The sequence below is a fragment of the Diceros bicornis genome, chromosome 23, assembly GCF_020826845.1.
Source record: "Diceros bicornis minor isolate mBicDic1 chromosome 23, mDicBic1.mat.cur, whole genome shotgun sequence".
Lineage (NCBI taxonomy): Eukaryota > Metazoa > Chordata > Mammalia > Perissodactyla > Rhinocerotidae > Diceros > Diceros bicornis.
The window spans coordinates 56673931-56962288 of NC_080762.1; the positions used below are offsets into that span (position 1 = coordinate 56673931).

The following is a 288358-nucleotide window of genomic DNA, read 5'->3' on the forward strand; positions in this document are numbered from 1 at the left end:
AGTGGGTTTGGAAACATTTAACTGCTTTTCCAAGTTGTTTTTTCCCTCTTGTTATGTTAAGGAGATGCAACCACCAAGCCTCACCACAGGAGCTCCACCCATGACCTTTGCCTCCTTTTTAATGCCAGGATCTCTCCTGGAGGAGCTCAGGCCTCATCACCGTAACCTGCTGTGTATATGGAAGCATGTTCTCCAACTGAGCCTGTGTAAGCACATACCCACCTCCCCCTTGTGAACATTCACTCCCCATCTGAAATAAGAGTTCCTGCTTCCCTTTGTTTGGGGACACCATGACTTTGGAAATGATTCCTCATGGCCTCCTATTTGCTGCAAATACACTTTACTGCATGAGACAACTTCCACTGGTGTAGTCTTATTTAACTTGCCAGGAGGCAAGCCCACTTGGTTGGGTGACAATATGATATAATTATTTTATAATTACATTAATACTCCAAAAGTATATTAAGTAACTCCTAACTATAATATTTATTACTAAAATTAGTTAAAGCTAAGAATTGAAAACTTTTTACTCCTGCAGACTTGGGCAAGGGCAGCAAGAAATTAGATAATGCAATAACACACAGAGCTGCATTTGCTCGTGACTTTATAAATTAAGATTAACTTTTTATTTAGTACTTTAAAAGATATTTTATGACTTAAATATCTACAGTGTTTGGAAATCAGCTGAAATTTTCCAAATCCCCATGACTGAATTCAATAAGTCACATAAAGGTTACGGTTAGGACTATTCCATATTTCTCCATCTCCTGTATTTCCTTCTTTCTACGCTTTTCCCCCTTTACTTCCTCTATCTCTAGTCCTGTATCTTTTATTTATTCACATGGAGAAGTTCTTATTTGCAGGTACTTCAAATTCTATTATTCAGTTGAAAATTTCTGAATAGCTACAGTGTTAAAGGTAGTGTTATGTGTTGTGAGAGATAAAGCATGAGTGTGATATTATATTGCTCCTTGTAATTAGTATCTGTGATATTGTGATTTATAACAAAAATATATATTTGGTCATTCAGATGACCAAAATATATGTCTCATGTAATATTTGGTCTTCCTCTTCCCTGGTTCCTTGCTTATAGCTCCCAAAACCCTTGGAATTTCCTAAGTGTTGAGAGTGACAAAAGTGGTCTTTGTTGTATTAATGAGGTGACTTTTGGAAAGCACTTAAGGACGGGGGCTGGTTGCCAGTGGAGCCAACCATGTAATGAGAGGGCTGGAACTTTCAGGCCCACCCCTCAACCTCCCAGGAGGGGAAAGGGGCTGGAGACTGAGTTCAATCACCAATGGTCAATGATTGAATCAATCATGCCCGTGTAATGAAGCCTCCATAAAAACCCAAAAGGACAGTGTTCAGAGAGCTTCCAGGTTGGTGAACACATGGAGGTGCTGGGAGAATGGTGTGCCCAGAGAGGGCATGGAATCTCCACGCCCTTTCCCCATACCTTGCCCTATGCATCTCTTCCATATACCTGTTCCTGAGTTATATCCTTTGATAATAAACCAGTAATCTAGTGAGTAAATGGGTTTTCTGAGTTTTGTGAGCCACTCTAGCAAATTAAGCAAACCCAAGGAGGGGTCACGGGAACCTCTGACTTATAACCAGTTGGTCAGCATTACAGGTAACAACCTGGACTTCCTCTGGCATCTGAAGTCCCAGGAGAGCGTCATTGGAACCTCCAATTTGTAACTAGTAGGTCAGAAGCACAAGGAACAGCCTGAACGTTTGACTGGTGTCTGAAGTTCAGTCTCGTAGGACTGAACCCTTAACCTGGGGATCTGATGCTATCTCTGGGTAGATAGTGTCAGAATTGAGTTGAATTGTAGGACACACAGCTGGTGCCCGAGAATTGCTTGGTGGTAGGGAAATGCTCCCACACACACATTAGAATTGGTGATCAGAGAACAGTTAGTAGCTAACCAAATTAACTGAGGTCCTGGAGGGAATTGGGCAATGGGCCTAAAAGAAAAGTAATATTCTCTTCATTCTAAAAAAAAATTAATTTTTTGGTATCTACCATATTGAGTATCTACTACATGCCAAACTCTGTATAGATGCTGAAAATTAAAAACTAAGTGAGGCACAGTCCCTGCCCTTCAAGCAACCTGCTTCTCATTGCTTCTGATGGGTGGAGTAGGGACAAGATTAATTAAGATAAAGGGAGCAATATTAGAAGTGAGCATAGACTGTTGGTGACAATGTAAATTGGAACAGCCACTATGGAAAACAGTATGTTTGTTATTGTTTTTTTTTTTTAATTGATGTCTTAATAGTTTATAACATTGTGAAATTTTGGTTGTACATTGTTGTTTGCCAATCACCATATGTCTCCCTTCACCCCTTGGGCCCACTCCCCAACCCCTTTGCCCCTGGTAACCACTATACAGTTTTCTCTGTCTTTGTGTTGGTTTATATTCCACATATGAGTGAGATCATGCGGTGTTTGCCTTTCTATCTCTGGCTTATTTCACTTAACATGATACCCTCCAGGTCCATCCATGTTGTTGCAAATGGGATGATTTTGTCCTTTTTTATGGCTCAGTAGTATTCCATTGTGTATATATACCACATCTTCTTTATCCAGTTATCAGTCGAGGGACATTTGGGTTGCTTCCACTTCTTGGCTACAGTGAATAATGCCGCAATGAACATAGGGGTGCATAAGCCTCTTTGGATTGTTGATTTCAGGTTCATTGGATAGATTCCTAGTAGTGGGATAGCTGATCATAGGGTATTTCTATTTTTAATTTTTTGAGGAATCTCCATACTGTTTTCCATAGTGGCTGCACCAGTTTGCATTCCCACCAGCTGTGTATGAGGGTTCCTGTTTCTCCACATCCTCTCCAACATTTGCTGTTTTTTGTCTTGGTGATTATAGCCATTCTAACGGGGGTGAGGTGATATCTTAGTGTTGTTCTGATTTGCATTTCCCTGATTATTACTGATGTTGAACATCTTTTCATATGCCTATTGGCCATCTGTATATCTTCTTTGGAGAAATGTCTGTTCATTTCCTCTGTCCATTTTTTGATGGAGTTGTTTTTTTGTTGTTCAGTTGTGAGTTCTTTATATAATATGGAGATTAACCCTCTGTCGGATATATGCTTTGCAGATATGTTCTCCCAGCTGGTAGGTTGTCTATTCATTTTGATCCTGGTTTTATTTGTCTCGTAGAAGCTTTTTAATCTGGTGAAGTCCCACTTGCTTATTTTTTCTTTAGTTTCCCTTGTCCGAGTAGACATGGCATCTGAACAGATTCCTTTATGACCAATGTCAAATAGTTTATTGCCTATATTTTCTTCTAGGAGTATTATAGTTTCAGGTCTCACCTTCAGGTCTTTGATCCATTTTGAGTTAATTTTTGTGAATGGCAATAGCAGATGGTCTACTTTCATTCTTTTGCATGTGGCTGTCCAGTTTTCCCAGCACCATTTATTGAAGAGACTTTCCTTTCTCCATTGTATATTCTTAGCTCCTTTGACAAAGATTAGCTGTCCATAGATGTGTGGTTTTATTTCTGGGCTTTCAATTCTGTTCCATTGATCTGTGTGTCTGTTTTTGTACCAGTACCATGCTGTTTTGATTACTGTAGCTTTGTAGTATGTTTTGAAGTCAGAGATTGTGATGCCTCCAGCTTTGTTCTTTTGTCTCAGGATTGCTTCAGCTATTCGGGGTCTTTTGTTGCCCCACATGAATTTTAGCATTCTTTGTTCTATTTCTGTGAAGAATGTCATTGGGATTCTGATTGGGATTGTGTTGAATCTGTAGATTGCTTTAGGTAATACAGACATTTTAGCTATGTTTATTCTTCTAATCCAAGTGCATGGGATATCTTTCTATTTCTTCATGTCATCATTGATTTCTTTCAATGTCTTATAGTTTTCATTGTATAGGTATTTCACCTCCTTGGTATGACTTATTCCTAGACATTTTATTCTTTTTGTTGCAATTTTAAATGGTATTACCTTTTTGAGCTCTCTTTCTGTTAGTTCATTATTAGCATACAGAAATGCAACTGATTTTTGTAGGTTGATTTTGTACCCTGTGACTTTGCTGTAGTTGTTGACTATTTCTAATAGTTTTCTAATGGATTCTTTAGGCTTTTCTATATATAAAATCATGTCATCTGCAAATAGTGAGAGTTTCACTTCTTCATTGCCTATTTGGATTCCATTTATTCCTTTTTCTTGCTAATTGCTCTTGCCAAAACCTCCAGTACTATGTTGAATAAGAGTGGTGAGAGTGGGCACACTTGTCTTGTTCCTGTTCTCAGAGGAATGGCTTTCAGTCTTTCCCCGTTGAGTATGATGTTGGCTGTGGGTTTGTCATAAATGGCCTTTATTATGTTGAGGTGCTTTCCTTCTATACCCATTTTGTTGAGAATTTTTATCATAAATGGATGTTGTATCTTGTCAAATGCCTTCTCTGCGTCTATTGAGATGATCATGGGATTTTTATTCCTCATCTTGTTAATGAGGTGTATCACATTGATTGATTTGCGGATGTTGAACCATCCCTGAGTCCCTGGTATAAATCCCACTTGATCATGGGGTATGATCTCTTTAATGTATTGCTGTATTCGATTTGCCAATATTTTGTTGAAGATATTTGCATCTATGTTCATCAGTGATATTGGCCTGTAATTTTCCTTCTTTGTATTGTCTTTGTCTGGCTTTAGTATCAGGGTGATGTTGGCCTCATAGAATGTGTTAGGCCTCAAGAATGTTCCATCTTCCTCTACTTTTTGGAATAGTTTGAGAAGGATAGGTATTAAATCTTCTGTGAATGTTTGGTAGAATTCTCCAGAGAAGCCATCTGGTCCTGGGCTTTTATTTTGGGGGAGGTTTTTGATTACTATTTCAATCTCTTTACTTGTGATTGGTCTATTCAGATTCTCCATTTCTTCTTGATTCAGTTTTGGGAGGCTGTACAAGTCTAAGAATTTATCCATTTCTTCTAGATTGTCCAATTTGTTGGCATATAGTTTTTCATACTATTCTCTTATAACCCTTTGTATTTCTGTGATATCCGTTGTAATTTCTCCTTTTTCGTTTCTAATTTTATTTATTTGAGCCGTTTCTCTTTTTTTCTTAGTGAGTCTGGCTAAGTGTTTGTCAATTTTGTTTATCTTCACAAAGAACCAACTCTTTGTTTCATTAATCCTTTCTACTGTATTTTTGGTCTAAATTTCATTTATTTCTGCTCTAATTTTTGCTATTTCTCCTTCTGCTAACCTTGGCCCTTGTTTGTTCTTCTTTTTCTAATTCTGTTACACGTAGTTTAAGGTTACTTATTTGGGATTTTTCTTGTTTGTTAAGGTGGGCCTGTATTGTTATGAGTTTCCCTCTCAGGACTGCTTTTGCTGCATCCCATATGAGTTGGTATGGTGTATTTTCATTTTCATTTGTCTCCAGGTATTTTTTGATTTCTCCTTTAATTTCTTCAGTGATCCATTGGTGGTTCAGTAGCACGATGTGTTCAATCACCACATCGTCGTCACATTCCCAGTTTTTTTCTTGTAGTTGATTTCTAGTTTCATTGCATTATGGTCAGAAAAGATGCTTGTTATGATTTCAATCTTCTTAAATTTATAGAGGCTTGCCTTGTTTCCCAATATATGGTCTATCCTTGAGAATGTTCCATAAGCACTTGAGAAGAATGTGTAGTCAATTGTTTATGGGTGTAGTGCTCGGTATATGTCTATTAAGTCCATCTCGTCTAGTTTTACATTTAAGTCCATTATTTCTTTATTGACTTTTTGTCTGGATGATCTATCCATTGATGTAAGTGGGGTATTAAGATCCCCTACTATTATTGTGTTGTTGTCAATATCTCCTTTTAGGTTTGTTAATATTTGCTTATGTACTTTGGTGCTCCTATGTTGGGTGGATTATATTTATAATTGATGTGTCTTCTTGGTGGAGTGTCCCTTTTATCATTATATATTTCCCCTCTTTGTCTCTCACTACTTGTTTTATCTTGAAGTCTACTTTGTCTGATATGAGTATGGCAACACCTGATTTTTCTTTTTTTTGCCATTAGCTTGGAGTATTGTCTTCCATCCTTTCACTCTGAGCCTGTGTTTATCTTTAGAGCTGAGATGTGTTTCCTGGAGGCAGCATACTCTTGAGTCTTGCTTTTTAATCCATCCTGCCACTCTGTGTCTTTTGATTGGGGAGTTCAATCTATTTATACTTAGAGTGATTATTGATATATGAGGGCTTAATATTGCTATTTTATTGCTTATTTTCTGGTTCTTTTGCATTTCCTTTGTTTCTCGTCCCATGTGTTTTGGACTACCAATTCAGTTTGGTAGTTCTGTATTAAGACTCTTTTAGTTTTCTCTTTATGTATCATATGTGATTCTGTTATGATTATTTGTTTAGTGGTTACCTTGGGGTTTGTATATAAAATCTTGTAGATGAGATAGGCCATTATCTGATGGCCTCTTATTTCCTTAGACTAAGTCGATTCGATCTCTTTCCTCTTCCCCTTCTAAGTTATTATTGTCACAACTTATTCCATCTTGTGTTGTTTTTGTGTGTCTAAACACAAAACAGGTTTTGCGTTTGTGATGAGGTTATATTTATTTTTGGTGTTTTCGTTCCTTTGATCTTTGATTTTGGTATTTAAGTGCTTGCTAACTTATTCTGATACAGATCTACTGTTTCTGATTTTGTCTACCTATTTTTTTCCTTGTTTCAAGCTTTGTATTCCCTTTCTCTTCTTTTTTCAGGCATGAGGGCCTTTTTGAGCATTTCTTGTAGTTGGGGGTCTCATGGCTATGAACTCCCTTAGCTTTTGTTTGTCTGGGAAAGTTATTATTTCTCCATCATATTTGAAGGATATTGTCACTGGATAGAGTACTGTTGGCTGAAAGTTTTTGACTTTCAGGATTTTGAATGTATCATTCCAGTCTCTCCTAGCCTGTAAATTTTCTGTTGAGAAATCTGTTAAGAGCCTGATGGGAGTTCCTTTGTACGTTATTTTGTGTTTTTGTCTAGCTGCCCTTAATATTGTTTCTTTGTCATTGACTTTTGCCATGTTTTACGTAATGTTTACATATGTTTTACATTATGTTTTACATATGTTTACATATGTTTTACATTATGTTTTACATAATGTTATAGCTTTACTACTATAGGCCTCGGGGAGGACCTTTGCCTGTTGACATATTTAGGTGACTGACTGGCTTCACTTACTGGTATTTCCTGTTCCTTCCACATATTTGGGAAGTTCTCAGCTATTATTTCCTTGAATAGGCTCTCTGTTCCTCTTTCCCTCTCCTCTCCCTCAGGAATACCTATAATTCTTATGTTAAATTTCCTAATTGAGTTGGATATTTCTTGGAGACTTTCTTCGTTTCTTTTTAGTCTTAGTTCTCTCTCCTCCTTTATCTGGAGCATATCTGTAGTCCTATCCTCTATAATGCTAATTCTTTCCTCCATATTGTCAGCTCTGTTCTTTAAAGAGTCCAGATTTTCCTTTATTTTCTCCATTGTGTTCTTCATCTCCAACAGTACTGGTTTTTCTTTATGATTTCAATCTCTTCTGTGAAGAAACTCCTTATTTCGTTGAATTGCTTATCTGTTTTCTTGGAATTCGTTGAGCTTTTTTATGATAGTTATTTTGAATTCTCTGTCATTTAGGTTATGAATTTCTGTGCCTTCAGGGTTGATTTCTGGGTGCTTGTCATTTTCCTTCTGGTCTGGCAATTTAATGTACTTTTGCATCATGCTTGCTGTATTCATATTGTTTTTCCTCATCCTGGAAATATTGGGTTGCAGTTTCCACCTGTTGCCACCGAGTGGGGATCAAGGGGTGTGTAATCTGAGCTCCCTGCAATCCTGTGGCTGTTCCACAACTGCTCTGGGGTTGCTCCCTGGCTGCTGTCACTGATGGGCTGAGCTGCAGTGCAGGGGGTGTGGGGGAGGAGGGGCTCTCTCTTTTGCCTGCCTGATCCCAGTGGGCTCCCAGGGGGCTTCTAGTTCTTCCCTCGCTATCTGCTCTCCTGGGGTGCTCAGATGTTGACGGCACTCCTGCAACAGTTCCAACATCTCCATGTGTGAGTTTCCCACAGGCTGTGAGAGAACTTGGAGAGCTATGGTTTTCCCGTGGAGGGCCTCCCCTCCCCCTTCTCTGGGAACCGCATGGACCCAGAGTCACTGATCTGATAGGGAGGGGGAGGATTTCTCCTTACCTCTTCCCTCTTCCTCCCGGGGCTCCAGCACGTCCACTCTCAGATGTGCAGCTACATAGGGTCTCTGATGTCCTTTTGTGCTGTGTGGGTGTCCTTTGTTGGTATGTGAATGTCCTTTTTGTTGTATCTTATCCAGGGAGAGTTTACAGGAAAGCTCACTCCACCATGATGCTGATGTCTGTTTGTTATTGTTTTTACATAATGTTATAAACCAATGTTACCTCAATAAAAAAATAAATTTAAAATAAATAAATAATTCAAAAAAATTTTTGAAACAAAAAAAAAATTATAGAGGATCCTCAAAAAATTAAAACTAGAACTACCATATGATCCAGCAATTCCACTTCTGGGAATAGGTCTAAAGGAAATGAAAACACTAACTCAAAAAGACCATGTTCATACCAGCATTATTTACAATAGCCAAGATATGGAAATAACCGCAGTGTCCATTAATAGACGAATGGATAAAGAAGTCATGGTATATACAATGGAATATTATTCAGCCATAAAAAAGGAGGCAATTCTACTATTTGTGACAATGTGGTTGGAACTTGAGGGCATTATGCTAAGTGAAATAAGTCAGACAGAGAAAAACAAATACTGTATAATCTCACTTATATGTGGAATCAAAAATAAAAAAAAATTTTTTAAACAAACTCATAGACAAAGAGATCAGATGTGTGGTTACCAGAGGCAGTGGGTTGTGGAGGGGGAATTGGAGGAAAGTGGTCAAAATATACAAACTTCCAGTTATAAGATAAGTAAATACTGGGGATGTAATGTACAAAATGATGACTATAGTTAACACTGCTGTATGGTGTACATATAAGAAAGCTGTTAAGAGAGTAAATCGTAAGAGCTCTCATCACAAAAAGAAATTTTTTTCTTTTTCTTATCTTCTTTCTTTTCTTTTTATTGTACCTATATGGGGAGATGGATGCTGGCTGAACCACTGTGGTAATCATTTCACAATATATATAAATCAACCACCATGCTGTACACCTTAAACTTATACAGTGATGTATGTCAATTATTTCTCAATAAATCTGGGGGGGAAATGAGTATAGGACTCTCAGAAGCTACTGAGGAAAGTGATACAAACCTAGTTGGAATTTCTCAAGATCAGAGAAAAAAATCTTTTCCAGTGTGCTTCTTTAAAATGAAAGAGAAAAATAAAAACTGTCAAACCACAAGCTTTTACTTGCCAATTTACCAACTTATCTTATATGCCTAAATAACTTCTGTTCTTTAATATCTGTTAACCAATTCCTAGGAAAACAAAACGTGTGGTAACTTGCAGAGGAAAAGAAAAAAGAAAAAAAAACACACTAAAACTGGAGAATCAAAGACTTTAAGAAAAAAAAAAAGAAGAACCAGCCCTGTGGCCGAGTGGTTCAAGTTTATCACGCTCCACTTCAGCAGCCCAGATTCGCGGGTTCTGATCCCAGGTGCAGACTTAGTCCGCTCATCAGCCGTGCTTTGGAGGCATCCCACATACAAAAGAGAGGAAGATTGGCACAGAAGTTAGCACAGGGACAATCTTCCTCAAGCAAAAAAAGAGGAAGATTGGAAATGGAAGTTAGCTCAAGGCAAATCTTCCTCACCAAAACGAAAAAAAAGAAATTGTCTGTTTTCACTTGTTTGGAATGCCAGGACCTGAAGTGCATAACTTTATTATTATTGTGTTATCATCATTTATAAATCTATAGTTCAGAGCCTACAGAACACACTGGGTCCATCAGTCAGACAGCATTTATCATAAATATGGACATAGATAAATGATAGACAGATGATAGAGATAGATAGATAGATAGATAGATAGATAGATAGATAGATAGATAGATAGATAGATAGATAGATAGAGATGATAGAGAGAGAGATCATATATACATGGAGAGAGAGTCTATGGTATAGTGTAGAAAATTCTAAAAATGTAGGCTTACAGTGTGGTAAGTGTACCAAGAACAACACCAATAAAAACAATTAGTTCACAGTGCAAGGCAATATAATTAAATGCTAAATTGCGTAATGCAGACCCTAAATCAGGAATGGCAAATTCCCAGTTCAAGTGCTACCTCTGACCCTGCCTTACCCACGCAGACATCCACAGCTGGTTCCAGCTCCTGTTCCTCTTGGGTTCAGAAGTGGCCTCAAGAATCCCTCTAGGCTGTCATTTCCATATGATTTCAGCTAGTGTTGAAAGTGAAATGTATTTGCCATTACTCTACGAGTTTTTTAAAAATTAGCCTAAAATGGATGGCGATTCCAGTTCTCCCACATGTGTGTGGAGGCATGAAGGCAGGACTGCCGAGAGCAGAGGGTCAATGTTAGGGGCTTAGCCATCAGCATAGGGTCTGTAGGACAGGAGGCAGGAGCTGGGAAAGCCATCAACACACTAGCATTCAAATCAGTGTGAAGCAGTGGGTTTATTCAGTCCACAAATATTTATTGAGTGCCTGCCACTTGTCAGACAGAAGTCCCAATTTTGTTGTTAAGAGGTTGTGAAAGGAAGAAAAAGAAGCCACAGAACTTGTGCAAGGCTCTTCACTTCTCTGGGTCTTAGTAAAATTGGGGAGCTGTACTAGTTTCTTCAGGCTACCATAACGAAGTACCACAAACTGGGGGCTTAAAACAACAGAAATTTATTGTCTCACAGTTCTAGAGGCCAGAAGTCTAGAATCAAGGTGTCATCAAGGCCATGCTCACCTCTGAAACCTGTAGAAGTATCCTTTCTTGCCTCTTTCTAGCTTCTAATGGTTTGCTGGCAATCTTTGGTGTTCCTTGGCTTGTAGCTGCATAAATCCAATCTCTGCCTTTGTCGTCACGCGGATTCTCCTGGTGTGTCTCTGTCATCACATGGCCATCTTCTTATAATCTTATAAGGACACTAGTCATGTTGAATTAGGAGCCCACCCTACTCCAGTATGACCTCATCTTAACTAATTACATCTGCAACAACCCTATTTCCAAATAAGGTCATCATCTTCTGGGGTACTGAGGGTTAGGACTTCAACATATATTTTGGGGGGAACACAATTTGATCTGTAACAGGAGCTAAACCAGAAAACCTCATAACCCCAACCATTTTTAACACTCAATGCAAAAAAAAGTAATGGATAAGATACCAATTTAAGAAGTTTCTAAACTAATGATCAACAGTCTCTGCTAAACAACTCTAGGAGCCATGTGGTCACTACCTTCTGAAATAGGGATGTTCTCCTAATATTGTACCAAAATCTATCCAATTGTAATGATTTTGCAACGTGAGCATGCAGGTGGCAGGCTTTCAGATCTGCAAAGAAAAGTGTTTGGAGTCCATGTTGTTTCCTTCACCAGCTAAGCATCCCCACATCCTTTCATCTTTCATCCTAACACGATTATGGCCGCTCTGCTCCATATGAACTCCAGGTGGTCCACTTTCTTACATTGTGACATTAGTAACCAGGTGTAACACCCTGAAACACGCAGGCTATATGCAAACTAATACCTCCTTTGTTGAGAAACCTGAGGCATTTGCCCTCTTGTCTCTGATTCATACTTTTTTTAACCATCAAGTCTCTTTTATGTATTCTGCCATTTAATGTTTCCCTCATCCAGAACTCATGCAGTTGTCTAATCTTTGAGATAACTGTGATAATATTAGAGAGTAAAAGCCAACTACCAATCAGAGTGGAGAATTACCCAAAGTCCTCTCGTCATGCCTCCACCTTAGGGACGTGCCCTAGCAGCAGAACAAGCACTCCTGCTTGGAGAAAGCTTGGACTTAGCTCACATGAGTCGAAGAGAAAACTGAAGGCAAAAGGGGAGCCAGTACTTGTTGATTTCTAAGAGGAAGTAACTGACAGGAAAAGTGAAGATGGTGGGAACTTCAGAATGAAGAAGAGAGATAAGACCAGGGAAGAAGAGGGAGATAGCCTAAAGAAAGCCTTGAGACTCCAACCACAAGTTACTCTGCTAGCATAGGAAACATCCTTGTGGGGACACTGTAGAAGTCTGGGAGGTGATGCATCATGTTCCTGTACAGCCTGATGGGACAACATACTAGATCAAGGGGCACAATACCCCTATGAATCTCTGTAATCTGGATTTATCACTGGTGACCTTGAATAAATTGTTACTTGAACTTTCTTTGAGGTCCCATTTGTGAATCACCATAGCAGAAATGACGACCCAAGCAGTAGCAGAGAAGAGAATCCACCCACCTCCAAGCCCAGCACCACCTCTGATCCACTGTGAGCATTAAAGACATCAGAACAGGGTACAGGCATCAAAGGGACCCACCTAGAGGCAACGCCTCTGCTGGAGAATGGGAGGGTTCCCTTCCCTCCTTCCCCAAGTTATGCATTTACAGCTAGAGCCTAAACTATATCCACTGACACATGCAGACATACAGTTACAACCATAGTTTATTAAGCACCTCATATGTACCAGATATTGCAAAGCCTGCCCAAGATCACACTCTTGGTAGAGGTCTCCGAGGGAATGCAATAAACAGCATCCTTCATCCCCATCTGGTTTACAAAAGTCAACAGATAAAGGAATCAGAATATTCACTCTATTCCTGATAAAACCTAAGTTGGAAGACACAGCCTGGGTGTGAGAACCCAGTGGACCTGCCCACTGAAGCCCATTTCTGGCCAGACCTCCTCACCCATCCCAGGCAGCAATGGGCCCAGCAAGACCTGGGTCAGCACAAAGGAAGCCAGGTGGATGTCAGTGTGGGACACAAGGTGGAGAAGCAGGGAGATGCATCCACTGTTTCCAATTCATTCTTCCAAACTTGACAATTCAGAGAAGCACCCTGTCTCCTTTGAGGTGGAGTGACTTAAGGGAAAGAGAGAATTAGGGAACATTCTATGTCACAAACCCCAGAGGAGAAGAGGCTCTCCCCTCTGACAAGAGGCAGAGCCAAGATTTGAACCCAGGCCCGCCTGGCACCAAAGCCTACACTCTTATCCACCAGGGTATCTATATATGAAGGTGTCTAGTGAACTACTGACAGGGAAGGGTACCAGGAGTCAATTTTGTTTGAGAATTTTGGAGAGATGAGATGAGAGAGAGAGAGAAAGAGAGAGAGATCATGATGTCAGAAAGAAGACAACTTGGGAAGACAGTATAGTATCTGTACCCCACAGCATGCAGCCCAACCTTTTGGACTTAGGTCTGAACCACAGACAGAGATAGAAAGAGCAAAAGAGAAAGAGAAAGAGAGACACTATAAGCAGAAATTGAAAGAATGGTTTCCACCGAAAACTCCGTGTGCACTGAGGCACAAGCAGCCCCACTCTATCCAAGGGATGAAGATAGCACAAAGTCAGGGGGAGAAGCTTCTCACTTCAGTATGGCCATCTGTGTTGCTCTGGAGCTGTGAGGACCCCAGAGGACACAGACCCTCTCTGGTGCGGTGACACAGTGGCAGTGGCTGTGGAGGGAGCGCTGGGCACCAGGGATAATGTGGAAGTGTGTACAGGCCCCTTAACTACAGAAAAGATGGCAACACCAGGTGTACAGTTAGGAATAAGCTAGTACATACAACAGAACTAATTTTTTTGTAAACTTGTGTATTAGTTACCTGTTGCTGTATAACAAATTACCACAAACTTAAACAACACATTTATTATCTCAGTTTCTGTGGGTCAAGAATCTGGGCACTTAGTGGGGTTCTCTGCTTAGGGTCTCACATGGCCAAAGCCAAGGCACCAGCAGGGGCTGCAGTCTCCACTGAGGCTCGACTGGAGAAGGATCTACTGCTGTGGACAGAACTCAGTTCCCTACAGCTATCGGGGCTTCATCTTCTTGCTGGCTGTCAGTTGGAGGCTGCCCTCAGTTCCTAAAAGCTGCTCTCAGTCCATAGGGACCTCTCCACACAGCATCCCACAACAGGGCAGTCCACCTCTGCAAAGCCAGAAAAGGCTAGACACACTCCAGCAGGAGGGGCGCCACAATCAGCTACATTGTGCCACCTTGGCCGTATTCGACTGGCTGGAAGCAAGTCACGGGTCACACCCACACTCAAGGGAACAGGATCCACAACGACATGAAAACCATTTCGTATTCCAGTGGTTTCCAGACTGAAATGATCATCAGAATCACCGGGAAGCTTAACAATTCACACTCAGAACCTAATCCTATACTTGCTGAATAAGGATTTCTAGAAGACAGACCAAGGTTCTTTTGTTAAACCAAGTTCTTTAGGGGAGTCTATTGATCAACCAAGTTTGGAAACTACCAGCATAGACATTTTCAAAAAATAATTACCACATCTTTCCCCAGTCTCCACCCTAAGTTTCCTAGAGCTGAGATATAGACTTATTTGTCAATCTAAATACCTGTCCACTGATTCTAATGACTCTACTGTTGTTTAAAGATGGCATTAATGAGTTTATTGTTGTGTAAGAATGGCATTAAACTAATCATATTAAATTAATTGACATTACTAGGTGATCTAGAAGTGGCCAGCATCACTTAGCTAGGACGTTTCTCAACCTCAGCACTGTTGATGTTTTGGACCAGATAATTCCTTGTTGTGGACTGTCCTCTGCATTGCAGGATGCTGAGCAGCACCCTCGGCCTCTACCCACTAGATGCCAGTAGCACCACCTCCAGTTGTGACAATGACAACTATCTCCAGACATTGCCAAATGTCACCTGGGGTCAAAATCATCCCCAATTCAGAGCCACTATACTATCTTTAGCATTTTGCAGAAGCCCAGAAAATGCATAGCAGGAAAATTGTTAAAAAAAACACTGGGTAGAAATCAAGAAAATGTACCTGAAGTGTTCTGCTATGGATGCAACAATCCATCCCTCCACTTTCCCATGTACACAAACCATGCCCTCTATATTTCTATATAATTTCCAGATGTTGAGTTAGCGAGTCCTCACCTCACCTTTTTATCTGTATATCACTTACCTCTCCACAGACCCCACTCCAACACCAAAACCAAAAAACGAGGAGAGAGGTGAAGGGGGTTGGGGGTCAAGTTTCTTTCACCTCACTCATGTCAAACTCTTGTATCACAATAATGCCTACTATCTAAAGTACCCTCAGACACCCCATTTCTCCCAATTAAATAGGTTTAGGTAAAGGAGATGTGCTATAGACATGACTTAAGACAAAATAAAAAGAACACTGATAATAAATAGATGAGAATTTTATTTTTTATTGATAAACCATAATTTCCTATTGAATGCATAATAGAGTACAATTAATGATAACATACAGTCTAACATTTAAAATTTAAACTTTCAGAATCACCTTGATCAATATATAAAGCTTTAGTTTCTGGGAAAATAACGTTTTGTTTCAACAGTATTTTTCTCATATGCAAAACAACTTCTCAAAATAGGGGATTTACAAATAAAATTTTATAAAGCTTCCTGTGTACAAAAAAAATTGACTCTACCACATCAACTGCACCTTACTGAAACCCAAAACATAAAGGTGTGGAGGACCAGAATACAGCCACATTCTACTGAAGCTCTCAAAGATAAATCATAAAGACCTACGAATGGAACGTGGAACTACCCTCCACCGCTGGCTCAACACACTGGGCACGAGAGTGGTAAATCGTGGCCTCATGACAACATGAGATACAATTATTCCTAAACACGTAGCAACACAGGTATCAATACCATCCTGTTACAGAGACACACACATACCAACATACAAGCGTCCTTTGAAGTGAGAAACTCAGAAATCATCTAGGAAATATCTGTTTTCCTGTGTTACAATAATTGAAATGAAAATGACAACATTTTACAGAATGATGCAATGTGGCACTCTTTTGATGAGGTACAGGAAAATGTAAATCATTGGCTAGAATAGTTTTGAAACTAGCCTACACTCACTGACATATGCTTAACTAAAAATTTATATTTACTGCTTAGTTTCCTGAAGAAAGTAGGGTAATGGTCTCTATTCAAAGTCATGATAGGGCCGGCCCCGTGGCTTAGCGGTTAAGGGCGCGTGCTCCGCTGCTGGCGGCCTGGCTTCGGATCCTGGGCACGCACCAACGCACCGCTTCTCTGGCCATGCTGAGGCCACGTCCCACATACAGCAACTAGAAGGATGTGCGGCTATGACATACAACTATCTACTGGGGCTTTAAGGGGAAAAAAATAAATAACTAAAATCTTTAAAAAAAAAAAAAAAGAACATAGTCATGATAAAAGTAACTGCACCTCAAATTACTCCCAATGTAACTTAAGATGTTAACATAAATATAATTCAAATAGACATTAGGAAATTTTTAAGTTCTTAAAAGTGCTATGCTTTGCTGGAATTTGAAAACAAGGAAAAACGAAGAATATACTGTTCTGTCCAACAGAAGCCCTTACTGAGAGTGTAAACGGTTCTAAAGTTTATCCAAGAGCGAGTCCACTTACTGTAGGTGTCTCAGATTTACAATATGCAAGAAAATGAGGCACTCAAGAATACATAATGACACCTGGACCAATGGGAGCCACTTGGCAAACTCAGAATAAGTACTGTCCTTATGTTAAGAAGGCTATCAAGGAGGTATTTACAACATATTTTTATAGAAATCAGTATAAAACTTCAATAAAGCAAATTTGAAAAACTAAGGTGGTTACAAAGAACTCCAGATTATATGCCAGCAGCTTAATCAAATGGCTTCTTTTAAAAATGACAAAGAAAAATCATAGCTCCGATTTTTTTAAAATGTCATAAGACGGCAAGAAATGTTGAATGAAATAATTGAATTATATGAAAATAATTGGTATTATATTGCCAGACTATAAACAGAAATTAGGGCTAAATGTGTTTTTTGTTGTTGTTGTTTACTGCAGTAACATTGGTTTATAACATTGTATAAATTTGAGGTGTACATCATTATACTTCTATTTCTGCATAGATTACATCATGTTCACCACCCAAATACTAATTACAACCCCTCACCACACACATGTGCCGAATTATCCCTTTCACCCTCCTCCCTCCCCCCTTCCCCTCTGGTAACCACCAATCCAATCTCTGTCCCTATGTGTTTGTTTGTTGTTGTTATTATCTACTGCTTAATGAAGGAAATCATACGGTATTTGACCTTCTCTACTGACTTATTTCGCTTTACAAAATACCCTCAATGTCTATCCATGTTGTCACAAATGGCTGGATTTCATCGTTTCTTATGGCTGAGTAGTATTCCATTGTGTATATATACCACATCTTCTTTAGCCATTCGTCCCTTGATAGGCACTTAGGTTGCTTCTAAGTCTTGGCTATTGTGAATAACGCTGCAATGAACACAGGGGTGCATGTATCTTTACGCATTGGTGTTTTCAAGTTCTTTGGATTAATACCCAGCAGTGGGATAGCTGGATCATATGGTAGTTCTATCCTTAATTTTTTGAGCAATCTCCATACTGTTTTCCATAGTGGCTGCACCAGTTTGGACTCCAACCAGCAGTGTATGAGAGTTCTCTTCTCTCCACATCCTCTCCAACACATGATGTTTCCTGTCTTGATAATTATAGCCATTCTGACGGGCATGAGGTGATATCTCATTGTAGTTTTGATTTGCATTTCCCTGATAGTTAGTGATTTTGAACATCTTTTCATGTGTCTGTTGGCCATCTGTATATCTTCTTTGGAGAAATATCTGTTCAGGTCTTTTGCCCATTTTTTAATTGGGTTGGTAGTTTTTTTGTTGTTGAGATGCATGAGTTCTTTATATATTTTGGAGATTAACCCCTTATCAGATGTATGGTTTACAAATATCTTCTCCCAATTGTTAGGATGTCTTTTTGTTTTGTTGATGGTTTCCTTTGCTGTACAGAAGCTTTTTAGTTTGAGGTAGTCCCATTTGTTTTTTTCTATTGTTTCTCTTGCCCGGTCAGACATGGTGCTTAAAAATATGTTGCTAAGACCGATGTGGAAGAGCGTACTGCCTATGTTTTCTTCTAGAAGTTTCATAGTTTCAGGTCTTACATTCAAGTCTTTAATCCATTTGGAGTTAATTTTTGTGTATGGTGTACGGTAAAGGTCTACTTCCATTTTTTTGCCATGTGGCTGTCCAGTTTTCCCAACACGATTTGTTGAAGAGACTTTCTTTTCTCCATTGTATGTTCTTGGCTCCTTTGTCCAAGATTAGCTGTCCATAGATGTGTGGGTTTATTTCTGGGCTTTTGATTCTATTCCATTGATCTGTGTGTCTGTTTTTGTGCCAGTACCATGTTGTTTTGGTTACTATAGCTTTGTAGTATATTTTGAAATCAGGGGGTGTGATACCTCCAGCTTTGTTCTTTTTTCTCAGGATACCTTTAGCTATTCGGGGTCTTTTGTTGTTCCATATAACAACATATAAATTTTAGGATTCTTTGTTCTATTTCTGTGAAAAATATTGTTGGACCTTTGATAGGGATTGCATTGAATCTATAGATGGCTTTAGGAAGTATGGACATCTTAACTATGTTAATTCTTCCAATCCAAGAGCACGGAATATCTTTCCATTTCTTGTGTCTTCTTCCATTTCGTTCAGCAATGTTTTATAGTTTTCTCTGTAGAAATCTTTCATCTCTTTGGTTAAGTTCATTCCTAGGTATTTTATTCTTTTTGCTGCAATTGTAAATGGGATTGTATTCTTAATTTCTCTTTCTGCTACTCCGTTGTTAGTGTATAGAAATGCAACTGATTTTTCTATGTTGATTTTGTATCCTGCAACTTTACCGTATTCGTTTATTACTTCTAAAAGTTTTCTGGTGGATTCTGTAGGGTTTTCTATGTCTTTAAAATCATGTCATCTGCAAATAGTGAGAGTCTCACTTCTTCCTTTCCAATTTGGATCCCTTTTACTTCTTTTTCTTGCCTGATTGCTCTGGCTAGGACTTCCAGTACTATGTTAAATAGGAGTGGTGACAGTGGGCATCCTTGCCTGGTTCTTGTTCTTAGAGGAATAGCATTCAGTCTTTCACCATTGAGGAAGATATTAGCTGTGAGTTTATCATATATGGCCCTTATTATGTTGAGGTATTTTCCTTCTATCCTTTTATTCAGAGTTTTTATCATAAATGGATGCTGTATCTTGTCAAATGCTTTCTCTGCATCTATTGAGATGATCATGTGATTTTTATTCTTCACTTTATTAACGTGGTGTATTGCGTTGATAGATTTGCGAATGTAAACCATCCCTGCATCCCTGGAATAAATCCCACTTGATCATGGTGTATAATCTTTTTAATGTATTGTTGTATGCAATTTACTAGTATTTTGTTGAGGATTTTTGCATTGATGTTCATCAGTGATATTGGCCTGTAATTTTCTTTTTTTGTGTTGTCCTTGTCTGGTTTTGGTATCAGCGTAATGTCGGCTTCGTCGAATGAGTTAGGGAACTTTCCTCCGCCTCAATTTTTTGGAAGAGTTTGAGAAGGATAGGTATTAAATCTGCTTTGAATGTTTGGTAGAATTCACCAGGGAAGCCGTCTGGTCCTGGACTTTTATTTTTGAGGAGGTTTTTGATTACTGTTTCAATCTCCTTACTGGTATTTGATCTATTCAAATTCTCTATTTCTTCTTGATCCAGTTTTGGAAGGTTGTATGATTCTAAGAATTTATCCATTTCTTCCAGATTGTCGAATTGGTTGGCATATAGCTTTTCATAGTATTCTCTTATAATCTTTTGTATTTCTGAGGTGTCTGTTGTAATTTCTCCTCTTTCATTTCTGATTATACTTATTTGTGCTTTCTCTCTTTTTTTCTTGGTGAGTCTAGCTAAAGGTTTGTCAATTTTGCTTATCTTTTCAAAGAACCACCTCTGGGTTTTATTAATTTTTTCTATTGTTTTTTTAGTCTCTATTTATTTCTGCTCTGATTTTTATTATTTCCCTTCTTCTACTGATTTTGGACTTTGTTGTTCTTTTTCCATTTCCTTTAGATGCATTGTTAGATTGTTTATTTGAGATTTTTCTTGTTTGTTGAGATAGGCCTGTATTGCTATAAACTTCCCTCTTAGAACCGCTTTTGCTGTATCCTATAAATACTGGCCTGTGGTATTTTCATTTGTCTCCACGTATTTTTTGATTTCTTCTTTGATTTCTTTGTTGACCCAGTCGTTGTTCAGTAGCATTTTGTTTAATCTCCACGTATTTGTGGCTTTTCTGATTTTCTTCCTATAGTTGATTTCTAGTTTCATACCGTTGTGGTCAGAAAAGATGCTTGGTATTATTTCAATCTTCTTAAATTTATGGAGACTTGTTTTGTGGCCTAATATGTGATCAATCCTGGAGAATGTTCCACGTGCATTTGAAAAGAACGTGTATTCTTCAGTTTTTGGATGGAATGCTCTGTATATATCTACTAGGTCCATCTGTTCTAGTGTGTCATTTAAGACCACTGTTTCCTTATTGATCTTCTGTTTGGATGATCTATCCATTGGTGTAAGTGGAGTGTTAAAATCGCCTACTATTATTGTGTTACTATTTCTCTTTTTATGTCTGTTAATAATTACTTTATGTATTTAGGTGCTCCTACATTGGGTGCTTAGATATTTACAAGTGTTATATCCTCTTGTTGGATTGTTCCCTTGATCATCATGTAATGCCCTTGTCTCTTTTTACAGATTTTGTTTTAAAGTCTATTTTGTCTGATACGAGTATTGGTACCCCAGCTTTCTTTTCATTGCCATTTGCGTGGAGTATCTTTTTCCATCCCTTCACTTTCAGTATGTGAGTGTCTTTAGGTCTGAAGTGTGTCTCTTGCATGCAGCATATATATGGGTCTTGTTTTTTTATTCAATCAGCCACCCTATGCCTTTTAATAGGAGCATTTAGTCCATTGACATTTAAAGTAGCTATTGATAAGTATGTACTTACTGCCATTTTTTAACATTTTTTTTTCTCAGTGTTTCAGTAGTCCTTCTCTGTTCCTTTCTCCTTCTATACAGAATTGATGGTCTCTTTAGTTTGACCTCTGTCTGAAAGCTCTACTCTTTCACTCCCCTCCTCCCTCCTTTTATGTTTTTGATATCATATCTAACCTCTTTTTTGTGCATTTGTATCCATTACCCTCCTAACATGAAAATAGTTAATGTTTCCTATTTGTGGTCTTCTTTTTTCCCCTTAAATCAGTCCCTTTAACATTTCTCGTAGCACTGGTTTCTTGGTTACAAACTCCTTTAATTTTTGCTTGTCTGGGAAATTTTTGCTCTCTCCTTCCATTTTGAATGATAACCTTGCCAGGTAGAGTATTCTTGGCTGTAAGTTTTTTCATTTTTGCACTTTAAATATATTGTGTCACTCTCTTCTAGCCTGTAAAGTTTCTGCTGAGAAGTCATCTGATAGCCTTATGGGGTTTCTTTTGTATGTAACTTGTCTTTCTCTTGCGGCTTTTAGGATTCTCTCTTTATCTTTAATTCTAGACATTTTGATTATGATGTGTCTTGGTGTGGGCCTCTTTGAGTTTATCTTCTTTGGTGCTCTCTGTGCTTCCTGTACCTGGATGTCTGTTTCCTTCCTTAGGTTAGGGAAGTTTTCATCTATTAGTTCTTCAAATAGATTCTCTGCCCCTTTTTCTCGCTCTTCTCCTTCCGGGACACCTATAACACGGATGTTAGTGCGCTTGATGTTGTCCCAGAGGTCCCTTAGACTGTCCTCACTCTTTTGAATTCTTTTCTCTTTTACCGGTTCAGCTCGGGTAATTTCTTCTAGTCTTTCGTCCAGCTCACAGATCTGTTCTTCTGTATCCTCTACTCTGCTTTTGAGTCCTTCTAGTGAATTTTTCATTTCCAGCATTGTATTCTTCATTTCTGATTGGTTCTTTTTTATATCATCCATTTCTTTGTTGACATTCTCACTGAGTTCATCTGTTCTTCTCCCCGGATCCATGGGCTTCCTTAACACTCTTTGTTTGAACTCTCTGTCAGGTAGGTTGCTCATTTCTGTTTCACTTAGTTCCTCTTCTGGGGTTTTGTTCTGTTCTCTTACTTGGAATGTATTCTTTTGCCTCCTCATTTTGCCTCTTTCCCAGTGCTTGTGTCTACGTATTAGGTAGGTCAGCTACGTCTCCTGCTCTTGGATAGGTGACCTTATATAAGTGATGCCTTAGGAGGCTTCCAGTGTGCTTCCCCCAGTTCTCTATGTTCCAGGGGTGACCCCTATCTGGGCTATGTATGTCCTTCTGTTGTGGCCTGTTTGCTCTCCCTGTAGGCACCCAGGGAGGCCCAGTTATGCTCCTGGCCAGGTGTTGTAATGCTCAGCTGCTTGTAGTTGTTGTGGGCTCTTCAGTCTCTTTATCAGGTGTGGGGAGCCCTAGCACAGTTGGCTACAAGTTCTAATACCACATTTGTGTTGCAGTATTTCTTTTAAGTGAGTAGGCCCCCAGCGTGGAAGGTTGTTAGGCTCTGGGGCTTACATTTGCTATAAACCTCCAGCCTTTAGGTCTCTTGTCAGCTCTCTGAATATTGCAGCTGGGTGAGGCTGGCCTCAGGCACGGGAGCACCCAATTGTTTCAGGCTTTGGAAGGTGGGGCAAACCCCCATGTGGGTCTTTGAGAAGCACTAGTCTTCTGCAGCTGACAAGCCCTGCCACCCACAGGTCCCCACACACAGTCAACCCAGTCCTGCCCCGTGTGCGTGCCCCGACCTTGGAAGTGGACCCAGTCTTTCCACGGCAGGATCCCCACACACTCCACCACCGCCCCCACACTCGCCACCCACTCCTTGTGCACGCCCTGCCCCACTGGAGTAGGCTCAGTTGCCAGGCTGCAGAGAATCCAGTCACCAATCTATGCAGGCCCACAAGTTGCCTGAGGGCCTGTTGTTGGGGCGGGGGGGCCAGTCTCTAGGGTGGCCTGCCCTCCCTGGCTGAGCTGGATTAAATCGGTGCTCTAGTGGGTGGGGCAGACCCTGGGCTAGCAGGCGCCAGGGAGAACTCCAATGGCATCTGTGTCAGCAGGCCCACAGCAGGACACAAGAGTGGCCACCGCCAATGTCCCAGTCCCTGGAGAGGTCTCACCTCTCACCGAGACGCACTCAGGGCCTATCAGGTGAGTCTCTTTTCCCCAAAGCACTGTGCACCTTTCTTTCTGGTGATTTTAGGTTGCTTTCTAAAACAGGTGCGTTTGCACGTGGGCCCTTTAAGAGCTGGTTTTAATGTCTTTGTGAACCAGCTTTTCTGGGGGTACTCCCCAACGTTTTAGTAGCAGGCAAGGTCAGATATTATGCCACTCGTCTCGATTGTGCTGGGTCCACAAAATGCCCACAGTCCGGGCGCTCCTGGCTCAGGGCCCCACTCCACCAGGGAGGGCTGCGTACTTGTGGTCTGCTCCCTGCAGCCGTGAGGCGCTGCAGCTTGCGAAGGCGGCATTTTTTCTCTCCAGAAGGAGTTTCTGCCTCTTCCACCTGAATTAGGATTGTCCTTTGTTGCAGGAGTTCCTCTTATCCAGTTTTTAGTTCTGTCTCAGGGGTAATTTTTCCATGAGTATTTGTAAATTGGCTGTGTCCACAGGAGGAGGTGAGTTCAGAGGCTGCTTACGCTGCCATCTTGACCTCTCTCCTAAATATAACTTTTAAAAAAAATAACTATACCCAAGCTCAAAAGAATGGGAGCAGGGAGAATTATGCTATCTACAATTCTGCAAATTCCCAGGTGTATGATATGGTATTGCATATATAAGTGATAAACAGTTAGGTAATAGATGTATATCTGGATTTCACATTAGCGCAATGCTCCTCAGATTATAATACAACCAAAATACTAAACCAAAGACACCACTGTTACAATATTTTGAAAAACATGAAGTATAACAGAACAATACAATGAAAGGAAGCATTTCATTGACTGGGCATATTTTAACCGAACTCACAGATACAGAGAACTGACTGGTGGTTACTTTCACATCTTTTTAAGAATTATAACTGAAGGTAGTAACATCAGGAAAGCAAATGTAAAAGCATTGTTCTTTCCTTGAATTGTCCGGCTACTCATTACTTCCAGCCTCCAGTCTCTGGAAGCAGCCAGCAGTGAAGTACAAAGGCTGCTGTCTCGATCAGGTCCCATCAGTAGGAGAAAGGGGGATTTTAAATTAGTTCATACCAGTCAAGGAAACTGATACCATTCTAAACAGAAGAGTTTCAGCATAAGCAAACAAAGTAAAATGAGTTTTTTAACATTATTATTCACAGCATCTGAAGAAAAGCAAACAGTCTATACTATTAATTACTGCTACTACACGTCCTCCTTTCCTCCCTATGCCTGTGGCTTTTTCACCACTTTTAATTCAAAGCCCCTGGGCAGCAGAGCCAGTTCTCTCAGGAAAAGGAGGAGGAAGGAGGCATCCACAGCCCATGCACCCGAGGCGGCGCTGACTGACCATTACTTCCTCCTCCTCCTCCTCTCACTTCTCACAAATTTATCATACAAAGACATGTGTCACGAGATGAGCTACAGGATGACTTTCTAATCTGAAAATCTGAAGTACTTCACAAAAAAGTATTAGAGTTCTAGTTTTTATATGAAGAAATATGATATAAAAAAGATACAAGCTGTCTTCCAATGGCCTTTCCATTCTAGTGTTTCCTAACACACTACACTAGACGTTCAGTATAAATCATTTCCTGAGAATATAAGGTAGTGATGGTTGGTATACAGTTCCCAGGGCAGGGCAGGGGAGGGGTATCACACCCTCCCCCAGCTTCATTACAGATACTTTCATCTCTAAAGAAGTCCCAGGGCATGAAGCCGAAAACACCACCCAGGCAGCCCCAACATCACAAGGGCCTTTTTTAGAGCAGAGTGTTTCAAAGGTGTAAGAAACCTAAACACTTTTCTTCACTTGAAAGTAAATAAAGTTTATTTATTTGACATTTATTTTCTCTCTCTCCACAGACCACTCTGAGGATATATTTCCTACATATGTCTTGAGCTTTAAACTTAAAGTTTGAACTGAAAGTTGGTAATTCCTACCTTGGTATCCAAAATATCCATAAGCAATACATGAACATCCATTCCACTATAATTTCTTAAAAATTCAGCAAAATAAAAAAATTTCTTTAAATTAACTCTAAAAGATATATTTGCAGACTTTATTTTTGATGTATTGCTTTTTGATCAGTTGAAAATAGTGTGACACAGACTCTGTGGGGCCCATGGCAATCATCTTCCCCACATCCACTTGAGAGAAACGCCGTTAAGGAGTAAAATTAAAACATTTCCCAGATTTAGTAAAAGAGCTTTAGTTAATTTTGGATATATCTAAAATATTTCAATATATTTAGAAGGGAAAGAAGAAAGGAAGAAGGGAAGGAGAGCAAGAAGGAAGAGGGAAAGGAGGAAAACGAGGGGGCAGAGAAAAGGAATTTTTTTTTTTAATTTTCACCCAGATAAATGAATCCTGTCCTTCAGAATATAGGGGAACCACTGATCCAGGTGCTTCCAACTCAGAAATCTTCTCACAGGTTCACAGCAAGCATTAGATGTCCCCAGACAGCCGAGCCTAGAAGAGCCTCTACAGGACCTCAGCCACCGGCTACGACACTCAGGTCAAGGTCACATCAAGACTCCCTGGTCCCCACAAACCCCAGCCTCTTTCCCAGACCACAGGGAGGTCAGTCTGCCGTGTCTTACACTGGAGCTTCTTGTACCCCCGGCTTATCGCCCCCATTACTAACAAAGCCCATGTCTCCTGGTCTAGGCTCTTCTAGTCTAGGCACACAAGGCACGTGTGGCAGCGCTCCCTGACTCAGCCCCGACAGGGAGCCACGCGGGCTGAGGACACCAGAGGGAGAGCCGCGCCCCCCCGCCTATGGGCAGGTTTCTGCACCCTCCACCTAAACAGAGTGCAGAGCACGGGAGGCACGGTCCACTCTCCGCCTTCTCTCCAGAAGAGAGGCAGAGGAAGGGCAACGGTTGGGATATGAGACTACATTTGGGGTGGGCAAACATCATTTCCTTAAAAAGGATAACCTCAACACCTCCATTCTAAAAGGAAAGAAGTAAAATCCAATTAAGAAAGATATACTGAGCCCACTGGGGGTGGGGTGGGGTGGGGTGGAGAGCAGGGCAGGGTGGACGTGGGAGGGAGACAGAATAAGCTCCTCCTTCTGCTTGTTTTCTCCCAGTTCCCAGAAATCTGTCTTTACCGCTAAAGCAAGCACTGGTGTATAACAATGCTTAAGAACCTAAGCTCAGTTCTTCTAGAAAATGAACAGAATAACTAATCTAAAATAATGCATTTATTCTGGAGAAAATAACACCTCCAAAAAAGATCCTACAAGATTTTAAGAGGAGGAAATCAGGACATACAACTGCAATAATTCTGGCTTTGGTTCCACACAGCAGTGAGGGGAAGACCCCTGTGCAGCCACACATCTCAGACTGCTGTACAGCATCCCAGCCCAGAAAAAGAAAACACTCTACTTCACAATAGAGGCAGTATTGGATTACGAAACAAGACAATCACATGCAACTTCTGGAAATGTAAGTATTATATGGAGTCCTTGAAAAATAAATCACAGCCAACACTGCAAAGAGAAGAGAAGCGTGCAACAGAAGACGAGAATGACTGACGAGTGAGGAGAGAAGGCTGCAGCCCCCTTCTCACAAGGAGGGCAGCCGGGGCCATCTCCACAGAGGTCACAGGAGGACAGCTTCACTGCAGAGTTGTAGCTTCTCACTGCTCGTCTCCCTGTGCAGAGAGGCAAACATCAGCTTACACAGCTCCCTTGTTTAGAAACACTTACTTTGCCAAAACTTAAGAGCATTTCAATACACTTTTCTCAGTTTTCCACTCTTCACATAATTTTATTTTTCTTTACAAGAAATAACTGAAATGCTCAAGAGGGGCCCAAGCTGCTAACCAAATCCACGAAAGAAACAATGCTTCCAGTTCAGTCTCTCCACCACCAGCAGTCAGCCAGCCTCACGAGGGAAAACAGGCTGCAGCTGCGGCCACCATCGCAGCACAAAAAGACGGGCTGCCAGGAGCAGGAAGGCCTTCCAACGCAGGCCTGCCTCACCTCCCAAGAGAGTCCACTGCAGGGGGACACCTCCTATGCCTTCAAATCAAGTTCTAACCATCAGAACTTCCGAAAAAAATATTACCATGGACTTTATCTAAAAATACGAAAATACAAAGAGAACTTGGCCTATGCAATGCCTTGTTTCAGTGTTTTAAAATGTTGAGCACACAGTCTCAAAAACTATTTAAGTTGGGTAAATTTCACAGTATAAGCTAACAGAAAACTATAGAAAGCACCTATAACACTACAGTAAGCTTACTATAAAACATAAATGATTTTAATTTTTACAATTTTTAAAAACATTCTATTTTCAAATTTCTTCATGATTTTTCATCAATTTTTTAATATTATAAACATATTTTGTAACCTTAGGATTTTCCAAAATGGGTTGCTAGGTTTTTATTATTCTGATCTTTCCCATGTTTTCATTTTAAAATGTCCTCCTCATAAAGTTGTTTGCCACAAAAAAATTACATAAACAATCTTTTTTGCTTCTTAAATGTATAAAATATTCTCCATACACCTAAGAAATATCACTTTGAGAATTTTTCAACGAGGTTAAATCACAAAGTTGGGTAACTAGGTACTATCATTGAGTCTCCACAGTGTATCCCATCCTTCTACTAGAAAAAAAGTGGTGCATCAGTCTCCAAAATGCCCCACAAGAAGCTGGAGGAACGCTCTCCCTCAACTCCAACAGGAGGCAAAAGAGGAGAGGAACTGGCTTGTGGACTTACAAGGAGAGAGAAGAGTAAGTGGCAGCACGCCTCAGTCTTAAATGAATACTCTATCAAACACTACCAACAACGTGAACAAGTTCATTTTATTTTAAAGTGTAATTATCTACAGCTGCCTAACACATAGCAGGGTTCACAATTCTCATGCATTCTGACAATTCTGAGCCACCAGGAGTACTTATTCAGAATAAGTGGAGTTTTTGTTTGTTTGTTTGCTTCTTTTTTGGTGAGGAAGATTGGCCCTGAGCTAACATCCGTACCAATCTTCCTCTATTTTGTATGTGGGATGCCGCCATAGCATGGCTTGATGAGCGGTGTGTAGGTCCACACTGAGATCTGAGCCTGCAAACCCTAGGTCACCGAAGCAGAGCCTGTGAACATTTCTACTTGTAATAAAACCACTACGCCACCAGGCCACTCCCAGAATAAGTTTTACTACAAGTAGAAACGTTAGCCTGGAGATTGCACACCCACAAAAAGTCACTCTGTGACTGAATGTCGATTCATCCTAATTAGCTTAGGCGATCTCCAAACCAGATCTCTACTCCCATATCCTAAATTTCTAACATTTTATAAAGTAAGAGGTTACCAGTAAAATTAAAGAAGCTCAAGTTATTTTCCAAACAGACTATATTTTTTTGATATGCTAAAAAAAGTCTGTTATAATGCATAAATTTTAGCAAAACAATACACTCCCTCAACGAAGAAACAGCTACAGCCAGCTGAGGCTTTTCCACTGCGGACACTGTTCATGTCGTCTCCTGAAGAACTCCCATCTCAAAGAGGAACCAGAAGGAATGGGTACTTCCAACAGAAGCAAAACCTTGAAATTGAACATAACTGGCCTCTCTTTGTAAATTTTTCTTTGCGAATTTTGTAATTGTGACTTAAAAACCAAAAATATTATGAGCAAAAACATTACTTTTTAATAGCATGTGCTAAATGTATCATGCGACCTTTGTAAATTATCAATTGTCTTCATCTAAATGGGAAGCTCATCTGCTCCCCTACTTCCTACACTCCCCCCACAACACCCACCCCCAAGACACCAATCCAATAGCTGGCCACTTTGAATCAGCGAATGAATGCTTAACTCCTAAAGTATCAGGAACTCCAAAACACACTTACTTGGTTCATAGTAATCCACTATGGACACTACAGCATCTTGTGTATTTGAAACTTTGAAGTTTCTCACAGCAGGAATATCAACACAAAACTGGGTTTCATTCACCTGGAAAAATATAAAAGATGTTTAAGGCAGTGGCAGACTATGTGTTCATGATAAAGATATTTCTTTTTCTTATCAGTTTAGCAAACAGATATAGAAACTAACATTTAGGAAGTACTTCTATGTGCCTGCTGATGTGGTAGGCCCTTGATATAAATGACATCTTTTAGCTCGTAAAACAATCCTTACAAGATGTGTTGTTCTCACTTCCATTTTACTGAAAGGGAGACTGAGAATTAGAGCCGTCAGGTCAGCAGCAAGCCCAAGGTGCACGCTCTGGGCCCCGGGGCCTCACCTGGGCGCTGAGCCCCCAGTGGTTGCTGAGGCTCACAGCAGCCCCTCCTCCAGAGAACTGCCCTCTGCTCAAGGGAGCCACCTCGCCCAGGAAGTGAGGTAACATCGGGGGGTGGGGGGCACCCTATAACCAATAACTGACTGGCACAGGGTACAAAAGGCCAGCCTCCTTGCCTCCAGAGGGGCAGCTTGTGCCAATCTGGCAAACAATACCGGTTAAGGAATCTGAAATTGAAAATGCCTTCAAACATTCCATTACATATCAATTAGCAGTAAATGAAAAATCAAATTAATCAGTCAAAATAAATGAACGCTCAAGATAACCATTAACAGGAATGTCACAGATAAAAGACAAACTCCAAAACCAATTACATTATTAAATAAAAACCTTAAATTTGTTTTCAAGCTCCAAATTAGGCCCATGGCTTTCAAGCAGTATTTGATATATGAAAATTCCTGAACAGCAAAAGAATCTAGAGACTCAATTAGCTTTAACAGGTTGTTTTCTTTTTTTTTTTTCTTTTTTGCTGAGACAGACTGGCCCTGGGCTAACATCTGTGCCCATCCTCCTCTACTTTAGCTGGGACACCACCACAGCGTGGCTTGATGAGCGGTGCGTATATCCGCACCCGGGATCCAAACCCTCGAACCCCAGTCCGAGGAAGTGGAGCCGGCGAACTTGACCACTGCGCCACCAGGCCAGCCCCTTAATAGGTTTTTAACCAGAGTGGCTTTTGAAGTCTTAAAACAATGAGAACATTCAGGAACTAGCTTTTTTAAAGTAGTTATATTGCTAAAGCAATATATTTCTGATTCATACTTGCCAAAACTGGAATAAGAAACATACATATTCCCCCCATGTAACATGAAATCCTAAGAACACTTAGAACTCAATTTCAATTCAACTTACAAATTGCACATACATAGATGTTAGAAGAAAAGAATAAACTTACACGCCAGCAGTTTTGAAACATAACAAGTAGAGTCTTGAATTCTTCAATTACTTTTTTCACATATTTTATGCACTGTATTCTTGGGTCAGTAATTTTCACACCGCAGTAGGAAGAGTATATGAAAACTATACAATAATTTTGTGTAAAGACCAGACCTCTGAGAATATTCTTCTGTGATTTAAGCACCTAACTTTTCAATGTGCGAATATTAACCCCTTTGGGATTTATAAAAAGCTTCATGAAAGCTTTTTAAAACATGTAATTAAAGCTTTCATCATCAGCATGTAAACATATATGTTTAGCAATTCCCTGAGGCAGAGGGGTTCTCAAATTGAGATCTAGACTGAATTTTTGAAATTACAGCAATTTCTATATATTTTACATCTGGCATGAAATAATGATTTAGTTATCAAGACTTTCATCAGGCTCGTCATTAACAGTAATTCTCTCTAACTGTATAACGATGTCTTTTTAGTGGGGACAAACATGTTTGCCACGTGCAAGTCATTCAGGGACACAAAAAGCTGAACTAATAAAGAAAACGTGCAAAGTACGACTTGTGAACATAATAAATGGTAGCTTTGTCGATGGTTACCTATATGAAACTTATGTTCTGCTACTTACAGAATCTAAATATAGGTGGAGTTTTCCATGATCATGTTCCACTTTCTTCACCATCTCGCTCAGAGGAATTGCGTCTGAAAGCACGGTGAACCCACTGAGTGGGTTAACCTCCATGAGAGCCATGCCGCTTCTGGCGGGGCCCAGAAACCTAAATCAAAGAGGAAAGGATGGAAAAAGTCCTTTAGCAAAAACCTAACGCTGTTGGCAAACTATCTTCACATAAAAATTACAACTGCCAAGTGTTATTCTTTCAACCTATGAGAATTAACGACATAAGCGTGTGTGCATCTGACGGGCAGCGTGAGAGCCTGCAAGGGAACAGGCTGTGCCTGTAGTCGTGACAAGCACAACTAGGTGCCTTCCAGCAGGCAACTCTGTTCTCTAGTGGGAGCTCCATACTGAAGTGCTGTTTTCCTCTTCTCAAAAGTTGGCAGCACTGAACTTTCCAGCTGAAAGCCAGGACCCCAAGGCATCACTGGATCACTTAGCAGTGGACGCGCAGCCAAGTCATTAGCAAGCTTTCTTGCCTGGTTGTGGAAGACGAGCAACAGGAGGAGTCCTTCCTCTTGTTCTCCACATACTTGGGGCACGATCTGCATTTCTTTCAGCTGCCCTGAGAGAACCACAACCTGGGAACTCTGGTTACATGGCCTCGCTCTCTCACCCTGCTGCACACAGTGTGAGCATCAAAGGGTCTGGACACCAACAACACTCTGTCTCCTTTAAAATAAATATTTTTCTAAAATCAATAGGCAGCAAGAGCTTTTAGTTTGGAGCAGAGGGAACCCAGCATGGTTATGGAAAAGAGCTTGTCTCCAACACGAAAGGATCACAGCATTGTTAAGTTAGTTCCCGCTGTTCTTTCAGAGGGCAAAAGTAAGAAGGGCTGGTAAAAAATCCTGCTTTTCACAAAACCGATGCCTGCCAAACGTGCCTGATTGAAAAAGCCATCCAGTACAACTGCTGACTGCAGCTGGCTGAGCAATCCCAAGCAACTGAAATCATCTGCTGGGTGACGCACTCAGCCAAAAGAGACGCTAATGAAAACTAGTAAGTGCACTGAAACTAGAGGTGTTTGTATCTGAGCAAAAATTACAGCTGAGAAAAACAGGCAGTCTGCTTAAATATGATCACTTTCAGTACATCAGCGAAAGTGCCTTGCTTGACCTGTCTTTCTACCAGCCAGGGGCAGATTTGTTAAATCACCATGCCACACTGAAAACTCTGTCTAAGGTGACTAAGGACTTGGACCCTATTGATGGGAATAAAGTGCCTGAAATAGCAGTTACTCTTTTCATAAAGTGCCACTGAAAAAATTCACTTAAAATGTTATTTGTATTTCATATCAGATTTTTCTCATAAAACTAGTAGCAGCATCTAAATCCTTTTTATAAAACCCTTACCCTCACATGAAAACATTTCCCTTCTCCAGGTCCTCCCAAAGAAGAAAAAAAGATAGATAGACAGACAGATAGATAGATAGACAGACAGACAGATCAACGGAAGGATGGAAGGAAGGAAGGAAGGAAGGACGGACGGACGGATGGACAGACAGACAGATAGGTAGACACTCTACCTATCAAAGTCTATTGCCCATCTGATTTCTAATGATAGATTAAGATCTGGAATCCTGCATCCTTACATGAGCCCCTATAAATAACGGGGCCCCTTCGTAGTCTGAATTCTGGTTTCACCTCATTTTCCTCATCTGTTTCTTCACCTGACCTCACCTGACCTCCCTAAGAGGTAAAATCCCTCTCATAGCTCCATAAGACTCTTCTTCTTTGCCCTTTTAAAAACTAGAATTTTGGACTTGCTTAGGGGATTCATTTTTATTCATTTCTGTCTCCCACTCCAAACAGTAAGTTCCATGAAGACAGGGCCTGTGTCTTTTTTGGCTCACCATTACATTCCAACATATGACACTGTGCCTGGCACATAATAGAGACTTCACCAATATTTACTCAGTGAATGAAAGATTGAAGGAATGAATGAGAAAAGCAGGGATAATAATAGCACGTACTTTACAAAGTTAGCCTAAGAATTAAATGAGATGCATGTAAAAGTGCTTGGTACAATACCTGGCATGTAAGTTTGTGATAAATGTAGGTTGTTATTGTTTACAATAATAATAATGATGATGTTATTCAAGAATAAAGCCGAATTGCAAGTGTAGTAAAGAATAATGGGAGCCCTACTCTCAGCTGAAAAGGAAGCCGCTGCAAAGATTTTGATATCCCCCTGCTGCTAGTCCAAAATGCCCAATAAGGTGAGGAATGGGGCCAACACATGTGACATTTTACACCAAAATCATGAACAAGAAGGAGACAGCACAGACGGAAGCAGTAATGGAGGAGACTGACTTCAGGGAATGGCTAAGAAGGCTGACTACCTGGAGGGACACCCAGAGATGACCTTGAAGCGCATCTGGCAGCTCAGGAGCACATCAGTGACTTCCTGCCCAACATGCTGTAAGTTCAACCAGAACGCCATGGGATATTTTGAAAAAGCAGACAGCAGCTCCTCATTATCAGTACATCTTTACAGTAACTCCCAGCTTAACAGCAAATCATGCAGAGTTAAGAGAACAGACTGACAAGGAAGAAATTGTAAAGTCTCTTGATTCAAGATCTTTCTAAAGGAGTTGCTCTCACACTTGCATGTGCGTTAGAATGGCCAAGAAAGCTGAAGAAGGTGCATCACAGACTCTGAATCTGTGAGGTCAGTGAGTTTGAGGGGGAACTCCTCCTCCTTATGACTTAACAAGATTCTCAGATGCTTCGGATACAGACCAAACTTAAGACTCCCAGAAGCTACAAGTGCCTAATTATCCAAGGTCAAGACCTTCTAACCGGAATATTTTCACAGTGTCTAAAACAACTATTCTTTTCATTGAACTCATATGCTTTTATGAAGTTTTGAATTAAAAGTACAACACTAAAGGATAAATATGAACTTGGAATAATTATTTAACAGAAAAAATGACTAACAAGAAGAAATAACCAAATTTGGAGTATTAAACATGATTGGTTAATTTAAAGTTTTCATAAATTAGTCCTGAGTTTTATTAAATTTTTCTATTTAAACTTGTTATAAATACAAGGAAAACTTGTAAATAATTGGGACATGTTGAGAAATGCTTAAATATTATTAGCAGTATTTCTAGTTCGTAACCTGAAGTGAAATGCATAACTGAAATCTTTGTTAAATGCAACTCCTTATATTGATATAGTTAGATAACTATATAGTTACATATATATTACATACATAGTTATAAATAATACACAGTTATATATATATAACTAAATCTTCAAATCTATGTTTTTTGAAAGAGAAAAGAGGAATAGGGACTTAGATACCAACCTTGTACACACACTCAAATTCAAGTGATTGATATCATCTTTATTATCTTTTACAGCAATACCTAAATCAAAGGCTTCTTGATTTTGGATAGATCTTCGGCTTCTAGAAGACCCTGAATCTTTCACATTATAAATAACATTAAGCTGCAATAAATAAAATATTAGCACAAATAATAAATGAGCAATAAATTATTAGCAATAAATTGTCATCATTATGTATTCTAAATATTAGGTAATGATTCTCTTTGGACTAAATCCAACTAGATTTGTAATCTTCAACCTAGAAAAAAATTAGTTTTATTCACTAACAAAGTATCATTATTAACAAATATTGTTACAAAAGGTTGTAAACAATGATTTTAAAAATCGAGAAAATTGTTAGGTAATATTCCAAAACAAGTATCTTAGACCATCGTGGATGACATTCATGGGTATTGTTTTTCTCAAATAATGTAAAACATTCTCTTGAGAGAAATAGTGAAACTATTGCCAACTTTCTTGAAAGCATCCACTAATTTCTAAGCTCTGCTGCCCAACTGGAGTCAGTTTTCACAAACCGGAACCTTCGAAACTCTCAGTAAGATAAACCAAAACTAAAGTCTCAGAGCCTTGGTTGGACAGAAACGTGTTCAATTGCTAAGGATTCTTTTTGATCATACAACGCTTTTCAAAGATGATAAAATAAACGATGGACTTCAAGTCAACTGGGTCTTTTTCAGCATAGACTCTGTTCCCACCACCAATGTGAAAGGTGCCGGGGGACGCTTGGGATGTGAGGACCAGTGTTTTCTCAAAGCCATCCTAAGATCAGAAGCCTGGGGAGGTACTCACAATTTCCCAGGCCTGCCTCATGCAACGCGGAACTGGAACCTGTTTAAATGTTTCACCTCTTCTACTGTTTCTGATACCAAGCCTTACTATCGCCATGCAACGTCGTACTTCCTTTACTCAGATTAAATCACTTGCACACACACACACACACCCTTCAGATCGAAACATCGAGGACCCAGTTTGGATTTACATACTTTTAAACATTCCTCTCTAAGCCTTCATCTTTCACACCTAAGAGTTCCGACTTTTACTCTGCCACACCCAGCTCGTGTAACCCTTCCTCCCCTTCATCCCTGGGCTTATCTCACTCTGGACTCTTCCTTACACTACAGTTAAAATTGCAGAGTATTCCTGGAGCAGCCGAAGAACGGTTCCACAAAACTGGAGAAATGGTCTCTGTCCTTTTCATCATCCCCTTTCTGGTGGCAGAACTTTCCTTAGAGATGTCATCAGGAAACAAACAAGAGGGGAGAAGTCAAGATAGCGGTGTAAGCAGACTCTGAACTCACCTCCACCCGCAGACACAGCCAATTTACAACTACTCGTGGAAAAATTACCCCTGAGACAGAACTGAAAACTGGATAAGAGAAACTCCTGCAACAAAGCACAATCCTAATTGAGGTGGAAGAGGCAGAAACTCCCTTCTGGAGAGGAAAAACGCCGCCTTCACAAGCCGCCAGCTTCACGGCCTCCCGGGAGCAGTCCACAGGTTCGAAGCCCTCCCTACAGGAGCGGGACCCTGAGCCGGAGAGCGCCACCGCTGTACACATTTTGTGAGCCCAGCACAATCGAGACGAGTGGCATAATATCTGACATTGCCTGCTACTAAAGCACTGGGGAGTACCCCCAGAAAAGCTGGTTCACAAAGACATTAAAACGGGCTCTTAAAGGGCCCACGCGCAAACTCACCCGTTTCAGAAAGCAACCTAAAATCAGCAGAAAGGTGCACAGTGCTTTGGTGAAAAGAGACTCACCTGATGGGCTCTGAGTGCATTGCAGTGAGAGGTGAGACCTCTCCAGGGACTGGGACATTGGCAGCAGCCATTGGTGTGGCCTGGTGTGGGCATGCTGACACAGACGCCATTGGAGTTCTCCCTGGGGCCTGCTAGCCCAGGGTCTGCCCCACCCACAGGAGCACAGATTTAATACAGCTCAGCCAGGGCCGGCAACCCAACCTAGGGACTGGCCCCACCCAACAACAAGCCCTCAGGCAACTTGTGGGCCTGCACAGATTGGTGACTGGATTCTCTGCAGCCTGGCAACTGAGCCCACTCCAGTGGTGCAGGGCGTTCACAAGGAGTAGGTGGAGAGTATGGGGCGGTGGTGGAGTGTGTGGGGCTCCCGCCGTGGAGAGACAGGGTTCACTTCAGGAGTCAGGGCACGCACATGGGGCAGGACTGTGTTGACTGTGTGTGTGGACCTGTGGGTGGCAGGGCTTGTCAGGTACAGAAGACTTGTGCTTCTCAAAGACCCACATAGGAGGTTTGCCCCATCTTCCAAAGCCTGAAACAACTGGGTGTTCCCGTGCCTGAGGCCAGCCCCACTCAGCTGCGATCCTCAGAGAGCTGACAAGAGACCTAAAGGCTGGAGGCTTATACCATTTGTAAGCCCCTGAGCCTAACAACCTGCCACACTGGGGGCCTACTCACTTAAAAGAAATACTGCAACACAAATGTGGTATTAGAACTTGCAGCCAAGGGTGCTGGGGCTCCCCACACCTGATAAAGAGACTGAAGGGCCCACAACAACTACAAGCAGCTGAGCATTACAACAACTGGCCAGGAGGACAACTCAGCCTCCCTGCGCATTTAGGGGAGAACGAACAGGCCACAACAGAAGGACACACATAGCCCACATACGGGTCACTCCTGGGACATTGAGAACTGAGGGAAGCACACTGCAGGCCTCCTAAGACAAAACTTATATAAGGTCACCTATCCAAGAGAAGGAGACACAGCTGACCTACCTAATATATACAGACAAGCACAGGGCAAAATGAGACACAAAGAGGCAAAATGAGGAGGCAAAGGAATACATTCCAAGTAGGCGAACAGGACAAAACCCCAGAAAAGGAGCTAAGTGAAACAGACACGAGCAACCTACCTGACAGAGAGTTCAAACAAAGAGTATTAAGGATGCTCATTGATCTGGGGAGAAGAATAGATGAACTCAGTGAGAATGTCAACAAAGAAATGGAAGATATAAAAAAGAACCAATCATAAATGAAGAATACAATACGAGAAATGAAAAATTCACTAGAGGGACTCAAAAGCAGAGTAGAGGATACAGAAGAACAGATCTGTGAGCTGGACGAAAGACTAGAAGAAATTACCCGAGCTGAACAGGTAAAAGAGAAAAGAATTAAAAAGAGTGAGGACAGTCTAAGGGACCTCTGGGACAACATCAAGTGCACTAACATCCGAGTTATAGGTGTCCCGGAAGGAGAAGAGCGAGAAAAAGGGGCAGAGAATCTGTTTGAAGAACTAATAGATGAAAACTTCCCTAACCTAAGGAAGGAAACAGACATCCAGGTACAGGAAGCACAGAGAGCCCCAAACAAGATAAACCCAAAGAGGCCCACACCAAGACATATCATAATCAAAATGTCCAGAATTAAAGACAAAGAGAGAATCCTAAAAACCGCAAGAGGAAGACAAGTTACATACAAAGGAAACCCCATAAGGCTATCAGCCGACTTCTCAGCAGAAACCTTACAGGCTAGAAGAGAGTGGCATGATATATTTAAAGCGCTAAAAGGAAAAAACTTACAGCCAAGAATACTCTACCTGGCAAGGTTATCATTCAAAATGGAAGGAGAGATCAAAAATTTCTCAGACAAGCAAAAATTAAAGGAGTTTGTAACCAAGAAACCAGTGCTACAAGAAATGTTAAAGGGACTGATTTAAGGGGAAAAAAGAAGACCACAAATAGGAAAAATTATCTATTTCCATGATAGGAGGGTAATGGATACAAATGCACAAAAAAGAGGTTAGATCAAAAACATAAAAGGAGGGAGGAGGGGAGTGAAAGAGTAGAGCTTTCAGACAGAGGTCAAACTAAAGAGACCATCAATTCTGTATAGAAGGAGAAAGGAACAGAGAAGGACTACTGAAACACTGAGAAAAAAAAAACGTTAAAAAATGGCAGTAAGTACATACTTATCAATAGCTAATTTAAACGTCAATGGACTAAATGTTCCTATTAAAAGGCATAGGGTGGCTGATTGAATAAAAAAACAAGACCCATATATATGCTGCATGCAAGAGACACACTTCAGACCTAAAGACACTCACATACTGAAAGTGAAGGGATGGAAAAAGATACTCCATGCAAATGGCAATGAAAAGAAAGCTGGGGTCGCAATACTCATATCAGACAAAATAGACTTTAAAACAAAAACTGTAAAAAGAGACAAGTGCATTACATAATGGTCAAGGGAACAATCCAACAAGAGGCTATAACACTTGTAAATATCTACGCACTCAATGTAGGAGCACCTAAATATATAAAGTAATTATTAACAGACATAAAAAGAGAAATAGACAGTAACACAATAATAGTAGGCGATTTTAACACTCCACTTACACCAACGGATAGATCATCCAAACAAAAGATCAATAAGGAAACAGTGGTCCTAAATGACACACTAGAACAGATGGATTTAGTAAATATATACAGAGCATTCCATCCAAAAACCGAAGAATACACGTTCTTTTCAAATGCACGTGGAACATTCTCCAGGATTGATCACACATTAGGCCACAAAACAAGTCTACGTAAATTTAAGAAGACTGAAATAATACCAAGCATCTTTTCTGACCACAATGGTATGAAACTAGAAATCAACTACAGAAAGAAAATCAGAAAAGCCACAAATACGTGGAGATTAAACAAAATGCTACTGAACAATGATTGGGTCAATAAAGAAATCAAAGGAGAAATCAAAAAATACGTGGAGACAAATGAAAATGAAAATACCACAGGCCAGAATTTATGGAATACAGCAAAAGCGGTTCTAAGAGGGAAGTTAATAGCAATACAGGCCTATCTCAAAAAACAAGAAAAATCTCAAATAATCAAACTAACAATGCACGTAAAGGAACAGGAAAAAGAAGAACAAACAAAGCCCAAAATGAGTAGAAGAAGGGAAATAATAAAAATCAGAGCAGAAATAAATGAAATAGAGACTAAAAAAAACAGTAGAAAAAATCAATAAAACCCAGAGGTGGTTCTTTGAAAAGATAAACAAAATTGACAAACCTTTAGCTAGACTCACCAAGAAAAAAAGAGAGAAGGCACAAATAAGTAAAATCAGAGATGAAAGAGGAGGAATTACAACAGACACCTCAGAAATACAAAAGATTATAAGAGAACACTATGAAAAGCTATATGCCAACCAATTCGACAATCTGGAAGAAATTCTTAGAATCATACAACCTTCCAAAACTGGATCAAGAAGAAGTAGAGAATTTGAATAGACCAATCACCAGTAAGGAGATTGAAACAGTAATCACGAACCTCCCCAAAAATAAAAGTCCAGGACCACACAGTTTCCCTGGTGAATTCTACCAAACATTCAAAGAAGACTTAATATCTATCCTTCTCAAACTCTTCCAAACAATTGAGGAGGAGGGGAAGCTCCCTAACTCATTCTAGGAAGCCGACATTACCCTGATACCAAAACCAGACAAGGACAACACACAAAAAAAGAAAATTACAGGCCAATATCACTGATGAACATCGATGCAAAAATCCTCAACAAAATACTAGCAAATTGCATGCAACAATACGTTTAAAAGATTATACACCATGATCAAGTGGGATTTATTCCAGGTATGCAGGGATGGTTCAACATTCACAAATCACCACGCTAATAAAATGAAGAATAAAAATCACATGATCATCTCAATAGATGCAGAGAAAGCATTCGACAAGATACAGCATCCATTTATGATAAAACTCTGAATAAAATGGGTATAGAAGGAAAATACCTCAACATAATAAAGGCCATATATGACAAACCCACAGCTAATATCATCCTCAATGGTGAAAAACTGAAAGCTATCCCTCTAAGAACAGGAACCAGGCAAGGATGCCCACTGTCACCACTCCTATTTAACATAGTACTGGAAGTCCTAGCCAGAGCAATCAGGCAAGAAAAAGAAGTAAAAGGGATCCAAATTGGAAAGGAAGAAGTGAAACCGTCACTATTTGCAGATGACATGATTTTAAAGACATAGAAAACCCTACAGAATCCACCAAAAAACTTTTAGAAGTAATAAACGAATACGGTAAAGTTGCAGTTTACAAAATCAACATACAAAAATCAGTTGCATTTCTATACATCAACAACGAAGTAGTAGAAAGAGAAATTAAGAATACCATCCCATTTATAATTGCAACAAAAAGAATAAAATACCTAGGAATAAACTTAACCAAAGAGGTGAAAGATTTCTACACAGAAAACTATAAAACATTGCTGAAAGAAATGGAAGAAGACACAGAGAAATGGAAAGATGTTCCATGCTCTTGGATTGGAAGAATTAACATAGTTAAGATGTCCATACTTCCTAAAGCAATCTATAGACTCAATACAATCCCTATCAAAGATCCAACAACATTTTTCACAGAAATAGAACAAAGAATCCTAAAATTTATATGGAACAACAAAAGACCCAGAATAGCTAAAGGAATCCTGAGAAAAATGAATAAAGCTGGAGGTATCACACTCCCTGATTTCAAAATATACTACAAAGCTATAGTAACCAAAACAGCATGGTACTGGCACAAAAACAGACACACAGATCAATGGAATAGAATCGAAAGCCCAGAAATAAACCCACCTATCTATGGACAGCTAATCTTCGACAAAGGAGCCAAGAACATACAATGAGGAAAAGAAAGTCTCTTCAACAAATGGTGTTGGGAAAACTGGATAGCCACATGCAAAACAAACGAAAGTAGACCCTTACCTTACACCATACACAAAAATTAGCTCCAAATGGATTAAAGACTTGAATGTAAGAGCTGAAACCATGAAACTTCTAGAAGAAAACATAGGCAGTACGCTCTTCGACATTGGTCTCAGCAACATATTTTCAAGCACCATGTCTGACCAGGCAAGAGAAACAATAGAAAAATAAACAAATGGGACTACATCAAACTAAAAAGCTTCTGCACAGCAAAGGAAACCATCAACAAAACGAAAAGACAACCTAACAATTGGGAGAAGATATTTGCAAACCATACTTCTGATAAGGGCTTAACCTCCAAAATATATAAAGAACTCATGCATCTCAACAACAAAAAAACTAACAACCCAATTAAAAAATGGGTAAAAGACCTGAACAGACATTTCTCCAAAGAAGATATACAGATGGCCAAGAGACACATGAAAAGATGTTCAAAATCATTAACTATCAGGGAAATGCAAATCAAAACTACAATGAGATATCACCTCACGCCCATCAGAATGGCTATAATTAACAAGACAGGAAACAACATGTGTTGGAGAAGATGTGGAGAGAAGGGAACTCTCATACACTGCTGGTGGGAGTGCAAACTGGTGCAGCCACTATGGAAAACAGTATGGAGATTCCTCAAAAAATCAAGGATAGAACTACCATATGATCCAGCTATTCCACTGCTGGGTATTAATCCAAAGAACTTGAAAACACCAATGCGGAAAGATACATGCACCCCTGTGTTCATTGCAGCGTTATTCACAATAGCCAAGACTTGGAAGCAACCTAAGTGCCCATCAAGGGACGAATGGCTAAAGAAGATGTGGTATATATACACAATGGTATACTACTCAGCCATAAGAAACGATGAAATCCAGCCATTTGTGACAACATGGACGGACACTGAGGGTATTATGCAAAGTGAAATAAGTCAGAGGCAGAAGGTCAAATACCGTATGATTTCCTTCATTAAGTAGTAGATAATAACAACAATAAACAAACACATAGAGACAGAGACTGGATTGGTGGTTACCAAAAGAGAAGGGGGGAGGGAGGAAGGCAAAAGGGATAATTTGGCACATGTGTGTGGTGAGGGGTTGTAATTAGCATTTGGGTGGTGAACATGATGTAATCTATGCAGAAATAGAAGTATAATGATGTACACCTGAAATTTATACGATGTTATAAACCAATGTTTCTGCAATAAACAATAAATTTTAAAAAAAAAGAAATGAAGGAAACAAACGGACTACTGGATCTGTCTCTGGGTCCTAGTTCACACCTGTCTACTACAAAGGATTAAGGTTTAGATTGCACCCACTGCAAAGCTCAACTCCTCAGAGAACTCAGGAGAGCTTGCAGTTCATTTCCAATAGCTTCGCTTTTTATTACCTGAAAGAGGTTAACATCTACTGCAAACCTGACAATTTTCTTTGCCTTCCTTTTTCTAGAGCCCTGACAAAAACATCAGCTAAAGGAAATCTCAGTATCTCTTCTTGGGTGACCAACCTTTTTGCAATCCTGCTTCCACCATGAGAAGTGCCTGTTGGCCCCTACCTTCTGTTTTCTGCGTGTTGACACAGACATAGGACTGGTGAAGATTCTGACCAGTCAGTACCACGCTTACTTCTGTGTCCTTCAAACTTCAAATAAAAACCACTGGGCTTCAGCCATTTATCTATATTTGCTTTATCAACAATAAATTCCAACTAATTTGGTGATTTAAATATATATAATTTTGCAGTCGTATCTAAAATATCCTGTGTATTTACTTTTGGATTTATTGTTTGCATTCCAAGACAGCTTGGGACTGAGAATTTTCACATGGTCTTAGTAAATACCAATACAAATTATTTACTCTTTTCTGTTGCTGTCTTTTCATTGAATATCATTCCTTTAACCGCGATCATTTTTCCTTGTCTTTTGAGTATCACACAAATAATCTTAGAATATTTGGAAGTTTCCAAATTATACCTGACCATCAAGTGTCCCTGTTCTCTCAACTAGACAAGTTGTACTGGTTTTTGAAAAAGGACCTTTTCTCTATAATAGCCATTTTTTTACTTTCTCAGTAAATCTTTCAGGTTTGTTTGATTTTTTATAACCAAGCATATAATCATTTTTGGTCCTATCACATATTATTTTGGGTTTCCAATAAGATAATTTTAAGTCCCTATGATTTTCATGTATTACTTAGTATAATAACTATTCCATTCAGTATTTTACATACTACTTCCATTTTATTCTAGCCCTATGGCACCATAAAGGGTAGATTTCTTTGGATTTTCTTCCTGTACCAGAACACTGAATATATCATGCTCTAATTGTTTTATTTACTATTATATAAGATTTTACGTTAAAGGAACACATTTCCTATCTTCAAGTCAATTACATGTAATATGATATTGATCTTTATATTGTTGGATAAATACTAAGAAGTTGTAAGTAAAATGCGTATTTGTTTATGAAGTCATAGTAGAAACTCCACCAGTATTACAACTCTTGAGCTGTATTTTCACGAAAAAGGTTGGAATTCCCAACAATTCACATGAATCAAGTTGCAAGATTTTAATCCTCATTTCAAAAAGCATATAATATTCAAGAAATATTTTCCAATAGATTATAAGTCCATATAATCGCTGTCTACTCACTAGTTAGTAACATTGCTGATAGTCTTTATTAAAGGGAGTGATTTATCTTGCCTAAGTCATAGAAATAAATCATTAAAAGTTTTATGTTACCTAAGTTAGAGATTTAGCAGTGCTCCAAACCAAAGAATTGCTGTAACAAGCCACATTTAACTAAACAAAAAGAATCATTATTACGTACCTGACAAATAGCAAATCCAAAACCATCTGCAGAAATATTAACTGTAGTTGGCTGTACCACAGCAAGCTGAAACAAGTTGGACAAAAAGCAAATAAGGCTAATTTTCCATATCTAGCTCCCTTCAACCGGCACAAGAGATCAGTGTTATCCTTCATCAGGAGCAAGTGATCTGTGGAAAGCTCTAAGTACTTTACACGGCCTCACATGTCAAAAGCTATGGGTCAACCAGGCCAGAGAAGTGGATGTGGAGGAAGTGCACACTCTCCACACACCCTCGCCCCTGCCTGCCTGTGGGTGGGCACACAAGTGCTGCCAACAGGTCTGCCGTTTTGTCGAGGCTGAAGGATGAAAGAAAGAAAGGTCACCTCCCTTCTCCAGCCTCCCCTGGTGGCGTCTAATCTTCCGGCCTTCCTGAGAACACAGTGGCGCACCATCACTGACTACGGCTAACACCATGCCTCCTTCTTCCTTTGCCACCAGTCCTCGTCCTCAGTTTCCAGGCTTAAAGCTTTCACTTTCATCCATTACCCTCAACTTCCCACAAGGCTAACCAAGGGAATAAAGTTAGTGTCTAGCGTAGTCCTTTATTCCCTTTTAAAGTAAGAATTCTACTACCAGTTCTATCAATTCTCCTAAGAGGACATGTGGTACAGCTGAAAAGAACATGGTCTTCAAAATCCTGGGTCAAATTTGAGCTCTACTGTTATAGTAACGTGATCTTGAGCAAGTTACTTCATCTCCCTCAGCCTCAGTCTCATCCATGTGTACAACAGGGATAAAAGTACTTCCTTCTCACTGTTGGTTTGAGAAGCAAATGCAACAGCACATGTGAAGAAATCTGGCACAGTGCCTGCAAAGAACAGGAACTCAGCCGGTTGGTGTTCATTCCTTTCCCCATATGACAGTGCCCATGTCTTCTCCTTTTCCAAAGTTTCCGTCCCTTCCTCCCTTCCCCAGCTCAACAAATTCAACCAAAGGAGGGCACTCCCTCCTCCCAGTCTCTCCACAGAGCTTCAGGAACAAGTCCTTGTTAAAGTCAATTGAATGGAAATAAAGCAATATTCCAGCACAAGGAATCACCTACACAGAATTTTAAATAACCACCCCCTCGTCCACACCTCTGCCGTCTGGAGGAGAAAGCGGTTCTGTGTGTCAACAAGAAACTTTACAGGACTCGGTGAACCAGGCCCCATCACGGTCACTTGGATATTTGTCCTTTCTGTGTTCATTAGAGCTGAAAATTCAGACAGGGCCTTCAAGGCCACAATGGTGTCCTGTTGAGGAAAGAAAAACATTTGCGCATATAAGTATATATCAAGGTCTCCAAAGAGCACATTTAGTAATGGTTAGGACACTCGCTACCCGCTCATCTGCCTTCCTCGCAAGTGGACCTCTCCTTTATCTGTCTGTGCATCTCCTTGACCGGGAGTGCAGGAGAGACTCAGAAAACATTTGTTATGGAACTGAGCATCTACTCTATCAGCTACCACTCATGAAAAATGGCTAATATAGACAGGGAACTAATTTATTCCATATAAATATCAGATATGGTGTTTATAATCAATGATGAGAAAAATTAAAATTAGTAACAAATTTTTCACTTATGTTACTAAACTTTTAAACTGCCAAGTAATTTTATGAAGTCATGAAAAAAACAGCCACATACTTTCTAAAATATATATATATATGTATATAGTTAAAAAAATTAAAAACTATCATTGCTCACCTGGGTAGATGCAAAACCACCCAAGCTGTTTCTCTGCCTGCTTAGCCACCTCATCACTGGGACTCCCGCGGAGACCTGACGCTGCCGGAAGTGCGAAAGCAGCACGTAGGCAGCGACTTCCACATCCAGGGAGCGTGGCTGCCAGGACTCAGAGAGCCCGGACACTGAGGACACCCAGAACTGCATGCCTCCTGCAAAAAAAAAAAGTGAGAACACTCTGAGCAATTGCAGAAAAAGCACATTTTATACCAGTAAATAGTCCCACATTGGTCCAAGTTCTACTTGACTAGCATATAAATATATATATTTCTATATGTGTATATATTTATGCCAGGCAAATATATGCATATTCACACACACACAGACATGTACTTATTTGTCACTTTTGAAACTATTAAAACTTATCATTTTTCATCCTTTTCCTCTTGCTTATATTTGAAGACTTTTTGATGAAAATATTTTCCCAAGAAAAATTCCATATGTTTGGATCAAGACTAAACAGCTATAAATAAAAGAAAAAAATGTACTATATTCCAGAAGATAATATACTTAACTTTTCTGACCAGACCATCCCAAAAATATTTTAGGACAAGTTGGAAACAACTCTGGTCTGGGAACCTGCCATTAACCAGCCCTAATGTTCTGGGAAACCTGTCCTTTTCTCATTATCTGAAAGTTGGTGTTATAAGTTCAAAATTCAAGTCCCCCAGAAAAAATGAGGGACCCTGGCCAACTTGATAATCTTCCTAGAGATATTCCTGCTGGGGCCCCTCCACCTCTCCCAAATATTACTACTTAGATGATGACTGCACTTGGGTGGTGTGTGAAATAACTACCACTGAGCCAAACAGAGAAGAAGAAACGTCAAGGACTTCGGCCTCTGTGCACTAGTCTTCAGGTCCCCAGCACTGCATAGGTAATCAGGATGCAATCTAAGTTACTGCTACTAAGAATATTTTTACGGTCTCAGAAGTTCCTACGCACTTCCTACAGTTATCCCTTCTTGAATTAACAGAGCTCAGAATCATTGGATATTACCTAAAGTTATTTCTGCCCACCCATCCCCATCCCTCTCTCGCTCTCACATACACACACACACACACACACACACACACACACACACCCCTGGATCCCTGACTGTAGAGGCCATTTGGGAAGTAACAACACCTGTGATTTTGTCCTGCTGTAGCCCATAAGCCGTCCTCATTCAAAAAAAAAAACCAAAATCATACATACAACTCACTAAGAGCATTTTTTGGCCTTTGCATTTCTACTAATTAGCATTTCAGTCCACATTTTTGAACACTTGCTATATGGCAGGCACTCCACATTGTCTCATTCTAGCCTCACAACAACACTAAAATAAGTATCATTCCCATTTTACAGGAAGGGAAACGGAGGCTCATAAAGGCAAGTAGCAGAATCAGAATTTAAACCCAAGTCTCTCCACAACCCAACGCCGTAACGACCACTCAAGGCCACCAAACCAGAAACGGTGTCAGAGAACTCAAAGGGCAACTGACAGAGGGCAGAGCACATCTGAAAGGAGACACAAGTCCTGGAGTTCTCTAGAAAACTCTGGGAGAGAGTGGAAGCAGCACAGCCATGTCAGACCCGTCTTGATCTCATCTGCGTTTCATGTTGCATCCCACTCACAAGATGTGAATGCAATCAACTTCATATCTGGCTTACAAAATTTCCTCACATAGTTTATATATTTCATAATGCATGACATTAAACAATCCCAAACGGATCCCATGCATCACCTTCTTGTTCTGCTCTCCAAGTCAGCATATCCAAAGCTTCCTTGGCTTTGGGGCTCCCCACGAACGACAGTGCATAAGTCATAAGGGCTAGAGTGTAATTGTCTGAAATTCCTCTGTTGAATTCAGACTCCAGAAAGTTGACAGACTCTTGCACATCAATATTAGGCTTGAAAGAAAAAATATATAGTTTACGATTCACAACAACCCATTACCACATATTTAAATGAAAAGTATTTTCAAACATTTAATCAAAAAATAATTTCAGTGTCTACTAAGCACCTGACTTTGTCCTAGGCAATGGGAATCAATGATGATCATTCACATTTGAACATCTGCTGCGCATTTTAAAAATAACATTGCTTTCCAGTTTTTATAAATAAATAGGCACTATTCCTTAGAAGGAATAAGAAAAAAGAAGTAGAACTTCTGCCAGGATTTCTCACACTGAATATCATGAACTCAGATGAGAGCATAAAATACAGCTGGAGAAAGACATTTCTAATATTTGATCTCAGATACTGAAGCTCTAAATTCAAGTGCAAGTTTATCTTCTACATCCCTAGTATTGCGCTAGGAAACAAGTAAGAGCTTAACACAGATAACAGCTGTTCTTTTGATCATGTGAAATGCAGTCAGCATTAAGCAGTAAAGGCGTCAATGACTGAGATGGCTGTGGAGCAAAATGAAGCTTATTACCAGAACTTTCCATGCACACTCACTTTCATCCAGACATCCATGCCCATTTAACATGCTTTTTAGAGTGTGGTGTACTCTGCACTAAATAAGCAGACATTGTAATTGGTCCATGATATTTTTGAAATAAAAAAATACTTCACAATCTAAATTTGCTAGAACACATTCCCAAATTCTGAAGACTTTTCCATCTCCTAAGAAATTAACCTTCCCAAGGATAAAATATATACACTGACTTATCTTACCAATTGCAAGAACAACATTTATACTAGAAGGCATCTTTGGCATTCTCTCAGTTACTCTGAAAGAGTAGGTTAATATTTTCATTCTCAGATTTTGGAATGTGGCCACAAATGCAAAGCAAAAGAGTGCCTGAATTCAGACTCCAAATGGGGACAGAACTGCAAAACCCTTCACGTGTCCAGACACACCCAACCCATCGAGAGCTGCCTTCCTTGCAGTCTCCCGCCCATCACGTATTAAATTAAAGACTGCATACCTGATACTTTTTATATCCCAGGAGAGAGGTCACAACATAAGCTGTAAGTGTCACTGCACTTCTACTGCCGCCTTGAAGCTCACTATGGATGACTCTTCCTGGCTCCCAAAATTCACCATTGGATTTCTGATGTCCTTTGAGCCAAGTATATGTTCTGTGCAGCACGTTCTGATCAATATCTATGTAAGGGTCAGCTTCAAGAAAACATCTTAAAACAAAAGCTGACAACCTTGGTGAAAAGGGGAAAAAATTATGTAAAATACACTTTATAAAGTTTTCCAAATAACACTGAGCAAGAAAAATACCAACAATAACACTTTTTTCCCCATCAGAAGATTCTCCAAAGGGAGAATCAGTGAAGAAGGAACAAACAAAGTGACACCGTGAACAACTCTGACCGGCAGGTGGACACGGCTTTCCCTCAACTGTGGCCAAAACCCCAGGTCAATCCACAAAACTGCAGACTTGGAAAGGAACCCAGAAATCATCTAATCCAGCCTCATTATTTTATAGATCAAGAATTCGACACTCAGTTAAATAAACTGTCCCAGGTTATTCATCTTTGGACTGTTCTGGGGAGGTCTCATCACACACTTCATTCAGCCCTAAAGCTGCGGATAACATACACGAAGTTCACAATCAAACTGTATACTTTTAAGTAGACGAAATGGGTATGTTCTCTCCTCTAGGACAGGAGTCAGCAAATTACAGCCTGTGGGTCAAATCCAGCCCAGGGTCTGTCTGTCTGTACCTCTCTCCCAGCCCCTACACCTAAGACTGGTTTTTAAAGGGTGAGAAAGAGAAAGCGAAGGGTGAGGGGAGTGGGAAGAACATCAAACAGGGACTCTGCGGCCTGCAATGCCTAACATACATACTGTCTGACTCGCTACAGAAAAAAGTTTGCTGATCCCTGCTACAGAACACTAAATATTGAGGTGAAAAGAACATCAAACAATAAAATATTAAAACCTTTCTATTTATGGATCTATATCCTGACTTACGCCAAAAGAAAATGTGAAGCAGATCTGTTCCACCCTATAAAAGACTGAGTGTGGTAAACATTACTAATATTCAATAATATCCAGTTCTCTTTTACTTTGAGTATGCAGAGGAATTCACTTCCTTGCCTCCCTGAAGTTAGGCATGGCCACGTGACCAGCTCTGATAATAACAAAGTGAAAAGAAATGTTACACCAAGGCTGACGCATCTAATTGCCAGTGCTGGATCCTCCAGGCTTCTCTTCCCAGGCAGTGGCAAGCCTGGAGCCTCCTGGTGAGACAGTGAGGTGGCAGCTGAAGCAAAGACTGCAGATCCCCCTGCTGACCCACAATGGAAATGCAGCATGAGCAAGAAAGAAACCTTTGTTGTTAATAAGCTACAGTCATGCACTGCAGAACAACATTTCCAGCGACGACAGACCACGTGTATGACTGTGGTCCCGTAAGATTAGTACCACGTAGCCTAGCTGTGTAGTAGGCTACACCATCTAGCTTTGTCTAAGTACTGTAGAGGAGGGAGAAATTTTCCTTTACCCTTCAAGGTTCTTCTGGCTGCTCTAAGAATTAAATTAATATGAGACAGATTAACAGGAGAAAAACAAACAAAAGTTTAACAACACGTACATATGGGAGAAACCCAGGAAAACTGAGTAACTTGCCAGAATGGCTGAAGCCCTCACCTTAAATACCATCCTCGGCTAACGACAAAAGATGTTGGGGGTGGGGAGAGTCAGGGACTTCAAGGGGAAGGAAGACAATTCACAGGTAGATGAAAAGGAGCAAACGTTTGGAAAACAAGTGTTTGGCCACACCAAAACAGAAGAACACAGAGGGGAGCCCAACAAACAGGCTTTTCTAGGTTCTTCCCTGTGTACCACCTAGTTCATGTTATGCTAAGGTGATAGCTCACTTCCTGAGACAGGTTTTTTTAATCCATATTTTTTTAGGCAGTTAATGAGGAGGTAACAAAAAAACCTTTCTGAGTCTTTTGTTTCTTAAAAATAATCAGCTTAAAATAATCCTCACATTAAAGAGACACATTTTGGGGTAGCAAACTTTGTTCCCCTTCAATACACTCTATGAGGTTCACACAACAAAATCCCCTAATGACGCATTCCTCAGAACATCTCCCCGTTGTTAAGCAACACCAACACGTCTGTCCTGAGGTTTTTTGTTACCAAGACAGGCACTGTCTAACTCGACTGGTATAGCTCATTAATCTTTTTCTGAGTAAAATATGAAATTGAAGATAGTGCAAGAAAAGAGAGTAATCATCCAAAATCAGCCACAAAGAGATTCCATTCTGGAGGAAACACTGGATATTGATTACTTAATTCCATCACTGTTTTTCACAAAAAATAACATTGAAGAAACTACATTGACTGCATTAACACAAAATTCATGTCGATCATGTTGATCATGTCGGGGTAAAGAAAGAACTATGTCACAATCACCCAGTACTTCTAACTGATTTTTCTTGTCAGCTGCAGCTTCAACTAAAGTATTTTTATTGCTGCTTTTCCCACCAAAAAAAAAAGGATTTATGATCTATCTTTTCTAGATAAAAACATTTGATTTGTTAGTGTTTTAAAATCATATTTAAAAAGGAGATCTCTTTTAAAGCCAGGCCATGGAAAAAGCAGCCTCTGAGCCTACACACAGAGACACGTCCCTCAGTTTCACAGCCATCATGACCCACCGAGAACCCACCCAAGGCACGGATTTGTCCATCACCAAAAACACTCACCAGGTGCTCCCAGAGCAGTCAGCACTCCCAAAAGCGCTGAAGGAGCCATCTTCCCTCTGATAGAAAAGTTCTCTCTGGTAACCTGGAGACAGAAAAACAGACAGACTACGGAATCATCTCGCAGTGAATGGAAGTTTCTAATCATGACTTCACATTGAGGAAACATGGGCAGAGAATGGGAAAAAAGACGACATGAAATCAACAATTAATATTGAATACTTTCTATATTAAGTGCTGTGGGAGATCTAAAATACCAGGAGTTTTCAAGCAGAATGCGTAAAATAAGAACTGTGATATCCCCAAATTATAGCAAATTCAGAAGAATACTATGACATAGACAACAATTCTAGCCATTCAAAAGCAAGCAAATTGAAGGCAGAGTTTTATTTAACTCAGCGGTTTTCACCACAATGGATTCAATGCTTAGTCATCCGAAATTTTTTGCTACCTAAGGACAAAACTATCTAGAGTATCATAAATAAAGTATAAGGCTAAAACAGAAAGAAAAAAAATACTTTCTATGTTCAGGCCAGAAACAGAGGGGGGAAATTGCTAAATAATCTAAGACAATGGTGGCTCGAAAATGTTTTGGCCATGGCCACCTGAGGTAAACAAAAGACCAACAGTCTGCCCATCACACCAATTCCATATTCTCACTAAAAAAAGAACTTGGTAGTGGTAATGAAGCCTTATCATAGAATTAAATTGGGGAGGGGGTCAAGGCTCACGTAGCTGCTTTTTTTTTTTTTTTTTAAATCTGGAAATTTTCCAGATTTTTTTTTTTAATTTTATTTATTTATTTATTTTTCCCCCAAAGCCCCAGTAGATAGTTGTATGTCATAGCTGCACATCCTTCTAGTTGCTGTATGTGGGACGCGGCCTCAGCATGGCCCGAGAAGCGGTGTGTTGGTGCACGCCCGGGATCCGAACCCGGGCCGCCAGCAGCGGAGCGCGCACACTTAACCACTAAGCCACGGGGCCGGCCCAACACGTAGTTGCTTTAATAAAAGCAGGTAGATGTTCCATATTTGCAAAAAATGGTTGCAAATAAGAGGCAGATGTTTCATATTTGCAAAGCAATGCCTGCAAGTTCAAAGTCCATTGACTGAGAAATCATAGGCCAAACACTAAAAGATTTACCAAACAACCCACAACAAATTAACTTGCTAAAAATGAAATTAAAATAGCAACAATTTATCATTAAAAATCAAGCATAAGCAACAGCCAAAAACACTTCCAACTCAAGGCATTATCAATGATTCTCTGATAACTAAGAATTTTTCCTGAAAATTACAGAATTCCACACAGGCAGCTGAGGGCACACAGTATGGGCCTTGCAGCATGGGCCACGTAGAGCCTGGCAACCATAATCATTTGTAAATTGTTGACTTCAACCCCTAGGAAACTCTAGTAACCAAAAAAATTTTACTTTATGAATTTTAGAAGCATTTTAGAAGCATCAATAACTCTAAATAATTATTCATATTTGACTAACAAAACATGAGCATCAATGGTGTACAATCACAGTTAATATGCTCTTGCCATGTCCCAAACTGTTCTCCTTGATCCTTTCCATAAAAAACCCCACAGCAGAGTGTCTTATTTAAGCTACCATAAGACAAAGCGTGTAAAAAGCAAGACACTATTTCATGGTGATCTTTAAGACCTCTGGTAAAAGAAATATAAACAACATTTAAGTGATGACAGAATTTTGTTTAACTTGAAGAATGGACTGTTAGGTTACAATTTTTATTTTTAAAACCAAAATATGGTATGATAATTAAATAGACAACCTTTATCCAACACTGACTAACTGCCAGGAACTGTTCAAAGCCATTTTCAGGTATTAACCCAGGTAATTCTCACAACAGCCCTATGATGTAGATGCCATTATCTCCGTTTCAAAGATGACAAGACTGGAACTCAGAACACATCAAGCACAAGGTCACAGAGCTGGCAGGTACCAAAGCTAGGCACTAGCCAAGGCCTGTCTCCAAAACTGCTGTTTCCTACTAATTCACAGAGGTCCTTGCATGATTAATACATGATAGTACTTAGCACAGTGCCTTTTCCATGGCAAGCTCTCAATAAATAGGTATCATTCCATAATATGAGCGTAGCAAAAGGCTTTCCAGCCATCCAATTTTGAAGAAAAATTTGATAAATTTGACTACAAAAAAATTGTTTTAAACTTTTCCATGGCAAAACACACTATTAGCAAAGTGAAAAGACAGATGATACATTAGAAGAAAATATTTGCAACATATAAAACAGATATTAAACAGCTAATATTAAATATGTAAATTTTATGTATATATTTATATATTATTACTATATATCTATACATATACACATATAAAGAACTTTTTTAAATTTAGAGAAAGATAAAAAATCCTACAGAAAAAAATGTACAAAAGACAAGAACAGACATTTCATTAAAAAACAGACAGACCTTAATATATGAAAAAATGTTCAACTCCATAATAGACAAAATGCAAACTAAAACTGACATACCATTTCTCCACCCAGCACATTAGCAAAGATTCAAAAGCTTGACCATTCATTCTGTTGGGAAGGCTGCAAGGAAACAAGTACCCATCCATTCCTAGAGGGAATTCAGAATGGTACAACTCCTATATAGGAGAATGTCTATAACTTTTGACCCAATAATCCCACTTTTAAGAATCTACCCTGAAGACATACCTCCAACAATACAAAAATATACATGCAGAAGATTATTCATTGTAGCATTATTTGTAATTGAAAAATACTGGAAACTACCTAAATGCCCCCAAATTGGAGATTAGTTGAATCAACTGTGGTACACACACACAATGAGTACTATGCAGCTGTGAAAAAAGAATGAGGACTATCTCTCTGAATTGATGCAGAGTAACTTCATGGATATACTGTTAAGTGGAAAAGGCAAAGTCTAAAATAGCATATAGAGTATACTACCTTTTCTGTAAGAAAAACAGGAAATAAGAAAATATATATATATATGTTAATTTCTGCTGCGAGAGAGAGAAAAATGATAAACTAGAAACTAATGAAGTAAGTTACCTACAAGGGGTACAGAGAAGGGATAAGACAGAGAAAGACACCTCGTTGCATTACCTTTTAGGATCAGTTTGACTTTTGGAAGGATATTAGTGTTCTACATATGCAAAAAATCAAATAAGCAAGTATGAAAAAACTTAAATGACAGGTATTATTAACACTACCATAGTTCACCTTAACATGTTTTAGTTTTCATACAACCTTGAAAGAAATGCAATATATAATCTCTTCCTTTTGCAGAGCCAGTCAAGGATCACAGAGAAGCAGAATAATTTTCTAATATTCACAAGGGAAAGTAGCAAAAGAGTCCAAGACATTCTCCCTCAGTTTCCAGTTCAGGACTAAATCCACCAGACAGCAGAGTTTAACTGTGACCTCAATCTGACAGAGGGGGGGAGGAGAGAGGAAGGGAGGAGAGAGAGTAGGGGAGGAGCGGAGAAAGAAGAGGAGAAGAAGAGAAAAGAAAAAAGAAAAGGAAAGAAAAGGTTCAGGGCCCTCCATCACTACAGGAGGTGTTGCTGTGGGAAGAAGGACCAACCTTGAGGAGAGGACCACGTGCCTCCAAGCCCCCAAATCATATCGACACCTGCAGTTCCAAGTATGAGTTCTTGTGAACCAGTCAGAGAGATGAGATCACGAAGAAGAGATCAGTGCTTATGGAAATTACCCTCCATGTGGACTGTGGCTGACCTCCAACAGTCCCCACTAACGTCAACAACTAGCACCACTCCTCCTCAGGGCGGCCAGCCCAGAAGGCGGCAGGACTCACAGACCACCTCCAGTTGTGGAGTGCATTTCCTGAGCTGGTTTAGGTAAAACTAAGAATCCAAACTCCAGCTCTGCTCCTATGGCCAAACAAAGGAGAGAATCAGCACCTAAAGAGAGGAGCTTCTATGGCTGTCCTGGTGGGAGCCTCCTGTGAGCTTCCTTCCTCATCCTAAACTGGCCATGCATTAAGAGAGCCCTCGCTGCTTGTCCTCCAACTCACTGCACAAGCAGAGAGGGACATGGTGGACTCGACTGTAATGTTCATTGTTAGTACAACAACTCAGCGTTCCAGTGCAGTCATCTAAATTGGAGACTTTTCATCATGATAGGTGAGAAAGGCAAAAACATGGCTGTCTCCAAAAGTTTATGAGAAAATAAGAGTTTTGCCCTTAAGTTCATAGTTTTATGAATAGCTCTTGAGTTAGCAAGTATTAGTATAATCAGAATTAAGAGACAGTTGTGAAAATTAAAATACAGAACAAGTTTAGAGGCTGTTAGGATAATGAATCACGAAATGTTATTTATAAAGGGTCAGATAAGATACATATCTACTGGGTCATGAATTTCCTTTGGAATAGCCATGAATGTAAAATATTTACAATTTATCACAACAAAGATGAAAGTACTCTTCATAGAAACACATAGAAAAGTAAATTCTAAACATAATTTGACTTGGTTTACCTCAAGTGTCAAAATTGCACATAAACAAAGAAGTAAAATCAGCTCCTTGTGCCCACACCAATCCCTTTCTCTGGTAAAAAGCTGATAAAAATACTCTCTGCACAACAAGACAAGCAATCATCATCAACTTCCTTAATCTCCACGACATGAAAGGGAAAGTGAGGACCTGGCCAGGTTTTTAGCGTCTTCACTATTGCCTCTAGCCATTCTCATGATGACCAAATGCAGCAACAGCATTCTGAAACCTATTTTTTTCCTGTTTTTATTTCAACAGAAAAAAATATTATGTGTTTTCAACTAGGCTTGGTCTGAGTCTTACTTGAAAAATTGAGCCAGAGGCACTGTGATTTAAATATTTGAGGAAAACTAGTGGTTTAAATCTCCAATTAACAGGTTCAGAATTTCCAGTCTTTATGAAAAACAGTTTTCATTTTACGGTTCTATTTTTCTTTTTGACAGCAAAGATACTTCATTCAATGATGTAGCTGCTGCTTTGACCAAAAAACAATGGGTTAGGTTACAGGGCTCCCGGTCCAAGCATGAGTTAAGTAAAACAAAGCACCGTTAATAAATGGCATTTAAGTAATATAATCATGACTCATGCCAAAACCACTTTAATTTCTTAAAAAATAAAAACAACTACGATATACTTAAAGGACTTTGGCAAATGTGATGGCAAAAGAAAAACAGAGTCTCTGAAATGAGACACTGATTTCCTAATGAAAATCATCATACCAAGAAGCCTTTGCCCACTACTTTGAAATATAACTTACTTCAGCATGTGAGATGCTGTATTTTGGGGAGCTCCATTCCATCAGCCACTTCACCAGCTCAAAAGGTAACACTGAAACCACTGGTCACATTTCCTAGCTGGTAAGAACATGCCAAGGCCAGGTAGAACCTTGGTGTTGATAAATAATCACTACACTGCGGAAGCACTTGAGAGATGTTCCAGGCCCAATCTCCACATTAGGATGATGAACCTAAGGCCCAAAGAAGCTAGTACGATAACAATGCATTCATCCATTCCAAATTTACTGAGGCGCCTATATAGACAGTGACACAGTGGAGGAAAGATTAAACATGGTCCCCGCTGTCAGGGAGCTTGCCAGCTAGTGCAGGAGACAGTTAGATATTAGGCAAACAAGATAATTTTCAATAATGTTAAGTATGATGAAAAAAATAAAATGGAGCAATATAGACGGGAGTTACTAAATGGTCTGGGAAGGCCACTCTGAGGAAAACACCACCTGAACGACAAGAAGGAGCCAGCCAGGGAAGGATCTGGGGAAGAGCATCCCAGGAGAAGGAAGAGTAAGCGTAAAGGCTTGAAGCACCGTGGAGCTGGGGGTGCTCCCGATGGAGCCGAGGAGGAGCCAAGAGAGGGAGCTCCGGAGAAGGGGAGAGATGAGGCCAGGCCAGTTCCCTCAGGGCCTTGGAGGCCAAGGCCAGGAGCCACTGGAGCATCCTCAACAAGGAAGTGACGGGATTCTGACATTATCAGAAGATCCCTTTTATAACATGTGGAGACAGTACTGCAGGGGCGTGCCCAGAGCAGCACGGAGTCTAGTTAGGAGGCCACTAGAATCGGCCGGGGGCAATGATGCTGTTTGAACGGAACCATGAGCCGTGGACAGAGAGGGTGGAAGAATGTCACGTGTTTTTAGACAAATGTGGAATGGACAAGATTTACTTACTGACCCTAGACCCTAAGTCCCTAGTTAGATGCAACTATCTATACTATAACCATCATTGGGCATTTCCTATGTGCTAAAATATCTCATTTCATCTTCAAAACAGCCCAGTGCAGCGGGTATTTTCATTATTCCTGTCTTACAAGTGGGGAAAACGAGGCTCGAGACTTAGAGAAACCGGTCCAAAGTAGGAGGCAGGCTTCAGAGCCCAGGTCTGAGGCGCCCAGAGCCACCAGTGCTGGGAGGCTGGGCCCCTTTCTCCAGAGACGGCCTCGCCTACTTGACAGCCACACTCTTCATCCTGACGACCACTGGAAGACACCGCGGTGTTCAGGGAACAACGCTTGTTCTGCCTTCTCACTCTACCCCTCCTAACAATCAGCAAACGTGAGGAAGACTCCCCAGCAGTCAGAGGCGACGGAGCCGCCCCTGGAGGCAGCTTTGAAAAACTGCACTTGGGCACCACCCTGGCCGGGACCAGCACTCCCATTGGAAAAAAACAGGCACTGAGGATTTGGGCTCCTTGTTTTTCAGGACATCTGCTGACCCAGAGCAAAATGGCTAAGACACAAACTCGAAGTCTTTTTAAGGGATGAGCTAATCATTCCTTAAACGGTTCAAATGATAAAATTTATTCTGTGTTTTTAAAGCATCAATATTTGATTAGCCAATATTACAGTTCATAAAGCATATAAAATATGAAATAAATGCCATTTTCCAAAATACATTATTTTATTAAAATATCCCAAAGAATGTATATCAAATTATAAAGTACCAGCTAGCTCCTACATACTTTCTACTGGAATCTAGCCAAACCAAATTTTGAATACAAGTCAGAATCTTGTTCTCAAAAGGTGCAGAGTTAAATTAAGATAATCCCAAATATTGTTTACTCCTCTCTATAAACGTCACCATGGCAGCAATGTGCACAGGTCTCCTTTGTTTTGAGCGTGGCACACACTATGCCACAGACAGCAACTGGTACCACTTCTTAAACTTAATTAGAACTTGAAAAAAGCAGCTTTTGTATTTATATACTTAAAATACGCCTGATTCACAAACACATGTAAAAAGGAGGATAATTTTATTTCTTTCTTTCTTTTTCCCCAAAGCCCCAGTAGATAGTTGTATGTCATAGTTGCACATCCTTCTAGTTGCTGTATGTGGGACGCGGCCTCAGCATGGCCGGAGAAGCCGTGCGTCAGTGCGCACCTGGGATCCGAACCCGGGCCGCCAGCAGCAGAGCACGCGCACTCAACCGCTAAGCCACGGGGCCAGCCCAGGAAGATAATTTTAAATGGGCAACTCTGTACAGAAAGTACCAATTGCTAGATTGTTGAAAATTTCCTGGAGGATTTAACCACCTCCCACAGGGCCTGGCTCTAATCCCAGGGAAGATATACCACTATCTCCTTCCCCTCAGCAGAACTCAGGTCACACCCAGCCCTGAGTTCAGCCCCTGGTCTCCGGTAGTTTGTCCTCTCATGCAGCACATGGTTCCTGGCTCACAACTCCCTCCTCCCACTCAGCCTTGGTCTGCACCAGCCTAGCCCAGGAGAGTCAGACACAGACTTCAGCTCATCCCCTTGGATCCAACATCTTACAGCTCACTCTGGTCTAACCTGACACTCCAGATTCTAACCTTTGGTGTCCCCTTCCTATAAGACCCACTCCTCTATTACTGTTGTATCAGAACCCTCACGGAGACCTCTTACATGTTGGCCAGACCCAAGAATCTTGGCCCAATTTCTGGTCCTCTTCCAATCCTATCCTATTGCTTCTAACAACCTAAGTATGTTGCAAAGGAGACTTATCCCACCTGGGGAGTAACCATTTAACCTCCCTGTGCCTCACTTTCCTCATCTGTAAAATGGAAATAATAACAGTACACCTACCTCCTAGGGTTTTTGTGAGAATTAAATGAAAACATTTGTAAAGCATTTAAACAGGGTTAGTTATTACTATTATTACACAGAACTTAGTTTAGGACAAACAAGTCTACATAATGAGGGAAGAAAAACTCACATCAAAATAGTATTTTTACTAAGTCGTCTAATTCTTACCTACGGAAAAGTTAGCAAAACTGATAACAGCTTGCCTCTATTTGCATTTAACCCATTCATTATTAAAAAAACAAAAACAAAAGACTTAGGAGTTAGAAAGTGTTGATTCAATTTTTAGATTACACTGAACAAGCATTTTCCTCTCATTTTGCATGAGCCATTCTAGTTCTCAGGAGTTTTATGGACACGTTTCCCTAATTGTGCAGAGAGAAAGACAAACTCAGCCACAGAGATCTTGCTAGAGGTCCCCTAAAGTGGAAGCTGAGACGGTAACTTTGGGTGGTTGGCTCGTGGAATATTTGAGGAAATCAAATTTACATTATTATTATTAAAAATGTCTCAAAACCTTTCCTTTTCTCCTAAGTGTGGACATTCAGAGCATGGATTCTGGGGGCAGTGAGTTCAAATCCCAGCTCTGTACTCACTGGCTGTGTGACCTGGGCCAGTTAGTTAACTTTGCTGTGCCTCAGGTTCCTCATCTGTAAAAGCAGGAGGACAATATTAATACTAACTGTGAGCATAAATATTAGATGCAAAGTACTTAGAACACCGCCTGCCACATGGTCAGCACTCAAGTAACATTAATCGTTATTAGCGAGTTGCAGACACAAAGCATCTGGTGTCTGTGAACAGTATCAGACTCTCTCAAGGAGTGGGGGTGGAATAATCACCGGTGTGCATTTTCTGAGGGGCCAGCAGGGCCTCCTCACAAACATTTCTCTCCTAATCCCCAACTACCTGACATTTTACAGGCGCTGAGAAGCACTGCACACGCGGCCCCACGTGAGTTTCTGTACAGACCGCCTTCTCCCCTGAGCAGGGGCTCCCCAGGAGGAAAGGCCCCACTGCCTCTGTCTCCTCTGCCTCAGAACGGACCCCAGCACTAAAAGGCACTGCATGAGTGTGTAATAAATAAATGAACACTCGTTCCTTTAGATTTTTAAATAGCTTTAAATTTCAGGTCCCTTATTAAAATACAAAGCCCTCCAGAAACTAACTCTTCACAAACACCCTGGCAGCCATCGGTGACCCAGTAGCTGAAGGAAGACAGGACAGCTCCTGCCACTTGCACTTGTACCCATTCCAACAGCATCTAGTCCCCAGGCACAGAGCAAGGGCAAAATCGTCTACTCTGAAATAGGGGCTAGAGTGAACTCTGCCTAAAAAAAAAACGAAAACAAAATGTTTTTTACAAATAAAGGTATGTTTTTAAAATACTTACCTTGCCTCATAAATGAAAGGGCTTTTTCTTTTAAATTCTCTGTCAGTTGTTTCTTTTTAGTCAGGTAATCCAAAACATAAACGTTTGGAGCAAAATTGATCATGTTCTGTTCACCACAGCCATAAGGCATCCGAATCAATGAGGCTAAGCCATTGATGGAAGAACCAAGAATATCTCCTGAAAGCAACAGACATTCAATACATTCAGCAAATCCTCAACAACTGTCCCTGCTGGAGGCAGAGAGACCCACTGAGCAGAGAAGGCATCTGACATCGACATAGCACGATGCTCGGAACAGAAGAGAAACTTCACATAAAGTTTCTAGAAAGATTGGTCAAATAAATGATAATACAGTGGCACTAAACTTGTAGATTATGTGACATATTAGGAGACTTTTAGCTCAGTTAAAGATATGACATATGCTAGGCAAAATATGAGTTTAAAAAATAATTCTTGAACAAAATGTCAGGAATTAAGCATTAGGAAACCATCACTCTCATATAAGAAAGAAATGTTTTATTGTGAGTATTCGTCACATAAATAGAACTTTATTCTAAGTTCTTACTAATACACTACAAATACCTGAGAAATGATTTTTTTTAAAGGGCAGGGATTGTAGTATTTTTCAATGTTCTCTATTTAGCAACAACAAAGTGGAACGAACAAGTACAAGTATTTCAACGAATCTTAGGATCAAAAAGGATTAGGACTATTCTTCAAAATTAGTAACACAAAATTAAATAAAATACATGCTTAAAAGACTCCTCCACCCACATTCCAACACCATGAGTCAGGAAAAGAAGTAAAAATTCATAAATAGAGAGGCTGAGCTCTAATTCTGACTCCACTATGGTTGAGCTGTATGGAGAAGAATATTCTTCTATATAATTTATTTTAGAAACTTACACCATTCCAAGTAAAAATACCTATGAAAGTTTGATCCTGAGAAATATGAATCCAAAACAGAGAGGAAGACCTCTTTCATAAGAGCAGGCTGCGCCCCTGCTTAGGCCAAGGCTAAGAAGTCTTCAACTGCCCATGTTACCAGAGCTAACAGCGGTTACAGCACTACCACTGCAGGCTGTTTTTAATATTCAAAGTGAACATAAACTGAGACTCTCTAAATTCAAAGAAGCAAGCTAATATTCACATTCTGGGCTTCCAAATCGATTTTTTTTAAATAAATAGACTTTTTTAAATAAATAGATTTTTTTAAAAAATAAATTTTAATACAAATAAAACTTGAAAAATCATTCTTTACATCAAGCCTCAGAGTACTTCAATGACCATAGATAGACTCACTCCAATGTAAGGAGTGGTAGTATACCTTTAAAATCAAGGCTTCTTCCCTGTGTGTGTGCGTGTGTGTGTGTGTCTGTGCGTGGGCGCACATGTACCACATCCCCACTATGTGTGCTGCATGTCCCAGCACCCCCACACTGTAGGAGATGCTTAGGTAGAATTTATTCCCCTAAAGAGAAAGCTCATTTAATTCTTTTTAAGAATTATATTTAAGATTCCAAAAAAAGTCCTCTATGGAGGGATTGGTTGTTTAGGGTTATAATAAAAAGCATTACACCTACAGATAAGATTTAAAAGAACCTCTGAAAAAGTGCCTTAGATCCTGACACTTTGAAGACCTAACAAACTATTCAGATGTCATTAATCTAAACATTTCCTTCAGTTATCTGTAAAGCACAACTATATAAACAAACCATTTGTGTGGAAGCTATGTTCAATAGTTGATTCAAAAGTACTTTCACGGGGCCAGCCTGGTGGCGCAAGCAGTTGGGTGCGCGCGCTCCGCTGCAGCGGCCCGGGGTTCGCTGGTTCGGATTACGGGCGCACACGGACACACTGCTTTTTGAGCCACGCTGTGGCAGCGTCCCACATAAAGTAGAGGAAGATGGGCACGGATGTTAGCCCAGGGCCAGTCTTCCTCAGCAAAAAAAAAAAGAGGAAGATTGACATTGGATGTTAGCACAGGGCTAGTCTTCCTCACAAAAAAAAAGTACTTTCAGGTTGCCAGAAGGTGCCTGGGAGAAGGGATTAAAGTCAGTGGGTAGCTTTCTCTGTAACGGTCACCTGTGTTCTGCACAGAGAGCTGTTCTAAGCAGCAATTCTCAACCTGTGGTTATCAGAATCACTTGTGGAACCTTTTCAAAATATACATACCCTAACCATAGCCCAAGAGACTCTGATAGAGTACATTGAGGGTAGAGCCCAGAGACTTGTGTTTTCACAAAGCTCCACAGAAGATTCTGATGTTCACCAGTGGTCGAGAGCCACAGAAGCCAGAAGCTTTGCTCTCAAAAATAAGCCCTCCCTCCAGCCACATTACAGCATGGCCTTGCTACTCAAAGAGTGGTCTGCAAACCAGGAGCACCAGCGTCATTTAGGAGCTTGTTAGAAATGTAGAATCTCAGGCCCCACCTCAGAATTAGTAAACCAGAATCTGCCTTTAAACAAAATCCCAAGAGATGCATACGCACATTGAAGTTGAGAAGAACTGGTCTACGACACATATCTTGCTAGCCTTTCTACTGTAATCAGCAGATGGTACCAAGTAAAAACCTTCTGCAACCTCTTCTTGTTAGGACTAAATAAGAAAATACACCCATAAACAGATGAAAAACATATATTATCATATACCAGTAAGCCAGCAGTGGTGGTGATACACTCTATTCTTACCAATTGCAGTGACCTGGACTCTTTCAGTGCCACTCACTGTATTAGGAGGAAACGAGAAACTCAAAGTTCTCAGAGTAGTTTGTAGCTTGTTGTCAGTCAAGTCTAATAGGATGGATTGTGAATAGGATTTCTCTATTCCTTCAGCCTGTGGAAAAAAGGAACAAAGTTAACATGGCCTTGACTCACCTATTTACAAAGAAGTGTATGCAGATAATAAGACAAACACCTGACCTGTTGTGTCTGCAGTGTGTGTACCGCCAGGTAAGTATCTACTATTGCTTGACTTTTGCTTAAAATCTGTTGAAAATGTTTACTTTCTAGTTTATTAGACAAAACACTTCATGGAATGGCAATGGAAACGACAAAGGAGAAGATAAAAAGGTGATGAGCAAAACACTCGAAGGAGACCCTATTATTATCCAAAGAGAGAGATTAAATATCTTGTCCCAAGTCACACTTGACAGAGCTGGAATTCGAACCCAGAACCCAGCTGTCTCACTCCCAAACACAAGTGCTCATCCACTAGGCATAGCTGTCTTTTTCTGCATAACATCTTCTCTAAAAAAAAAACTAAAAAATCTCTTCTACCTGTACGGAGGAATTCCAAAATTCAAAATCTACATATCAACTTGGCATGATTTAATAGGATCCCAATGTAACAGTCTGTAAATGTAATTGACTGCAAGAGTCATACTACAAATTTAAAGAGAAAATTGGCAATTACTTTCAAAACATATATGTGATATATTTTTACATACAGATGAGAAAACAGGCATTACCAGAAGGGTGTAGGAGATGACCTTCTAGATATTGCCATTAAATTTAGCCAACAGAAAAACCACCTTCTGTTTCCTTTTCACTTATGTATTTCCATTTCGTTTATTAAGACGTCCTGTATTTACCTTTACTAAAATCCTCTGGGTGACGGCATCAGAAGCAGCAGGTGAAGTAGCTGTGACTGTAACAGGAATTTCCCCCAGATGTGTGGGCTTGACTGGGAAAACAACACTTGCCCCATCCTCACTGGGAACCAGAATGGTCTGCTCGTGTCCTGTGGCATTTATTTCATTTGAAGCCATTAGAATATTAAATTTGTCACTTTTTTCAATGATTACCTTAACCTGGGAGAGAAAATTATCAAAAGTTTTGTATAATAAATGCCTCTCAGTAAAGTGTTGTTTCATCACCACTTTAAGTGCTGTTAAATCTGTGAGGCCCAGGACTAGAGATGAGACAGGAAGATCCAGCCAAGGAAAGGAGGAAAGGGTATCAGAAGCAATTTCATTTCTTTCCTATGCTTTCCCTGAACCTCACGATACATATGGAAACGGCATTCTTCAGTTCCATTTCTAGCATTAAACTCCCACTAACATTAAATTCTCTCATTATCCAAAGCCTCTGACTGGTAAGTTGTGCCCAGAAAGGTTATTTCATGTCATGGTATTGCCACCTGCCTGACTGTACTGTGTCATCAGGACACGGGTCCCATTAGAAAAAGCTGAGACAAACAGGGTGCAGTGTTGTTACACTCCTGAGGTCTCTGCTGGGATTACTCCATGGGCAGTGGGACCCGGACACCAGTCCTGAAGCGAGTGTGAGTTGTGACTTTTGTGAAGTGTGTCAAAGTGGCCAGTCTCATTGAGAACAGCACTTCTCTAGGCCTTACATTTTATGAATTGTTTTCCCATTTATTTTCTCACTTGTGTCTCAAAATATTTTCTATAGGAAGAGTACTTATTATTCCCATTTGACAGATGAGGAAACTACAATTCAGTTATTTGCTGGTAAGTGGTAGAGCTGGACACTGAATGCAGACCTTCTGACTCCAGAGCTTCTGCTGTTTACACTGTACCATGCTGAGTAGATTAAAAAGTAAAATTAAAAAATAAGAAAATTTACTCTATAGGCATAGTGCTTAAAGAGATTATGGCATTGTCATGTAATAATGTTAATTACATATCCCTACTTACTCTGGGGCGGGGGATCACTCATTTCATGAACACTACTACGGGCACAACCCGTAGACAGTGGGCTAATCCCTGCCTTCCAGGGAACCGACCAGCCAAGGAGACACAAGGCACATGACTCTGAAAACAGAAGACACCGCATAAACCTGAGGACGACGACACGACACAGCAGAAGGGTGCGAGTCCTCAGAAAAGGTATCTGAGTTTCAAGCTGAGTCTTGAAAGGGATCAATTCTTGCTAACTGCAGTGGGCACAGAACAGTGGTGACACCCCCTCCTCGATGTGGGGAAGATCAGGAAAAATGCAGGGAGGCAGGAAAGAGAAGGGCATGCCTCAGAGACATAAGGAAGTACATGGCTGGAGTGAAGAATGTGCTGGAAATCAAGGAGAGGGTGCCTGGACACGCTAATCTTGCCCTCAGACATCAATAAGCAGAAGAAATTGAGTGCCCAGATGCCCACACACTCCACAAGCCAATCCCTGCATGTTTTCTCCAGCTTTTCCTGAAGTGTAGATGATTAACAAAATCTTTAATATATTACCTCAGTGGCATCTTTCAAATAATTGAATATGGTTACTTCCAAAGCAAATTCTTCACCTCTGATAACAGAGTAGGGAAGATTCAAAAAAATGAAAAATGGTTGGAAGGCTTGTAGCTGGAAAGAACACAATGAATACATATTTTATTCTAGTCAAAATGTTTCACATATTATGCAATTAAAAACAAATCTCACTAAAAAAAAAAAAGCAAATCTCACAAAACCTGTGAAGCTTATAACTTCACATAGAAATGGTCACTTGCCTATCAACAGAAAGCAAACCGCAACTTATCCCAAATAAATGATAGTATACTGACTTGATTTATGTTATTTAACATAGTAAACACAACATTTTATTAAGCACCAACTAGGAACCAGTTACTTTACACAAATTATTTCATTTAACCATTACAACCCTATGAGGCAAGTGTTATGCACATATTTCACAGAAAAGAAATCTGAAGGTCAGATATCTCTGTAATTAGTACAAGATCACACTGGGTCCCAGCGTGTCTGACGGTTCCTCTTCCACTACACTACTTTGACTCCACCAACCTGCTTAAAAGCCACTGGCGAAATCAAACAGCCCCTGTTTTAGACTCATGTGGAAAATCTAAATGCTGTTCTGCTTACTGCCTGCTAACATATACATACACGTGCACTTCCTCGTAGGTGACTCAACTTTGCTATTGTTGGCCAAGTCCTGCAGGGGAGGCTACACCCCTCCCCTGCCTCTGAGGATAAACCCTGAGTAGTTAGGCCAATGGTTGCCACGGAGAGGTTTCTTTGGACATCTGTGGAAATGTCTTAGATTGTCACAAGGATTGAAAGGTGTGATTGGCACTTGGTGAAGGTCTGCAATGCTCAGAGCAGTCCCAGACGATGAAGAATTGTCCCATGTCCCTCATGATTCTTGACTGTCCCTTCAAACATTCATGTAGATGAAGTGCCTGCTTATCATGACCTGGGCTTATGACCTAATTCCAACTCAATATGTAAACTCAAAGCATTTTTCAATGCACACTGAATTTTTCGTGAATACAACTATTCTGTAAATTAAGAGAAAGATTGTAATTTGTTTTGTTTGTAACTTTACCAAAAATTTTTCACAGTTTCAGAAATTTACGTCACCACAGGTAGCACCACTCCAGGTTTCTGAGTTGCTAAAACAATACACGTCTGTCACACCGCACCTACACCGTCACACACAGTGTGATCCTATGCACAGCCAAATATTTAAATATGTTCCTATGCCTCCTAGTGCAGCTACGCCTGGTCACCTACATACTGAAATATATACTATTTTATTGTACATTACTTTCCTTTTATTTCTCATTAGTATTTCACTTAGGGCATCATATTGATTTTTTTTAATTGAGTATGTAGGTATATTATATTTTCTATGAATTTCATTTCGGATAATAAAGGAGCAAAACAAACTGTTATAAAGAAAGGGCTTCAGGTACGACAGGTGAGAGCTCCTGGTGCAAGACCAATCCTGGTCACTACACTACCCTTGCCAGTGACTGGTCAGGAAGCGACACACGATGCACCTTGACCAAACAGATGTGAAGGAACGCCTGCCACGGGACAACCTGAGAAGTTCCACTCATTCTTGAAAGACGGACACATGGAAACTCTCTCTTCTGGCCTTTGGAAGAGGTTGGATTCAGTCAATAACAAACTTTCCATCCAAACCTTAATATGGACCTAGCACATTTTGAAGTTTAATACAGCTCATATTCTAAAATATAAAACAGATGAAAAACAAAAAGGAAAAGCCAAGGACTCTCTAAACTGTAACCAACATCATAAGCAATCATTTTTTAAAAATTCATTAAGGAGTTGACACTTCCTCACTGCGTGGCACTGTAACATTATAGGCAGTCCTTGAATACGCTACCTCCACTGGAGCAGCTGTTAGTCCAAGACCCAAGTCCTCAGAGATCACAAAAGCTGTAGCTACCCAAGAAGTGATAGAATCAGGCACAGTAACTTCAAATTCTTGGTAAATCCTGGAACTGAAGTCAAAATAAACATAAAAATCACAAAACCAAGAACTGACACATTTCAAAATAAGTCAACAAAACCTAAACCATTTTTTGAAAGAATTTTAATTTTCCAAATAGTTTTCATTTCTAAATTTTTTAAAAGATTTAAGTATAAAACAGTGGATCCCGGGGCCGGCCCGGTGGCGCAAGCGGTTAAGTGCGCGCGCTCCGCTGCGGCGGCCCGGGGTTCGCTGGTTCGGATCCCGGGCGCGCACCAACGCACTGCTTGGCAAGCCATGCTGGGCGGCGTCCCATATAAAGTGGAGGAAGATGGGCACAGATGTTAGCCCAGGGCCGTCTTCCTCAGCAAAAAAAGAGGAGGATTGGCGGATGTTAGCACAGGGCTGATCTCCTCACAAAAAGAAAACAAACAAACAAAAAAAAAAAAACAACAACAACAAAAAAAAAACAGTGGATCCCAAGTTCTCAAGGAATAGGTTACAATAAGGTCATAATACTGCATATTGATCCATAGTCCAATAAAAGTTTTCTACAATGTATATATCTTCAGAATGAACATTATTTTCATAAATTTTATATAGATAATAAATATATATTTTCAAATTTGACTCCAATTTATTTCTCTCAATTTGCATAAAAGTTTCCCTCTGTATCCCAGTCAATACCATTATTTGTTTTTTTGAGGTTTGACTTGTGTCTTATTTCAAGTTTCCATAAATGGCTGACTATAAAATATGTGTAGATTTCATGATGTACCTGCTCAGTCCTCAGGCCAGGCAGCACAGGGTTTGTCAACTAAGATGAATTCCTCCGGCATGCACGCCCCTTCTCCCAGTGCTTGTGGGGATGTTTATGAGGAGCCACAAGGTAGAGGGGGTAATCACGAGTGCTTCCCACCCCAAGGCAACACACGCACTCTCAGCAACTCTTCTCCAACAAGAACCACAAGACTCAAGGAAGTTAAAATCACCCTTCATTCAAAAAAGGCCTCTCTTCTCCTCAATGGTACTCTCACTGCCACAATGGGCATGTGGCTTTATTAAACACTATATCAGATACAATAAGCAACATTCTAAAAGAAAAAATTCTTTGTCTACTTAGTTCTTATCATACCATGCTTGCACTTAAACATTAGGAAGAGGGCAAAATTTGTTTAAAACTGACACTAAACAAAATACATATGGGCAAAGAACTTTATAAATTTTTACCCCATGTTGGTGTCTAGCCAAATCCAAGTCTCTGGAAAATGCCTTCTGACACGTGGACTGCCAACCGAAGAAAACTCATGAAAATCTACCAAGTATGCTTCATTTTCCTCCACAAACCTCTCAGCAACCTCTACATTGTCATCTAAAAATAAACAGTGACAACTGTTAGGGAAAAAGTCACCGTAAAGAATGTTTATAAACTTAGTCCACAGAATCACCTCTCAGCTGAATGGGACTTTAGAGTTCATCTGGTCCAATCCTGTCATTTGACAGATGAGAAACCTGAGACCCAGAGAAGTCAGGTGACTAAGCTAAGGCCATGTGGCCAGCTATGGCAGAGCCAGAACAGCAACAACGAAAGTTCCCTGCACCCACGGCCAAGATCTGAAAAACTACTCACAGTTCAGTTACTAAAAATTAAGTAAAATCATATTTTTAAAGCTACCTACAATTTTGCTATTCTACTCTTTCTAGCTCCCTAGTGTTGATTACCATTGGCTACACCAGCCATAAGATACTACAATCATCTAGTTTACTAGCTGTCCTCTTATTAAAAAAATCCATGTTGCCATACAGGCTCTGGATCAGCTATCTCTACTTTTTTCAAGTTTTCTATAAGTCTAAAATTATTTCAAAATAAAATGTAAAAAAATGTAGTAGGTACCAAGGATACAAAGATGAACACAATGAGCTCCACTCATAGTCTACGGAGGAGACAGACAGATAGAAAACTGTAGTAAACTTAAGAGTAATAATAGGGGCCGGCCCCGTGGTGTAGTGGTTAAGTGTGTGCGCTCTGCTGCTGGCGGCCAGGGTTCGGATCTTGGCGCGCACCGATGCACCACTTGTCAGGCCATGGTGTGGCGGCCTCCCACATAAAATGGAGGAAGATGGGCACAGATGTTAGCCCAGGGCCAGTCTTCCTCAGCAAAAAGAGGAGCATCAGCATGGATGTTAGCTCAGGGCTGATCTTCCTCACAAAAAAAAACAAACAAAAAAAGAGTAATAATAGACATAAGTAAAATGTCTATTACGCAGAGAATGGTTGATTTTACACAGAATCTGAATGATGAAGAGCATGGCTGGGGGGATATCCATTTTGCATTGTTTTTTGCATTTCCATTTTCCCTAAAGTCTCCAGATAAAGAGTATCCCACACAGGGAAACAAAAAAGTAGGCTAAGTACAAAGGCATGTCCATAATATAACAATGAGTATCAGGTAAGAGTGGCATAAAATGAGAAGAGAAGGAATGGTTGGGTCCAGATTTTAAAACGTCAAATATCCCATGCTGAAGGATTTGGACTTAATCCTTTAAGCAATGATGACCTACTGAGGGTTATAAAATAAATTAGAAACATGATATAACCCATGTTTTATAACAATAACTGTGGCCTCAGTGTGAACAATGGTTTAGAGCTGGAGGAAATGGAGGCAGTCAAACAGTTAGTTAGGAGGCTACTGTGATGGTCAAGGAAACGCTGATAAGGGCCTGATGCCAAGCAGACAAGAAGGACACTCTCAAGACAACTCTGCTCTGCCTCTCAGCTGGAAGACCTCTGTGTGCACCCACAGCACGCCTGTCACAGCCCTTGGCATACTCTTCTAATTGTGAGTTGGTTTGCCCCACTAGACCAAGTTGAAATCTCCACTGCCTCATACACACTAAGCATGCAATTAACATCATCACTATCTATTGAATAAGGAATGAACAAAGTGGATCTGAGGGACACGATAAAAGGTAACTGCAGACTTACAAATGACAAACATGTGCTAAGCATTTTATATACTTTTGGATTTAATCTCATAACAGCTCTGTAATACAAGTAATACTATTAGTCCTATACTTCAGGGGGAAACCTGAGGCTTAGAGAGGTTAACTGACTTTCTCAAGGTCATAAAGCCAGAATTCAAAGCCAGAAGTATTTGACGACAAATTCCTTTCTTAACCACTATGCTGTTCCACATCTGAGAGAAAGAAAGGAAGGAGCGAAGGACGAGTTCTGAGTTTCTGATCTAGAAAACTGGGTAGATGATGATTTCACTAACAGAGCTATGAAATCATATCAAGTAAAGGAATCATGTATCAATCAAATCATATTGAGAAAGAGTAAGGTTGTGAGGAGAGAAAAGATCGTAAACTTGGTTTGTGACATTGAATTGAAGATATTTGTGGGGCATTAGGGTGCAGAAACAGAGGGGTAAGATAAACAGTCAAGATGCTGCAGAGTTGGGTTTAATGGGGACAACATCATGAAAGGACAAGGGACGAGGGAAGGATTCGACCAAAGTGGTTAACCATGTGGTCCACCCAGGTACTGGAGGGAAATAAAGACAGGCGAAACCAAAAACTCAGAATAACCAAGAGAAGTCAAAACCAAAGCAGACATCTAACAGATTTAGAGGAGTGAGGGAATATACAAGGTAGAAGGACAGGCAATGGAAACGTCAGTAGACAATGTTCAGGCGACAAGATGACCTTGGGTGACTACTGTTGCCACAGTGGTAATCGCAGGATGTGCACATTGGATGGATCAGCCACATGGACACTCAAACCCCCAGGAGGACAACAGGAGGAAGACTTGGAATCTTTTGTGAGAGTCGTCAATGTATAGAGAGGGAAAGGGAAAGTAGGTGACCTGAATGTTGACTGAAGGGGTTATAAGTGAAATTTTTGAGCTTCAAATAATAAGTGGCTCTTAACTGAGAGCTGTTGAACAGTAGTCTTGAAGTAGCCAAGAAAATACTCAATGCTAAGTACCTACTGACCCTGATCTAGAAGAGAGGCAGAGAAATGAATGTCGATCACTTGAGAAGGTTTCTAGGGACACAAGACGCTGGTAGGAATATCAGGTTTCTTCTGGTTACAGTGAAAAGGTGGAAGAAGGTTCTCAGAAAAGGCAAAGGATACAATAAGTATTATTAACAACAGAATGAGCATTACAGTGAGCATCAGGATTTGATAAGTAAAGATGAACAAAGATGGATAAAAGCTGAGATAGACAAAGGAGAACAGAAAAAGATAGACTGCTTTGAAGGTTGTCTAAGATAAATGATTATACAAAAAAAACTAAATGTACCATGTGTATTTAATACATAAAGGTCATAATGACCTCATCAAATCTTTAAGACTATAAAATTATCTTTTTAGCTTCAGGACAGAGGCTCAGGTGTCCTGTAGAGGCAAGAACCAACCCAAAGCCAGAGAGCCTGGGGCCTGGTGTGGAGTAACTGAGAGCACCCAACAGAAACAGGGAATTCAGGGCTGGAAGCTGACAATTCTGGAGCCTCTCAAGACGGTGTTAACATAACTTTACCTGAAAGGAAAGAGAACAACCTCTAGAGTCAACCATTTTCCTTTACACATTTCTTTCAGCGAAAACATTTTATGACTTCTTCCTAAAAGCACACTTCTTCTTCTTAGGTGAGTGGCCAACTCTATTTAGCAATCCAGGGAGCTAGGCTGTACAGGTGTGAGCCGGCCCAGCAAGAGCTCAGACCGATGAGACATGATTGTGTGCACATGGGTGCACCAGTACCCTTTACGGCATCTGTGCTATATTCTAGGTGAACATCAAACGGCTAGAGAACAAAAATGTTTCAAAAATACGTTGCTCCTTTTATCTAATTCCAAAATAATAGCAGAGTTTGCAATACAAATTAAAAGCACAGGATCTTCCAATATGTCCAAAAATATTACCACCTCAAAAAATTACAGAGAGCAAACGGAAACTATTTCTTTTGAAGATCTAGACAGGAGCCCACGAACGTTCCATGTCATGGCCTGAATATACTTCCAAAAACATTAAATTCCAAACATTTTAGAGTAAGAGAACAGAAATTGAAAATCACAATATCCGTGTTCAACCAGAAAGTATTCACACCTATATAAGTCATTTTAAATACCTGAGATGAAAGACTTAAATACTTTAAAAGCACATTCCCAGGTTTTACTTACAAACACCATCAATGTAATCCTTCACAAGGTTTGCATCTGTCAATACCCAGAGGCCACCTTCCTAGAAAGAAAAATTTTAATTTTCTTCTGAAATAAAAGTTTAAATGCTCTCTAAATTGTTACAACAGTCTCCCATACTCCTAACTCACTCTTGCTTGTGTGTTTTTATCCAGAATGTGAAAGAACCTCTTTATATTTTTTTTCACTCTTGCTCATTTTTGAGAGTTTAGGTACGTACCTGAGCATACATTCTCTCTCTCTCTCTCTCATACACAGACACAGACACACACACACAGACACACACACACACTCACGTGCATGAACAGCCATTTCAAAGTCAAGGAAAGTGATAAAACGGAAAGAAATTTTTTTTTTTTGACAGTGCCATTAATTTCTCTAATGGTGAATTTTCCCATTTGCTTTTAAAACTGGAATGATGATTATCCTTCCATTTCAAATTACACTTATATAACACACTGCACTTCAGCAACACATTTAATAAAAGGCTAACATTTCATAATTCAGATCATTAATTCTGAAAGTGTATGCAATAATAAAAGATATTAATATATTTTCAAATTATATAGCAAACTAAACATACCTGAAAGACTGCAAAAGAATTCATGAACATGCCTAAATAATATCCTGTGTTATAAAGTTCCAACTCATGGACCACCTAAGGAGAAGATAAAATACATGGAATGGATGGATTCATTTCAAACTGCTCTGCCCTCTGCAACATTTCTTGTATCTAACTTAGAAAAGACACAGCCCACATGCATATCAAATTTGAGAAGGACACAAATGGAGGAATAATACATATGCGAATACCTTGTTCATGACTCAATCAGCCAAAATTATATTTCTTATTTAAACTTATTTTTACTCTGTTCGGCAATCCAGAGTTCCTAAGAAGTGTGGGCTTTTGAGTTCTGCCCAGGAGGAACTTAAATGTCACTGGTTGACAAGACCAACACATAGTCATCAGTGTTAAAAATGACCCATACTCTTGGAAGAGTGGGTTAATTATATAAATGGGTTATATTGGATGGTTAATAAAGTTGTGCAAAAATGTGAGTTAACTAAATTTTTTTAAATAATACAAAGAGACAACTCACAAAAGAGGAAATGCAAATTATTAATAACCAGAAAAATTCAACATCACTGATAAAGCAATGCAAATTACAACATCAATGAGATGGGTTTTTCAATAATGAGATATTTGCATATATCACATTAACAATGCTATTTTTCAAAGAACAGTACTCATTGCTAGCAAGAGTGAGTAAAATAGGCTAAAAAAGTGAGTAAAATTGGCAGTTCCTAAGAAAGTTAAACACAGAATTAGAATATGACCCAGCAATTCCACTCCTATGTATATACCCAAAAGAACTGAAAACAGGGACTCAAAGAGATACTTGTATGCCAATGGTTCATTGCAGCATTAGTCACCATAGCCAAAAGGCAGAACCAATCTAAACGTCCAACAACATAAGAACAGATAAACAAAATGTGGTATATATACATAGTGGAATATTATGCAGCAATAAAAAAATAAAGTTCTGACATATGCTACAATATGGATGAACCTTGAAAACATTTACGCTAAGCGAAATAAGGCAGACACAAAAGGACAAATATTATATGATTCCACTTATATGAAATATCTAGAATAGGCAAATTCATCAAGACAGAAGTAGATGAGAGGTTACCAAGGGCTGGGGGAAGGGAGAATGAGGGGTTATGTTTAATAGGTACAGAGTCTGTTCGGAGTGATAAAAAGTTTTGGAGACAGACAGTGATGGTGGTTGTACAACACTATGAATGTAATTAATGCCACTGAATTGTACTTTTAAAAATGGTGAAATGGCAAATTTTATGTTACATATATTTCACAATGATTAAAAAGTTAGGACACTATACCCCTTTTGGTAACTATTTTGATACATCTCCCTTATTTATATTAGCATTAACCAGACAAATTAAGACAAAGGTAGAATAAAAATCATGAAAGATTCTAAGTATGAGTTTAAAAAACACACCAAGTTTAAAATCAAACACCAACAAACACTGCTTCTGCTACGCTAACAACCACTGCTACCTTCACGGTAAGCAAACAGGCTCCCAGAAGAAAACAACAGAACAAGAAATATCTCAACAAGCTGGCAAATATGCTTAGCCCAGCTACAGACAGCAGAGACAGAGCCAGACAAAATGGGGAGAGAGTTTAGTTCATGACTCAAACTCCGCCACAGAGCAAACAGGCGGACGGCCTCCTGCTGACGCTCAGTCGACGATGATGGAACTATCTAGGAAGAAGCGTCTAGCTCGTAGAAAAAATCCTCCTGTTCTACTGCCTCAATAAAAAGGCACCACCAAAGCTGCCGCACAGGCTAGTGAGGGGAAGGGGTGTCTGAAAGTTATTCCTGGAAGATCTAGAACACCTACATTATTCAAGGCATTCAAGAGTCTCTCAGCAGCACACAAAAATTTAACAAGAACAAAAGAAGCCAAAATGGTCTAGTATCACAGGTTTCTGACTCCCTCCTCCAGAGCCAACCGTGGAGAAAAGGGGAAGCCAGCAGGAAACCTGGAGGAGCAGGAAGAAAAACCCCAGGAAGAGCGAAGGGTGTCTTGAATCGGTATGTTGAGAGGATGCAGGAGGCAGCAATCGCATGACAGGTGACAGGCTGGAGGAAAGGTTTTTACATTCTGCTCTTGCTTCTCTCCAGGGGATAGCCACAGGACCATCACTCCTTGCCATTTCACCTCCCACACGCAGTGGGAGCAGCCCAGACGGCCTGTGCAGGGATGGCGAGCACGCCACAGGTCAGCAGTCTGCCCTCTGGGGCGAGAAAGCGGAAAGCCCACAGACCAACCCGTGGCCCTCAAGCACTCACTCTTCTCCCCACCTCCTCCAAACCCTCACAGCTGGTAGATCACAACCTCACAACTTCCGCAGGACACTCCTCTCCCTGGGGCTGCTTTTCCCTAAGCTCTTAAACGGGAAACACCGTCTAGAAGCAGGCAGCACCAGGGAGGATGAAGAGTAGTTCTCCAGTCCCTGAAGCTCAACCCTCCCTCTCTTTATACTCACAAGACTTACATAGATTGCAACAGGGACTTCAGCCTTTCCCAAAAGACGTTATCAAGAGTAGCTGCCAAAACAGTTAGACATCCAAAGAGCAAAACTTCCATAAAAGACATCCACCTAGACAACACATAGCATGTGAAGCAGAATATTGAAAAAGTCAGCTCAAGAATTTAAAATAAACGTAGTAAACATACATAAGGAGATATGGGAAAATATTAGCAACGTGAAACAAGAACAGAAGATAAGAACCAAATGAAAATAATAGATATTAAAAACACAATAGCTGACATAAAGAACTCAAAGTAGGAATAAAAGACAGATAGAGCTGACAACCAATCAGTGAGCAGAAAGACTCAACTGAGGAACTCCCCCAGAGAAACAGAGAAAAGACAAAGAGATGGAAAACATAAAACAAAAAGCTAAGAGATATGGAGAAGGCAAGTAGAAGTGCCAATCTCCGAATAACAGGAGTCCCAGAAGGAGAGAAAAATTAAAATGGATAAGAGGAAATATATGAAGAAATAATGGGTGTAAATTTCCAGAATTGAAAAATGGAGAGCATAGATTAAAAGGGCAATCCATAATGACAAGAACTAAAATTCTGTACAATAGCAACAAGATCTGGCCAGGGCTGGGGAACAAGGTTGGGACAGAGGAGAGACAAAAAGGATATGCAAGAATCTGAGAGCAGACTAAAATGCTTGTCTTGTTTGATAACTGATAACCTTCAGAAATCAATAAGGGTAAATATATATGAGTATGGTTCATGAGTTTAAAGCCATCTATCAGAGAAACAAAAATAGAATGTGTAACTTCCAAACCAGAAGAAAATTTGATCTAGCCCATGGAAAGAAGAATAAAAAGACACAAAAAGAGAACAGTCTAAATTTAAAAATATGAAATAAAAAAGCAAAAATAAGTTTGAATTAGAACAATAATTACCATACTTATAAATGGGTTAAATAAGCTTATTAAAAGATATTGACTGGGGGGCCCGCCCCATGGCTTAGCAGTCAAGTGCACGCGCTCCACTACTGGCGGCCCAGGTTCGGATCCCAGGCGTGCACCGATGCACCACTTGTCCCGCCATGCTGAGGCGGGGTCCCACATACAGCAACTAGAAGGATGTGCAACTATGACATACAACTATCTACTGGAGCTCTGGGGAGAAAAACGGAAAAAAAAAAGGAGGAGGATTGGCAATAGATGTTAGCTCAGGGCCAGTCTTCCTCAGCAAAAAGAGGAGGATTGACATGGATGTTAGCTCAGGACTGATCTTCCTCAAAAAAAAAAAAAAAAAAAGGATATTGACTATCAGATTAGATTTTTTTTAAAAAGCAAAATATAATAATATGCTTTCTACAAGCTATACTTAAAAAACAAAAACTTACAAAAGGTTGAAAATAAAAAGATAGAAAAATACGCCAGGCAAGTATGAACCAAAAGATAGCTGGGATAGCAATCATAATATCTAACAAAATTTAATGTAAACATATAGAGAGAAAGAGAGACAGAGATAGACAAAGAGACACAGAGAGAGCATGAGCAGAATATAGGCGTGTGTAAGAACACACGCATAGAGAAGAAAAAAATAAAATATTTAGAAAGCTGTAAAATGAGAGATGTCACTATATTCAGTTAAATCAAATGCAAGATGCTATAGAATAGAATAATGTGAATTTAAGAAGAGTCAAGGGAAAAAAATGACCAATTTATTTTAAAGGAATTTTTAAAAAAGGAATGAGAAAAATTAGCTATATAGACTGAAAAAATATATAATTTTTCTTGAGTGGATTAATTTTATAAGATGACCAAATTAGCCCAAACATACATATCTTTCTTCCTGACATGTTGTTAATCACTGTACTTAATCAATTAATGGACATAGGTGACACAATCTGGATTTCATGACAAGGGCACAGAAGAATATATCAAGAACTTACAGATAAAAATGAAACTGATACCAGCTCAAGACAAGGTTGACATAAGGGAAGCCATGTTGTAGAAAAGAAACCCTACTGTAACTTTGAATGAACTCTGATTGACTAACCAAGCTGGGTATGCACCCTCCAGGAGATCTAACTCCCATGTTAATTTTACAACCCCTGCCTGTGCATATATCTCCCAGCTGCAATAAGATGATAACTTTGTTCTTTGGAGTTCCTTAGGAATGTGATGACCCCCAACAGAGAATCTATGCTAATAGCCATCATCAATGAAAACCAAAAGATCTGGTGTGGTGACTCTCAGTCTGTAACACCAGAAGGTCAACATTCCTAACCCCCTCCCCTATAACCCACTGGCCCATATAACTGCTGTAAGATTTTGTGCCCTTTTAAGATGGTTTTTTTCAGACATTAGTCAGCCATCTTCCCTCTTGCTAGCAAGCTGTAATAAAAAAAAGTCCTTTTTCTCCTACCTCCTTGCCTCTTGACTATTGGCATGTCTTGCGGCGAGCAGAAGGCCCCACGTTGGGCGGTAACAATTTGGTGACCCAGGTGGAACGATAAGTCCTGCTCGTGGCCAGCTGACCTCAGATGGGCAACCTGTTGGGTAAGTCCCTAGCGGCCGCCGAGGCTCTCTTTGTCTCGGGTAACTGCCCTACCTGCTTTCCCGTGCTGACGCCGGCTGTCTCCTAACGCTGATTGTGGTAGGAAGAGAAACGGCTACATCTGGTGAGTCCACGGGCTCAATCTGCAATAGGGTAAGTCACTTGAGGATGCTCATGAACTCTGTTCCCCTCCATCCGGGGTCCTTCTGTTTATGGCAGGGCTGTCTAGGGTCCTTCCACTTACGGCAGGGCCATCTGGGTTCCAATGGGACCGTCTGGGCGCACGCTCGGACTTTACACCCTAAATCTGGGAACTAGTTCACTGGTTGTCTGTTTTTTCTGTGTCTGTGTCCGTGTCTGTGTCAGTAAATAGCTCAAAATTGGCTGTTTGGGGACTGAGTTTCTCAGAGATCATCACAAACTCTCTTCAGAAATTACCCTGTTTGTTATGGCCACCTTGGGAAAAGCCCTTGAAATGGAGATAACTGTAAACAGCTGGCAAGATAACTGGGGATAATTTAAAGTTACTGTGGCCGTTTTGGGCTCCCTTTTAGCTTTCAAACTGAGAAATGAAGACATCTTTAAAGAGTCAAAGGCTCCACCTCTGGGAGCTCTCCTCTGGTTTTCGGGGCACCTGGAGTGAGTCCAGGTTGGCCCTTAGTCATTTGACTGAAATCTGGAATCCTGTTTTGTCTCCTGTCAAGAACACGTTGAATATTTTAGGCGCCTACTGAGTCAGCTATGAGGACAGGATATCTGTAATTTATCAAGTTATCTTGATAACTCAGGAAGAGGCTGTGAGGGTGAGACCTGACCCCCTCTTTCCCTTCCTTTTCTGTTTTGTTCCTCACCTCCTCTGTTGTTACCAAGTGGAGGTTAAGTTCAGGCTGGACCTGAGCAGAACTTGGACCTTCTGTAAAACTGAAAACTTGAAACCTTTCTGCCAAGTATTTAACTCTCAGACCCGGCGTTGAGAGCCCCAGCCCCCAGCCCACTCCAGGCTTTTGCCTCTTGCCTCCCTCGCTTGCCTTGTGCTGGCTCAGGGACTAAGTGCCCAGGCTGAGTGGGACTTGACTAAATCTTATAGCTATATTGAAGCCTGCAGCTGGGCTCTGCACTCTTCTCCGGGCCACTGTCAGTGGGACACCAGTTTTACGGCCATAGGGAACGCCCCAAGCATCACCAGAGACTCACCACTCAGGTGCCTTTTAACTGATTGGAAACAATTTCTATTGGATGGGTTATGCTCCAAAAACTCCCATCTTGGAGAAAACTTGAGTGGTTTCTCTATGCTTTTGTGATATAGCTGGACAGGTAGATCAAGCTATAATGTCATTTGAGTTACAACCCAATTTCTGAGAAATTAAGAGCAATTGTCCTTAAAAAAAAAAAAAAAAATCCTTGTAAGACTGGAAAAGCAGCTCTAGAGGCAGTTCAAATTCCACTCAGTTCCTTTATCTCAAAAAGGATTATCACCTTGCCTCTCTTGGAAGTGTTATCTAGCTCATCACCAATTTCTAAGACTGAAGAAAGAAATAAAAGTAAAAAGGCCAAAAAAAACACCCATAGGAGCACGCCTGGCCAAAAATCTAGCATCTTGAGTGTCTTCTCCACAAATATTAGTAAAAGGCTTAAAACAAAAATTTGGATTCTTAACTAGGGAGCTTTGTATTACTGTACCTGATTCATGGCAGTAATTTTAAAACCATAGCTGTGGAAACTCTGTGTACCTCTGTCTATATGTATGTTACATATGTGTGATATTTTACCTGCAGATGGTACGGTCAAGAGCTCTGTTTAATTGGCTTAAAGTAAGCACTTACATAAATTCTAAATGTAATAGAAATTAACCCAAATGTCTTTCAAGTTAACATGATATAAATTAATCTTTGGTAAACGAAAGCTGGTTTAAGTTTGTTGGTTTGATTGACAATTGTTGGAAACAAATGATTTAGATAGATGAAAATAAGTACGAGTTTTGGGGTATAATAATTATGTTTTACGATCTGTATACTTGGAAAAAAAACAGCTTCAAAATTCCTTTGGGTAACTTAAAACTTCAGAGTTTTTGAGAAAAGTTCGTTGAGTATCTGGGTCATTTTCAAATAAGGTAAACTCCTGAAACATTATTGCTAAACATATCTAACTTTATCTACTTTTGGCTTATTACAGAAAAACTAAAAGGTGTTTTGGGTCTATTAGTAAACATGTTTTGTGTTTTATTAAAAGATTGTACTATAAAATAACATGCTTCCAGAAATTATGAAAAGTGTTTGCCAATAATTTGCCAAGAAATAAATTTGCCAAGCCACAGAATGCTGATGTAAAAGAAAGTTTATAACTACTTTCTTAGTTTTACTTAGAAGTCAAAGTCTATAAGGGTTAAAAAAAAAAAATCTAATTAATATATGTCATTAAAGTTACTAAAAATTAATAAGGAAAACAGCTCTGTATACAAGGAAAGTAAGATGTATATAGTAAAAAGGTACAAAGAATGGAAATATTTTGTTTGGTTGGTTAAGAAAGATAAATTTGTCACAAAGGCAAGAAAGGAAGGCATGAGACAAATTCTGAATGTAAAAAGAAAGTTATAGACGGTTTGTGGAAGAGGAATTCTGGAAAAAGAGTTTTATGCATGGTCAAATTGGCTGGGATTAAAGTAAATCCAACTGAGTAAATGAGTTTTAATATCAAAAGTAAGCTGGTACAAAATTAAAATTTAGTCTTCTTTCTCTTAAAAGGATAATTTTCTTGAACTTGATAAAGAGGTTATAAAAGATTTTTAAGCCTACCTAAAAGACAGAAAAAAACTGTTAAAATAATTTCCTATGTTCCAAAGACTGAGGTCTCTCTATTAAGGCTTTTTGGACTGTTAATGGTCTGTTTGCTCTTGACTGTTTATATTTTTGACGAGCTCCCCAAAATTCATATCTTAAATAAAGTCTTTCTTTGACTTTTTTTGAGAATTTTCAGAGGTCCCTGGAACTTCTCAAAGAAATTTGCTCTCTTCCTATAAGGAGGAAGATACTAAACTTATTAGGCTTATTTGGTATGTTAAATTACATGGGAAGCATTGTCAAATAAGTGATAATAAACCTTCTTAGGTGATATTGTGTGGGTGAATGTTATTGATATAGGTGCTTTGAAATTGTACAACACTACTGAAAATCTGATCTGTCCTGGTTATCAGTCTGGTTCTGGTTATTATTTTAAAGTATTGTATGTCACAAAATTAACCAAATTTCTTTGTCAATTGCCATTTTGGGGTCTTGTTGTTTACAGACAGTTATTGTTTATGCTTTTGCAAAATATGTTTCATCTTCAGAGAAATTCATGGAAAGGACTTTGACATTTATTCTAGAGTATAGGTTTCTGATAAACTTTCAGATTATAAAACTAAACTGGGTAAGAAATAACAGAACTCTAACAAAGAAACTGCGGACTTCATGAAACTGCTAACAGAAGATTAAGATCAAGAATCAATTACACTGGACTGAATGAACTGATGGGGATGATTAAATTTTTTATGACTCTTGTTTGAAATATTGCTGATTTTTTTAATGTTTTGGTTTTCCAGGGTTAAGGAAAACTTTTTCTCTTTTCTCCTGAGATAGCTATGACTTATGGCAATTTGGTAAATTATACCTTTGTAAGCAGAATTGAAATATTTATCTTTTTCTCCCTGATTCCTCCAGGATTTGGAAACTCTTAGTGAGTATTGTTTTCAAGGCAATATAGTTATTTGCGTAAGTTCAATAAGAATCTGTTCTCCTCATAACAGGACACAATTGGAAACACTTGTTATATTAGCAAAGCTTTGATTGGAATGTGACAAGATAGCTTCTGAGAGACAAAGATGGACTTGATGGAATAAAGCCACATGGAAGTGTTGGCCTGGTACCTTATGTTCACTGTTCCAAGCAGCATTTACTGGATAAGTAAGGAATGTCACTTATCTTGGAGGTGCAAGGAACCTCGAAATATTTTGGGGGACCTCGAGAAGAGAGGAATTCACCCAAATCTGTAGGTATTGCAGGCAAAGGCTCATGACAAAGTCTTTGGCTTGGCTTTCCCAGCCTCGAGAGGCCTTTAAAGTTCAATCTGAGATTCCTTATACAGAGTTCCAGCAAAGCAGATTTAAAAGAGCCTATATGAACAATGGCTATCCTTGCTGTACTTATGTAAATAATTGGGCCAAGTTTATTTTATTTTGCAAACCAGTTAGTTTTAATTTGGTTATCTTTGATAAAATGAGGGTGATTTTAGAGAGAAAAAGATATGTTTTGATAGAAACTATAGTACACATTCATGGATATTAGGTTCTAGTTCTGATAATTGTCTGTGAGGTTTCTGTTTTATATCTGTTAACTGGACTGGATCCTGAATTCTTCTAGTCTCCTGATATATCTGGCTACAAATCTCCAAACTAATGTTTTGATTTTTTTCCATCATTTTCATTTGGAATCACTGAGAACTGAACCTGCCCTTTTTCCTGAAGCCTTGCAAACTGAAGCTGGTGGACTTGATATAAACTTAAGAGAGATTCACGTCTGCTAATGTAAGCCATTCAGAAAGGTACCTGAATACCCGATGACATCATCAGAGACATTTAAGCTGCAAAAGATGCTTTGGCACTGTGGGAGATCAAAATTTGGCCACCCTGAAATATATCTCTTTACCTTGATTGTTTTCTCTGAAGGACATTTGACCTCCCCCACTAACTGCCTAAAGAATTTGACATGGTGGCTCCTTCCTGGAACAGATCTTCCATCTGATGGCTGTAATATAATGTAAAATAGATGTTACAATAGGAAAGGCACCAACAAGCCCATCTTATCGGAAGTTCTGTCTCTCTGGCCACATTCTCTGGATGGCCCTGCAAGGAGTTGCCAGACAGACATTTACATTTATAAGGGAAATCTCCATTTGTAAAGGTATCTCCCTCTCTGTTTGGAGAAGAGAGGGGGATGAGCTCATTTCTAGTGACTTATCAATGTAGAAGGTGATGACTTAAATCTGCATAATAACCTTACTCTTGTTTACAGTGCTTTAGTGGTAATCTCCTGTAACTGACACCCCCCACCCCCAACATCCTCCTTTGTCTTTAGAAAAAGATGGTATTTAAGACGAGAATTTCTGCTATTGTGTTGAGAAACGCAGTGTCCCTGCTTTCTCCCATGTATACATGTTATTAAACTTGGTATTATTTTCTCCTGCTAACCTGTCTTGTTAATTATTTGGCCAGCCAGAAGAACCTTAAGGAAAAGGGCAGAGGGAGATTCTCCCTCTCCCCCGACAGCACTGACGTCTAGAAATCTTCTTGACTGGCTGTCCCCTGGACTCAGAAACTGGTTTATAATTTGCTCCCACCATTAACTTTGTTTTTCTTTTTGTCTTATTAATTACCTGGTTGCTTGCTTCCACAATTTAAGCCTAAATTTGGGAGCCCACCTGCATCACTCTCTTACTAAGAGACTGGTTCAATAAGATGGGACAACAGGACATCCCTCAACATTGAGGGGTTAAACAGCAAAGGGGGGGAATTGATACTGGCTCAAGACAAGCTTGGCCTAAAGGAAGCCATGTTGTAGAAAAGAAACCCTATTGTAACTTTGAATGACCTCTGACAAACTAAGCAAGCTGGATATGCACCCTCCAGGAGATCTAACTGCTACGTTGATTTTACAACCCCTGCTTGTGCCTATACCTCCCAGCTGCGATAAGATGATAACTTTGTTCTTTTGAGTTCCTTAGGAATGTGATGACCCCCAACAGAGAATCTATGCTGATAGCCATCATCAATGAAAACCAAAAGATCTGGTGTGGCTGACTCTCAGTCTGTAACACCAGAAGGTCAACATTCCTAACCCCCTCCCCAATAACCCAATGGCCTATATAACTGCTGTAAGATTTCGTGCCCCTTTAAGATGGTTCTTTCAGACATTAGTCAGCCATTTTCCCTCTTGCTAGCAAGCTGTCGTAAGTTCTTTCTCTCCTATCACCTTGCCTCTTGACTATTGGCATGTCTTGCGGCGCGCAGAAGGCCCCACATTGGCCGGTAACAAAAAAATGAATGAATAGGGGATTAGTTTATGTAACACCAGATGTTCATATATTTCTTGGTTTGTAATTTTTCTGCAGATTAACACGATTTCACTCCCTCGATATATTCAATGAGGACTGTACTTATTGACAATCATTACATATAACCAAAAGAGAAGGTACTTCATAATAATTTAAACCTCTCTTCTCCAATGTCATCCAGAATTGTATGAGTCAATTTCCTAGTACTTTCTCAAGAATCTTAAAATTAAAACATAGTATGAAAATGAGGAAAAACTCTAGGTGGCAGTTCTCACATAACACAGCAAGGACACTTGACCACATAAGCCTCTTTCCAACATAACAACTAGAATATAAATTCTTTTTTATTTGGAAGCTTTACTGATTATTGACTTATATTTGAAGAGGAACTAATAAACTTTCCTTTAGATATTTGAAGTAATGCAATAAAGTTTCTTTTTTCACTTTTCACATGTATTTTTGTAATGAAAAAATAACTAAACTCACATTTTCCATTGTAATATCATTTGAAGCATTCATCAGATTCACACTTTGGTCAACAGCTACAATCCCAACTATCGAGTCTGGCTGTGTCACAGAGACGCTAAGAGAGACTTTCTCAGATGGTTTAGCGTTCGCTTTACTCCAAAATAGATTTATCTAAGAAAGGGAGAAAACAGGATTGATTTATTTCACTTTTCTAAACCATTACTTACATGTCTTACCAACATCAGATCAATGACTCAAAATCTAGCAAAGATTCTACATTTTTTCTGGCTCGGGGATCATTCTGAAATCATACATAAACCGCCTCCAGGGAAAGGAATTAAAAAAACCTTATTCCCATAGTGTTTGCAAGTCATGGAACTTCCCACAGTGGGGTATATCTGAATTGTCCTTCACTGCTCTACCTTTCCTCTTCTTCTCCAGCTCCCACCCCTGAGCCCCAGCTGCTTCTACGAGGAGACAGCAATGTCTGCACACCTGGGGAAGGCCAGCATCCAGGAGGAGGGATGGGAAAGAGGACAGAAAAGGCAGACGCCTACATGTTGGCGACCAGACTCAGAGTTGAGCGCATGTGAGAGCCCACTTGGGGACCCACAGAACCACCTGGGCTGGGGGTCGGGAGTGTCTTTCCAAGGAAAAACAGAGGTGACCAGACCAAACACCAGTCAGGCTCCATGCCCTGTGCCTCCAATGGCTGCCTGAACTTCCTGTCATTACACTCATCAAAGCATGGTCTACTAGTACTTCTTAAAGAGCGTCAGTCATCTCATCACAGCTGAACCAAATGGCTTTGTCCTGAGGCCCCTTCCTCCTAGGAATGTTCTTCTTGTCTAGCTGTCTCTCAACATTCCACTGCCCCAGTGACCATACTACCTGACCAAGATGGTCTTAATGTTCGCCTCAGCTTGGCTAAATTTTAGACAGGCTTCTTCCTGATTATAAACTCCTCATCTCCCTTTTCTAGAGCATTTACTTTAGAAATTTGCAATTGTAAATTCTTTTTCTGCCCTTTTGAGATGTAAATCTTCTCCCAGCCTCTTGCCAGTTTTACAACCTAAGAATGTCTTTCTCTTCTCGAGGACCTGGGAGCCATCCTTTTGAAGTGTAATCCTCAAGAAAGATAGAGCCCTGACTGATCTCCCCGTGTCTGTGGGAGGGTAGGAGCATCACTTACAAACACCAGTTAGCAAACACAGATGGCCTAATCCCATTGACCGACCTCCCCACTGTGTCCTCCGGTACTTTTCCACCAGCTCACCCCAGTCCTTAAAACCCTCCTGCCTTCTGTTTTAGTGGAGCTGAGTTCAGACTCTCGCCCCTATTGCTATAGTCTTGAATAAAATCTTCCTTGCCTGTTTAACTTGTCCAGTGCAATTTTTCTTTGACGTACCTCTTAAGCCAATGTATCTAGTTTACTTTTCTCCACCTATACCCTAAACAAAGGGAAGGGGAGAGCGGCATGTGCTACCCTGGCCCCATAAGACGTTAACCACAGCCCTGCTCAGAACAAGCCTAATATGTTCTCTGTAGCTGACAGGAAACCACAAGAGGAGGAAGGGGGAGATGCTGAGACATACAGCTGAAACCAATTAAAACTGTAGAGGGCAATGTGGCAGTCTGACTTGACCTGATCTAGACCCCGCAGCTCATTATAGGGTCACTGTAATGCATTACCACGCTACACAACACACTCACCAGCTCCATAACAGTTTACAACTGCCACAGCAACAGCAGGATATAACCAAAAAAAGAAAGAAAAGAGCTGGCACCCTTGTTTGCCTGAAAAACCTGCCCAGTTCCCCTAAGACCTATGAATATTCCTCCCCTCATTACCTAGACCCCTTATAATAGCTGCTTAATCACCCCAGGAGCTGAGAAGTTGATTTGTGAACTTTGTTCCCACTTCTCCATTCTTTGGCCATTGAATAAAGCTTGTAATATTGAACGCTCAGCTTTAGTCTCATTTCAAAGTTGTGACACCCAACAGAGGAAGAACCCCAAGAGGAATGGCAAGAGACCCTTCCTCAGGTCTCCCCCCAGTGAGGGAGAGAGTTCAACTGGTTCAAACCTTACACTTCTCACTCTTTACTCTGCACCTCAGAGACCCCATGGCTTCAACCTGCACTTCTGTGTGGATGATTTCTAAACACACGTCCCTTATCCCTTCTGCATCTCATTCATTTATTCCACAATCATTATTGAACATCAAAAAGATTCACTAATTTTCTCTTGCGTAAAGATATTATATTTCCAACTATGTAGTTTCTTTGTGAGTAAATATGATAAACATTATTATATAAAAACGAGAGAAAGATATCTTTCCAAACATAACTGAAACTAATTTGTCTCTCATATACACAACATTTCCTGGAAGTATGTTATTTATACACTCTGCTTTTTCAGAGCTGATGACCTTCACACTGCAACTTTTTTTAAAACCTGGTCTCACTTTCAGAGATTTGTGCCTCCATATTTAAGCTTGACCCCTACCTTAAAATACACCTGTGTCAGGGGATTGATGGAATCACTAGAAGTCAAAAATTGTGCTCTGAAACTAACAGAATATAGCATTGTCTATTTAAAATTTCCTTTCATTAGACGAAAAATAGTTTATATTATATTTTGACAAAGTTAGACTTAAGAGTTCTCAGCAAAAGAAGGCGTGCATAACTACTGCAACTTCTCAAAATTTTAACGAATTAAGGGGAAAGAAATGCTATTAAAGGAACTGTACTCTGCAGATCACTTTTTTTTTTTTAATTTATTGTTTATTGCAGTAACATTGGTTTATAACATTGTATAAATTTCAGGTGTATGTCATTATACTTCTATTTCTGCATAGATTACATCATGATCACCACCCAAATACTAATTATAACCCCTCACCACACACATGTGCCGAATTATCCCTTTCGCCCTCCTCCCACCCCACTTCCCCTCTGGTAACCACCAATCCAATCTCTGTCTCTATGTGTTTGTTTATTGTTATTATTATCTACTACTTAATGAAGGAAATCATACAGTATTTGACCTTCTCCCTCTGACTTATTTCACTTTGCATAATACCCTCAATGTCCATCCATGTTGTCACAAATGGCTGGATTTCATCGTTTCTTATGGCTGAGTAGTATTCCATTGTGTATATATACCACATCTTCTTTATCCATTCGTCCCTTGATGGGCACTTAGGTTGCTTCCAAGTCTTGGCTATTGTGACTAACGCTGCAATGAACACAGGGGTGCGTGTATCTTTACGCATTGGTGTTTTCAAGTTCTTTGGATAAATACCCAGCAGTAGAATAGCTGGATCATATGGTAGTTCTATCCTTGATTTTTTGAGGAATCTCCATACTGTTTTCCATAGTGGCTGCACCAGTTTGTACTTCCACCAGCAGTGTATGAGAGTTCCCTTCTCTCCACATCCTCTCCAACACATGTCGTTTCCTGTCTTGTTAATTATAGCCATTCTGATGGGCGTGAGGTGATATCTCATCATAGTTTTGATTTGCATTTCCCTGATAGTTAATGATTTTGAACATCTTTTCATGTGTCTCTTGGCCATCTGTATATCTTCTTTGGAGAAATGTCTGTTCAGGTCTTTTGCCCATTTTTTAATTGGGTTGTTAGTTTTTTTGTTGTTGAGATGCATGAGTTCTTTATATATTTTGGAGGTTAAGCCCTTATCAGATGTATGATTTGCAAATATCTTCTCCCAATTGTTAGGTTGTCTTTTCATTTTGTTGATAGATTCCTTTGCTGTGCAGAAGCTTTTTAGTTTGATGTAGTCCCATTTGTTTATTTTTTCTATTGTTTCTCTTGCCTGGTCAGACATGGTGCTTGAAAATATGTTGCTGAGACCAATGTCGAAGAGCGTACTGCCTATGTTTTCTTCTAGAAGTTTCACAGTTTCAGGTCTTACATTCAAGTCTTTAATCCATTTGGAGTTAATTTTTGTGTATGGTGTAAGGTAAGGGTCTACTTTCATTTTTTTGCATGTGGCTGTCCAGTTTTCCCAACACCATTTGTTGAAGAGACTTTCTTTTCCCCATGTATGTTCTTGGCTCCTTTGTCAAAGATTAGCTGTCCATAGATGTGTGGGTTTATTTCTGGGCTTTCAATTCTGTTCCATTGATCTGTGTGTCTGTTTTTGTGCCAGTACCATGCTGTTTTGGTTACTACAGCTTTGTAGTATATTTTGAAATCAGGGAGTGTGATACCTCCAGCTTTGTTCTTTTTTCTCAGGATTCCTTTAACTATTCGGGGTCTTTTGTTATTCCATATAAATTTTAGGATTCTTCGTTCTATTTCTGTGAAAAATGTTGTTGGAACTTTGATAGGGATTGCATTGAATCTATAGATGGCTTTAGGAAGTATGGACATCTTAACTATGTTAATTCTTCCAATCCAAGAGCACGGAATATCTTTCCATTTCTTTGTGTCTTCTTCAATTTCTTTCAGCAATGTGTTATAGTTTTCGGTGTACAGATCTTTCACCTCTTTGGTTAAGTTTATTCCTAGGTATTTTATTCTTTTTGTTGCAAATGTAAATGGGATGGTATTCTTAATTTCTCTTTCTGCTACTTCATTGTTAGTGTACAGAAATGCAACTGATTTTTGTATGTTGATTTTGTATCCTGCAACTTTACCATATTCGTTTATTATTTCTAAAAGTTTTCTGGTGGATTCTTTAGTGTTTTCTATGTATAAAATCATGTCATCTGCAAATAGAGTTTCACTTCTTCCTTTCCAATTTGGATCCTTTTTATTTCTTTTTCTTGCCTGATTGCTCTGGCTAGGACTACCAGTACTATGTTAAATAGGAGTGGTGACAGTGGGCATCCTTGTCTGGTTCCTGTTCTTAGAGGGATAGCTTTCAGTTTTTCACCATTGAGGATGATATTAGGGGTGGGTTTGTCATATATGGCCTTTATTATGTTGAGGTATTTTCCTTCTATACCCATTTTATTCAGAGTTTTTATCATAAATGGATGCTGTATCTTGTCAAACGCTTTCTCTGCATCTATTGAGATGATCATGTGATTTTTATTCTTCATTTTATTAACGTGGTGTATTACGCTGATTGATTTGCGAATGTTGAACCATCCCTGCATACCTGGAATAAATCCCACTTGATCATGATGTATAATCTTTTTAACGTATTGTTGTATGCGATTTGCCAGTGTTTTGTTGAGGATTTTTGCATCGATGTTCATCAGTGATATTGGCCTGTAATTTTCTTTTTTTGTGTTGTCCTTGTCTGATTTTGGTATCAGGGTAATGTCGGCTTCCTAGAATGAGTTAGGGAGCTTCCCCTCCTCCTCAATTTTTTGGAAGAGTTTGAGAAGGATAGGTATTAAGTCTTCTTTGAATGTTTGGTAGAATTCACCAGGGAAACTGTCTGGTCCTGGACTTTTATTTTTGGGGAGGTTTTTGATTACTATTTCAATCTCCTTACTGGTGATTGGTCTATTCAAATTCTCTACTTCTTCTTGATCCAGTTTTGGAAGGTTGTATGATTCTAAGAATTTATCCATTTCTTCCAGATTGTCGAATTGGTTGGCAGATAGCTTTTCATAGTATTCTCTTATAATCTTTTGTATTTCTGAGGTGTCTCTTGTAATTTCTTCTCTTTCATTTCTGATTTTACTTATTTGTGCTTTCTCTCTTTTTTTCTTGGTGAGTCTAGCTAAAGGTTTGTCAATTTTCTTTATCTTTTCAAAGAACCATCTCTTGGTTTTATTAATTTTTTCTATTGTTTTTTTAGTCTCTATTTCATTTATTTCTGCTCTGATTTTATTATTTCCCTTCTTGTACTGATTTTGGGCTTTGTTTATTCTTCTTTTTCCAGTTCCTTTAGGTGCATTGTTAGATTGTTTATTTGAGATTTTTCTTGTTTTTTGAGATCGACCTGTATTGCTATAAACTTCCCTCTTAGAACCGCTTTTGCTGTATCCCATAAATTCTGGCATGTCGTATTTTCATTTTCATTTGTCTCCAGGTATTTTTTGATTTCTTCTTTAATTTCTTCGATGACCCAGTCGTTGTTCAGTAGCTTTTTGTTTAATCTCCACGTATTTGTGGCTTTTCTGATTTTCTTCCTATAGTTGACTTCTAGTTTCATACCGTTGTGGTCAGAAAAGATGCTTGGTATTATTTCAATCCTCTTAAATTTATGGAGACTTGTTTTGTGGCCTAATATGTTGCAGATCACTACTTTAAAACAATGATTATTTTGCTTAAGAGGACCTGAGAAGGAGAAGCTTTTAGTGAGAACAATGGCTCATTTTAGTATGCATAAGTCATATGCATGGCTCATTTAATATCGATTCCACCTGGCACTCTTGGAATTAGGTTACTTTTCAGAGTTGGGGTCCAAGGCAGTTTCCTACACAAGCTATATACTTTAGGCTATAAAAATCACTGGTGTGTTTGGAGACCAAACTCCACACAGATCTCCACATGCAAGGTAACCAAGCTTATTGTAAATTTGTCCTGAGTTAGCTTCCAGGCTCATCAAAGAGATAAACCAAAGGCTAACTTTGCTTCCACATATCACTGCAAATGGCCTCACTCCATCCCACAACCTTCATTTCACTCTCACACCATTATCAACACCACACAATTGTATATTGCCACTACAATTCCAGGCCAGAGCCATACTGACTCCACCATTTGGAACTCCTGAAATAGCTTCATGTATTTGAGTTCAAGTCTTAAAGCCAAGAATCTAAAACTTACCAATAAGACCCACAGGGCACAAAAATCCCACATTTGAAAATACATATATAGTAACTAAATATGAAGAGGTTCAATCATAGTATTAGAAAGGAATAGAAATTTCTAACTAATTTGGTTTAATGATACTTTTTTAAAGAAATATTACATTTCTCAGACTTCACTCATATGAAGTTTTCTTTTTAACATCATTACCTTAAATCTTACCTTATTTTCAAAAACAAGCTGAACAGGAATTTTTACAACATCATTTATAATTTCCCCATCATCTTCAATATAATACACAATTATACAGGCTTTTGGAGCCCATGAATTTTCTGGTGTTAAAGAGAAAGCTGTTGAATTTTGCTTGCCTACAGCCACCAACTGTCCCCTGGATACCACCTGAAAAGAGGAGCAGACGAGTTTTATTTTATGCTGAAGCTAGTGAGAATCTCAACAGCAGGAACATGTATCATAATTTGAACCAAACACACAAATTCTTGACTTAAACCAACTTCAAAGCCTTTTTGAATGCAAGAAAACTTCCCTGACCAACAAAGAGAGTATAAGCTGGGAAACCGAAATGGACAAGATAAAGCCACACCGACTGAGGCACCAGCAGCTGCACAGTCAGGCACACATCCTTGAGGAGAGGAACACAGAGCACCACTGGGAGAGCTGCATGAGCAAAATCATAAGGCTGTGGGTGGCAATTATTTTGTTTTTTTTGGTTTTTCTTATATTTTATAATTTTCTACAATGAACGTGTATGGCTTATCTACTAGAAATTTAAATTTTAAACATAATACAAGATTTAATTATCCATCTTAATTGGAAATGCAAATATAGGTGAAAAAAGAAAAAAAGATATTTTGATTGCAAGAGAAAAAGCACAGGCTGAATATAAAAAGGTGTGAGGCTGAATTTTAAAAATTGTAGGTTTAGTCTAGACATAAGGTAGACACCATTTAAGATGATTCTATAATAGATCATAAATTTAGATTCCATAAGTGATTACCATATAGCTTAACTCCTTCAGCTGCTTGTTGCCACTAACCACCAACTCAAAAGGTGACCCCACCTAGAAAAAAAATCTTAATTAATACACACGTATTAACGGCAAAAGAGTACAATTATATTGTAATTACCAAGTGATCCTAAGCATTACCTTTATATTTTCGTCTCTTGTTTTTAGCTGGATATATGTTTTACTAGGAGATTTAAACATACCATGAACTGCCATGGAGCTCACGCTGTTCAGAAAAGAGGCCTAGAACAGAACAGGAGAGAAGGGAGCTATAAACTTTTCATCGTCAGTAATACCCTGAGAAAAGATGCTCTCTGCTGAACAACACTGAAAGGCAAATTCACTTCTACTTTTTTTCCATGCAGGAAAAATACACTCCCCAGATATTGGATCTCCATCATTTTATAGCTTCTTCTATAAAGTGACAGCTTTAAAACACGGAGGAGGGCCTTCATCACTATAATCTAAGAGGAAAAAGTACAGTCCTGACTTAATTCAGATACAAAAGTATATTATCAGGAAATACTGTAAGAGAAAATGAAATGAAACAGGGCTCCTTTCCCTGTCTCCAGAACACAGAGCTCATCTACAAGCAAGACACGGCATCAGCCCACTCAATCCACTGACAGTCAGAGTGAACCTCAGAGGCTACCCCGTGGCAGAGCTGAGGGACCAAAAGAAAGGGAGCAGGAATGGCTGGGGAGTCTGAGGCAAGCCACCTTGAGCTCAGCAAAGGAAGAGAAGTGTAAAAGAACAGATTCCTCTTTCACTTCAGCTCTTGCCAAAATACAATTTCAAATGACTGAAAATCATCCTAGCCTGGGAGTCTGGGGAGCTTCTCCACCATCCTGCAGATTGCTCTGTTTTACCAGCTCTCCAAAATGAACTCACACAGAAGCATTCAGTCTAACCCTCAGCCACTGTCATTAAATTACTTTTAACACTTTTGTCCTTTTTTAAAAGAGAAACATGTGTCCACTTCCTGTGCACTTTGACCTCCAACAAATTGAGTGCCTACCACAAGATTACAATTTTAATGATGTTGTTGCAGTAATATAATGATGGGAAACAGATGGCACCTTCAATTGTAGCTCGCTGGAATCATCCAGGATTGGGAATTCAATCTTAAAGATTCCATTTTGGGGGACAGTATAATTTAGAATCTGGACAGCTTCTGCTCCCTGATTTCCACTGTCCCACCTGCTCCAGTAATCGGTATCATTTCTCTGGGTCACTGTTATGACCACAGTAGTTCTTCTCTCTTCAGGAGTCAGCTGATTGCCATCAGAACGGGTTACCTTCACCTAAGTAACAGGTAACAAGAAAAGCAAAGGATTTAAGTTCAGTTGAATCCAGTCTCCACCTGTGCTATTCCCATGAAACTGAACTCTTAAAAATTATTGGTAGCACCCTAACTTCCAGACTCAGTGGTGTCTCTTGGAGGCATCTGATACCACTGACCACTCCTTTCTTGATATCATGGCTTCTCTTGCCTTCCATGGCTCCACAACAACCTTCTTCACTTCAAACCCCTCTTGCTACATCCCCTTAGTGTCCTTTTTGGTTCCTCTTCCCTCTCCCTAAATGTGGGAATTTGTCAGGGTCAAATCAGCAGCTGTCTGTTCTCTCTTTCTCAAAGGTCCCAGCACTCCTACTGCCATCCTCACCTTGCTCTGGAAACTCTCACTCAACACCTCCCACTCCCTGCAGCAAATGTCTACCTGTACCTCTCTGTCATCTCAAATTCAGTACATCTAAAACTGAGCAACCATCTTGCCTTTCCTATTTTTGCTAAGACTACAATTCTGTCAGACTTAACATCTCTGAATTTCCTCGCCCTCTTCCCACCCCCCAAATCCAATATACACCAAGTCTTGTCCTTTTGTCTCTTATCCTGCCTTATTGCTGTGTGTATATCTTCTTGTCACCATCAGGAAAACTGTGAATCCAGGGTGGGCAGTGGGGCATCCTCAGCCCTGTGAGCCCCATCCAGCACCATGCCTTGTACATTGTCAAAACTTACCCAACTAATAAGAGTTAACTCAGTACTCCCTCAAAAAAAAATGAGATTTGTTGATAATTTTTTAATGCTACATCTTTGCTAGAACTAAAATTAGTGATTATAAAAATCAAATTAAAATTGAAATTTTTTGACTAGCACCTAATTCCTTCAATTAATTTATAAAAGCTTCAATGTAGCAATCCAAATCTAACTTAAATTGCTCATTAAATAAATTTTGAGGGGCCAGCCCTGTGGCATAGTGGTTAAGTTTGGTGCGTTCTGCTTCAGCAGCCCGGGTTCACAGGTTCAGATCCCGGGCGCAGACCTACACCACTCATCAAGCCATGCTGTGGAGGCGACCCACATACAAAATAGAGGAGGATGGGCACAGATGTTAGCTCAGGGCGAATTTTCCTCAAGCACAAAAGAGGAACATTGGCAGTGGATGTTAGCTCAGGGCGAATTTTCTTTATCAAAAAAATTAATAAATAAATAAATTTCGAGGAAAATAATTTTGTTGGAAACTACTTTTTTATAAAAATTAGACAAAGGTCATTTGGAAACAATTCTATACACCTCATATATCTAAAAGGGAAAAGTAATCTATCTACTTTTGGTTTAAATTTTTTAAAATGCACTGAAAATATTATTTCCCATTGTGTTTCATTAAATTGAACATACTGCTTTAGATCATTAATAAATATGTCAACTTACAGTGGCTGTGAAGTTGAGAGATGGCTTCAAGATAGTAGCATAATCAAAAAATTCAATGATGTGATCATGTTGCTTGAAAAATACATTGGAGCTTGCATTTCCTGAGATACCTGTTTTGGAATTGCACCATTTAGAAAGCAAAAGTTATACTTCACCACAGCTTCTATCCACCAAATTTCCCCATCTGAGGTACTTCCCCAAAGGGTTAAGATAGCAGGGCACAGAAGGCTCATTCCCACGTTGGCTTGACCACTAGGAGCACCATAAGATTCTATTATGTCCTCTACAGATCCTTTCTTAAGCACCATTCCTGCCATCCCCACCCATGACATGTGCACCAGCAGATTCAGGCCCTGACAGAACAGTCCTTTGTTCTTTCAGGGATTGGTCTAAGCTGTTGAAATAGCAACACAAAGATCCAAATAATTAACCTTCATTTTATTATTAAAAGAGAAAACTATCTAGGAGCAGATGAGATTTCAGAAGATGTTCATTGATTAAAAAAAAGAAGATGGTTAGTCAGCTGAAAAGGTAGACCTTCCCATGTCGTCTTCAGGCTGAAAAGAAAGAGTAGAAATGGAAAAAATTACAAATACCTATCACGTGTGCTTAAAGTACAGACTTTCATAGAAAATAAGTTTCCCTTTCATTATGAAAGCATTCTGCAAGCTAGACTAATTAATAGTCATGACAATTTCAGCATTAAATCACGGCTTTAGAAAGGCAAGGATGCTCCCAAGTGAATGTGCCAGTTATAATAAGGAAGACGACAGAGCAGCACCATGTAAGTGTTACCTTCATGTCAAAGTCTACAAACCTGTAAGTGATTCTGTCACTGTGGCTAAAATTTCTACCGGCCCAGGAGAAGAGAGATACATGTGTTCAGAAAGCCCATCCGAAAAATCCATTACCTTTTTCATCTCTTCATCATTAAAAGTGAAGTTTGCAGATCCATTTATCTGTTTTGTTAAAAAATTTCAATTTTATTCTTCACTTTAGTAATTCAAAATTGAGGAATAAAACTCAAACTAAGTCACAACAATACAATAGCTCTGGTTCCATTTTAATTACTATAAACGGGTAAATTCTCACTTGTCCAAAGCTAGAAAGCTCTTGATTTCCTTACACCCAATTTTTTGTTAAGTACAAAATCTTATTTCTAGAAAAAGTACACTTACAGTTTTTCACCATTACAAGTTACAAGATATCTGCAAAAGTTACCTTAAATTTTTTTGTAATATTTTTCTTCATGCCCCAAAAGGATAAAGGTAAAAATGTAAGTGTTACATCTCCTTTCACTGGCTTACCATATGTATACCTGAAAAATAATAAATGGATTTTTTTACATTTTCAATTTGAAATTATCAAAATAACACAATGAAAATATTACTGTCAGTAGCATACACTGGCAATTCAATTTAAAAGAATTATATTAAAAATATACTCTTACTACAAATGTTTAAAACTAGACAAAGGTAGGAATGTCCTTAATAAATGGCAAGCCCTGAAATTAAGGCTCCAAAACGGGAAGATTTTTAACTACAATACCTCAAAACAGTTCATAATACACACTTTACCTAGCCTCTAGCCATCTTAGAGACCTCAGAGAAAATCTGATCATAATTGGAAGCGATAGTTTTCTGTCCAAGACTTTTAAAAGATTATGAAGATCTTTTTTTGTGTGTGAGGAAGATTAGCCCTGAGCTAACATCTGTTGCCCATCTTCCTCTTTTTGCTGAGGAAGATTGGCCCTGTGCTAACATCCATTCCCATCTTCCTCTACTTTAAATGGGACACCGCCACAGCATGGCTTGATAAGCGGTGCACAGGTCCGCCCCTGGGATCCGAACCTGCGAACACTGGGCCACCGAAGCAGAGCGTGCGAACTTAACCACTACGCCAGTGGACAGGCCCCCTATGAAAATCTTTTATTCCTAGAAATCTGGACCAGCCCATTAACTGCATGCCCAGGAGGCTTCACAGCTTTTGCACATGTTCAGATGTTAGTTGAAATTGCAACCGCCCTGGCCCACTGCTGCGCATTCCAATGTTAACCAGGAGGGTTTATTAGACCAAACATGCTGAGGCACCAAACATGCTCGTGGCTATCAAAAATTGGTTTCTTGAAGGAAAATTTAAATAAGAGTAGTTTTTCTTTATCCATAGTACAAAAATCATCTTCTTGAGTCAAATCTCATCTCTGCTTCTTTGCATTCTATGTACTATTTTTATCCTCTCTCATGATGGGAATGTCTCTTCATGTGAAGGAGAGCCAATCTTTGGTAAACTATTTTACAGCCAGAAAGCCTTTTTTAAAATATGTTTCCTGGGTTCCTTCCATCTCTGTTGTGAAATGCTCAGCCAAACATGGATGTCAGTTTTGCTCTGCACTCTATAAATCCAACAGTAAACTCTTGTTTCCTGAATCCATTAGTTGAACACAGAAACAGCCTCTCGTCTGATTCAACTCAACTCAAAAGCTAATGGCAAAATATAACATATTGCAAATTAAGAAGAATAAAACAAATCCATCTTCAAACGCACCACCCTTCTGAACAAAAATAGCAAAGTTAGTGAAAACCCTGGTTAGCAACTTCAGCATCAAATTTATTCATTCAAAAGAGCGTCTCAATCTGACATTGCTTGTATCTTGTTAAAGATTAAATAAATGCATAACTGGAATACCAGAACATCGTATTTTAAAAGTTATATCACATGATAGTACAGAGAGTTTGAAAACCCAGACATAATTTAAAGTATTCTCAGACATAAATATTTTTTATTTTGATTTAAACATGAAGCAGATTTAGCTTTCCAAGCACCAAGCTGATTATAATTAAGTGAAGCAAGGATACTAACAGTTATTGTCCTAAGTAGAACCTGGAAGCATTTGGGATAAACTAAGTAGTCGGAAAATAATAGCTTGACAATATTTAAAAAAGCAAATCAAAGATATTCTGGTATAGGGCCGGCACCGTGGCTTGGTGGTTAAGTGTGTGCGCTCCGCTGCTGGCGGCCTGGGATCGGATCCCGGGCGCGCACCGACGTACCGCTGCTCTGGCCATGCTGAGGTCGCGTCCCATGTACAACAACTAGAAGGATGTGCATCTGTGACATACAACTATCTACTGGGGCTTTGGGGGCGGGGGGGGGGGGAGAAAAAAAAAGATATTCTGGTATAGTATCATTAACAAAACAAGGATTTTTCTTTTTCAGAAAACAGCCATAGCACAAAAGGGTTAAAAAATTATACCTAAAAAATTGAACCTATCAGTGTAATTCATGTTTCTCCCCACGTTTTTTTTTCACGTCATTTCCAGGATACAAATGTCTCAAGTCATCGAATAATGAACACATTTTAATAAACCTTAGATTAAATAATAATTTAAAAATTCTACAGAATTTTTGGAGAAGTTATTTGAAGAAATTCTGCAGAAGTTATGGAAGTAACTAGATGTATGCTACGTTATTTTCTTCATCATCCTCTAGAACCCACTGTGGTTAGTGAGAAAGAGTCTATTTATTTTAATGAAGTGTGAATAGTGAGCAGATGTTCACATCAAAGCTATAAAGAAATATAGATTTTTATTCATCTCAGTTAAAGATTTCAAAACTTAAAAAAAAGACATTAACCTTCTTTGGGAAATGTCCAGCAATCCTCTGCATATTAACTATGCCTTGACGGGACAGATGGCTACCGGCAAAAGAGTAACCTAAATTGTCTATCATCACTCATAGAGATGACTATAATAGCTAATACAAATCAAATATTTAAAAATCATCTCTATAACTTAAAAACAACCATCCAAGTCGTAAGATGACAGAACTCATCTTTCAAAATACACCCAAGGAACCACTGGATTTCAAGTCCTACTCTCTAATCCCTAATTCGGTGACAAACACCAAACCTGCTGCCCGTACGACTTAATTTGGTTCACTCCAAATAGCAGGCTGTTGATTGGGTATGAAGACCTTTGCCATGCTACATACAGCTCGGAACTGAAATCTTAGGGATCACATTGTTTATCCATTTGTTCTGTCAGTAAGTATTTACCAGATGCCTACTCCATGGCTGCTGGCACTGTACCAGGCACCAAGGTGCATAGCAAACGAGACACAGAACCCCCCTCAAAGAGGTGGAATGGCGAACAGCACCATTGCGTGACTAGTGCTGTGAGAGGTATAAGAGAGAGGGCTAGGGACAAGCGGCCAAGCCTTGAAATTGCCAGGTGAAGGCCTACTGGTCAGAAAAATCATTTTGCATTCTTGGAAGCACAAGTAAAATTTGGGAGTAGAGTTTGGGAGTGTAGAGAAGGGGCTGGGTGGGATGTTTCAAAAGACATAAAAGTAGAAAAGAATTCTGGAAGATATACTAAAGAATTTGAACTTCACCCTCAAGGCAATGGTCTGAAAATTTTCATGCAAAACAGTCATAAAATTAGATTTGCCTTTTAGCAAGAAGAAGAAGGAGAGGAGGAGAAAGGAGGAGGAGACAAAATTCTGGATACAGTATAGAGAAAAGATTGGAAGAGGTAAAACTGGAGTCAGGAAAAATTTTTAAGGAACTATAACAGTAGTTGAGGAGAGAAAGATGATGTTAGCCCGAATCAAGAAAGTAGCAATGGAGATGGATTTGAGAGACACTAAGGAGACAGAACCAAGAGTAGCGGATGTTGGTTGGATATGGGGGCTGAGGGAGTGGGAAGAGTGCAGCTGACCTGGGCAGCTAAACAGATGGTGGTGCAGTCCACCAAGACAGGGAGGCACGGAAGAATCAGGCTTGGAGGAACACAACAGGTTTAGTTTAAAGTATCTGTAGGATGCCCACTGGGGAATGTCCAGTGGGCAGTGAGCCTGTCAGTCTGATTCTCAAGACAGAAATGTGGGCTGGCGATATGGATTTAGGTGTCATCAAATTATAAATGGTAGCAGAAGCCCTGGCCATAGAGAAGAAAACTCTGAGTAAATGTGTAAAGAAAGAAGAGCAGAGAGCCCAAACGGAGCTCTGATGAACAAAACTTTTTAAAGATGGACAGAAGAGAGCTGCCTACAAAGAGTCTCAAAGGAGTAGCCAAAGGGAAAAGAGAAAAACCAGAAAGGCAATGGAAGAGGACAACAATGTCAAATGCTGCAAAGGGGAAAAAAGTTGTAAAAGCTTAACAAAGTACCCACAAGATTAAGCAAGAAGGAGTCTTTGTGCCCATGGTGAAAGCAGTTTCAACGGCAAGGTGTGGGCAAAAGGCTGAAGAATGGTGTGGAATGTGAAGAAGTTGAAAATGCAACTCTGACTCAGCTGTGAAGAGGTGAGAGATAGGGCAGTGGCTGGAAGGAGGGATGCAGGTCAAGGGAGGGCTTGTTTCTTTTAGATAGAAATGACAGAAATGTTTAAACACAGACTGAAGGTGCCACTAATGAACAAAAGGTTAAAGATATCCAATGGAAGAAGTCGAGACACTTTGGGACAGGTGAGAGGGGAATGGCATTAGGATGCTCCTGACAGGAGACAGAATCCAAGGCCCACGTGGGAGGATGGGCCTCTGAAAGGAGGAGAGATGTTGCCTTCATTATGCCAGACACAGGACGATGATGAGCAGCAGCAGTGGCATTTCCATCTTTTCTGGGATGCAGTATTTATAGAATAGGTCCATGCCAATTTTTACAGACTGATAAAAGACCCTGCTGGTCAAAAGATTTCCTTAATCTGTTGCAAAGTTGTATATTATATCCTCAATCTGAATAAAAGCGACCCTCCCAAAACTGTAGTGGTAGGCCCAGGACTCACGAAGCTGGAGTGGAGGACTGATGTTTGTTCACAGCCTCTGGGGAAAAGGGCCTGGGCCACATCAGTGTTGATTCATCCGAATTCCCACAGGTCTGCACTGCCCTGGGACAGAACTACCTTCCTTTGCCATAACCAGACACATCATCCCTAGGCAACTGAAGCCTGAAGGAAGGAGATTTCATAGGAAGGAAGTATTCAGAACGGACTAGCATCAGAACTAGCCAACTCTGAGAACTTTAAATGGCAACAAGGAGGCTGACTACCCACAACAAACCAAACACACTAAGGTGGTCTTTTAGATGTGTCAGTTTTACTAGGCTAAGGTCCCCAGTCACTTATTCAAATGCTAATCCAAGTGTTGAGGTGAAGGTATTTTATAAATGTGATTAAAGTCCATAATCAGTTGACTTTAAGTAAAGGAGATTATCCTAGAGACTCTGGATGGGCCTGATTCAATCAGCTGAAAGGCCTAGAAGGAAAGCTGAGACTTCCCTAGAGAGGAAGAAATTCTGCCTGTGGACAGCAACTTCAGCCCATGCCTGAGAGTTCTAGCCCGCCCTTCCTGATGGCCTGCCCTATGGACTATGCACTTGCCCAGCTGGCCCCACAATCAAGTAAACCAACTCCCTGCAATAAATCTCTTATTACATATCTCCTACTGGTTCTGCTTCTCTGGTTGAACGTTGACTGATACACATACTAAGGAAAATGATGAGCGTATAATGTGGTGAGCACTAAAGAAATGCCAGGGGGCCATCTCTTAGCCATGAGTATTTCAATAAGGTCCAACAAATGAGAATCAGGATGAAACGACAAGGGTTCTTACTGGGCTGAGGGGAGGAGGGCGTCAACATCATGGCCTCAGGGGATCCACACCCCCTAAAATTGTATATAAAATTTTCTGGAGAGTTACCAGAGTTTAAGAACCACTGTTTTAACTGATTGTGTTAAATCCCTGGCACATCCTTGAAAACTAAAAACAGAAGCAAAGAAGGTATCCACACAAAACCTGACCGCTGCAGACTTGGCTGTTGGGGTGGATTTGCACTCACTGAGCTCTATAAGCGCTAGTCAAACAACTCAAAATAAAACCCAGATGGAATGCTTAACCTTCAGCTAAAATCGGCAAGATAATAATTATGTAAAATGCAGGCATTTATGTGTTTTCTAAACCATAAATTCATCCACAGTACCCAAATCATATTGGAAGCTACCTCTTAGTTGAACACGGGCAGAAAAATGAACTTGGTCCAAAATGGTAGACACGTTTCTGCCTTTGCGTTGCATGGGTTTTGCATGATTTTTTGCAAATAGAATCTGACGCAGGAGTCCTTGGAACAATTTGGTCCACCAGGAGACTCACTGCCCAGGGCTTGCCACTGCCACAAACCCTCCCCAGGAGAGGAATACCGTGATGAGACAGCAGTGAGATGGGGTGCAGTTTTTATCAGCTATTGCAAACAAATTCTGAAACTAATTAAATTTCAGAAACCATTTCAGACACTGACACATGAAAAATGAAAGCTACAAGAGATCAGACCTGGAATTACTTGAGGGCAACCGCAGCCTATACTTTTGAGAACTGGTCTGGAACTAGCTAGTCTGGAACTCTAAGGATGCTTTCTGCCTCAGTAAAACAAAATGCTATGCTGTCCAAGCCAGTGGATCAAAATCATGAGCGCCACCACACATCTGTCACAGAGAGTGGACTGGACATCTCTGTACACATGTGCTGAAATGAACGATGTATGTGGATTGCTTATTTATCTGCTAATTGCAATAAGACAACCAAATCCCTCCCCCAAGATTCAACCTCCATTATTGACAGAGAAAAAAATCAAGAGTTAAGAAGAGGTAAGTCACCTCAATCCATGTCAGCTGAATGAGGAATAAATCAAGATACAACTTTTTTTTTAATCTGGCACAATCTATAAAGTAAATCCCTTGATTAGTCTTAGAAAGACACTAGCCTGCGGGAAATATTTTAGGACTGGACCAGCTTGGAAGCAGAGATGGATGCAAAGAGTTCCATGCTTGATTCTTTATTACAGATACTCGTTTCCTGCCCATTGGGTATTTTAATAATCAAAACATGTGCTAATATTCTGGACTAATATTATATTAGTATATAATGAGCTCTTTGTCATATAGTTTTATAACAGTTTATACTCATAAAAAGAAAAATGATACTTACTTTGCTGTGACAGTACCATTCAAACTCTTAGAATTTAAAGAACAATATAATGGTGTCTGCAAAGCAACTTCAAATTTTGGTAATACTGGAAAAGAAAAGCAAGGGTAAATATTTTAAAGAATCTACTATCATTTTCAGCTTAACAAAATAAAGAATAGAATAGTTCTAAAGGAGTTAATTGGTACTATTTGAACTTAGATTCATTAGAATCCAAATACACATTAACACATAGACGAACAGCACTTCGCTTCACCCAAAATTAGACACCCCGACAAGGCTGGTGACTAGACAGCAATAGTGGGGGCCAGGTGCTGTGGACACTCATGTCAGGGGGAGCTTCCCAGTAGTAGAACCTAAACTGTATCCAGAACCCTAGATGCAAAGGCACCTGAGTGCTGGAGGACCAGGCTTTTACTCGGCTGCCACCCGTCAGCGTGGCCTTACCACTTGTTAAAATACTTCCATACCACTTGTAAATAGCTGGTCCAGAGCAGCCCCTTCCCTGAACCTTTCTTCACTTTGGTTACTAACAGCTCATCTTGGAGCCCAAGACTCTCCTTCTCCTGCATGTGCCTGACATACAGTCACAATAAATCCTTGTCCTTTGAGACAATCAAAGGCAAACCTGGTGACAGCCTAATGTCATGGACTGCTATGAAGAGAAAGTTGTATCGTAGGATTGCTAGAAAATACCTAAGATATGGCTGCAAAGTAATGGTGGTTTTCCTTGTGGGGCAGGTACTGACAGGCAAGTCTAAAAACTCCAATTTTAGTCAGCTTTATATAATTAAGATATGAAATATTTTATAAATATTAATACTATTTGATATAAGGCACTCCACCAGAGTAAAAAATTTTTATTTCCTTCCAGGCTACAGAAATATTTTCTTTCTCTAACTTCACTGACCACAGAAAGAGATCAGTCTCAAAACAAGGCATCTCACCATCCAATTAACACACGAGAAGTATCAAGAAGGCCAATGGGTCAACAATATAGGGCAGACCTCCAGCTCCAGACAAGGCTAAAGACCCTTGGTATGCCAAGATACTCTGGACTCTAGACCATCTAGGACTGGAGGGCCACAAAGGCCATGTGGGTCAACTCTGACCCTTCGCCAAGGTCCTCTACCAGCACAGAAGTTAGGGGCCACTCAGAGGTAGAATGTCCTCAGAATGAGAAAATTTAAACATCCCTCCTCAAACATCATAGGCGGGCAATCAATTCCCCACCTCCACTATACCACCCAACACCACCTCTGTGTGAAATGAAAACAGCCTATAAAAACCTTGGCCAATTCTGATTTATTCTTCTAGATCAGGGCTGTCCAAAAGAAATAAAATGTGAGCCATGTGGTGTAATTTTAAATTTCTAGTAGCCACTTTTAAAAAGTAAAAAGAAGCAGATGAAATTAATTTTTATATTTTCCCTAATCCCATACATACAAAATATTATCCATTCAACATGTAATCAATATAAAAAATTACTATTAATGAGCTATTTTTCTTTTTTTGTGCTAAGTCTTCAAAATCTGGGATTTTACACTTAGAGCACATCTCCATTTGGACTAGCCACACTTCAAGTGTTCAAGAGCCACACATGGTGAGTGACCCAGGAATTAGACAACAAAGTTTAAGATCAGGGGTCAATAAACAATGACCAGCATGAGCTAACAATGGTTTTAGCATTTTAAATTGATTGGAAAAAAATCAAAAGAAGAACATTTCATGACATGTGAAAACTATATGACCTTCACATTTCCGTGTCCATAAATAAAATTTTATTGGATCACAGCCACATTCACTTACATACTGTCTACAGCTGCCTTGTGCTACAACGGCAGCGCCAAGTAGTTACGACAGCGACATACGGCCCACAAAGCCTAACATATTACTATCTGGCCCTTTACAGGAAAAAACTTTGCTGATGCCTGTTGATCATGAGACTTACACATGACAGTGCCGTATAAGATGTGTAGAGCCTGAACCACAGAGGCATAATCAAACTACTTTTCAGAATTTCTATTGCCTGAATGAGACACAATCTCAAAAAAGTGACACAAATCAAATGAAAAAGCTCGTGTATAACTCACAATAGCTATTCAGATTGCGACTAATACGGAGATCCTACGCCTTCACTCTCATCTTTCTTTCCTCTCTATCCACCAACAAAATGATTGGGTCACACTGTCTTTATCTATGTGTTTCTAACTGCAATATTATCAAGGTGGCACCTGCAAAAAGAGGATTGACCCAAGTTAAACAGACTGCCTTAACCAGTGCCACCCAAATGAAAAACATGGGAAATAACTGTTATGTTTAAAAAAAAAAAACCATACAGAATTTTAAATATGTTATGATCACAACAAAGAAGGAGGAAATTCTTCTTTATTCCTTCTTCTAGGAAATTTTTCATTATTCTTTATAGTGACCTTTTAATTATAACTTTCATTTTTACAAAAGAAAAAATGTTTAGACCTATAAGAAACACCAGGATTTTACCTCCATTGGGATTTTTACTCTAAATAACACCTCTCTTGAAAATTTCTCTTATCTCTTACTGTAAAAGGTAATAAATGTTTTTTCTTTCAAAATAATGAAGAACTCTTACCATATTCTGAAACCTGAAATGATTGATAATATGTCTGGTCCTATTGGGAGGAAGAAAGACAAAAAAAATATGTTCTTATTTAATTATTTTGCTCACTTACTTACCTCACAGAAAGATTTACAAAAATTTTGAAATTACATTTACAATGATTTAATAAACAAACGGTTTATTTTAATTCGTAGAAGTTTATTTTTAGTCATTTACAACATGTAACCTGTGAGATTTCACGAGTTTTTCTTGCCAACCCACTAACATACAAGGTTACCTGTCTCAATAATTCACTGCAGGTATTTAAACAAACTGCTTAATCTGACTTCCATCATTTGTGAAATGAGAATTAGATTAAATTAAATAATTTAGGAATTTATAAAACAAGCATAACACATGTCAAACTAACAGGAAATGACTTCAAATTTGTTTTGGATATCACTGTCAAAAAAACAACGGAGAAAATGAAGTTATACATAATTCAAATATTTATAATAATCAAGGATACAAAATCATCATGAACCAACATCCTCTACCTTCCTAATTCCTTGAATTATTTTCTAGTGTAACTCTTAAATCAATACACTGTACCCTATTTTAACAGATACTGTTAATTATTTCCTTTTCCAAGACCAACAAGAAAACATGTGGCCTATTAAATCTTTTTTTTCTAACTCCTCATATTTCTATCTGTCCATTCTAAATCACAGGTAACACACTAAATAGAACCACTTCAAAATAGCTAAGTAATTCCACTAACAAAATTTGTATTCTAATTCTGATTCCATAAGTTTATCAAAGCAAACACACAGATGCAGCTACAAAACACTAGCGTTTTCAAAGATCACCCTCAGTTAATCTAAAGCAACTGTACACCAATGTTATTTTTTAATCCTAAAAGAAATATATAGTTCATTTCAAAGTATAAAACAAATGTAACTACTTACATGCTAACAAAATAATTGTCTAAAACTTGGCTTCAATGTTGTCATTTAAGGTAGATCCCCAAAAAATTGTGTTGATCAAAATCCTTAAGAATCTCCATATTTGTGACTTCTATCTTAAACTGTTTTCACGACATATATAAGAATGTTATAAATTACATGTATTTGATTCATTTATAAGTTTTAATTCGTCATCTTCAAAAATCAAGAAGGTAATCTACCTGTATTACCTGTTTTACTGATAAATATAAGAACTCTAGTCTATAAATTAGTTTTTTCTTTACTTACAAGGCCAGCACAGGTGAGGCTGTGGAACAAGTAATCTGACAGGGATGTTAAATTCAAACAGCAAACACTGAGAGAGCACCACCCGTAAAGCACTCAGTCCAGAGACGGAGACAGACAGGACCAAGGGCAACAACACAAGACGGCCAGCACCCTGAGGTTCACGATGGCTTCTGCTCATCCTCTCCCCTGTGCCAGACTCACACAGTCTCCCATCTCTACCATCTTCCAAGACTGAGCTCAACTATGACTGCTCCCCTGAATCCCCAATGTAAAAGCAGTCTCTCTGCCTCCACCCACTTTAGTCCCTCCTTCTTTGTCTCTCTTTACCCCGAGTCATAAATATTTAGGTATATGGCTTATCTTGCTGCAAGTTCTTTGAAGGCCAGGTCCATGTTGGACCGTTTTTTATCCCTCATAGTTTATCCCTTGAGGTGAGAAAAGAGTGTCTGATACCAAAAAAAGAGCTCAATAAATATGTGTTAGGTTAAATAAAAATTAGTAGCTTTGACAAATGTAGGAAATCAACTAATTTGTGTGGGCCTACTTTAAACAACAGTCTTGAAAACAAGTTTTAGGTAATTATTTGTTTAACACATAAGTGGTTACATTAGATTATATTTTAAATGAATTCTCCCTTCCTGCCTCCTACATTACCAATTGTCCCTGTCTTGACATGAGTACAGCCATGTTTGGCCGCTCCATTGACCTACAGCCACCAGCACAAAAAGAAATACAAAGCTGCTTTCTGTGTGGTGGGAACTGGCCTTTCTCCCACGGAGAGAGTTGCAAGTTGTAACATTTCAAGGCTCTTGGAGCGTCGTAGCACGGGATGGACTGGCCATCTGTGCCGGGCTGAGACGATAACCAAAGAGAACAATGCACGTACACAACTACTGGGCCGGGATGTTAGCCAGGGGGCTCAGTGCACGTACGCCACTGATAACCATTTTGTACATGGGAACACTAAATGCTTGCTCTGCAAACTCTGTAATTGCTTACTCTGAAAATTACTGATGGTATAAAAACTGCTGGAAACTGAGACCTGGTGAGAGTTCCACCTGTGGAAGGGACACCTTGCCCAGGACGTGTGATCCTTGCCCAGCCGCGTCGATTGACAGGGCTCTCCCGGCAGTGGGGCGTGGATGTTGTGAGTAACTGATTTGATGTGAAGTAATTGATTTGATATGAAGTAATTGATTTGATGTGTTCTCTTTTCGGTTAACCTGGTGTTTCTCCTTCTGGTTGATTTGTGTCATTTCTCTTCAGCCGATGTGGGTGTTTTCCCTTTCCAGTCGGGCTGATGTTTTTTTCCCTCTTAATATTTAACCTATTTGGATCTGTTTGCAGACTGTCACCTTTACTATCCTCTATATAATAAAATATACCTTCGGTCCATTTGTTTGGAGTGGAAAGTGTCTTTTACGTCTCCGATCGAATCCCCGAACCTCTCATAACAGTCCCTGACAATTCCTGGATTTTCTCTCTCTCTGTTCACTGTCTCCTTCCCCTTCATTCAGTCTACAAACATTTTCAAGTCTTCTGTTCTCTTAGTACTCGTAAGTATCTTCTAAGATCTTCGTAAGTATCTGACTCCTTCCTTGTTTCCTTAACAGTCCCCTCTTTCTAATCCTGAAATGCTGGCCCTTCCCATCCTGAGCCCAGTGCTCTTCCCTCCAGAACCTTAAGTGAGCTCATCAACTCTCGCTGTTTTAACTAACCTCTATACTAAAGACTCCTAACTCTTTATCTCCATCCCATATCTCAACCAGGAGATTCAGATTCAAACCACCTTCTGAGAGGAGAAGTGGGCCATCTCTACCTCAGTGTCCCACAAAACATCCTGGACTTCTTGTCTGGATTGAGCCTCCACCAGGGACCTTTTCTTGACTTCCCCATGTTGGGTTAGATGCCCCTTCTCTCCCATAATAACCTGTATATAACTCAATCATTGTACTTAATTATATTATATACATAATAACTATATTATTATAATTATCTGCTTTGTGTCCATCTCCTATAACAGACTATGAAATCACTGGGATCACAGCACCTAATTCAGCACGGCTTCAATGTCTGTCAAGCGAACACATGTATAAAGGAACAAATGAATTGATTCTTGTCCCCAGGCTGGTTCCTACAGGGCTCATCAGTTTAGCCTCAGTTATACAGTGTCTCCTGCAAGAAACTGAAATAACCTCTCATGAGCAGAATCATACTACCCTGAAGAGGCACGGCCCCTCTCAAATGACCCATAGAGTAACCTTGACTCTCTGCTCTGCATTTGGAAGGAATATGAATGTCAAGGAGGGAAAGAAGCCAGCCATCACGGAAAACTGAAGAAAAAGTGGAAAAAGTGCTTCTTTTTACTCTCATTGTAAATTGGTCTAACAAATCAAGAAATCATTTTGTAACTCAGTGCTGATAGAGTGCTTCGTACAGACGAGGTTTTCCCAGGGTGTTCATAAGTGGTGAAATTCAAATCAAGAAATAAATTATTTTACTGTCCAAGAGGTTTGAAAAGCAGAAATGACTTCTGTAATTTTCAACAAATTGTCCATGAGGCAATCAGGCCATACCAATTTTCACAATGAATTTAGTTATTTCTAAAAAATATTTTCACAAAATATATAATCAAGAATGGTAGAAGATATTGAAATATTTAAAATTAAGTTTAAATATTTTATATATTTAAATCTTAAAACTTTAAATACTAAAAATTTTAAATATTTAAAATTCAGAGAATTAGTAGCCATTTACGCCATATATAACCACAAAAACACTGATACTGAGTACTTTCGTTAGTCTAGAACAGGGATCCACAAATCTTTTCTATAAAGGGCTGGACAGTAAATATTTTAGGCTTTGCAAGCCAAATGGTCCTTATCACAACCATTCAACTCTGCCGTTGCAGTGCAAAAGCAGCCAGAGACAGCACAGAAACAAATGAGACCGACTGCGTTCCAAAGTTCCAGTTTGTAAACTTTATTTACAAAAACAGGTGTTGGGCTCCATCTGGCCTTTAGGCCAGGGTTTGCTGACCCCTGGTCTAAAAAATAAAATTTATTTCCAAATTGTTCTATGTTAATTTTAGCTAAACTAAATTTGACTAAACTCAACTAAAAACATGGAGCAAAAACAACCCCAGGCCTTTTGTAGGAAATACAAGTTTCATTTATTAAACAAATTTCCTTCAATTTCAAATAAATAATCCGCCTCAAAATAAGTTTTTAAGTTGATTCTAGCTCATCAAGTGCAGCGCATGTTCATTCCTTCCAGCATGGAGAGAGAGGCTGACATGAAGGCTTCAACACTCGGGCAGCGTGTCTTCTAAGCAAACACCCTTCCCAGCAAGAGAAGACACAACTCCTTAGCATCTTCTGAGCCCTGCTTCCCCTACAGGGTCGCTGTTCCACAGGGAGAGCATGCCTGTAGGAACCGGCCTCCTCAGCACACACATTCACCCTCTATTTGCACTAGATGTAAGCCTGTCTCGATTAGATTTTCTAAGCAACTTCTAAACAGAAATGGAAAAGAAGAACCAGGAGGTATTCTCAGTAATCTCTGTAGTTTCTTTACCCCGTTATCCCTAAGGCAACAGTTCACTGTGACGGTGTATGTTATGGAAATTGATCAAATGAAAGGGGAAAGAAGGAAAACACGCTATTTTCACTACCTTCCTAAGCGCTATGATATGACCAGAGTGCAAATTGGAGACACGTCAATTACTAAAACCATCTATCCCAGTTATGGAATTTCCCTTCTCTAACCATGAAGCCATCCAACTCTTGAGTGGGTTTCTATTTTTAAAAAACTTGAAGGAATGTGGCACATTACATGCCCATTTTAAAAATATATATATTTTAAAATGCAGGTCAGCTTCTTTCAACTCTTGCTTGTGGAGCAAGAAGAAAAGCCAGGAACAGAAATGAAGTGCTGGGTGGATCATTTCATTTGCACATTTATGTTCACTACGATCATTTCAATTTCCCAGAAGTCTGCTTTAGCACTGATCTCCAGCGTCTGGATTTCATTTTTATTTAAAGATTAAGAAAGGCAGTGAATTTTTTAAATCTACACATAACAGGATGTTTAAATGGAAGTATTTCAGACTCACTTCTGGCTTTGTTCCCTAAGACAATAGATGCCAACAATATCCAAGTTTCAAATCCAGGCGCAACACTATCAGACAGGACTGGCAAAAGAGGTCTCCAAAAACTGGTTTTGCAACTCTTAACCAAAAGGGTCAAGAAGAAAATAAACTGGAAGGGAGTCTTAGGAGAAAGTGTTGATGTGCTAGGAGTTGCACATACCCCACCCCCAGGGATCAGGTGGGACTTGTTTGCCCATCACTTCAAGCCTAGGAATGGGACTTCAATAGGACAACCCAGAGAGCTGGATATGTGTCCCCAGGAGCGTCCTCAAGTTGGCAGTGGGCAGCCACTTGACACGCCTGAACAACCTGAAGAGCAAAATACTGCTACTGACCAGATGCTCGGATGGCTGAGCTAAGAGAATGTGCTGTGTTGGCGGTGGTCTGCGCCTGCTGAGTTTCAAAGAGCAGAGAAAGCATGAGCACTTTCCTTCAACTAAATATGCAAAAAGAGAGAGCCAGCATGAGGCTGTCTTCCATCCTGATCATCCATCCTGATCAAAACCAGCCACTGGAGGGGGAAGGCAACCTCAGGAGATGGAAGCTGGAGGTGTACTGTAGATGCCCAGAAGCTGGAGTTACGAGCTGCTAGTGGGAGCAGAGAGATGCAAAAGCACTCAAGACACTTTGAAGGAGAGACCTCCCAGCCAACAGTAGGGGTGCCCCAAAGAACCCACAAAAGAGTTCGAAGAAGGAAAGGTATTAGTTTTAAATGTCTGCCAAGCCTAGAGAGCTCTGATGGCAGATGACGCCAGTATTCCACTGCGGTTCAATGTAGTACTAAACTGCCATTTTTGTAGGACAAGTTTCTGTAGGACAAATATTGGCAAACTCACATGACTCATCCTTACACATCAAGTAAGAATTTTTTACCCCTCACCTCTCTTCCCTCCACCCAATTCAATCCTGGAGGAGTCGAACAAGGCTAGTAGGTTGGCAACAGCCAGCCAGACCAAAGAAGACCCAAGCTGAGAGAAGAGGGCACTCAATTTTATTGGACTGGACATATTAGTTACTGAAAGTAGACTGTTTTGTATGTGTGCATGTAACCAAAAATGACAGGATCTTTTATTACCAAGGAATAACCAGAAAAATGGTGGGATTTGCCCTACATTTGATCTAAGGAATAACGAAAAATTGTTGCCAAAGAACAGACTAAATGGCAAAAGAATAATGTTTTTTTACTGCACCTGAAAAGTAACACATGTTCAACCTCACGGTTACACACAAATAACAGCACACCAAACTGGCTAACCGTTCACGTTAAGAAAGGCTAGGGATGCAGAGGGTACCCACATTCCCCACTCATAAGACATTTTCCCACTGAAACAGCTACGGTTCGAGTTCTAGACTGATCCACAAAAGTTTACTTAATCCATACTATGAATGAAATTATATGGTATTTTTGCCGTTGTCCCCACCAAATCCCGTATTAATTCTCTCCTTCTTAGGAAGTGAAGTTTTAAACAATCTGTCTATACTTCTTACTGCTCCTGTAATCAGGATTCCCCCTCCACCATCTCCCTGGCAGGGAGGGTGCTCCGTGAGTGACGGCCCCTAGCCTGTGCTGGTTGCCCATTGCCTCTTTGGGGGCTTGTTCTCCTGGAGGCCTCCAGAGCCCCTGACACTATGGCTGCCCTCGCTCAGTCCTTTCCCCTCTGCTACATGCCTGCACTTGCTCGGTTCTCTCTTTCCAAGCCTGGCTGTTCTTTCCCTACTGCTTTCGGGGGCTCCTCTTCTTAGCTCCTGAATGTAGTGACTTCTGACAGATAGGTCCAAACACCACCTGCTCGTCTGTTTCCCCTAAACCAGGCTTTCAGCCCTGACTTCCCCAGAGCTTGTAATGGGTGATTCTCCCAAATACCACACTTGAAATCCCAGAGTCACCTTTGTTAAAAGATAAACTGAAGCATATTAAAAATTTTTAGAGTTTATTTGAGCAAAAATCAATTAGAATTGGGCAGTGCCAAACCAGAAGCTAGGTTAGGAGTGCTAACCCAACAGGAGCTCTGGGAGAGATGTTTTATACAGTAAAGATGGAAGCAAAGTAAGGAAATGATTGCTTTGCCGTGGCTTAAAGCCTAGTTCACTATTTGCGATCGCTTGTCCTTGGTGTTTGATTCGTAACCTTGAGGCATTTACAGGCTGAGATTTTGGTTTGCTTACACAGACCGCCAGGGCATTAGAGCCCCCTCAGTCTAACAGCCTCCTCATTTAATTAATTTAACACCTTTCCTCCTCTTTCTCCTTTGGCCCAAACACAGTCCAATCAGTCAGTAAACCTAACCATTCTTCGGTAAAGTGTCTCTTGAATCTCTTCACTCCTCTTCAGTTTGTGCTGCTGCCCTAAAGCAAACCTCTCCTACCTTCAGACTGGACTATTACAACCTAACACCAGGTGGTCGCATATTTCTTAAATAATGATACTAACCCCCTGGAAGTCTCCCCAACTGCACTTCCTCTCCCTCTAATCACCCCACATGCTATGATCTTCCTAAAATACTACTTCAATCATGTCATAATATTGCCTAAAAACTTTCTACAAAGATCAACAAGACAACAAATACTGAAGATTTTTTTTGTTTGGGGATTTATCATAAACCCGTCATTCTCTATACTGAATAAAGTTTGGGTGTTTTTCCATTGCACACGCATTACTTTTACAATCAAACGAAAATAATAAAAGTATAATTTTTATATATTTTATAATTTGAGAGACTCATTCACATAATTTTTGCTTTCTTTGTCCTCAGAAGTCTCATATGAAATTTATAATATTAATTGACATGGAAACTAAAATAAAAGTTTTTAGAGCTCCCCATTGTCTTACAAAATGAAATTTAAAAGTTTAGCCAGATATCCAATACCCTCTACAGCTTGACCCACAAACTCTTCTAACTTTCTCTTTGACTCTCAGTCTCCACGAGGCCTCCACTCCAGACAAGTGCCTGCTCCCGACTGCAGCTCTGTCACCAGCTCCGAGCCTCATTCCGCCCGCACCCGCACCAGTCTCCATCCAAGTCCGACAGTGCCCGCCATCCCCATCTGGTGGAAGCATGGAATTTTAAAGATGTGAAGAGGCTTACAAGTTCTCTGATCCAAGCCCCTTGTTTTTACAGCTGAGGAAATGAAGATTCAGAGCTGAAATGACTGGCCCACAGTCCCTCGACTAGAATACTAGGAACCAGGTCTTGTAACTCCCAATCTAATGCTCTTTGCATTTACTGCCTGAAGCTTTCCCTGACTCTAAGCTCCTTGAAGGTAGGGTCTGTGTCTTACCATCTTTAGATGTTTACTGACTGGTGTTTCTTCCCACCTAACACGCAACGGGAAAGTTCCATATTTTTAGCTTTATTCAGATCCCTTCTGATGTTCCTATGCTTAACTATAATACCTACAGAACAGTAATCACCCTATCAGTAATATCCTATCTTTTTCCCTCTTTTATTTTTACCATAAAATTAGCAAAGAACTTAAAATTAATAAGATATCATCATGGAAATATCATCCAGTAGAAGTGTCAGCAGACGTATATGACCTACTTAGAGAAATGACGAACGTGCAGAACGAGTGAGAATGTTTACTGACATTTACACTGTCCTTTCCTTTCCTGTTTAGTCTAAACATCTGTGGCCTGAACTGCAGTTGCAACATATTTCTCTAGAGGTTTTCAACTCAATTTCAACATCAGGATCAACTGTGATAGGTTCAGTAAATAGAGATGCCCAGCTCCCACCTGAAAACTACTGAATCAGAATTTCAAGGCCACAGCCCACACATACCCTATGCATTCATTCATCCATTCCCTCAACAGAGAATCATCGCACCTAAGTGCCAGGCATTGTGCTGGGTGGTGGGGACATACTTTCCCAGCATGGAGCTTTTGATCTAGTGGAAAGAAAAATATTTATCAAATAATCACACACATAAAAGTGACAAACGATGATAAAAGCTGTGAATTATAGGGGCCAGCCCGGTGGCGCAAGCGGTTGAGTGCGCACGCTCCGCTGCAGCGGCCCGGGGTTCGCTGGTTCGGATCCCGGGCGCGCACCGACGCACTGCTTGGCAAGCCATGCTGTGGCGGCGTCCCATATAAAGTGGAGGAAGATGGGCACGGATGTTAGCCCAGGGCCGTCTTCCTCAGCAAAAAAAAAAAAAAAAAAAAAAAAAAAAGAGGAGGATTGGCGGATGTTAGCACAGGGCTGATCTCCTCAAAAAAAAAAAAAAAAAGCTGTGAATTATATTTATAGGGAATTATGAAATCTGAAGATAAGTCTGGAAAAGTAGAGTCAGATCGGGAAGGGCCTTGCATAGGCCTTGGTAAAACATCTGAAAGCCTTTGGAGAGTTTTAAGCTAAGGAATAACTTAATCTAATTTAACGTTTAGATTATTTTTTGCTGCTGTGTAGAGAATTGATTGTAAGGGGAAAAGAGTAAATTGAGGGTGATCCATTAAGAGACACTGCAAATATCTGGGGAAAATATGATGGTGGCTTGGACAAAGGTAGAGGTAGAAATAAGAGAAGTAGATGGATTTGAAATATATTTAAGCATAAAATCTATGGGAATCGGTGAAGGTCTGGACATGGGTGGTGAGAGAGCATAAGATGTCAAGGAAAACTCCAAGGTTACCAGCTTGCACAACTGGATGGATGGTGGAGTAATTCAATAAGATAGAAAATGCTGTTGCCTCAATAAAAATAAATAAAATAAATTTTTTTAAAAAAAGAAAATGCTTTAGAAGAGCCAGGTGTGGGAGCCAGCCCCATGGCGTAGCGGTTAAGTGTGCGTGCTCCGCTGCTGGCGGCCCAGGTTCGGATCCCAGGCACGCACCAAGGCACCACTTGTCAGGCCATGCTGTGGCCGCATCCCACATAAAGTGGAGGAAGATGGGCACAGATGTTAGCCCTGGGCCAGTCTTCCTCAGCAAAAAGAGGAGGATTGGCATGGATGTTAGCTCAGGGCTGATCTTTCTCATAAAAAAAAAAAAAAAGAAGAGCCAGGTGTGGTGGGGGAAGACCATAAGAAGGATATTGGACAGGCGGAGTTTGGGATGCCTTCAGAACATCGAAGCAGAGACGCTACGTAGGCATGAAGCCAGGCACCTGAGAGTTACTATAAACATTCAATAAGATTACGTTTCAACCTTGTTATGAAAAGAAGTTAATTTTGTCAATTTGCTGTTTTCTTGTTTAACCTCAGGGTGACTCAAGGGTCACAAGGATTTATGAGCTTGTTTTACAGAATAAAAAGAATGCCTTCAAGGACCACCAGATAACCAGGCCCCAGCTGCCACTGATGCCCAGAAGTCAGACTGCCCAAGTGCTTTTTGAGAGTGAGTTAAACAGGGATTACTCCTTTGTTTCTCTGAAACTCCTCCTGCCACGCCCCTTAGCTCTATAAAACCCCTGCTTTCTTCTCTTGTTAAGGTGGATTTGAGAGAACCTATGCTTGCACCTTCCTGTCTTGGCCAATTTGAATTGTCTTGGCCAATTTCTCCATCTCCAGGCATCAATGTCTGAGTGTTTGGCTTACTGTACATCAGGCACACGAACTTGAGATTAAGAGGTTCGGTGTCAGGCAGATGGTTATATAGGTCTGGAACTCAGAGGTCTGGGTTCTCTCAGAGAGGCAAACTGGAGAGTCATTAGTGTATAGATGGAAAATGAAACCATGTCTATGGATGAACTTGCCTAGAGTGAGAAATGAAGGAAACTTGAAACCAAACCTTACAACATGACCATATGTAAGAGAGAATAAATGACAAAAGAGGCCAAGGAGAAGAATCCAGGCATGTAGAAAGAAATCTAGGTGCCAGACTGGACCAAGGTAGGGAAGTGGGAGGCAGAGAGATTAGACAACTTTTTTTTTTCAGAGGATTGGCTAGAATGGGAAAGACAAAGAAAGTGAAGTCACCGGAGGGGAAAGTAGGATCAAAGTTCGATGTTTCTCTCTTTTTCTTTTTTTTTTTTAATGTGAGAGATTTGAGCATATTAGATTTTGTGGAAAGACCAGGAGTGAAAGAGAGATCTAGGTTGAAGATTCAGGAGAAAGAAGAGATGATCAATACTGTAAGATTTCTGAGAAAGTAGGAGAAGGCAGAAGGCAGCGAAGAGGTAGAGGTTTGGGTCTTAGATATGAGGAACTATGTCTTTTCTGTAAAAGAAGAGGATAAGCATGAGATGGGTGCAGACGCAAGCAGACATGTAAATTTGGCAGAGGAAGTTAAAGAAATTCCTATCTGATAACTTCCATTTCCTTTATGAAGTAGAAAAGGAGATTATGTACTGAGAGTGAGGAGGGAGGGATCTAAATCTCCACATGAGACAGCACTTTCCTGAATCCCTTCTCTCACTAGAAAGAATTACAAACATTCTGGTACTCATCAAGACTGGAACTAAACACCTGAAGAACTGAAGTTGTTCTATACCCAATAGCTACTTATAGTGACAAGACTTGGGAAGAATGGATCTGATCAATAAGCAAGACACAGACCACACCAGGCTCCAGTTAGAACGCCAGGCATACAAGGCCACAAGTACTTTTATACTTCTGAAACGTTTACCACCTGCAGTACAAGTACATTACGCTATAAAAGGGACAAACTGGTTTCCTTAGTAGAAAGTACTAACGAGAAGACATTCTCTTTAAAAACAAACAAAAATCACTCATTTAACCCTCTCTGTTCCTACTGAAAGTGGAAAGAGTTACGGTTTCTAAGGACATGGCACATGACCATCTTTCTTGGGCACCTATCTCAAACACGAGGAAAAAGCAGAGGTGTAGCTACAGCTTTGTATTCAATGGGAAAGTTGCCCTTCAGACAAAATAATTCCATTTCTTGCTCATTTGTCCTTTTCTCACTCCACCCAGGACTCGGCACTCATTTCAGTGCCCCACCCCGATACCCAGTGCTGCCCCCAGCAGTTGGAGTCCATAAAATGAGTTATAATTTTCCAAAACTCCCTCTATGTCATTGAAAATTAAGTGTCATATAGAACTATACACACACATCACACCAGTGTCAAATTCCTCCTTTTGATAGTGTACTACAATCACACGCTACACAACAACATTTCAGTCAACAATGGACTGCATACACAACGGTGGTCCCGTAAGATTAGTACCATATAGTCTAGGTATGTAGTAGGCTACACCATTTAGCTTTGTGTAAATACTGCAGGGGAGGAAGAAATTTTCCTCTACTCTTCTGGGTTCTTCTGGCTGGTCTAAGAATTAAATTGACATAAGACAGATTAACAGGAGAAAAACAAACAAAAGTTTAATAATATGTGTACATGGGAGAAACCCAGAAAAAACAAGTAATACACCACAATGGCCGAAGCCCTCACCTTAAATACCATCCTCAGCTAAAGACAAAAGATGTTGGGGGTGGGGAAAGTAAGGGACTTCAAAGGGAAGGAAGGCAATTCACAGGTAGGTGAAAAGGAGAAAACGTTTGGAAAACAAGTGTTTGGCCACACAGAAACAGAAGAACACAGAGGGCAGCCCAACAAACAGGCTTTTCTTGGTTCCTCCTGGTCTACCACCTAGTTCGTAGCTCACTTCCCGAGACAGGTTTTTTGGTTTGTTTGTTTGTTTTTGTGGCGGAAGATTCACCCTAAGCTACCATCTGCCAATCTTCCTCCTTTTTTTCTTCCTTTTCCCCCCCAAAACCCAAGTACATAGTTGTGTATAGTTGTAGGTTCTTCTGGTTCTTCTATGTGAGCCGCCACCACAGCATGGCTACTGACAGACAGTTCCATGCCCTGGAACTGAACCCAGGCCACTGAAGCGGAGCACACTGAACTTTAACCACTAGGCCATCAGGGCTGGCTCCTGAGATAGGTTTTTTTATCTGAACTCTTTTAGGCAGTTAAGGGGGAGGTAACAAGAAAAATCTTCTGAGTCTTTTGTTTCTTAAAAATAATCAGCCTGGGGGCTGGCCCCATGGCGTAGTGGTTAGGTTCTGTGCACTCGGCTTCAGCGGCCCAGGTTCGTGGGTTCGGATCCCAGGGACCTACACCACTCATCAGCCATGCTGTGGCAGTGACACACATACAAAGTAGAGGAAGATTGGCACAGATTTTAGCTCAGGGCAAACCTACCTCAGCAAAAAAAATAATAATAATCAGCCTAAAATAATCCTCATGTTAAAGAGACACATTTTGGGGTAGCAAATTTTGTTCCCCTCAAGTACGCTCTATGATGTTCGCACAACGACGATGTCACCTAATGATGCATTTCTCAGAATGTATCCCCGTTGTTAAGCGACGCATGACTGTATAATAACATAAGATATAACCATCGAGTACACTATGTAAAGAGTACACAGGGGACCAGCCCCGTGGCTTAGAGGTTAAGTGTGCGCGCTCCGCTACTGGTGGCCCGGGGGTCAGATCCCGGGCACGCACCAACGCACCGCTTCTCCAGCCATCCTGAGGCGGCGTCCCACATACAGCAACTAGAAGGATGTGCAACTATGACATACAACTATCTGCTGGGGCTTTGGGGAAAAAAAGGAGGAGGATTGGCAATAGATGTTAGCTCAGAGTCAGTCTTCCTCAGCAAAAAGAGGAGGATTAGCATGGACGTTAGCTCAGGGCTGATCTTCCTCACAAAAAAAAAAAGTACACAGGACCTCTCAGTCCTATCCTCACAACTTTCTGTGAATCTACTTTCAAAATAAGAAGTTCTTTTAAAAATTAATCTTCTTATAGTTCATATCACAAGATTAAACAGTCTGCTAGGTGACAGCAAGCTAATCCTTAATAAATATTAGTGGATATTAGCATATTTCCCCTACCAGGTAACCTATATGCTGTAACATGTGTCTCCTGGACTCAAATCCTCAACCCAAGCCACCGCTGTTTAGTCAGAATCTGAGACACTTTGAAAATGACCTCATGTGTGAGGGAGTGGTCCACATGGCACCCTCAAATCATGTAATGGAGGTGGGCATCTTCTCCACCAATGAGTACAGCAAGCCCTGCGGACATCTAAATTCAACCACAAAAGTGACCATGTTGAAACAGCAATTGCTGCACATATTAAATGTCTTAATGTCACAGAGCTGAAAGTATCAGGAAATCTAGCTTCTAGACTGACCCTACCATAAGACTGTGTGAGCCTCACCAGGTCATGTCACTTCTCTCAGATTCTTCTTCCATCAAATGAGGAGACAGATCTGGACAACCTGTAAGACCCTCTCCAGCACCAAAACCCTCTAATACGTGCTGACGGTCTCCTCAGACCCTCCACTTCTCTGACGATTAGGACGTGCTCAAGTCTGATCCCAAAGTTTTCTGACTGATGCCAAAAAGATGTACCTGAAGAGAGGAGTAGGTAAGAGACACTTGAAAGGAAGGGAACTGCTAGGGTAGCTTCTGGAGGGTAGGAACAAGACAAGGAACTCCTCACAAAAATTAGCTCGGGGTCCAGAAACTAAAATGCACACTTCTGAAGGACTGACAATAGCAGATTAAGCGACTCAGTCAAGTCAAAGGAATGATGTGGCACAAAGATTCTGAGTGCACTATGAATTTTAAGAGACTAGGATATTCAGTTCTTAGCTGAAATCTTTTTTAATTTTCAAAATCAGAAACTCTAGAACATTAATCCAAAAGGCCTGTTTTCCACTGGCTCACAGGCGCAACAAATACAGCAACTATATATATTATTGTCAAAGTGAAAATACATGAACATAGTTCTGCTAAGTTGCAGTGCCATACAGAAGAGTGGGCCATCACAAAGGATGATAACCAACAGCGAGAGTCTGGAGGAACCATTCCTTCACCCTGCTCATGCCATCTTCCATCCCACTAGCATGAATGATTCCTACAACAGATCAGATACTATATTAGACAGAACAAATACGAAAATCAATAAAAGAGAACTCCTGTCTTTGAGGAACTCACAGTCTAATTAGTAAGGCAGTCATATTTTTAAAAACTACACTGATCACAGTTTGGAAAGATGAAACAAATTCTGGAAATTGATGGTGGTGATGGTTGCACAACATGAATGTACTTGATACCACTGAACTATACACTCAAAAATGGTTAAAATGGTAAATTTTACGTTATGTATATCTTACCACAACAAAAACAAAAGGGAAGCCACCTGACACTGACCAATAAGTGCTGCAGTGCAGGTGCGCATCAGGCCACAGAGGAGCGGAGGGTGGCGGCCCGACCTCTGCCAGCTGGTGGGCTGAAAGATACAATCCTAAAACCGACTCCTCCCTCCCTTGTTCACCGCACATGGGACTAAGAACTTGAGGTCTTTCCCCAAAAAAGCAGTCTTCTTTTAAGCAGAGGCCAGCAAAAGTATTTTGGAAGCCACATTCACATTCCAGAGAGGATGCCACTGTTTTCTGACCTGTCACAGTTACCTCCACACTTTCTGTTAAGCTGTCATCACAAGCCAGGGGGTTACCAGACGCTGCTTGTAGAGTGCTTCAAGGACAGGGACTGTGCACACAGAGGTGTGCTCTCCTGCAAACAACAAACGCTCCAGACAAAGCCTGACAGCAAAGCAAAGCAACCCAGGCAACAGCTGGGCAGCAACGCCAGAAAGGTAAGGAGCGTTCTGGAAGGCTATAAAAAGCAGTGAGGTGCTGGCAACCCTTCCCTAGCCTTTCCACAACAAGTAACTCAAGAGAAAGTAGATGCAACTGTATGAACAAACGAACAATTCAAAGCAGACTGCTTCTGAATCACAGCGTCAGTGACACCCACAGTATGTTATGTGGGACTCCAAGAGAGACTGCAAGCCTCAGAGCTACTGAGTTCTCTCCTTCTCTTTCTTGTCCCCACCCCAACACTGGCTTCAGGGTGAGACAAGGCTGAGAAACTGCAGCCAGCTGCAGCTAGCAGAGACCACAAGATTATTTAGTTTGGTGGTCCCCATGCTGGCTATGCACCTGAATCACCAGAGAAGCTGCTGTAAAAACAGAGACTGTCCCAAAAAATCTGATCTTGTTAAGTCGAGGGTGCCAGGGAGCTCCACGGAGCTGTCACCTGGAGAGGTAAGTAAGCAGCTGAGTCTCCCCACTAGGGAGTTCAAAGAACAAGTCAGAGTCCGCCCCCGGTTCCACACCTTTTCCAGTACCCAGCACAGCCTCTCAGTGGAACAGACAGAAACTAAAGATGCCTGGCTGTGGGCACATAGCAGCACTTCTCAAAATGCGGTCTGGAAAACAAACAGAATTTCCTAGAGTGCCTTTTAAAATGCAAGTTCTTAGATCCCATACCAGCAATACTGACTTGCAATCTAGGGGTAGGGCCTGGACTGTGCATCTTGAACAAGCTCCCCATCAGTTGATTCTTAGAAATACAGATGTTTGAGAACGACGGGTAGGTTCTAACAACTAGAGCCTCAGGTGGTAAACTCAGCTGCACATGCCACTCTGGAAGGGAAGGCAGGTTTCCATTTGCCACTGAGGAAAGAGGAAACAGGGGTGCAGTTATCACGTAGCAGGACTCTCTCAGTGACTCCACCCTTCCTTCGGATTCTCAGAGGAACACGAGCACACTTGGGTCACCCAGAGGTCTGGAACTCTGGGCCGCGGACTGCCCACAGGGAAAGAGCTGGTGTGGCTAGAACCCTCCTGGCTCTCAGGAGCCGGGTATTCAAACACCAACATTCTTTTAAAGAACCTCTAAAATTGCCTTCTAGTAAACTGGAATACAACATTAAAATCATAAATGCAAGAACATTTGCAACTAAATCTGGTAAACACATACAATGGAACATTATTCAGCCTTAAAAAGGAAAGAAACTCTGACACATGCTACAACATGGATAAATCTTGAGGACATTATGCTCAGTGAAATAAGCCAGTCACAGAAAAACAAATACTGTACGATTCCATTTACATAAGGTACCTGGCATAGTGAAATTCATAGAGAGAGAAAGTCGAATGGTGGCTGCCAGGGGCTGGGGAGAGGAAGGAATGGAGAGTGAGTGTTTAATGGGTATGAGTTGCAGATGAAGAATTCTGGAGATAGACAGTGGTGATGGTTGCACAACAATGTGAGTATATTTAATACCACTGAACTGTACACTTAAAAATACTTAAGACAGTAAATTTCATGTTATGTATATTTTACCACAATAAAAGAATTGAAAAAAAACTTGTAAATTTTTGGGAGAGCCAAGGATGCCAATCAAGACACAGATACATAGAGATAAGGCACCTAGAGAAATACTGCAAAAAAATGAAAATACAAGCAATGTCTAACTTTTAAAACAAATTATCTTGCCAAGGTATATTTGTAAGATGATTATCAAATTGGAGCACATTTCCCCGTCTGACCTATAACGTACCTGATGTCCAACAGCCCTGTAAAACACATGTCTATGGAGAAGTGTCACAACTAAAATAAAGCTCTTCCCTCTGAGGGGAGGGCTTGGTGCTCCAGGGAGGCAAGTGAGAAATGATGGGGAAGGGTTGGGAGAGGTAGAAGGGATGGTGATTCTTCTCAAAGGAAGAAGTACAATCCTGAAAGCAGCAAAGAACTGCTCACATTCAGCACAAGTGTATAGATTATGTGTATGCATAAGTAGCACACAGAAAGTCAGTCTTCTTACTAAATTTCACTAATTTTAAGAGGACTTAAAAATAATAATAATCGAGTTGCTTTGCAATTTAATTAAACTACCATTGTAAAAACTACCTAAATCTATGAAGATTCAGGAACTTACTAGGCTCCACCATCATAAACTGCACAATAAAGCAGGTAAAAAATAAGAATAAAAGCCTAGAAATTTTCCTAAATCAAAATAATTACTTGTCATAAAAAATCCTGAAGGTGAAAAGCAATACTTCAAGCTCAAAAGCAATTTAAGTAATCCAGAAAGGTTAACAGTACAATAAATGACTCTCATTCTATAACTGAAAACGGTTCAGCTGTAGACATGCCAAGCAGCCCACCACATGTGCTTTACCTGCCAGGTCCTTCTCCTGACCCAGGGGAAAGGGTGATGAAAAAATGCCACTCTGCTTGTCTACACAGTCACTACAAATCAAAGCTCTGATAAGGCCTATAGTTTTTAACACATTGTCCTTCAGTAGTAATACAAGGATAATTCCATATTTTTTCTAGAAACAAAATGGGATTTCAAAACACTCTCCTGAAACTAAATATTTTCCCTTCCCTGAGATTTATAGTAAGAATGGTCACTGCATTGGGAAAATAAAAATATGGTCTATAATGGTGAACTATTTAAATAATAAGTATATTTCCTCCATAGTCATTATTCCCTGCTAAAAGAAAAGGAGTTCAATAATAAACAATATACACTCCTTGAATGCTGTGCAGGAGAAAAGGAAAGATAAAACCAGAGACCAAGGCTGGGTCCACGTGTGTTTCTTATATTCCTTTGATTATACTGACCCCTGGTGGCCCTTGAAGGACTCTTTTTTTTTTTTTTTTTTTTTTTTTTTAATTAAAGGGGTCTCTTTTTCCTTAGCTGTGTGCCTTGACATTACATCACCTGGGGGAATCCTCTCGTGGTGTAAACGTACACCAAATCATCACGTTGGACACTTTAAATATCTTACAATTTTATTTGTCAACTATACCTCAATAAAGCTGGGGGGGGGACATACCACCAATAATAAGTACCTGATCAATATACTTGTCTTCAAAAGGATAAAGATGTTTATAGAACATGGAAAAGGGGGAAATTATATTTAGTTCATATAGACAAATGACTCTTATGTAGCTCTCATACATACATTTAATAAATACTGACTTGCACCTCTATGCAAGCACTTGCTGGGTCCCAGGGACACAGGGGTGAGCAAGCCCTTATAAAGACTAGAATCTGCTAGGTTCCACCAATTAAAAATGACGCGGATGGGGGCCGGCCTGGTGGCGCAAGCGGTTAAGTGCACACACTCCGCTGTGGTGGCCCAGGGTTCGCAGGTTCGGATCCCAGGCGCGCACCGATGCGCTGCTTGGCAAGCCACGCTGTGGCGGCGACCCATATAAAGTGGAGGAAGATGGGCACGGATGTGAGCCCAGGGCCAGTCTTCCTCAGCAAAAAAAGAGGAGGATTGGCAGATGTTAGCACAGGGCTGATCTCCCCACAAAAAAAAAAAAAATGACAGGGATGAACCAAGAGCACAGAGTGCTACGCGAATGTCACAGGGGGCTGGGCTATTTTAGACAATGCCGGAAGGATCAAGGCAAGTAGCCAGAATAACAGGAGAAAAACAGCACTCCACGCAGAGGGAACAGCATGAGAAGGCTCCAGGATAAGGCAGACTGGTGAGTTTAAGAAACTTAAAGGATATAATATGTTTAAAGCATAGAGTTCAAGGGTAAGGGTGGCACTTTACAAGGCTAAAGAGGTGGGCAAGGGCCAGATCTTATGAAGACTTTTAATTTTTTAAGCACCTAAATTTCCTTAAGAGCATTATCTTTTTTTTCCTATCAAAGCAATACGACAGATCAAGTTCACAAACCACTACATGAGAAATCCTACAATCTCACATCTACATCTTCCACAGTCTTTCTCCACTATTCTATTCTCCTCTCTCCTCTGGTATTTATTCTCTATACCAATCATAGAACACATTAGTTTCTTGGAGGCTGCCACTAGCTGGGACTGCCCTGCCTGGTCATTGTGCAGAGGTGGCCTCTGAATGGACCAACGATAGACACCTGACCCAATGACCCATCCATAGGCTGCCAGCCACCCACGCAGAGGCTTGCTGGTGGGGCTCTGAGGACGATGGTTATTTAGCTGAGCCAATGTGCCAGTTCAGATTTGGACTAGAGAATACCTTACAGGTTAGAGAAGAGTGAGAGGAGAGTGGAGCAGACTACGAGAGACAGAAGGAGCATCTGGCCCCAAAGCATCGGCACTCATCCTTACAGTAAACCCTCTCTATCCCAAGGTGGTGTGAGTGAGACTCCATCCTTGGAGGCACCTGATGGGCCTCACTGACTCAACGCCATACGATTCCTCTGCTATTGCACTGCCTTGGGTTTTTCAGTCACCCTTGTGTCATATAACTTTTGTCATATTATTCATGTCACCACAACAATGGTCTCTGAAGACAGAGACGACATTGAGCTTCCTTGTATCCATCACAGCACTATAGGCCCTCAACACATACTTGATGGAGGACGGATGGATGGATGAATGGACAGACAGACAGACGGACAAATAAACAACTGATTCCTGGAGAATTTATAATGAAATCAAAAAGTGGGAACTGAGAATAAAATCTTAACTCCTCAAAGCTCACAATATGCTTCCTAATCTTCAGCTCAATCACTCTCCACATGCTCCAGTAACCCTAAACTTCTCCCAAGTCCCCAGACACGCGCAGGTGTCTTCCCTTCTCCCTGCTCTACACAAACCCTTCTTCTCCTAAGTCTCAGGAACATCTACTCTCCCCTCCTTCTCTAGAAGCCCAAAAGTCTGGCTTTCCCAGAGTTCATCACCTCCTGCTCCAGGCTTCCATAACTCCTTGTACATGCCTCCACCCTTTCTCATTTCCTATCTGTCTCCCCCTCTGTAGCACAACCTCTCTCTGAGACTAGCATGCTCTTCATCTTTATGCAGATGCTCAAAAGACGTGTACTGACTGAGGGGGACTAGCTCTGATTTTAGGATGTGGTCCCAGAAAATACTAACTAAAGGAAAAATTTCTTTTTAATTTATTAAGTGCTTGGTACTTCTATCTTACCTCAGGTCTTATGCTAATGAATGATTATTCCTCCTTAATAAAGCAGTTCTCAACGGAGGGAAGAGGTTATTTTCCCCCAGGGGACAGACTTTTTTTTTTTAGTAAGGAAGACTGTCCCTGAGCTAACATCTGGGCCTATCTTCCTCTATTTTGTATGTAAGTCAAGTACAGCATGACTTGATAAGCGGTGCATAGATCCGTGCGCGGGATTCGAACCTGTGAACCCCGGGCTGCCAAAGTGGAGCATGCACCCTTAACTGCTACGCCACCGGGCAGGCGAAGGGACAGACATTTTTGATTGTCACAACTTGGAGGGAAGGAGAGCTGCTCCTGGCATCCAGTGGGCAGAGGCCAGAGAGGCTGCTACACATCCTACAACACACAAGACAGCAGCCACGACATCGGATTTTTGTCCGAAATGTCAACAGTGAGAAGCCCTGCTCTGACAGAATCTTTTTTAAAGCTCTTATTTGTGAATTTATATATATTTTAATAAATTTCACAGAAAAACTGGGAAAATATTCAGTGAATCTTCAAAGCTCACAGTGCTGCACAGGAGAAACCTGAGGCAGACCAACGGGGCACTTCAACGCCCTGCGCTGTCAGGTCTCAGAGCTCAGGAGCAAGGAGCAAACAAAGGGAGCAGGGGGAACAAAGATAACGTCGGTTACTCCAATCTCATCAGGAGTCATTATTCTGAGACATAAAAGTTTGCCAAATAATAGCTATGTACTCATTTCTTAGTTTTAAAATACTCAATGTACGCAATAAATAAGTAAAATAAACATCATTTAACCAGTTTTATACTAAAATGTGAAGTGTTTTAACCTTCAAACATTATATTATAGAAAAAAACAGCAATGATTAAAACTCGAATATGTTATAATGTATGTTAACCCATAGATAAACATAGTAAATTAAAAATAAACCACTTAATTTGTCTAGATGCTCAGACTCATGTTTTTCTGTTGATTGAATAAATGACTTTGGAGATATTTCCCCATCTGACCTATTTAAATCCTTTTAACATTCCCCTTAAAAAGGTATTTATACTCACATCCACTTGAACTTGAATGGACCAGTCACCAAGTACTGGATGGGAAGATAATTGAAAAGTTTTGGAAACAACTCCCAGATCACTTCGTTCTGACAACCACTGCTGGATCAGATTTGACTTGGGGTCCTGCAATGAAACCACACACATTAACTCTGCAAAGACCGCCCACGTGCACGTGTGTCCTATCTGTTATGAGTGACGCCCCGCAGCATTCCCAGGCACATCCAGAACACGGCACAGAGACAGTGTTGGGAAAATGTCAGCTCTAGACTACTAAAGAAGACAAATATAAATTTCTTCTTTTCTCAGCTTCTCCTGAGAATATCTTTATTCTGTTCCACCTTTTAATTTTTGGTACCATATTTCCTTCTACATGGAAAACACTACAACATGTACATCAGCAAACCTGTGTTGTTATTGTTAAAAGAAAATTGCACTGTAGAGATAACAGGCCCCATTATTATTAAAGTGTTAAAGGCCCACTAGTGTCAGGCACTCTGCCTTATCATTACAACTCATACATCATTCAGTCATTACAACTCTCCTTCAGGGGAGGATTTCCTCACGTTACAGTTGAGAAAACTGATGCTGAGAGAAGTTAGGTAAGCACTCAACTGTAAGTAACTGGCATGGTCAATGTTACAGCACCAATACGTGATGCAATCCAGGGTTCAAACCCATGTCTCTTTTAATTCAACAAAAGTGTATGAGGAGGCCAGCCCCATGGCCTAGTGGTTAAGTTTGGCACGCTCTGCTTCGGCAGCTTGGGTTTAGATCTCAGGCACAGACCTACACCACTCATCAGTGGCCATGCTGTGGCAGCATCCCACATACAAAATGGAGGAAGATGGGCACAGATGTTAGCTCAGGACGAATCTTCCTCAGCAAAAAAAAAGTGTATTACAGAGAACAGATTGGTGATTACCAGAGGGGAAGGGGGTGGGGAAGGGCAAAAAGGGTAAAGGGGAACATGTGTACCATGACAGATGAAACTAGACTTTTGGTGGTGAAACCCATGTAGTCTATACACAAGTCAAAATATAATGATGTACACTTGAAATTTATATAATGTTATAAACCAGTATAACCTCAATTAAAAAAGGAAAAAAAGTGAATCATAGAGATGTTAAAGCAAGGCGACGAAAAACACTTCAGTCTTCCTGTACTCTCCCAGACAACGATCCCTTCACGAAACGTTCATCCAAGCCAACCTAGCAGTCACCCCAGGTTCCTCTCACGTTGTCAGCTCTGTCAATTCTGTCTCTTTAGTATCTTTTTAATTGGCCTCCTTCTTTCCATCCTCACATCCTGTTTTCTCACGTCCACACAATGTCCTATTTTCTAACTATTGCAACTCCTCTCCGTCCTCTGGTCTTGCCCCTCCAGTACATCTTCCCCACTGCCAACAGTGTTATCCATCTGGGACTGAGGCCAAGTGGCTGAAATGCTTGGCACAGTCCCTGGCATAGAACATGCAGTGAATAAACACTGGCTATGATCATTATCCTAGACCACTAGGTAACGATCACTTTTGTTTGCCTGCAGAATGAGGTCTACACTCCTTTGCCTACACTCCTCTTGCCTGCTTAGTAATCTGACTCCATCCACATTTCTAAGTTCACCTTCCTCCAACAGATTTATTTGCAATTCACCCCAAAAGCCATCTAGCCTCTGGAATTGCTGCACAGAATGCCCTCCCTTCTTGGTCCAACAGGGAAGATAAGCTCCCACTTCTGGCCTTCCAAATATGCCTCCAGCAGGCAGAAGTGACCCCTTCCTGGAGAGGCCCTAACACACCTCAGTTTACCACTCCTGAAGACATGTTACTGTATAAGACACTCATGAGTTATATGGGGGGTTTTGTTCCCAACTAGATTGTGAACTCCTGAGAGTGGGGATCAAATATTTCCCTTAGTCTTGTTCTTTATCCTTTTACTAGAGGTAGTGGGTTAGCCCAGTTATTAGAAATGAGAAGAAACCTCTCTTACCAAGTGGGAGAGAATGAGTCAAAGGTAAGTACAACGCTGAGAACTGAGTAGTGGGTAGTCTAGTAAGCCAGAAACTAACTGTTCATACCAAAGACCAAAAGCCAGTCAAAACCAAGCAGGTCGCTGTCCTTGGCAAACTCCTGGGACAGGGGCTGTAACCAGCAGTGGGCTCCACTGCGCCTGCCACAGCAGGATGCGTGGGAGGGCTACAGAGGTTAAAGAATCAAAACAAAGGAAGAAGTACAAACACCTAATAAATATACGCTATCTAATAATTAAAGGAATGCAAAGGAAAACAATGAAATACCACTTTTCTTCTGTCATATTGAGAAAAATAAAAAATAATAACAATAATTCCCAGTGTTATTTAAAATGTAGGGAAAGGAATGCTCATACTCTGCTGGTGTGTGGTTCTGATGAGGATGCACATTTCTCCCAGGTGCTGCCATGGCCCTGCACACAAAGGAAGTCCGAACCGAAGGCTTTGATGACTTTGCAGCTGGAAGATCGGGAAGGCTGGGAATGAACAAGATGACGTCCTCTGGTTTCCCAAGCCTGTCTTGGCCCTAGGCCTGTCACCAACAAGGAAGACACAGAGAATGCAGAAACACTAGAAGGCTTCACAGAGCACATCAGGATTTGAATGGGCCATGCATGGTGGCATCACAGCAGAGCCCCACATGTGCACATGGTCATCTGCCAGTGGGACGCATACAGGACAGCCACATACAATGCAAACAAGTGCCCTTGTCGTAGCCAGAAGAGCCACGTGCCAGAGACGCTGGACATGTGGGCCCTTGTGCCCTCCAGGTCACCTCCAGATGGCTCTGGAGTGCACCAGGTGCCTCAGCACAGACTGCCCCAGCTGGAGAACTTGTCTGCAAGGAGTGTTTCTGCCACCCCTGGAGTCCTGAACTACGCAGAAGGTATCTGTCCAGCATGGAAAATCAGAGGAGTCAGATCACTTACAGAAGGTGGCCCTCTCACCTGGCCAGGGCTGAGGTTCTGGGTTTGTCACCATGGCCCCAGGCCAAAGTGTCAAGGGCACAATCACAGGATATATGCCCAAGCCAACAATACTTGTTCCCACACAAGGTCATTCACCTGTACCAAGAAGAAAAGTCAGGGTAGCGGCTGCCGTGCTAGCTGCCAGCACTTATTTCCTCCAGACGGGCTGGAGGAGGCCAGAATTAGAGCAGAGGTAGGGCATGTTTTTGAGGCAGGCAAAAGGAATACTACCCAATGCTCCCCCAAAAAGACACTGAACATCCCTGAATATGGTGTGACAGTCAATATTTTAGCTACGTCCTGCAGTCATTCTTGGCTGGGCAAGACCAGTCCCAAAAAGTTGGCCTCTCAGCTCTCAGATGCACTTCTCCACATTAGCCTGCAGGTGGTGCTGTGCTGGGAAGTACAAGTGTCCACGGTAGGAGCTCTTGTTTCACTAAATCCCACTTTTTTCTGGGAAGTTTTGCCAAGAAAGCAACTACTCCACACTGAAAGATGCAGGAAACATCACAGTCTGGTGTCTTCAGGTGGAGGAATACAGCGCCGTGGGTATTTGCGTCAGTGCTCCGACCTGACCTGACCTCCGCAAGTCATGAGGCAGGAGGCAGCTGCACCTGAGCTCACGTCCTAGCCTCGCTGCCCAGACACAGAGAGCGGAACGCAGCCACCCCCTATTCCCTGCTCCCAAACACTTCAGGTTCCAGGTGGAACTTCAGTCTAAACTCCTCTCCCCTGGCCAAGAGGGCCACACATTGGCCAGGCGACTGGTATCCCTCAGGACCAGAGGTAGCAGAGGAAGGGCTCTCAGCACTTCTGAGAAGTGGCAGATGTGGCATGTCAAGTCCAAAACTGGAGAGAACAGCCCAAGGGATCTATAAATCACAGGTTTCAAAGACAGATACTAAAGCAGAATTACAGAGAGGCAAATTAAAAAAATGCACAGACCAGCTGCCCAAATCAGCAGGGTCAGTTCCGGGTTAACGCCTAGAACACGCCGTCTACCCAGCACTACCTTCGTTCACCTGACGAGGAAGGAGGCAGACGGCAGGTAAACAGCCACAGGCTGGTAGACATCTACTACTAGACCCTCCATCTGACACGTCGCTTCTGGCATGCAGTAAGCTCTCAGCACATGTGGATAAATGATGAAGGACGGTGTGAAGGGAGTCCCTAAAACCCTGCCCGCAGAGTTACAAGAATTGAGAAATGCTACTCACTATGTCAACCTGCTTCACACACATCCCAAGAAACAGCAAGGTTAGAAACTCACAAAACCGCACTCTCTGAAGAGCCACTAGCTCAGCGCAAGAGCTGTGCGCTGGCAGCCGCTGCTGCTGTGTGCGCTGCAGCGCGTCTGGGCCTGAAGTCACAGGCAGACGTGTCTGTCTGCTGGACTCCGTTTGTTGGCTTAATTTATAACAAAGAAACTAAGGAGAACAGGAAGACACTGCACTAAAGAGCCTGAGCTTGCCTTCCGTTCCGTGTTCTTCATCAGAACATCTGGGGTAACTGATGTCTCAGGACTGGGGGTTCCCAGGGCCAGCGACTTGCAGTCTAAAATCAAAAGAGTCCCAGGCAAACTGGGATGAGGTGGCCGCCCTATTTCCATGTCACGATCAAACATCTAGTATTCTCCTCAGCTTAAATGCAGAAACCGGGGCCAGCCACATCGCAGCCGTCTTCACCTTCGTTCTCACAAGAAAGCACTCAGCCTGCCAGCCCGAGTGTGCACGCAGCGGAGGCCGAACGACCCTGCCAGAGGAACTCCTGCAAGAACGACAGCTAATGCTCAGTGAGCATGTGCTGTGCGCCAGGCACGGCTCTAGACACCTGACTGCAATTATCTCACTTAATCCTCAGAAAAACCTCCGTGAGGTATGATTATTATTACGCAGTTTACAAATAAGGAAACTGAGGCTCAGAGAGGTTAATTAATTTCCTCAAGGTCCCACAGCTAGCCTCTATTCTTCTTAGAGCAGACAGTGATTCTTTAAAGATGTTAAATCACATCATGCCTCTCCTCAGAATTCTCCAGTGAATTTTCATTTCACTCAGAGTAAAATCCAAAGTCCGTATCATGGCCAAGAAGACCCTATATGTCGCCTCCTCCAACTCACCTGTATCTGACCTCTTCTCACTTGTCCCCTCACTTCCTGGGCTCCAGTGCACTGCCAGCTTGTTGTTCCCCCAATGCACCTAACAAGCTCCCACCTCGGGGCCTTTGCACATGCTGTCCCCTCTGTTTGTATGGGCTCATTCTTTTATTTCCTTTAGGTCTCTGCTCAAATAGGCCTTCCCTAACAACCCTCCAGAAAATAGCAAACACAAATACTCCCTCTCTCTCTGTCTCACACACACACACTCCCCAAGCCCTTTATATACATATTTGTGTGTTTGTTTATTGTCTGTCTCCCCACTATCCACTGAAATATAAGCTCAACATGAGCAATGACTTAATCTGTTCTGTGTACTGCCCTATCCTAGTACCTGGAACACAGAAGTTCAACACGTGCTTGACAAATGAACTAGTCCATGAAGAAGCCAGGACTGAACCCACAAAGGCCAACTCTGGGGCCTGAGCTCTCAACCCACCGCTCCAGCACCTCCCCTTCTTCAGGGAGGACCCCACGCTGCGAGGGAGGCCTACCACAGTGAATCCCGAGACACTCCAGCACAGCAACGTGAGCAGAGCTTGCAGGGAGCTCCAGTAAGGGGCTTGGACGCCTCCTTTCCCTTCTATCTGGCACTCACCTTAATTCGAATGTTTGAAGAGGTTTTGTACGGTTTAAAATCTGAGAAGAGTGTAACTACACGAAACTTCACGTCTTGCTTTGGCTTGTATAGGGACTTGTCCGTTTGAATGAAGACAGTCATTCTCTTAGTCTCAAATGATAAGCGTGTGCTATTAGAGAATAAAATCTCATCCTGGGCACGTCCAGTTACACGTAGCTCATAAATCTCATCCGCACTGTTCAGAGGTAGCTGGAAAAACAAGAGATCAGACATAAAGGTCTCATTATTTGACCTCAAAAAAGTCTTTAATTTTAAGTTAGAATAGAAAATTTAAATACATAGTATTATCAAAAATAATTGCTGAAAAATTTGCTCCTCCAAGGCACCGAAGTTAAACAATTTGTTTTCCGTTTTAACATGCTGTGGGTCACTCTCAGATTAAATCGCAGGGTTCCCAGGACGCCGGATGCACACCCCTCAGCTCCCTCGGCAGCAGGCACCTCCTCACTGCCTACTCCAAGTGCAAGTCCCTCTTCCTGACAGGAGTCAGGGGTCAGAAGGCCCAGCTCCCTTTGACGTCATCTTCCACACCCGGCCCCCTGGGGCAGCCACTGGGAGAAAGGCACGTTTGTGTGAGACTGGCTTTCCTGCTCTGCTCTCTCAAGCTCTTTCCTACGATGCACTCTCTCCCCGCATCTTGCTCATCACCTGTCACAGCCCTGGTAAAGAGGATGGCACTGCTACTTGTACTATTTCTATTATAAACAGAAATCTTGCCTTCTTGCATCAATAGAGAGGCCTTCCTCAGCAGTCTACGTGCACTGTGCCATTTTACCCCACACGACCCTTCAGGGGGTGCTCTTACCAACATCATTTTACAAACAAGGAAACTGGGGCTTGGAGGCGCTAAGGAAGTTGTGCCAGGTCACTAGCTGAGATTCAAACCTAAGATGAGCTATATTACTCTTAAGAGACTTCGTGTGGTGGTTTTAAAATACATCCAAAAATTCTCTGACCCTCCTCCCTTCAAAAGGGACCCAAAAGATAGAGCCTAATTCCCCAGACTTAGTGACTTGCTTCTCAAGAATAGAACGAGGCTGCATTGTAAAAAGGAAGGTTTCTGGCTGGTTCTCTCTTTGGATTCCTCTCTAGGGGAAGCCAGCTGCCACGGGACGACGTCACTCAGGAGGCCTGTGGAGAAGCCCACATCGGGAGGAACTGAGACCTCCCACCACACCCACCACCAACTTGCCAGCCACGTGAATGAACCACCTCACAAAGGACCCCGAGCCCTAGTGAAGCCTTCAGAGGACTGCAGCTCTGGCTGACATCCGTACTGCGTCCTCATAAGACCCCAAATCAGAACTCCCGACTGTGTGGTTCCCAAATTGCTGACCCACAGGTACCGTGAGAAGCAATAAAAGCTTACTGCTGTATTACACCAAGGTTTGAGGATAACACGTTACACAACAATCAATAACTAGTACAACCGACTTTTAGTTCATTTTCAGATTAATAAACCTGTCTGAAACTATTCTGACTCCTTTTTGCAAATAAGGTTTGTCCACAGAAAGTTCAGAGGGGATTTTCCAGTAATAGCAGCCACGATAAAGCTAGCAATATGGATAAGAATATGAAGGAAATGTAATAAACCACCAATAAAATGGTCAGCAGGAAATATTTAGGGAGAAAAGTACTGATGTCTGCAACTTACTTGGAAATGCATTTTAAAAATAACAAGAATTAATTGACGAAGAGATGGGTAGATGGATAGCAATGTGACAGCAAGTATGGTAAAATGTTGATAAATTCCAAGTGGTGGTTATAGCAGTGTTCACTATGAAATTCTTTCAATTTTTTTGTGTATTTGAAAATTGCATAATAACATATTAGGAAAAACAATCAGTACCATCACCTTCAAATGACCTCTAGTGCCAATTTTTGCTTTTCTTCAATAAATAGATATTTTTTATTGAGCACCTTCTACCTCCAGGTTGTTCTAAGTGCTTGGGATACAACGTGAACCAAAGACGTGCAGCCCGTGGGGCTGAGGGTCCAGTGTGGAACTTGCATTCTTATATTCTATTTTCTCAAGTGAGACTTCAGTCTTCAGATTCTTTTAAACAGATTCCTTAATACTATAAGCAGGAAAATATACATGGCAGGAAGTTATGTTTATATATGGCAGAGATTTATAAATATTTCATGTTTACGAATATGATATTTGATGAGATTGCTCTTCATGATGTGGATATAGTTTGGTCATTTTTAGTGGCACAGAGGCCCCAGAACAGAAAGGAGATTGAGGACTTATGTCAAATCCATGAGGCAGAGGAGTGACACTGAACAGGCCTAGTAATAGTGAGGTGTGGCCAAAGAGTTAGAGACTCAGAGTTAACACAGATGTGTCCAGCACAGCGACCCTGTCCCTCCTCCACCCTCCTTCAGGGTGGGACACTGCCTCAAGGGGAGCAGACTATCTTCCTGTCATTTCAGCGTCCCTAACTAATTTGTTTTTTCAACTTTCCCCTGTTAGAAACCTTGCCTCCCCACCTGTCAAACTTAGGCGATTTGTGTCGTCAAAGCCTCAGGGCTGACCCCGTGCTGGACAGTCAGAGTAGACAGTGTGGACTGGGCATTATCAGCAGTCCTGGGGTACCTCTACGAATCATGGGGTGTCAGCAAATGGCCTGGGGTGTCACCCTGGACTCTCGGGGTCAGGATGGACCTTGGCCCTCCATTGTTAACAGCAGAGGGACATAATGAGAACGCAATTGGAGGAAGTACTGTGGATTTTAAGCAATCTTTATGCAAATTTCTCTCCGTGCCAGACCTGGAACAGGCTGTAACCTGCTTCCCACAGTGAAGAGGACTTCAGAAAGTTACAAAATCTCCTGAATCTCTGCTGGTACATTGCCATCTGCCTTCTCAGGGCCACAATTACTGAAAACGGTTCCCATAATCAGTAATAAAGAGGTTCCCTGATAAGAAACTTCCATATCTCTTATACAGAACCGATTACTTAACCCACAGAGATTTTGGACTCTTACGTGTCACGCTGAAGGCACAGGGCTGGAGAAAGATGTAGTTGCCACAATTGGAGCCAGTCTGGCAGCAGGACAAGAGTCTGGGAGGGTACAATACTGGCGGGCTTTGATCAACAAAATATCCATCCAGCATCTGAGCATGGCTGATTCTCAGTCTGATGCTAAGTCTATTTTGTGCACATATACACACAAACTCTCTAAGTAGATGACAGCTATCTGCCCAGGCTTCACAAGGAACGCCTGCTCGGAAAGGCCCTTCGTGGACAATAAATGGGTTTCTTGTTCTAACCTCAGCTGTCTAAAGCCATTCCACCTTCTCTGAAAGATCTATTGCCTTAAGGAAACTGAGACAATGCAATAGTATTCATGTACTTTATTCATTAATAACTCCAATTACAAAAAGTAATGGAAATTTCAAATAATTTTCAAAATAAAATTGAGAAATTTAAAATGATGGTTTCTACTAAAAATATATTAGAAATTATACTTAAAATAAACTTTAAAAACATTTGTAATTTTAAAAACTACTCCCTCAAGTTCGATTTATTTACAAAGAAAATAAAAAATTTTTTCTAGTATATTTTGTACAAAAAATAATCTTTAGGGGCCGGCCCGGTGGCGCAAGCGATTAAGTGTGCGCGCTCCGCTGTGGCGGCCTGGTGTTCGCCGGTTCGGATCCCGGGCGCGCACCGACGCACTGCTTGGCAAGCCATGCTGTGGCGGTGTCCCATATAAAGTGCAGGAAGATGGGCACGGATGTCAGCCCACAGCCAGTCTTCCTCAGCAAAAAAAGAGGAGGATTGGCAGATGTTAGCTCAGGGCTGATCGCCTCACAAAAAAAATAATAATAATAATCTTTATATTAAGCATCAATTACGTTTTTTATTTACTTCTTATTGAAGGCTGATTTTAGTGTATCAAAAGTACAAACAATGAACTAATCAGATATTAAAAACACATTTGTTTTAATGCAGTCAAAATATTCATATTTTATAGCAAAAATTTACAAGGACCTTAGAAAATAATTTAAAGTATTACATTTACAAACGCAGGATGTAAGCGCACTTTGAAAGTCTGGTCTATTTTAATTGAAAACTCATAAAAATACAGAACTTTCTATTTTTGCCAAGCACTAAGAAATTTTCCCAGACATTTTATGACTAAGTCTTTAAAATTTTGTTTTACTAAAAAGGGATATAGTCCCAAATATAATCTCTAGTAAAGCTTTCAATAAACACTTGCTATATCTACATACAATAGAAATGGCATAATATTAAAGAAAAATACAGGATGTTGGAGTTAGTATTTCATATAATTAGGACTTAAAAGAATAATAGGAGCCAAATTTCCAGCTCATGACAGTTCAGACGAGGACAGTCCACGCCAGCATCGCTGGAATAAGCCCAGGTGCCTGTCCCACTACATGCCCTCTCCTCTCGGCTTGTCTACCCTTCCAGCCTGTGCAACTGCAGACTTCTTTGAGGAAACCAGAGGCTTATTGTGCTTTAAGCTGTGATTCCTGAACTTAAACCTCACCCTCTTCTGCTCTAGGACATTATATCATAGAGGATTTATTTTAATCTTCTCATTGGAATACTCTCTCAACAGAGTTATGCACACAGGCACTACTGCCAGCATCTAAAGTTTTAGTTACATTAAAGCAATCTAATGTTTTATTGTCAGTATGATTGGGTTTTTTCCTCCACATCTGTCTGCTCCTACCTTTTTCCCCCACTTTCTAATGTTAGCAGCACTATACTTCTTAGTAAGGAAAATACAAACATAATAGGTAAGAAACACAATAGGTACAGAACATAAGTAATTTTTATAAAGGACTATATTTCCTAAGTATAGTAATATTCCATAAGTAATTTTTATAAAGGACTATATTCCCCCAAAATGAATGTGGTTTCTGAATGTGCTTGACAAGTAACCTTCACGAGGTAATGGGGAACCTGGCCCGTCAGGTAACACAGATCCTACATAAGTATGCATCATGTCGTGTCCAAGTCATCGGTCAGCGACTCTCACGAGAGTCTATCAGATCACATCTCTTGTTGGATGCTGCGGTCGACTCTATTGTACACTAAACGTGTGAAGCTCCAAAACAGAACACAGGAATAAAAGTACAGACTTCCTAATCAAAGCCATGGGAAACAGGATTAGTTCACAAACAACATTTACTAGCCAGTTTTATGATTCTCTCAACAAAATAATACGCCCTTCCCACTTTTATAGTTAATTTTACAGCACTTTCTCACCTCATTTTGCCTCCAGGTGCCCCTGTGAAAGAGAAACAGCGTGTTTTCCCCTTTTCCAGGACCAGGACAAGGTGAGGTGAGTGAGGCACTCGCCTCCAGTGCAAAATTTAAGGGAGCGCCAAAAATCTTGGTAATCAAGATAAATAATTTTTTAAATATTTTAAAAATAGCAAAACTAATGCAAAAAATTAAATTAAATGCACCAAAAAAAAAACACAAAATTTTAAACAAAGACGGGATCAGTATCACTGATGTTTCCTTTGCCTCAGGCTCCCATACAGCTCAGCACGGCTCTGCCCTCTTCAAGGAGAAGGAAACTGAGGCAGGGAATATTAACTCCACACTCACGGCCATCAGGCTCAGGAAGGCAGGAGCAGGACCAAGCCAGCGCAGGTTCCCGCACTCCCCTCAGTGAAGTTCTCCATTTTACAAGAGGAAACGTCGCCTCTGTTTGAAGAGGCTAACAACCAATCTCCCTGAAGTAATACTATTCTTAAATAATCCGAAGGTGGGACTGAACTCAAGCCAAACTCACAAGAAATGTAAATTGATATAAAAGTCAATAAAATATTTATTTATTTCACTGATGCAATGTATATTTCTGAAACTAAATTTTTTAAATGGATACTTACTGATGGAAGAGTAAGTGTCTTGAAAGAGCCTAAAAGGAGAACAGGGAAGAAAACAGAGTCATAATTTGAATATAATGACATACTACAAAACTCATAAGACTCTCTTAATACTCTGTCAGATGTAGAGGGAACCAGAGACTTACATAATCACAAACTTATTTGGTCAAACCAAAACAATTTTCTTAAAGCCCAGTACACCTGAGACATTGTTACATATCCTTATGCCAAAGAATTAAGGAAAACTGGACCAGACTTAGATGGCTAACAACAGGTGAACCCCCCAAAAATTAGTTAAGCTCTGCTTCTCTTTTCCAGTATCATTTTTGTTGTCAACGTTGCTGCTGCTCTTGTTGCTGTTTCAAGGTTATGCAGGTCTGAGGGACACATCATACAGTGTACAGAAGGAGCCTGAGGTTTATTCTCATGTTCTCATACCTCCATGATAAAGGGAACAAAGGAAGGCATTAGTCATGGCAGGGCTGAGCTGGGACTCATAACTGACTCATTATTATTAGAGTGATGCAGACTTTCTTTCATGTAAAGTTTCTAAATATAGAACTGCTAATTCATCTCACACTAATTTCTCATGAAATCTATTTATTTCAAGGGAAAAAATGTTTCAAATTAAAAATAAGAGTACTTATCCAAAGTTCCCATTTAAGTGACATGGATTCAGAGGTGGTGACAGGCCCTCAGTTCCTTCATTCATTTAAGAAATATTTATAAAGGGTACCACAATGAACAAGCCAGACACAGCCCCTCTCCTCCCGGAGGCCACATGTGTCCATCCCATGGGAGCAGACAGGCACCAGAGCACAGCACAGTGCGAAGCAGGGGTCAAGCAAGTGGCCTCTGGAATCAGACCACATTGGTTCCATCCCAAATCAGCCACGTACTACTCCCATCCTTGAACAAGTTACCTGATTCTCCAGGCTGTTTTTTCACTCATAAAATGAGGATGCAAGTAATTGTGGAGTGGAGGTCAACATGAGTCTACCAACGAAAAGAGCTGGGTGAGACAAGACCACAGGCGGGGAGCAGGCAGTAGAAGTGAGGCTGGACCAGATCATGAAAGGCCCTTTACACAGGGTGAGCCCTCGCCAGGACTGTCTCAGGCTATGCCGTTATCTCAGCATCCAGATTTAGCATTTGTCCTGGATCCTTTTTGGTTTAGCAAAATATTAACATGATGGGTTTAATTTGCACAAGATTTAACTTGGAAATTTTGTAATCGTGTTTTAGAAATATCTCAATTTGTGGAAACAAACTTCTGTTCATTAAGTTCTTATTTTTAATAGGATATACATATTCTACACTGAACTGAAGTGAAATTGAGAAGCCCTGTGTTGTTGCAACAACTAAACCTAGGGAAACACTCAAAAGAACCATGAATAGAAACAATTTACTTGACGAGTTTTGTGTTGTAAACATATTTGTTGAAGAGAAGCACTGCACTCTGCAGGCAAAAAGACAGACCCTGTACAATATTTGAGCTGAAACATTTAAACAGTTAATATGGAAAAAAATTAGAATTGAGAATATCCTACATATAGCAGAATTTGCTCTGATCATAACATGTACCTCAGCCCTCATAGAGAGAGTTTTCTCAATTAAAAATATTATGATAACTATACACCAAAAATGAACAAGTGGAAGTTGAAATTAGAAACAACACCATTTACATTAGCAGTCAAAAAACTAAATACTGAGATATAAATCTAACGAAATGTGTACAAGATCTATATGAGGAAAACTATAAAATTCTGATAAATGAAATCAAAGGGGAACTAAAGAAATGGAGAGATATTCAAAGTTCATGAATAGCGGGCCGGCCCCGTGGCTTAGCGGTTAAGTGCGCGCGCTCCGCTACTGGCAGCCCGGGTTCGGAACCCCAGGCGCGTACCGACGCACTGCTTCTCCGGCCATGCTGAGGCCGCATCCCACATACAGCAACTAGAAGGATGTGCAACTATGACATACAACTACCTACTGGGGCTTTGGGGAAAAAAAAAAAGGAAGAGGATTGGCAATAGATGTTAGCTCACAGCCAGTCTTCCTCAGCAAAAAGAGGAGGATTAGCAAGGATATTAGCTCAGGGCTGATCTTCCTCACAAAAAACAAAAAAGTTCATGAATAGGGAAACTCAATATTACCATGACATCAGTTCTTCTCAATTTGACATGTAGATTCAAGGTGATCCTAATCAAAATCCCGGCAAGTTATTTTGTGAAAATCAACAAACTGATTTTAAAGTTTAGAGAAGCAAAAGACCCAGAAGAGCCAACACAATATTGAAGGAGAACAGAGTTTGAGGAATAATGCTACCCGACTTCAAGGCTTACTATAAAGCTACAGGGATCAAGTCAGTGTGGTACGTGCAAAAGAACAGACAAATAGATCAATGGAACAGACAAGAGAGCCCAGAAATAGACCCCCATAAATACGTTCAAATGATCTTTGACAAAGGAGTAAATGAAATACAATGGAGCAAAGATAGTCTCTTCAACAAATGGTGCTGGAACTGGACATCCACATGCAAAAAAATGAATCTAGACACAGATCTTACATCCTTCACAAAAATTAACTCAAAATGGATCATACACCTAAATGTAAAACACAAACCTATAAAACTTGTAGAAGATAACACAGGAGAAAACCTAGGTGACCCTGGGTATAGTGATGCCTTTTTAGATACAACACTGAAGACACAACCCATGAAAGAAGTAATTGATAAGCTAGACTTCATTAAAATTAAAAACTTCTGAGGGCTGGCCTGGTGGTGTAGTGGTTAAGTTCCCACGCTCCACTTCGGCGACTGGGGGTTCATGGGTTCAGAACCCCTGGCACAGACCTATATACCACTTATCAAGCCATGCTGTGGTGGCGTCCTGTACACAAAATAGAGAAAGATTGACACGGATGTTAGCTCAGGGTCAATCTTCCTCAAGCAAAAAGAGGAAGACTGGCGACAGATGTTAGCTCTGGGCTGATCTTCCTCACACACACACACACACACAAAAAAAAAACTTCTGTTCTGCAAAAGACAACGTCAAGAGAATGAGAAGAAAAGCCACATAATGGGAGGAAATATTTGCAAAAGCCACATCTGATAAAGGACTGTAATATAAAATATACAAAGAATTCTTAAAACTCAACAATAAGAAAACAAACAACTTGATTAAAAAATAGGCCAAGGCAATTAACAGACACCTCACCAAAGAAGATACACAGATGGCAAATAAGTATATAAAAAGATGCTCCACATCATAGGGAAATGCAAATTAAAACAACAATGAGATACTGCTACACCTAATAATACACCTATTAGAATGGCTAAAATCCAAAATACTGACAATATCAACTGCTGGCCAGGATGTGGAACAACAGGAACTCTCCTTCACTGCTGGTGGAAGGCAACGGGCAACAGCTACTTTGGAAGAGAGTTGGGCAGTTTCTTATAAAACTAAACACACTCCTACCATACAATCTAGCAGTCATGCTCTTAGGTATTTACTCAAAAGAGCTGAAAACTTATGTCCATACAAAAATCTATACACGGATGTTTACAGCAGCTTTATTCATAATTGCCAAAACTTAGAAGCAACCAAGATGTCCTTCAGTAGGTGAATAGATAAATTGTGGTACATCCAGACAATGGAATTTTATTCAGCACTAAAAAGAAATGAGCTATCAAGCCATGAAAAGACATGTGGGAACCTTAAATGCATATTACTAAGTGAAAGAAGCCAATCTAAAAAGGCTACATACTGTATGATTCCGACTAAATGACATTCTGGAAAAGGCAAAACTATGGAGACAAAAAATAGATCAGTGGTTGCTGAAAGGTGGCAGGGAGAGACGAATAAGCAGAGCAAAGATGATTTTTTACAGCAGTGAAAAATACTCTGTATGATGTTATAATGATGGATACATGTCATTATACATTTGTCAAAACCACATAGAGTGTACAATACCAACAGTGAATCCCCTAAGGTAAACTATGAACATGATTATAATGTGTAAGTCCAGTTCTTATGATGACTATGGTGTGATTATGTTGTGTGATTGTGATGTGTCAATGTTGGTTCATCTTTGGGAAAAAAAAAAAATGCACCATGCTGGTGAGTGATGTTGATAATAGGTAGGCTATGCATACATAGTGGCAAGGGTAATATGTGAAATCTGCAAAAAAAATGCAGTCTTTTATTTATTCGAATGTCCAAGTTGTCTGACCATTATACATATAATGACCATTGGTCAGACAACTTGAATGTTCAAATAAATTATGGATTATAACCTACTGAGTAAAACAAGAGTCTATGAGTTTGTGCTGCTACATAATAGATGACTAAATGAGGGAGAAGAAAAAGTTCTTCTTTACCATAGAATTCCAACTAATAAATGTCGAAGGAATCATGTAATTAGAAAATACCACAACTATCATGGTAATAAGTGATTCAGGCAATAATCATCAATCTTGTGAGTACAAGCTGGGTGAGTGAGACTCATGAGAAATAATAAACCATTGTTGCTTAAACTACTAAGTTTTGGGGTGGTTCATTCACAGCGATAGATAACTGGAACACTTTTGAAATAAAAAAGGTTACCTAGCAAACCTCTACAGCTGCACAGTCCAGTCCAGTAGCCTCCAGCCACGAGTCTCTATTGGGCAACTGAAATGTGTTGCAAATGTAAAATATACTCCATATTGCTAAGACTTAAAACAGCAAAAAAGAATGTAAACTATCTCACTAACAATTTTCAGGCAGAGTGATGTCAGCATCATGGCAGAGTGAACTGTTCCCTTTGTCTCTTCCCCCTTAAGTTACAACTAAATGGACATTCAATAACCAACAGAGGATTCAAACACAGCACAACAGGACGCCTGAGGGATCCACGCAGCTAGACATCTGAAGGTGGGTAGACTGGATTGGTAGGAAGCCGTGGAACTAGGTGAGCAGCAGCAAGTCAGGTCTCACAGCCTCACACAGCAGCTGGAAGTGACTGCGAGAGGAGGCAGGGGCAGCCCGGCACACGCGAATGCCTTTTGAGGGGTAGCCAGGCCTGCGGGAGCACCCACCCATGCCGTGGCAGACTTACCCTTGGGAATGCTCCCCACCAAGTGGCGGAAGCTCAGCCCCCACAAAGGTTCCCCGCCCACCAAGGTCAGTGGCTCAGCCAAACTACTCACAAGCATAGGGCTGCCCCACACCTGCACAATCCGCCTGCTGAGCACAAAGGCCCTGCACCCATGAGAGCAACCTGCCGAGCAGCTGTGGACAGTCCCTGCAAACGCAGGGCAGCCACCCACACAACTTCCAGCAGACGGGGCAGGATCAGAAATACAGCTCCTGTTCCCCCCAGCAGTGGTAGGTGGAATTGGCAAATGATATCACCACTAATGCACTGGCAAAGGATCATTCATCAAACACTACAAAAAAATTCAGCAACACTTCAGAGCAGAAGGAAAATGATAAGTCTCCAGAAACCAATCCTGAAGTTACAGATATTGATAATCTAAATGACAGAGAATTTAAAACAGTGGTCATAAAGAAACTCAACAAGTTAAAAGAAAACTCAGAGAGACAGTTCAATTAGCTCAGGAATAAAATTAATAAGCAGAAGGAATTCTTCATCAAAGAGACTGAACCCCTTAAAAAAACTATAGAGAAATTCTAGATATGCAGAATATAACCAATGAGATAAAAAATAATCTAGAAACCGTAAAAAAGTAGAGCTGACATTATGAAGGACAATTAGTGAATCAGAGGACAGAAATCTAGAAATGTGTCAGGTGGAGGAAGAAAAAGAACTAAGATTTTTAAAAAATGAAGAAATTCTTTGAGAACTATCCAACTCAATTAGGAAAAGCAACATAAGGATTCTAGGTATTCCAGAGAGAGAAAGGAGCAGAGAGCTTGTTCAAAGAAATAATAGCTGAGAACTTTCCAAATCTTGGGAAGGAACTGGACTTACAAGCATATGAAGCCAAGAGAACTCCTAATTACACCAACGTAAAAAGACCTTCTCCAAGGCATATAATAGTAAAATTGGCAAAAGGCAATGACAAAGAAAAAATACTAATGGCAGCAAGGCAGAAGAAAATAACCTACAAAGGAACCTCTATCTGGCCTTAAGCAGATTTCTCAGTAGAAACCTTACAGGCTAGGAGACACTGGAATGATATATTCAAAATACCACAAGACAAAAACTTTCAGCAAAGAATACTCTATCCAATGAAACTATCCTTCAATGGAGAAATAAAAGCTTTCTGAGATAAACAAAAGCTGAAGTAGGTCATTGCCACTAGTAACTCCCTTACAAGAAATGATGAAGGAAGCCGTCATACCTGAAACAAAAAGGCAAAGGTTTACAAAGCTTTGAGCAAGGAGATAAATAGACAGGCAAAATCAGAAAATTGCAGCTCTCTATCAGAACAGGTTAGCAAATACTTAAACATAAAAAATAAAGGAAGGAAAGCATCAAAAGTAACTATAAACACTTCAATTTAGTCACAAACTCACAACACAAAAAAAGAAAAAATTGTGATGACAATAACTCAGAAGGGGAAGAGAAAAGGGATGGAACCTGCTCAGGCTAATGGAGATAAGAGGCTATCAGAAAATGGACTATCTCATCTATGAGACCTTTTATACAAACCTCATGGTAACCACTAAACAAAAAATCTGAGCAGAGACACAAATCATAAATAAAGAGAAAATCGTCACAGAAAACCACCAAACAAAAATGGCAGTCAAAAATATAAGGGAAGGAGCCGGCCCGGTGGCTTGGCAGTTAAGTGCGCGCGCTCTGCTGCAGCAGCCTGGGGCTCACAGGTTCAGATCTTGGGCACACACCAACACATCGCTTGTCAAGCCGTGCTATGGCAGCGTCCCATATAAAGTAGAGGAAGATGGGCACAGATGTTAGCCCAGGGCCAATCTTCCTCAGCAAAAAAAAAAAAAGGCGGTTGGGAGGACTGGCATCAGATGTTAGCTCAGGGCTGATCTTCCTCACAAAAAAAATACAAAGGAAAATATAGAACAACTGGAAAAAAAAAAATGGCCCTCATATATTAAGGCCTCATATATCAGTATTAAGCCCTCATATATCAATAATCATTCTAAATGTAAATGGATTGGAATTCTCCAATAAAAAGACACAGAGTGGCTGGGACCGGCCCCGTGGCTTAGCGGTTAAGAGGGAGCGCTCCGATACTGGCGGCCCGGGTTTGGATCCCAGGCACGCATCAATGCACCGCTTCTCCAACCATGCTGAGGCCGCATCCCACTTACAGCAACTAGAAGGATGTGCAACTATGACATACAACTATCTACTGAGACTTTGGGCGGCGGGGGGGGGGGGGGGGGGCGGAAGGAGGAGGTTGGCAATATATGTTAGCTCACAGCCGGTCTTCCTCAGCAAAAAAGAGGAGGATTAGCCTGGATGTTAGCTCAGGGCTGATCTTCCTCACAAAAAAAAAAAAAAAAAAAGACACAGAGTGGCTGGATGGATTAAAAAACAAGACCCAACAATATACTGCCTCCAGGAAAGACATCACAGCACTAAAGACAAACAGGGGATCCGAGTCAAGGGATGGAAGACAGTACTCCAAGCAAATGGAAAGCAAAAGAAAGCAAATGTTGCCATACTTATACCAGACAAAGCAGACTTCAAGATAAAAAAGACAATGGGAGACAAAGAGGGGCAGTATATAATGCTAAAAGGGACATTCCACCAAGAGGACATAACACTTATGAACATATATGCACCTAATAGAGGAGCACCAAAGTATATAAAGCAAATATTAACAGACCTAAAGGGAGAAATTGACAGCAACACAAGAATAGTAGGGCACCTCAACACCCCATTTACATCAATAGAGAGATCATCCAAACAGAAAGTCAACAAGGAAATAGTGGACTTAAATTAAACACTGGACCAGATGGACATAATAGATATATATTGAACATTCCATCCAAAAACAGCAGAATACACATTCTTCTCAAATGCACGTGGAACATTCTCAAAGAACAACCATATGTTGGGAAACAAGGCAATCCTCAATAAATTTAAGAAGACTGAAATCATATCGAGCGTCTTTTCTGACCACAATGCTATGAAACTAGAAATCAACTACAAGAAAAAAGCTGGGAAAGTCACAAATATCTGAAGACTAAACAGCATGCTACTGAACAACTATTGGATCAACGAAGAAATCAAAGGAGAAATCAAAAAATACCTGGAGACAAATGAAAATGAAAATACAACACATCAACTATTATGGGATGCAGCAAAAGTGGTACTAAGAGAGAAATTTATAGCAATACAGGCCCACCTCAACAAACAAGAAAAATCTCAAATAAGTAATCTTAAACTACACTTAGAAGTAGAAAAAGAAGAACAAACAAAGCCCAAAGTCAGCAGAAGGAGGGAAATAATAAAAATTAGAGCAGAACTAAATGAAATAGAGACTAAAATAACAGTACAAAGGATCAATGAAACAAAGAGCTGGTTCTTCGAGAAAATAAACAAAATTGACAAACCCTTAGTCAGACTCACCAAGAAAAAAACAAAGAAGGCTCAAATAAATAAAACTAAAAATGAAAGAGGAGAAATGACAACAGATACCACAGAAATACAAAGGATTATAAGAGAATACTATGAAAAACTATATGCCAACAAATTGGACAATCTAGAAGAAATGGATAAATTCTTAAACTCATACAACCTAGCAAAACTAAATCAAGGAATAGAGAATCTGAATAGACCAATCACAGGTAAAGAGATTGAAACAGTAATCAAAAACCTCCCAAAAACTAAAAGCCCAGGACCAGATGGCTTCTCTGGAGAATTCTATCAAAATTCAAAGATTTATACCTATTCTTCTCAAACTCTTCCAAAAAATTGAAGAAGACAGCATGCTTCCTAACTCATTCTATTAGGCCAACATCACCCTGATACCAAAACCAGACAAGGACAACACAAAGACGGAAAATCACAGGCCAATATCGCTGATGAACACAAATGCAAAAATCCTCAACAAAATATTGGCAAACTGAATACAGCAATACAGTGAAAGGATCATACACCATGATGAAGTGGGATTTATATCAGGGACACAGGGATGGGTCAACATTCGCAAATCAATCAATCTGATACACCACGTTAACAAAATGAGGAATAAAAATCACATGATCATCTCAATAGATGCAGATAAAGCATTTGACAAGATCCAACGTCCATTTATGATAAAAACTCTGAATAAAATGGGGATAGACAGAAAGTACCTCAACATAATAAAGGCCATATATGACAACCCACAGCAAACATCCCATTCAATGGGGAAAAACTAAAAGTCATCCCTCTGAGGACAGGAACACGACAAGGGTGCCCACTCTCGCCACTCTTATTCAACATAATACTGGAGGTTTTGGCCAGAGCAACTAGCAAGAAAAAGAAATAAAAGGTATCCAAATTGGAAAGGAAGAAGTGAAACTCCCACTATTTGCAGACAACATGATTCTATATATAGAAAATCCTAAAGAATCCATCAGCAAGCTATTAAAAATAATCAACAACTCCAGCAAAGTTGCGGGGTACAAAATCAACTTACAAAAATTAGTTGCATTTCTATACACTAATAACGAACTAGCAGAAAGAGAACTCAAGAAGACAATCTCATTTACAATCACAACAAAAAGAATAAAATACCTAGAAATAAATTTAACCACGGAGCTAAAAAACCTTACACTGAAAACTAGAAGACATTATTGAATGAAATTGAAGATGTAAAGAAATGGAAAGGTAGTTCATGCTCACGGATTGGAAGAATAAACATAGTTAAAATGTCCATATCACCTAAAGCAATCTACAAATTCAACGCAATCCCAATCAGAATCCCAATGACGTTCTTCACGGAAATAGAACAAAGAATCCCAAAATTTATATGGAACAACAAAACACCTCGAATAGCCAAAGCAATCCCGAGAAAAAGAACAAAACTAGAAGTATCACAATCCCTGAGTTCAAAATATACTACAAAGCTATAGTAATTAAAACAGCATGGTACTGGCACAAAAACAGACCCACAGATCAAAGAAACAGATGTCCTACATCTGTGAACAGCTAATCTTCAACAAAGGAGCCAAGAACAGGCAATGGAGAAAGGAAAGTCTCTTCACTAAATGGTGTTGGGAAAACCGGACAGCCCCAGGCAATAGAATGAAAGTAGACCATTATCTTACACTATACACAAAAATTAACTCAAAATGGATTAAAGACTTGAAGGTAAGACCTGAAACCATAAAACTCCTAGAAGAAAATATACGCAGTACACTCTGACATCAGTCTTAGCAGCATCTTTTTGAATATCACGTCTACTCAGGGAAGGGAAACAAACAAAAAAAATAAACAAATGGGACTACATCCGACTACAAAGCTTCTGCAAGGCAAGGGAAACTAGGAACAAAACAAAAAGACAACCCACCAACTGGGAAAAAATATTTGCAAATCATATATCCGACAAGGGGTTAATCTCCAAAATATATAAAGAGCTCATACAACTCCACAACAAAAACACAAACAACCCGATCAAAAAATGCACAGAGGATGTGAGATGTGAACAGACATTTTTCCAAAGAAGATACACAGATGGTCAACAGGCACATGAAAACATGTTCTACATCACTAATTATTGGGGAAATGCAAAGCAAAACTACAATGAGATACCACCTTACACCTGTCAGAATGGCTATAACCACCAAGACAAAAAATAACAAATGTTGGCGAAGATGTGGAGCAAAGGGAACCTTCATACACTGCTGGTGGAAGTGCAAACTGGTGCAGCCACTATGGAAAACAGTATGAAGATTTCTCAAAAAATTAAAACTAGAAATACCATACAATCCAGCTATCCCACTACTGGGTATTTATCCAAAGAACACAAAATCAACAATTCAAAGAGTCTTATGCACCCCTATGTTCATTGCAGCATTATTCACAATAGCCAAGACGTTGAAGGAACCCAAGTGCCCATCAACTGATGAATGGATAAAGAAGATGTGGTACATATATATGCAACGGAATACTACCCAGCGATAAAAAAAGAAAAAAATCATCCCATTTGCAACAACATGCATGGACCTCAAGGGTATTATGTTAAGCAAAATAAGCCAGATACAGAAAGACAAAAACACTGTATGATTTCACTCACATGTGGAAGACAAACAAACTCATGGATAAAGAGAACAGATTAGTGGAGGAAAATTAGAGGAAAAGGGGTTGGGGGTGGGCAAAAGGGGTAAAGAGACACATATATATTGTGATGGATAAAAATTAGACTATTGGTCGTAGGCATGATGCAGTCTACACAGAAACTGATATATAATAATGTACACCTGAAATTACACAATGTTGTAAACCAATATGACCTCAATAAAATTATTGAAAAAAAAATCATAATTTTTATACTGATTACATGTTGAACTGATAATATTTATGAATTATTAGGTTAAATAAAATACATTATTAAAAATAGTTTCATCTGTTTCTTTTTACCTTTTTAATGTGGTTACTAGAAAATGTTAAATTACATATGTGGTAACATTATACATATGCTTCTATTGGACAGTGCTGGTTTCGAAGATGGACGACTTAAATTTTTGCTTAGAAGCAATAAAACAACCAACAGATCTGACTGCATATAATTTTTAAATTTTGTGGATAAAATAATAATGATAATAGATACTATTTACAGTTTTCTAAAAGCATTACATATATTAACTGGTTTAATCCTCACCATCATGCTATCAAGTATTATTATCCTTATTTTACAACTGAGAACCCTGTGTCACAGAGACACTAAGTGACTTGCCAAGGGTCACAGAGAAAGGAAGTAATGAAGCCAAGATTCAACCCAGGCAGCCTGGCTCTTGGGTCCGAGCTCTAAACCACTACTCTGTACTGCCTCTCAGCACTGGAACAGCAGCTGTATTCTGTTTATTCTCTCTACCTTGGATTAGTATAAAAGTTGCATAGCCTGGGTAGCCTTTTTGGGTATGTTGATATCACCAGCCCTCAGGCACAGAGGCTCATGTCTCAATATCCCCTCTCTCTCCTCAGCTCTATGTTAGTCATCACCAGAACCTACGGGTTCTCCTCCCATAACGGTTCTCCTAGCCCTTAACGCCTATACCAGAAGCACTGCAGTAGCAAACCTAATTTTAAAATAATTCATGTTATACAAGAACTTCTGTTCAGGATATAAAACAGAGAAAACTTCCCAACTCTTATTTATGTCACTTCTTCACACTACAGTTTTGAAAATTCTGAAGTTAACTTCAAGATCTGAAAAATCCCTCTTCAAAGGAAAGTTAAACAATAACCACATCTGTCTATGGTTGGTTCCTGGGAAGCCAACTCTGAGATGGTGACTCAAGTGCAAGACGTTTTGTAGCGAGCGCCCCGCCATCAGCAGCTGGAGAAGGGAAGGAGGGAAGGAGCCAGGGCTGAGGAGAAGGAGGGGGAGCTGAAGCGCAGGCTCAAGACGCGCCCATAGGAGGCGCTCAGAAGCAGTGATGACTCTTGAGAGCTGTCCTGAGTTGGGGGGAGGGGACCGGACCTACACTCAAGGATGGGTGCCCCTGGGCAAGGCGACTCTCTTTAGTTGATGCCCTCTCCCAAGGGGGCTGTCTCTGAGGGCAGCCTGGGGCAACCTTCCCAGCAGTTCCCAGCGTGAGTCATTCTCCCCTGACTCGGATACATCCGGGCAGGACCGCCTCCACCACAGCGTCCTCACTGGAATAAAATCAAACACATCAAACTGCAGAAAGCTGGGTCCCAACAAGCCAGCACGCTTGACAACGGAGAGTTACCTATTTTTCATTACTTTAGGCTAAATCATGGAGGTGCCTACTTTGTCAGTCCAGTGACTGGGAGAGACAATGTGATTCCTTTCTAGCACGGCCCGACACACAGTCTACCTCCCATCGCTGGCAAATCTACAAAGGCTGAAGGGCCGGGGGGGGGGGGGGGGGGGCCCATACATAATTTATTTTCATCGAAGTGACACCAAGAAAGGAGAAAGTAGAAAGCAGCTGTGAGTCTACAATTCAAACAAATCTAGTAGGTTGATTAACTGGAGGGCAAGCATTTTAGCAATTCAAAACAAGCTACCCACATTGGAAGTGCAGGAAATCCCGTTTCGTAGAAGTTTTATTTTTTTTTATTGTAGCTCTTAACAGCGTCAAAGCTTTGACCGGTTTTCTCATTAGAGAGAAGTTGGAAGGAGGGGTGACTGCATGTCTGGGTCTGGCTGCTCTGACATGTGACCACGTCTGTTCAAAGACCCAAAGCCAGAAACAGAAGCTGCTCCCTAAAGCAGAGAGGCCCCACCCACCCAATTCTTGCCAGATTCAGGGAGTGACTCTGGAGGATGTGTAGACAGAACCAATTTAAGGCCCACCCACTTGTCTCATGCGTCTTTATTAAAAGGTTGACTTTAAGTACTTAACATTTTTTTGACTTGTCGTCCCTCTCAATTTACAAATGCAGCTTGGAATTTCCTAGGCACTTATTAAGTCTCATTTGAAAATCCTAACATTCTAGCAATAATTTACACCACCAAAACATAACGCTGGGGGCAGGGTAGTGGGAGTGTAGATGAAGAACAGTAATCTCTTTTTCTGCTGTTGCTAGGTTGAGGATTAAACAGATAGTATTTGCAAACTGTCATGAACATTTTTCTCCCATTTGGCGAGGCTCCACTCAGACTCGGGAAAGAGCATGGCTCTCTCTCAAATCACTGACTGAAGATACACTCTGTTATGTACAGTCCTTCCCAATGTTATCGTAGAGAACTTTGTAAAACTCAGATCCTTTTTTTATATAACCAGAGAAAAGTCAATCTTAAAACCCTTTTAGACATTTCTCCTTCCCAATACTGCCGAAGCCACTCAAAAGAAACCTTGTTTTAAGGCTTCATGCTTGGCACAGGCCTGAGAGCTGGCTGTTTGATTTACAAATAGAGTCAAAGCTATTTTTAAATTGTGTAATAAGCATACACAAAAACTAACCTTTCCTTAACTTTTTAAACACACTCTATAAAACCATATGCTGCCTCTTCTGACATCTGCACTCACCAAATAGCTCTGCGGAGGATCGCTGAAGGGAGGGAGTTGTGTGTAACTGGAAATCTAACTAGGTCCAGATATATTCTCTATGGATAAAAATGGATTTTCCACCATATATCTGCCTGACTTAGTATTTACTGCTTAATTATTTTTGGCAGCTCTCTGCAGTTCAGTGATACACAGTCATAAACTTAAGTATATCGCTTTTTTAGCTGAAAATTTTGACCATTTTCCCAAGTTATTAAATAGTCTCTCCTTATTCAGTATTTTCTTTGATCACAGATGGACGAAGTGAGAAATGGGGTTCACCACAAATCCGTGGAAGACAAAATCTTAAAATATAGTGTTTCTGCTTCATGGTTTAATGTCACATTAAAGCTAAGTAATTCTTCAATGAATTCAATCTATACAGAAAACATAAGTATTTCAAGCAAACAAAACAAAAAAATTTCCTTTTGTCCCTTACATACTCCTTTAATTTTTCTCCTCTCTGCCTCCCCTTGCTTACAAATATCTCAATAAATATGAGTTTCATAAACAACGTTTTGTTCCATTTAGACTGCTGAGCATAAAATAGGTCAAACGAAAACCCACTAAAAGTAAAATAAATAAAATTATACAGTATAAACTAAATGTTAGCTTCAATACAAATGAAAAATAAAGAGTCCAGACAGCGCTGTTCAATGTACGGGGCATGTATTACGGCAGGGTCAACAGTCTATGGCCCACAGGCCAAATCAGCCCCACGCCTATTTTCGTACAGTTCATGAGCTAAAAATGGTTTTGTATTTTTATATAGCTGGAAAAAAATAAAAAGAATAATATCTCATGACACATGAAAATTTTATGAACTCCAAATTCAGGATCCATAAATAAAGTTCTGTTGACGCACAGAGCGCTCATTTGTTAGGCGCTAGCTATGGCTGCTTTCACACTACCAACGTGAAGTCCAGCAGCTGCAACAACAGACCATAAGGCCGGCAAAACCTATGACGTTTACCATCTGGCCCTTCACAGGAAAAGTTGACCAACCCCTATGGTATGGTGCTTCTTTTTAGGGAGACTTCCTCCTTCCTTAGGGGATAAGGAATAAGGTTGAAGGCCCACTGGAGTCAGAATCAAACTGCCATCAATAGAGAGACCTGGCCTCATGCCACAAGCATGTGCTCAGGAGGGAGACATTTGTACTACTACATGACATTGGGAAATGCCGGGTACAACACAGCTGACGTTCTCCAGTGTTTACTATGTGCCCGGCACTATGATAAATGTTCTAAAGCAGTATTCCAAAAACAGAAAAAAGAAATGGGTGAAATTAATTTTAATAACATATTTTATTTAACCCAATATATCCAAAATATTATCATGTAAGCAATATAAAAAATTAATGTTTTGTTGCATTCTTTTAGTACTAAATATTCAAAATCCAGTAGGTATTTTATACTCACAGTCCATCTCAATTTCTACAAGCCACATTTCAAGTGCTCAAAAACCACATGTGGCTAGTGGCTACCACATTGGACAGCGCAACTCTAAAGCACTGTCTCGTTTAATCCTCACAGCAATGCTTTGAGGCAGGTACTAGCATTACTGCCATTATACAAATGAAGAAACTGAGACTAGATGAGATGCAGTGACTTGCCCAAGGCCACTTAGGTAGTAAGAGGTAGTGCTAAGGGTTCAATTCCAACGTGGCTCTGGAGCCCCCATTCTGACCCATTGTGTCTCTCAAACTGTACAGGACAGACCCAGCTATTCTTTCCAAAATATTAGTCCAAACACAATCTCATATTCCCTCCCTGCCCCTCCTCTGTAGCTTACTGTACTCTCACATTAGTATTTGCACACACCTACCCTTCCATCTTTTCTCTCTTATCCATGTTGTTATTACACCCATGTAGTCCTGTAGGAAACCATCTCTCTTCAACCCAATAGGCCCATTTGCAGCTCATACCACACTCCCCATTCCCATGCCCATGGCAGACACAGCTAATCCATCTGCACTCTATTCCAGTAAACTCAGACTTGACCATGAAACCATCAACACAGCATTCTAAGCAGCCTCTACCATCAACTCAAGTTAGCACATGAAATGAAACCTACTTTGCTTCTCTGTAAAGAGCACAGAGACAAGAATTTTTTGTGGTCACCAAACCATTTATGCCACCCAATATTATGCTATATACAATTTGGTGCCTAATAAATGTTTAGAATTCTCAAAATAGTAAATGCCCTGTCTTAACTGTATTCTTGAGGAAATTTAACACTTATTTCAGTAAAATTAAAATTTATAATACTAAATCATTTCTGCCACCTACATTTTCATAAATGTAAATTCCTAACATTGCCCTGCCAAAATGAAGCTACTAGGTGCCCTAAAAAACTTTCCTCCTCATTTATTTCCAAGCTCTTTATCACTTTGGTTTTCAGATTTTAAACACGAATCACTTCTTCAGAACTAAAGACCCACAGACCTGCCCACTACCTCCCTACTCGACTCCCTCCACCAAATCTTCTTTGACCAATTTCAGCCTCATCCTTGCAAGGGAAGAAAGTCAAGTCATGGAATTTTCCTAAGGGAAGTGAAAAATAGAAGAGACAGAGCAAGACCAGGCCCCACTATAATTTCCTTCTCTTCAAGTTTTGTCACTGCACCTTTGCTATGATGGTCATCTTGGCCCAAACCAAGAGATGACGAGTTACAATTCCACTTCTTACTCACACTGACAACCATGGCAATAATAAAATAACTCTATCCCAGCCCCTCAAGCTTCAAGTGAGGCATAGTACCACCATAAACAGCCCCTCTCTCTTCTCTATTCTCCTGTGCTCCCTCTCCTGATAATAACACAAGTATCAATCCATGCGTTCCAATATCCCACAATCCAGCAGAGACTCAGGTTAGGGCACCACCAGGGAATATCTCTAATTCTGTGCTTCTTCTCTCCTATGGGCCACTACTTTTAACATTTATCCCCACTTCCTATAAAGAGATGACTGGGTCTGTACCAATTAGAGGCAGTAGAGACCTATGGCAAAGTTTTCCTAAAACCATATTTCAATTTCATTCTTCATCGGAAGTTCCTACCTCAAAATATTTCTTTCCTTACTCATTCTCTTCTATTTCTTTCTTACATCAAAGGAAAAAGTATAACTTTTTTTTAAGGATAACCCACTCACCTGTGCTCCTGATCCTGATCCCACCTTACCCATGAAGTATCCACCACCCCCCGCCCCGCTTTGCATCAACCACTTTTTCCTCTCTACTGTGCCTTTCAAGAGATCATCTACTTCTCTCTTTTCAACTGTCAAACTTCAGCAAAGAATGGTCTACATTTTCTGATTATATTTTCTCACCTCCCATTTATTACTTTAAACTGGGCTTTTGCTCCCAACACTCGACTTAAAACCATCCCCTTGAGGATCACTGTCCTCATCTTCTCTTCTTTGACCTTCTGGGACACTTGGTACTATTAAAACCTGCCTGCTTGTAACTCTTTCTTCTCGTGGCTTCTGAGACATCTCACCGTCTTCAATCCGTCCCTGTCTCTGGATGCTCCTTGTCTATCCATTTCATTGATGGATTTTCCTCCTCTCAAGCTTCCATCATCAGTCCTGTTCTTTCCAGAAGCTCTGTCTCTCTTGTGCATCTCATGCATTCCCACCAAAACTTTAAATATCGTCTGCCTCCATGAAAACAATGCCTTAAACTCTCTCCCTAGCTACAATTTCAAAATTATCTGCTGGATGTCTCCATCTGGATGTCCCCCAAACTTAGATCTAAAGCAGAAAACAACATCTTTTCAGAAAACACACACATAAACCTCTATCTCCTAGTCAGGACTGCCACTCCCAACCATGGGCTCTTTCCTCGGGCACACCCTTCCCTCCTCTAGTACGTGAAATAACTATTCCCCCTAATGCCAAACGTGTCAGAAGAGGTGGAACACTTATGAATGGACATTTGTATAGCTCTAGATGTAAAAGGTAACAGTACCAGGCACCGGGTCACACACAAGCAGCACTATTTACAAACCACATTAAATTTTTTATACAAACAAGAAATAAAACCTCTCCAGCCTTCTGTACTTTTAATATTATATTTTACCCTTCTGGAACCTCTGAATCCCCTCTAATGCCTTGCTTCCTCTTATTACCCACCCCCCACTTATTCATGTCTCAGATACAGCAAATAATCTATAAATAAAAAATTAATGGGAGGAAATGTCACTGGAGAAACAACTAGTTTCAGTATTTTTACAAACAGTAACCCAGCCCCAATTCTCACAGGATCTGATTTCTATTTCCACCAAACCCTCAGTGAGTCACTGGGATAGTGACTCACTCTGTGTTAGAAGATGAGCAGCACACGTTTAACTTGGAGTTTAAAGAGTCAGTATGTTCACTTTCAACTTCATTCAATCACTGATTCATAAACAAACACAAGACATGCTTCTCCTCTGCTTAAAATTCACACCAATGCTCACGGTTGGGGGCTGCTTGAAAGGCAAATACGGAAGTCCGGGAGGGGTATTCTCTCAGCGGCTGTGAGGCTGTGAATCACCGTAGACTTTCACAGGCGTGCCTCTCACTCTCAAGCTTTCCAGTACTTAGTCAAGAACAATTGTGAGATACTAAAGGACAGTTGTTCTTATTTTAATGTGGCTAAGAACCACTTGTGGTCATTGCTCAAAGTTAGATTCCTAGATCTTACCCATGACTTGAGGGGGTGGCCATGAATCTGTATTTTTAATAAGTACAACCCCCTCTTTGAGAAACACAGCAACAGAATTTAGTTTTAGAAAGATCCATGAGGCTCCTAGCCCCACCCCCACCTCTGATGTAGAACCATCAGGCCATAAGGAACAACTCCACCTTGAGCTGAAATAAGAAACCTGCACAAACATGCAGGTAAACATTTTTAAATTCCTTAGTTAGCCTTATTTTCTTCCCTATCAGAAAAACCAACATTTGCCAATATATCCTAGGTCTTACACACAGTTCTCCATATGTTAGGAAAGTTTCCTAGAGTATAATGAAAATAGCACAGGACTACAAATTTGGGGACTTGCAATCTATTTCAAGCTCTGCCACCAATACGAAATTTCACCTTAGGCAAGTCACCAAACAGCACGCCTCAGTCTCCTCAGCCATAAATTGGGTGACTGATTGGTGTATCTCTGAGGTCGCATCCAGCTCTGGAATTCTATGATGCTCAAAGTAAATCAGGAGGAGAGCTCACATTGCATCTCAGGATTCCTTAAATCCAGATTAGACTTCATTAGATCCAGGACTAAACTACCACTAGCAAACATGAAAATGATTTTGAGGAAGATGACTTGTACAACATTGCATTGATATCCCAAACCAAAGCAAACAAAACATATTTCACGCTCTTCCAGGCAGTAGAAAGCCTTCAAATTCAGCACCAGCAGAACCAACTTCAAATTCAGGCTTTACCATTCACTGTGTTAACTCAGGAAAATTAACCGTTCTCTCTCGGCCTCAGTTTCCTCATCTTTAAAATGAAGACAACAGTGCCTTCCTCATAGGTTACGGCAGTTAAACATTGTCCATCAAGTCCCTGGCACTACAAGGAAACTCAATGTTTAATACATTAAATCCCTTCCCATTCCCTCCTAGTGATGTGCCTTTTCTAGAATTCTCACTTCAAGATCATCCCAGCAGGACATTAATAATCATCTCTGACATGATTGTTGCTATTTTCTTCTAATAACAATGGCTACCATTTTCTTGAATAATTCCTATGTGTTAAGTGCTTTAAACATGTTACCTCATATAATCCTCACAATGACCATGTAATTGTATAAGGCAGGAACCACTATTCTTCAGATGATGAAACTGAAGCCTGGTGAGATCATAACTGCCCACAACCCACAACCACTAAGAGAAGGGCATTCAGGTAGCCTGGCTACAGAGCCCAGGCACATCGTGATTACACTCTGGCCCAATTTCCTCAGGCACCACCTACCTATTTACATATATATATCACACACAATGGCAAAGACATATGAATGGAGAGCCCACACCCTTTAAAAATAATTCTCATGTAACTACAAGTTCAGACTGAGTTCTACTGGCAAAGCTGCCTGTGGAGACCTGCCCTGGGAGATCTGGCCACACACTACACTAATTCATCTACTCTCATAAAGACCGTGGGACTGATTTTGATTTAGGAGCCATGAAATGTATGTTCAGGAGCTTTGTTTCCACAGAAAGCCATCCAAACTGAACTGGATGATTTTTTTTTAAGTTTTTCAGCTATCTCAAATTTAAGAAATATTGATTTCCCACCTTTACTGGATCAAGATGAAAAATAAAATACCCATAGTCAATGTGAGAAAGAGAGAAAGACAATAAAGGACCAAGAAGAATTTTTAATTCTTAAAAAATAGAAGGTAAACACCCCATTGACTCTCCAAGATTTTAGGGCAAAAAGAAAAAGCAAATTATTAAAGGATATAGACACGTTCATAGAGTACGTCTCACCCCAACACCTCAGTGAGAAAATGGAAGTAGGCTTGGCACCATCAATAAATGAACAGTGCCTCCAGTATGGGGTATCTCGCCTGGAGATACCCCATACAGCACCCAAGTTTGCTGCTGACATTTTCCATTTATGTTTTTTTCTTAAATCAAGTTTACGTGAAACTGGTGACAATGAATTCATTAATAGGGGAAAAGGGTGTATTCTTCATTATTTGAAGCAAATCTCACTCAGGAAAAACACTGAAAGTTTACAAATGAACATTTCAAACTGTAGAAAGAGAAGGGGAAATAAAGCAGAAATGATGGTTTTAAGGACATCAAGAATAATTCCGTTATTCCATATGCCTTACAGATGAGAAGACAGTTCTCATTTAAGATCTGTGAATTCAAATGTTCTTACCTTTTTTTTTGATTTGGCATGGAACTCCAGGGCAACATCACAGTAAAGGAAGAGATAAAAACTAAGAAGGGAAGAAATAAGGGGACAGGCTCACTCTCCACCCAACATATAGTCTGACTTGATTTCAAATGCCAATAGCTGCTCCATCTCCTCTCCTCTGGGAATTACTACTTGCTGAATTTTTACCATGTTTTGTCAATTATGCTTACTTAACTAACTCCTGCATACAATGGAAGATGAGATTATGAACCTAGCTCTATTCACTGTAGAAAGGATAATGGTGATGATGATAATAATGATGATGGTGATAGTGGTGGTGATGGTGGTGGTGACGATGATGATGGTGGTAGTGGTGGTAGTGAGGATGGTGACGATGGTGGTGGTGGGGTGATAATGACAAGTACACGTCAATGTCTGAATCTCACCACTACAGAGGCATTAATACACCCTTAGAGAACTCCATAAAGTTTAGCAGAAACACTTTTTCTAAAGGGCTATTATTCACACACACCAAAAAAAAAAGCCCATAATTGATTCCCCAATAAATGTAGAATTAATATATTAAAAAATGAATAAACTAATTGTAATGTAATCAATGCTGCTGGATTCAAGGAAAAATGTAAACAAAATCTTCCCCATATCTGTCAAACAAATAAATGAACTCTTCCTTGAGGTCAAGCCATACCTTTCCGCCTTTATTAAAGTGTATTGTACAATTCGAATCCTCTAGCTACTACTATTTCTGAAAAAAATTAGGCTAGAAATGCATTTTGGTTATGGTGAAATACCACCCTGCCCCAAGAATTTCTAAGACGATCAAGACTGTTAGAAATAGCCACTCAGAAATAGTCCCCCTCCTTACCCACCTCTGCTAGAAGATAAATCTTTATTAAAACCAACCTTTTCTTGGAGGCCCTCATAAACAAGTTATGAAATAATTGTACCTAAAATGTATGTATTTGTTTGTTTACGTGGCAAGGAAAAAAAAAATGAATCCTAGGAAGATCCAGACCCCACTGATTTAGAAGTCCTCGTTTATCTACATGTTGTTACAACTGGAGAAGTCAGATAAAGCAAAGGATGTGAAGACAAGAAGGGAGAAATGTCTTGATCCTTAAGTCCTAACATTACAGGAAGCATCTGCTCTGAGAACAATGACTCACAGCCTCTGATAACAGAGTAACATTCTCCTTTGAAAGAGGGAGAGTGCTCCCAGCAAGGGTATTTTCAATGAAACTGTATATCAACAGAGTCAAAAACAGCCCCGGAAAGAGATCCATTCTGCTCCCAGGATAGTGTCGGTCTGACCCAGTCTTGAGCACTTGAGCCTTCCCACGGGCATATGACAGACTCTCCTCCCAAAAGAAAAATCTAAGAATAAAGTTAAAAACCAAGCCACAATATCACAAATCCCCAACGCTGGTACTATTTGTTTGCAGAAAAAAAGAAAGGAGATTGCAGAAGAGACAATGCAGGAGAAATTCTAAACTAAGAGTATGCAGGGCCAGCCCGGTGGCGCAGCGGGTAGGTGCGCGAGCTCTACTTCGGTGTCCTGGGCTCGCAGGTTCGGATCTTGGGCGCGCACCGACCCACTGTTCGTCAAGCCATGCTGTGGCGGCGTCCCATATAAAGCAGAGGAAGATGGGCACAGATGTTAGCCCAGGGCCAATCTTGCTCAAAAAAAAGAGGAGGATTGTCATTGGATGTTAGCTCAGGAAAGGGGGAGCCCTTTCCTGAGGGCTCACAAAATAAATAAAATAAAATAAAATAAGAGTATGCAAACATCCAAGCAAAGAGAAAATATTTACCAAAACCATCCATGTTACTCTGGACCTCTGCACTGCAGTAAAATTGCCACACTAGTAGAGCCAAAATGATCATTCTTAATGGATAAATAATGAATGTGGAACTACCTTTAAGTATTGTCTGCTGTGACTTAGTATTTCACTATCTTCTTTAGCCATTATCATAAAACCAGGATTCACTCATTTTCAGAAATCATAGATCAATAATGAAAGCAGCGGTCTGACCCCATGTAAGAAGGAAATGGTACTCCCTGCATCTTCTTCTTCAGCGTTATTACTACTACTTAACAATATTAGCAGCTGCTGTTCATTGAGTGCCTACTAGGCACTAGATGCTGATTTTAACTTTATACCTGCCCTGGGAAGTAACTTTCATTATCCCCATTTCACAAATGAGGAAACTGAGGCTCAGAGCAGTTAAGTAACCTGCCCAAGGTCACACAACTAGTGCTAAAACTCAATCTCAGATCTTAAGCACTAACCCACGTTTCCTCTCCAGGGACAAAGGGCTCCCACTTTCCTGACATTACTCCTGCCCCTGCCCACATCACTTCTTCCTGACTCCAGGCCCAAACTTACCCACCTAGTCAGCTTCCAGAAAAAGAACCATGGATGTAGATAAACTCTGACCTTATCTCATTTCATGGAGGTGTTAATTTCTCTATGCTGGTAGAAGATAAACATTTATATAATGAACTACTGTGGAATCTCATCCACCCTTCACTATGTGCCCTTAAATGATTCTTTTTTAAAGATAACTCTTAACATTATAGGAATTTATATCCCAATTTCTGGCCTCTGACTAAATATCTAAACGTGCTTCTAGTTAACAGCGTTTCTACTTGGGTGAGGATTACAGGTGATTTTGGTTTATTTCCCTTACTCCCAGTGTTTACCAGGTTGCAAGGACTAAGTATATGTTACTCTTTCGATTAGGGGAAAAAAATACAATAAATTTTCATTTTAATGGAAAAAAAATTTAAGTATTTAAGTATTTACCACCCAAAATTATTTTTCCCTTAGTATTGAAAAAGAACACATTCATTGACCAATTTAATCCTGGGCCAGGTTAGAACCCAAACATAAAACAACAGACATGGCTTCTTTCACAAGCCACTTTTACATTATTTTTCTTTTCTCCTGTTACTTTAAAAATTAAGAAATACTCCATAAAACTGGATTTTAACTATTGTGTAGCTCTTCTTTTCCTTCCCACAGTCCTATTTAGTAAAATCCTCTGCATGCAATAAATATAAAGAAATATGGTTGAATACGGTTTATATAAACCATATATAAATACAGTTTTGTGTCAAACTGTTAACTATGCCCATCTCTTCTTCTGGGCACACACGGGCCTACATGTGCTAGCCTCCTCTGCAGCTACATGTGGCCATCGGAAGAGGAGCAGAAGCAATATGAGCCACGTCGGGTCTAGCCCATATAAACCGCCCACTGGAGAAACTCCGTGCTCTTCCCCTGCAGGCCACATGTTGACCATGACGGAGCCACCAAGTGGAAGGAAGCTGGGTCTCTGAATCTCCACTTGGAAGAGCATCCAGGAACAGCATTTTGGTCTTGACACGAGTAAGAATTAAAAGTGTATTATGTAAGCCACTGCAAATTTGAAGTTTCTCTGTTACCCTAAGACACGGCTTTATTAACATATTCCAATTATTACTGCAGAAGGGTAAGACTCTATGCTGTTTATCTTACCTTTTTCAAAGACTCCTTCTGCTTCCAGGACAGAGACAGTGAGGTTTGCTGCCATCTTGACCAGCTGGGCTTTCACAGTGACCTGTGAGGGGCTGTGTCCCAGAAGCTCCACGCCAATAGTCACATTTCCTCCAGGCCTGATGATCCCTGGGGCTGTCACCAGAAACCTGGGCCTAAAGAGTTCCCAACAAGGGAAAAACAAAGTTTCTTATCCTCACATCTCCATTCTTTTGTGATCCTTAAATTCATAGATAGTGAGATGGACTCCCTATAATGTGCCAGTTGCAACTGTTCCTATTAATATGGCCCCACTGCTCCATTTAGCAACTGCATTGAAATGCTACTGAAACAAAATAATTCCCATAAACAAATTTTAATGCAGTAATTCATGCACCACTAGAGGACGGCCTGTGTTATTTCCATTTTATAAACCACAAACAGCATGCAGAAGTTACTGATAAAGCGCAAACCTCTAAACGTCTTTACACAAGACTTCACTCCAGTGTGGTTTTTTTCTTGGCTTACACACCCACATACACACACACACTAGGATTTTGCCTGTTTCCTATTCAAACCTTTATGCTTGGGCATCTGCGCAAGAAAACATCATCTAACCAATATCACTGATGGAAACACACCACACCATCTGAAATCAAACTATCAGTGGTGAAATTTCCAGGTGTAGCAGGGCATAAAAATCGCTAAAACAGCACTTCCCTGCCCAAGCTGGGGGTTAGGGCTCAACTACAAAAACCTTTACGAGTGGGGCCCTTTCCATTGTGGGGTGCCTCCTTCGTCGTCTTGCTACCGAGTCCGCCCCTGAACCCACACTTCAGTCACCTCAGCCACGCTTTGCCAATGCCAAACTTGAGACTCGGTGTTCAGAAAAAATATATCATATGTCTTTGAGACAAGAAGGCACATTATTTGGGAGCAAAAAGTTGAGAAAAATGCAGAGGCAACGTGGACTAAAAATAAAACGACTCTCTCTAGAAAGCAGTTACAGCCAAAGAGACGCTTCCAGAACGTCCGAGGTGGAGAAAGTGACTGCAGCACGGAGCACCGCCGGGGCGCCCGCCCCCGCCCCGCGCCGCCTCACCCGGGGCCGGCGGCCAGCGCGGCGGTCCACACGCAGACGAGCTGCGCGGCGGTCAGCAGCCGCGGGCCCCGCATCTCGGCGGGGGCGGCCGTCCGCTCCGGGGACGCTCCGGCACCGCGGCGGCCTCCCGTCCTCCGGAGCCTGCTTCCCGGGCTCGAGCGCGGCGCTCCGAGACGGGCGCGCCCCACCGCGCGGCGCGGATCTCCACGCAGCCCCGGCCGCGGCCCCGCCCTCCCCGCGCGTCACAAGGGCGCCGCCCGCCGGCCGCCGCCGGCCCGCCGGCTCCTCGGGCCGTCCGCACCAGCGCCGCCCGCGACGCCCCGAGCGCGCACACAGGCCCACCCTTGTGCGAGACGTTCGTAGCAGCTATGTGAAGTGGGAACAAGTCAATCATTGTCCTCCGGACTGTGAGTCAGAATGTTAGGGAAACGCAAATACACACGCACGCCAAACAGGGGTGTATTCTCCAGGTGGCTGTTTAAATGTATGTGAATGGATACAGGAGAAAAATCTTTTGTCCTTAAAACAAAAAGTGAGGTATATTGTTTGGCTCTCCAGGAAAATGCTGTGGTTTCTCAGCTTTAAAAAAAAGAGAGAGAGAAAGGAGAAAAAAAAGAAGAAAAGAATTCTGGCACATGCACAAGCTAGGTGCTGCTGCTCGGAACTCTGAGAAACAGTTATGTGGGGAGGTGCTTTATACTCTTGGCTGTCTCTAAACACACTTGCTACAGAAAGGACTCATTAGGACTCTGAAGCGTGGAGCAGTTTGTATCCACGCAATTAGACTGGGGGGGTTCTCCTGCCCCAAGGAAGGTCAGCGGCCGTGGTGCCCAGCAGTCCCTGAGCCCCAGCTCCCCATCCTGGCTTGTCCGCAGCTGCTTCCCAGCTCTTTGGCACTGCCACCATCTTCAGATGACTCAGGCTCCAGCATGGCTACACCAGGAAAGCAGGGAACTGCCAGAAACCGCCGGAAAACAGGCACATTCAGTCCCTGACAACTTATAGAGTTTCTAATTCACGGAGAAAAGTTCTACGTGGTGACTTGTCAATAAGGGGGAAATGCAAAAGAGGAGAGGTCAGCAAAGGGATGTCTCACGACAAGCTATGTGCCGAGCAGGGGAAAGCAGCACCTAGACAGGCTGTGGGTTTTGGAATCCAAGAACTTGCTTTCCTGCCTTTCCTGTTCCACCCTTTTTCACCCTCCTGAGCGGCTTGCAGAGGTCCCTTATGGCCTTCTGTCTCCTACAGGCAGCCTATCTTTAGTGGCTGACTTCCTGTGCGGGCAGGGCTTGGGCATAGTGAGTAGTGTCTGGGTGGGTCCTTGGGCACAGATCCTGTCCCTGACACAGCTGCTTCTGCTGGTCTGGTCTCCTCACCTCTGTTGTTCAGAGAGGAGGACCAGGGGCGAGGGTGGGTGAAGCGTTAGGGTCTAAATCAGTGCTTCTCAAACTCTGGCGTGTCTGAGAACCACATTAAAGGGCAGATGCTGACTCAGCAGATCTGGGAGGGGGACTGAGATTCTGCTTTACCCCAGCTGACAGTGGGCCCGCCACGGAGGGTGTATAGGTAGAGGCAATTTGGGGGCACTGTGATGAGAATAGGGAGTGGGAATATGGAGAACATTCTTTTCAAGCTTCACTTCATAGAGGTAGATCAATAAATTCAGGTTTATTCTAGAGGCAAGCAAATGTAAAAGGGACTCCAAATGTTGCATTGCAAGAAGACCTATAGAAAAGTTTAGAACCTCCTAGTTATTTTATAAAGTTAAGTCTGTGCAGATTCTTAAATTGATGCAATGTCCCTGTTTATGCCTTCCTTCTCACAATACACACTTCTTGAAAAGCTTAAATATGCAGAAATTTAACCATGTGAGTTTGCATAGAGATAAAGCTATTACATTCCTGGCACAAAGTAGCTATTTGTTAAAAGGATTAATGAAAAACATTCATCTCAGAGTTGTTTTTTTTTTAATTAATTAAGAAAAACTGACAATAGTCTGAGATTAACAATAAGAGATTTAGTTAAATAAACCATGGGATACCTATGCAACAGAACACTGTAAAGTAATTAAAAATTATGTTCTTGAATTGGAGACTATCTAGAGATAAATATTCACAATATACTGTTGGGGAGGGAGTCTATGTTATAAAACAGAATGTAAATGTGATTCCATTTTTATAAAAATAGTGTGTGCTTATGTGTACATATGCATTATAGATATATTCATTGAAGTAAGACTGAAGGATATTCACCAAAATGTTATCAGTATCCTATCTGCTGAGTTTTCTACAATGAATATATATATGTTATTTTTTTCTTTAAGAAGAAAACAACAAAACTGGTATTGTTTTAGTAAGTAGTCTTTAAGGGAGAATCTTAGAAATTCTTTTGAATAAAATTCATGAATTTCGATACCCAAAAAATTATCTATGTTCCTCGCATGAAAACTGAATGGCCTTTGGCATAGGAACCCTCAGCGCTTCCGTGTTCCTCCCGACCTGTCTTTAGAGTATGGTTCAGTGAGAAAAGCAGCACCACTACGAGACAGATCCTGTGCGACTGTGGGAGCTAGTGGAGCAGTCGTCATTGCCTTGCATCTAGTGTTGAGCCTGAAATCGCCCTAAGTCAGTCAGGGGAGAAAAGCTAAATGTGGACGTGGACGAGAGCAAGGAAACATGAGGGAGAACTGGAACCCATGTCTCTCTTACCACCTCCAACTTGGATGTCACAGGTAGTCTGCAGGAGAAGCTGGTATCTTTCACCAAGAGCCACATATGCACTTGGTCCAGAATTCAAAAAAGCTCAAGGAGGAGATCCTCCCAGAACTGGAGGAGCTACTGGCGACATTGCTGCCCTACGCCCGCAAAGTGAGCAAGCAGATCAGTAACAAAAGGGGCAAGCAGCTCACCTCCCAGCACCCTGCCCCAACCTTCAGAGAGTGAAAAATAAGGCTTCTGCGTCACTGCTGGCTGCCAAATTCACACACAAGGTTTCTTGCGGCCAACAGCAGCTCAAAACCACAGAGAGGGGAATTCTGAGACATTTAGCTCCATCTTAGATAAGTTGGCACGGTACAAAGCTGCCCAAGTCTGTGCCTCATCAACTGGGCATCTGTATATACCCCTTTTAACCATATTTAACTTCAAAAAAAATGCAATAGAAAAATCATGCTTTCACCTAACATAATGCAACTATCCCTCGTGCAACCAAAAACAACCTAACCCTCTCTACAAAACAGGATGCAAAGTCCCTTTATCCATCTTTGGACATTGTTCGTGCCTCTTCTAGCTGAATAACGTTCTCCCTTTGATATCCTATAACTTCAGTACTGAGGTATAAGGTTAACGACTATTAACACATGTTAGATGGTAGTGGAATGAGATGGAGAAGGAAAAATATAGGTTAATATATACACAAATATATTTATAGCAAAACAGGAAGGAAATGCAAATAACTATTACCATCTTTATTTCTGCTGCTGGTCACATGGTTGTAAGTGGTGTTTATAACTACTTTCTTCCACTACCTATTCCTCTGCCCTCAGTAAGCATCTAGGCTGGTCATGGTTCTTTGCATGGTGGGGTGACCCACATCTTCATTCCTGAAGGGTCTGGGCCATCAGCAGTCCTCCCTGTATTGTATTGTTGTTTTCTGTTTACTTTAATCACGAGACCTAGGAGGACTAAGAGAGGCCCCAGTGTATCTTCCGCATTCCAGAAATACTCCTTACTTCCTTTGTGGAGTGGCAACTCCTTGACAATCAGGATAATCAATCACTCCAGCCAGTAGGGAACCCCGTCTTTGGCATGAGGTGCCCCAAGTGGCCAGGTGGCAATCTCAACTGCCAGTTCAACTGAACCGTGGCAGTGTCCCCTAGTGGAACTATTCCTCTCTTGGAACTGAGACCTCTTATTCAGCAGAACCCAATGTCACCGGAATAGGAAGCAAAAATTTCAGTAGTGGATCACTAGGGGTGATAGAAGAACCACACTTATTTCCACTCCTTTGTTCTCAGACCAGTGAAGCCGGCTTTGAGAGAAACATCAATTACTGATTTAAAGTATATACCGCGTCCTAGAGTCTATTGTTTGATTTTTACACCTTCAAATTTGGTAACATTTCAGAAATGTTATGCATGAAATTAATATCTACTTACGTGCATCATCTATCTGAGAACTAGTTAGATAGAACCCTGCACAGAACAGCAGAATATTCCCTGAGAATCATTTTTACCCAAGGGCAGGGGAGGAAATCCCTGCCACTGGAAGACAAGGAACGATACTGACATTAATGAGGAATGATAATAATGAGGCTTGTCCTTAACTTTCTTTATGGGAGTCTAGAATTTATAATTAGAATTCTGTGTCCAATCAAACTATCAAACAAGAGTGAAGATAGAACAAAAATATTTTCAGAAATAGAATGGCTCAGAAACTTTGCCTTCCACAAATTCTTTTTAGGAAGTTATTTTAGGAGGACATATTTGGCAAGCCAATTAAATAAGCCAAGAAAAAGGAAGATATAAGATTTGGGGAAAAGTATATACAACCCCAGAGGGCAATGCAGAGAAAAGGTCTAACAGGAAGAATTCCAGGAATAAGGCCTCAAGGGAAAAAAAGAGATCTTAATAGAATAAATAAATGTGATGGAAAACTGGGGGAGAAGATTGAGACTATGATAATGTAAAACAGTGTGATGAAAGGGAGGAGAATTTGGAAACTCAAGGGAAAAGAAAAAACTGAATAAAAAAGGAAGTCCAACCGTAATTCGTTAGCTGCCTCTGCAGTGAACGATAGTTACATAAGCATGTTGTTGTAAGCATGATTCATTGATTTTTAACTTATAAAATCAATCTCACTAAAGGGAAAGAATTATGCTCTATCCTGCCTTTCCTACATGAACTGTATCACCGGTAACCAGATAGTAGATATGGGGAAATTTCTCTTTGCAGAAGTTTTCCAGCTAGTAAATGTAAAAATGAATGTTAGAATTAGAATAGCACATTATCACAGCCCTTAGTGGATTACCAGATCCAGACCAGTGCTGTCCAATAGAACTTTCTGTGGTGACGGGAACGTTCTGTATCTGCCCTAAGACAGTGGCCATGAGCAGCAGGTGGCTATTGCACATTTGACACGTGGCTAGTGCAACTGAGAAACTGAATTTTTAATTTTATTTAATTTGAACGAATTTAAATTTTAATAGCTACTACTAACAGATACTATACTAATAGTACCAATGCTGATATGGGCTCATGCAGACCTAAATAATGATCATAAATGGCTGCTTACTCCTTACTCACAGGAGGAGACATCCAGATACCATATGTCTCCCAACAGAAGAATCCAGCACCACCTAAGTAGTCTTGCCAAAAAATTGAACCTGAATCTGATCAAGGCTCTCTAAGTTCAGCCACGAATTTGCAAGGAAATCTAGAGAAAATACCACAAGGATGTATTAGCAAAATCCAGATTGTGGGATACTTTATCAAATAATTCAATTCCTTCAACACATAAATTGCAAGGAAAAATAAAGAGAATTGAAAGAAACTATAGATTTAAAGACACTTAAAGACACTATGAATATTATTTGGCTCCAGATCCAAACAGAAAACTAAAAAAAGAGTTATTACATATCTGAAACAGTTGAAATTGTGAATACTGACTGGGTATTTGATGATATTAAAGAATTTTTCTTAATTATTTAGGTTGGAGTTACATTTTTTAAAGGGTCTTTTAGAAATACATACCGAAATATTTTTGGGTGAAATGTTATGATGTCTAGGATTTACTTCAAAAATAATATAGGAACCGGGGCCTGGCTGGTGGCGCAAGCAGTTAAGTGCGCGTGCTCCACTTCCACGGCCCGGGATTCTCGAGTTCGGATCCTGGGTGCACACTGATGCACCACTTGGTAAGCCATGCTGTGGCGGCATCCCATATAAAGTAGAGGAAGACGGGCACGGATGTTAGCTCAGGGCCACTCTTCCTCAAGAAAAAAGGGGAGGATTGGCATTGGATGTTAGCTCAGGGCTAGTCCTCCTCACAAAAAAAAAAAAAGTATATATATATATATATATATATAGGAACCAATTCAGACCCATTAGGATGGCTATTATAAAACACACACATACAACACAAAATAACAAGTGTTGGACAGGCTGTGAAGAAACTGAAACCGGGAGCCGGCCCAGTGGCATAGTGGTTAAGGTCACATGCTCTGCTTTGGCGGTACAGGGTTTGAAGGTTCGGATCCTGGGCACAGACCTGTGCACTGCTTATCAAGCCATGCTGTGGCAAGCGTCCCACATATAAAGTAGAGGAAGATGGGCACGGATGTTAGCCCAGGGCCAATCTTCGTCAGCAAAAAAGAGGAGGATTGACAACAGATGGTAGCTCAGACTAATCTTCCTCACAAAAAAAAAAAAAGAAAGAAATTGAAACCCTTATGCACTGCTGGTGGGAATGTTAAATGGTACAGCCACTGTGGAGAGCAATATGGCAGTTCCTCAAAAAATTAAACATAGAATTACCATATGATCCAGCAATTCTACTTCTAGGTATATACTCAAAAGAATTGAAAGCAGAGACTGAACAGATGTTAGTACACTCTTGTACATAGAAGTATTATCCATGATAGCCAAAAGGTGAAAGAAACCCAAGTGTCCCTTGACAGATAAACAAATGTGGCACATCCATACAATGGGATATCATTCAGCCTTAAAAAGGAAGGATGTTCTGACATGTACTACAACACGTTCGAACCTTGAAGGCATTATGCTAAGTGAAATAAGCAAGTCATAAAAGGACAAATATTGTATGATTCCATTTATATGAGGTACCTAGAGCAGTCAAATTTATAGATAGAAAGTACATTCTACTGGTGGTTGCCAAGGGCTGGGGAGAGCAGGAAATGGAGAGCTAGTGTTTAATTGGTACAGAGTTTCAGTTGGGGAAGAGAAAAAAATTCTGGAGATGGATCGTGGTGATGGTTGCACAACAATGTGAATATACTTAATGCCACAGAACTGTACAGTTAAATGTGGTTAAAATGGTAAATTTTATGTTATATATATTTTACTATAAACAATAATAATAATACAGGAGGAGACAAGCAGGTGGAGTAGAGATGGAATTATATGGCCGTGAGTTGATGATTGTTGAAGCTGGTGACGGGTACATGGAGATTCACTGTACTCTTCTCTCTACCTCTGTGTATGTTTGAAATTTTCCATAATGAAAATATTTTTTTGTACCAAAACAAGTTTATACAAAGATACAAGAAAATTTAGTTAAAAAACAAAAAAAGTAAAACAGAAAAATGGCTAATAATACTCAGGAGAAAAATATTCTCACAGAGAAGATGAAAATTAAGACCAAAAATTTTGTCCCAAATTACAACAGCCTAAGAAAGATATCTAGTTAGATCTCAATGAAGAGATGGAGAGCCAATGGGAAAGATGAAGCTTGAGCTAGAAGTGCCAAGAAAGAAAAATCTCAGTTTAAAATGGCTTCCTCTGGAGATAGACAATTATGGGTGAAGCTGGGTTTTCTTTGGTTTTTCTACCAAGTCTCGTAGAATTACTGGAATCTATATACTATGTGCATATGTAACTTGTGTGTGTGTGCGCGCGTGAGGAAGGTCAGTCCTGAGCTAACATCCATGCCAATCCTCCTCTTGTTGCTGAGGAAGACTAGCCCTGGGCTAACATCCATGCCCATCTCCCTCCACTTTATGTGGGACGCCGCCACAGCATGGCTTCATCAGCGGTGCATCAGTGCGCACCTGGAATCCAAACCCGAGCACCCCTGGCTATCGAAGCAGAGCATGCGAATTTAACCTCTATGTCACCAGGCTGGCCCCTTTTAAACACTGAATTTAAATGTTCAGTGTATGTGTTTTTTAAAAGAGGCAGAGCCAAAACTCTGTGTGAAGATTGTTAACCTGGCCAACATCTTACACACTGCAAAGTTAACTGTCACGTTGGCCTCCTGCTTTTTCTTTGCTCTGTTACCCATGTTTTAACGTCTTGGTTCTCCTTGCTTTTCATTTTCATTGTTCACTTTTGGGTTTTGGACACCTCCTATGTAACCACTTACTTGCCTTAGAAATGAACACTGTAGATTGACTATCAAAAAGCGATCCACTGCTTCTCTCTGCCATATATTCCTTTGTCAGAGGCTGGCAAGCTAAAATACACCTTTCCAGGTTCCATCCAGCCAGTTGTGGCCGTGTGACATAATTCTGCATACTGAGACGTAAGAAGACTGCAGGGAAAGCATTGTCTCCTTGAGTAAAAAGACAACACCTCAAGAGAACAGGCCCTTGGCCCTTCCACTTATATCCTGCCCAGAACACAGGCATCAGACCTTGCAACTCAGGATGAAAGCCACCTGAGGAGGGCAGAATGGGAAGAAAGGCAGAAAGCTCCTGGATCCTTAAGGGCACAATTAACCAGCTGCTCCAAACGCCTCCTTCCTCATCAATCCATCTGCTTGTGGGAGAAAACTCCTGAGTCAGTGCCAGACTCTTAGGCCTTTCCCATCTGGGACTCTCTCCTTGGGCAGACTGGGCAAGTGGTGTGGTGAGCCTACCAGTGCCTCAAACTCTCCACTGCCACTCCCTCTCACCACCTGTCCAGAACATGAAAGCTGATTTTTCATATCCCATTTGCCCCCACAAAATACAACACACCCTTGAGGTCAATGCTTTCCACCAAGGTTAAGCCTTCTTAGCACAGAGGGCAAGTTCTTCACCCAGTCTTCAATGTTTTTTCTTTTGAGAATGGCATACCCTTCCTCTGTCATATTTTAGTCATAAATATCATCTATTCAAGCTTTAGGGGCTGTTATAAGAGTATATTTACCTCCTTGTGCAAAAATGTTTGCCTGTGGAACTTCTATCAAATCACAGATTTTTTTCAGAAGGAATTGTATGAAGGAGAAAGAATAAAAAACGATATAAAGATACTTACATAAATCTGTAATTAATATATTTGGAATATAAACCGAATAGTCAATGTACAAATATAAAAATGACTTGAAATGGAGACAAACTAGAAATGAATCACGAATCCATTCACATCCCTAGGTTTGTGGTCCCCAGTTTTGCTCTCTTTGGTCACCTGTCTCCAGATCTTAGACTCAATTCTGATATCTCATCCATCCAGGCTTGCTTTGTTTTTGCCATGCAGTCCTGAGCCTGTGTTCATTTCTGCACTTTAGCTCACTTTGGCTCCTGCTCCCCTCCCAGGGTCAGCTTGCCCCAGAGCCACACAGTTGCTGTTCTCAGCTCCTTGCTTTCATAGGCCCTGGATGCACACTTTGACTCCTGGAAGGCTGGTCACCCCACCACCACCACCACCAAACTAGCCTTGTGTGTGGTCTCTCACAGGGAGATAACGATTTCATTTTAGGTATGTTAAGATCAGATATTAATGAGGACTACGTTTCTGATGCTTCTTTCAATAATTGAAATAATTTATTATTGCATACTGCCCTTTTTTCTTTTAATTTTTTTCTTTATTTCTTTTAGTTATCTAGGCACAACCTATGGATTAAGGACCATCAGATACTTTATTAAGAATGCCTGGGCTTTAGCCAGGAGGACAGCCTGCCAAGAGAAAGAACAGGGCCAGCCCAGTGGCATAGTGGTTAAGTTCACACGCTCCACTTCAGTGGCCTGGGGTTTGCAGGTTCGAATCCTGGGCACAGACCTATGCACCGCTCATCAAGCCATTCTGTGGCGGCATCCCACATACAAAATAGAAGAGAATGGTCACAGATGTTAGCTCAGGGCCAATCTTCCTCAGCAACAAAAGGAGGATTGGCAACAGATGTTAGCTCAGGGCCAATCTTCCTCACCAAAAAAAAAAAAAGAGAGAGAGAGAACAAATTGACTCAGGTATCCTGGATACTCCCAAGAGTCACAGAGTAGTGAAAGCTTATTGAAGATGTCAGAGAAAAGAGTAAGCTCTCGTTTTGCAAGACTGAAGAATGAGCAGGGGTCCTTTTCAAAGTTAAGACAGGATCCCTGCATTTCCCTTCCTAGAGATATGGCAGCAAAGAGAGCTAGAGCACAGGCTTCCGCACAAATGGTGGGCCACCCTCCCCAGCCATGGCCCCGTAAAGGGCGGGGACGAATGTCATCATCAGGGAGGGAAAGTGCTGAAGTGCTTCAGCTGTCCCCTCTGCTATTTGTCACACAGACAGGGGCTAGAGGATGAGCAGACCTCGCTGGCCTCATCCAAGAGCGGGTAGATGAAGCTGAGAAAAGCCTTGTTGAAAGGGCTTTGTGATGTGGCTTTGCTCCTTTCTGCTTTGTTCACCTGAAAGACTGAGAGTTAACACCAAGTCAGGCTCCTCTTGGTCCTCTTCTCCAGTTCTAGTCCTCCACCTCATAGATATTTGACACCGTCTGGTCCAGAAGCCACCCTACTGTGACTTAGGGTGCAGCCTTCTACTCGATACTTTTACTAGTTAAGGTTGAGTATATTTTCATGTATTAATTGCCGTTTTATTTTCATCTCCTATAAATTGCCTCGTGAGATCTTTTGTCATTTGTATTAGGTTGTCTTTTTCTTACAGATTTGTAGGAACTTTGTGTGCTCTGAATTCTAAAATGTTATCTTAACATATAAGTTACAAATATCTTCCTCAGTCTCTCGTTTACGTTTATTCTGACCTTTGTGGTACAGGAGTTTTTAATTATGATGTGGACAAATTTATCATACTTTTACTAATGGGTTGTGCTTTATGTGTCTTCTGTTAAAAATCACCTCTTCCTACTGCAAAGTCATAAAGATATTATCCTATATTTTCTTCAAGTAGTCTTCAAGTTTTATTTTTCACATTTAGGTTTTTAAGCCATCTAAAATTTTTCTTTATGTACAATGTGAGGAAGATATCTAATTTTACTTTTCCATATGAATCCACTGTCTCAACACGTGTATTAAATAATAAATCTTTCTTCCATTGATTTGTATTTCCACCTGTAGCAGAATCTTCTAGTCCTCAATATCCTGTTACCCCTTTCTTCTATAGCAACAGAATTTTTAGTTGGAAGCATGGGCATCTGTAATTAATTACATTTCCAACCACGCTTGCAGCTGGGTGTGTGCATGTTCTGGCCAATGAGTTGTTAGTGGAAGTAGTGTATGCAACTTTCAGGAAATGTCCCCAAAGAGAGGAGGCATGCCTCTTCCCTTCCTTAACTTTCCCACTGGTGGAATATAGACATGGCTGGAGCTGGAGAAGCCATTCTGAACCATTAATTGAGTTTAGAAAAGTAGGCAATGCACAGCAGTATAAAAAGATAGAAGTTTAGGTGCCAGACTTCCTCTGGACTAACAGGTGAGAGAGAAATGAACATGCATCTTGTTTAAGCCATTGCTATTTTGAGTTTTCTGTCACTCACAGAAAGAAATTCTAACTAATATATCACATTTATATCAATTTGCCATAAATGTTTCTATTTCTGAGCTCTCATTTCCTTTCTTTTTTTTTTTTAAAGATTTTATTTATTTATTTTTTTCCCCTTAAAGCCTCAGTGGATAGTTGTATGTCATAGCTGCACATCCTTCTAGTTGCTGTATGTGGGACGTGGCCTCAGCATGGCCAGAGAAGCAGCGCGTTGGCGCGCGCCTGGGATCCGAACCTGGGCCGCCAGCAGCGGAGCGCGCGCACTTAACCGCTAAGCCACGGGGCCGGCCCTCTCATTTCTTTTCTGTTGACCTATTTGTCTATCATTCGGCCAGACAGCACATGCTTTAATTAATGCAATTTTGTATTAAATTTTGATTCTAATAGGCAGACCATCTCTCCTAGTTCCTTTTCAGAATCGTTTTTTGGTTGTTAGACTATTACTCCTCCATATGAACTTTAGAATCTGTCTAGTTCCATGGGGAAAAGCATGATGGCATTTTTATTTGAATTTCATTTAACTTATATATTAACTTAGGGAGCATCAACACCTTTATGAAATTGAATGTTCTCATACATGGACATGGTATTGCTCTATATTTATGCTTTCATATTCTACAATAACAGTTTGTACTTTTTCTCCATAAACATCTGCATATCCTTTGTCAGATATATAGTCCTTGCTGTTATTGTAAACGGTATTTTTTTTAATTGCATTACCTAATGGGTTACTGATGGTATAAAAGATACCATTAATTTTTGTATGTTAATCTTATATTCAGCAACCGTGCTGAATTCTTATTAGTTCTAAGAGTTTATCTGTAGTCTCTTGAATTGCATATTAATTAGTTTCCATCAAGCAACCAGAGGGAAAAAAGTAGCACTGAGTTGACTTGATGGTGACAGCATCAAGGGTCTTGAAAGAAAATAAAAGCAGTATAGGCAAGAAGTTCAGGTGCTAGTAATAGAGCCTAATCAGTAACATGGCAACAGGACTAACAAGGCAGAGTTGGAATTCTGGACAAGGATACAAGCCAGCACACCTCAGGGAGGATATGCTAGCACTGGAGCCAGAAGTGGGGCCCTGAAACACAAGAGCTGGGGTGGAGTGAGGGAGGGCAGCATAGGATCTGGGAAGATTTTCAGGCATCTAAGGCAGTAACTGAACCAGACAACAACATCATTTCCATGGAGATCATTTAAGGCAGATCAATTTGGGCCAAAAATAGACTTTTTCCAATCTGAATAAACATGGCAGCAAAAGTTGCTTTATTTCACTTGAGACACTGAATGTTCCTACTGGAGTCAATACCACCACAAAGCAGGAAAGAATACAGTAAAAGAGAAAAGAGCTGGATCCCAGGGATGGACCACTGGAAGCCAATTTAGACAAATCTTTTGACTTCTCAAAAATCCTGAAAAGGGAGATAATTTTGTTGGGCTGCAGTGTCTCTCCAAGGATTGTAGTTAATAAACCTTTCTCTACAATTCCCATCTCTACTTCTGGGTTCTTTGGTGTTTTTTAATTTTTGTTACAGAATTTTCAGATAGGACTCAAAATTTTAAACTGTGACTCCTCTGAGTTCTATATATCTATTTAGGGGGCCTTGGAATCACACTAAGATAATGAGGAAATACCTCTACTATCTGGAACAGGACTCTTAGTCTTTTGTATTTGAAGGTCTAAAAGCAGAAATGGGGAGGAAAAGTAAATGGGGCTGTAGTTTCATAAGACGACAGATGCTTAGATTCATCCAGCTTGCATTTTGAATCCAGGAAAAGCCTGCTGCAAATGGTAGTCATCAGCATGCCAGTGGCCAGAGAAGAAGCCAGACATGGAACACTGTCCAGTTTCCCAAGATGCTGCTGTTCTGCATCAGCCTGCCACCTAGTGGTCATAATAGTTGATGCAACATGTTGCTGGGATCACTACATGATCCATGTACTACAGCCTCATCCTTTTTGTGCCTCAGAGTCAATGCTTACAAGGTAAAAGCAAGGAGGAGAAGAGAGTAGACGTTCCTGTTATAATGCGACAATGGTAATAAAGTTATTGATAAATTCTTATGAAAAGATGCTTCCAATTATAAAAAATGTAATTCTTATATCTGTTATATAATTAAGAGTCTACCTAAGACAATTGTTTCAATGTCACTTGTGTAAACATGGGTGAAACAGACCATCAATAACCTCAGCTTACACGGTAGTTAGATGATTGGTTCAGCCATGTAGAATGCTAGGAATGACATGAAAAAGACACAGGTATTTCAGGATCACCACCCTGATCATGAATAGCCTTGTATTCATCACTGTATACATCACTGTGGACAAAACAATTTCAATTTCCCCTAATAAAAACTGAAGATGACCTCAACACAGTACCAAGCTCAACATTAGGATAAATGCCATCCATCCTAAAAATACCTTTCACTTTACTTCCTTCACTTCACAAGTTCTCCAGGACCTGAAAGTAAGACTAGGATACTTATTTTAAATAGTTTCCATTTAGATCTTTGCTGTGAAAAGTGGTTACTCTGGGCCAAGACCAAGGAATCTCAGGGTAGACTTGAATGATCTCCCAACTTCAGGTATCTCCAGAAGCAGCAGCTGTGGAGGACAGCAAGCCACCAGGCCAACTCTGGAGTGTTAGTGAGTAGCAATATGGGGCCCAGGCCCTAAATTTGGAGCCCCGTACATGCAAATTTATCCATCGTAGGTATGATGCATGGCCTATTCATAGCTTCACCTCTAGTTTATACTCACTCAAAAGGCATCATCAACCCAAAACTCCATGACTGTGTTAATCTCTGATTTGGAATTAATCAGTGCTACCCTCGGGTGTATTGGGGTTTTTGTTTGTTTTTATTTTTTGTTGTTTTGGTTTTAGGCCAGAAAAAGTTTTCAGTTCTTGTTGACTGGAAATCATATACTATTAAAATAAGCCCACTGTAGGATAATGCCCAGTAACAAACTGATCTTACATGTTTAAGTGCAAAAAAGTAGGGAGAGGAAAATACACTTGAAGGGGACATCTCTCCTCCCCATAGTCTAAGGGGAAAAGAAAGGAAGCAAATCAACATTCATGGAACACTACCATGCTCCAGGCATTTTGCCAACTTGTATATTACTTAAACCTTCAGAAAAACTTGTGAACTGGAGAAGATAGTACCTAGGTTCACATCTTTCCTCTATCATTTACCATCTGTGTCCATGAGCAAATTGCTTACCACGTCCTTACCAAGGTCCTTGTCTGTCAAATGGAAGTGATATCTCAGAGAGAGCCATAAGGATTAAATGAAATGAAGAGGCTGGTACAGAACAATCACACAATAAACTGCAGTAAAGCTATTACCTTGAAGCCAGATATTAATCTTATTTTTATGGATGATAAACAATCAGTTCTAAATTGCTTTAAACGCACTATAACTTTTTTAAAAAGAGAGAAGAATACAATATCAAAAATCTACAATTAGAGCTGGAAACCATAACAGCTATCATTCCATTGATTACTATAGGAAATAAAATGAAATGTGAGTTCGTTTCTAAAATCTACTTGCAGGTGACCCAGGTTTTTTTGTACGTGTTGGGGGTGGGAGGTGCATACATATACTAGGCTTATAATGAACGACTAGAAAGGAAAAGATTTATCTTTCCGCTACCTGTCCCCAGCTCCTGTGAGAAAGTTTTACAGGTTCCTAAAATTTGAGGAAATAATCGCTAGTGTGACCTTGTTCCCTCAAGATAGCTAAAACTATCTCCAGCAAGTCCATTCACTCCTAAGTAAGGATCCAGTTATAGAAATGCAGTTTTCCTTAGGCAACATTGAAGTCCCAAGTATATTTCTGTGAGATGTTTGGTACCACTTTTATATCCCTTTTGAACTTACACAAGGTCCAAATTATTAAATTGTCAGTAAATTAATTAACATACATCAGCCCTGGTCAGGACACAGTAGAATGAACTGCTTCCATCATTTGCAATGGGGTACAGAATTTAAGAGACCCCATATGTACAAGAATGGATCTGAGTGGCACCAGCAGGTATGCCTGACTGAAGGACAGTTTACAAGGAAATACTAGATGTCTTAATAAAAATTATCAATCACAAAATATATATATGACATGGGAAGTTTAGCGATAACAATATACATTATATTTTATGGTTTTCACTAAATGAAATCTTTATTTTTTAAAGTAATTTGTTGCTTCCAAACAAATAAAATGTGTATTTTTTAAAAACACAAAAAGTTTGCTTTTTAATAACTCAACTTTCAATTTGTTATGTGCATCAGTCCACAGATCACCAATAACACTGATGACTTCTTCCACATTCCCATTTAAAGCACAGGAATTAAAAGAGTGATAAATCATTGAGTAGTACACCCTTTACCAAAAAAAAAAAAAAATACTATATGTCAAGAGAAATTGTTGCCTCAAGGGACAGGAACATCATGGCCAAGACATCAACTATAAACCAGAAAGTCAACACTCTAATACAACGCCTTGAATCTATTCTAAACCAGATATTTCCCTTGAGTTCTCATTATTCCTGAAGAGAACTAGAACATGGCTTCTCCAAAACATATACTTAGCCTAAAGCATTTTTAGAAAATAATATTTTCAAAATGTTTTTTAATGTGCATTAAAAGTCCTAGAAATAGACACTATTCAGTAGCATTGAAGAGCCTCAACTCTGCATTGGCCAGAGGTTTTTTTATCCTATCAGTTAACGTAAAATCAGACAAATTATACAATAAGAAACCTGTCATCTGAAATGTGTAGTAAATTCCAAAGGAACATTATGCCTGTCTATCCTATGCAGGCGAAATATTTTAAAATATTAAATTTAAGTGTTCATATATAAAATATTGTAGAGTCTTTTGGTCTTTCCATCCAATAGGATCTTTTTGTGTGTTCTCTTTCAAACATGAAGATGATGATACTAAACCTCTATCAAAAAAGCATGTACCTTACACATGATTCTGTCAGAATGTGGGAAATTCTACAAAATAAAAGGTCTGGTTTCTTTAACAAATAAATGGCATGACAAGGGAAGAAAGATATAAAATCGTTACAGTTAAAACAGACTCAGCATCATATGTCATTAAGGAATTGCAAATTTAAAAAACAATGAGATACTAATACATCTATTAGAATGACTAAACTCCAAAAAACTGACAACACCAAATGCTGGCAAGGCTGTGGAGCAACAGGAGATTTCATTCATTGCTGGTGGGAATGAAAAATGTACAGCCACTTTAGAAAACAGTTCAGCAGTTTCTCACAAAACTAAACATACTGTTACCATATGATCCAACAATTGTGATCCCAGGTATTTACCCAAATGAGTTGAAAACTTATGTCCGCACAAAAACCTGCACACAGATGTTTATAGCAGCTTTATTCATAATTGCCAAAACTTGGAAGCAAGATGTCTTTCAGTAGGTGAATGGATAAACAAATTATGATACATGCATACAATGGATTAGTATTCAGCAGTAAAAAGAAATGAGTCATCAAGCCATGAAAAGACATGAAGGAGTCTTAAATGCTTATTACTAAATGAAAGAAGTCAGCCTGAAAAGGCTACATACTGTATGATTCCAGCCATATGGCATTCTGGAAAAGGCAAAACTATAAAGACGGTAAAAAGATCATTGGTTGCCAGCATTTGGGGAAGAGGGAGGAGGAATAGAGAGATGGAGCACGGGGGATTTTTAGGGCAGAAATACTATTCTGTATGATACTGTAACATGGATACATGACATTATGCATTTGGCAAAATGTATAGAACTATACAACACAAAGAGTGAACTCCAATGTAAACTATGGATTTTAGTTGATAGTAATATATCAGTATTGATTTATCACTTATAACAAATGTACCACACCACTGCACCAATGCTAGATGTTAATAACAGGGGAAACTGGGTGTTGGTGGTCCGGGGGCTGATATGGGAACTGTCTATACTTTCTATTCAATTTCTATACTTTCTGTTCAGTTTTTCTGTAAACCTAAAACTGCTCTAAGAAATAAAATCTATTAATTTTTTTAAATGAGAGAGAGAGAGACTTAGAGACATATCAACCAATTTCAATTAAACCTATTCTATTGATCCTGATTCTAACAAACTAGCTGTAAAAAGACATCTTTGAGACAACTGGGAAATCTGAGTAGGGATGAGTAAGAGATGATATTAAGGAATTATTGAGCAATTTTTTTGGTATGATAATGCCATCATTATTTTTTAAGCCCTTACCTGGAATGTATGAGATGATGTCTGGATTTGCTTTAAAATAGTCCAGTGATGATTGTAGGGGAAGCAGGGTCAGGGAGACACAAGTTGGTAGAATGGAAGATAGATAAAACAAATTTGGCAAAATATTGATAATCATTGGAGTCAGGTAAATAGTCAGTAGTGGTTTATTATTCTCTCTACTTTTGTGCATGTTTGAAATTTTTCATACTAAAAAGTATTTTCTAAGGCATGCAGTTTGAAATGTTTTTTAAGGATTGTGCTGATCTGTTTCCCTCATGAGTTAAGGGCATAAGAAATTGAATTAGAACCTAGTCGATGTTTTCAAATAGGACCACCTGCTGCACAGCAATGAAGGGGCACAGGGTGGGGATGACTGGGCTTTAACTAGGTAGTAACTGCAATGCTTTTTCAAGCTGAACGTTGTACTAGCAATCTAATCTAAAGGTAGGGTCATTTACTTAATCCTGCATCATAGCATTCAATTTATACATTCCCATGCCTAAATAATCAGAAAAAAAGCCAACAATGAAAAACAATGACTCTGGGACATACCTGAAGCTATCATTGTGAGTCCCTCCCAAGCTTTACAAAGGTATGATAGCATTAATTTTCTAAGCCCTGCATTGTAGCATTCAGTGTGTTCATTCCCACGCCTAAGTAATCAGAAAATGATGGCAATAGAAACAATGACTCTGAGACACCATTAAAACTATCAGAAGTAATGAGGTCAGCAGACAGGCATCTACCCCCGTCCAGACCCACACCACTTTTGGACAGCCCTCTAAGTGTGAACTGAGACTGAGTTTTGTTTTCAAAAACATCCTTCCTGGGCCATTTGGTAGTTTTTAGGACAAACTGTCATCAAAAGCTCTTTTATCCTTGTTTTTTCACATTTCTTGTCTACCTGCCTTCTAACTCTCTTGGGGTTCCCATTTCCAACACTGGGCCAGCCCCGTGGACTTGATAGAATCTGGCCTCCTTATTTCTAATACTATGTGTTCTCTAGTGTAACAATTAGCCCTCATTCTCAGACCCTTCCCATTGATGGTGGTTTCAGGTGATGAACCAACTGACCAACACTTTGCCTGACTAAGCCAGGCAAATTTTATCACCCTGTGAATGTGGAATTACACAGGTGATCTACTGAAATGCAGCATAGAAAGAATATGGGATTTGGAGTAAGACAGACACATATTCTAATCCTTGTGCTTAAGCAAGTTATTCTCTCTGAGCTCAGCTTTCCTTAGCTATAAAATTAGAATAATGATACCAAGACCAATAGATGCTTTGAGAATTAAATAATACGTGTGTTACCGTGGTGTCTGACACATAACAGGTACTAAGTACTAGGGTTTTTTAATTTCCTATTACATTGGACCAAAGCAGTGGTGGGTGTGTTTTTACCACATGAGTTACAGCTTGCAAGCACTGCTGGCACACAGCTATTTTAAGAAGTTAATAACCTTAGTTTCTGGCCTTATATCTGATCATCAATTCTCCTTCAGGTAAAAGTCTTCCACACAGCCCCACCTTGTAGTTCCCATAAAAGATATTTTTTTCCTTATCAAATAACTAATGCTCTTCTCTATGAAAAGTGTTGTGTGGGATCCACCTCTGTTGACATCACTGTAGTTAAGCTGGCAACTTGGCTGCACAAGGGACAATAATGCGATAGACTACAGGGATTTTTTTCAAGTAAACATAAATTAATGTAAAAGAGAATACAAATTTTAACATATTAAATATCTCTTCTCCAAATATTTCTCTATACCTCTGTCAGAGGAAGAGGGAGAATCTCCCTCTGCCCTTTTCCTTAAGGTTCTTATGGCTGGCCAAATAATCAACAAGACAGGTTAGCAGGAGAAAATAATACCAAGTATTATAATAACATGTATACATGGGAGAAACTCAGAAATGAGCAACTCGTCCCTCTGTCTAAGCTGCTTGCTTAAGTATTGCAGCTAAAGGTGAGGAGCGTGTTGGGGGTGGGTAGTGGCCTGGGACTTCAGAGGGCAGGAGGACAATTCTTTTTGGGGTCATCTATAGATAATGTGGTCAGGGAGAGACAGAGTTTTTTGATAAAAGAGGCTTGGTGCCTTTGCTATTGTAACCTCTATCCTACATTATCTTTATAGCTATCATGATAGAAGATCTGTTCCAGGAAGGAGCCACCATGTCGAATTCTTTAGGCAGTTAGTGGGGGAGGTCAAATGTCCCTCAGAGAAAACAATCAAGGTAAAGAGATATATTTCAGGGTGGCCAAATCTTGATCTCCCACACCTCAAAATATTTTTAAAACTTTCCTCCTAAAACTCTCTTAAGACCCAATTTTTTTTTATTATGGTAACATTGATTAATAACATTACATAAATTTCAGATGTACATCATTATATTTCAGTTTCTGTGTAGATTACATCACGTTCACCACCCAAAGACTAGTTACAATCCATCAACATACACATGTGCATAATCACCCCTTTCGCCATCCTCCTTGCCCCCCTCCCTCTCGTAACCACCAATCCAATCTCTGTCTCTATGTGATTGTTGTTTTTATCTATTTATGAGTGAGATTATATGGTATTTGACTTTCTTCCTCTGAATTATTTTGCTTAGCACAATGGCCTCAAGGTCCATCCATGTTGTCACAAATGGCCAGATTTCATCTGTTTTTATGGCTAAGGAGTATTCCATTGTGTATATATACCACATCTTCTTTATCCATTCGTCCCTTGATGGACATCTAGGTTGCTTCCAAGTCTTGGCTAATGTGAATAATGCTGAAATGATCATAGGGATGCATGTATCTTTATGCATTCTTGTTTTCATATTCTTTGGATAGATACCCAGCAGTTGAATAGCTGGATCACATGGTAGTTCTATTGTTAATTTTTTGAGAAATCTCCATACTGTTTTCCATAGTGGCTGCACCAGTTTGCACTCCGACCAGCAGTGTATAAGAGCTCCCTTTTCTCCACATTCTCTCCAACACTTGTTATTTGTTGTCTTGTTAATTAATAATAGCCATTCTGATGGGGTGAGGTGATATCGTCACTGACCAGGTGCCTCAAGAAACTCAAAGGTGAGTTTGGAAGCAATTAACTGTTTTTCTAAGTTGTTTCTTTTCCTTTTGTGTGTTAAGGAATGTAACCACTAGCCACTCTGAAACTGACCAGGCCTCACCACAAGAGCTATGCCCATGACCTTTGCCTTATTTTTTTTTTTTAACTTTTCAGTTCCAAATTGTTTAACCACTTTCTTTTTTTCTTTTTTAGTTTTTTGTTTATTGCAGTAACATTGGTTTATAACATTGTAAAAGTTTCAGGTGTACATCATTGTACTTCTATTTCTGCATAGATTACATCATGTTCACCACCAAAATACTAATTACAACCCATCACCACACACATGTATGGAATTATCCCTTTCACCCTCCTCCCTCCCCCCTTCCCCTCTGATAACCACCAATCCAATCTCTGTCTCTATGTGTTTGTTTATTGTTGTTATTATCTACTACTTAATGAAGGAAATCATACGGTATTTGACCTTCTCCCTCTGACTTATTTCACTTTGCATTATACCCTCAATGTCCATCCATGTTCTCACAAATGGCTGGATTTCATCGTTTCTTATGGCTGAGTAGTATTCCATTGTGTATATATACCACAGCTTCTTTATCCATTCATCCCTTGATGGGCACTTGGGTTGCTTCCAAGTCTTGGCTATTGTGAATAACGCTGCAATGAACACAGGGGTGCATGTATCTTTACGCATTGGTGTTTTCAAGTTCTTTGGATAAATACCCAACAGTGGAATAGCTGGATCATATGGTAGTTCTATCCTTGATTTTTTGAGGAATCTCCATACTGTTTTCCATAGTGGCTGCACCAGTTTGCACTCCCACCAGCAGTGTATGAGTTCCCTTCTCTCCACATCCTCTCCAACACATGTTGTTTCCTGTCTTGTTAATTATAGCCATTCTGACGGGCGTGAGGTGATATCTCATTGTAGTTTTGATTTGCATTTCCCTGATAGTTAGTGATTTTGAACATCTTTTCATGTGTCTGTTGGCCATCTGTATATCTTCTTTGGAGAAATGTCTGTTCAGGTCTTTTGCCCATTTTTTAATTGGGTTGTTAGTTTTTTGTTGTTGTTGAGATGCATGAGTTCTTTATATATTTTGGAGATTAAGCCCTTATCAGATGTATGGTTTGCAAATATCTTCTCCCAATTGTTAGGTTGTCTTTTTGTTTTGTTGATGGTTTCCTTTGCTGTGCAGAAGCTTTTTAGTTTGATGTAGTCCCATTTGTTTATTTTTTCTATTGTTTCTCTTGCCCGTTCAGACATGGTGTTTGAAAAGATGTTGCTAAGACCGATGTCGAAGAGCGTACTGCCTATGTCTTCTTCTAGAAGTTTCATAGTTTCAGGTCTTACATTCAAGTCTTTAATCCATTTGGAGTTAATTTTTGTGTATGGTGTAAGGTAAGGGTCTACTTTCATTTTTTTGCATGTGGCTATCCAGTTTTCCCAACACCATTTGTTGAAGAGACTTTCTTTTCCCCATTGTATGTTCTTGGCTCCTTTGTCAAAGATTAGCTGTCCATAGATGTGTGGGTTTATTTCTGGGCTTTCGATTCTATTCCATTGATCTGTGTGTCTGTTTTTGTGCCAGTACCATGCTGTTTTGGTTACTATAGCTTTGTAGTATATTTTGAGATCAGGGAGTGTGATACCTCCAGCTTTGTTCTTTTTTCTCAGGATTCCTTTAGCTATTCGTGGTCTTTTGTTGTTCCATATAAATTTTAGGATTCTTTGTTCTATTTCTGTGAAAAATGTTGTTGGAACTTTGATAGGGATTGCATTGAATCTATAGATGGCTTTAGGAAGTATGGACATCTTAACTATGTTAATTCTTCCAATCCAAGAGCATGGAATAATGCAAAGATCTTTCCAGGAGGAGCTTAGGCCTCATTATGTGGAAGCATGTTCTCCAACTGAGCCTGTGCAAGCGAATACTCACCTCTGCCTTTTGAATATTCATTCCCTAGCCAAATAAAAGTTCCTCCTTCCCTTTGTTTGGGGATGCCATGACTTTAGAAATGATTCCTCATGGCCTCCTATTTGCTGCAAATACACTTTACTTTGTGAGACAACTTCCACTGCTGTAGAGTCTTATTTAACTCTCCAGGAGGCGAGCCCACTTGGATCGGTATCAAACTGGCCACCTTGAGAGGACAAACCCCTTCATGCTGCCTGTGCTGCAGGCTTGACGTCACTGCCCCATCAGGAGACCCAGCGGCCGCACTGAGCACTTTGCTCAGAGGATCTCTCTATGAAGGTGAGTGGTGCCAACCCCACAGCACTGCTATGAGTTATTTCCCTAAGATGTCTCACAAAGCCTGTCTGTTGGGGCCTGGCTTTAAGGTTTTAGTCCCAACCCAGAGGTAGCCTGGCTCAGGGGAGTGAAAGTCCCCTCTGTCTGGAAGGATTGCACGATCTGGCCACTCCGGAGGGGCTGATGCTCGGTTCTGGCAAAACAGGAGCAATCCCGGTGACTAGTCAGGGGTCAAACCTCATCTTGAGATTGAATTTCATCTGGAGTGACGAGGTGGGTGTTCGAGGCCCCCAGAGGTCACTGAATCTGTCTTTGTGTTGTGCCTGTGATCTGTGATCAGAGGAGGGGTCCCCTTGGATGGGGTTAAACCCCTCTGGAGTTGCTGAACCAGTTTTTGTTTGTGTGTGTGCGTGTTTTTGTCGAGGATACTCAACATAGCATTTTTGTCAGGGACGCTCAACATAGCGTTTTTGTCAAGTACGCTCTGCATTTTCCACAGTCTGGCTTTCCTGGACTCCAAGGTTTTTTTCCTTGCCCTCCTTATCAGTGGTGGCTGGGTGAAACCCAGTATCCACCTGTTTTATTTTTCCTTAAGGATTTAGTTACATGGCCTGGGTCAAATTTCCACCTATTAGGGCACTAAACCTCCTCTGGACACAGCCTTGTGGCATCTGCGTCACCACTAACAATCACAGGTTGCTCCTGGGAGGTTGGAAACAGACCATAAGAGAAGGCACTGGAATATGGGGTAACAGGTTCCATCCTAGAGGAGAGCCCATTGGGCTGCATCCTCCAGAATTGGAATGTCTTCTGGTATTTCCCATTGACCCAAGAACAGATGGCAGCCTGGTCGCAATATTCACTGGAAGATGGGGAAAAATGGCCAGGAAAGGGGACCCTAAATGTTAAATGGGAAGAAATCCCCTATGCCCAGTGCTTCACAGCACTATGTCTCTGACAAGAAGGACCTGCTCCTCCAAATCAGGAACCATGGGACTGAGGGAAGCCCACCTCAGAGTCCACCTCGCTCAGATACTCCAGCTTTGGACCAGCTGGTGAGCCCTGAGAGGTCCTGGAGCCTGCAACAGGGCCAAACCCTTTACTCTCCCCCCCACCCAGCAATCCCTCTACAGGGAATTGGACACTCCAACAGCCACACACCCTCCACCTTCCTCTTCCAGATAGTACAACTAGATTAGAAACCTTGGATTTGCCCCCTAAGACAGGTGCCGGATGTTGAGGGGAGATTTATTGATGTGCACGTCCCCTTGTCCACCTCTGATGTGTATAATTGGAAGGCACACACTAAAGGATTGAGGGCTAACCCAGAGGAATTCATAAACCTGACAAAGGGAATCTTCTCCACTCATAATCCAACCTGCGCAGATATTCAAAGCCTGTTAACTGCACTCCTCACGGCTGAAGAAAAGTCATCTGTTCTGTTAAAAGCTAGAGAACAGCAGATAAAGAATATGACCCAGGATCAGACGTTCCAAAGCATAATGAACAGGACTAACCCTGGGTGGAATCTCAATGATTCTGAAGGTAAAAAAACTAGAATATTTTGGGGGTTTGCTTTTGAAAGCCATGAAAATAGTAAGCCAGCCACCCATTAACGGGTCTAAATTAAGAGAGGTCCAACAAGACCCTGAGGAAAACCCCTCTGTCCCTTTTTCTGGGGCTGCAGGATTGCCTCAGGCCATATACAAATTGGAACCCCAAGGCCCAGGGCAGTACAGTGGTTCTTAATACTTGTTTCGCATCTCAAAGTGCTCCAGACATCCGTAGAAAACTCCAGAAGTTGGCTATAGTCCTGATACTAACCCTGCACAACTAGTAGAGGCTGCATCTAGGGTGTTCAGTAACCGGGATGAAGCCGAGGATGAGAAGGAAGACAAGAAGATGAAAAGTAAGCCTCCCCATTAGCTGTGGCCCTCCAGTCCACTCAAGGTAACCCGAGGGAGAGAAGGAAGACGCCATGGGTGAGTGACCCCTGCCCCACCGAGGAACCAAAAAGCCACCAACAAAGTTGGGGGCTAATCAGTGTGTGTACTACAAACAAGAAGGGCATTGGCAGCAGGATTGTCCAAACCGTCCCCATAGAGGGAAGAGATTGAACAAGACTGAGCTGTGGCAACTTCTCTTGATTACAGATGAGATGTGATGGGGCCATGGGACTCCCCAGTTTACTCTAGGAGCCCTCAGTGACCTTGGCAGTAGGAAGAGAACATATTAAAATTCTTGCTCAATACTGGAGCTATATTCTCAGTGTTGAATGCCCAGAACGGAAACCTTTCAAAAAGAAAGTGTGACATAAAACAGGTAACAGGAAAAGGAGAGACCAAAAAGTTTCTGGAGCCCCTGACCTGTGAAATAGGATAAAAAATACTGGAGCATTCTTTTCTGTATGTACCAGAATGCCCTGTTCCCCTTCTAGGGAGGCACATGTTATCTAAATTTAGGGCCCTCCATAAGCTGGGAACAAGATAAAATAGAGATCCAAGTTCCCAAAAGTCAGGGAGTTAAGCTTATGACCCTATTACAGGATACATCAGCACCTAAGAAGGAAGAGATTCCCCTAAATGCTTTAAACCAAGCTAACTCAAAATTATGGGCACAAGGACAGGTGGGGCGAGCAGCCGGTGCCGTGCCAGTAAAGGTAACATTGAAGGAGATGGATCACTGGCTCTGGGTAAAACGGTACCCCTTGAAACCAAAAGCTGTAAAGAGAAATCTTTCCCGTAATCAATGGGCTTTTAGAACAGGGGAATATAGATTTGTAAAAGGTTGGGAACAGGGGAATATAAATTTGATCAAGAATTTACTGCTGTCAATGCTATACAGTACTGGGTTTATAATAGTACATATCTTTGTTTTGTTTCTAACACAGAGCTCCTAAAACCCTTGTGGTTTCCTACATACGAGTCATAGGGGCATCCTTTTTTGCGATAAATACTTGAGCCCTACCTTTGGAAAGCCCCTAAAGGTGGAGGCTGGTTGTCAGGGAAACCAATTGCGTGATTTGGGGGTTGGAACTTTAAGCCCTACGTCCTTCCCCCCCCTCACCCCCACGGTGGGGAGAGGAGCTGAAGATTAAGTTCAATTACCAAAAGTCAATGATCTAATCAACTATGCCTGTGTAATGAAGTTCCCATTAAAGCCCAAAAGGATGAAGTTTGGAGGGCTTCTGGGTTGATGAACACATGAAAATTTGGGGAGAGTAGTGCACCCAGAAAGGCTCTGGGAGCTCCACATCCCTTTCTACAGATTTTGCTCTATGCATCACTTCCATCTGGCTTTAATTAAGTAAAATGTTTTCCTAAATTCTGTGAGCTGCTCCCTCAAATTAATCAAACCCAGAAAGGGAATTATGGAAACCTCTGGTCTGCAGCTAGTTGGTCAGAAGCACAGGTAACAATCTGGACTTGCAATTGGCATCTAAAATGGGAGGCAAATGGTAATCCTGTGGGACTGAATCCTTACTCTGTGGGATCTGATGCTGTCTCCAGGTAGACAGTGTCAGAATTGAGTTAAGTATGTTAAACTTCTTAGCCAGTAAGGGATATAAAGTGTCTGAAGGAAAGGCACAAATATCTAAAAACAGACTGTAAAGTATTTGGGGTTCATGAAAGACAGGGAATAACTATAGGAGTGCTAACCCAAATATTGAGACCCCTAAAAAGAGTGGTAGCCCATTTCTCAAAGCAGCTAGACACCATGGTGAAAGGATGGCCCCATGCTTGAAAGTTGTACCTGCCACCTGCCTCTTGATTGGGAGGGCAGAGGAGCTGACTGTGGGCCAACCTATGACAGTGTGGACCCCCCATCAAGTCTCTAGCCAGCTAGAGACTAAAGAACATCCATGGCTATCCCAGAATAGACTCAGATTTCCTTAAAGCCCTGTCATACCTTAAACTCAGCTACCCTGCTCCCTCATTCCAGTGGGCCTATTACCCACGCTTGCCCAGAGGTGTTTGATCAGGTTTACTCTAGCTGCAGAGATCTCCAGAGTGAACCATTGCCTAATGCAGAGGAAGTATGGTTTGTAGATGGGAGCAGCTTCATGATTAATGGACAAAGAAGAGCAGGTTATGCAATAGTGCCTCTGCATGCAACCATAGAGGCCAAGGGGCTGACACCAGGCACCTCGGCCCAAAAGGCAGGATAATTGCATTAACCAGAGCTTTGGAATTGGGAAAAGAAAAAAATAACCATATACACAGACTCTAAATATGCTTTCTGTGTAATACACGCTCATGGAGCCATTTGGAAAGAAAGAGGACTCCTTAATAGCAGCAGTGAAGAAATTAAACATGGCCCAGAGATCCTTAAACTGCTGGAAGCAGTACAGGGCCCCAAGGAAATAGCTGTGGCCCATTGTAGAGGCCATCAGAGTGGGGAATCAGAGGCTATAAAAGGGAATAACTTGGCAGATGCAGCTGCCAAAAGGGCCGCTATATCAGGAGAGTTTCTCCAATTGCTGTTAATTCCCACTCTACCCTTCTATGAGTTTACACCAGTCTATTCCCCTGATGGAGTAAGGGAAGCCATGACACAGGGTTATCAGTGGTCCCCAATAGTTAAGGGCTAAATGATGGACCCACGAGGGAAGATTTGGGTCCCCAAACAAACAAACAGCTTGGGGGCTCCTTAAGAGTGCTCATTATTCTACCCATTATGGAGAACAGACCTTATACCTATGGCTGATGAAGGTCATAAGCAACCCAGGTATAAAAAACTTATTGAAAAAAATAACTGGACAATGCGTTTATTGCCAGAAGGATGATGTACAAACCAGACCTCCTGTATCTCCCCTGGCTAAAGCAACTCAAATTCAGGGAAAGACTGGCAAGTTGATTTTACTGTTATGCCCACGGCCCCTGGAGAGTACAAATACCTCTTGGTATTTGTGTGGATACATTTACAGGAGGATTGAAACCTTTTGTTGTAGGTCGAAAAGGGCTAATAAAGTTAACAAAAGTGTTGTTACCCCCGTTTGGGGTTGCCTAGATCAATTCAGAGTGACAGTGGGCCAGATTTTATATCAACAAGAACCTCGGAAGTCAGAAAACTCATACTGGAGAGGAACCCTTTCATTGCAATGAGTGTGGAAAAATATTCAGTTACCACTCAGCCCTTATTATACATCAGAGAATTCACACTGGTCAGAAACCTTAGGCGTGTAAAGAATGTGGGTTAAGCTTCAGAATTTAGACCTCATCAAACATCCAAGATCTCATGATACAAGATAACCTTAGGAATATTATAAATGCTTCTATAAAATGTTTTTTTCCATGTGTTCTTAAGTTATTACAGACTATAAAATAGAAATCTATTTTTTGAAACTAGATTTAAGTGTTATGCAAGCCAGTTGTACTAAGAAAAATATGTTGGAGAAGAAATGTAAGCAGGTGACCTGTAGCTACCTCACTGTCACTAAAATTTGTTTTTGTAATAGTTTAAAAGCAAATTGTATACTTGGTGGTTGTTAAAACTTTTGGGTTGTTTCTCCTCTGCTTTTAAGCCATTCACCTGAAAAGAAAATCACTCTATAAATTATGCAGGTATAAGTTCTGTGAGTTTTCTCCCTGACTACTTGTTCAGATAAGTAATGACCGGCTATCCACCCCAGGCTTTGCGCTGGATCTTAACCAACCCCATACCGTTTAGGCACAGTATGCTTCCAAGGAGGTTGCATGTTCCTGGGCAGCAGGACTAGGTCCATCAGAGAAAGGGGCAACCCAGTATCTAGACTATAAATAGCTGATGGAATCAAGAGGGAGAAGGGCAAGTATGCCCAGATCCTAAACACATCGGGGCTATAAAATTACAGATGGTTGTTATGAACAACTTGGGGCTATGCTTCTGGTGACCCACAAACCTATTTGAGATTAGCTGGAAATTCGGCTCCTCTATTTGCCCCTATGACAATGCCCATGCTCAGCAGGAAGCAGTTACAGAAGATGGACCTTCAACCTGTGCCCCTCAAGAATGAGGAGCAGGATAAAATTAGAGGGGGGATTTGTCACCAACTAAGTGCCCTGAGAAACTCAAAGGTGGGTTTGGAAGCAATTAACTGTTTTTCTAAGTTGTTTCTTTTCCTTTTGTGTGTTAAGGAGATGTAACCACCAGCCATCCTGAAACTGACCAAGCCTCACCACAAGAGCTTCGCCCATGACCTTTGCCTTATTTTTAATGCAAAGATCTCTCCAGGAGGAGCTTAGGCCTCATTATGTGGAAGCATGTTCTCCAAATGAGCCTGTGCAAGCCAATACTCACCTCTGCCTTTTGAATATTCATTCCCCAACCAAATAAAAGTTCCTCCTTCCCTTTGTTCAGGGATGCCATGACTTTGGAAATGACTCCTCATGGCCTCCTATTTGCTGCAAATACACTTTACTTTGTGAGACAACTTCCACTGCTGTAGAGTCTTATTTAACTCTCCAGGAGGCGAGCCCACTTGGTTCAGTATCAATATCTCATTGTAGTTTTTATTTACATTTCCCTGATTGTTAGTGATGTTGAACATCTTTTCCTGTGCCTGTTGGCCATCTGAATATCTTCTTTGGAGAAATATCTGTTCAGATCTTTGCCCATTTTTTAATTGCGTTGTTAGTTTTTTTTGTTGTTGAGATGTGTGAGTTCTTTATATATTTTAGATATTAACTCCTTATCAGATATATGGTTTGCAAATATCTTCTCCCAATTGTTAGGTTGTCTTTTCGTTTTGTTGATGGTTTCCTTTGCTATGCACAAGCTTTTTAGTTTGATGTAGTCCCATTTATTTATTTTCTCTATTATTTCCCTTGCCCAGTCAGACATGGTACTTGAAATTATGCTGCTAAGACCAATGTCAAAGATCATACTGCCTAAGTTTTCTTCTAGAATTTTCATGGTTTCAGGTGTTACATTCAAGTCTTTAATCCATTCTGAGTTGACTTTTGTATGTGGTGTAAGATAATCGTCTACTTTCATTCTTTTGTATGCAGATGTCCAGTTTTCCCAACACCATTTGTTGAAGAGACCTTCCTTCCTCCATTGTATGTTCTTGGCTCCTTTGTCGAAAATTAGCTGTCCATAGATGTATAGGTTTATTTCTGGGCTCTCAATTCTGATCCATTGATCTATGTGTCTGTTTTTCTGCCAGTAGCATGTTGTTTTGATTGCTATAGCTTTGTAGTATATTTTGAAATTAGGGAGTGTGATACCTCCAGCTTTGTTCTTTTTTCTCAGGATTCCTTTGGCTATTAGGGGTCTTTTGTTGCTCCATATAAATTTTAGGATTCTTTGTTCTATTTCTGTGAAAAACATTATTGGAACTTTGAAAGAGATTGCATTGAATCTGTAGATTGCTGTAGGAAGTATGTACATTTCAACTATGGTAATTCTTCCAATCTAAGAGCCCAGATTATCTTTCCATTTCTTTGTGTCTTCTTCAATTTCTTTCAACAATATTTTGTAGTTTTCAGTGTACAGATCTTTCACCTCTTTGGTTAAGTTTATTCGTAGGTATTTTATTATTTTTGTTGCAATTGTAAATAGGATTGTATTCTTAATTTCTCTTTCTGCTACTTTGTTGTTAGTGTATAGAAACACAACTGATCTTTGTATGTTGATTTTGTATCCTGCAACTTTACCATATTCATTTATTATTTCTAAAAGTTTTTTGGTGGATTCTTTAGGGTTTTCTATGTATAAAATCATGTTTCTGCAAATAGTGACAGTTTCACTTCTTCTTTTCCAATTTGGATGCCTTGTATTTCTTTTTCTTCCCTGATTGCTCTAGCTAGGACTGCTAATACTATGTTAAATAAGAGTGGTGAAAGTGGGCATCCTGCTCTGTTTCTTGTTCTTAGAGGGATAGTTTTCAGTTTTTCTCCATTGAGAATGATATTAGCTGTGGGTTTGTCATATATTACCTTTATTATGTTGAGGTACTTTCCTTCTATCCTCATTTTATTCAGAGTTTTTATCATAAATGGATACTGGATCTTGTTATATACTTTCTCTGCATCAGTTGAAATGATCATGTGATTTTTATTCTTCATTTTGTTAACATGATGTATCACATTGATAGATTTGTGGATATTCAACCATCTCTGCATGCATGGAATATATCCCACTTGATCACAGTGTATGATCTTTTTAATGTACTGTTATATTTGATCTCCTAGTATTTTGTTCCGGATTTTTGCATTAATGTTCATCGGTGATATTGGCCTGTAATTTTCTTTTTTTGTGCTGTCCTTGTTTGGTTTTGGTAGCAGGGTAACGTTGGCTTTGTAGAGTGAGTTAGGAAGCTTCCCCTCATCTTCAATTTTTGGAAGAGTTTGAGAAGAGTAGGTATTAATTCTTCTTTGAATGCTTGGAAGAATTCACCAGGGAAGCCATATAGTCCTAGACTTTTATTTTGGGGGAGGTTTTTGTTTACTGTTTCAATCTCCTTACTGGTGATTGGTCTATTCAAATTCTCTATTTCTTCTTGATTCAGTTTTGGAAGGTTGTATGAGTCTAAGAATTTATCCATTTCTTCTACCTTATACAATTTGTTCGAGTATAGCTTTTCATAGTAGAGTCTTATAATCTTTTGTATTTCTGAGGTGTCCATTGTAATTTCTCCTCTTTCATTGCCGATTTTATTTATTGGAGCCTTCTCTCCTTTTTTTTTTTTTTTTTGGTGAATCTAGCTAAAGGCTTGTCAATTTTGTTTATCTTTTCAAAGAACCAGATCTTAGTTTCATTGTGTTTTTTTTGGTCTCTATTTCATTTACTTCTGCTCTGATTTTTATTATATCTTTCCTCCTACTGATTTGGGGCTTTGTCTCTGTTGTTCTTTTTCCAGTTCCTTTAGGTGCACTATTAGAATGTTTATTTGATATTTTTCTTGTTTGTTGAGGTAGGCCTGTATTGCTAGAAACCTCCTTCTTAGAACCACTTTTGCTGAATGCCATAAATTTTGGCATATTTTCATTTTCATTGTCTCCAGGTATTTTTTTATTTTTCCTTTGATTTCTTTATTGACCCATTCGTTGTTAAGTAGTATTTTGTTGAATCTCCACATATTTGTGGCTTTTCTGATTTTCTTCCTGTAGTTGATTTCTAATTTCACACCATTGTGGTCAGAAAAGATGCTTACTGTTATTTCAATCTTCTTAAATTTATTGAGACTTGTTTTGTGACCTAACGTGTGATCTATCCTGGAGAATGTTCTATGTACATTTGGAAAAAATGTGTATTCTTCAGTTTTTGGATGTAATGTTCTGTATATATCTACTTGGTCCAACTGTTCTAGTGTGTCATTTAAGGCCAATGTTTCCTTATTCATCTTCTGTTTGGATGATCTATCCGTTGGTGTAAGTGGAGTGTTCAAGTCCCCTACTATTACTGTGTTACTGTCTATTTCTCCTTTTATGTCTGTTAATAATGGCCTTACACATTTAGGTGCTTCTATGTTGGGTGCATAGATATTTACAAGTGTTATATCCTCTTCTTGTATCATTCCCATTATCATTATGTAGTGTCCTTCTTTGTCTCTTGTTACAGTTTTTGTTTTAAAGTCTATTTTGTCTGATATAAGGATTGCTACCTCAGCTTTCTTTTCATTGCCATTTGCATGGAGTATCTTTTTCCATCCCTTCACTTTCAGTTTGTGAATGTCTTTAGGTCTGAAGTGTGTCTCTTGTATGAAGCATACATATGGGTCTTGTTTTTTATCCAATCATCCCCCTATGTCTTTTGATTGGAGCATTTAGTCCACTGACATTTAAAGTAGCTATTGATAAGTATATATTTATTGCCATTTTGTTACTTTTTTTCTGGGTGTTTTAGTAGTTCTTCTCTGTTCCTTTCTTTTTCTCTTGTTCTCTTTCCTTGTGGTTTGATGGCTTTCTTTAGTATTATGTTTGGGTTCCTTTCTCTTAATTTTTTGTGTATTTATTATAAGTTTCTGGTTTGTGATCACCATGAGGTTCATATATAATGACCTACATATCTAGCAGTCTATATTAAGTTGATGGCCTCTTTAGTTTGACCTCTTGCTAAAAACTCTACTCTTTTGCTCCCCTCTACCCATGTTTTATGTTTTTGATATCATATCTAACCTCTATTTTTGTGTGTATCTGTTACACTCTTATCATGGAAATAGATAATTTTAGTACTTCTGTCTTTTGACCTTCATATTATCTTCATAGGTGGTTGATCTGCTACCTTTACTGTATATTTGCCTTTACCACTGATTTCATTGCTTTTTTTTTAATTTTTTTTTCATAATTTTCTTATTCTGATCTATGGTCTTCTCTTTCTCACTTAAATAAGTCCCTTTAGCATTTCTTGTAAGGCTGGCTTCTTGGCGATAAACTCTTAGTTTTTGCCTGTCTGGGAAACTCTTTCTCTCTCCTTCCATTCTGAATGATAACATTGCCAGATAGAGTATTCTTGGCTGTAACTTTTTCCTTTCAGCACTTTAAATATATCATGCCACTCCCTTATAGCCTGTAAGGTTTTTGCTGAGAAGTCAGCTGATAGACTTATGGGGTTTCCTTCGTCTGTAACTTGTTGCCTTTCTCTTGTGGCTTTTAGGATTCTCTCTTTATCTTTAATTGTTGACATTTTGATTATAATGTGTCTTTGTGTGGGCCTCTTTGTGTTCATCTTGTTTGGTGCTCTCTGTGCTTCCTGTACCTATATGTCTGTTTCCTTCCTTAGATTAGGGAAATTTTCAGCTATTATTTCTTCAAATAGATTCTCTGCCACTCTGTCTCTCTCTTCTCCTTCTGGGACACCTATGACACAGTTGTTAGTGCACTTGATGTTGTTCCAGAGGTCCCTTAGACTGTCCCTGTTCTTTTTCATTCTCTTTTCTGTTCAACTTCGGTGATTTCCTCTAGTCTTTCATCCAATATCATCTTCTGTGTCATTTACTCTGCTTTTGAGTCCCTCTCGTGAATTTTTTGTTTCCAGTCTTGTATTCTTTATTTCTGATTGGTTCTTTTTTATATTTTTCAATTCTTTGTTGACATTGTCACTGTGTCTATCTATTCTTCTGCCAAGATCAATGAGCAACCTTATGACTATTAGTTTATACTCTTTATCAAGTAGATTGTTTATCTCTATTTCATTTAGTTATTTTTCTGGAGTTCTGTCCTGTTCCCTTACTTGGAATGTATTCCTTTGCCTCCTCAATTTGCCTCTTTCTCTGTGCTTATATCTATGTATTAGGTAGGTCAGACCCGTGTCCTGAACTTGGAGAGATGACCTTATATAAGTGATGCCTTATGAGGCTTAGCAGTGTGCTTCCCTCTCATCACCATTTCCAAATGTTCCAGAAGTGTCCCCTATGTAAGCTATGTGTGCCCTTCTGTTGTGGCAGGGTTGCTCTTGCTGCAGGTTCCCAGGGAAGCTAGGCTTCCCCCTGGCCAGCTGGTTGTATTGCTCAGCTGTGTGTGGCTGTTACAGACCCTTCAGTCACTTTATCGGGAGTGGGGGGCCCCAGCACAGTTGGCTGCAAGGTCTAATAGCACATTACTGTTGCAGTTTTTCTGTTAAGTGAGTAGGCCCCTAGCATGGCTGGTTGCTAGGCTCAGGGACTTATAATTGCTCTGACTTGCAAGTCTCTTGTCAGCTCTCTCAGGATTGCAGCTGAGGGGGGCTGGCCCCAGGCATGGGAGCACCCAGTTGTTTCAGGCTTTGGAAGGTGAGGCTGACCCCCTATGTGGCTGTTTGGGAAGCACAAGTCTGTGGCAGCTGAAAGTCCCACTGCCCACAGGGCCACATACACCATCAACACAGTCCTGCCTGTGCATGTGCCCTGACCTCCTGAAGCAGACCCAGTCACCCCACTGCAGAGGCCCCACACACTCCACCTGCTCCTTGCACACTCCCTGCCCCACAGAGGCAGACTCACTCCTCTAGCTGCAGAGGATCCTGGCACCCAGACTACGCAGGCCCACAAGTTGCCCAAGAGCTTGCTGTTGGGTGGGGCCAGTCCCTAGGGCAGGCTGCCTCCCTGGCTGAGCCAGATTAAATTGGTGCTCTAGTGGGTGGGGCAGACCCTGGGCTAACTGGCCAGGGGAAGAACTCCAATGGCGTCTCCCAGCGTTTGTGTCAGCATGCCTGCACCAGGTCACAACAATGGCTGCCACCAATGTCTCAGTTCCTGGAGAGGTCCCATCTATCACTGAGATGCACCCAGAGCCTATCAGGTGAGTCTCTTTTCACCAAAGGACCATGCACCTTTCTTTCTAGTGATTTTAGTTTGCTTTCAAAAACAGGTGAATCATGGGCTCTTTAAGAGCAGACTTTTTTCCCCTTATGTCCAATAGCTTTTCTAGGGGTGTTCCCTGTTGTTGTTAGTAGCCAGAAAAGCCAGGTATTATGACACTTATCTAGGTTGTGCTGAGTCCAAAAGCTGTTTATAGCAGTAACACTCCCCTGTTCAGATACCCTGCTCCTCCAGGGAAGGCTTCGTACCTTAATATTGCTCCTGCTGGCTGTGAAGCACTGCAGCTCATGAAGGTGGCTTTTTTCTCTCCAGAAAGGAATTTCTGCCTCTTCCACCTCAGTCAGCACTGTCCCTTGTTGTGAGGGTTCTTTTTATCCAGTTTTCAGTTCTCTCACAGGGGTAATTGTTCCAAAAGTAGTTGTAAATTTGTTGTGTCCATGGGAGGAGTTGAGTTCAGAGTCTGCCTATGCCTCCATCTTGAGACTGTCACCTTAAGAGCCAATTCTTAAAAGTCTCTCCTTCACACAATCTGATTATTTTATAGCCACAACTTGTAAGTTAAAACTAGAGAGCTAGTTCCAAGTGTTTTCCTTTATATGCAAGGACATCACCACATAACCCATTAATTGTGTATCTTACTACTTGTTTTCATTTGTGGTTTGGGATAAATCAATCACATTCTCTAGACTGAGTTTTTGTTGTTGTTGCTGTTGGCTTTCTATGCTTTGCTGCTTGTTTATTTGTTTGTTTCCACAAAAAGGGGTCTATTGAAGAAGATTAGAATCCTCTCACCAACTGATGTAACCAGTTCTGACATAACTTTTAAAAATAGAAAGGATTAGGAGGGAGTTTGGAAGATGATGGCATAAGAGGACTCTGAATTTGCTTCCTCCCATGGACACAACAAACCTATAATCACCTGTGGAATAATCTCCTCTGAGAGAGAATTGGAAACTGGATAAAAAGAACTCCCACAACAAAGAACAACACTGACAGGGGTGGAAGAGGCAGAAATACACCTCTGCTGAGTGAAAAGACCACATCTGAACCCCAGGATTTCACAGCCAGCAGTAATCTTCAAGGTACAAAGCTTTTCTTGGGGGAGCAGGGATCTGGGCAGGGGATCTGTGCCAAAATAGGCACCCTAGCCTTTGGATTCAGCACAACCAAGATGAGATCCCATAATACCTGGCTTTGCTGGCTTTGAAAACCAACAGGGAATACACCCAGAAAAACTATCAAACTTCAGAGAAAGAAAAACTGGCTCTTAAAGGGCCCATGCACAGATTCACCCATTCCAGAAACCACCATAAAAACACCAGAAAGAATAGTGCATAGTCCATTGGTATAAGAGACTCACTTACTAAGCTCTGAGCACATCTCAGAGAGGCAGGAAGTGGCTGGGCCCACCCCACTAGGGACTGAGACAGTGGCAGCAGCCATTATTGTGACCTCATTCAGTCACGCTGACACAGACACTGGAAGACACCATTGGATTTCTTCCTCTAGCCTGTTAGCGCAGGGCTTTGCCCCACCCACTAGAGCACCAATTTAATCCAGCACAGCCAGGGCAGGCAGACCACCCTAGGGACTGGCCCTGCCCACCAGCAAGCCAGCAGGGAACTTGTAGGCCTGCATAGGGAGGGTGTGTGAATCCTCAGGCAGTGGAGCCTTTCAACCACAGCAGACTTGTCCCATGAGCATCTCAAACAGAAATACAGGGGATCTGCCTTGCCTTCCAATACCTGAAATGATTGTATGCTGCCATGCCTGGGGCTGGCCAATCCATCTGCACTCCTGAGAGAACTGACAACAGCCTTGTAGGCTGGAGGCCAATAGCAATTTTGAGCCCATGAGCCTAGCAACCAGCCATGCTGGGGGCCTGACTCATATAATAGAAAAACAGCAGCCATAATGTGCTATTAGACCTTGCACCCAGCCATGCAGGGGCCTGCCCCATCCCATAAGGTGACTAAAGTTACCATAGCAGCTGCAAACAGCTGAGCCTTACATCCAGCTGGCCTGGGGACCAGCCTAGCCTACCCATGTGTCCAGAGCAAGAGCCAGCCCACCACAATGGAAAGCCACACATGTAGGCAATACAAGGGACACTCCTAGAAAATTTGGAATGGGTGACAAGAGGGAAGTACATTGCTAGGCCCCATAAGTCATCTCTTACATAAGGCCACATTTCCAGGATTGGGGGACATAGCTACTCTACATAATACATAGATATAAGAACAGAAAAGTAGGCAAATTGAGGGGGCAGTTCTGAGGCAATTCTGTCTTGTTCTGAGGACAAATCCTCAGAAAAAGAATGAAACAAAACAGATAAACAATCTACTTGATAAAGAGTATAAACTAATAATAATAAGGTTGCTCATTGATCTTGGCAGAAGGATAGATGGACTCAGCGAGAATGTCAACAAAGAATTGGAAAATATAAAAAAGAAACAATCAGAACTGAAGAGTATAATAATGGAAATGAAAAAATTTGCTAGAGGGCATCAGCAACAGAGTACATGACACAGAAGAACAGATCAGAGATCTGGATGAAAGAGTAGAGAAAATCACCCAAGCTGAACAGAAAAAAGAATTAGAAAGAATGAGGACAGTCTAAGGGACATCTGGGACAACATCAAGTGCACTAACATCTGAATTATAAGTGTCCCGAAAGGAGAGGAGAGAGACAGGGAGACAGAGAACCCATTTGAAGAACAATAGTTGAAAATTCTCCTAACCTGAGGAAGGAAACAGATATCCATGTATGGGAAGCACAGAGAGCACCAAACAAGATGAACTCAAAGAGGTCCACACCAAAACACGTTATAATTAAAATGTCAACAATTAAAGATAAAGAGAGTATCCTAAAAGCTGCAAGAGAAAAGCAACAAGTTACATACAAAGGAAATCCCATAAGGCTATCAGTTGACTTCTCAGGTGAAATCTTACAGGCTAGAAGGGAGTGGCATGATATATTTAAAATGCAGAAAGGAAAAACTCACAGCCAAGAATTCTCTACCTGGCAAGGCTACCATTCAGAAAGTAAGGAGAGAGAAAGAGTTTCCCAGGTAAGCAAAAACTACAGGAGTTTATCACCACTAAGCCAACCTTACAAGAAATGTTAAAGAGACTTATTTAAGTGGAAAAGAAAAGACTACAAATAAGAATGAGAAAATCACCAAAGAAAAAAATCCGTGGTAAAGGCAAATATACATTAAAGGTAGTAGATTAACCACCTATAAAACTAGATTGAAGATCACAAGAAAAAAGTACTAAATATATATCTCCATGATAAGAAGTTAAGGGATACACACACATCAGAAAAGAGGTTAAATATGATATCAAAAAGATAAAATGTTGGAGGAGGGGAGTAAAAGTGTAGGACTTTTCAGTAGGAGGTCAAACTTAAGAGACCATCAACTTAATATAGATTGATTATATATATATAGATTATTATATATGAACCTGATGGTAATCACAAACCAGAAATCTATAATAAATACACAAAAAATGAAGAGAAAGGAACCCAGACATAATACTTAAAGACAGCCATTAAATCACAAGGGAAGAGAGCAAGAGGAGAAGAAAGGAAAAGAGAAGAACTACTAAAACACCCAGAAAAAAAAAGTAACAAAATGGCAATAAGTACATACTTATCAATAGCTACTTTAAGTGTCAGTAGACTGGGCTGGCCCTGTGGCTTAGTGGTTAAGTGCTTGCGCTCCGCTGCTGGTGGCCCGGGTTTGGATCCCGGGCACGCACCAAGGCACCGCTTTTCTGGCCATGATGAGGCCGTGTCCCACATACAGCAACTAGAAGGATGTGCAACCATGACATACAACTATCTACTGGGGCTTTGGGGGAAAAATAAATAAATAAATAAATAATTTAAAAATAAATAAATAAATGTCAGTAGACTAAATGCTCCAATCAAAAGACATAGGGAGGCTGAATTGATAAAAACATAAAAATAAAAAAAAACAAGACCCATATGTATGCTGCATACAAGAGACACACTTCAGACCTAAAGACATTCACAAACTAAAAGTGAAGTGATGGAAAAAGATACTCCATGCAATTGGAAACAAAAAGAAAACTGGGGTAGCAATCCTTATATCAGACAAAATAGACTTTAAAACAAAAACTGTAACAAGAGACAAAGAAGGACACTACATAATGAGAAAGAGAACAATACAAGAAGAGGACATAACACTTGTAAATATTTATGCACCCAACATAGGAGTACCTAAATGTATAAGGCCATTATTAACAGACATAAAAGGAGAAATAGACAAACACAATAATAGTAGGGGACTTTAACACTCCACTTATACCAATGGATAGATCATCCAAACAGAAGATGAATAAGGAAACATTGGCCTTAAATGACACATTAGATCAGATGGAACTAGTAGATATATACAGAACATTCCATCCAAAAACCGAAGAATACATATTCTTTCCAAATGTACATGGAACGATCTCCAGGATGGATCACATATCAGGCCACAAAACAAGTCTCACTAAATTTAAGAAGATTGAAATAATACCAAGCATCTTTTCTGACCACAATGGCGTGAAACTAGAAATCATCTACAGGAAGAAAATCAGAAAAGCCACAAATATATCGAGATTCAACAAAATGCTACAGAGCAGCCATTGGTCAACAAAGAAATCAAAGGAGAAATCAAAAAAATACCTGGAGAAAAATGAAAATATGACATACCAAAATTTATGGGATACAGCAAAGGCAGTACTAAGAGAGAAGTTTCTAGCAATCCAGGTCTACCTCAAAAAACAAGAAAAATGTCAAATAAACATTCTAACAGTATATCTAAAAGAATTAGAAAAAAGAAGAAGAAAAGAAGCTCAAAGTCAGCAGAAGGAAGGAAATAACAAAATCAGAGAGGAAATAAATGAAATAGAGACTAAAAAAAAAAAATAGAAAAAAACAATGAAAGTAAGAGCTGGTTCTTTGAAAAGATAAACAAAATTGACAGACCTTTAATGAGACTCACCAAGCAAACAGAGAGAAGGCTCAAATAAATAAAATCAGAGATGAAAGAGGAGAAGTTACAACAGACACCTCAGAAATACAAAAGATTATAAGACTAAACTACGAAAAGCTATATACCAACAAATTGGATAAGGTAGAAGAAATGCATAAAATCTTAGAATCATACAACCTTCCAAAACTGAATCAAGAAGAAATAGAGAATCTGATTATATCAATCACTGGTAAGGAGATCGAAACAGTAATCAAAAACCTCCCAAAAAACAAAAGTCCGGGACCAGATAGCTTCTCCAGTGAATTCTACAAAACAGTCAAAGAAGACTTAACATCTATCTTTCTCAAAGTCTTCCAAAAAATTGAAGAGGAAGGGATGCTTCCTAACTCTTTCTTTGAGGCCAACATTACCCTGATACCAAAATCAGACAAGGACAGCACAAAAAAAGAAAACTAGAGGCCAATGACACTGATGAACATCAATGCAAAAATCCTCAATAAAATACTAGCAAATCGAATACAACAATACATTAAAAAGATCATACACCATGATCAGGTGGGATATATCCCAGGGAGGCAGGGATGGTTCAACATCTGCAAATCAGTCAATGTGATACACCACATTAACAAAGTAAAAAATAAAAATCACATGATCATCCCAATAGATACAGAGAAAGAATTCAACAGGATAGAGCTTTCATTTATGATAAAAACTCTGAATAGAATGGGTATAGAAAGAAAGAACCTCAACATAATAAAGGCTATATATGATAAAACTACAGCTAACATCATATTTAATGGTGAAAAATGGAAAGCTATATCTTTAAGAAAAGGAACAAGACCAAGATGCCCACTTTCACCCTTCTTATTTAACATAGTATTGGAAGTCTTAGCCAGAGCAATCAGCCATGAAAAAGAAATAAAAGGGATCCAAATTGGAAAGGAAGAAGTAAAAATCTCAATATTAGCAGATGACATGATTTTATATTTAGGAAACCCTAAAGAATCTACCAAAACACTATTAGAAATAATAAACGACTACAGTAAAGTTGCAGGGTACAAAATAAACACACAAATTATCAGTGATGTTTTTATACACTAACAATAAAATAGCAGAAAAAGAAATAATACAACCGCATTTACAAGGATTTTTGTATGTGTGTGAGGAAGATCAGCCCTGAACTAACTTCGTGCTAATCCTCCTCTTTTTGCTGAAGAAGACTGGCTCTGAGCTAACATCTGTTGCCAATCCTCCTCCTTTTTTTCCCCCAAAGGCCCAGTAGATAGTTGTATGTCATAGTTGCACATCCTTCTAGTTGCTGCATGTGGGACGTGACCTCAGCATGGCTGGAGAAGCAGTGCGTCGGTGCGCGCCCTGGATCTGGACCTGGGCTGCCAGTAGTGGAGCGCACACACTTAACTGCTAAGCCATGGAGCCGGCCCTACAACCGCATTTACAATCACAAGAAAAAGAATAAAATACCTAGAAATAAATTTAACAAAAGAGGTGAAAGATCTGTACACTGAAAACTATAAAACATTGTTGAAAGAAATTGAAGATGACAAAAGGCCACGCTCTTGGATTGGAAGAACTAACATAGTTAAGATGTCCATACTCCCTAAAGCAACTTCCAGATTCAATGCAATATCTACCAAAGTTCCAACAACATTTTTCACAGAAATAGAGCAAAGAATCCTAAAATTTATATGGAATAACAAAAGACTCCAAATAGCCAAAGGAATCCTGAGAAAAAAGAACAAAGCTGGAGGCATCACACTCCCTGAATTTAAAATATACTACAACGCTTTAGTAACCAAAACAGCATGGTACTGGCACAAAAACAGACACACAGATCAATGGAATAGAATCAAGAGCCAAGAAATAAACCCACACATCTACGGACAGTTAATTTTTGACAAAGGAGCCAAGAACATACAATAGAGAGAGGAAAGTCTCTTCAACAAATGATGTTGGGAAAACCGGACAGCCCCATGCAAAAGAATGAAAGCAGACCATTATCTTACACCATACACAAAAATTAACTCAAATTGATTAAAGACTTGAATGTAAGACCTGAAACCATAAAAATCTTAGAAGAAAACATAAGCAGTGTGCTCTTCAACATTGGACTTAGCAGTATCTTTTTGAATATCATGTCTCCCCAGGCAAGGGAAACAATAGAAAAAATAAACAAATGGGACTACATCAGACTAAAAACCTTCTGCAAGGCAAGGTAAACCATCAGCAAAACAAAAAGACAAGCTAACAATTGGGAGAAGATATTTGCAAATCATATATCTGATAAGGGATTAATATCCAAAATATACAAAAAACTTACACAATTCAACAACAACAACAAAAAATCAACCCAATCAAAAAATGGGCAAAGGATCTGAACAGACATTTTTCCAAAGAAGATATTCAGATGATCAACACTCACATGAATAGCTGTTCAACAGCACTAACTATCATAGAAATACAAATCAAATGAGATATTATCTCACGCCCATCAGAATGGCTATAGTTAACAAGAGAAGAAATAACAAATGTTGGAGAGGATGTGGAGAAAAGGGAACCCTCATACACTGCTCGTGGGAGCATGAACTAGTGCAGCCACTATGGAAAACAGCATGGAGATTCCTCAAAAATTTAAGAATAGAAATCCCATATGATCCAGCTCTTTCACTTCTGGGTATTTATCCACAGAACACGAAAACATCAAGTCAAAAAGATATTTGCACCCGTATGTTCATTGCAGCATTATTCACAAGAGCAAGACTTGGAAACAACCTAAGTGCCCATCAGTGGAGGAATAGATAAAGAAGATGTGGTATATGTATACATATATATAAGCCATAAAGAAGATGAAATCTTGCTATTTGTGACAACATGCATGGACCTTGAGGGTACTATGCTCGGTGAAATAAGTCAGACAGAGAAAGCCAAATATCATATGGTTTCACTCATAAGTGGAAGATATAAACAACAACAAACACATAGACACAGAGATTAGATTGGTGTTATGAGAGGGGATGGGGGGAGGGAAGAGGGTGAAAGGGGTAAAGAGGCATATGTGTATTGTGGATGGTAATTAGTCTTTGGGTGGTGAACATGATGCAGTCTACACACAAATGAAAATATAATGGTGTACACATGAAATTAACATAATGTTGTAAACCAATGTTACCTCAATTACAAAAAAAAAGATTTACTTAAAATTTTTAAGAAAGAGGTAAAGATCTTCATCACAGGATAAATGTCATAATATTTCTAATTTTCAAAAACTTTAAAAACCTTGACTAACTTAAACTTTATTCATTTTTAGACAACATATTGAGATTTCACCTGATTTTTTGTTGGGCCAGTTGAAATGATGATTTAATAGACTGCCTAATATTAAACTACCCTTGAATTCTTTTAATGTAAAAAAATAGAAAGTATTGAATTTTAATATTCTGATTTATCATCATATAACTAATGACTTATAAGATTGCAATTTTTATTCCTGAGGAACTCAATTAGCTCTGCATTTTTCTTTTTACTTAAATTATTGGAAGAGAAAACGAGTGTAAATGTGCCCTATTAAAAGAATACCTAAAAAATTAAAATTCAGGGCCAGGCCCGTGGCTTAGCAGTTGGGTGCTCGCGCTCCGCTGCTGGCGGCCCAGGTTCGGATCCCGGGCATGCACCGACGCACCGGTTCTCTGGCCATGCTGAGGCCATGTCCCACATACAGCAACTAGAAGGATGTGCAGCTATGCCATACAACTATCTACTGGGGCTTTTGGGGGGAAAATAAATAAATAAATAAAAATTATTTAAAAAATTATTTTAAAAAAATGAAAATTCAGCTATCCTTCAGCAAAAGGATTAATCATAGCTTCTCTAAAAATAGCAAACTCTCATGTTTCATCTTAAATTTATTTGAATTTATATAAAACTTTATGAACACACCCATTGGAAAATAAAGTGTTGCTATATTAATTGGCACGTTATCATGATGCCATAACACTTTCTAATCAAGATTCCATTGATCTCAGATTGTCTTTTCTGTTATGAAACAGTGACAGCTTGTTTCTAACCCAGTATATCTTTCATTAATCAGAAAGTATGAATGTATACGTGGACAGAATTCTGACCAAAAGAGATTATCAGGAAGGGCTGACTCAACAGCACTGTGGCTTCACATGTTAGTTAGAAGAACAGATTTGAACCTTATTCTTCCAATCTGCCTGAGTCATTCAATTTTTAGTTGCTTGGCATGCACTTTTAGCTTATTTCTGAAGGTCATTCTGTTTCCTATGCTTCTTGTGTGATTTTCTCAGCTGATTTACTATCTGCTCCACTAATATTTCACAACATTTGCAAAATCTGATTTATTTTAAATTCCTTGAAGTTGAAACGATAAAACTATGACATATCTTCTTAAATTTTTCAGTGTATTTAAATTTTACATATCAGTCTCTTCCAGGCTTTTCACAAAGGCAACATTACTTATATCTTTTTTTTTTTAATGTGACTGGTTTTTCAGCTCCCCTACAGCAAGTAAATGAAAGAAAACTGACAAAGAAAATGCCATATAATTTTTAATCAGCAATTGACAACTTCACATAATATATATTTTCCCTTGAAATGACTTCCAAGACTAAGTGAAATTGTACTCATGTTTTAAGTGCTTGAATATAAAGTGTACAAAATTAAGGAAATTATAAAGAAGCACCATCCTAGGATTTGAATACTAAGAAAGGCAATCAATCTGAGTTGTAATAGTGGCTCTTAACTGATCTTAGACAGATCACTGCATTCACTTGCCACCTATTTGTTCCCCTCTGTAGAACAGTTATACTGCTACTCACGTCTCTGTGGGTATGCTACAAGAATTACCCAATTGTTAAGTTGTAAAGCACTGAGGAAATTTTAACTCTGCCATCAGAACAATTGAGTGCATGCTGTCATATAAGCATAACAGAAAGCTGTGCATATTTACCTATCTTATTTTGTTTATATGTTGACCACTGTCTGAGGACACATGAGAATACTGCTGCCTAGAGGGAACAGGATATGGAAAATTATGTCCAGCTTATCCATTTTGTAAATTCCTTCCTAAAAATATTGTTGCTCTTCCTCTGGAATACATTAATCATATACCACTTGCTCTCTAGAAAATATAAATAAAAATCTGTCCTCTACCTTTCATAATTGCTAGAGACATATGTATACTTCCCTTGGACAGTAATTAAGAAATATTTCCGTCAGGATAGGTTTAACTTATAAACTCCTTGAAGGCAGAAACCATGTTTATACATCTTGTATACCCCCATAGCAACCAAGACAGGGCCTCACACATAATATGAGGCTCCATAAATACTTTTAAAGTGGTTCTCTCTGCTTAGAGTTAGGAATGGAAGATAAGTCAAAGTCCCTGTCCTCCAGGAATGACTCACACTGTGACAGTGTCTTAGACATCTGTAACACAATGTGGTATAATAAAGGTATGTATGATATACATGAGAGCATGGAAAATGGAGAGATTGTCAAGAAATCTTTAAAGAAAAAAATGACATTTTAGTCTCAAAGGACAAATAAGAACTCACCATATACAAAAGAAGCAAACAGGTATCGGGAACAATAAAAGGGAAACATGGCATAAATTTAAAGATTGAAATCATATGATGCATCTTTTCTGACCACAATGCTATGAAACTAGAAATGAACTACAAGAAAAAAGCTGGGAAAGTCACAAATATGTGGAGACAAAACAGCATGCTACTGAACAACCATTGGACAAATGGAGAAATCAAAAAATACCAGGAGACAAACAAAAATGAAAATACAACACAGCAACTCTTATGGGATGCAGCAAAAGCGGTTCTAAGAGGAAAATTTATAGCAATACAGGCCCACCTCAACAAACAAGAAAAATCTCAAATAAGTAATCTTGAACCACACCTGACAGAAAAAGAACAAACAAAGCCCGAAGTCAGCAGAAGGAGGAAAACAATAAAAATCAGAGCAGAAATAAATGAGATAGAGACTAAAAAAACAGTATAAGGGACCTATGGAACTAAAAGCTGGTTCCTTGAAAAGATAAAGAAAATTGACAAATTCTTAGCCAGACTCAGTAAACAAAAAAGAGAGAAGGCTCAAATAAATAAAATTAAAAATGAAAGAGGATGGATGGAAAAATGGAAAGAGAATGGATACCACAGAAATAAAAAGGATTATAAAAGAACACTACGAAAAACTACATGCCAACAAATTGGAATACGTAGAAGAAATGGATACATTTTTAGACTCATACAACCTCCCAAAAATGAATCAAGAAGAAATAGAGAATCTTAATAGACCAATCACAAGTAAAGAGATTGAAACAGTAATCAAAAACCTCCCCAAAACTAAAAGTCCAGGACCAGATGGCTTCTCTGCAGAATTCTACCAAACATTCAAAGAAGATTTAATACCTATCCTTCTCAAACTATTACAAAAAATTGAAGAAGGTGGAATGTTTCCTAACCATTCTATGAGGCCAACATCACCCTGATACCAAAACCAGACAGGACAATACAAAGAAGGAAAATTACAGGCCAATATCACTACTGACCATAGATGAAAAATCCTCAACAAAATATTAGCAAATTGAATACAGCAATACATTAAAAGGGTCATAAACCAGATCAAGTGGGATTTATAGCAGGGATGCAGGGATGGCTCAATATCCACAAATCAATCAATGTGATACACCACATTAACAAAATGAGGAATAAAAACCACCTGAACATCTCAATAGATGCAGAGAAAGCACTTGACAAGATCCAACATCCATTTATGATCAAAACTCTGAATAAAATAGGGATAGAAGGAAAGTACCTCAACATAAAATGTACACCTGAAATTACACAATGTTATAATCCAAAATGACCTGAATAATAAAAAAAAGATGTGGTATACGTACACAATGGAATATTACTCAGCCATAAACAAAGATGAAATCTTGCCATTTGCAACAGCATGGATGGACCTTGAAGGTATTATGCTAAGCAAAATAAGTCACAGGGAGAAAGTCAAATACCGTATGATCTCACTCATAAATAGAAGATAAAAAATGACATCAACAACAAACACACACATAGATATAAAGATTAGACTGGTGGCTACCAGAGGAGAAGGGGGTGAAAGGAGTGACTGGGTATATGTGTAAGGTGACAGATGGCAATTAGTTTGGTTGGTTAACATGATGTACAGAATCTCAGGTGCATCCCAGATATACTAGTCAGGGCTTTCCAGAGAAACAGAACCAGTAAGTGGTGTGTGTGCGTGTGTGTGTGCGTGTCTGTATAATTGTTGTAAGAATTGGCTCATGCAATTATGAAGGCTGGCAAGTCCAAATCTGCAGTGTGGCCTAGCAACTTGAAGACCCAGGAAAGCCTATGGTGCAAATCAAGTCTGAAGATAGTCAGCTAGAGAATTCTCCCTTGCTTACAGGGTGGCTCTTTTTGCTCTATTCAAACTTTTCGTTGATTGAATGTGGTCCACCCACATTATGGAGGGCAATCTGCTTTACCCAGAGTTCACAGATTTAAATGTTAAGCTTATCCCAAAACACCTCCAAGATGACACAAAATTAACTGTCACACCATACCTAATGAATCTGAAACTGCATTTTAAAAGGATCTGCCAGGTGATTTCGTGCATGTTCAAGTTTGAGTGGCATTGCTCTACAAGACTCCTGAAGGGCCTGAATTCCCCCTCCCAGTTTAAAATCCGCCTGGTAATTTCAGTAACTCAGAAATAAGGCTTGATTTGTTGTTTTAACTTGAAAACTTTCCCAGCATTTACTGATCCAGAAGTTAGGGATGCCTTCAAAAATCCCTGCTCCCGCCGCTGGGCAAGGGTGACCACATGCACCTCACCAAGCCTCTGACCTGGTTTATTGAATTATTGGCTTGTGGGTCTTCCCTGGCTAACTGGACTCCCCAAGGACATCTATAACATCTTATCTTTCCCTTTATCTCCAGGCCTTCATTACACAAGACAACTGCTGAACTGAAGCGTTTGGTCAGGACAGCAGCCCCAGGTCTGTCCCCCGACCCATCCCTCCAAGACAGGCTGGTACATTTCCCTGATTCCTCTTTTTCAGAGTCAGCAAATGCCAGGAAGACCTGTTTAATTAGACCTGTGGAGACGTAACACATATACATTACAGGATTCTATAGGTTGAAACATATGAAACTGCCGATAGTAGGTTATTTTGACCTACAAAATCGGCAATTTCATAGGCCTCCACATTATGTTTCCATTTACTGTTTTCCCTCTTCAAAAGCTATTTTAGGGACAATATGCCGTCACGAGTGGATAGTACCAGGGTTGCTAATGTTCATGGCAATTTGTTCCTGATACCTGAATGTCAAATACACACCATCCACTGCCCAAATTGAATCCAGGCCTCTCCTTAATTTTGCGCGACGCCAGTCCCCCCTGCCCGCCTCCAGACTCCTCCTCCTCATCCCGGGCCCGGAGGGCGGCCCCTGCGGTCTACACCCGAGCACAAATGTGGGACGGACTGCCCCTGAGAACGCGGCGCCCGACAGCCTAGACCGGCGGCGGACAACGCGCCGGCCCCGCCCCGCAGCAGCAGCTCCCAGAATTCTGCTGACCCGCCGGGCCTCTCCCGAGCTGCCCCAACCTAAGATGGCGGCTGGGCGGAGTCTGCGTGCCCGCCTCGGGGCGGGGCCGGGCCGAGGGCAGCGCCAGGGCCGCCGGGAGCCTCGGGCTGTTGGGCAGGAGCTCCCTTTTTGGCCGGGCAGGTCTCGCACCTGCTCCTCGGGCGTGTCATGAGGTCCCCAGGTGGGGGCCCGGCCCCGAGCGATGGCGAGGAGGCCTCGGACAGCACACCCCTCCTGCAGGGCGCCTGGCCGGCGGAAGCCGGTAAGCAGCCGGCGGTCCGGGGCTTCGGGCGGGCGGTCACCCGGCGGGGGTGGCCGATGGGGCGGAGCTGCTCAGGCGCGGGGGTCTCGAGGAGCGGAGCCCAGTCAGGGTCCCCTCAGCCCGGCCTGCACCGGGGTCCGGGTCCGGGTCCGGGCCCGGCGGGGGCCGCGAGGGGCGGGTGGGCCTCGGCAGGTGCGGTCCCACGGGCCGGCCAGAGCTGCTGGGCGCCGCGGGTGGGCTCCTGGCGATCTTCGGTCGGAGCGAGCGGGGGACCTCGTGGAAGAACCAGCTGGGGGAGAGTCTGCAAATCGATGGGCAACGGGCCGGGCGGAGGACCCCGTGTAAGAGGAACTGGGGGAAAACCTGCAAATTGGTGCGCAAAGCGCTGGACGGAGCCGCTGCCTCTTACCCCCGTCACCGCCCGGTTTCCGCAGTGCCTGGCCGCCAGCACGTGATCTGGTCCTCCTTGGGCGAGGAGCGGGGACCCAAAAGGACTGAGTTAGCAATTGTGAGTATGCGGAGGAAAATTATTGCATAACCCAGCGAATATCTTGAAATTGTGTAGTAAGAGATTAAAAGTACTGCACACAATTTTTTTCCGTATAGCATTCTACGATTTGTTAGGAAACAGTTTGGTTATCCTCAAGATAGGATATTTATAAAGCTCTAAGGTGAATTGCCAAAGGTCTTGCAACAAATAGGAGAGAAGATACTTCGCAACGCATCTTCCCTGAATTTGGGAAAATTAGAATATTTTGCTATTTGATACTTTTGTAATGTAACTTCTTTAAAAGTAATTAAAACTGAAGAACAAATTAGTTTTTTTTATAGTTTTATTTATTTCTTTTTCCCCCAAAGCCCCAGTAGATAGTTGTATGTCATAGCTGCACATCCTTCTAGTTGCTGTACCTGGGACGGCCTCAGCATGGCCAGAGAAGCGGTGCGTGGGTGCGCACCCGGGATCTGAACCCAGGCTGCCAGCAGCGGAGCGCGCGCACTTAACCGCTAAGCCACAGGGCGGGCCCTGAACAAATTAGTTTTAAAGATGTGTGGGTGAGAAATAGAGTTGCATTAGAAATTTGACTTTCCCTGACCAAAACCAGTATACCTAGTCCTGTGGTATCCTTTTTACTTGTTTTTAACATTACCAGATGGTGGGGGTAGAGGTGGCAACGTTTTAGCTCCATCTGACAGCTGGGTGCTTATTTTAGTGGACGCTCAATGTAAATACTGTACCCTGATGATTTTCTACCTAGAAGTCGTACTTAGTTCCTTAAACTGATCTTTTTCTATGGCATATAGTGTTATATTTCTATAATCTTTTTCTGTAAAATAGTCTAGTATGGAAATACAGAAACAAATGCTATGATAAAGATATTCCCTAGAAACTACTATATTCTGTTGCAATTGGGGGGGAAAATATATATATATATATATATATAAAATCAAATTTTAGCTCAAATGTTAGACATCATTAGTTGTCAGGAAAATGCAGATTAAAACCACAGTGAGCCGTTACACAACCACTAGAAAGGCTAAAATTAAAACGGCTGAAGACATCAAATGTTGGCAAAGAAATGGAATAACTAGAACTCTCCTACATTACTGGTAAAGGTGTAAAATGGTACAACTACTTTGGAAAACTATTTGGCAGTTTATTTTAAAGTTAAACGTACATTACCATAATAGCACACAATGTTTATAGCAGCTTTCTTCATAACAGTAAAAAATTGGAAACAACCTAGATATCCATCAACAGGTGAATGGATAAACAAATTGTAGTATATCCATACTATGGAACACTACTCAATGATAAAAAGAATACCAATACACATAACAATGTGGATAAATCTCAAAAACACACTGAGCAAAAGAAAGCACCGTATTAAAGCATGTTTCCATCAGTATGAAGTTCTAGAACAAGCAAAATTAAGCTCTGTACCTGGAGTGCTGTGAGTAGGAGGACAAGAGGAGCACCGGTAGAAAAGAGGTGGAGAAGATAAAGATGGGTTTAACAACTTCGGAGGTGCGAAGGGTTGCCTCGTGGACCCTCCATGGTGCTCTCTGTCCTAGCTTCAGTAATAGCATCTACCATGTCCAATCTAATAGGGGAAACAAGATGACCCTTGGTTATATTTTTAATTAAATTATGTTCTATATATTTACTGCACATTTAAGAAGGGGTGGGTATTTAAGAAAAAAAACTTTCCATCCAGAATTAGTTTTTTAAAACGTTTTGGTGCCTGAAGGAGTAAATCTTTAGCAGTCCTTAAAACTTTTCTTTCCATATGAATATAAATATGTATCTTTTATATTTGTTTCTGGAACAAACCAATATGAAATTAGCTGTCCCTTATCTATGCTTAAGTGTATAGTTTTGTTTTTCAGAAGAGAAAGGCTGATAAAATACTGCTACTGTCGAGACTAGCTACCATCTGGTGGCGCCTCATTGTATATGTGGACAACAGGAGGCCAGAGAGGTCAAGTTCCCAGAGCCCGCGTGTAGCCGCATGAAGAACTAACCTCCGAGTCCTCCTGGATTTTAGTCCCATCCTCCTTCCTTGACACAACCCTGCCACGTTTGTGTTATAGTTGAGAAATTCCTATTTGCAAAATGCTTAATCATTTTTATTTGGTCCTTCACAAACTTGCAAGTTCCCCACTCCACCATGAATAAGAGGACATGGTTTTAAAGTATGCATAGTATTTCTTTATTGAGAGGGCTAAAATTAGAATACGTTTCTTTAGTGTTAAGAATTAATTCTTAATTCAGGTTGATAGAATATGACAGAATTCTCAGTGACCCAACTATGGTTTGCCTCTCAAGCATTTGCTTTTAGTTTACTTAGTGAATTTCAGAGATGCATCCTAAAATGACAGGGGAAGGGTGGTTTCATGCTGATAAACAATAGGAAATCTGTGGATTTTTCTGCCTAATTTAGGTAGGAGGAAGGGGAGGAATTGGGCAAGGAGCTTCCCCTCCCACACACAAAAATTCTTCATCCTCACACTTTCCACCATTTGAAGGTTTACTTTTGTGTGAATGAGATGTGTCTTGTATTCAGTTAACTGGATTTTCAAAATACTGTTGCACCAAGAATGTGCTCATTCATGTTAAGAGAAATCAGCTGTAGGGCTTCTAAGACATTTCTTTGTGTTTAAAGGCAGAGCGTGGATCTGGAGCCAAACCCAGCTCCACTAAGTGGCTGTGTGAGCGTTAGCGGTGACCTCACCTCTTGATGCTTTCCTTATTGATAAATCCGGGAAAATGAGAGGATCAAATGAGCTAATGGAAAGTGCTTACAATAGAGTTTGGCCCATAGTGTTAGTTGCCATCATCACCGTCCTCATCAGTGAAGACCATTTGGATTGTGCGTTCCTCAGAGAAGCTGGGCACTGCAGAATGAGGCCCATTCTTCCAAAATCACGCTATTGGAACTTGTGATTTTCTAGCTTATAATAGTGCATCCTGTGCTTTGTTTTCATTGGTTTTGTTTTCTGAGGGTTTTTTTGGTTTTGTTTTTTGCCTTTACTGTTCTGTTGGGGGGTTACATTGAAGGTGCAGTTACACAAGCGTTGAGTTTCACAAATATGCTTTGTGTGTGTATGTAGACTTACACATAAGGTGTGGAGTACTGGTAGAGACGACCATATTACAGATGAAGGGAAACGGCCTTGGGACGTGTTATAATAGTCAGTGTTGATACTGAAGTAACTGAGTCCATTTTAATGGAATTTGGTGTTTTCACATAAGTGGGTATTAATTTGGGAGCTAAGAACACATAAGGGTTTATCAGGAATTAATTACCCATAAGGCAGGGTAAGACTAGTTGAATATTACACTTTTTAAAAGCAAAATTTATTTTATCCATTTTAGATAGGAAATCTTTTTTTTTTTTTTTTTGTGAGGAAGATCAGCCCTGAGCTAACATCTGCCAATCCTCCTCTTTTTGCTGGGCAAGACTGGCCCTGGGCTAACATCCGTGCCCATCTTCCTCCACTTTATATGGGACGCCGCCACAGCATGGCTTGACAAGCAGTGCGTAGGTGCGCGCGCGGGATCCGAACCAGTGAACCCCGGACCACTGCAACAGAGTGCGCACACTTAACCGTTTGCGCCACTGGGCTGGCCCCCAGGAAATCTTTTTTAATGCAATTCGCTGGCCAAGGGGGCTCACAAGGTCCAGTGCCCACCCTCCTCTAGAGAAAGTCCTTATCTTTGCATAGGTCAGTGCCCCTAACCATGGATTTCCCATTTCAGTTTCAGCCCCTCACTGCTCAGAACCTCCTTGCTCCTCACCCGGCCCTTTCCTCCCCACTGCCAAACCCTTCCACGATGAAGAAATGCCTGACATCCTCAGCCTCACCAGCCTCCCCTCACTGCCTGCACCTCCTTGTTCAACAGACCCTGGCCATCTGGGCATACCACTCTCACTACTCACTGCTGGCGTGAGGGGTGGTTATTTTCTCTTGCTTGTGCTAATTGATGGGATTGACTCCTTCTTAGTCCGTACACGTGCTTCTGATAATTACCCCTCCACTCTCAATGCCTGTGAGCTAGACCGCTTTTCCCCTACATTGATACATCTTCTCCTCACTTCCTGGCACTTTGCTTCGTTCATCAAAGGCTTTGCCAACAGACACACCTCCATCTTCTACACTCTTAATTCCTGCTATTATCTTGAGTGATTTCTCACCCAACACCATGTCTCCTCAGTTCTCTGGACTCCTCCATGTCTAAGGATTTCCTTCCCTCCCTTGGTCACCCCTTGGGCCTTGTCGCCTCCCATAATTCCTTTAAGTGCAACCAGGCCTCCTTCCTACTGGTCTGTGTAACTCCTCACTTTGACCTCTCTGAAGTCATCTGCACCTTCCACCCACTGACTCCTCATTGTTTTATGGAGAAGTTCACATATATACAAAAGTAGAGAGAAGATTCTGTTTTATCTATTGTCAAGAGTACTTCATAGGTAGCATTGTGGACTTCAATCAAGAGACGCTTCTCTGCTTTTAAGCCCCCAAAATGTTTGCCTACCAGCTCTCCCAGACACAGTTCTAGGCACTGGAAGTATACAGCAGTGAGCAAAACAAAAGAAAAGCTCCTGCCCTCACTGAGCTTTTGTATTCTAGTTTGCATTTTCCCAAACCGTTAGCGCTGTCCATTTTACTTTCGTCTTGGGTCGGAATTAGAGTGTTTTCTTGTCCATACTCTAAATGTCTGTGCTCTCTGCTTTGTCACACATCCATCTCAGTGCCTACCTCTGAGTACAGGCATGCGGTGAGTCAAGGTCACACACCAGGGTGTATTGTTCCCACCAGTTTTGGATGGGTGTCTACTCACTCAGCAATCCTGTCTGTTTCACTGGGAACTTCACACCCCCACTCTCTTCAACAACTTCTTCTTTTCCCAGTTCCTAATTTCTCACAAATGAGAACCTCGATTCCTAACAAATTACTTCAATTCCTAATATCCAGAAGCAATAATAATAACAACAATTCACAATTATTGAAGGCTGATTACATGTACCAACTCAATTAATCCTTATAATAACCCTAATATCGGTAAAATGTTTGGACTAATAGCACATAGTAAGTGCTCAACAAATGTTGGCTATTATTTTTTGTTATTAAACTCAGTACCCACCATCCCACTTGCTACAGTCCCATAGTCCAGCCACGTCAGACCATTTGGAGTTTCCTGCTCTCCCTGGGCTTGCCTTTCTCATGTCCCTACTTCTGTACCTGCTGCTGCCTTTCTTGTATTGCTCTTCCTCCTCTCACCTGCCTGGTCACTTCCTGTTCATTGATGAAGACTCTGTGCAAATGTTCTTTCTCCAAGAGGCCCTCACACATACACACACAGGCACATTAATGTGACTCTTTTGTCCCTTGTTACACACATATATTGTAGCAGTTTATTTTATTGGTATAACTTTCTCCAGGGTGAACAGGAAAGGAACTCACTTTTGAGTGCCTACTATACTGCCCTACAGCACTTCATTTAATCCACACACAGCCCAGTGAGGTGGATGGTGGTCGCCTCATTTTAGAACTGAGAAACCTGAGAATGAAAACTATTAAGTAACTTCCCCAAAGATGCACAGCCAGTGAAGATCAGAACTGAGATTCACTCCTAGGTCTGCATATCTCTAAACTGGCCTGTGTTCATTCAGCTACACTCATTCCACATTCCTAAGTTTAAACCATACTTTAGAAGGTGATGTTTGTCTTGATGGGTGCTGTGTTCGTTATGCAAGCATGATTTTGCTTTGAACTTGATTTCAAATGTGGATGCTCAATGGATGTTCTTTTTGTCATGCAAGCATGCTTATGTTGGACCAATTTCAAACATTGTCCAAAAATCACAGACACGTTTTGCTCTGTCGCCATACTTTCTTGAAATAAAATTTTTCTGACTGATTTATCATCAACAACCATTTTTATAAAGCTAGGAACCATTTATTTTTAATATTTCTTGAAACCTCATAGTCATATACTTTGACATCTTTGTTGGCTTTTTATTTTCTGATTGTTGACTGTGCCCCAAAAAGTTAAAGTTGCCTGATCCATAATTTCTTTTAGGTGAGATTTTCGAGTAATATCACTAGTAATTTGAAATCATTTTACTTACCTTTCCCTCACTTCCCAAGCTTCTAGCCTCACATCTTATTCACGTGATGAGGTGTGTCATAGTCCAAATCAAGCATCACATGGGGAGAAACTGATAACATACGGTAAAATAAGGTCACTGCAAATAAGGACAGAATGGGGTAAAAACATTACAAGTCACAATAGCATAAAATAAAGTTATTTAGAGTAAGAGAATTACTGATAACTCTCTCCTTCCCTTTCACTTACTCCTGCATCTAATATGTAAGCAAGGCCTGTCAATTCTGCCTTTCAATTTATCTCAAATCAGCCCATTTCTCTCCATGGCCTCTGCCTTACTCTAGTTTAAGCCACTTTCGTCTCTGACCTGGAAGACTACAGGTGACTTCCCTGAGTCTGCATCCCCAGCACCCGTCACACTTCTCCCGCTTTGTCATTTCCACACAGCACCCAGAGAAGCTCTTGAAACCAAAAATCACATCCTGTCACTCCTCTGCTGAAGTAGATCGTGAACTTTGTAAATAGTACCTTGGCAAAGCAGACAGTATATAAATCTAGATTTTTCCTGCTCCACATTACTCAAAGTAACACATTTTAAGTGCCCAAATTTGCCAAGATTATGAGTCCGCCATCCAGACTTATGTGCATTATTGTCCGACACAGAGCAATGACAAAGAAATGTGTTCTCCTATAAAGCATGCCTTGCAGTATCCAGACTGTCCTGAGCTAGACAGCTGTCCATTTGGTTGGAGCAGAGAGCAAATGTGTCTAGATTCAGGTAACACAGACTGTGTGAATGGAGCCTTACAAAGCCCCTTCTCACAGGTCTGGATCTAACTGGCAGTGGTGCCATTAACCTTAATGCTGTTCTCCTGAGGAAGGAGTCAAGATGCCAAATGAAAAGTTCTCTGTTAAAGATGTAAATCTTGCACAGACGAAACGTTGATAGCAGTTGTTGAGTGTGTGAGGGCTTATAGAAAAGTGAGATAGATCATAGTATATTCATATTCATATATAATAAGAGAACAAAAGTTCTCTGTTAAAGATGTAAATCTTGCACAGAGGAAATGTTGGTAGCAGTTGTTGAGTGTGTGAGGGCTTATAGAAAAGTGAGATAGATCATAGTATATTCATGAGTATAGTGCCGTATTCATTCATGCTTCAGTCTGAATCAGTACCAAGACCTTTGTACTCTGAAAAATGTATTCACGTTTGAAGTTAGGTGGATGAAAACACCAGGATTCCTGAGTAGGGGAAAACACACATATATATATAATGTTAATATGTCATTTCCAAATAAAAGCACGAATATATTCATATGTATGTATTTAACTTAATACTAAATGAAATAGATGTTCGTGTCTTTCAACAGATACTTACCAAACACTCAGTGTTTGCCGAAGCTAAATGTGTGAGGCCCTGGGTTAGCTGCTTTCTCTCTGTCACTAGGAGGTCGATCGTGCTAGTCAGCTGCCGCAATGCCCGCCCCTCCACTTCTGCAGCTCAACTCAGTGGAAGAAGAAGAGAAGAGAAAACATGTGCATTAGCTTATAATTAGAGTAAAAAATAGGTCAAACTCCTCCTCTCACATGATCCTTTTTTCCTTGGTTCCTCCAGCCTACTCTGCCTTCCTTTTTTTTTATCATTCTGGTACATTCACTTATTTCCCTTTTTGCTGTGGTCCCTTTAAGCATGATCAGCTGAGCAACTGTCACAGAAGCTGCAACTGTCGTAGATTCTGCAAGTTTGCTTCTGGATTCTTAAACACTTTTAGTTTAGGAGAGGCTTAAGTATTAATCATGGCTTCTGATTCAAGCCCAGCCTCTGAGGATACTTTTCAAGGTAAGAATTTATCAAGAAGATTTCATGCGCTAACCTCGGCGGTACATTTTTTGCGCTGTGCTCCATTTGCGATGGGCCAGCCATTAACCCGTGGTCAGTAGCGTACGTGCTCTGCTGTAGTGAGTACTCAAGGACTTATTGGCTGTGCTTCAGATAGTTTTTCCGAAATAGTGATGCCATTAAACCCCCTTACCTATTCTCATATCTTTGCCAGCAGACAGGAACTAGAGATTCAGTTTTGACTCTGGAATGGAGATTTTTCGGAGCAAAGTTCGTAAAGCTATTGCCTCCTAGTTTTAAGAAACTGGCTTACAGTTCAGGCTCTCATGTGTTAAATGTTTATCAAAACTACAGATACCGGGAACAAATTCTCTTTGATAAATGTTTTTAGATATGCTTAATCTGGGCCGGCCCCGTGGCTTAGCGCTTAAGTGCACACGCCCCACTACTGGCGGCCCGGATTCAGATCCGGGCGCGCACCGACACACTGCTTCTCCGGCCATGCTGAGGCCGCGTCCCACACACAGCAGCTAGAAGGATGTGCAACTATGACATACAACTATCTACTGGGGCTTTGGGGGAAAAAAGGAGGAGGATTGGCAATATATGTTAGCTCAGAGCTGGTCTTCCTCAGTAAAAAGAGGAGGATTAGCATGGATGTTAGCTCAGGGCTGATCTTCCTCACCAAAAAAAAAAAAAAGATATGCTTAATCTGAGAATATTGTCAGAAAAATATTCGTGGTTTATTAATTTGTACACTTCTAAAAAGTAACCTTGTGGTGATTTAGACAGTGCCATCTAAGTTACTCTTCCAGTGAGAGTTTCCCCCATCTCTATTTCAGCGCCAGTGTGTTGCTCTGCTCGTTACAACTTAGCGGTCTTGGCCTTTTTTGGTTTCTTCGTTCTCTATGCGTTACGTGTGAATCTGAGTGTTGCACTCGTGGATATGGTAGATTCAAATACAACTTTAGCAGATAACATCACTTCCAAGGAGTGTGCAGAGCATTCTGCTCCCATAAAAGTTCTTCGCAATCAAACGGTAAGTGCTGTTTTTTAAGCAAACAATCTTAATCATGAAATATTTCCAAGTAAAAGTTTTGAAAGGTCTTTCTATATGCTTCAGAAACCACCAACATTTTCTTCATGTAAACTCTGAATCACTGTCTTTTGTGTTTTCCCGGGAACTGGTTGAAGAGTAACTTGTTACCATAGCCTGTTGCTGTGCTGTAATACACATTTTGAAAGTAGTTTTTCAGTTTCCTCTATTAACGTACCATCCTTGAAGACAGTTTGGAAAAACCTGTTTGGCATACCAGAAAATTAGATTCTCTTAGATGTTGCTAAATAGTTTCTGTAGGACTGTTATTTTAATAGCTGTTTTACTTCTAAGGTTCCTGTTGCCAGAGAGCTTAGATAATCTCAACTGCAGAATGAAGAACAACGGGTCCATTTCTGAGGACGTTCTTTTCCAAAATTTGTACACACCTCACCTAAGCTACTGAAGCCATTTTGCCTGCCTCATGTCGTAGTGGAATTGATAAGTGTGTGTTTATCATTTGTTCAAAATTAAATTTCACACACTTTATTTTATTTTGCTTATCACACAGGGGAATAGTACAGAGAGAAAGTCTGTTGTCCTTTGTGATAAGTTGGTTTTCATCCACTTTCAGCGCTCACAAAGGAGCCGGATCACACTCAGATGCATCTCTTCTGCCGTTTACAAACAAGAGTGTCAAGCAGGGAAGAGGGTTTCTCCCAAACAAGCACACAGACAAAATAATGACTTATCAAGAATCTCTGTTGGGCCGGCCCCGTGGCTTAGCGGTTAAGTGCATGCGCTCCACTACTGGCAGCCCGGGTTTGGATCCCAGGTGCGCACCGACGCGCTGCTTCTCTGGCCATGCTGAGGTGGCGTCCCACATACAGCAACTAGAAGGATGTGCAACTATGACATAAAACTATCTGCTGGGGCTTTGGGGAAAAAAGGAGGAGGATTGGCAATAGATGTTAGCTCAGAGCCGATCTTCCTCAATAGAAAGAGGAGGATTAGCACGGATGTTAGCTCAGGGCTGATCTTCCTCACAAAAAAAAAAAAAAAAAGAATCTCTGTATTTGACTTCAACACCATTGCTGAATACATGTTTGGGTGCTTATCACCCACTTTCCCCACTCCACCCTGTGATCTGTACCTGCTGAACAGTTCATGAAGTCCTAGAATTCCACAGATAAGCTACAAATTGGTACCTAAACAAAGATAGTTAACGATTTGCTTTATATCTCTCCCTTTGGCAAGAGCTTTTGTTGCTCTAGCTCCTATCTTCACCTGCCTCATGTGACAGCAACAGGGAGTCCTGGGATGGCTCTTGGCCCCATGGCTTGGTTATACAGCTCATGTGTTCAAGATGTCAGATGTTCAGATCAGTCACCAAATCTTCATTATTACCTTACTATGTGCTGCTGCTAATTCAGACATTCCCTACTCACGGGAAGTTTATGGCTTTGTTTAAATTCTTGCCCTTTTGTATTGTTCTGTATGCTTGTTCAAGTGCTTAGTCTGACATGGGGGAGATATTAGTGATCTATATTTATGCATATGAATAGCCAACATGAAGTGAACACTTAGCATGTCAGGCTGCCTTTTATGTGCCTTTTTCATTTAATCTTCCCGGATCACAAATCCAGTAAGTAATAGAGCTAGGCATGAACCAGGCCTGTCTCACAGGCCAGGCTCAGCCACTATAGTATCCTGTTTAGTAGCTTTCTGGATTAAGCCTGTCCCTCTTGTTTGAGCCTTCTTGGTCATGGTCATTACCAAACCTCTACAACTCATTCGATAGTCTAGTTTCATAAAATAGCAAGCCTTCTTGAAGTTGATGACTTTCAGTTATCTCCCATTCACTTCTAGAAACTGTGTGTCTGGGGCCGGCCCCATGGCGTAGCGGTTAAGTGCACATGCTCTGATGCTGGCGGCCCGGGTTTGGATCCCGGGTGTGCACTGACACACCACTTGTCAGGCCATGCTGTGGCGGCGTCCCATATAAAGTAGAGGAAGATGGGCACAGATGTTAGCCCAGGGCCAGTCTTCCTCAGCAAAAAGAGGAGGATTGGCATGGATGTTAGCTCAGGGCTAATCTTCCTCTCACACACACACACACACAACACACACACTAACTAAATAATTAATTAATTAAATTTTAATTAATTAATTAAAAAAAGAAAGAAACTGTGTGTCTGTATCGTGGTGACTTACCTACCTACTAGAAAGTTTGCATGTTCTTCAGTCTAAAACAGTGGTTCAGAATTACATTTAGATGTACTTACATGCCAATAAGAGAAAGGAGCTATTTAGTCAAAGTCTTAAAAAGTGGGTTTTTTCCTCCTCCTCTTTATAGGGTAAAAGGTACCAGTGGGATGCAGAGACCCAGGGATGGATTCTCGGTTCTTTTTTTTATGGCTACATCATCACACAGATTCCCGGAGGATATATTGCTCGCAAAGTCGGGGGAAAACTGCTGCTAGGTTTTGGGATCCTTGGCACCGCTGTCTTCACGCTGTTCACACCCTTGGCTGCCGATTTTGGAGTTGGAGCTCTCATTGTCCTCAGAGCACTAGAAGGGCTTGGAGAGGTAATGTTTTCCTTCTCTTTTTCTTACCCTATATCATTTTCTTGTCTTCTTAAAGATATCCTTCTTTGGTATGAATATGAACCAAAAATTGACATTGGAAGATAACAGGGATTTATTTTTTAGTTAGAAAAATGATTAACTAGAAAATAACCTGAGTAGGTTTTGTTTATGCTCAGTGAGGTCTCTAGGGAGAGCGCCCCCAAATTGGAGGCTTTACCTGAAGACTAGAGAAAACATGTTCCAGGAGACACTTCACAGCTTTCCCTACTCTCTCCTCCTCTGGGAGATAAGAAAATAAACCACTGGTAAGGGGCCGGCTGGGTGGCACAAGCGGTTAAGTGCGCGCGCTCTGCTGCGGAGGCCCAGGGTTCGCCAGTTCGGATCTCGCGCGCGCACCAACACACTGCTTGGCAAGCCATGCTGTGGCGGTGTCCCGTATAAAGTGGAGGAAGATAGGCATGGATGTTAGCCCAGGCCAGTCTTCCTCAGCAAAAAAAAAGAGGAGGATTGGCAGATGTTAGCACAGGGCTGATCTCACAAAAAAAATATGTGTGTATGTGTATATATATATAAAAAATAAATAAACCACTGGTAAAATAGTGAGAGACCATCCTCACCTCTAGAACTTCTGCCACAGTTTATCTCTGCTCTATCATTGATTGCTCAGATCTAAACACATCTACACAATAGATTGTCAGATTGCCTTGCTTTACTTTTAAATTTGTTGTTATTCATAGAACTTCTTTATCATTTGTTCTTTTTTCTGGTCCTAGAGACGAATAATTTATCATTTTCTCTAACTATCTTTCTTTAGTTCTAGGATTCTTCTGGCCTCTCTGCTGCTTTTAGAATTGTTTTTATTAATTTTTATCTCTTTTTCCCTCTCTCTTTCTAAGATTTTTATTATTTAAAAATTTTTTAATTCCTTATCTTTCTTTTCCTTTCCACTTCTATTCTGCATTTCATCATATGTACCTCCATATTTAAATAATGATCTCTTTTCATTTCTAACTTTGAACTTCTACCCATGAAACTGAGGTTTAGGTTTATTTTGCTCTCTCTTAACATTTCTTTAACCTGAGAAAGACAGTGGCTTCTGAGTTTGGTAATAGCAGGAAGGTTATTTTAGGTAGCAGTGTCTCATGCTGTGTTGGAAAAACACTGAATGGATTCATAAAATCAGAGTTTGATTAATAACTCCACTGTCTCTAATGGTGAAACCTTAGGGAAGTTCTAATCTCTAAACCTCAGTTTCATCAATTTTAAAATTGGGACTAAAATACCTACCCCCTCCTCAGTCACAGCTCAGATGTGATAATGATTGCTAGAATACTTTGGAAATTGCTAAGTGCTGTTTAAATTTAAGCTTTGATCACTCGTGAATGTTTTTATTTTGTCCTTATTGAATAGAGGTGTACTAAATAAACCCTTCTTGACTACAAGATAAAAAAACCCCTCTATCACCAGCTTCCTCTTCGGCTCACCTAAGTAAAATATACTTAATTGTAGTATATTTTCTCTGGTCCAGATATTGAATCTCCTTGCTGAATGTGTTCCCATGTTTTAGCTTCCTGTCTGTTTATGCTACTAATTTTGCATTATAATATATTGATTATATTACTACTGCTATCTCAAGTGACCATTTTATTTCTATATAGGATTTTTTGTGTGTGTGTGTGAGGAAGATCAGCCCTGAGTTAACGGCCGTGCTAATCCTCCTCTTTTTGCTGAGGAAGACCGGCTCTGAGCTAACATCTATTGCCAATCCTCCTCCTTTTTTTTCCCCAAAGCCACAGCAGATAGTTGTATGTCACAGCTGCACATCCTTCTAGTTGCTGTATGTGGGACGCAGCCTCAGCATGGCCAGAGAAGCCGTGCGTCGGTGCGCGCCCAGGATCCGAACCCAGGCCGCCAGTAGCAGAGCGTGCACACTTAACCGCTAAGCCACGGGGCCGGCCCTCTGTATAGGATTTAAGTTGTGTTTATTCTTAGGTTCTTTTGTGTTTCTCGATTCCTCCAATATGTATCACATGTACATTGCCTCATCTGTGAACTTAGGTCAGCATCTTGCATCCCTAGCATCTGATTCACCATAAATATACCTACATTGTCCCTAAACTACATGATCTCTGTGGACATTTCCAAACATCTTAAGCATTATTCTATAAAGACTCATCCTGTGGATGCTCCATGACACAGATTCGTATCGATTTGCAATGCTGCCTAAATCATTTTTGCCTTCCATTCGTATTTCTTTTTTCTTTTTTTGTTTTTGAAGGAATTAGCAGAAAGTACAAAAGTATTGAAGCATTTATTCTTCTCTCAATTTATAATAGCACTCTCTATCATTTATCTTTACAACAATCATGCAAGATAGAGAGTATTCTCTCTGTTTTACAGATAAAGAAACTGAAGTTCAAGGAAGTTAACTAATCTGTCTGAGGCTACACAGTTAGTAAGTGGCCAAGGAGAGCTGTGAATCTCTGCTTTGAATCTGCCAAAACCTATTCCTTCCCACTCTCCTGCAGCCTCTGCTCCTCTTGCAAGTCTCTTTGAGCCTCCTTGCCTCCACTGTTCCATTGCCTCTCCATATAAGTAGTTAGCATTTACTAAGCTAGTTATCACCAGAAAAAAACAAAAAAAAAAGACTATAAACTCTCAGTTGAATTCATCCTTTTTTTGGTAGGACCATTTTTCCTGTTGATGGAGGTCAATTTGAATTTTATTCCAGTATCCCGAAGTATTGTTGTTGTTAGCCTTGTCAAGTGCATTTTGACACCTACTGACACTGTGTACAGCAGGGGGGAAACCCTGCCCTGTCTTTTTGTGCCACCCTCTCACCTTCTGGTGCTGTATAAGATGATGTTCCACTGCTATTCACAGGGTTCTCATGGCCAGTTTTTTTGGAAGTGAGTGGCCATGTCCTTCTTCCTAGTCTGTCTTAGTCCAGAAGCTCCGCTGAAACCTGTCCACCTGGGTGACCCTGCTGGCATTTGAAATACCAGTGGCAGAGCTTTCAGCACCACAGCCACACACAGCCACCACAGTATGACAACTGACAGACGGGCATCGTGGTTCCCTGACTGGAACAAGAACAAACCCAGGCTGCGGGAGTGAGAGCCCCAAATCGTAACCACTAGACCACCAGGACTGGCTTCTGAAAGTATTAGCTCAGTATTTTTAAAAGCTATGTATTGATAACCCTCCCACTTCATTCAGGCCATTAATAAAGTGAATGAGTAAAATTAACCTTGAAAAGAGTCATCATTCGATACGTTCTTTTAGATTTATTGTAACCCTTACCTTGCAGCTCACAAACCCATTGACAAAATCCACAAATCTTTGTTCAGATTTTGAAAGTACTTCATTATAAGGCATTTTCACTCAATAGTGTAAAGACGTCTCGCTTCATGGAACCTGATTCTAGTTTGATTTTTATCCAGAAGTTTCTCTTGCAACACCCTACTCAACTGAGTTTAAAACGTTAACAAAACTACCTTGTATTTCATCAGAAATATTTTCTCCCCTCCTCAGGGTGTCACGTTTCCAGCTATGCATGCCATGTGGTCTTCCTGGGCTCCGCCTCTTGAGAGAAGCAAGCTTCTTAGCATTTCATATGCAGGTGAGTCAACTGTTCTTATAAGAGTGTTTTCTACAACTTGTTATGTGTATATCAACCTCGGGGAAAAAGTGTTTGCACGCCAGAGCATGCGATGTCAGATGCCTCCTCGGGGAAAATAAGGTTTGAGGGGTATAACTTTATTATTAATTTTTCTCTTTGGCTCAATGACATATCGCAATGTGGCTTAATTGACTAATGTCGTTTTCTCCATCCATCATCATTTATTTCAAAACATGTTGCATTTTCAGATATTGGTATAGAGAATGCTGGGTTTCTTTTAAAGTCCAATAGCTGGAAAATTGAACACTTTTGTCCTTAAATTGCAGTCTCTAATTCGATTGTCTAGTGAGTATATCATGACTCACAACCCCTCTTTTCGTACATCTTTTTTCTATGCATTTATTTGCTGTCATTTTGATCTATGGGTGAGAGAGCATGAGCTTTATATGTGAATTTATAGTTTTACCGGATCACACACTGAGTGAAAACTTTTTGATCTGACTGCTTTTATTTATTTTTTTATTTTTGTGAGGAAGATCAGCCCTGAGCTAACATCCATGCTAATCCTCCTCTTTTTTTTTTTTCTTTTTTTTTTGCTGAGGAAGACCGGCTCTGAGCTAACATCTATTGCCAATCCTCCTCCTTTTTTTTCCCCCCAAAGCCCCAGTAGATAGTTGTATGTCATAGTTATGTCATAGTTGCATATCCTTCTAGTTGCTGTATGTGGGACGCGGCCTCAGCATGGCCAGAGAAGTGGTGAATCGGTGCACGCCCGGAATCCAAACCCGGGCAGCCAGTAGCGGAGCGCGCGCACTTAACCGCTAAGCCACGGGGCCGGCCCTGACTGCTTTTAAATACAGTGGTTGGGAAAGGCCTCTCTGTGGTGACTTTAAGGATAAGAATGAACCAGTCATGTGAAGAGCAGGAAAAGAGCATTCCAGCCAATCAGAATAGCGTGTACAAGAAGAGCTCTTGGGCAGGAAAAACATAACGGTTGAAAGAAATGAAAAACCACTGTGGGTGGCCAGAACATAATGAATAAAGGGGATAATGGCAGAAGCTGAGGTTAGAGAAATAGACAAGAGCCAGATTATATCAGGCCTTACAGGTCACAGGAAGGAATGTAGTCGGTTTTTTTTTTCCAAAATACAATGGGGAAACATCAGAGGTTTTAATCAAGAGAGAGACGTGATCCAGTTTACGTTTTAAGAAGGTGATTCTTGCAGCTATGCAGAGATTGATGTGAGAAATTGAGAAGTTCAAGAACAGGTACTATCTCTGTTTCCCCTTTACCTGTTGAATAAAGTCTAAGCTTGAACTAGGGGTCAAGATTCTTAACAGTCTTCACCGCTTCATTTCAGCTAGCCTAGTCCGTGGCACACAGTGCCTGACGTGGAGTAGATGTGCAGTAACTATCCAACCTATTTTTCTAGGCTTTATCTTCTGTTCCTTTCCTTCACCCAAGTGAAGTTCCCAAACCCACCCTCTGCTTTCCTACTTGCACTGCTTTGCTCATCCTGCTACATCTGCCTCTGTATCTTCTTTCTTACCTTGTTTCTATGAGACCAAATCTTACCCATCTTTTCAAAGTCTGTTGCCACTTCTTACATCTTTTCCTGACATTTGGAAGTCAGAGGTAATCTGTCCCGTATTTGAACTTCCATATTGCTCTGTGACACTTAATATGTAATAATTATTTTTCTATATTTATTTCCTATATAAAACTAAAACTTGTGACTAGAAACAATGTCTGATTATTTTAGCATCCACTGTACCTACTAAGATGTCTTGTGTTTGGTGGTTAAAACAAATTTTATTATTCATTTATCTGAAACAATTGTTTGTAATCTATTTTGGACAAATTGTATTATTGAAAGCGTCATTCTTATTTCATCAAGTATGCTGCAGTGGGTTTTGTTTATCAGCCTTAGAGACCATCTGTAAACCTTTCCCCAAACCCCTGATTTCTAACACATTTACTAGTATTGTGGCATTTACTAACTCATATTATATAAGAAGTCTTGTACTGATTAATCCCTTCTAATTTATCAATAGCTACGTAGTTGTCACTGAGGTAACTACATATTAATGTATACGTTTTACATATTGTGTTTTCTAATAATCCTTTAAGAAAATGGATTGTTTATATTTACATGTGATTGATTCAACTCCTGTAGGATCTGAATCATTCTTTCTTTTCTCCAGTATCTGTTACCCTCTTCTTTAAGCAGGAGACCTGTCCCCTGTTTGTTCATCTCTCTCCAAAGTTTACAAAGTCTTTGTTGTTGTTGTAGGAGCACAGCTTGGGACAGTAATTTCTCTTCCTCTGTCTGGAATAATTTGCTTGTATATGAATTGGACTTATGTCTTCTACCTTTTTGGTAAGTTTATTCAAAAATTTAACCTAAATTATAATGTAACAAACCCATAATGTAATAGAAGGAATAATTGGTTAAAAATATATATTTCAACTCACTGAAATAACCATCTCCTAAACCACGAAGCTCTAAAACGCATACTGATAACTTGTTTTTCAAGTTTAAATGGTTAAAATGATCTAGCTGAGTTATACCTCATGTTAATTTTGGAATATTTCTCAATAGAAACTGCTTAAATGAGACTTAAATGCTACACTTACTGTCAAAAATTACTATGTTGGATATTATAAAAATGTATATTTTGAAAATATTTCTTCTCAGCAAAGTAAGGTGCTCTCACTTGGTAGTTTTAACCTTTTTTTCTTTGTATTTAGTCCCAGGGCCTTTCATTTCTCAATTTTATTAGCAGGATGATACACATTTTTAATAAATTAGATTGCCGCATAGACATTTCATGCAGGAAATATATCTGCAATTGAAACAAAAAACAAATCAATAAACAAAAACAGATACCCATGGAAATAATAGAGTGTGGAAATTTATTTTTTAAAAGATTTGTGTGGTAGACCCTGATAGGCAGAGTCTTGTGGTTAAAAGTTGTTCTCTTCAAAATTAATAGGAAACAATACAGATAGCAATTATCCTATTAAAGAATTAGGAGAGGAACTTGAAATGAAAACTAAGCTGAAACCAATTTTACATTGAGTTTATAGTTACATAATTTTTTCAAGACATGTAAAACTTGCTGTTGGTGTATTTTAATTATATTTAATTATTTTCTATTTTAAGGTATAGTTGGAATCATTTGGTTTATTTTATGGATCTCATTAGTTAGTGATACACCAGAAACCCACAAGAGAATCTCCCACTATGAAAAGGAATACATTCTTTCATCATTAAGAAATCAGGTATGGACTTTGGCACATTTAAAAAATAATTTCAGAACCTTTTTTTCTTCAGAATTAAGATACTGATTTTTTTATATATATTTCTATTGTGCATGCTCTAGGCAAAGTAGAGCAGGCAAATGAAATAAATGTACAAAGTATTGGTTTGTTTTGTCTGAGAAATTTCAGTTCTTTCTAGATTAAATCTATGAAAAATTACTTTTCTAAGTCATTTTAAACCTTCTAGAGTAATGACTGATTATCAAGTGAGTCTTAAGTTTGTCTTCTTAATTTAGAAAATAAAATGTGTCATTTATGAAAGGAATCTTATAGTTACATTCTAAATGTTAGTTATTAGAAAGCTAACTAGTGTGTTTTTATCTGTATTTTAAATGAGTGTAATTTAATAAGGAGGACAGCACGTTTATCATCATATATAATAATATAATATAGATACCTGTTTGTTCCTCTAGAGTAGATCTTTAAAAAAAAATTTATATCTTATTAAAGCCATATTTTTATCACTTAATCAAGCACCATAGCAAGTCAGAAAAAAAAGTCTGTCATAATTTAATATGGTAAATTCTCAAGCCATGGAAAGAAAATATTTGTCTTTTGGGAGGAATAAAAGAGGAACATGAAAACATTAGGAAAAATTAAAATATATACATTTTTTTCTTAGCATTATTAATGGCTTCATAGTTTATTAGTTTAAGAACAAAATATTTCATGTAAAACTCTTTTTGCCCATTAAGTTACTATTATTGATATTTTTATTTTTTTTTTCTTTTTTGCTGAGGAAGATTCTCCCTGAGCTAACATCCACTGCCAATCTTTCTGTTTGTGTATGTGAGCCACCACCATAGCATGGCCACTGGCAGACAAGTGGTATAGGTCTGTGCCTGGGAACAAAACCCGGGCTGCCCAAGTGGAGTGTGCTGGACTTAACCGCTAGGCCATTGGGGCTGGCCCTTCAATTTTTATATATATTATAATCAAGCAGTAATTAAATATTTACTCAGTCACATTTCTTTTTAAGTTTTTCAGTTTTGCTACAAATATCTATAAGCTGCTAAACTTGAAGAAATATGGCATCTCTCGGTCTTTGCTGAAGGTTGGCAGAAACTTAGAAGAGATCAATCATGCAATAAAGAAAGTTACTTTGAGATCTTAGTGTCCTCTGTGATGTTACTCAAATGAGTCACCCACTTTTTCCCCCTTAGGAACAGGTAAAAAGAATTTAATGCATTGTAAACAGGTCTTGCCACATAAAACTTGATATGTTTTGTCTCATTTTCTCAGCGTTGATGGTCAGCAGCTTGCTTCTTCCAATACTGCATTTTTATCATTATTTTTATGGACTTATGAAACCTTTTAGTTTGTTTAGATTTTTTAAAAATCTTTGTCTACCTTGATATGTGTCTAAATCTGTCCATTATCCAAACCTAAGGTTAATTTGTTTTTCCATGTACTTCAGAAAATGGAATCTTCAGAAGCAAGAGGAGTTAGTAGGATTAGGTTTCATGGAACCTCAGACTGCATTCTTTAACCAGATGATGATGTAGTTGAAGATGTCATAAAATAATGATGTGTTACCTGAAGCTCCACCTTTAAATCTTGGATCCAAGAAATGTGCAGCATCTGCTGTACTTCATTCATTCTTTAAACATTTTTTGAGAACTTCCTATGTCCTAGGTTCTTTGTTAGGTACTGAGGACTTAAAAATTAATAAGAGAAAGAAAACGAACAAGACATGGTTCTTGCGGGACCCGTCATCTCCAGAGGGAGACAGACATGGATGAACAGAACTTCAGTATAGCAGAGGCTGCATAATGCCGTGCTATAAGATACCCAGTACACCTGGAAACAGAGAAGGCAGGGTCCTCGGCCAGCCTGGGGACAGATAGGAAAGCTCTCTGGTGTCGATGCCCTCTCACCAAAGACCATCAGGAACATACCATGGTTGAACAAAGTTGGGGTTCCTGGTGTGTTGCAGTGCGGGAGAAGGCACACCCTGAGGACCACAGGGCATCTCGGTGAGAGTTGAGAGGAGCTGGTTCGAGTTTAGAATTGAGGAAGCTGTAAAGAACCCATGTTTTGCTCTGGAATTGGTGCTGTCAGAAAGCAGTAGCAATTTTATGATTGAGTGTCTTAACCCGAAGGTGGAGCTAAAGCTCTAATAGGTAAAGGAGCAGCAGGGAGAGGAGATGTCTGCCCCTTTTTGTGGTGAACGGCGCTCTTGTTTCCGTCTGTGCTCAGACGTGGCTGTGGAGTGGATTAGTTTCTGGCTTGCTCATCCTGCTGGCAGAGTGGCTTTGTTCACGCTTAGAGGGAGGACAGCACGGCCCAGCTGCTAGGAGCAGGCCAGCTCAGGTGATAATGGCCAGGGGCTGCTTTCATCGGAACAGTCTTGAAAGGGAGTTCGGAACAGTCTTGAAAGGGAATTCGAGTTAACCAGCCACACCGGGGGAGTGAGCGAGAGCAGGCGTTTCAGCCAAGGATGCGGGGTGAGCAGAGGCCCGCGGGAGAGTGGCGTCGGCCAGGGAGTGAGCAGTGAGCAACGGCTGACATGACCCTCAGACGGGGCAGAGGGCGCAGGGGACGCAGCGGGGCACAAGTCAGGTCACGGGGGTCCCGGCCGCGCTGAGGAGCTTAGACCTCATCCTTCAAGCACTGGGACGCCATCAATTGTCTGTGAACCTGAGGGGACAGAAGGAGGTTTGAGTTGTAGAAAGCTTATGCCGACAGTTTCGTGGAGGGAAAATCACAGCCAGACAAGCAGGGGCTCCAGTTAGAACACTTTCTCCGTTATCCAGCCAAGAAAAAGTCAACCCTTAGAGGCAGAAATGTGATTTCATTCTTATAGTAAGTAGATTTTACATTTATGACAGCATACCGAGTTCTAATTCTGATTCAGAAATTGTTACAAAAGAGAAATACAATCTTCAGGGCACTCTGCAGGTAAACTCGGAGGGCCGGCCCGTGGCCAGCGTGGCTGGGCTGCCCTGTCAAGTGAGCGCTCTCAGCCCATCAGCCCCAGCTCTGTGCTGGAGACCGTTTTCTCATCAACTGGAAGACACCACTGCTTCACCTGCTGAGGCTTGCTCAGCTAAGAGAGCTGGTATTGGTTTTTCCTTTTCTTTACTTAATTCTTTAACACAGCATATTTTATAACTGTTTCCTTCTCCTTTATACCTTTTAGAAAGTAGACAATTTTGCAACATTATGAAGCAAATGGGGACCTTGGTTTGAATATTTAGTTGCCATAAATTACGAAGGTTTATTGCGTGCAACTTTTCCTAAATCAATTTGCTGTTACTTGCATATGACAGGAAAACATTTTTTGTGAAGTTGCACATAGAAGATAGTCAAATATTTGTTGAATGAGCTTACCCTCCCTATATTCTAGAAGATTTCACACATCTGACAACAAATAATTTTTTGTGGTTTGTCCTTTTCTGTTTCAACTTTTATGAAAAAAAGCTGATTGAGCTATTATTACAAATTTAATGATACATTCTCTGTATAAGATTCCAGACCTCATTGATTGTTCCTTCAGAAATTCTATCATCAAATATCTAAAGAAAATTTGCTGTCAAATGTTGGCTGGGCAAATGATCTGAGCAGTTTAAAAATTACCTTCCCAGTGTATTTTCCTTTATCAGCAGTGGCATTTAAGAAGAGTGTAGAGCTCTGATAAGAACTTGCATAATGTGTTTGCCAACATTTAGGTATAATGAAGCCATGAAGTGTGTGTGACGTTGGTGATGGACAAATCATCTTTGACAGTAATGTTTTAGAAACAATAGCAAGAGAATCATTTCTAGATCTAGAATATCAAAAACAAGCTGTTTGCACTTTATTAGGGTCTTACCTTGAGCCTGTGTTGTCCATTGTGGTAGCCACCAGCCCATGTGGCTATTAAATTTTAATTTAATTAAAAATTCAGTTCCTCTGGCACAATAGCCGTATTGCACAGGCTAAGAGCCACATGTGGCTGCTGGCTACCGTATTGGGCGATGCAGATAGAGCACATTTCCATCATCTTAGAAAGTTCTATAGGACAGCGCTACCTTACAACCTGAACAGATTTTTTTAATGTCTGCTGGATACTTGGATAGTTTCTCTTAGTAACATTTAAAAATTCATCTTTAACTTGAATGTTTTTATAAATGAAGATATTTCACCCCTGAAATATAACTTATAATATGGAAATACTATAAACTGATCTCACAATTCTTATTGGGAGGAAAGAAAACTGTTGTTGTATACCCAGTTTACAGATGAACACTAAGCTGTAACATGTGCATATCATACTCGTCTTCCCAAACCTCTAACTCTGTGGGCCTTGTATTCCTGCAATAACTGGCTATTGAGAGCCTGCCACATGTCAGGCTTACGTGTGGGACATACAGCTGGTTTCTTTATCCCCTAGCTGTTAAGATATAATTGACGCATAACATTGTGTCAGTTTAAAGTGTATAATGTAATGATTTGATACTCTTAGATATTACAAAATGATTACCACAACAGGGTTAGCTGACACCTCCATCACCTCACATAATTACTGTTTCTTTTTTGTGGTGACAACATTTAAGATCTACTCTCTTTAGCAACTTTCAAGTGCATAGTACAGTGTTGTTAACTATAGTCACTATGCTGCACATTAGGTCCCCAGAACTTATTCCTCTTATAACTAAAGTTTCTACCCTTTGACCAACATCTCCCCATTCCCCGCCCCACCCCCTCAGCCCCTGGCAACCACCATTCTACTCTGTTTCTATGAGTTCCATTTTTTTTATTCCACATGTAAGTTATATCATACAGTGTTTGTCTTTCTCTGTCTGATTTATTTCACTTAGCATAATGCCCTCATCCATCCATGTTGTCGAAAATGGTAATATTTCCTTTTCCGTGGCTGGGTGCTAAGACATTGTTCTCCAAGGGCTCCCAGACCTCGGCCAAGAGGGGCTGGAGCTGATTCACAGCCACTTCAGGGTTCGCAGCCAGGACCGAGGTCTCTGTGTCTTCTTCCCAGTGCACAGGTGTCTAAGACTCCTCCTAGGTCCCTTGGCGTATGGTGCTGGGTCCCACAGCCCCACAAAACTTTTGTCTGTGGATGGATGCCAAGTTGTTGTTGGGGGTGGGGGGTACACGAGCAGGGGACACCTTATTCGTCCATCTTGCTGATGTCACTCTGCTCATATAGCTGCTCTTGGTTGGGTGATTTTCCAGAAACATCAGATTATCAAAAATTCAGTTGCTATTTATAGGCTGTGAAAATATGCCAGTTTGGCTAAATTTGCTTCATTTGTACAAACAAGATTATGTCTAAATACTGGTGAAAAGCCACAAAAGCTATTATTCAGAGCCATACATTCTTCTGAAACATGATTGTCAATGAGTGTAAATACATATAGCAGGAATCTTAAAATTATTACATATTTCAGGTTAAAGTTTATATTTCCAGGAGGGAGGATACATTATTCAGAGATCAGATAGATTTAAGCTCGTACCTTTCAGCACAAAAGTGTGATTTCACTTCCTTTGTGGGTTTCAAAGCCATATAAAAAGAGCTATGTTCCAAATTCCTTTAAATTCTAAAATCTCTAGACTGGTCTTTTCCTTCCACTTTGCCCTGAGCTTTTCAAGCAAGGGAGGTGGAGGAGGAGGTTGCAGATTTCTTTAATCTCTGTAGCAATGGGTCCTGAATTTTGCTGCACATCGAAATCACCTGGGGATCTTTAGAAACTGCCACCTACCTCCCACCCACCCCTAACCTGACTTAATTGGTCTGGGGTGACATCTTGGCCTAAGGGTTTTTTAAGCTCCCCAGGTGATTCTAATGTGTAACAAAGGTTGGGAACCATTGCTCGATAGAATCACCAGTGAAGACTTTTAAAATATACACCCTGGCCCTGCACTCAGAGGTTTTGTTTTTGTTTTCGATTCAGTAGGATGGGGTAGAGCACAGCCATCTGTAATTTTGAAGTGTCAAAGGTGATTCTGAAGCATAACTGGATTTGAGAACCACTGCTGTATAAGAATAAATGTTCCCTTGCCGTCTCTCCCCCCATATCCTCTACGTCTTTGATACATAGTGGAAAACACAGGAGCATATCTACCAAGTCAAATAAAAAGTCTCTAGGAAAAAGGCCACAAGAAGGTTGATACTGATGAACCCTGGAGGCAGAAACATAGATTGCTCTAGCTTTTGAGAAGAAACCGCAGAGCCTCGGTATACAGGAAATGTAATAATCTGATGCCCTAGACCAGTGGCTTTCTTAATCATGCGTCAATAAAAAGGTGAAGGCTAACAATCTGAATATATGTGTATTTATTCATGGTTATCTACATGTACTACTGTACTTATGTACATTATAAAACATACGTAAAAATAGACTTTTAAAGGGTGAATAAGATGAAATAAACAATATATACATAAGTTTTACATTTTAATAGGAAAAAACTTTTTATCACTTGAAAATTAGTAATAGTGATGTTTAATCAGAGCGGTGTTTGAACGTGCTGTGTTTGGTGAGCCTGCCATGGTTTTGCTTGGTGAGGTAGCTGACAAAGGCCTCATGTGAGGAAGTATCAGCTCTGCTATTTTCTCAGTGTTCATAGATGCTTACGTTATTAGAATTCTCTTCTATTGACTCTCTCTGTAAGAATCTTTTGAAGATGCTGTTGATTTTGTAAATTTGTTTTAATTAAAACTGGCTAATAAAATCCATAATTCCATTTAAAAAGGCAGGTATAAACTGTAATATGCTGCAGTACACTGAAGGCACCCAACAAGTGCAGATGCTGTTAAGCCCTTTGGATTGGGGAGATCGTACGACATGTGATTGTCTGGCATACTCCAGGGACAACCTATTTATTAAATATTAATAAAGCCTAATTTCTTTTTTAGAATGAAAGTGAGTATAGATAGAATTCTGTCATTCCACACCTCCATGGATCATCTTGCACCCCCTGGGGTGCTCATACCCTACTTTGAAGACCATTACTCCAGATAGCTGCATAAAAAAACCTTCTGTTGCACAGTTCTTATAAATCATTGTAATTGAATAAATATTAGATAATGAAATATGAATTCTGGTAGGAGTTCCAATCTCTTTGCACTTATGTCAACCTCTGAATTTGATTATGAAACTACTCCCTTTTTTATAGATGGGGAAATTAGTACTTTAGGTGACTGCTGACATTCATAAGGAGTGTTTAGGGTTGACATTATAGCTCTAAGATTACATTTCTGTTTTTTCTTCTAATCTGAGTCATGGACTCTCTATTGATGTTTAATATTTCAAAAGACTTGGTTTAAAAGTCGGGAATTTGCTAATCGTGGCTGATAACGTGTTCTAGACAAAATTTCAGCTGATAAGGCACAGATCTAAACATAGCTGTAGCTTATCCTAATTGTGCTTGTTTTTTCCAGCTTTCTTCACAGAAGTCAGTGCCATGGATACCCATGCTAAAATCACTGCCACTTTGGGCTATTGTGGTTGCACATTTTTCTTATAACTGGACTTTTTATACTTTATTGACGTTATTGCCTACATATATGAAGGAGATCCTAAGGTTTAATATTCAAGAGGTAAGAAAAAGTAATCATCTGCTTCTTATAGAGAGTGTACATTTTAAACTGCACACAGAATTTGTTTTGTTTTGTTTTTTTGAGGAAGATTGGCCCTAAGCTAACATCGGTTGCCAATCTTCCTCCTTTTTTCCTTTTTTCTCCCCAAAGTCCCAATAGATAGTTGCATGTCATAGTTATACATCCTTCTAGTTGCTCTATGTGGGACGCCGCCTAAACATGGCTTGATGAGCAGTGAGCAGGTCTGTGCCCAGGATCTGAACCAGCGAACCCCGAAGCAGAGCGCGTGAACTTAACCACTACGCCACCGGTCTGGCCCCAGAATTTGTTTTTATCTATATTGAAGGTCAGTTGTTTTGTGTCTTCCATTTTACTCTGATAAACTAAATTCTAGAGACTTCTCCTTTTGGCCTCACAGTTCCTTCTTTTCTCAGTGTGAGTTAACTCTTAATTCAAGGTACCTTTTGGCTGGGATCCCCTTTAACCATAAAGGTCTTGCTAGTCTGTAGTAACATGCCAGGATTTCAGATGACAAATGCAAGTAGTACCAGTATCCCCTGTAAAAGGGCTGGTGGGGGCTCTGCTGACCACTGGGAGGAGAGTGGGATTCGCGGGTTCTTGTGGGGAGGTTGCTCTGCAGCTAATATTATTTAGGCACTTGCAAAGCTGTGCGAGAAGGGCCGTTCTGAAACTGCCAGTTCGTGTTGAACTCATCAGATAACTCATCCTGTTATCTCTACGTTGACAGATTTTGTCTTTCAAGAGATTGAGGAAGAGCGTAAAGAGAAAGAGGCAGTTTGTAGGGAAAATTGGTGGTATGTTTGTCTTCAAAATGAAGGGTAGATCAAAGACCTAAATGTAAGAAGTAAAACTCTTAGAAAGTGTACATCTTTGTGACCTTGGACTAGGCAACAGTTTCCTACGTATAACACCAAAAGCACGAGTGACCAAGGAAAAAAAATAGATAAATTGGACTTCATCACAATTAAAAACTTTTGTGCCTCAAAGGATACAATCAATAATAAAAACCCACTGAATGGGAGAAAATATTTGCAAATCATATGTCTGATAAGGGTCTGGTATCTAGAATATATAAAGAATTCGGGGCCGGCCCCGTGGCTTAGCGGTTAAGTGCTCTCGCTCCGCTACTGGCGGCCCGGGTTCGGATCCCGGGCGCTCACCGAGGCACCACTTCTGCCGCCATGCTGAGGCCGCGTCACACATACAGCAACTAGAAGGACGTGCAACTATGACGTACAACTATCTACTGGGGCTTTGGGGGGAAAAAAAAAAAGGAGGAGGATTGGCAATAGATGTTAGCTCAGAGCTGGTCTTCCTCAGCAAAAAGAGGAGGATTGGCATGGATGTTAGCTCAGGGCTGAGCTTCCTCACAAAAAAAGAGAATTCGTACAACTCAATAATAAAAAGACAACCCAATTTATGCTGGGCAAAAGATTTGAATAGACATTTCTCCAAAGAAGATATACAAACGGCCAATAAGCCCATGTAAAGATGCTCAAAATCATTAGTCATTAGGGAAATGCAAATCAAAACCACAATGAGATACCACTTCACACCTGTTAGAATCCAAAAAACCAGAAAATACCAAGAGCTGGTAAGGATGTAGAGGAAATGGAACCCTCATACATTGATGGTAGGAATGTAAAGCTGCTGTGGAAAACGGTTTGGCAATTCCTCCAAAAGTTAAACATAAAGTTATCTTATGACCCAGCAATTTCATTCCTAGGTCTGTACCCTGGAGAACTGAAAACATATGTCCACACAAAAATATGTACACGAGTGTTTACAACATCATTACTCATAATAACCAAAAAGTGGAAACAACCTAAATGTCTCATGAATGGATCAAGAGAATGTGGTCTGTCCTACAGTGGGATGTTCCTCAGCCACAAGTGAAGGGTAGCCCTAGAGGTGGAGAAGCAGCCCGGGTGCTGCACGTGAAGACAGCAAGGCTGGCTGCACAACTGCATTAGCTAGCTACATGGACTCGCAGCGTTAAACAGCGTTCAAGTTGATCTCAGTCACTTATCTCAAAGCATACTGAAAACATTGGCCACATGGACCAAACCTTAAACTTCACAGCTAAGCTGTGAAGAACTCCTCTGGCTGCTTTTGAAAACCGAGATCAGTGATACTGAAGTATGTCTGTGAACTGCACTGACAGAAGTTAGGTTGAAATGAGGGTTTGGCAATGGCGTGGGATGGCTTTGTCATGAGAACCTTGTTTCCCAAGCTCTCTGTTAATGGCACCTGGCTGGGCTGTACTACTGTAGCGATGAATTGCATGCAAACTTAAAGGTCATTCCATTGATGTCTCTATTTGAGATTTTCCTGGGAGAACTATGGAAAAAATGAAATACCAATAGCTGGCTGGTCATTAGTGTTGTGTTAATTGCCCTCATCTATTTTTCATTGATTGTTTTTTTTAAATTCTATAATGAGAGACTATAAAACTGGAATCTTTTATTTTGCATTTTTATACAAAAAAGGCGTCTTTCTGAATCAAAATTAGAAGAAATGTGAATAGAGTTTGAAAATAATCCTCTAGTTGTGTAGAAGCCTCTTTTTAAATTGGATTTTTTTCTTGAAGATCAATATGTTACATTCATGAAATGGCCTTTGTTCAAGATAAAGCTTGCTTTGAGAAGCATTGTACTTTAAATTATAATTTCGTTAATTTACAGTTTTAAGGCTCTGATCCTTCGTTATAAGCTTGCTTTTTCATATAAGTTTAGTTTCATTAGTTATCCTCACTTTTCTTTTTTCCTAGTTTTTTACAATTCTGGTATCCCTATTTCTTACAGCTCAGTGAGGGTTGGGGAAATATCTGTTGCCTATTTTGGATCTTAATATTTTGTAATCAATTTTTTAAATAAATGAATACAAGGAATCATATCGTTGAACAGAAAGCATAAGAAGTGTGGAAGATGCCCATGGGTGTCTAGATGTTGAAGATTTCAGTAGTTTTAGGTTGTGAAGAGAATTTCAAACGTTGGAACTTAGAGTGGAAGAATTCGGTAACTCTGATGAATTACGTCTTATCCCACTGGGGAACAGGACCAAGATCAGAAAATTTACTTCTCTCTTTGCTACAGTTTATTTATGTGTAGGATTCTGCCACAGATAATGATACATGTGATCCCACTATGCAGAAGTCTAAATGGAATAAAATTCAAAGAGCAAATTACTGAGCTTAATACCAGAAAGAAAAATCGTCAGCTACAGAAGTAGAACTGGAAGCATACAGCATCTGAATATAGAGGACTACAAACTGTGATGGAAAAAGTAAATCTTGGGCCGGCCCCGTGGCTTAGCGGTTAAGTACGCCCGCTCCGCTGCTGGCGGCCCGGGTTTGGATCCCGGGCGTGCACTGACGCACCGCTTCTCCGGCCATGCTGAGGCTGCGTCCCACATACAGCAACTAGAAGGATGTGTAGCTATGACCTACAACTATCTGCTGGGGCTTTGGGGGAAAAAATAAATAAATAAAATTATTAAAAAAAAAAAAATTTAAATCTTTTCTTAAGCACACTTAAATTTAAAGTATTAAATTTTTCTGCTCTGTACCATTAATGATACAGATGGAATTATTACCAGATTTAAATATCACTGATAAAATATCTTCCTACCATTTTTGTGTGTTTGTAAAACACTCACAGGTGTACCCGTCTCTCTCAGACTGTAACAACATTTGTTTTTTCAGACTTAGGCCATTTAGTCTTGGCAGCTCAGGTTTATGCTGGGGAAAAATGAGTAGAAAAAAGAAATTTCTCTCTTTTTTTTTTTCCAAGTATGTGTTCTTGATTTTGCAGAATTTCCTAAAAAGCTAACTGTCAAACCATTTTCTACAAAGCAAATAACACATTTCCATGATAAATTTTGTTTCATATCTCCTGATGTTTTCATTTTGTTTAGGTGACAACTTAAAGGAAGAGAAGAGGGAAAAAATAGAGGTCTGTCTGTCACCTCACTGCCTTTGTCCTCTGCTCCGAGCATGTGCACCAGGCACCTGGCCTAGGTGGTGTTCACTTTAGAATAGCTTCTTAAGCTATACATTTGATTGATGTGGCTTTCTGTATCTATATTTTATTTTATAATAAAAATATTTTTAAGATAAATAAGTGAAAATTGAAGACAAAAACTGTTCATTGGGGAGAATCCATAGGCTAATAGGAAGACTTGTCTTCTCTCACTGAAACCGCAGCCAAAGTCCCAAAGTAACATTCAAGATTACCTTGAGCAGACTGGACTATGTAAACATTAGCTGTATATTGCTGTGTATTTCCTTTGTTTTCCAGTGGTGGTGGATGTGCGTGTCTGTTGTTTTGGTTCTTCCTCCCACCAGAATTAATCCTGTATCATCTTCTTCCGTCCAGAATGGATTTTTATCTGCAGTGCCTTATTTTGGCTGTTGGTTATGTATGATCCTGTCTGGTCAAGCTGCTGACAATTTAAGGGCAAAATGGAATTTTTCAACTATATGTGTTCGAAGAGTTTTTAGCCTTATAGGTAAGTGAAGTGAATCGAGTTTTGTTTGGTTTATGATTATTTACTATGTTTATAGTGCAAGGCAAAATAAAAATGATAATATTAGTCATTTATGTTGTTCACATATCAAAACAGTATGTTTTAATTTTAATGCATGAAGTGCATGGTTCAAGATTCTTTTTGAACCATGCGTTTTGAGGATTAAGATAATATCCTTTTATCTCCACCATAGTCTTCTAAGTATAAAAAAATGGGTTGCTTTCCTGAATATCATCCCCAAAGTTTAAAAATAATTTTGTTTTCAGCTCTAAGTTTGCAGTGAAAATAAAATATTATTTAATTTAAATATTTTAGTTTTATTTAAATATTATTTAAACGTCCATCCCTTTCCTAAGTGAAATCTCAATCCAAAAATATTTACTAACATCATTATATCAAATGAGGAGCTGTAAGTCAAAGAACTCAAAGGAACCTTAAATAATTATGTGTTTCAGATTCTGCTTTCAGAAAGATAAATTTTAAAACTATCTAGGACAATTATTCAATTTTTTGAAAGATCTTATGTAAGTAGAGACCCTGGAAGTCGCTGATGGCTGGACTTCAGGAATTACATTGTAAAAGGACCCTATTCAGGATAATTCTGCAGATACCTTCTGAGCACCTGCTGCTGGAAGGCTGTCCTGTTCCATTGCTTACTTACTTCAAACAAGAAATGTTTCCACACCTGCAAGTGAAGTAAATATCTTTAGACTCAATTCAATTTTCTCTTTTTTGGCTTCCTGTTGACCTGCTCTGTCTAGTATGGTAGCCACTAGCCATATGTGGCTATTGAACTTTTTAAAAATAAGTTCCTCAGTTGCAGTACTATTTCCATCATCACAGAGTTCTTGGATCCCACTGCTGTCGACACAGAGAAAAAAGGGCAGCCCACTCGTTAAGTCCCTCCTGTTACCTATATTTCATGCCTAACTGCCTGTAATAAACTATGCTTATTGTCGTCAGTTGTTTAAATCCTAGATGGAGCATTTTTCTAACTTTTTCCAACAGAGTTTATTATTTACTGTATCTTCTTTGGTTATATGGACTTTTTTTTTTTTTTTTGGTGAGGAAGATTGGCCCTGAGCTAATATCTGTTGCCAGTCCTCCTCTTTTTTCTGAGGAAGATTGTCCCTGAGCTAACATCTGTGCCCATCCTCCTCTATTTTGTATGTGGGATGCCGCCATAGCATGGCTTGATGAGCGGTGCCTCAGTCCACGCCTGGGATTAGAACCTGTGGACCCTGGGCCGCCAAAGTAGAGTGGGCTAACTTGACCACTACACCACCGGGCCGGCCCCGATATGGATTTTAAATCACATTCTATATCAACTGTTGCTTCTCTCGAGAACCATGTTTTTCTCTTCTTGCTCACTCTCTAACGTCTAGCTGAGTCCTATTCACCTGTAGATTTAAGAACATTGCTTAATGAAATTTTCCTTTTACTTTTATATTTGTTGCATTATGCCTATATGTTTTCCGGGAGTTTTTTTTTTTTTCATGAAACTGCATAATTTAAATTTAGAGACTTCTAGGCAGTACAGTGTTTTTACGGTAGGTGGCAGTGATATTAAGTCTCAGATTTATACTCTGTTAAGGTAGAGCCCACCAATGCTGATGCCGGGGCTTCTTTTTCTTCCGTGACTCCTCAACTCCAGGAATGGCTGGCCCTGCGCTGTTCCTGGTAGCTGCAGGGTTTATCGGTTGTGACTATTCTTTGGCTGTCGCATTCCTGACCATATCAACGGCACTGGGAGGCTTTTGCTCTTCTGGATTTAGCATCAACCATCTGGATATTGCTCCTTCGTGAGTACTCATATAAAGATTGGCTATGATTGACTTTAAATTCATTTTTTTTTAAATTGTGGCAAAATATACATAACATAAAATTTACCATTTTAACCATTTTAAAATGGTGTACAGTTCTGTGGCGTTAAGTATATTCACATTGTTGTGTTTCCCATCACCACCATCCATCTCCAGACTTTTTTGTTTTTCTCAACGAAAACTCTGTACCCGTTAAACAGCTCCTCATCCCCTCCTCCCAGCCCCTGGAAACCACCACTGTACTTTCTGTCTCTATGAATTTGACTACTCTAGGAATGATTTTAAATTCTTAAACAAGATTTCAGTTTACATGGTAATTAAAGCATGAAATTGTTTTTAATTAAACTTTTAACTGTCATCACCTTTGTACACAGTGTTCCCATAAACACACTACATAGAATACTTTATAACTTGTGTCTGTCCACCCAACTAGAATAGGATCTCTGAAGGCAGAGACTCTGTATTACCCTCCTCAGGGCTCAACATGATGTGTGGCACATAGTGGGCATTTAGTTGGATGGATGAATGCCCAAGACCAGACCCAGGTATTTGTTCAATTATTATCTTCCCTATGTGCACACATATTTGTCTAGCACTTGATAGCTTACAAATCACTTTCACAAGCATTATCTTGTTTTATCCTTAAAGCATTCCTATGAGAAGGGTATTCTTGACCTATTTTATGACTAAGGAAACTCAGATTCAGAGAAGCTAAGTGATTTGTCTTAGACCACACGGCTAATAAATGACAGAGCCAAAACTTGAACCTAGAATTCTTACTTTTAAGCCTAGAATTCCACCTAAAGCCACCTCTCTGGAAATATTCTTTGGGCCCCATACTTCTAGAATTCTTTTGTGCCAGTTGACAAGGTAGAGGAAAGAACTGTGCAAATATTTTAACCCAGAAGATTTGGCACACTTAATTTTTTTTTAAATAATGGGTATAAATTTATTTTTGGAGAAAAGACAGGTGGCCCTCTACCATCTTTCCCCTACCCCAAATCCTACACACCTAGATAACCACAGAATCTTCTTTTTTTTTTTTTTTTTTTGTGAGGAAGATCAGCCCTGAGCTAACATCCATGCTAATCCTCCTCTTTTTGTTGAGGAAGACCGGCTCTGAGCTAACATCTATTGCCAATCTTCCTCCGTTTTTTTCCCCAAAGCCCCAGTAGATAGTTGTATGTCATAGTTGCACATCCTTCTAGTTGCTGTATGTGGGACGTGGCCTCAGCATGGCCGGAGAAGCAGTGCGTCAGTGCACCGGGCCGCCAGTAGCGGAGCGTGTGCATTTAACCGCTAAGCCACAGGCCGGCCCAAGAATCTTCTGATTCCTGTTAATCCTCAGTCTTGGGGCCGGCCCGGTGACACAGCGGTTAAGTGCGCGTGCTCCACTGCGGCGGCCCGGGGCTCGCTGGTTCGGATCCCGGGCGCGCACTGACACACCACTTGTCGAGCCATGCTGTGGCAGCGTCCCATATAAAGTAGAGGAAGATGGGCACGGATGTTAGCTCAGGGCCAATCTTATTCAGCAAAAAGAGGAGCATTGGCATCAGATGTTAGCTCAGGGCTAATCTTCCTCACAAAAAAAAACCCTCAGTCTTCCATCCCTTCAATCAGTACTTCAAGATAAGCTCCCCTAACCTGACTGTCACAGAATTCAAGCAGACCTTTGAAATCATTCTAATCTAGTCTCTCATTTTATATAAGAAGTCCAAGAAGGTTCCATGGGATTTGAGTCTTAGTGCGCACATCTCATGGCTGAGTCCTGGCTGCCACTCTGCAGTGCCATCTACTGATGCCCATGCTGGGCCCCTGCAGTAGTGCCTTTTCATCTCCATCCCCTGGAATCCTTCCCATTTCACACCCCAGTTCTTCAAAAAGCCTTTCCAGACCATGACTGCCTGCTTTTCTCTCCTCCTTTTCTCAGTGCATTCCATTTATAATTTTATGCTAGATGCACTCATATTAACTGCCTTACCTTAATTTGTAATCATTTCTAAATGTAACTCTTATCTATCCTATCTCCCCAATTTGGATGTAAGCCCCCTCAGACTGCAGTCTTCTATGTCCATATCACGGCTTCGGCACACAGAGAGGCACACCAGTTCCGTGCTTGTCACTCAGTTGATTGACATGATCATACCATGACAGTGGGAGCTGCAGTGTGCTTATCCCTCACAGTGGGGAACCAAGCAGAGAAAACCAGGAGCACTTAGACATTGGACCAAGAAGCCATTTGAAATAAATGGTAATCCAAGCAGAAGCTCTGAGACTGTAAGCTCTGAGAGTGCAGGGGCCAAGTCTGTCTCGTTCCCCCGAGTGCTGGGCCGTGGTCGGGCTCAGTCAAGTGCATGAATGGAATAATGAAATAGACTTGAATATTCAGTACTGTGTTAACATTCTTTCTGAAAACCATTTGTGTATTGATCTTATTGTGTGTCAACACTTTTCTTTAAAGCTCTTTCTTTACTATTCATGTGTAATAAAATCAGTTTTTTATATTCTCTCTTAAATTTAAATACAGAATTCTTGGCCAGCATGCAAAATCCTCCACATTATAGCCCCAACCTGTCTCCATCATTTTGTTCCTCCCTCCCCTGCCTCACCTTCTATGTATTCTCTGCCCCAGCTGAACTAAACTACTCTTTATTCTCAAAAAATATCCCCCAGCACACACACACGCACGCACACACGCACTTCCCCACCTTTGGCCCTTTGTGCATGCAGGTCTGTATGCCTGGAATGCCCACACTCTATTTGGATTTGTCTCACGTCTTGTCGTGATTAGATTCAGATAATGCGTCCCTGGCCAGAAAACTGGCCTGTGACCTGCTCAGGGAATTGCGTCCAGAGGCCCCTAGTGATGTTAATTTTGATCACCCAGTCAAGATGTTGTCAAGTCTCTCCAATAGCTAGTTACTTTTTTTCCCCTTTAAAGCATCTCTGCTTTGAGATCATACAAATATCCTGCTCCTCCTCAAACTCCCCTCACCACCACCACCTTAGATTTAGTATCCATTGATGACCCATGCCAAATCAATCTTTACTATGATGGTTTCAAAATGGTGATATTTCAGCCCTACCACTCCCTCCACATTGATCGGTCAGCATTCTGTTGTAAGGAAGATCTCCCCTTCTCCTCTGCTTGTTTATCTATCTGTCATCAGTGTGGACTCAGAGATTCCTAACTTACTTAATGAGTTATAATCCATTCTTGTCCTTCTTTATTTTCAAGCACACATTATCTCAGATGTAGCCAGTGGGAGCCCCTTCAAGCTGGCTCCTATGGCCTATCAACTTGCCCCATCTCCTTTTTTTTTTTGAGCACTTCCTTATTGATGAAACAACCAGATGTTTCAGATTCATCTTGTACCTTCTCTGCCTTGAAATGCCTTGAAATCAGCCATTTCTCCAAGGGAGCCTGGTTCCTTTTAGTGAGGAGTGGTATTTAGAAACCAAGACCCCGGCAAAGATCATATGCTTTCATTACTAAGTTATTGCCTCTTCTCAGCAGATGTTAATTACTTCTTAGAAATCACAGAAAGTGATTTTGTCAAAGGTTTATTTACAAATAGATACAAAAGTCTGCAATTTTACCAAATTATTTCTTTTCCTTCTTTTGTATGTTGAATAATCACCTACTAGGCTTTGTTTTGAATCTTTTTCCACTTTCTTAGCTTTGGGATTTTGAAAAGTGATCCTTTAGTCCTTCATAGAATTATATAGTTATCAGTGTAGATGTGTAAATCTTTCTAAAGTGAATTGTACTGATGCCTTTCGCCACAAACTTAGCAAAGATGACAGCTTTAAATGTATATTACGGGCCGGCCCCGTGGCTTAGCGGTTAAGTGCACACGCTCCGCTGCTGGCAACCCGAGTTCAGATCCCGGGCGCGCACCGATGCACTGCTTCTCTGGCCATGCTGAGGCCGCGTCCCACATTACAGCAACTAGAAGGATGTGCAGCTATGACATACAACTATCTACTAGGGCTTTGGGGAAAAATAAATAAATAAATAAAATTATTTAAAAAAATAAATAAATAAATGTATATTACTTTTATTATTATGTTATTATTTCCTAATTCTAGTAAATGAAATATGAAGCTTGTTTGATTATTTTTTTATTTCTATGACCATAACTATTAATTAGAGAAATTGATGGGTTAAATAGCTGAGTTTGTATATCAGCTACATGTATATGTATTTAAATAGCAATTAAAAGTGTCTGCATAATAGTGAATTCCACAGGGTACTATGTAAGTTTATATTAACAATAAAATTGAGATTGAAGTCAAAATAATGGCTGCCACCAAAGTCTCAGTCCCTGAGGAGGTGATCCCAGCCTGGGGGAGATCTCACCCCTCGCCGAGGTGTGCCCCAAGCCTATCAAGTGAGTCTCTTTTTGCCAAAGGACTGTGCACCTTTCTTTCTGGTGATTTTAGGTTGCTGTTTGAAATGGGTGAATTTGTGTGTGGGCTCTTTAAGAGCAGGCTTTTCTTTCCCTTATCTTCAATAGCTTTTCTGGGAGTGTTCCCTGTTGCTATTAATAGCCAGCAAAGCCAGATATTATGACACTCCTCTCAGTTGTGCTGAGTCCAAAAGCTGCTTGTTGTGGCAAAGCCCTCCCACTCAGATCCCCCACTCCTCCCAGGAACGCTTTGTACCTTCAGATTGCTCCCAGCTGTGATTGGTCCATGGCTAGAGTGTGGCTTTTTTCTCTCCAGGAAGGAATTTCTGCCTCTTTCACCTCAGTCAGCACTGTCCCCTTTTATCCAGTTTCCGGTTCTCTCTCAGGGGTAATTGTTTCAAGGGTAGTTGTAGATTTGTTGTGTCCATGGGAGGAGGTGAGTTCAGAGTCTGCCTATGCCACCCTCTTCCAAGCAATCTCATTAAGATATTTTGCACACTCAACTTCTCTACTCTGTACCCATCTCAAAACAATTTCAAAACGAATGTTACTGGAATAAAAAAAAAAAACGTGGAAAAATCTAAATAAATAAAATAAAGCTTTGCTTCAAAAAAAAACAATTTCAATAGACATATTTTAGTGTTCAGCCATATTCAGTGGCTATTATGTTATATATTCACTTTTCACATATGTATTTACCTTCACATAATTCTTTTATGGAATTAATTATGTTAATAATAACACATGACTGCATATTACTTTACCTCAGTAATTTATACCTTGCTAATCGAATCACAGTGCTGGGATGGGAAGACCTCCCAAGCTTCAGAATTCCCACAAAAGTTACACTGCAGAAGCCTACAGAGCTTATCGGTCTTCTATGTGGCTATGAATCTGGCAGTTGCTCATTTGACAATGGTAACTACTTGGCTTAAACAGTAATATTTTTGCTAGTAATTAGACATTTGTAGGAACAATAATTGGTTGTACACTGACTACTAAATAGTCACTCATTTTACAGAGTGGTACCTTCTTGAGTTAATTATCTTCAGTCATAGTTTTTCCTATGATTAAAATCAATTTAAACTTTCAGAACCAGAAATAGATTTGATTAATTATTCAACTTATTACAATCTTTGCAGTGTTTAAATTTTGAAGTTCAAGAATTCTTTGTATAATTTGATATGATTTTTATTTTTAAACCAGAAGTTTACATTAATCCTTGTTAAATATAAAACCTTTCATATTTTTAGTATGAATGTAGTGGCTGAATTACATTTTTAAAAGCATAAGGTTCTGATATCAAAATAATAGTAAAAGTATTACACTATATATGGGAAGTCTACTATGATCAAAACCTCTTCTAATATCTCTTATCCTATCTATCATTGCAATCATGTTTTCACATCCCAAGGTTGGTCATGCATGAAAGTTTTGTTGTAGTACCTGTCACATCATGTGCCCAGTAAATATTTGTTGAATGAATGAACCTCTGGTTTTAATCACAAGACTAGATGTCTAATGTTGGAATTATTGACAATATACCAGAGAATTTGTCAAAGAGAAATTAAAATAGAGGGAAGAATTTTGTGACCCTTACAAGCTAGCAAATATTTATTGAGTATATATATTGGTGAGTTAAAAACCGAAGGAGTTTGGGGCTGGCCTGGTGGCGTAGTGGTTAAGTTCACGTGCTCCACTTCAGTGGCCCAGGGTTCACAGGTTCAGATCCTGGGCGCAGACCTACACACAGCTTATCAAGCCATGCTGAGGCAGGCGTCCCACATATAAATTAGAGGAAAATGGGCACGGATGTTAGCCCAGGGCCAATCTTACTCAGCAAAAAGAGGAAGATTGGCAATGGATGTTACCTCAGGGCTAATCTTCCTCACCGAAAAAAAAAAAAAAACTGAAGGAGTTTAACATAATGATGAAAGAAAAGAAGCATACTTGAAAAACAAATTAACTTCAAGAAAACTTTGTTAAATTTAGTGATAATTTGAAAGATCTGATAGAGATATAATTGAAATAATAACTCCTTGAAGAAGTAAAGGCACAAAAAGCCATTTCTGTGAGAGAGGATAGGAAGAAGTCTGAACTAATTGCTGCACAGTGACTTGAGGCATGTATCTGAGATTACAAAGTAGAAACTAACCCTGATTACCAAAAAAAGGATAGACGGAAATAGCAAATAATTACAAAACTGAAATATGTTCCTTTATGCTACTAACTAGAAAAAGAATCTGGAAATATTGCACATGAAGTAAGTTAAACAAATGACATTGTCCAATTATGTGGTTTATAGAATCATAGGAAGTTAGAACTAGGAAGGATTTAGAGTAATCTCGTCCCTCACTGCTCAGTCCCTAGTTGGTCCAGGGACCAGTGGCATCAGCATTACGTGGGAGCTTGTGAGAAATGCAGAACCTCAGGCGTCACCACAGACTTCCTGAACTACAATCCGCATGTGAAGATCCTCAGGCGATTCTTGTGCGTGTTCAAGGTGCAGCCCTGGTCTAGTCCAGTCCTCTCACTCACACAAGCCTTAATGGAGTGTCTCCTATGCATGTAGCACTCACACGACACTACAACAAGTAAACCCAGATCCTGCTGTAAGGAGATAGTCTAGTTCAGGAAAGAAACAATAAAAAAAATAGACAATTTGGGCCGGCCCCATGGCGGAGTGGTTAAGTGCGCGCGCTCCACTGCTGGCGCCCCAGGGTTCGCAGGGTCGGATCCCGGGCGCGCACCTATGCACCGCTTGTCAGGCCATGATGTGGTGGCATCCCATATAAAGTGGAGGAAGATGGGCACGGATGTTAGCCCAGGGCCGGTCTTCCTCAGCAAAAAGAGGAGGATTGGCAGATGTTAGCTCAGGGCTAATCTTCTTCAATCAATCAATCAATCAATCAATAAAACAATTGTAACATATTGTGATAACTCATTCTTTTGACAAATACTGATCAAATGCCTGCCAAGTGCCAGCGTACAGCCTGGCCTGTGAAGCTTTTACTCTAGAGTGGTAGACAAGAAAGAATCACACAAATAAAATCCAACTTTTTGAAGAAAAAAATGAGAGAATATAATAAGGAGATGTAATATAGATCAGGGAGTAAGGAAAGATCTCTCTGAGGAAGTGACATTTAAGCTAAAGCCTGAAGAATAAGTAAGAAGTTAGCCAGGCAAAAAAGGAGTAGTAGTCCTGACAGAAGAGTTTACACAAGTGGAAAAAGAAATTGGTGCCTGTCTCAGTCTGCTTGGGCTGCCATAACAAAATACTGTAGACTGGGTGGCTTAAATAGCAGAAATTTATTTTCTCATAATTCTAGAGGCTAGAAGTCCAAGATCAAGCCAGCACAGTTGGTTTCTGGTGAAAGCTCTCTTCCTGGTTTGCAGAAGGGCCGCCTTTTTGCTGTGTGCTCACATGGCCTTTCCTCATTGTGCGTGCATGCTTGCAGGTGTGCATGTTTGCGTGCGTGCAGAGAGCGAGCCAGCTCTAGTGTCTCTTCCTCTTCTTATAAGAGCACCAGCCCTATCAGATCAGGGCCCCACCCTTATGACCTCATTTAACTTTTATCACCTCCTAAGGACCCTATCTCCAAATACAGTCACATTGAGGGTTAGGGCTTCAACGTGTGAATTTTGGGGACACATAAACATTCATTCCATAACAGTATATTTCAGTTAACTGAGAGTAGGTCGTTTGTGGCTGAGATGCAGAGAAGAAAGCCACTGGGGAGTAAGCAGGAGCCTATAGTAAGCATTTTATATTGCATCCAGAGCAAGTAGGAAATGACATTCTCTGTATTTTAAGATCGCTCTTGTGTGGACAAGAGTACAAATAGAAGCAACCAATTAGGAACCTATTGCGGTAACTCAGTTAAGAGAAGATGGGGTATAAAGAAATAGATAGACTTGAGATGTTTTGCGAATACAATAGATGGGAATTGACAATAGGTTAGACCTGAATAGGGAAGACGATATCAAGTATGATGATTTCCAGGTGTTTTGCTGGGCAACTGGGTAGATGGATATGCCACTTACTGGAATTGAGACGCCTGAAGGATGAAGAGTCTTGGGGGAAGATAAAAATTTCAGACATGTTAAATTTTAGATATTTGAGAAAACATCTAGAAAATAGTAGTTGTAGGCAGTTTGATATTTGGATCTGGAACTCAGAAAAGCAGTGTGACTGGAAATAAAAATTAGGAAATAATAAACCACATGTCAAAGTATTTAAACACAAAGATTGTCTGGGGAGGGCAGTTAGAATGGCAAGCGATTGCGGGACTGCATCTTGACAAACATTTAGAGACCAAAAAGAGGGGAAATAACCAGAAAAGGAAACTAAAAAGGAGCAACAGAGAGACAGAAGGAAAATCAAGAATGTGGTGTCAAGGAAGCCAAGACTATCCAGTCTCCAATTCAAGAATGAGATCTGGGGCCGGCCCCGTGGCTTGGCAGTTAAGTGCGCGCGCTCCGCTGCTGGCGGCCCGGGTTCAGATCCCAGGTGCACACCGTCGCACCGCTTCTCCGGCCACGCTGAGGCTGCTTCCCACATACAGCAACTAGAAGGATGTGCAACTATGACACACAACTATCTACTGGGGCTTTGGGGGAAAAAAGGAGGAGGATTGGCAGTGTATGTTAGCTCAGAGCCGGTCTTCCTCAGCAAAAAGAGAAGGATTAGCATGGATATTAGCTCAGGGCTGATCTTCCTCACAAAAAAAAAAAAAAAGGTTAAAAAAAAAAAAGAATGAGAACCAGATGAGAAATAAAGATTTAGGAGTCGTCAACCTATGAGTAATAGAGGAAGTCATGGAATTGGATAAAATTACTCAGCAAACTGTAATGAGAACCTTGGGAAACCATTAAGAGAAAGAAGAGGCTGATGCAGAGATAATTGAGAAGAAGGAACAGGAGAAGGATAAGGAAAATAAGTAGAGATTGAGATCCCAAAGGGAGAGCTTGATCAGCAGGGTCAGATGCCAGTGAAAGCTCAGTCAAGTAAGAATACAAGTGATCCTTGAGTTGGACAACCAGATGGAGAAGTTTATTAAACATCTTGGTGAAAATGCTTCCATGGAGCAAGGAGAAGGAAGCAAGCCTGCAGTGACTTAAGGAATGAATGGAAAGATGAGAAAATGAAGACAGCATAAAGCAGTAATTTCAAAAGTGTGGTCCTTAGCCATCCACATCAAAATCATCAGGAGTGGTTCTTTAAAATAAAGTAGAACCATTGATTATAGGGCGAAGGAATCTGTGTTTTGTTGCTCCTCCAGGTTGTTCTCATGGACATCAAAATTTGAGAACCACTGCCAATAAACAGCTATTTCAAAACTATGAACTATGAAGGGAAGGAAAAAAGCTAAAGGTGGACACGTATTGATGAAAGGTTTTTTTTTAAGATGAAAGAGACCCAAGCTGTTAATACGCTGAGAAAAGAAGGCCAATAAAAGATGAGAGATTAAACTTTAAAGGAAGAAGTGAAAATTACTGGTTGCTAGAAGGCAAGAAGGAATGATATCCGGAGTCCAAGTGGAGGGATCAGCTTTCAGCTGAGAAGAGAAGGAAGGTAGTAAGGTGGGTTCAGTTGAAGAAGTTTTCAGGTGAGATGAGAAGTTGAGAATTGTGGTGGTTTAAAAGTATGTCCCTAAATTCTTCAACACTCCTCTCTTCAAAAAGTGGAGGCTACTTTCCCTCCCCTTGAATGTGGGCTGGATTTAGTGACTTGTTTCTCATGAATAGAATATGGCAAAAGGGATGGTATCTGACAAGGTCATAAAAGACATGGCAGCGCCCTCCTTGCTCCCTCTCTTTCTCAGATGATTCACACTGGGGACACCAGCTGCCATGGAGTGAGGATGTGTGCCCCTGTGGCAAGGCCCACACGGGAGGAGCTGAGGCCTCCAGCCAGCAGCCATGTGATTGAGCTTAGAAGTGGATCCTTCTTGCTCCAGTCAAGTCTTCAGATGACTGCAGCCCCAGCCAACATCTTGGCTGAAACCTCATGAGGCCCCCTGAGCCAGAACCACCAGCTAAGCTGCTCCTCCATTCCTGTCCCCCACAACCTGTGAGATAATCCGTATTTGTTGTCTGAAGCTGCTAAGTTTTGAGGTAATTTATTACGCAGCAATAGATAACATTGAAAAATCTTAACTGTGCGTCTTTGGTTTCTCTGTGGCATGGGAGTCAGGTTCGTTGCTGAGACTAGGAAAGAAGATAGGCAGAGTAGAAGACTTGAGAATGATAAATGTTCAAAATAACTACTGAGAAAAATAGTCCCTAAGAACTCATAGAAGGGATTTTTGGCATTGATGAGCATCAGCTGAAGTGGGAGATTACTTTTGTACTCTCACTCTTTTACAAAGTTGTTATTTCTTTCAGTGGTGTTCAGTACCCTAAATGTAGGACTGAAAACGTGCTGTTGGATTGATCTAGGATTGAGATTTTAACAAGCTTCGGGTTGATGAACAGTCAAAGGGATATGGGAATTGAGAATTTTGGCACAAAAGAGGTCTAGGCTGTGTTGTCTCCTAGATGCTTTTAGTTAAAGTAACAGAAATCCTAATTTAGGCTGCTAAACAGCATGACCTATTGATTCACTTTATTGTAAAGTCCAGAGACAGTAGACTTCAGGCAAGAGTTGATATTCAGCTGTCTACTAATATCACTAAAGATTTGTTTCTTTTCAACTCTCTACTCTGCCTTTCATGATACTAGTTTTACCCTAAGGCTGAGTCTGCTTGTAAAATCACACAATGAAATGATGGCCAGTAATGACCAGAATTACATGCTTCTTCATTCACATCAATCAAGAAAGAAAAGGATCTTTGCCTCTCTCAACCATGGAAATAAGTCCTGGGCTTCATTCCGATTGAACCAAACTGAGTCATGTATACAGGAGAACACCATCTGACTTTATGACAGTTAGCACCCCCCTGCCACCTCTCAAGTTAGAGGTGAAGGAGCCAGTGCCCCTCAAACCTCATGGAATGGATGCTGAGGAGGCCATTGGTAACATCCACTACAACACGGGAATATGTGAACACAAAGGACTCACTTTGAAGATGAAGAAACTCAAGCACAGAGGAGTTATGTGACTTCCAAAGTCAGAGCTAGTAAATGGCAGAACTAAGACTTGATTCCAGGTCTTCCAGCTCCATGGTCCAGGGATCTTTCTGCTACATCAAGTTGCCTGTCAATTGCTTAGTTGGAAGATCTTAAAAATTGATCATTATAGAGGCACTAGTAGTTATTTTGAAAACTCATTGCAGAGAACAGACACATACTCTGGTTGCTTCAGTTAATGTGAGTTTATTATAAAAACTAAGTAAATAAATATGAGAAGTAAAAATGATAAGGAACATAAAATCGGCTCAGTGGCCACCCAGCCAGAAGGAAGCCACCCACTCCGTTTCATGGAGCTGAAATGTGGTTCAGGATATATCTGCAGCCTGAAGTCTGTCAGGAGCTCTGGCATCTGGCAAGGACCCCACTCTGCTCTCTTAAACTGGGGTGAAGAAAAATTGGATCATCAAATAGAAATGGGAGCTATTGTCAAAAGAAGATGAAAGTGGATGCTGGAGAAGAAAAAAACAAATATACATGGTACCTACCACATGTGATCCTTGTGAGGATTAACTAGAACACACATGTTCACATGTGCACTTAGCTCATATGTAATAAATGCATTTGCACATAATGCAATACACTTAATCATTATTTTCTGGCAAACTTGGAGTCAGGTGCCATGATCAGCGTCACAAATCAGTGCAAGTGAAATATTAAAGGAGGATGATTGGTGAGCTCTTAGAAAGGAAAATATTGATCACTAAGGAGCCAACATTGGATCACTAAGAGCCAAAATAGCAAAACGGTCTAATTTCTCAACATCATATTTAGCCTCATACATAGAAGAAACACTATATTTAGCATATCAAGATTTCAACAAGGTCTCCTGTGATTCCTTTGGACAGGACGGAAAAAGATGGATTGGATGTACAAGTACATAGATTTGTAATTACTAAATTTCAGTGTCATAGCATGTTGATTAATGGATCTAGTCATTCCACGAACTCTGTGCCAGGCACTGAGGCGAATGTTGAAGACACAAACGTAGCAGTAGCGTGGTCCCTGCTTGCGTCTGCGTAAGCTTGTGCCGGCTGGGAGGGTGATGAGGTCATGTCCTGAAGCGTATCCTGGACAACAGCAGGCAGAATCCCGGAACTGGGCTTCAAGCATCAGCTGAGTAGTCGAGCTCTATATCTTCAAGACCCTGGCCCAGCCCTGATGTTGTGTGAGTCTTATAAGTGAAAAAGACGTCTTTATCTAGATATGGTATGAAGCTCAACAGTTTAGTAACATAAGTGATGCCAGCAAATAGCTGTAGAAGTTAGGAGACTCGTAAGTGCCTATGTGCCTTAGGTCAGGAACGATGCTGTGCTTCTCTAAGCTGAGCGAGGGACCACATTTAAGGCTGTGATCAGCATGTGTAGGCATGTGTGTGAACAAGATACGTAACTTAAAATTGTACAGCTGTACAAATGTAAGATACTCTCATCAAAGTCAAAATTATTTCTCACCCTTATATATTGATTCAACCCTTGTGATGAGCTTTTAGTTTTTATTTTCCAACTAGAATTTCTTGGTTCAAAGCATCTAGTTGTTTCTAGTTCCCTGTGTCCTCGGTTAATGGGGGGTTACGTATCTCATGACCGTGTTGTGGCGTAGGTGCTTTTTGTCTGTGGTCACCACCAAGTGCCGTGCAGTGGGTGACACTGCCTGTCGGAACAGGGGCACTCAGGGACCGTAGACCTTTAAGCATTCAGCACTGGGGCTTGTGGTGAAAAATTAAGCATGGGAAAATTGATCTTTCCTACAGATTGAATTCAGTGATGACCATGTTTTTAACAAGGCAGTGTTATAGATTATAACTAAATTATAATATTAAGCACTGATTTGGAATCAGACAAATTGGGTAACGTTGTACAGTCTTTCTTTCTTCATCCATAGAATGATGATAATAATCCCTACCTCATGGCATTGATTTTACTATTAAAATGGGATAATATATATATAAAATACTTAGAACCGTTCCTGACATGAAGTTTTTCAGTAAACAGTCAGTACTCCTCTTAACATATAAATGTGTGCATGGTATTTTCTGAGCCTATTCTTCTATAGACTAAAATAGAGATTTTCTATGGATAGTTTTGTTGCCCAGATTCAAGGGTATTAGAGAGATTTTTATTTGTTAGTCCCGCAGAATTCTAGTACTCCAATAGCACAGAATCCGGACTGAGTCGTCCAGCATGTTTTCCTCCAAGCAGTCATCGTCTTTCACTGCCCTTCCTGGCCAAGTGTCATATAAATGCTGGACTGAGCTTCTGGGTGCTGACGTCTGGAATTTCACAGCATTCATCTGCACTTAGTAGCTGTTGCTGAAGAGGCCTGGCAACACTGCGGTGGGTTCCTCTTCCTGCCGAGGTGTTAATGGTTTTAAAAAAAACAGACAAGTTCAGCCAAGCTTGCTTAATTCAAGATACACTCCCTAAATGGCAAAAGCAAGAAAGATCCGTACTGCGTGGCGTTGTTATTGTATCCTGTATGCCTGAGTTTTGAACATAAAAATTTGTGATGTTTATAGATAACTGAATTAGATTCAGCAGGATTTTTTATTTAGACACTGTATTAGTCAACTCAGGCTGCCATACAAAAGACCATAGACTGGGTGGCTTAAACAACAGAAGTTTATTTTCTCACAGTTCTGGAGGCTGGGAGTCTGAGGTCAGGGTGCCAGCATGGCCGGGTTCTGGTGACGGTGCTCTTCCTGGCTTGTGCACAGCCCCCTTCTCCCTGTGTCCGCACATGGCCTTTCTTTGGTACATGCTCACAGAGATAGAGAGAGCAGTCTCTCTCTCTTCCTCTTCCTATAAGGCCACCCATTCTGTTGGGTTACGACTCTACCCTTATGACTTCATTTAACCTTAATTACCTCCTAAAAGCCATGCCTCTAAATACAGTCACGCTGGGGGTTAGGGCTTCAACATAAGAATTTGGGGAGGACACAGTTCAGTCCATAGCAGGCACTTTTCCACATCCAAAATGGGAAGAGCAATTTCATATGAGTAGTCTACAACCAAGGTAGTGAGGATCCTAAAGCCTATTAGACATAGTATTATCCCACAATAAGATATATGGATTAATAAACATCAAGCTTCTTTAAGTTTGACTAAAATTTTATTTTATAATAACACTGATTAATGAAAAGTTAAAAGCTCTAATTGGACTTTGTATATGCCTTAGTGATTTTTATGAAAAATAAATTAATAAACACCATTTACTTGGTTAACTAATTTTTAGCTCCACCACCATCTTTAAGTTTTCTTACTAAACATACCAAACCTAACTCTAATGAACCCTCTAGGATCTAGAGTCTAGATACTGCCAGTGTACAAGAAATACAGGGGACATAAAAGTATGTTAAATGATACCTCATGGATGCGGTCTACAAAATCCAAAGTGTAGGACCATCTACAGGACAAAAATCCCAGTTTCTTCAATTAAAAAGAGAGAGAGGGCAACAAAAAAGGAACGAACTGTTGATAAACACAACAACTTGGAACGATGTTTAGTAACCCTAGTATGTAATCCAAAAGGTTATGTCTATATGATTCCATTTATATGGAATTCCTGATCAGGAATTGGCACCCTTTGGAGCCAGTGCCTAGAGAGGTGCTAGTCTTCGTGGGACGTCTCCAGCAGTCACTGTGGCCAGAGCCCCCTGGGTCCGTGCCTGGGGCCTAGGACAGCTGCAGGCAGCGTGCCACTGCTGCCGTCAGCAAGCACTGAACAAGCATGTCTGTGGAACTGGCCGCTGGACGTAATAAAGGGGGTGAGGAATGAGTTTGCAGTGAGACTATGGAGTTAGAATTAGCAAACTCGAATTAGAGAACAGTCTCCTCTTAGAACACGTAATACAAGCTTGAAGGACAATGCAGATTCTAAGAAGGCAGAGCTCGATAGGAACTGAACTAGACAGAGAAAGCTTCATGGAAGAGGTGCTAAGCGAATAGTTTGGGTGGAAGGTGTGGATTTCAGGTAGTATCGTATGAGTGAAGAGAGGTAGCAGGAATGAGTGTGCCAGACGTGAGTAGCTGGGATAAAGTTGTCTGGACCTGAAGTGTGTATTGTGCACATGGACCAGGGCCAGGCCATTGCAAATCAGGCAGAAGATTACAGTCTTCTTAGGGTCAGCATTAGACCATCCTTGTAAGTTTTTGAGTAGGGGTGACCTGACAAAATTATGATTATTCAAATTAAAGTTTATACAGGCTGAGATGCAGTTCAACCAAATGTAAAATGTCCTTTAAAATGTTTATACCGGTAGGTTCTGTTTCTTGATCAGATGCATGGTTGTGTTCACTTTGTGAAAACTCATCAAGTGTACAGTTACAGTTTGTGCACATTTCCATATGTGTATTACACTCAAAAAAAAATTTTAATATCCTTGCTGGAATGTAGGGGAGCTAAGTTGGGACCACCAGATCTGTTACATGTATACATCTATGAACCCATAAATGACAAGGGAAATAATAATCTATCACTAACTTGCCTGAGGTCACACAGATGGTTAATGGTGGAGCTAGGTCAGAAATTTTTAGGTCTCCGGATTACCAGTCCAATAAGACTTCTTAATAGAAAATGATAAGCATGTCATTCTTTTTAGGATGATACGTGAGATCTTGGCTATAGTCGCCTTCCTTAGTCTACATATATTTCTTACGTATTGGAGAAATCAACAGATGAATTAGCATTTCCCAAATGCAGGCAGGAATTCTTTCTTTAAAGATTTGCATCTGAACATAGATAAGAATGTCCCACTTCCCTAAGATTTACCCTTAAAATAAATCAGAACTTTTTCTGAGTTTATTCAAAATGCATTTTTTGTCATACAGACACACATACACAATGTAGCCCCAGCTTATCTATTTCTGGGACAGTTTGCAAGGACTTAGCTACAAGCAAATATGTAATAAGTGGAACAAGTAAGTTGTGAAATTGTATGTTCAATATGATCTCATTTTTATAATAATATATTAGAAATATAGGGCTGGCCCTGTGGCCGAGTGGTTGAAGTTCTGTGCGCTCCGCTTTGGTGGCCCAGGGTTCACAGGTTCGGATCCCGGGCGCAGACCTAGACCACTCGTCAGCCATGCTGAGGCAGTGACTCACATACAAAACAGAGGAAGACTGGCACAGATGTTGGTTCAGGGCGAATCTTCCTCAAGCAAAAAAAAGAGGAAGCGTGGCAACAGATGTCAGCTCAGAGCAAATCTTCCTCACACAAAAAAAAAATCTATTAAAAAAATATATATACATGTAGACAAAAATAATTAGGATATTTACCGGAATGTTAATGTTGATTATCTTTACAGTATATGGAAGGATTATAGGTAATTTTATTTTCTTCTTAATGTGTTTTTTTTAATTTTCAACAATGAAATAAATTTTGTAATCAGGAAATAAATTCTCTTTTTTTAACTTAAAAAAATTTTAAGACATATCAAGCTTCCTGTCTAGATACAGTCACGTGTGCAAGCTCCACCCCAGCACTTTTCCACTTCACTGTGGAAGGGATCGGCCAGTGGCCATGTTCCCCTACATGACACTAGAATGCTAATTGACTATGGGAATGCAGGGTGTTCACAAGCTAAATATTCAGCCCTATTTCAGTAAGACATTTCATTTAGACATAAAATGTCACAATAAGACAGCCTGGGAGTGGTATGGTTATCTATAAAGAATCTACTTAAATGTGCAACACAGTGTAAAACTCAATGGCAATGTTTCTGCAGGTATGCTGGTATCCTCCTGGGCATCACAAATACATTCGCCACTATTCCAGGAATGGTTGGGCCTGTCATTGCTAAAAGTCTGACCCCCAACGTAAGTAGATAATTTGCTTGTAAACTGAAATGGTCTAAACAGTTCACTTGAAGCTGTACACCTGTGTCAAAGTTGAGTATTTTTTAATTAAGAGTAAAATTCTGAATGTTTGTTCTTATGCAATTCCTTATAGCAACAAAAAGCTAAGTGCCTTAATGGATAGGAAAGTGTATTTTCAAAGAACACTCTGGATTTTAGACAGAACGACAGACCTAAGTTAAATGAAGACTTTGTAGCTGAAACCACCCAAGTACTTAAAAATTGTGATATTATACCAGATAAGTAACTTATGTCTTTGGTTTGAGCAAATAAAAACTAGCAATGTAAAATTATTCAAGAATAGATCCACGAAAGTGAGGTGTCAGGAAATCATGTGAGAATGAATAAGGAACAGCTGAAACAATGTAGAATGTTTAGAGGAGCAGAAGGTTGTGAAGACGTGGTCAGTGTCCTCACATACTTGAAGGACTGCCACGTGAAAGATGGAGACTTCTTGGCCGTTCCACAAAGACAGATGGAAAGAAGTTACCAGGCAACAACAGGAAAGCTTCTGTTTAGACCTGTTCCTATGTGGAATGGGCTGCCTTATGAGTTAGTGAACCCTGAAATAGGCAGACATGTATTCAACAGGCATGTTTTGAGTGCTTATTAATATGCTAGGTACTGAGGATTCTAAGGCAAAATGACAAGCTTCTGCACTTGAGAAACTCATCATTTAGAGATTACATGTAATCATATAAAGTACAGTGTGACAAATGCTGCAGAAAAAATGTGTGCAGAGTATGGCACAGAGGAGAGAACAACCACTTTGTGGGAAGGAGCCCTCGAAGAGTGAGCTGGGTCTGGGAAGGGCTGGCTTTGGCTGGGCGCTGAGCCCTGAGAAGCTGGGTGGGCCAGGGTTGGGCCAGCCTGAAGCTGGAAGGCAGCATGGGGCCAGATCAGTAAGCAGACACTCCGCATTCTAAAAGGTTGCCTACATTGTGTAAGAAATCAAAATAAGTGACCTCAAAGTCCCTTTCCAACTCTAGTTTTCTACTGTTTAAAAAAAATCTTGGGGCTGGCCCTGTGGCATAGTGGTTAAGTCCAATGCACTCCACTTCAGTGGCCTGAGTTCACGAGTTGTTCCCTGGGCACGGACCTACACCACTCATCAAGCCATGCTGTGGCAGCTACCCACATACAAAATAGAGGAAGACTGGCACAGATGTTACCTCAGGGCTAATCTTCCTCAAGCAAAAAAAGAGGAGGATTGGCAACAGATGTTAGCTCAGGGCTAATCTTCTTCACCAAAAAAAAAAAATCTCAAGGACTGATGAAATATATTCTTCAAGAGGCTGACTTAAACCTCTAAAAGAGACTTAATTTTCTCCTTGTTTTGTCTCTGTGATCAAATTAACACTATCTAATCCTTAGAATTTCAGGATATGCTTGCAAAGTTTCTTATTTAGGGGCCAGCCCGGTGGCGCAAGCAGTTAAGTGCGCGCACTCCGCTGTGGCGGCCCGGGGTTCGCCGGTTCGGATCCCAGGTGCACACCGATGCACTGCTTGTCAAGCCATGCTGTGGCAGCATCCCATATAAAGTGGAGGAAGATGGGCATGGATGTTAGCCCAGGGCCAGTCTTCCTCAGCAAAAAGAGGAGGATTGGCATGGATGTTAGCTCAGGGCTGATCTCCTCACAAAAAAAAGTTTCTTATTTACCAAATATACTGATTTCAGACCTAGATGGACTCACCACTGAGTCTTGTTTCTTCTCCGCTGTTTCTAATTCCTCATTTAAATGAATCAATGCCTCCCTGTTACTATTTTCTCTCACTTAATAGAAAGGGATGTTGGAAAAGTTTTTTTCTAAAACTCTGTGTCTCAATGTGGACACATCAGAAATGTTTAACCTTATCTTCATGGAGCACTGTGGCAACAAAGAACCAAAGTCAACACATCACCATGTATTAATTTCACTTATTGATAATCCTAGCACTTCTGCTAGGGAAATACAGATAGCTGAATTAAAGTCTTGAGAGTATGTAAAGTGGGAACTGAGGTGGGTTTTGGATGTGTTATTATAGCATTTTTTTAATGTTATTAAAATGATATTTTTTTAAAAGAAAAACACATTTGCCTTTACAATTGTAATTTCTTTTTTTTTTTTTTAGATTTTATTTATTTATTTATTTTCCCCCAAAGCCCCAGTAGATAGTTGTACATCATAGCTGCACATCCTTCCAGTTGCTGTATGTGGGACATGGCCTCAGCATGGCCGGAGGAGCGGTGCGTCGGTGCGCGCCCGGGATCCGAACCCGGGCCGCCAGCAGCGGAGCGCGCGCACTTAACAGCTAAGCCACGGGGCTGGCCCCACAATTGTAATTTCTTACAATTAAAATTACTGCACTGCCTCAAAAACTTTGTGGAACTTTGAGTCAGACTATCAATAAATAATTAAAGAATTAAAAATCAAAGTGTGGGCCTGGCCCCATGGCCTGGTGGTTAAGTTCAGCATGCTCCACTTCGGCAGCCCGGGTGCACAAGTTTGGATTCCAGGCGCGGACCTACATCACTCGTCAGCCGTGCTGTTTTGGGGACCACATACAAAATAGAAGACGACTGGCACAGGTGTTAGCTCAGGATGAATCTTCCTTAGGAAAAACAAAAGTCAAAGTGTGTCTGGGGTTCAATTTTGTTACAAACAAAACAGTGTTCTCTAAAAACTGGTGGAATTTTTGTTAAAAAACAAACTAGGAGTTATGTGAGATTGTGTACAATTGATTAACTGTAAGTCACCCATTGCCACCAGACAACACTGAGGTGTTATTTTATCCTGCAGAGCGCACAGAGAAGCTTCGTCTTAGGAATCCTAGGAATCCTGGGAAGCTGTCGTGAACATTTCTTTCTGGTATACAATGTAACTATGGACTGACTCCTCCTCCAGAATAGTGACACATTGTTAGCATAGCTAAATAGTTACCAGAATTTAAGATGGATTTCTAAGATTTTCTTTTTCATCAAAATACATTCATCTCAGAGAAGTATACCTTAACCACAGAGTGCTCCTTTCTTTCTTCGTTTTTCCTTTTTTTCCTAAATAAATGACCTCGTACTAGCTTCCAAGAGCCTTTCGTTTTTCTTCCTTATTGCCGATTCTACTGCTTGTTTTTTCTTTTTTAAATGCTGCAGATGTAGCACTCTGGTTAGACTGAAGTTGTAAAAATCCAAAAAATGGTTGGTCATGTTAGTCACGTGACCCAGAAATGGGATAACTGCCTCATGTATTTATACCACTGGATTATGCATGGAACAGCTGTGTTTTGTTCATCTCTTATTGGCAAATCCCATACACATCCTATTTTGTGTACCATTCGAGAGCCCTGTGGGATCTTTCAGGCCAGGCCTCAGACTTGAACGTCAAGTCCATCCTGACTCTTCCTTACTTGATCTACCCGACACCTCCACCTAAGAACTTGGGAGACAATGTGCAGCGTAATACTTTCCTAGTAACATGTGATTCAAGGACATGCCATACGTTTTTAGTAAACTTTTTATTCAAGTATAACATGTATTTTAAAAATGCACAAATCCTAAGTATACAGCTGGACAAATTTTCACAAAGTTAATACATCCCTGTAACCAGCACCCAATCAAGAAACAGAACAGTGCCTCCCTTGCAAAGCCCCCAGGTACCCCTTCCCAGCATTCCTCTTGCACCAAGAAGCACCCCTGGCCCGACTTGCACACTATAGATTAGTTTTGTCTGATCTTCAGCTTTATGTAAATGGAATCATTTAGTATGTACTCTCCGTGTCTGGCTTCTTTTGCCTGACATTTGGTTGTGAGGTGTGTCTGTGTTGTTGTGGTTATTCCTTCTCATTGCTGTATAGTATTCCATTGAGCAGATATACCAGTGTCACTGTTGATGGGCGTTTTTGTTGTTTTCAGCATGAGGCTTTTATGAATAATGCTGCTGTTGTAACATTCTTGTGACACAATCTTTTTTATAAAGTGACTATGAACAAAAACTTTTTTCCTCTGCATTTTTTTCTTTCTCTACAGAACACTATTGGAGAATGGCAGACTGTTTTCTGTATCGCTGCTGCTATCAATGTATTTGGTGCCATTGTCTTCACACTCTTCGCCAAAGGTGAAGTGCAGAACTGGGCTCTCAGTGATTACCATGGACACAGAAACTGAAGGAACAATAAATAATTCTCTCATTAATGTATTTTTGTTTATCATGTAACCTAAAAGTGCCTTCAATATTTTAATGTGTAAGCATTCTATGTACAAGAAAAATTGTACTTGTATTAAATTTTTAAGGCTTGTAATCATGAAATGTCCAGATTAGTTGCCAGGTTAGTAAAATTAGCTATTTTTAATTATTAATAAGATGTATGCTGGAACTTACACTTTAGGGTCACATACCTGGCTGCAAGTCAGGCGATATGAAGTAGGGGCATTCTGTTTATTTTTAAGGGCCATACTTAAAGGAATGAGCTGAAATGGATCCCTCTATACCTTTGCTTAATTAAAGTAGATGATAATTCTCAGGTCTTGGTAAACACCTGTTTTTGTCCACTTTCCTCATAAAAATTATTTGTCGCCAGCAATCCCTGACACTTAGGTCTTAAACTTTAGCATCTCCACAGAGCTGCTAGCCGCCGCATAATTTGGCCTGGCAGCGGCACTGAGGGAAGCGTGCCCGGGCGGTGCCGAGCGTTCGCTCCCAGCTTCAGGGACAGCGCCCAGCAGTCGCCGAGGCAGCGCCCAGACCTTGGACAGTGTTCTTCCCCTGGGGCTGCTCGTGTGTGCTGACAGCCCTGGGCAGGCAGGAGCAGCGGGCTCCACAGCCGTGTCCTCACTACATCCTCACAGCTTCCCTTCCCAGCGTACTGGAATCGTGATTAGCATGTAACGTGCAAAAGAAAAGTGTGAGGCCCAATTAACCACAAATAACATCATCCTTGATTAAAACGACCTTCACATGGATCAGGGTATAAATTTCCAAGTCCTGTGTTCTGTGAGCTACACCAGAATAAGTAAATTAAGGAAAAAAAAAAAAACCTCACATTTTCTTCCGTCTACGTGTGAGCTTCTGGTGCAGTTCAAGGTTGAGGTGACTTTTACGTGGCCACATCACCTGCAGCAGTGACCTAATCCTCTTTACTGCTGGCTTCTGAAGTCATATTTTTCCAGTTTTTTCCTGGACCATCTCCCAGTGGGTTTTGAGCACACTTTGAGGCCATTTATGTGATTTAGAACTTGGTTTATGTTTTGTTGTTCAACACTACCTGTAACATTTTAACTAAAACTGTTGAATGTAATAGGACATGATTACATTTCTGTAAATTTATTTTTAAATTTGTAAAGAGCTTTAAGTTGCTATCGTGATATTTCTTTTATAAATCATCAAAATAAACCATTTTGGATTGATGTTTGGATCTGACAGTTCTATGATATTTTCTAGCATCCACAGTGGCGATTTTACATCATTTCTGCCATCCTCCTCAGGCCACCCGACCACCTCTACATGTGTCTCTGCCAGCACCAGGCTGAGCAGATGTGGGCCGTCTGAGTGATGCAGCACCAGAAATCTGTTGCCATCAGCCTGCCCTTCCTAGTCCTGAGAAGGGTCCACTCCTCTTGCCAAAGGGACATCACTGATCGTATTCTCTCCCACCTCCTTGAAGACCTGACTCCAGTGATTCCTCCAGTAATTTGCTGTTCAACCTCCACCTCTCTTCTCCTTCTTTTCCTTCTGTCTCAAAGACACACAAGTCTTCTCTAGCTTTTAAAAAACGAAAATACAAAACTCTCCTGGGAACATAAAAACACTTATGTAGGGGCTGGCCCAGTGGCATAGTGGTTAAGTGTGAGCACTCTGCTGCTGCGGCCCCGGGTTTGCAGGTTCAGATCCTGGGCGTGGACCGACGTGCCGCTTGTCTAGCCATGCTGTGGCGGCGTCCCATATAAAGTAGAGGAAGATGGGCACAGCTGTTAGCCCAGGGCCAGTCTTCCTCAGCAAAAAGAGCAAGATTGGCATCAGATGTTAGCTCAAGGCTGATCTTCCTCACACACACAGACACACACAAAAACACTTGTATATACAGAATATCTCTAGAATGATAGTCAAGAAACGAAACAAGGTTACCTCTGGAGAGAGAAAAACAGGCAACCAGGGGTAGGAAGGAGAATTAATTTCACTTTACCAAATGTGGCAGTATAACTTATTCAAATAAAAACATTTACAAAAACAAAAAACACCTGTTGCTCAAGCTACCATGTGCTCACCACCAGGTTTTCAGCTGCCTGTGGGGCATCCCCCACTGGCTGTCTTCTTTGCACCTGAGACTTGTTTAAATCCAGCCTCACTCCCTCACCCTCATCCCCAATAAAACCAGCTGTTTCTGCCACTTTCCTTATTCCTATTAGAAGTTCCTTTTCCCCAGTCACTTAGGCTGAGCCCTGGAGTCACTTTTTATTCTTCCGCCTCCCTAGTCTCCCACCCCACCCCCAACCCTGTGTGTAATTAACCACCTGTCTTTTCCATTCCAGTTTTTCAAGTCTCCGGGATTTTTTTTTTAATTCTTCTGCCATCTCAATCAGATCTTTGCGGCTTTTGTTTCCACCGGGAACAGAAAAGTTAAGTGGTCTCACTGCATTAGTCTGATCCTCTTCTGTCCAACTTCCCACCAGTGCTGGGTTATCGGGCCCCACGCCCTCATCTCCCTGATCAGGATGCTCCCCCAAGGGGAACCTCCCGGTTTCCCTTTGCCTACCCAATAAAACTCTTAACCCAGCAGCCCACCCTGCTCTCTCTGATCTCTCACCACACCTTGTTGCCTCTACATCTGGCTACTTATCTCTTCCCCACCGGCTCGCCATTCCCCACGCACCTCATAGCTTTACTCATTTCATTCCTTGGGCCTGGAAGGTTGCTCTTCATCCCCAACTCCTTCATGACCCTTGATTTCTTCCACCCTTCCTGATCTAACTGTGGTCTCTTCCTTTGATCCACTGAAACACCATATTATCTGTTTTGAGTTTTTTTCTTTATCTTAGACTCAAGGGCTCAGGCTCGGTTCTGAGGAAGAGATCATTCATTCATTCATTCAACAAATATGAATATCTCCTCTTTGCTAGGCAATAAGAGTACAGAGATGCTTTTGACACAGTCCTTGCCCGCCCCGAGGCCTCCCTGGAGCTCAGTCAGGTTCCTTGACCCCCTCTCCCCACGGCGTTCTCTTTATAATACACGTGAACACGCATTTGTGCCTGTCTCCCTGTAGGTTCATCACAAGCATCCTGAAGGCAGGGTCCATTTGCTTCATCTCAGCACCATCTCCCTCATAACAATATATGCTTTGTCTTAATATTTTAGTTGCTTAATAAATATTTAGTAAATATCTCTTTGGTTAAATGGACTATAAATGGAATTTATATACTGTTTTTTCAATATGTTCTTTTCTTCTCAAAAAAATAAATGTGCCAACACCATTGAATGAAGAAATGATATGCTAACCTCAAAAGAAGTGGCAGTTATTGGTAAAAGGTTTTGAAAGTATTTGAGAGTAGCTCAGTTCTATATAGGCAAAATACTTCTCCTCCCAGTTATGCAACAAATATTCACAAGCATTTGTGACGAGCCAGGCTTCATTCCGTGCACCCGGGATACAGCAGTGAAGAAAAGGCGAATCCCCTTTCTCGTGGAGCTCACATTCTGAGTTATCAAACCCTTTCCTTCATAGGTCCCAGCCTTTGAAAGCTTCCATGTAAAATATCATTATCCCCACCCAACAATCAAACTCAGTAGGAATGAGCATACCAGCTGACCCTGGGAATCAGAGTTGTGAGAGAAAACGAGATGAACACCAAAGTCAGCAGTGCGTGTTGACCACCGTAATATCTCTCTTACTGCAGCCTTTGTTTCACATTCAAGAAATCAGAAATAGAGACGTTTGAATTTAGACCCTGTTGCGAAGTAAATAATCTAATCTCCTCTCTGAGGGCAGCTTATCACTGCTCAAAATAAAATTCCTCCAACAGAAAAGTACCAATAGACAATGTAAACGTGAAGGCAGAAAGAGCACTCTAGGAAATGGCCTGGTTCCCCTCAGCAAAAGCACATGACTGCCTCAGATGAATAGATGTGGGGTAAATGTCTCATTTCAGTTAAAGAATAAATTATCTTTCTCATAGAAATGTAAATTAAGATGGATCACAAAGCCTTTTCAGGTGCCTCTGCCTTTTAGAGCAACCTTACGCAGAAAAGCCAATTACGACAGTGTGCGCTCCAAGAGGGTGTTCTAGAAAACACTTCCTAGGAGCTTTGCTATGGAAAGCCGTGAGTACAGGCCCTACCGAAGAGAAATGAAATGGAACACATTTCCTGTCACCCTTTGTCCAGTGCTTGACGAGGAGGAACACTAGTAATTTTCCAGCACCTGTGCGCTTGCACTTGCTCTTGAGTCTGGGGAGGAGGACGCTCAGGAGTTCCACGTCACTGCCAGCCCTGTGCTCGTGAGCGAGGAGCCATCCTTGCACAACCGGGCTGAAGAGGTGTGTAAACACCCTGGTCCCTCACACGTGCATTCACGCTATGACAGGCTGCCCTCTGGGCAGGGGAGCAGCCCTACCGTCCTGAAGATCAAGTTACATCTTCTCCTGACGGGCTCTTTCTAGAAGCACCTGCGGTCTGCCAGCATTTCCAGCAGTCGTTGCCTCTCAGGGTCAGTGTGCACCCTGGCCCCAGGCCACCCTTAGAGCACCACAAAGAGCCTGGGCTTTAGGTGTTTCACCCCTTCACACTCACTCCACAGCCTGAAACTCGAGCTTTTCCACAGAAGTTTGGTTGAGATTGAAAGTGATCTGATAGGATATAGTCTGGTGCTTTTAACGCTCAAGAACTGTTCTCTGTGAGGTATTGGGATGCTGTTAGAGAAGATTCAAGTGTGTATATTGTATAAATTACCTATACAATATCTATTCTCATGCACTTTTTCTTTTTTAACACCAAGAAGCGACATCAGATGTCTGCAGTGCTTTGAGCTGTTCTGTCATCAGTGGCAGGAAGTTTCTCCCGGGACATTCACAGGATTCTCTTTTTCATCGTCGCCAGCTACAGAGAAGCGTATGATAAATAACATCATTTGTATAGCACTGTCACATACATTACCTCACTTAACACTTACAATAACCCTGAATATGCAGGAAACAAGACCCATTTAAGGCTGGGAGCAGAGAGATGTTCTCTGACTGTTGAAGGAGAAGTTGTTGCCCCTTACAGGGACCCAGCCAGTGACCTTGGCTCCCAATGCCAACTTCCATCAAGTAAGCCCACTGGCTCAAACTATTACGTTAGGCCAAAGAAAAATTCCTCAACGATATCTGCCCCTAGCACAGAATCAAATTATTATTTGAAGGACAAAATCTTTTCTTATTAATTAAAAAATATCTTAGAAGCAGCCTTGTGCATAAGGGCACACAAGATTTTTACCTTGTTCCTAGTTGTAAAATTAGCCCAGGGCCTCAAAGCAACTCCAATTGGGAATTTGTTGTAACATTATCTTAGCTCCATGTGTGATATTAGGGAATGTTTAATTAGTCTATGTTTATTCTATAGGACAGTGAAATTTTTTAATGTTTGCTATAAACCTAAGCATGCCAGTAAACAATTCAGTTGCTTCCATGAAAAAATTTAACTCATTATTTCTACTAATAGACCAGTTTGAAATTTTCAACAATTGGGACACTTTGGTGTAGTGCAAAAGACCAACCCTCCCACTCTGTGCTGTTACTGACAAATAAACTCCCTCCAGAAGAGTAGCTGACATTCCATTCTTGGTTCCAGGAACCTTGTTATTTCAAACGATGGGATGGGAAGTAAGGATTGGGGAGAAGACTCTTAGTTCCCATTGGGAATGGAAAGTTCAGAATGCAGGAGAAAAATAAGTCCAGAAACCTCACCGTGTGTTTTCTATACCTCCCCTCACCACATCTTCCTCATTTCCTGCCTCTGTGATGGATGAGGGCCTCTCACCATCACCCATTTTCAATCTTTGCTGATAGCAGGAATGGTAGCTGCAGAGTCACTGCCAGAGCCCTGGGCGTCTCTGTTCCTCCTGGAAGGCTTCCTCAGACACCAGTCTTTCTTTCTCCCCTTGCCTTTTGACCCACACAGTAAAATGGACCCTAACAGGGCTGATGAGGAACAATGGTGAGTTTCTCTCACCAACTTTAGACTAGCCAGAGGAGCAGGCAGATGTGGGGTGCACATTATTAAATGTTCTGAGTCCCCATTCTTCCACTGTAAGTCTGAGGAGGTTGGAAAGAAGAGGAAGAGGGTGGAATGGATTGAACCAGGACTATCTGAGACTGTCAAATGAATAAAAACTAAATTAGATGAGAAAATAGTAAAGACATGTTCAAAAGTGGATGTAGTAGTATCTAGTATTATACTGCTATAAGTAACAATATTTACAAATTTCCCAGAGTAGAGAATTGATGCCAGGTACTGTATGAGGGCTCTACATTCAACGTTTATTTAATTCTCTCCACAGCCCCATCATGTAGGTATTAGCACCACCATTTTACAGCTGAGGAAGCTGAGAAAATCACACAGCCAAGTGGCAGACACAAGATTCAAACCAGGTCTCTCTGACATTACAGCAGAATCTCTTTAGTCCTATGCTATACTGTCTCCATTAAAAATCATGTTTGAACACTGGTGATGGGCATAAAAATCATTCCAACATTTTTGGAGAGTAATTTGGCAGTAAGTCAAAATTAAATAAATATATTCATTGAACCACCAATTCTACCTATGGTTATCTAGCCTAAAAAATGCTTGAAAAGCACAAAGCATTTTTTGGAATACTGTCAATTTTCCATCAATAAGGAAATTGTTAAATAAGTTATAGTATATTCATAGAGGAGAATAATATGCAGCAATTAAAAAGCGAGAAAGATCTGAGAGAGATAGGAGAATGTCCATACATTTTGTTGGAGGATGAAAAAGTGTTAACTAACAATATACATTGTTTTATCCTATTTTTGTTAACAAACAAACAAATTATGTATGTGTTGATATATACATAGAAAAAGATAAAATTAGAAAGTGAATAGAAAAAAGCATTAGAGAATATCTTTAGAGCCAAGGAGTAGGGGGAAAATTAGATGGATTTCACTACATTAAATTAAGTACTTCTGTTCAGCAAAAGATAACAAAGTTAACAGATGAGAGACTGGAGGAGAGATTGCAACATCTTGTCAGTATAAGAGGTTAATATCTAGAATATTCAAAGAGTTCCTGCAAATCAACAAGAAGAAGACAGAAATCCCAATAGAAAAATGAGCACACAATGAATAGACAATTCACTCAACAGAAGGCCAGATGTCTAACAAGTATGTGGAGAGATGATCACACGTCCTGGTGATTACAGCAACAAAAAGAAATGCAAACTGAAGCTATAATCAGATCCTACTTTAGACCCATCAGATTGGCACAAATTCGAAAGTGTGATGCCACCAAGGCTCAGCAAAGGATGTGAGAAGGTGAAAGATCTTGTTCACGAGGGAAGAGGAGGGAATATAAACTGGCATAGTCATCCCCAAAGCAAAATGTTTGTATTTAAATTGAATATGTCTTTTGACCCCATATAACGCCCCACACCTGGGTATATGTCCCAGAGTGATCCTTGCTCAAGTCCTGAAGGGAGCATATACACCACACTGTTCATTGTGACAGAGCTGGGGGCGACCCGGGCGCCCCTTGTTAGGAAAATGTATGAGTTAAACGTGGTGGACGTTTACTATGGAATAAGATCACTCACTTTTGGAGGAACACGCAGAGTCCTCCAAAAGCACAGAGTGAAAAGAAGACTTATAGCGCCAACACCACTTCCAAAAATTAAAAACCCCATACAAAAAAATGTGATGTTTTCCAAGGATACTTCCGTAATTTACAACATATAATAAACACATTAGAGTGCGTGGCAATGCAGAGGGGAAGAATGAGAGTGGAGACGGGGAAAGGGGAAAATCAAAAATAAAACAAGACAGTGGGCTTGCACTGAACATAAGGGTCTATGAACAGAAGAGTATGAGATAAAAATAATTTTAAAGTGGGTATTCTGAAGGTGTTGAAGTTGGGCAGGGGGAGAAATACTTCGCTTTCTAATTTTCACTTTTCTGCATTATTTAATTTTTTGTGTGTTTTTTTATAATGATTGTGCATTAATTTGATAATTAAAAATAAAATTGTTGCAGAAGAGTAGTTATTGGGAATATTAGGGAAACGTTCATAATGTATTACTAGGCATAGTGTGATGGCCAGCCCTGGTGATCTAGTGGTTAAGATTCGATGCTCTCACCACGGTGGCCCAGGTTTATTTCCCCGTCAGGGAACCACACCACCTGTCTGTGGGTTGTCATACTGTGATGGCTGTGTGTTGTTGGGATGCTGGATGCTCTGCCACCGGGATTTCAAATACCAGCAGGGTCACCCATGGTGGACAGGTTTCAGCAGAGCTTCTAGACTAAGGCAGACTAGGAAGAAGGACCTGACCTGGCCAACTACTTGCGAAAAAAATTAGCCAAGAAAACCCTATGACTAGCAGCAGAGCATTGTCTGATACAGCGCCAGAAGGTGAGAGGATAGTGAAGCAAGACCGGGCAGGGTTCCACTGTGCCCTGCACAGGGGCGCTAGGAATCAGAATCCACTTGATGGCACCACCACCAACAGCGTGCTTATATTTTTTTGTTTTTAATAACAGCTTTATTGAGATATAATTCACATATCATAAAATCCATCTTGGGCCGGCCCCGTTGCTTAGCGGTTAAGCCCGCGCGCCCCGCTGCTGGCGGACCGGGGTTCGGATCCTGGGCGCGCACCGCCGCACCACTTCTCCGGCCATGCTGAGGCCGCGTCCCACATACAGCAACTAGAAAGATGTGCAACTATGACATACAACTATCTACTGGGGCTTTGGGGGGAAAAATAAATAAATAAATAAAATCTTTAAAAAAAAATCCATCTTTTCTGAAGTGTACCATTCAGTAGTTTTTAGCATATTCACCGGGTTGTGCAACTATCACATATTTAATTCCAAAACATTTCATCACCCCAAGAAGAAACCCCTATGCATTAGCAGTTACTCCGCACTTCCCCCACCCCCCAGCCCCTGCCAACCACTAATCTACTTTCTGTCTCTATAGATATGCCTATTCTGGAAATTTCATATAAATGGAATAATATAATATATAGCCTGTGTTTCGCTTCTTTCTTAGGATCATGTTTTCCAAGTTCGTCCATGTTGCAGCATGTATCAGCACTTCATTCTGTTAATTCCCAAATAATATCCCACTCAATGGATACACCATTCTCCATTTATCCATTCATCAGTTGATGGACGAATTTGGATTGTTTCCACTTTGGGGCAGTTAGGAGAAATTCTGCTGTGGACATTCATGTACGGGTGTTTTTGTATGGGCATATGTTTTCAATTCTGTTGAGTATAGTGATTCCATTTTTAACTAAAATATGCATAGAAAAAAAAACTGAACACATACACCAAAATGTTAACAGTGATTATTTCTGGCCAGTGGGATAATAGGTAATTTAAATTTTTTTCTCCTTCGAGCTTTTTTATTTTAAATCCTGGAAAATAAAAATTGATTTTTTTTAATCAGGAAAAAACACACTTTAAAAAAAATACAAAAAACTCAGGTTCAGCCCCAGAACCGACTGTTGCTCTGGCTTTCGAATCCCAAACCCAGGGACTTGGGCGCTGGAGCTCGGGGCCGGAGCTTGGCTCTTCCAATGTCACACATCAGCCTGGGCGTCAAGCGGCTTCTGCAGCCTACACAGCGGCCCTTGCGGATCTTCACGCCAGCCCGCAGGCCACGCCAAATGACCCGCATGCCCTTGCCGAGAAAGCAGACGTCGTGGAGGCTGCCACTCGGTTCTGCTCCTTTCTCCACCCTCTCATCGCAGTATAACGCCCATCACTTCCACCGTGAGGATGTAATAGTTTTTAAAAACACTTTTTAAAGAACTGATTATTAAAGCGTGGACACACGCCCATCCTCCTCTGTCTTCAGAAGCTGGAATACGCTGCAGTTTCACTACCGCGCACACCAGCGACAGCCTCCAGACTGCACCGCGTGGGGCGGAGCATGCCCGCGGGCGCCCCCCGGCGGGGGAGCGGGTGTGGACGCGCGCGGGCCGACGCGGGAGCCCGCGGGCCGGGGCCGGGCGGTGTCTGCGGCCGGGAGGTGGCCGCGGGGCCCGCTCGCGGACGGAGCGCGCCAGGGAGGGACGCGAGCGCTCCCCGGCGTGGCGGGCGCGGCCGGACAGCGGAGTCTCCGCGGCCGCCGACCCGGCCGGGCGGCGTCTACACCCGCGGGGCTGCCCGCGGCTCGCCGCAGCAGGGACACTAAAAAAAGTGACGATTTCTTAACCTTCTTTTCTCGCTTTTTAACTTAAAACGCGGAACTAGCTCCCAAGATGACTGTACAGTGATGACAGTTTTGCCCGCCCACCCCGGCCCGGCGGACCCACTCGTCGTCCTCACTCCTCCGGACGCCGTCCTGGACTCGGCGCGGCCGGCCGGCAGGGGGCGCGCACCTGTCCTCCGGGACAGGGCCGAGGCGGCGGCCGCGCCTGCGGGTCAGGGCGGGGTTTCGGGAAGGTGCAGGCGTCCTCAGGACGTGCTGACCTGGGTCGGGTCGGACTCAGCTCCTCCCAAAGCACAGAGAAGGTCCGCAACGGTGGTGGCCGCCCCGCGGCTGCCGTGCGTGGGGACGCCCGCCTGCCCGCCCCGGCTCGCTGTCGGGGGGCGGCGCCGAGTCCCGGGGGGCGTGCCCCCGGAGGCCCGGCGCCGCCTGGGCGGCCCACCCACGCCGCCGGCGCCCGTCGCCCGGCTCGGGACAGCTTCCCGCCAGTCCAGGAGCGCAGGATGCTCTCCAAAGTCACAAGTTGCCCCTTTGAATCTCGCTCCCCGCCTCCGAGAACACACTAACCCCCAAACGAATACCCCAATTCCAGATGCACCAACACATGCAAGTCCCTCTCCGTTTCCTCTATGTGAGATGGTTTACCATCCAAAACAAGACTTTTAAGAGGGAAAGGGACGCTGTTAATAGTTGCACGCAGACAACAGCAGAAAACTTGTCTGGGGCAAACCAGGCTACTAGTATATACGGTCACCTAGGGGGATTTGAGCAATTTATCTAAACTCAGAAAGCATTCTTTACTCCTCACGGTTTCCCAGTGAAAGGGAAGGATGGAGAGAGTGAAGCAATTTTAAAAGAAAATAAAGCCCAATTCAGCACTGCATTTTGAAAAATGTCCTATTCCGTTAAGAACACAGACCTAGTTAGTGTATTTTGCACCACTTTTGTTAAATACTTGGAGATTTATTTGTAGACGCTGCAACAATTTCTGTGGACATCAACAAAGCAGGGTTAGCAAGGGTTGCAGGGGACGTGGGACTAGCCTCACTGTGCCAGACTGACCTGGCATTTCTTCCCAGGGGATCCTTTCTGTGCATTATCTTTATATACATATAGTTATTACATACATACAGATTTTGAAAAAGAAATAGTTTTTTCTATCTAGCATCCTAGCTGCCTAGCTATGGACAGTCAGCAATAGCCAACCAATATTTTTTAACAAATATGTGGCACTTACTATGTGCATACACTGTGTTCTAAGAATTTTACATATAACTTAACTCATTTAATCCTCACGACAACTCTTTGAAGTAAGTATAGTTATCATTCCTATGTTACAGATAGGGAAACTGAGGCAAAGAGAGGTTAATTAAATTGCCCAAAATCTCACCTCTAATCAATTGTACAGACTGGACTGGAACCCAGGATTAGAATCCAGGCAGTCTGCTGTCAGGGTCCCTGCACCCAAGCACTAAACTCTGATGGCCTGACCGGTGAACACTTCCTAAGGAGACGTGAAAACTGGCTTCATTAAGCTCATTTGCTAAAGATGTGTTCTACTGCTGCCCATACCTCTTTAATAAATGTTCCCATCAGCCATCTCAGACTAGAGCTGCTGCTAGCATTCACCCCGGTGGCGTAAGGCCTTTAGCAGTGCGACCGTCTTCTTTCTCTCTCACCCTCAACTTCAGCTAAACTAAAACTCCAGTTTCTACTTCCCTGCTGCAGCATTTTCTGTGCTTTCCCTCCACCTAGAGTGCCTCCCACGGCAACTCGCACTACTCCACTTCTTTTACTGAGACCCCGTCGACGCGATCAAGGCGCAGATCACGTTGGCATTCCACTGCCACACAAGACAGAGACGCTCTCTCCACAGGCTGGAATCCTACAGCCTCGATTATCTGCACCACTCACATGCCCGCATATCTTCTCTCTCCCACTCAGTCAGCAATTTCTTTCCCCACAATACTTAGCACAGCACATTGTCACATAAATAGTTCTCAGTGAATGTATAGCCCCACATTGTTTGCCCTACATCCATCCACTCTGTTAAATATCTGCAAAGAAAAATGATGTCTTGATTATTTAAAAAACAAAAAGACTTCCTCCTTCTAAAAGAGCCAGAACTTTATACAGGTATCTGTTCCTCTCCAGTTCTAGAAGTAGACCTGGTCTGCCCCAGCCAGTGCTACTCAATAGAATTATAAAGCAAGTTCCATGTGTAATTTTAAATTTTCTAGTAGCGACATTAAAAAAGTAAAAACAGGAGCCAGCCCCGTGGCTTAGCAGTTAAGTGCACGCGCTCCGCTGCTGGCGGCCCGGGTTCGGATCCCGGGCGCGCACCGACGCACCGCTTCTCCGGCCACGCTGAGGCCGCGTCCCACGTACAGCAACTAGAAGGATGTGCAGCAATGACATACAACTATCTACTGGGGCTTTGGGGGGAAAAAAAAAGGAGGAGGATTGGCGATAGATGTTAGCTCAGAGCCGGTCTTCCTCAGCAAAAAGAGGAGGATTAGCACAGATGTTAGCTCAGGGCTGATCTTCCTCACAAAAAAAAAAAGAGACCTAGAGAGCAACTTTGCCCCTTCTGTCATGTGAGGACACAGTGACACGACAGCCATCTATGAAGCAGGAAGAGGGCCCTCACCAGACACCAGATGTGCCAGCATCTTGATCTTGAACTTCTCAGCCTCCAGAACTGTGAGAAATCAGTGTTGTTTATAAGCCATCCAATCTGTGGTATTCTATTACAGCAGCTCAAATGGACTAAGACACATATACTAAAAATGCAAGAGAAAAGGCAAATTCAATTAGAACATCACTCTTTCTCTAGATATTCAAGACTGTAAATACAAATTTGAAACACATAGGAACTTTTTAACATTGATAATCCAACAAATCAGTCCCATGGCATTGTTCCTCTGCTCAGAGGACAAAAAGTTTACAGACTTGAAGAAGATTTATATTGTTTGGTCCATTGGAATGAACTCCTTTTGATAAGATTCTTGTCTTTTTTTTAATTTTAGGCATAATATTCAAACAGTATGACTGAAATAAGATAGTCGAGTCTATCTACCACCATCCTACAGAGTATTGAGCTTTTCTGATCACCTATATTGCCCTTCCTAATACACATTTAACTGAATACTTGCTCTCAGTTCCATTATAAACAAAGGCAATTGTCTTTAAGGTTAAAATTAATACAGTAAAAACTCCACAATTAGTTATCTCACACCTCCTGAAATTTCCCCACTTTATATTTAACCAGTCTATTCTAAATGATGTATCCGGGACAAAAGCTGGTATATCTGGTTGTAGGTGCAACTGCTTTACTTGATGCCCTCGCCTACCTTTCCAGTCCCATCTGCTGTTGCTCCCTCGCCACGCCCTGCAAGCCAGCTGTGCCGAGTGAGCCCTTCTCTTTCTGATCTCCTTGCCTTCACATGCACTGTTTCTTTGGCCTAGATTAGAATGTCTCCATTCATCCCCGAAGACTCAGGTCCATTGTCACCTCCGCTCGGGGACTTCTTTGAGCACTCCTTACTCCAGCAGTTGCTGTACATACCTCTATTTCAATACTCACATCTTTGCTGGAATTTTCTGCTTCTGTGTCTTGTCTCCTCTAGTACCCTGAAAGCCCCTAGTGGTCTAAAACTATAATCTACTCATCTTTGTAGTTCTAATGCCAATGTGAACTAATGGTTAAGACTGAACAAATGAATAAATGCATGCATATGACACAACAAAGCTATATTTAAAGTCATTTGCTCATGTGCCACTAGGGAACTTACAGCCAAATGGTTAAGTAAAATGCATAGACACCCAAAGAGGAAGCACTTAACCAAGTATCCATTTAAGTTTAACAGGGAGGATGCTGGTTCTATGTGCCCAACAGAGCTGGGCCACGCGCTGGGGTTTCGGGCCCTGCTGAGGCCCTGGCGCTGTGTGCCTCTGAAGTTCAGAGGAAGCTCAATGCAGGGGTAATTTTTACAGTTGTGAAGGTCTTTCTTGGTTGAAAGCCTACTTGCTTATTGTGTCTTGTCTGAATCTTGCTGTTCTGTTCCCAAAGTTCTGTTCCCACGAGTTTTCCAGATACCATGAGCCAGTGCATATTAAGGCGAGCAGAGGGGAAAATAGCAACACCCAGGGAGCCAGAAAAAAGGGAAGGTTACATAATGAGGAGGCATTGGCAAGATTAGTTACACCCGGAATTCTGCTGGAGGCCACAGGATTCCACCACCTGCTTTCAAATAGTCATCCAACTAGGAGAGCGGCCTGGTATTCCATTTTATAAGCATGAATTCTTTGAAATTATCCTATAGTCTATGTAGTGGAATTCTTGATTTATAAAGACATTATTATATCTAAAAACATGCTTCTTCAACTATTGTATTCGACATCACATAAACTAACTGGAGCCTTGTAACAGGGCAAAATGCCCGCGAAATAACCTCTTCTGAGACGATTTCTGAAGGCTGGCAGGACCCAGGGCAGGGAGAGGCTTGGCAGTGTGAGGAACTGGCGCTGGGGCATGCTCTGTGACTACCAGCCAGCTAGTAGGCTCCTGAGCCTGATCTCTAAGACAGGTGGTTTGTTAAAACAGTCATCACATCCAGGCAATGGTTCTTCATCGTGTGGTACAGGGGCCAGCAGATTCAGCCTCACTTGGAAACTTGTAAAAATGCAAATTATCGAGTCCCACTCCGACCTATAGAATCAGAAACTCCAGGGTGATCTGTTTTAACCTGGCCTGCAGGTGATGCGGCCACACCCTGAGGTATGAGCACCTCTACCCTAGAGTGCTGGGGCTCCTGCAGGAGCTCCAGGGTAAAGATTCTGAGCAGGTCATGGGCATCCTGGCTTGTGTGGAATTTGGAACCAGACATCCCCAGTTGGCCTACTGTGTTCACAGCCACTGCAAGAACCCACTATCTACCTCAGCGCACAATCCTCGACAGTCTAAACGCTGCTAGTCCCATCCCTTTCCCACCTCTGCTCAGCTCTTCCCCTCACTCACTCAGCTTCCAATTATCCTTGTGCCACCGACCTGTAAGTGATTCCCAGACAACATGTGTAACAGAGCAAATGGATGCAAACCGAACCATTACAGGTGCCCTCTGTACCCCGCTCTCTTACACAAACTCACGTGCCCTGGGCTGAGCACTGGCAGCCCGACGCCACCCTGTGAGCCAAGAACAGGCCCGGGTCCCTCAGGACACTGCCAACCCCGGGAAGCCCTGCAGTTGTCCTCCTTCCCTCAAGGTCATAGGAAATCAAAGTACACAAAACAATCATAGCTTATATTTTAAAATATTTTGTGGAAATATTGCTGTTTGCTACAATTATATAGCACTTGAGAAATATTTTTCATGTGTTATTTTACTACTTTTCCCTAAGGTTGATGCTATGAAGTAGGTTTTTAAAAATCAGGAATTATTATCATTATTTTAAAAGTTAAAAAGAAGAAGGTTCAGTAAGGTGCCTGATTTCAGCAGGCTCCTCCAAGAGGGAGTTGGACTAGAGCAGGTGGTGGTGGCTGAGGCCCTAGCACAAGGCCCCACGTGGAACGAGGGGTGCTTAGGACATAATATCCTTGTTTCTGTTTGGGTTCATCCTCCACACACACCATTTAATCATGTACCAACCCACCTTCCCAGTTAACTGAACTAATTAAATGGTGCCATATAAAGCACAAGACCCCAGCACTCTAGGGCTGCCACGGCCTGCCTCCGCTATCGCTGACCGGCTCTTTCCACAGCCTCCACAGCACTATGGGAACTCAGGGCGACGAGCGTGGTTTTTGCCCTCACAGAACTTACACTCTAGCCCAGCTATCCTTTCAACCTCATTTCCCACAAAGATTTGTAAAATTCTTCCCTCAAGCCAGACTGGTGTGGACTGTGACTTACACTTTCCTCCCTTCCTGCTGCTGTTCAACAGCGCCTCCGCCTGGAGGCTCCTGTCCTCTCTGAGGGTAGTGAGCTCCTAGGCATCCTGCAAAACCTAACTCAAAGAAACACCACTTTTCCCGCAAACATGTTATAATGCTTGGCATGTGCTTCAAAATACTTCAGTAGGAGAGGGGTAAGTAGGTGCGAGTCAGATGAAAGGAGACCCGCCATGTGTGAACAGTCGCCCCTGATGAGTGAGTACACAAGAAGTGGGGCTGGGGGGAGAATGAGGTGATTCTCCCATTCCTACTACATTCGCATGTTTGAACTTTTCCATAATAAAAAGTTAAATGTATATTATATAAATAAATAAATGCTGTAAAATACAACTATTTTTTAAGTAAATTATATATATCTTTCCCCCATTTCCAGTCAGAGTCATTTGCTCCATTCTCTATGCTGGTCCAAATGCTGCTTTGTTCTTTATCATTTTACAGTCTGTCTTCCCGTTAGACTGCCAACTTCTTGCACTCAGACCCTTTTGTTCTGTCTGATTTCTCCATAGATCTTGGGTGTAGCACATTTTCCACTAGTTGAGCAAATGCAAAATTGTCCTTAAACACATAGTTTGTTAACTTCCTAGTAGTAAGTTGGGACTATAGTCTCAGAGAACGGATATATTGTGATGTTTAATGACATGTAATAAGAGTGTATAGCTATAAACGCGAGTGTGGTTTCAAATTAGAGAGCATTAAACTCTTCCTTGAATTTGACTAATGATTAAAAAGTGGTCACGTGGCATGTTTCCTTGCAGAATATCTTTGAGGGAGGACTGCAGGCTACACCATCTTATTCACAACTATTCTAGCATTTGCAAAAATGCTTTAGCAAAATATTTGAGCTATTATCTCTCAAAACTTCCCTACAGGAGAGCTTCAGGGCAATTTCTAGTAGAAAGGGCACTCCTGCTTGTCAGGAAGCCCTTCTTCTGTCCGCAAATCACAAATGGAGACTAGAGATGGGAAGTTGGATAGCGGCTAATTTGATTATCCTCCTGTTGATCAGCTTTATTCAAAATGCCATGGCAAAACAGACTTTAATAATAAGCAGTGCAGATTTGTATGTTAACTTGCATATGGCTTCCTATTCTCTGCATATTTATATGCAGGAATCCCAGAGGCCTGGGGCAGGAATGTGTGGTTGCCCGTGCACAGTTAAATGGCAGACATTCTTTAAATGTCTGTGGACCCTGTCCTTTCCCCCTCTGTCTCCTAATCTTAAACCACCCAATGTCCTAGTCCACTAGATTTGCCCTCCTCCAACCCTTCAGCCCAACAGCACACCAGTATAACAGCGCTCTTTACTGGAATGTGCACACAAATCATGTAAGAGCTTGCTAAAGTGCAGATCTGGATTCGGCAGTTCGGGTGGAGTCCGAGAGTGGGCCTTTCTAACCAGCTCCCAGATGATACTCCTTGCTCCCGGTCTACTTTGAGCAGCAAAGCTCTATGGCAGGAATCAGCAGACTCTCTGTAAATGGCCAGATAGTAAAATGTTAGGCTTTGTGAGCAATAGGATCTCTGTCCAACTTCTCAATTGATTCTGCCACTGTAGCATGAAATTGGACCAACAACATGTAATTGAATGGGTTTGGCTATGTTCCAATAAAACTTTATTTTATATGCCCTGAAATGTGAATTTCATAGAATTTTCACGTTATGAAATTTTATTCCTCTTTTTATTTTTTCCTACCCTTTAAAAATGTAAAATCCATTCTTTCCTCAAGGGCTGTACAAAAACAGGCTGGATTTGGCTGGTGCACCATAGCTTGTCAACCCCTGCTCTACAGTGCAGACTTTGGAGGCACAGACCCAAGTGGGGGCCCCAGCTCAGCCTGTCACTGACTCTGTTGCTAAGCCAGTCACCTGACCTCTCGGAGTCTCATCTTACAAAGCTGTTAAATGGGAGCAATAATTCTTGTCCTCTTAGGGCTGTTGGCCAGGTGCCTGGCACACATTAGGCCCTCAGTAGGAAGAAACCAATATTATTGTTGGCATTTCCAGGCTAACTTCATTATACATTATACATTATTTTCCTCAGGGAGCCCCTTGTGGCTCCCTTTTTCTCACTGGCTCAAGTTTGAACCCTTCTGTGTGAGCCTCAAGGCTCTCCACGCTCTGACCTCACTCCCTTCCCCATTTTATTCTCAGACTTCCCACTCAGCTTAATCGTGCAGATCTCCCATTGTTCCCAGCCCCATGTGACATTTTCCCCTCCCTGGAATAGTCTTGCTTCTCTCCTTTGCTTACTACAAACTAAGCATCTAGGTCCCAGTTCAGTTCGGTCTCCTCCATAAAAACTGACCTTAGGATCATGATTGTTTTCCATAGTCCGTCTCCTACACACAGGCTCCCATACCACATGTTATGAACCTCTTGGCTAACAATGATTTGAATAGTATGTGCCCGGTCAAGGCAGCAAAATATGTCCATGTTGGTACTTTTTCTAAGAACCGCGAGATGGCTTTTGGTCATATT

The 288358-nt window shown here is 40.7% G+C and overlaps 2 protein-coding genes across 6 annotated transcripts; one reads left to right on the forward strand and one right to left on the reverse strand.

Moving 5' to 3' along the window:
* Nucleotides 1-26379: 26379 nt before the first annotated feature.
* CD109 (CD109 molecule) lies at nucleotides 26380-166191 on the reverse strand. The gene is made up of 33 exons (XM_058566767.1): nucleotides 166021-166191; nucleotides 164922-165094; nucleotides 140362-140390; nucleotides 134440-134670; nucleotides 128693-128818; nucleotides 106557-106596; nucleotides 103949-104033; nucleotides 97194-97290; nucleotides 96790-96931; nucleotides 95973-96082; nucleotides 94336-94560; nucleotides 93398-93499; nucleotides 93248-93310; nucleotides 92455-92631; nucleotides 85513-85665; nucleotides 73899-73973; nucleotides 73298-73358; nucleotides 69341-69482; nucleotides 68024-68141; nucleotides 66124-66237; nucleotides 64516-64734; nucleotides 63614-63758; nucleotides 60923-61099; nucleotides 51435-51516; nucleotides 48689-48917; nucleotides 47497-47662; nucleotides 45731-45921; nucleotides 45123-45278; nucleotides 44005-44070; nucleotides 34383-34525; nucleotides 31020-31167; nucleotides 29049-29151; nucleotides 26380-26849 (listed from the first exon to the last, which is right to left on the reverse strand). The coding sequence occupies exons 1-33, from the start codon at nucleotides 166092-166094 to the stop codon at nucleotides 26674-26676; spliced, it is 4338 nt and encodes a 1445-aa protein (XP_058422750.1). The 5' UTR covers nucleotides 166095-166191; the 3' UTR covers nucleotides 26380-26673.
* A 48847-nt stretch (nucleotides 166192-215038) lies between these two features.
* Nucleotides 215039-270905, forward strand: SLC17A5 (solute carrier family 17 member 5). Of its 5 annotated transcripts, none has more exons than XM_058566774.1 (11): nucleotides 215039-215188; nucleotides 224482-224678; nucleotides 227032-227265; nucleotides 230800-230887; nucleotides 233182-233268; nucleotides 234055-234173; nucleotides 241594-241752; nucleotides 246150-246282; nucleotides 247955-248102; nucleotides 248600-248668; nucleotides 250169-250527. In XM_058566774.1, the coding sequence occupies exons 1-10, from the start codon at nucleotides 215095-215097 to the stop codon at nucleotides 248634-248636; spliced, it is 1296 nt and encodes a 431-aa protein (XP_058422757.1). In that variant the 5' UTR covers nucleotides 215039-215094; the 3' UTR covers nucleotides 248637-248668; nucleotides 250169-250527. The 5 variants fall into 5 exon arrangements, with proteins under 5 accessions (XP_058422757.1, XP_058422755.1, XP_058422756.1 ...); XM_058566771.1 differs by lacking the exons at nucleotides 248600-248668; nucleotides 250169-250527 and adding exons at nucleotides 265396-265486; nucleotides 269529-270905 and having other exon boundaries at nucleotides 215040-215188; XM_058566772.1 differs by lacking the exons at nucleotides 248600-248668; nucleotides 250169-250527 and adding an exon at nucleotides 269529-270905.
* Nucleotides 270906-288358: the final 17453 nt, after the last annotated feature.

Bases quoted from the DNA above. Each gene is read 5' to 3' on its own strand.
- CD109 (XM_058566767.1), bottom strand. From the start codon at position 166,094: ATGCGGGGCCCGCGGCTGCTGACCGCCGCGCAGCTCGTCTGCGTGTGG. The intron at 104,034-106,556 runs GTAAGAGTTCTT...TTTCTTTTCCAG, and splicing joins ATTTCAGGTTTCAGAATATG to TATTACCAAAATTTGAAGTT. The intron at 94,561-95,972 runs GTAAGTTGACAT...CCTGTTACTTAG, and splicing joins CTCTCAACTTCACAGCCACT to GTGAAGGTAACCCGTTCTGA.
- SLC17A5 (XM_058566771.1), top strand. From the start codon at position 215,095: ATGAGGTCCCCAGGTGGGGGCCCGGCCCCGAGCGATGGCGAGGAGGCC. The intron at 224,679-227,031 runs GTAAGTGCTGTT...TCCTCTTTATAG, and splicing joins AAGTTCTTCGCAATCAAACG to GGTAAAAGGTACCAGTGGGA. The intron at 234,174-241,593 runs GTATGGACTTTG...TGTTTTTTCCAG, and splicing joins TTTCATCATTAAGAAATCAG to CTTTCTTCACAGAAGTCAGT.